This window comes from Schistosoma haematobium, chromosome 1, assembly GCF_000699445.3.
Source record: "Schistosoma haematobium chromosome 1, whole genome shotgun sequence".
In the NCBI taxonomy this organism is placed as follows: Eukaryota; Metazoa; Platyhelminthes; class Trematoda; order Strigeidida; family Schistosomatidae; genus Schistosoma; species Schistosoma haematobium.
This window is the reverse complement of record NC_067196.1, coordinates 18532178-18820535: the sequence shown is the minus strand read 5'-3', so window position 1 is coordinate 18820535 and position 288358 is coordinate 18532178. Positions and strand designations below refer to the sequence as shown.

At 33.2% G+C, this 288358-nt stretch overlaps 6 protein-coding genes across 9 annotated transcripts in view; 4 read left to right on the top strand and 2 right to left on the bottom strand.

The window, feature by feature from the left end:
• The window catches only part of PAK1 (p21 protein (Cdc42 Rac)-activated kinase), a gene marked incomplete at both ends in the record, with an annotated part of 31132 nt that extends 19540 nt beyond the window's left edge, over positions 1 to 11592 (top strand). Inside the window, 9 exons of the mRNA XM_012938945.3 lie at positions 1 to 7; positions 1360 to 2116; positions 2578 to 3229; positions 3714 to 3825; positions 4124 to 4505; positions 5994 to 6405; positions 9748 to 10044; positions 10987 to 11124; positions 11515 to 11592. The exon at positions 1 to 7 is cut by the window's left edge and continues 150 nt beyond it. Of these exons, the coding sequence (XP_012794399.3) occupies positions 1 to 7; positions 1360 to 2116; positions 2578 to 3229; positions 3714 to 3825; positions 4124 to 4505; positions 5994 to 6405; positions 9748 to 10044; positions 10987 to 11124; positions 11515 to 11592 (2835 nt within the window). The remainder of the gene's footprint in view (positions 8 to 1359; positions 2117 to 2577; positions 3230 to 3713; positions 3826 to 4123; positions 4506 to 5993; positions 6406 to 9747; positions 10045 to 10986; positions 11125 to 11514) is intronic.
• Positions 11593 to 19256: 7664 nt separating this feature from the next.
• On the bottom strand, positions 19257 to 89480 carry MS3_00004254 (uncharacterized protein). Its single transcript, XM_051212154.1, has 15 exons — positions 89414 to 89480; positions 88249 to 88315; positions 88140 to 88209; positions 87988 to 88094; positions 87204 to 87531; positions 82755 to 82946; positions 82155 to 82308; positions 78278 to 78396; positions 76022 to 76128; positions 75070 to 75363; positions 71917 to 71983; positions 69391 to 69508; positions 47608 to 59488; positions 25912 to 26173; positions 19257 to 20760 (listed from the first exon to the last, which is right to left on the bottom strand). Exons 1-13 carry the CDS (start codon positions 89454 to 89456, stop codon positions 59340 to 59342), a joined length of 1815 nt encoding a protein of 604 aa, XP_051073323.1. The 5' UTR covers positions 89457 to 89480; the 3' UTR covers positions 19257 to 20760; positions 25912 to 26173; positions 47608 to 59339.
• An 8076-nt stretch (positions 89481 to 97556) lies between these two features.
• MS3_00004243 (uncharacterized protein) lies at positions 97557 to 116394 on the top strand (the record flags this gene model as incomplete). Of its 2 annotated transcripts, none has more annotated exons than XM_051212135.1 (10): positions 97557 to 98639; positions 100301 to 100711; positions 102902 to 103173; positions 103894 to 104119; positions 107147 to 107279; positions 109108 to 109496; positions 111109 to 111338; positions 113192 to 113419; positions 114041 to 114407; positions 115628 to 116394. In XM_051212135.1, coding segments are annotated over 10 exons (3570 nt in total), but the record flags the coding sequence as incomplete, so codon positions are not given. The 2 variants fall into 2 exon arrangements, with proteins under 2 accessions (XP_051073321.1, XP_051073322.1); XM_051212136.1 differs by having other exon boundaries at positions 114124 to 114407; positions 115628 to 115954.
• Positions 116395 to 131033: 14639 nt separating this feature from the next.
• On the top strand, positions 131034 to 166990 carry MS3_00004232 (uncharacterized protein). The gene is made up of 9 exons (XM_051212122.1): positions 131034 to 132974; positions 142335 to 142616; positions 148125 to 148430; positions 150185 to 150637; positions 154925 to 155190; positions 159067 to 159340; positions 161257 to 161577; positions 162952 to 163290; positions 166966 to 166990. Exons 1-8 carry the CDS (start codon positions 131148 to 131150, stop codon positions 163249 to 163251), a joined length of 4029 nt encoding a protein of 1342 aa, XP_051073320.1. The 5' UTR covers positions 131034 to 131147; the 3' UTR covers positions 163252 to 163290; positions 166966 to 166990.
• Positions 166991 to 180585: 13595 nt separating this feature from the next.
• On the bottom strand, positions 180586 to 205471 carry SHMT1 (Serine hydroxymethyltransferase, cytosolic). 2 transcript variants are annotated; one of them, XM_051212112.1, is made up of 9 exons: positions 205150 to 205471; positions 200140 to 205021; positions 197560 to 197751; positions 195927 to 196164; positions 192262 to 192471; positions 189957 to 190112; positions 187018 to 187233; positions 186255 to 186400; positions 180586 to 185439 (listed from the first exon to the last, which is right to left on the bottom strand). In XM_051212112.1, the coding sequence occupies exon 2, from the start codon at positions 204640 to 204642 to the stop codon at positions 203062 to 203064; it is 1581 nt and encodes a 526-aa protein (XP_051073318.1). In that variant the 5' UTR covers positions 204643 to 205021; positions 205150 to 205471; the 3' UTR covers positions 180586 to 185439; positions 186255 to 186400; positions 187018 to 187233; positions 189957 to 190112; positions 192262 to 192471; positions 195927 to 196164; positions 197560 to 197751; positions 200140 to 203061. The 2 variants fall into 2 exon arrangements, with proteins under 2 accessions (XP_051073318.1, XP_051073319.1); XM_051212113.1 differs by lacking the exons at positions 192262 to 192471; positions 195927 to 196164; positions 197560 to 197751; positions 200140 to 205021; positions 205150 to 205471 and having other exon boundaries at positions 180586 to 182086; positions 185286 to 185439; positions 187018 to 192002.
• A 6136-nt stretch (positions 205472 to 211607) lies between these two features.
• On the top strand, positions 211608 to 256553 carry PRC1_1 (carboxypeptidase C prc1). 2 transcript variants are annotated; one of them, XM_051212093.1, is made up of 8 exons: positions 211608 to 211661; positions 230655 to 230751; positions 232536 to 232750; positions 238182 to 238452; positions 245842 to 246215; positions 251466 to 251645; positions 253254 to 256199; positions 256237 to 256553. In XM_051212093.1, exons 2-7 carry the CDS (start codon positions 230667 to 230669, stop codon positions 253890 to 253892), a joined length of 1764 nt encoding a protein of 587 aa, XP_051073316.1. In that variant the 5' UTR covers positions 211608 to 211661; positions 230655 to 230666; the 3' UTR covers positions 253893 to 256199; positions 256237 to 256553. The 2 variants fall into 2 exon arrangements, with proteins under 2 accessions (XP_051073316.1, XP_051073317.1); XM_051212094.1 differs by lacking the exons at positions 238182 to 238452; positions 245842 to 246215; positions 251466 to 251645; positions 253254 to 256199; positions 256237 to 256553 and having other exon boundaries at positions 211608 to 211665; positions 232536 to 235274.
• The last annotated feature ends 31805 nt before the right edge of the window (positions 256554 to 288358 follow it).

Below are 288358 nucleotides of genomic sequence, written 5' to 3'. Positions count from 1 at the left end.
ATTACAAGTATGTTATTTCGTTTTTTTGGTTTAAATCTGAGGCTTAGAAGGAAGTCGTTGCATAAATTTTGGTACATTCATTATTTCCTACACGTGACCAATTTAATGGTCGTGTAAACAATTGGTCATTTATAAAAAATTACGTTTTTGTTGTCTGGCCACAGTACATTGTCTGTCAATAAGTTGTTTATTGGTATATGGGTTTGTGGAGAGCTTTCAATCTCCATAGATCACATCACGGACTAATCTTAGACCGTCATTGAGAACCAGGAATCACCGGAGAGTTGTTTCGTCGTAGTGTGGGATTTTCACTCAGTCCTCATCCACGACCCCATTGGTGGTTGCTTTCACTGAGAGAGCTCAACCTTTAGACTATTGAGTCGGCATCCAATGGTTCACAGTTTTAACTTTCATCTATCTGCGATATTGCACTATCATCTTTCATTGCCTATGAACCGGAATTCGTGGGTTCGGTCCTTGGTGGTGCTGAGGAGCCCCATTCTGGGACGAAAAACTCATCCACTACTTCCTGGTCCCAGTGGTGGTCTAACCAAGATCAGTTCGTGATGTAATTTATCAAAGTGGTTTATTGTTGATGCTAAATTAGAAATCATTCCAAGTTTTCCTCACACAGTTTAATAAGCAAAGTCTTAATAAAAAAATGCATCACATTCAAATTATTAATGAAAGATTTTGTGTTCTTTATAAACACCGATTTAACCATATAAAAAACTCAATACTATTATGAAATCTAATCAATACTGAGCTGGACGGGTTTACTTATCAATGAATATTGATGTGATCTTATCCATAAGAAAGAAAATTTCATACAATAACATGAAATCTATTTTATTTCGACGCTTCTGTTCAGCTACCAAGAGACTAAAAGTGACTAGTCCAATGCTCAGCCAATGGATTTATTATCCCTATTTGGGATCCAGGAGGTCAATTCTGCCAACATAGGTACATTCACTTTAAGCACACTTTCTATTCACTCTTTAGTTAACCTCTATTTCTTCCAACTCTCCATTGTTATTTGCTATTTTCAACCACGTGGTTCTCTGTTCGTCTATTTTTTTCACATTGTTCTTATCTAAATTTGGGAGATTTGAGTCGATACACTTTTCTCATTCTGTATGATCAAACTCTGCTTATCACACGTATTCAATCATAATTGGTGAATTAATAAGTGTAATCACAGAAGTGTGCACACTAACTAATTACAAATTTATCATAAGTTCAACAAAGGATCATTTATACCGTACTGTTTATTGCTTCTTTAGGTACTCTTCACTTCGTACTACTGTTTGTTCATTCTGTTCTTCCATTTCACACGAAGTAATTGCTTTTTAAATTTAGATTCCTCTGGCTCCGTTGAATCGATGAATTCCAACTCCCGCTCCTGCTCAGTTTCCTCTCAAAGTATGCCAATCGCACCAGGTCATTGCGACATCAGCTATTTACATTCGGGCTCCTATCAATCTGCTTCATTTAATTCTACGACATTATCATCTGCACCTATTTCAGCGGAGGAAAATAATTTAATTATGTCAATGGCTGAAACTAGTTTAACAGGAATGACAATAATTTCCAGTGCTTTACCGGCAACTACACATTCTTGTGCGGGTAGCAATAGCAGCGGCCGTGGTAGCAGTTGTACCACTAACAGTGGCAGCGTTGGTGGTCGTGGTGTAAGTGGTGGTGTTCCAAATGGTTTGAGCGCTGCAAGTTTAGTAGAACTAACTTCTAATCACACTCACGTGTGTCCTTCAGGGTCTGGAAGGAGAACAAGCACAGGAGGTGCCGTATTTTTGGGTGGTATTAGTCCAACCCGTACATTTGGTGGACGTGCAAGTGGTTCGACAATTCCCGAAATGTCTCCAGCACTTGGGAATCATAGAAGCATTAACAATACAGGAGATATCGCTCGTTCTGGGCCAGACTCCATGATATCAGCGAACTCAGGAACCCTTACAAATGGACAACTTCTCAATCATAGCCGTCATGCTAGAGATGCCAATTTAGCTAGTGATAATCATAATGGTCATTCAACTGTATCTGTTCCTGCTCTTCCAATTACATATGATGTTAGTCTTGGTGAACTTAGCAGCAGTCGGTAAGCTATTCAAGTGGTATTTCATACACCAAGCGCCATTTTGTGAACTTCGAATCCCTTGTCCCTTTAAATTAGTGGTCATATACTCCATGTGTTGACCTGGTTTCTCAATAAAATAATTTGAGCAGCAAACGAAATGTTTAAAATATAGTTTGCTACAAAAGAAACGTTTCTTCAATTTAGAATGTTTTAAATACAAAACAGTTTAGCTAATAAGTTTGATAGCATTATATAAAACTTGTATAAATTATGAATTTTGACCAATTAGTTGGTTATTGAAGAATAGTAATAAGTTTTAATCCCAAAAATCACTAAAGTAGGACCTTTACTACTCATATGTTCATTAGTTCTGTTTTTTGGAACCAGTTGTTATTTATATTAATCTCTCTAAAAGTATTACATCATTGGCAAGGTTCTAATCAAGTTTTTCTTTTCAAATATTTTGTTTTATCATTTTACAGTAGCAGTGGTTGTTCACTATCTTGCTCTGGTGCTAGCGGAAGTGTCAGTATTTCTGGTTTAGCAAGTTCAGCTAGTATGGTTGGACATTTATTTGGAGGTATAAATAGTAATGAGAACAGTCCTACAAGTATTCTTCCGCCTAGTATGTTACCATCTCAATCACCGTTACCACATAACAACTGTTGTTCATTTGTCTCCTATCCACCATCATCATCACCACCGCCTGTTCCACCTCATGCAACTACTGTCGTATTAAGAAATTTAGATTTTTCTGAAAGTTGTACAAATAATTTTGAAATTAGTAGTGTTAAAGAAGAAGGTACTCTACGGCATACATCTTCATTTCATAATACAATCCCTGAATCATCTACATGTTTACCATTTCATGAAGATAGATTAGTTCCAGAATCCTGTATAATGGTCGGAGAATCTTCTTCCGATGAAGAAGAAGAGGATGAGGATATTGAAGATGAAGATCACGAACAAGAAGAGTATGAAGAAGATGAGGAGTTAGGTGAAGATGAAGAAGAGAGCGAGAACGAACAAAGTGAATTAAGCAATAATGAAATAACTACATCTCAGGCTACTGTTGAATGGATGACAAGCAGTGGAACTTGTAGTAATCTACCTACTCCAATGACTATGTCCAAGGTATACTTAGTGGCGAATAAATTGTACATTTTCTAAAGTATATATATATATATCTTTTGTCTTGTATATTGTATCGTGCTAGTAGTAAGGTTTATTATGTTTCTTTCCAAGAATGTGGCTTGTTTTGTAAGACAGAACCATTCTGTAAACTGTATGGGCAAAATGAAACTAAATGTCTTGTTCTCATAACATTGCTTATTAAACATATTTTTCATTATTTTTACATTAATTTCAACTTCTGAAATGGAGAGATTCACAAATTTCAAATCTTAATATATATGACTTCCCCAACATTCATATCCAGATTCTATGTCCTGCATATAGCATCTTACAGTTATATAGTATTATTTGACCATATGTAGAAATGATTTTATAGTATTTATTAAATAACCGGGTAAGTAAATAAACTCTTATCATATGACATTTTATTGATAATCAGAGTTTTCTTTATACTTTCTAACCATTTTTACAAAATGTATTACAGGGATCTGAAAATGGTGTTACCAGTGAAGCTTTTGATAATCGGAATGGTGTACTCGCTTCAAACAAAACAACATCAACAAATAGTGAGAATATACCAAATTTGGTCAGTACTAGTAAGTGAATTGAGTAAATTTCAGTATGGTATGTCATCAAATTTACCCGTCCAAATCGATGACAGTAATAAAATATGTGTGTTTTCATGCGTAGGTTTTAGTTACTATCTTGATTCACAATTACTGACCCCTCCCAATACATACTTATATACCTTAGTTGTGGAGGTTTCGACAAATGTCTTTGGATTTAGGGAAAACTAATTATTCACATTTTAGTCTCTTAAATCATAATATGCTAACTATAATTGCATTTTCCTATGTGCCTATATCAGTCTATGAATCTGCTTATTCCTCATAGGTAAAGATAGTGGGACATCGAAGATCATCCAGTCATCAACTTCCGATAGAAATGTTCCACCAGCTGTTCCAGTCAAACCACAGGGTTTAACACATGTGTTTCGCACACAACAGCAAACTAAAATACACCAATCTCCTCATTTCTTCCCACATCAACCGCCTACAAATAAAATGGATTCAAGTAATACTGCTACGATTACAACAACTACCACTTCTACTGCTGCTGCCGAAGATGTAGCCAAATCGACTACACCTAGTGCACCTAGGCGTCGTACTGGGAATCATCGATTAACAGATCAGCAGGTACATGATAAATTAAGAGCTATTGTAAGCAAAGGTGATCCATATCAAAAATATCGTATGGTAGATAAAATTGGTCAAGGGTAAGTTTTTCTAACAAAAACCTATTTCCTTTTAATTTCTTGTCACTTCAAGTTTTCGTTTTCTTAGAGTAGAACAGCTATTAGTTTTTTGCTTAGTTCCGAAAATGTAGGTTCCCCTAGGTCTAATTATCGTAACTTGAAGGCTGTTTTCATAATAATGAGAATAGGACACTAGATTCAAATTACTAAACAACAACAACTATTGGATGAGCCATGAGCTGCCTTTATTATGTCTGAGTTATTGATACTTCCACATCACTCGAATCCTTTTGAGTCGAGTGCTTGATCCATTTGATAATCAGATAGTTATATCGTTGTAATATCAATCTACTTAAATTATACTATACTCTCACTTATGGATAAATAATTGTAATTATAGATTCTGATGAATAAATATGGGCAGTTTTCTCGATCTTACCACATTTGCTGCTATCAATGAGAACTTTAAAAAATAAGTTTTGTGGTTATTTAAAATAAGTGGATTATGGCTAGGAGTGGAATGCAAAGACAATTATGTCCTACTTGGGACTCGTTTACTACCAACCACAATCCATCTATTCTAAATAACTTGTGTCATGATATCCCGAAGGAATCCACATAAATGTATATGTACCAACAAAACTGATCAAAGTTCCGTCGCGAATATTAACAACGAGATAACTCAATCCTTTACTAATAATGATATCAGTTGTGAGATTATTTGTACTTTTAGAGTAGTATATCCCCAAAATAAAAAGTTCATTGGTTTCTCTAAAAATGAATTGCATCGTTTTGCACTACCGTAGAGAGTAGTTGAAATCCGAATTTCATACCATACTCTATTTCAGGATAGTGAATAGATCAGTAACGCAGTGTATTCAGTTAGCTACGCGATGTACCATTTTGATTTATTTATTCCGAAATTCATTTGGGGCTTTTTGTACTATAGTTAATACGCATCTTAACCTGAGGTTGGGGGAAAATAACTGTAATTGGAAGTACCTTTACCATATAATCATTTTAATCCTGCCTTTATTTACTACAGTTCACATCATCTCTTATGCTTGTGAGCTTGTGAGTTTATTTGTACATAACTATCTAGTTAAATGATCACTTCAGCTAATAACAAATCATATCAAATAAATGGGTGTACTATCGTTAGTCATTAAGTAAAAATCTTGAGTTCCCTTGTTATTGAATTTCGTAGTTCTAAGGAATACAGACTGTCTTTCTTGTATATCTATATCTAGGGATTTGTCCTGAAATAATTTTAACTCGCTGTGCTAATATGTTATAACAACTTAAATCAATGTACATGTGTATCAGGCTCTACGTTCCGTATGATGGACTGACATAAAATAATTATTATATTCTTACTTGACGTAGTTTGTTTGTCAATGAATTTACAATTTCACTTTACATGGTGGATATATCATAAAGCATAGATTACTATCTCATTTCTATTGTTTTTTTCTTGAAAAAATCATCGTCTCATTGTTGTTTTTTCAGGGCATCTGGTGTGGTATATAGTGGATATGAGATTGCCACTGGCAGTTTAGTGGCTATTAAACAAATGAATCTAGCTCAACAGCCTAAAAAAGAATTAATCATTAATGAAATTTTGGTTATGAAGGCTAATCGTCAAGCAAATATTGTAAATTATCTAGACAGTTATTTAGTGTCCACTTCAGTATCTACCAATATGGATCATCATCAGCATTACATGAACGGTTCAAATCACAAGTACCAACAATCAACTCACAAGGATGATAGCCTCAATTCATCAACAATTAGTTCAGGCAATTCATCTAAAGGTGAAGAACTATGGGTTGTCATGGAGTATTTAGATGGTGGCTCATTGACCGATGTTGTCACTGAGACGTGTATGGAAGAAGGACATATTGCTTCAATTTGTCGAGAGGTAAGCTTGTGAAAGAAAATATCTGCTTGTTAAAACTGATATCGTTGTTACCACTATTATTACTACAACACCGTTGGTGAACTACTTAATAATTCAAACGGTTGTAGATGTAAATCTTTTACGGTTAAATCACTTAACTATTTCAAGAATAGCTTAGTGTTTTTGACTTGTCCAATTACACGTCTGACTAGCACTATTAACCTTGAGTCAACAGCTATGTCCCTGTTAGTCTGCTAGCTCCTTTCTGTGCCCATCCTTTGAATTCAAAATTCACAACCAGCTTCTACTACCATTATATTTCAGACGGACATGGGTTATATTCAGACAAACCGGACCACATCACATTATAAAATAAAAAATAACAGTTTTACATAGACAAGTCAAAAAGTCTGTGATTAGCGTAGACTGTAAATAATAAACCGGCAACAATATAGGGATAGTAAGTCGTATTACAGTAGTTTACGGGTTAACCGAAAGCTTTTAATAAACGGAACACACATACATAGTAATCTAGTTACTCCGTAAATTATACAACGAAGCTATAATACATAACAATTCCAAAAGCCAGTCTCAACATTTACAATATCTGTTCCGTTATAGCATTATACATATAAACAACTCTGATCGGTAGGTGTGAATTTTTCTGAGGGCTAAAATAAACTAGTTGTTCAATTCAGATGTGTGCAGAATTCTAGAGTGATATTTTAATAGGAAGCTATTTTGTACTGTTGAAATAGTTTCATAAAGTTATTTCAAGATTTTCAAAACTGAGTTCGGGAACCTTGTGGTTGATAAATTATTCACATTATCAGCTGATTATGATAGAACATAGTGCAGAACCCAAAAAACGGATGCATTGTGGAATTCGTCACACTTTTCATTGACAGATGTGTACAGAATTTCGGAATGAACAAGAAGAAAAATAAACAGATAGGCAACAATTTATATACATAAAATGTGCGTAGATTTTTTCCCAGGGTTAGATGTATATATTTTCCAATTTAATCGATATATTTATCACCGCATTTATTTATGTCCTCATATGAGTGTTTTTATATACCCTTTCCGATAGGCTGTCTTGTTGTTTTTGTCTGTCTATTCCTTATTTTGTTCCAAATATTAGCAAATGTCTCTTCCCTCTCTCTCTCCCCTCACTTTTTTAACTTCAGTTTTAAGCTTATCTATCCAATCCATGTTTTAGTCTTACTACTCTCTTCTGGCTAAGTGTGTGTGTGTATGTACATATTGCCTTAAGGCCATTATGCATTCGTTACTCCAGCTTGTCAGTGAATATACCCGATAAAATATGTCCTTAATTTTTGCTGACCTTTTAGTTTTTCTTCTACAAAACCCATTCATTATGAGCAGAGTAACAAACTCGGGTCCCTGCTATTACTATCTGTAGCTTACTAAAACAGTTCCAATAAACTTTTCGATGATGGACTTCAATATTTATGAGAATTACTGAGTATAATAAAAAAAGACAGTAGGTGTATATGGATAACTCAGTCTATCACCAACAGTTATTGATTTAGTTTTCTGTCAGATAATGAGCTCCAACTATAATTGACAGCGTTTTATTCTCAAATTTAACAGATTGATCCATTACCTATCTATTGATATGTTCAAGAATTGTTTTGTTTCCTTGCCTGTTAAATATATTTAAAAATCTTTATCTTATATTTGACAAAGTAGCAATCATATTCTTTGGTATTTTAACCAATGTTTAAATAAATCAATGAGTTCATTTCATTCATCGTTCTTTCCTTCAAATATATTCAACGTTGTATCATCTATAATTGTCTTAAAAAACAAATGGAAATTCTATACCGATATAAGGTAACATATTTACTTGCAGTTGCCTAGAGGGAGTTATCTGAATATATACTTTCCCTACGATTTTGACAACGGAAAGAACAATTAGAGAAAAATCAGTTGGTATCACATCCGAGTTTTTGAATTTTTTCTTTATCCTTATCAATAAATATATGTATCTACATTGTTTCTATAGTTATGTTGATGCAAGTAATTTGTTTTAGTACTGACTTGTGTACTAGTCAGTGTTATACTTATTTTATTCAGTATGGGGCTTTGGAGATTGCTGAATTTCATTAAAATCATGAACTGATCTAAGTTAGTTCACCACTGAAAACCCGGAAGCACTGGACAGCCGTTTCGTCATAGTATGGGAAATGGAAGATGGCCATGAGTCGGTTGTGATTAGTCATTAGTACCGTGATCTGGAGGTTAAGCGCGAGAATCCAAAGGTCCTGGGTTTGACTCTCGCGTGCAGGCTCATGGACGCGTATACCGGGACGAAACGTTCATCCAGTGCTTTTAGGTTTTTAATGGTTGTCTTACCCAGGCCGGCTCATGTTTTACAAAAGTTAGGTAAAAATTTCTACATTTCCAAACGATCTCGTGGAATGATGAAATTCAGCTACTTAAACCACAAGAGCACTACTGTGTTTAAACTGGTGTTAGGTCATGATCAGAAGTCGCATTGCGTATATTTTGGTCTGAGCGACCGACAGAATTACATATGTCAAACCCTTACATGTTGACCATATATTGATTAAGTAAACCGCAACATTTTATGTTTACATACATCCTGGTTTTGTTGACTCCTACATTGTAAGGCAGTAGTAACATTATTGACAGACGGCATATATTCCCATCACATATAGTCTTGATGATTATAATGACATTTATTAAAGTACCATGTACGTATGCATGTATCTATCGTATTGTTAATGAATATTTTCAATTTACTTTTTTATAATAGGATTAAGAAATGAAATGTAATTACTGTTAAGGATAGCTACGAATATGAAAACACTGAATAATAGTTGGCCGTAGTTTGATGTCTTAAAATGATTTCAATGTATTTACCAATGCGTATCCTATCCCATATGTGTGTGTTCGCATATGCTTAAACTTCGTATTTTGTACCAATCACTCTTTCTAATATAAGTTGTTGAAATTCAGTGCACTGGATTTTCGTTATTATTTTATCCTAGATAAAAAATGTTTTCTTTATTGTTATTTTTTGTTCGAGTAATTTGATAAATACAAATGGTAATTATTATCAATGCGAGTTTACGAATGTTCACTAAATATGCGAAGTGGGGAGGTTATTAAATCATGATCACCTAAACGACGTCGGATATTTAAAATTATTTATTGTTTTCTTTATAGATCAAATTAGTCAACACAAATTATTTTTTTTACACTACATCACTTGTCATGAGAGTAACTAAATAATTCCAATCGTCAACCCAATGTGAAGTGTTACCGTATAATGTACATTTTGACTTTTGTTTATTATATTATCCTTAATAGATACTTCATGCCCTTGAATTTCTTCATGCAAATCGCGTCATTCATCGTGATATCAAATCAGACAATATTCTTCTTGGAATGGATGGATCTGTAAAACTGACTGACTTTGGCTTTTGTGCACAATTAAGCAATGATGGAACTAAACGTTCAACTATGGTTGGCACACCGTATTGGATGGCACCAGAAGTTGTTTTACGTAAACAATACGGTCCAAAGGTGGATATATGGTCATTAGGTATTATGGCCATTGAAATGGTAGATGGTGAACCACCCTATCTAAATGAAAATCCTGTTCGAGTAAGAATATATTGTATCCTGTCTATATAAATATAGTCACTTGTTTGTAAGATGTGCACATGTATATTAGTTCAGAATTACTCATTCAATTGTCTCATAGTTATGTAGTATCATTTACAATAATTCTCTTGTAAATTCCCTACAAATATTCATATAATACAATCAATGATAATAATTATCAAGTCTGTTCCAATGAACACTGAACTTGAAAGCATTTCGTTAGTGAGTGAACACGTAAAAAGAAAGGTCAATCAAGATTCCTACTGTGCCATGGTTTCGTTTCATGTAATATATTTTAAGGACATTGGATTATTTATTCGTTAAAAACGTAACCAGAGAATCATATTAAGCCAGTAAGTCGGTGCAAATATTCATTCTACAGTACCACCTTTTCTTATGGTAGTTCCCAGTGTATATGCATCTCAAAGACTTTAAAAGTACCATATATCGGCTTTAATTTTAAATACAACTGAATAGTTCACATTTGTTAAGTTTCCTACTGATACAGCTGACAAGTACTAGGCTTAACATTCAGATCTTAATTAATTGGAGAATGAGTAACATGTAAACTTGTTTCTTCCAATCAACTCTGACATTCTGTCATGTTTATTTTGTGTTCGCTGTCTATGTGTAAGAAAGTAATCGTATAACGTAAAAAACCTATTGTTCTGGGTTAATGGTTATTTTAAATCATACATGGGTTTCGTCAGTGATATAGCCTCACAATCAGTCGTCACTCAATCACATTTCTGTCTATCAATCGACATTCTTTCATTTTAACAACTAGAAACTCGTCCATAAAATCACCCAAAAAATCTTAATATTTATCATTCAATGTTAAACATATCATACTGTTTATGTATTGTATTGCAACAATTTTTTCAACAGTTATCATTGATTTTCACATTCTCGTGTTTTTCTTTTACATCAATTATATTTTAGGCATTGTATCTTATCGCTACCAATGGTAAACCGGAAATTAAAGAACGTGATCGCTTATCAAGCACATTTCTTAATTTCCTCGATCGTTGCCTAGAAGTGGATGTAGAACAAAGAGCTACGGCGAATGAATTATTACAAGTTAGTCATTTTTAATTTATTTCGAATATCGGTTCTTTGTACTCCAGTTTAAACATGTAAATTTCAATCATAAATTTGGTAAGACTTATATATATATATATATATATATATATATATATATATATATATATATATATATATATATATATATATACTGCACAGCAGGACGATAATCCTTTACTTAATGGAATTAATTATTTACTCATTATTTCTCATGCTGATAATCCCTCTGTACATTCTAGTATTACGTACTACAATACTCGCGAAAAACACATTAGTTTTGTCTATTTTTAATATAAATCTCTCATAGTTTAATACATTGATAACTTCTTTTGTTTTGAAGATATATTCCTTTAATTGTGTTTTCTTGTTTTTTATCTGTCTTCATAGCATCCATTCATATGCAGATGTTCTAAACCATTGAGTTCATTGATTCCACTGATCAATTTAGCCAGAGAACAGAAATAATTTAACCCCTGAATCTCAATACAGAATCAAGAAAACCAATTAATTTTTGTATATTGTTTCCTAAAAAAAATTTCTTTTCCTCAAATCTGTTTATTCTGTAATCACAATTCATTTTTACTCTCTATACATGCATATAATAATATTAATGATTCATATTACATAAAACATATACTCTTAGAAAGTAGTAATAATAATATTCACAAACTATGGTTATCAATAATGATGAATAAATCCAATCTACTCATTTTGGTTCTATTCACATTTAAATATTCACCTATTATTGTATTACATTTTGAAGTCATAGTAATTTTTCCTGTGCTGTTTCCTTTTCTCTCTCTCTCTCTCTCTAACACACAGAAAGTACAGCCATTCACTAGATTGTACATTACAGTATTTAATCATAGTGCCGATTATGTTTTTTATCAAGGTTAATACCGCTTACTCGTGTTTGTTAAGCTTTCCCATTCACTTTTCTATTCTAATATAATTTTGTTTATAAGTCAAATTATTAACAAGTGTAATATAATAAAAAAAAGTAATAATAATACACTTAGGAATCACAATTAATTACTTAATAATCTCTTTTTAATTAATACATCACTCAAATGAATTAATGTGAACATTCATAAACATCCATTGGGTTTTTTTCTTGAATTTTACACATATATGTATTCTATGTGGTTTTGAAACACAACTATTCGCTGTCTTTATACTCACACATTCATCCACTCACTGTTTATCTTCTCGTTAATTGTCAAGTTTTATTTTTATTGCTCACATTGTTAAACACATAATGGTTCTTTTTTCTCTTTTCTTTTCGTCAAATATGTTTACATACATGATTTTGTAGGGTATTAAATTTCGAGTATGTTTTTATTGCTTATTCTCAATTTCATTGTCATTTGTACACAATAGATCTGATTTATCTGGATTGACTGGCCAAAAACAGAATAGAACACATTGAAAAACAGACATTAGGTTTTAACTATTTAAGCGCCTTTTTTCTCTTCGAGTAACAATAGTATGTTACATTTAAAATCTTTCACTGATTAAACTGGAATGAAGAATACACTTCTACATGTAACAGTTAGTCAGTAATGATTATCTCGTTGCATTGATTATATATGTGTTAGTGTATTTTTATGTGTACACGTTATGCTGTGTTCCAACCTTCATACATGCATACTTTATTCTTTTAATTTACCATTCCCAATATCTCGCTAATTTTCAAGGGATATTTCTCATACATACAGTAAATAATTAACAAGACGAACAACTGATTTACTGCTAATGATTTATTTTCAAAATTATCTGCATTTTGTGTACATCTATGTGCATGTGTTCGTGTACTGCCATTGTCTACTGTATACTCTTAGAAATTTACGTTACTCCATATACATATTATTCTCATCAATTTTCCCCTTTTTTATGCTGATCTATTCCAGGATAGTTATTAAGCCTATTTGAATATGGTAAATCTACTCCATGTATGTATATGGAGTGCTTCATTATTTATTAGGCAATCATTTAATTATAAATAATATTCTCGTCTCCCGGTTTAGCTATTTATGTTAAATTAACTACTCAAGTGGATTGGAGGTGTGGGTATATATCGTTAACACCTGTATCATCAGCAAAACTAGTCTTAACGAATTAATGCAAATAAATGAGTTATATATTCACTGTTCTCAAATTTTGTTACTCTTATGTTCTGTCATAATTAATGAGACAATAAACAGTTGAAAAAGAATTTATCTTCGTAGAAATCGTTGGCGTCATAGTTCTGATCAGTTACTATTGTCATTCACATCATTATTCGCAAAATCAGTCAGTTAACATTGCTGCTTTGAAAGTTTACCTCTAATTGTGTTTCTACCCATCTTTTTTTCATTCATCTTCACTTGCGCATTTTCATTATAATCATCTATGTGTATTGTTGACATACAGAGAGTCTTTGTATTGTTTTGTCATAATTCTTCAAAATAAAGCTTATGCTGCCTTTTCATTTCGTTTTTCTTTTCATGCTTGCTTTACTATGTTGCTGTATACACCGCAGTTTCTTCTCTATATAAATAATACATTTGATTATTACAATCCTTTATGCTGAATTTTGTTTTATGTATTTTTCTTTTTGCTTATTCTGCTTTCGTTAATATGATGGTTATTGTTGCTTGAATACATGTATTTGTTGCCGATAAGCGCACGAAATGTTTTTCCTCCATTTTTTACTATTCATTCTCGGACTCATCATTCTACATCTGTATATGTGTGTGTTGGCATGCGTCACATTCTATTTCATATTGTTGATGATGGAGATAATAGTAGTAATGGGTGTTTTTGTTTTTTAACTTAGATTTTTTCGGCTTCTTTATCTTTCGGAAAGGAGAGAAGTTGTCAGTAACTACTCGCTTTTCATTATGCATCATTGTACACTTCTTTCTACCACGTTGTACTTATTTGCTTGTTTCAACTGAAGATCATTGTTTTATGCTGCGAGTGGTGTTGCTACATCGCTTACTTACTACCAATTAAGTGTAAGTACTATGACAATGACAGCTTCTACTTTGTAATGGTCTTTTTTATTTTTTTCATTTGTGTTTTTCTTCAACTTTTTACTTGTTGTTTACTCTTCGAAATGACACACATTATATCTACAAAATACCTTTTAAAAAAACTTACTGGTATTGTTTTATTTTTAGCCTTAATTATCCATGAATATACCTGTTTTTTGTTCACAGGCAGAAAATGAATTTATGCCACCTGTTTTTGGATTAAACGAGATTAATTCAGTGTTATATTGAGGCCTTAATAATAAACTAACTTGATGATGATTGTATTCATGGCCAAAATAATAGTGAAAGTATTTGCATGAAAAGTGTACTAACGAAGTTCATCAACTTTGTATAACCTCTATTCGAACACTATTGGTCGAGTTAGAGCTTATGAGGAAACTGGAGTAGTGACCGTCAACATAACTACTTTCCCCACTTTTATTTAACCTTGTTATAGACATTCCTTCAAAGATGACGCTTTCATCATATAATGTCTTGGCGGTTGATCTGCTCCCAGGAGATCCACTTGTTGATCTAGATTACCTTAAATAACAATCTAACCGCTCCTGGAATACGATTCTCACCCTCTATATTCAGAATGTTATTTTAGAACTAGTCTGTATCAACGCCTTAACCGATGTTAACAATGTCATCAACCCTAGTGAATTAGTGTTTGACAAAATCTCAGCACGGATTCAGGAAGTTCGATTGGTTTATAGTATAGGTGAAATTTCCAATCTGCCAACCAAGTGAGTTTATTAAACAGTTCACTCCCTCCTAATTTATTGCTGTGAAACATGGATATTTAGACTATGGAATCTGCGTAGGTTACTAGTATTTGATTATAAACGTCTTCAGATAATCGCTCGTTTACTTTGTGACCACAGAGTGAGTAATTTTGAGGTTAGGAACATAGTAGTAGATAAAGATGGCAAGTCTATTAGTGAGATAGTAAGCTTTCATCGAGATCAGTATACTTAGCCACCTCTTACCTCGTTGGGTGCTGTTGGTCGGAAAATAGCCAGGTGTCGATCAAACTATAAATTATAAGGCACAAAGTTATTAACAATTAGGCTGAGCAAATAAAAATTACATTAACATAAGGAACAACCTAAGTGAGTCGATACCATTCCCCTGTAATTCTAACTGGTCAGTACATTATGCCAGAATATTCATGTGGTTGAAACCAATGTATCATCTGTATTAAAAGGGGCAATCGCTATGCAGTAAATAGTCAAAGTTATTTTAGTCTGTCATTTGTACTCGATTCTGCTATATACATTTACATATAGAATCTTTTAATCAAATCTGATCACAGTATTATGTAAGTGTGCGAAATCAGAATGTTTCAACTTTTCATGTACTTTGATTGGTGAAAAAGACATACTGTCTTTATTATAATAATATAACCTAGAGATATCTGATTCTGATTTCTCGAACAAGATAAAAATAATAGTAGTAGTTTCGATAAGCAATGGAACTTTGATAATCAGGAATTCAAGGAAAGGAAAGTTCATGCTCTATATATTCACTACTGAAACATTTTATTCGTTGGTGTTATGAATAATAGATATTCTTCAAACAATGTATGCTTTATATTTTGATATCAAGGATAAAACGAAGAGATTGGTTGTTTTATTCACATGTTTGCCTATGTTGGATTATTTATTCCCTTTTATGTGAATAAAAATCATTAAAAAGATAAATAATTCAATATTGTGTTAATTAATTGACTCTTAAAAAAACTTCAAATTTAGTTCGTAAATACTTTATTTTACAAAATTCTGAGCACAATAATCTCACTTCCTTTAATACATTTCCCATTTGTAATAATACACTTATCCTATTTACGTTCCTAAATTTTAAGATATCCTTCAAGGTTACATTCGCCAATAGTAAACAATCAAGGCATCACATGAAATTTTACCAAAAATCATGAGGTCACCTAATGAATACATTGTTTAAACACTAAACTAGTATTTCACATTCTCACCAGTCAAATTATGATTGCATTATAATCTTTAATTATATAAGTAGAATGTATGATCTAATTCCTTGTTTAGTTATATTATTAAATCTTTCCATAATTGAACCCTAGAAAAATTCACTTCAAAGTTAATCATTAGTGAGGATATGCTTCTGAATTACCAAGATCTTTAGTTAATATATATTTTCACAGTTGAAATCATGGATCGATCTCAGTTAAACAATCACTGAAAATGTAGCAGCACTGGACAACTGTTCCATCCTAGAATGGGATTAATCAACAGTGCCCGGCCACAGGACCCAGGACTTTCAGTTTAACGCGTAAGGTTATGAATTGGTTGAAGCTAGTTATTAACACTATCGGATGCCGTCTCAGTTGTCTATGGGTTAAGTGTTCACACGGGGGACCGAAAGTCCCAGGTTCGATTCCTTCATTCGGAGCCGTGGATACGTACTGTTGAGGAGTTCCATACTAGGACAAAACGGCCGTCCAGTGGTTCTAGGTTTACAATTGTTGTCTAGCTAAGATCAGTTCACGATTTCAGCCATAAAAATCCCACATATAAATATTTATTTGGAAATCTAAAGATAAATTTACAGTCGGAACAATTGTTCAATACTCATTGATTTTGTGATAATTCCTCAGCTAATGACAATTTATAACAAGAAGTATATTTGAACAATATCATCTATTATTGTTTATCAAAATATAATGACGTTTTTTATTGTGCATAATCCACTCACATCATTCTGTACAAGAAGAAATTTGTCATTAGTATTGCTGTGAATATAGTGGAAAACTATTTGCCACCAGAGAAATATAGTCACTATTTTAATTATTTCTTTTCTTTTACGCAATTCTTTATATATACATCATACCTAAATATTAATAATTAATCGCCGTTAATATTTTTTTATAATTCTATCATCATTGTTACTAAGATGCTTCACAAATGACAATTAACATCATTAAGTTACATTTCTAACTCAATCATTTTTTGTTTTAGCAAAACATTGAGGGAAAGATGTTAAAATTTCTTCCATAAGATGTCCACCAGTAGATGATCACGTGTTACAACAATTAATGTAATATATTTTGTTTTAATTCAGTAAAATTAATTAGGTTTCATAGAACAAAAAGAATGCGGCTAACAATAGAATCTAGAACCAGTGTTTTATTCGCTTTGCGACTCATCAGTTGAATTTATCTACATCACAGTGTGTATATTCACACCGGTACTAAAATCCAGTATCTTTTGTTTCAACTCCTCAATTCATTATCCATTGAGCTGCTGAATCATTGATAGGCATTAACTCAAATCCTATCCTAGTTTGTTTCATTTTTGAAGCTTTGTGGGTATGAGCTTGTATATGGGTGAGCATTTTCTGATTTTCTACATAAGTTCATCTTCATTAAACAGCTATTTATGACCGGAGAAAAATAGTTTAACTCATAGAAGTATTCATTTTCTTGCTTGTTAGTGATTTTTTGAAAGATAAGTGTTTCAAAATTACTGTGGAATACTATAACCTGTAAAGAAAGTTCAAATGAGGGTGGCTTAGATGTCCACCAGTAGATGGTCACGTGTTGTATTAGATTGACTAATTTTAAAATATTGTGAATCTCTAGATTTTCAATGAATAAAATCGTATTTATTGTAAGACATAAATATTCTGACTTCAGTATCATTCGTTATGGATATGAATTTTTGAGGGACTGGTATCCGTAACAAGGCAACTGCTATTTAATTCCTGGTATTTACCCAATGTTGATAATATAATAAAAAGTGACTAAACTCTGAAGCCGCTTGTCTTATCCAACAAAATATCCTGTAGTATTATATAACGAAATGATTTAAGTTAGGTAACCATTGTAAACTAGGAAGCAACGGACATCTATTTCTTCTTAGTATGGGACTCCACAGGATTTCGCGTTTATGACCCCTCCAAGAACTGAGTTCGGAACATCCAAGCATCCGAGATGGCGCTTAACTCGCATACCTTCACAATCCTCTATAATTAAAAAATCATCATGTTTTTACGAGTAAATTACTTCAAGCGGTAATTTCAAGAGTTCTAGTAAGATGCCGTGAATGTTTGGCTCAGTAATATCAGAAGGTGGAGGCTATCATCAATGACAATGAATAGTGTTCTAACAATAACACGAATCGATTGACGCTTGAAAACCCTGAGTCCAAGCCCTGGTCAAGTAACGGGTGCTCACTTCTATGGAGCCCTGTACTAAAAAAGCATCTGTCCATTAACTCCTAGTTCGTTATGATTGTCTAAGATCAATGAGTGATTTAAAAATTCACTCCATAACCCCTTATACTCTAAAATGAAACCTACTAAATAGTTAAGTCTTAATAGAAAAATAATCAGTTTCTTAAAATACATAAACATAATTCTTGATTTCACAAAATGCAATGGTTAGTGTCTACGGCTGGTTTTTCTTCTAAAGAAACAGGTTATCTTTATGTCTATTTATAAAGTAATTGATGAAACTGATACCATTTACTATTAATGGTGTAATTTTTTAAGTTTGTTCTTTTCAACGTCAAAAACATGTCTATGCATAATAAACCAGCACTGTGTTCTTGTTTGTTGATTTCATGTTTATGCTTGACCAAACTAAATGCACTGATTTCTTACTATCAAGCAGTGTTTTTTTTCTTTTAATTAATGTACACAGATTGATAACCTAGACTTTTGGTAAAGTGTATAATTAAGTAGAATGATTTTTAAATAATTGCTCTAAAACTATAACAAATGACGTGTTGAGGAGTTGTTTCTTCTTGAATTTTGTAGATCCTTCAGTAGACGGTTTCAAATACCCTTAGGGTCAGTTGAAATGTACCTATTTAATATTTTCATGTGTAATCGTAACTAAGTTTATGTCTTAACACCATTGGAGCACAAGACGGAAGGTCCTGAGTTTGAGTCCCGATGATGCGGAATTTTTGATGCGCACTTCCGAGAAGTCCCACACTAGAACGAAACGGGCGTTCAGTGCTTTCAGGTTTTCAATGGTGGTCTAATATCAATCGATTTATGGTCTAAATCAAAAACTTAACAATCTACACAACGCCATAATGATAAGTATGTCTTTATGTTATAATTGCGGTTGTTCAATTCACTAATTAAGTAAAATACTTAAAATGGTTGTTGGCCTAATTAAATATATGTAGAAAAATATTTTCACCAGATTACTTAGTCAATAAAAAATAAGTAGCTACTTGTTATACAATGAAACATTTTAAACTAAGTGATTATACTCTATAAATATTGTTTCTTTTTACCAATGTATATATATATCGATGACTTTTCGACTGTCGTCAATCATTAAGGTGAAGTCATAAAATTGTTTTAAAATGCTATCTTAATATATAATATTATTAAGTGGTGAGTATCAGTAATTAAACGCAATAAGGATGTCTCTCATTTGAGAGGACCTGAAACATTCCTTGGTCGAAATGTAGATAAGTGGTCAAAACTTGAAAGGAAAAGTCTATACTGAATGGATGATATTCAGGTTTAATAGTTTCGAGAGAAATCAACAAAGCTAGATGATTTACGACTGTAAGTAATCAAAAATGAGGTTTCCGACTGACTGACAACTGAATAGTGACCAATTTCATGTTTATTTAGTCCTTCAGCATTAATCGAGTTCCGTTAGTTAAATGACTCGACGCTATATTGAATATGTTGAGATGTTAGGTGGTTGGATATAATCAACAGAATTGTAAATATCTGACTTTTACAGAAGATATGTGCTTCCTTGGATAACTAAGTGGTAACGTCTCAGATCATGAAGCTGAATGACACAGAATCAAATATACATGGAAGTGCCAGTCATCTCAAGATCATAGATACACCTTGCTGACAAATGCCAATTAGTACAAAATCTCGCTTCAGGATATCCTGTCAACTAAATCAAACCACCGCTCCACATCTCGACATAGTGCACGTAATGTTGAATCACTTAGACTAGTGGCCACATTGTAGCTTGACTGATCATCACTAAAAAGAACTTAAGATACCTGAAATTAATCACTACTCAATGGTCAATCAACTGTAAAAAAATATATTTAGAAAGTACAATTCTCCTTAAAATAAAATTCCATATATATATATATATATGAGAGAGAGAGGGGGGTTCGACAAATATGTACTTCACCCTTAAGTAAATAATCACATTTATGCAATAGTCTGAAATGTCCGAAGACAATTTATTATCAGTGTTAAAAAGAAATAGATCACAATTTAAGATAAGCAATGAAACTGATAAGAATAAGTTTCTTTTTTGAAACAAAAATCTTTTTCGTAAACATCCGTTCTTATAGAAATCAATAAATAAATCTTATTCTCACTGTCACATATTTATCTTGTTTCTTGTTGTTGTATTTCTTTTATCAAACAAAAGTTACTTTTTTTTTATCGTGAATACATTTTGAAAACCAATTTAAATGAAAGTTTTTTATACCGAATTAAATTGTATTTCAAAGTGAATTCGACCCGACCAAAGTAGCTCGTGCCAGTTCAGCTGCTGAAGGTTTATGCAAGTGGATATTAGCTATGGAATAGTATGATCGTGTAGCTAAAATTGTAGCACCAAAGCGTATTAAATTAGCTGAAGTTGAATAAACAGAGAATATGGCATGTTTAAAAAAGACACAAGATGCATTAGCTGAAGTTGAAACTAAATTAGAAAATTTACAAAATCAACTTAAATTTACACAAAACGAGAAAAAACGCCTGGAAGATGAAGTATCAAATTGTGCAACTAAATTAGAAAGAGCTACAAAGTTGAGAAGTGGCTTAGGTGGTGAGAAAGACCGTTGGCATCAAGCAGCTAAATATGTTGAAAAATTATATGATAATCCTATTGGTGATGTACTGATATCAGCTGGAATAATTGCTTATTTGGGACCATTTACATCGACTTACAGAGTCTTGCGCCTGGCGCGAGACCGATAGGTCCTGGGTTCGAATCTCGCGGGGAGTGGGATCGTGGATGCGCACTGCCGAGGAGTCCCATACTAGGACGAAACGACCGTCCAGTGCTTCCAGGTTTCCAACGGTGGTCTAACATCAACTGATATAGATTTAAACATATTTTACACTCCAATAATCAAAAGCTCTGATTTGTTTCAAATATCAATTTATCAAGAGAAAGTTGTCCATCAACTTCATTAACTTCCGTAAAATGATTTAGCCTACAAAGATTAGTGTCCAATTCACATTTCGAATTTCAATGTTAAGGAATAATAAATTTTGTAAACACTAAACGCATTTTATAAATGAAAAACAATTTATAGAATCAAACGTATTAGTATAAATGTTCTACATTCGCTGATCAACTGAAGCTCGTTTGAAATTCTGTATATATTACTGTATGAGTGATTTATAAATTCTGCATACTGAGTTGTTCTCCATTCTGACTATTAGGTGAGTGAGTATGAGAAACAACATTCTGGACTAATAGCCACTTAGTGTTTTTCGGCTATTATCTCACATTTAGCGTAACATTAGTACTAGATAGATAGCTTAAGGGAGTTAATTAATACTTGGACTAGATCAATACATCTGCTCTCCTATCTAACAGTCCGGTCTCAAGAGCCCCAATAAACACATTCCTCATTGTTTTTTCTAGGAATCTCGACGAAATACTTATTGATAGAACAATTAACTTCAAAATGTAACAAGACGAAATTGAGTCACGTCTAATAGGTTTCAAACGTATTTTTAATCGTTGTTGTTATGTAATCACTTCAAATAACTAGTCAAATTCTAGACTTAGTTTTAGGCTTTTCAGTATATGCTTATGTAAACACTATGGGCAATTAACTGAACACTAGAATGAGACTTTAACCAGCCATATATTTATTAAACTTCTTATTTTAACAAGCTTTCATCTGATTACTTGGTAAACAATAAAACTCAAAATTACATAATTGTATCTTGTTAACCAAACTTATTCAGAATTAAAATTCTATTCAGAACAATTGAGGCATTTGTTTTAGTCGATTGTACAGTTGTGAAATGACATCACTGAGAAAACATGTATTTGAGAGTATATAACAAATAATCTGAAATATGCTAGTCCTAAATAGTCGAAACTTAATCGACTGAAAATAGTGTCAATATTCTTAAATCTCTCAAAGTAATTAACAGACACAGAAACGCTTAGCTAAAGCAGAAGCCAATGATCTACTCGAAATGAACCTATACCTTTATAAAGAAACAGTTGTCTACTTAACACTGATATAGTGAACTGATATTTTCCATCATACAGTCTTTAATAATTTTTGTTCTTATGTGATGTTATAAAATATTTACTAAGTTGATCATCATTTGATCCACTTGAAAATTAACTTCTCATTCAATCGGTGGTTTTCATAAATACAATTCTTAAAATTTTATCCAAACTCGTCAAATTTTCGAGAATTGCTGTGCAGTGCATCTTATCAACTTTCCAATCATAGATAAGTGCTGTTGTATTCCGTTTGTATTGACTTAATCTATGTTCAAACGATCTTAAAAATGCATATAAATTATATTATACTGATAACCCGTATTACTTCGACCATTCAGACACTGTTGTTTGCTATTCAATGATAATATGTTACTTTTCAGCGCGAATGAGATTAAAAGAAAATCGTGATAACCTACATATTATTATGCTTAAGTTGTTGTTCTTTGCTTTATTCCAATTTTATTCTGAGGATGCTTTGTGAAAATGTTTATTTTTAAAGATTATATACATCATGAATCGACATTAAAATGTAGTTTGTAAATCAAGGATCATTGTAGATCTGTGTTTAATTGGATTTCAAACTCGTTAGTAACGTTCCACATGTGATCAGTTCAAGATCTTCTAATTTCGCCATGGAAAGCACAATATATTTAAATCCCTGAATTAGAGTTGAATGGTTAGTATTCAGACGATCATTTAATAACTCTTACAATTGTGACAAGGTTGAACTCCATTAGTCAAAATTTTCACTAAAATTAAAGGAATCCATCTCGGTGTTAGTCACCAGTGAGTACAACACTATTGTTTATGAAGTAATTAATACGGTCGGAATAAATATTTTTTTACCACGGATGGACTTATTTCAACTCAAAGTTCTAAAAATATTATGCTCATTGTAAAAAATCAAAGTCTTAATTTCGACTTCTTATTCTTGTGAGTGATCACTGCTGAGTAGTTTAAAACTTGAACGAAGAAGCTACTATCATCTCATGATGAACACCATTTTGTTTATTTTTTAAAATGGGCCCAATTCTTTCTCTACTTAAATAACGACCGCTATGATCTAAATAACTAGTTACTTCCATACGCATTCAGTGACTTGTCGACTGTTGACATCAATAAACTAGTTTTATACACCAGAAAACGTGCGACAATATTTCACATATTAACAATGCCATCGGCATACATATCCATCGGTGGAAATAAACGAAAACAGAACAAGATGCAACTATCAACCTCAAAATAGAATATTTTTTCGAGAAAAAAAAACACAAAATAAACTATTTAGTTAGATCATATCATTCATTTCATTAACAATAAGAAAGTGTTCGCCCTCGGCCTTACAAAAAAAGATGTGATGTAAACAGGAAAGAAAAGAAAAACAAACAAAAAATGAATAGTGATCTTCCAATTGCTTTGATAATATTCTTCACTTCTCTCAACACAGAAGTGAAAATGTGTATAATTTTTTTTTCAAAATAAAACAGAAATCAACAACCCATAGACAACAGGAAGACACAAGAAAGTTAAAGAGTAAGCAAAAAGCGAAGACATTATACACACACACAGAGGGAGAGATAGAGAATGAAGTATCAATCATGTAATTCAACTCAAACAGAAATTATTATCATTAATGCCGTTATTCGCTTATTTGTCAAAGTTATGAAGGAAAATTTTAGATTTTTTCCATCAAATTGATATGATTTTTCCTTGTGTCTCTCCTTCCTTAACTGATGTTTGGATCAATTTCAACAATCGAGAAAAGGGAGGAATAAGTTCTGAATGAAGGGAAGTAAATAATACAAAATGATATATTAATTCATATGAATTAAAAGTACTGAGATCAAGTTACATTATGACATAAGTTTGATTTATAGTTAACATGTATATCAAGTACCATACTGTTTATCAACACATATTATGTACATTGGTTTAAGAGCCAATGCACATCATAGGAAGCTGTTAAAACGGGCGAATATCGGGAAAGTTGTAACTTGAGGAATTATCTTGTGAAAAATTATCATTTATATTTTTAGTATGGAAAATTTGCAGTATTTCTACAGTTGGGATCATGAACTGATCTTAGCTACATTACTGTTAAAAACCTGAAAGAAATGAGCAGGGCTTTTGTCCTAGTACGGGAACCCTCAGAAATACTCATTCACGACCGCACACGCGGGAATCGAACATAGGACCTTCGGTTTTTATTGTACAATTGTTAGACATTTGAATTATTGTATCCTTATGTGATCTTTATTGTAATCTTTTTTCCGCATATAGACTATCAATATATGTTTGATATTTTTAAAGTTACTATTCACTGATTACGGACCTACCGCTTATGAGCGTACTGTAATTCCCTATTTATGTTGGTCGGTGGTCAGGTCAGGATGTAACTCTATATTACTGCACGAACTGAGTCATATAACTGGACGGCTACACAACACGGATCTTATCTAATTGCTAATCTTGTCTTTCGAATAAAAACGGGGTTAGACGTAGCTCGAGGGCCAATAGGTGTTAAGGTTTCACCCGTTGTTTATTGGTCATTGGTAAAATCAAAGGTCGCCGGCTATACAGGCGTAGAGCAAACTAATCAATAATCAGACTAGAGAATACTACTGCTCCTTTAGTAAAGGCCCGATCATACTTGCTACAATATAATTCAACAATCTGTTCTTTTTGAAGGTACAACGGAAACACAGATTTTTTCTGGCTGAAAAACAAATAATAAATGACAAGACAGATGCTGTACGTGAGAATATATGGATAGGATAGCCAGTTAATCAGTCATTGAACAACTTAGGGCTCAAGTCAAATGATCACTTCATGGGCGGATGAAATTGCTAAATTATGTTAAAATAGCTGATACACTGAAAAACCTCAGTTTTTTTTATATCGTAATATGTACTAATAGATATTGATTTTAAAAAGTTAATTCTTTATTAAAGTGGTCAAATATCCACTATAAACATCCCAACAAAACTTGGAATTTCGATGTAGTTGCCTAACACAAACTATGTCACCTATGCGTCCAGAGTGAATCAAAAGATCTCCAGGTAGATTATTTCATAAGGATTTATAAGAATAAATAGTTGCGTTACAAAATATATCTCTGATAAAACTAAATGGATAATGACACAAATTTCAATATAACTTAATTGTTATACTCTGGTGTTGCGAAAAGAAGATATCACCTCACCTAGCTGTACACAGTCATAATATACATGAAGAAAATCCACTTAACCATCAACAATACAGTAGTATATAAATATACACTAGTTTTCTATTAACTCACTCACCAGATACTTGAATGTAGGCCATATTTCAAGTGTAAAGGCTAATTATTGTATGCGGTTGCTTAAGCCCAAGTAGATGGGACAGGATTCAGAGTTGGGAATTAGTGAAAGTTGAACACTTTAACAATTAAGCCATCACTCAACATAAATATTATCGTTTAGATATTTCTAAACAGTTTATAGAATAATAATTGACAAAAATACTAACAGAATCAATGTCACCTACAATTCTGATCTTCTTGAGGAACTTCTATTGTCACTACTGGTGGTGGATTCACTGATTCATCTACCACAATAATAACTTCTGGTCGAGGTGCTTTAGGTGGAAATTGACCATCCCAAACCGCATCAATTGTAGTATACATAGATGATCTACTAGTCTGAGATGTACTGTCATCATTGTTTGTTCCAGTTGTTGTTGATGCTAAATTTTGTGAATTGTTTGGCAAGCCTAGAATAGAAATTATTTTACGGAATATCTCTTCTGCCTAAAATAAATACAAAAACATAATATGGAAAAATGTTTAGGTTGTTTATACCGATAAGTTTAAAATAAACAAAAATATTATCAGGTCATAATATAAAAAAAAAAAATGAAAATCGGTCAAACTCAAAATCGGAAAAAATTCAATAATAATAACAATAATAAACCATCCTGAAGAAATTAAATCCTCTTTTTCAAGATCAAATAAATATACATAGTTGTTTAACTGATATGGTTACTCGATTTCGTATCAATATTTATTATATGCATTATATTATCTTTTGTTATGTAAACAACAGTACAACTATATGAAAACATAGTTGAAATTGATGTTGTCAAATTACGATTATGTGTAGAATCAAACAAAAACAAATAAACAAAAGATTGAAAGAGTTCATCAAAGGGATAATTTAAACCAACGTGAATTGAACTGAAATGTATACCCTTCGCACAAGCTAATACCTATCCTAACTTAGTAACTAAACGGATAATAGGGTTGGGTCTTTGAAGTGAGTGGTACTGGGTTCCAATGTCGGTGTGAACATGAACTCTGGGATGCATGTAAATTCAGTTGATGTGTCGTAAATAGGACGAAACGTGGGTCCTGGATTCCAGCTGTTAGTCACATTTCATCTATTCTATAAAATAACCCTTGAAAAAAGTATCTAATCGAGAGTTTGTAAAGTTAACCGTTATTTGTTACACACTGACACCAATCAACTAAAGAACCGATAAAAAAGCAGGAAACACTAGAAAGCTGTTTCATTTCAAGGAGAATACAATACCTTCAAGTCCAAACCCACTGTTTTACATTCCTGATATTAGTCGTTTCGAAATGTATTGCAACAATTATCCGATCTCACCCATCATCCATGAAACCTATTTCTCTGCCAACATGACTGAATTCCACCACTCCTGTTGTACAAGGTACCAGAAAGAATGGAACGTTAATTTTGGCGAAATTACAGTGTTTATCTAACATTTGTATCTTGAGGTGTGTTCTGCAATCAAGTTATTTCTAAACTGTTTTCTCTACTCTTCTCTAAGTGTTCTGACAACGCTGTGATTTTCGACGTACTGAAACTTTTCTTTCCATCTGGCGACTGTGATAGTTCCAACGCCACTTTCCACTACACGTTAATTACGAGCGATGTGTTAGTAGTATTCACCAAGCTTGAGTACACCTGCATATAAATCATTCACCTAAATAGTACTTTATTATTCTTTGATTGTCTAGAGTGAATTTTCATTCGTCCCAGTTACCAACACTTGCATTCATTATAACAAACTTTTACTGTTCATAAAAATGTAAATTTTAATAAAAATTACAATTATAATGAAAACCATATCGTCTGATTTCTCAATCAATAAGTAGTCAGTTGGTGACATACATACTAGAAAACTAATAAATGAATGAATACCGTGTAATTACTATTGTAGTATTACGAAAGTTTTATATATATATATGGAGAGAGAGAGAGAGAGAGAGAGAGAGAGAGAGAGAGACTATCAATAGACTGCAATAATGGTTATGCAATATGCTGCCACATGTAATAAAACATCATTTATAAAACATGAAAATATTTCATGCATGTATTTACTATCACACACACACACACACACATCCAGCCTACATATTTACATACTAAAAATATGAAGTATTATCTATTGAAATGATCACAAAATTTTGGCCGAATGCTTTAAAACACAAATCGATTGAATATCAGTAAACGCTTAATAATAAACAACAAAAAATAGCGAATGTGTAGTATTCACATAAACCGTACACTATGTGTATGTGTGTATTGTACACATAATTACTGATGTAAAAGATATACAGAGAAACTAATACACAATTAATCATTAAATACAAACTGAAGTAAACATGATAGTCATTAAAATGAAGGGTTAAAGGCCAAAATTAAAGACACTGATTTCTTCCGGATGATTAGTTATTAAGGAGGTGAAGAAGAAAAAAAGAATAATATCAATGAATGATAATCTATTCACTATAAGTATCGATGCAAAATAATGAGAGAACAGATACACATAAGCATTAACAATCTAAAACTACCCACCTAAGCTTTTACTTTTGGGTTGTAAGTTTTCTTTTTAAGTTAATAAATATGTATATTTATGAATATGTGTACGTACATCCTCGATTAGATTTAGCTTACACATCTTCATTGTAACTGAAGAAGCCGGCTGGGCTTGAGTATAGGAAATTTGTTTATCAGTATTAGAATCGGACACCGCACAATGCAACACCGATTTAGCTTAATGTAGCCGGCCGATAGAGTTAACACTTAAAATAACTAAAAACAGTCTGCTAAGATTCAACCAATAAGATTGGTATGAATAGCAATGAAACCAAGAAGAAAGTTGGTTTCATTTTCCTGGACTGTAATCGTACTAAGATTGATGGTCAATATATGAAGGAAAATAAAGGTTAATGAATACATATGCACTATGACAACAGATTTTCAGTCATTTCTTTTTACGAGAGATAACAATTATATTGCGAACTTCAAACTAGGAGTATGAACCTTTAAACACGGCTCAAAACAACCGTCTATGACTTCAATGAGTGTTATCTTGCCTCTGTTTGGTCACCTCTTGCATTTCGTTCATCTGGTTTATTAATGCTTGAGGTGTTTGATTGCGGGAAATGGGTACATAACACAAACACATCATCTGCTAACGGCCTGAAACATTATAAGCTGATTTAATATTTTTATCAAGCACAGTTCATCATTACTCACTTCAACGTACTCAGGTATATTCAATATTTCGAAACACATCTGTAAATAATCATCAGCAACACAGAACGGGTCTTTCACTTTATCAGGTCATGTTTCACATACTTATTCGAACAACTATCAAAGATTATATTCTTACCATTTAGTATCATTATCGTCAATGCACTTTCATTTAAACACATTAAGTACAAACAATCATAATTGTTATACTCTACTACATTTATCCCTATTTGTTGGTTATATAATTTACAAAATGTGAATAATTTCATTCAGTTATGAAAAATATCTACCTATTTCACATGATAACAGTCAAATGTGAACCTTAGGACTGACCCAAAAAAGTCATCCAGATTGTGTCAGTAAATAGATAACATGAATGAATTATTACTTACAATGAACATTGAAATTTAACATTGAATATCATATTACTATTATAAAAATAATAATAATATAATACCATACAAATATATGCAATTATTAAAAAATAATGAAATACATAAATCAGTTTCCTACACTTATTAAGCGATATATGTGTGAAATCACATGGTTTTAAACTAGGTTAATATAGAATAAAATAACCAACTTATATAATAAATTAACATTTTTCTCTGTTACCATGATAAATTTAATACGGAATCAGTTATTTGGGAAAATAAAAATGATTGGTAAGGATTCGGATTATTCCGTTATTGATTATAGCGACTGAATTTTGATTAATCTTCATTGATATATGTCAATTCTATGTGGATTACTACGATTTAATCATTTTGTCGTTAGGATAATTTAAACTCTCAATGATATAGGTATCATATGCGTTGAACAAGTTAGTGAATATCCGGTTTCAGTAGCTCAGTGGATAACGCACTGCTATTTGAGACGAAGAGAAATTGGTTAGGGTCTCTAAATAAACAACAATATTGAGTCCCAGATATATCTGCCTGACGAGTCCGAAATACGCTAAAATGAGTCCCACTACTAGCTACAATCTATTTACTTTAAAACATGAGACCCGTGCTCTAAATCCATTACATATAAAACAATATAGGTGTTCAACTTTGAATAGTTAATCGGTTTGTTTTGCAACAAACGAACATATGACTACAACACGATTCGTTGGTTAAACCTTGGATATTTTATTGATATACATCAACAGATACTAAATAAGAACTGGATATTTTCAATGTAGATATTTAGTATCATTTAAGTAGTTAAACTAGGCAATACAACATTAATTACAAATTGATTAATCTCCTACATTACAGATGAAAAAATAAAATTTTATTAACAAATAACCTATGAGTTACATTATTAGCAATTGAAATCTTTGGGATTGTTAACGATTAAAAATGGTTGATGAATGGACGATCACTCAATGAACTACAAGTTAATACCAATAAAACAATCTTTTAAAAGTTAAGAATCGTTAACACATTTGTTGACATATAATTACCACTTAAACTTTTAAAACGTGAAGTTCAACCAAGGGATCTTTTTTTTCAAAGAATTTATTATCAAGTTGTACAATCGCATATATTTATGAAAATTTTGTTAAAGTTTAGTTTCATAAGGACATATGAACAGGGAATAAAAATAAAGATGTAATAGAAAGATTAAAATACTAGATTATGTAATGTAAGTAATAACAATAAAATATTATATGTGCAATTAGAAAGCCTTGTAAAATCAATAAGTTAGCAATGGATTATAGTGTGAATGAAGTAAGATCATTAAAATGTTTTAGTTATAATAATCAAAGGTAATAGAGAGGTTAAATAAAATGATATCAGAAAGCAATTATAAATAAAATCATGAGGATATGAGATATAATTAAAGAGAGAGGGGGATATTTCAAATACAAAATATAATAATAATAATAATAATAATAATAATAATAAAGACAGTTTAATGCCATAGTATTGATATAGATGACACGTACGTCTTTGATACATATATACGATTGTACAGCTTGATATTAAATATTTGATGCCGTGTACCATAAAACTTTTCACTGGACAACTTTTTCTTTCAAGTTTGTAAGTTTTGCAGCAATACGGTGGAAAACAAACTACACCAGGAATTAGGTAGATATCACGGATAACATTAAATGGTTAAGTCATGTTGCGAATCGATTTAAGTTAGTTCAGTTTTTGGGGCCTACGTTCATTTTCGTGTGGAGTCATGAGTATCAGTAGCTGAGGAAAATTTAACTGAAACCAAATAGTTGTCAATATACCTTTTTGTTTTAATTGATTTCCTAGTTATTATTAGATGGTAGTGAAAACGAACATCAAAGACATTGTTAAAAAAGTGGTCTAAAGGATAATCACATGTCGTGTAGCCTGAATATCTTGGGTTTGATTGCTGATAGTGTCATGGATAGGTGTTCCTCAGAGATTCCATACTAATGAGAAGCAACTGTCCATCCAGTAATATCTTGAATTTCAATCGTTGTCTTACTAGAAACAATGTCACAGGAAACTACAATCAAGACAGTGTTCTGAACAAAAATTGACAATAATCAACCGCTTTCCAAAAGAAATATTGAGCTAAAGTGTGTGAAAGTTTGAATCTCTTCGTTGATATTAAAGACTGTAACTCCGTTTAAAAATTTATGAATAAATAGAAATATCGAAGCGACCCACCCAGGACGTACATATATATCAACTAAGGCTGACTAATCACAGTCCCTAGTATCAACAACTGAAAGATTTAAACCAACTAAAAGCTAAATCCATCTTTAGTGCAGAAGCTAGTGGCTACTGGAACTCAGTAGATCAGCTGATAACGAGTTAGGCATTCTAAGTAAAAGGTACTAGGTTCGAGAACAGGTGTGAACATCAACAACGAGATGCAATGAAATCCAGCTAACGAGTCCAGAATAGGATGAAATGTGTGTCTTCGATTCTATTGTTAGCCACTATCCACCTTTGTATAAAAAAGTAGCACATTTGACATTAGGCAGTGAAAATAAATAAACTTTGACATCTTGTAAGTTCAAAATAACACCAGAAATTTCTTAATCTAATATAGAAATGAGTAGTCAAAAATGTACTCTTTGAAAACAATCGTAAATTTGCACAAAACCAATGTTCAAAACACCAGTCGCTTGTAATAACGATGTTCCGATTGATCTTATCACAAATCTATCCTCAAAATTCATCAATTAGCTGAAGGAGGTAATCATCATGTTCATAAAACAAACCCATCCTTCATAAATATATAGTCAATTGGATAGTCTGATTACCGTTATCAGACAATATCGAAATAAGTCAACACAAAAGTCATAGCAATGAGTAATGGACTTTTCTTCATATCAGGGGATGGAATAAACCAGGAGAATAGATCTATGGAAGAATTTGTTTTTAAAAAAATAACAGTCGCTTTCTCTCACTCTCTATTTCCTTTTCATAAAATAATAAGCAGAAGAACAACAAGTTGTCTAGTATATGTATAGATTGTGACTAAGCGACTGACTGACTACCTACCTACATTACTAGTGGGAATCCGAGAACAATATAAATTGACAAAAATCTGATAAATCATGTAAAGATTTAATTTAATCAAATTGATTTTCAAATTAAGCATCCAAACTAACTAACTGACTAATAGTAAGCCTACAACAAAACAATGTTTATGCATACAATTACTTTATGAATGTCGATTTTGTGATTTACCACGCGTCAAAATGATATATACAAAATTAGGAGAAAAAAGAGGCACATAGATTCACATAAAGTGAATATAAATGTGACATTACCCCAGGGAATAAAAGTAAGTTAGTAATAAACAATGAAGGACCTAAAATGAAATTTACGTATCGGTTTTATAAATATTAACACAATGAAAGAGAAGCGAAGAGAATCGATCGAGTTGAGCAGTCGAAAGAATAACAAGGAGAATAATATAAACTGTTGAGAGAAATCCAAACTTAACAAATTTACTTCCAAAAATACAATGCTGGGATAAAAATTATAAAACAATAGTAAAACTGAATATTTTGAAGAACGTATAGAACAACTGTATCTGTGCTACTGCTGTTATTCATCTGAGGATATATCACTGATGATCTCAAACTATTAATTACAATTATCACACAGACCCTCCAACCAGACAGTCCTTGTTATATAGATAAAAGAAATAATCAATGATTTCACGACCTGAAGCAAGTTATTACCATAAGTGATGTGAGTGTTTTTTTTTTTTTCATTTACTCCTCTGTTAAATTTCAATGTATGCTGAGTGACAACACAACAAAAATTGGTTGTATTTGTCATCACAATGCATAATCCTTATACATTCAGTTTAATTAAATACTAGGTGAGAAAATTATTGAGGCGAGTGGACAGTATGGCTTTGATTTAGCTTTATTGACTGAGTGTCAATACCCACCAACCTATATACCTACCAATCATTGTGTAAGAACAAGCCACTGGCAAAGGATTGTTTACTTAATGAAATTATATAATCTTTATGCATTACATACATCTTAGTCTTCAGATATGCATTAACAACTTATTATGTTTTGCGATTCAAGTTGGTTTTAGACTGTCTTCTATCATTTCTCTTCTTGCCTCCAAAGCGTTTCGAATATGCCGTGCTTTTTGACCTTCTGGAACTCCTTTTCTCGTCGGCTGTAGAAATCTACGTACAGCGTTCTGAAACATAATACTTATAAGCAATCTTTTGATTGACATTCAACACAATGGGAATGACTAATATAATGAAAATTCACAGTAGTTCATTATATCGACTACTCAACTAAAAAGATCTCACCATTCAAATTTAAATTGAACTGAATCAACTACTTATTTCGACTGAATCTCTGGTAACAAATAAACAAATAACAATATTTTTTAACATAGACATAATCGATCAATTCATGTCATGTAACTCATAAACAATCCAAATTTATTACATTTGACAACTTGGACAGATGCACATTTATACCATGTCTGTGATCAATTTGACTAGATAACATGTGACTTTATTTAATACTTACTTCATAATTTTAAATTCCCAACGGTAACAAACCAGGAATAGAAAGAACCACACAGTGTTGCATACATTCATTTAAAAAAGCCTATCATTTTAATAGCAACCAAATCTATTGATAAGCGAGAAAAGTTTTATATTTTAGTAAGAGGTTATCGTTTAGCCATTAGACTAGGTGGCTCGAAATTGCAACACATTATTTGATGTTTGATGTTTAAAGGCAATCGACAGGAAATTGAATTGAAAAGAAAACAAGGTCATAAATACATAAAGTCACACACATGCAACAAAAAAGCTATAAATAAACAATCGCAACAATTCATTGCTACATCCATTTGTTTTCCAGTTCATGGATTTCGGAATGACTAACAGTAAATTAACTAAATAGCCGACTATTAGACAAAATGATGACAATTAGAATTCATAATAAAACAGGCAGAAAAGCAGAAATTGAGTTATCCGGTGTATTGATATTGACATGCCACAGAAATCATGAACCAATCAATATCAAACTACCACTGAAAACCTGAAAGCACTGGACAGCCATTTCGTTGTAGCATGGGACTCTTAAGCAGTGTTTATGTGTGACTCACGCGTGAAGATCGAACTCTGAACCTTCGTCCATGCACGTGAACGCTTTGCCGGTCCAGGTTTCGGTTCCCGCGTTCGAAGTAGTGAATGCATACTGATGAGGACTCCCATACTAGGACAGATTCGAACAGGCATATGCCCACACAAAATTACTTAGACTATACATCAGATTATTAATTGAAAATGTCCTCCGGTAATATTCAAAATAAACACAGTTAAAAAGTGTAGGGGTATAAGTAAGGTACCCATCGAGGAAAATAGTCGCGCAATATTGTGATTTGATTGGGGTTAGACTTGCAAATCACTGGATCCCGGTTCAGTGGTCTAGAGGTTAAGTGTTCACGTGCGAGAGTGAAGGTCCTTGATCCAATTCCCGAGTTCGGGGTCGTGAATGTGTACCGCTAAAGATTTCCATACTAGGTCGAAATGACCATCAGTGCTTCCAGGCTTTCAATGGTTGTCTAACTTGGATTAATTTGTGATTGCAAATTCATGGTAAGGTTTATATATATATATATATATATATATATATATATATATATATATATATATATATATATCCATATAGTAAAAAATAAGCTAGTCGTTAGTAGTGTTCGGATAGTTAACTGACACTAAAACGTTGTGAAATTGACCAAACTGTTGTAAATAGGTGATGAATTTGTTTAGAAAAAATCGAAATACATGGTATATATTTCATACCTTTATAACTTAGTGAATCAGCCAGCTGATGCATTTGACCTTTCGAACTTAATATGTTTGATACAACATAAAAGATACAATCAATTTATGTAAATCTACATTGGTGGTTGTTTTCGTGATGGTAGACACTATGTTCAATTACGATTCCTACTGGTTTGTAATAAAAATAATAATCATAATCATAATAATAATAGTAATAATTAATAATAATAATAATGACATCAGTTTTAGTTATTACTCAGAAGAGTGAAAATTACACTTAAGGCCTACATTACTAATATTAGTGTAGCGAATGAATTTTATTTTGTAGAGCAATTGGAGCGAAAATCTCTACCTTCAGTTATATCTGTTTGATAGTTGGGGGTTAGTTCACATGAATCAACACTTTATACTGTACTCAATCTCACGTAAGGAGGAGTTTAATATCCAACTTCAAATTAGATTGTGTCTGTTTATAAGATGGCTTTATAAATCTTATAAACATTCATTTTATAAGTCACCTCAAGTAGTATAGCTGTGATCACACTGTAACTGTTCCTTTAACTTGCAGTAATCAAACTTCACATATAATGGGCTCTATTCGAAGTGTTCGAATAAATTACTGAGTGGTGTAGATCACCAATTAATCCGACAAGATTATTGCTGTTTAACTTCAGTGGGAATTACAACAAATTACCCATCACAATACCTAGTTGGATTTGTTGTAAAGAACAATCTTTAAATTAACTTTACTTTAAAAGTGTAATTCGATGTTCAGTGTTCATGAACATTCACATACTTTGTATAATGAACTAAAACAGAACTGATAAAATTCTAGTCTGCGGAATCAGTGCCCTTTGAATTTCTGTTTCTTACGTCTCAAGTTGAGAATTAAGTTCGTCTACATTGTTGTGTTTTGTTCCTCTGAACAAATTGTAAAAAACTTTATTCTTGCTAATGTAATAAATAATAATAATATATTTCGATTGATCTTCTCTATTTTTGATATAAAAATATTAAGTTCTATGTATTTGTTTATGAACAGAAAAATACTTTGTAACTTAGTGAGAGATTATGTGTTGTATTTTAAATGAATATTAAAAATATGTTTGTTTGTTTGTTTTTTCTTACAGCGACCCCTCCCACTATCTTTCTGTCAAAAACCTAGTTGTATATTTTCGTATGACTCATCAAATGATTCAACTAACTGACACGAATTTGGTGGTATAAATTTTATGTGGGTTGGACAATGCAGTTAATGTATTATAGTGGTCCACCTATATCCAGTCACATAAAAATATGGAAAATTAATGTAAACTTGAGAAGTACACCCTAGAGATACTTATGAAAAATGCCTTAATAAAGAAAGCACTAAAGTAATACACAATCATAGACAACTTAAATACAATCTGTCGTGAAGTTTTGGAATTTACTGTTGTTGATATTGTGGGCTGCTATATATGTATAGCCTGAAAAGATAGCTTCGATATGACTATTTCGTTACAGATTTTAAGGAAAGATGGATTACGGCTAGCAGCGGAATCTATGATGGGCGTTTCAACTCATTCGTGACTCATTGGTTTGGTGTGCCTGGATCACAGTGTTGATATTTACTTACATAGGTACTCGAACCTAGTATATTTCGCTTCAAACACCAACGGAATTATCCACTGAGCTGACGAATCTAGACTTCATTAGCTTGTTCAAACAGTATGAAGGTATTAATATAAGTTTGTAGACAGCAAAGCTGAGATGCAAATAAATCCAAACTAACAGATCTCAAATACGACGAAGCGCGCGTCTTAGCTTCGATTGTTAGTCACATACTAATTATATTCTTAGGTTTGATTTTGTTGAATTAAAATGTTTCCTCTCTGACTGGTCGACATTTTATTTGTGTGTATTCAATCTTCAACAGATTTGTCCAATTTTGAATGGTGTTATTTATGTGAATCACTTAGATTAGTTATACTTTGTTTATCATGATTGGGATATCCTTTACCAGATCGTCAACCAAGATTTCTTGATATTTAGGCGCCTTCATTTTCATATTATAAGTTTTACCATAAGCAAGAAATATTATCTTTTAGAGCAAAACATGTAATAATAAGTCACATGTGAGAAACTTTACTGAAATACCAATTCGGCCGTACAACTGATAACAAAGTGAGATTAGGCTGTAATTAGTGATATTTTAATATTTTATCATGGATATCTAAGGCTTTATATTAAAATAAAGAAATATTACATCACAGACTGATACTATGTGAAAAACTAATAGGAAGTAAAAAAAATATTGAGGAATTGTTTCATTCTAGGTATGGAACGACTCAGTAACCAGCATCCGTCATTCAACCAGGGATCGAAATAAAGAAATTCATGTCTTGCGGTGATTATAACACAATCAAATTATTAAGTGTTAATCCCATTCCAATAGATTTGCAATACTCTGGGCCTACAATTGGTTCTATCAATGGTATGTGTCCTAATTGTGATATGATTGAACTCCACGAGTCACAATATTTCAACAAAATTTCAAGAATTCTTAACAACTTACAACAGTCCTATACATTAATTCAACGGTTCGTTTGCCAACTTTGAATTGTTCACACTTATATCTAGAACTAATAAAACTAATCTTTATGACAAAGAATTGTTTATTTACGATAAATGATACTGTGATAATGCTGCATTTCATAAGATACATGTTAATCCATTGCCATGAGGACTACCTTATAATAGGTCTGTTTGTTTATCTGCAGGTTTTCATACCTCTCTCTTTCTCCCACTCTTACACACATACAAAAAAAGTCCTGAATAATTACAATCCATAAAATGGGATGCAACTATAAGAGTTCATGTAGAATACAAACGTAATGGATCGACTCATTGCAAAAAAGAGTGCAAGTCAAACTGTTGTAAGAATTCGTAGTAATTTAACTGAAATTCGCATCACAATTCGAAAAAAATGTGTTTATTCAAAGTATGATCCAGTTGTTTAGTAGTTTGAATAGTTGATTTTTTTGAACAAAATTTTTCAGTTTCTAAACTTTGCTTCGTTGAATATTGACAGATTTAAATTAAAATGATACATAAGTTTACTACCACACCTATTTGTTAGTAGATTTTCAACTAAAAACACAGTATGCTCACATGTAGAAAAATAATTCAGTATCTTATAGACCTTCAGATAACGTTACATAATTTCTAAACGAAAATATACACTCCAATAAAACTTCTGAGCCTATTGAACTGGATAAAAGCTTTTGATTCTGACTGTCAACAAGTTTAAGTCCAAAATAATTAGAGCACATGATAGTATGAACAAAAAACTTATGATGTAACACTTTGATGAATAAAAACTTACATGTGAAACGATTGGAAGGAATATTTCTCTGAAACTAAATAAAATTATTTTTGACAGCTTTCTAATCCAGAACAACTAACCTGTATTTATGAGTCTTGACAACTGATATCGTAAAGTAGTATACATGATATACAGTAGCCACGTCCAACTGGCTGATCGATTTTAATAGTTAAATGAAACGGTTGTTTGAAGTTTACATTTGAGAGGTGAATACAGTGGTCTTGAGTCCTGTTAGAAGTATGAGGGTGGTTATCACTCCTGGGTTGCCCACACCGTGGAAGGGTTCTTCTAGAGGTGTTCGACAAGAAACTGGGTTAGAGGTGGTCTTAGTAAGCGTGACCGCAGTGCCCGAGGGATAACTGCTTGAGGTCGGTCACACACGACCTTTTGTGGGTAATTTTCGTGTTAGCTCCGTACTTGTTGAGACCTTACCACCGGAGACGGATATCCGTGGGATAAGGTGAGGTGTGCATTTTTAGGGTCGACCTTTTCTAACCCCACTCCCCCTTTTGTGGGAAGGCAGCACCGCTGTTATGCTGGTTGTCTGAAGGAAACACGTTATTGCCGTCACACCTCCGTACAGTCAGCAGTACGACTTTGCCTTCGGACCTTGGGTTTGATGCATTTAGTTTCACCGTTCTTCAACCAACTTGTCTGGTATGGTAGGACCTTAAGGAACGATTGTCCCAGTCAGTATAGCTAGATTGCTTCATCACGATAGGCAAGCCCGACCACCACGTCAAGGTAGCAACAACGGTCGAGGAAGTTTACGTTTGGTTTTCTTTGATGCACCCATACATATATAAAACTATTTAGTACATTTAAAACACTACTCCTTGAATTTCTAGTTTCAATTGTCAGATTATCCTAATTTCAAAATTGTATGAATTCCAATGGTTAAAGCTAGTTTACATTATTAAGCATAAACTCGTATTCTTAGGTACTTGCTAAGCCCCACCTTATACCTTATTCTTCCTCTCTTTCTTAAATTATTAAAGATACGCTAATCTGTACACTTATCCACTATATAATGTAGATTCTAACTAGAAGCAGACCTACATTGAAATTGGATGAATTTGAATATTGTTGTAATATTACTAAATATTAGCTTGTAAAATACAAGGAATTCATATTTTAGCACTAAATCGATAATAAACCATAGGTTGTTAAGATATACTTTTAAAATGCAATTTTACAGTTATAATTAAAATAGTATTTATATACATTCAAATGCATTAATTTCATAAACTTAACTAATATCACAAAGATGATAAACAAAATTTTCATTCTATTCTCCTAATATATTTTGAACATAACGTATAATAAAATATTATCTGATGTATATTAGCCTGATTACGCTCTTTATTCATGTCTTTATTTTGGTTCATTTGATTAACTTTCCTCATTTTTGTTAATTAGCCCTATTGTATTAAAACACACTTGTATGGAAATGTATATAAACACATGTACTACTGAATATATATATATATATATATATATATATATATATATATATATATATATATAGGCTATTATGAATCAATATGTTATTACTATTGTTATCAATGGGTTGTTTAATATCGATGGTTTATGCCTATCTCTCTAGTTTGACCAGCATTTATTTTTAACTGTCCATATAGTTTAAAAGAATAATTTAGCTTAAAAACTCTATCATAATGTATAGTAACATTAAAATGGATAATTTTATTTTCAACGTGTAAATCATGATAATAAAACCAATTGAGTGGAATAGGAATAAAATGAATGAACCAAAAATAAATGTTTTATGTAAAAAAAAAAATAAACAATATTGGTCATTAATGCTGAATTATAGAATGAAATATATGTTATATCCTAGTGACGATTAAATTACAAGAAACTTCCGAGAACAATTAATCGACTAATATTATATATATATTGTTATTGCATAACTATTCAATAATTAGATTGTGTATATCTATATTCCTCTAATTATAAGCTTTATTTTGATCTATAGATTGTTATTGTACGATGTACTGTTTGTAAATTATACTCAGTTTATTGATTATCATCTCCCATGTTCACAGCCACTTTTTAGCTTGATCTTGTATAAATGTTATTTTCTATTTTAATAGTATGAGGCGGTTTGTTTGGCTGGTATATAAACCCAGTATGTTTGAAATAAATGATTCGCATAGTGGAAGCTAGTTTTGATTTTCTGGACTCAGCTGGATGGGTTAGGCGAATAAAAGACCACAAAGGACGCTAGGTTGCTCATACGAGTAGAACGTCATTGGTTTAGCACAGTACTAAGATTGAATAAGTCGTATTTTGATTGACGAATAAATCACGTGATAACTAGCCGGGTTTAAAGTCACAACAATATATATTTAGTATTTTTCATATTATTGAATAGTTGTAGAACGTAGTTAAATATAATTAAAATGTGGTAGAATTTAGAGAAGCGATTATTGAGTGTTTTATAATACATATCCTTCATCAAATAGTGTAGTTGTAATTACAACTAAATCATTTATAAGATTGAGAAAATGGGAATTCCTTAGAGCAAACAGTTAAGATTTAAGAGAAAACTTATACTATTCGTTTAAATATATCTGAGATTATGAATAATTGTTATTTGGGTAATCATTATCCCAAACTACTGAATAGTGGAAATTAGTTACGAGTGGGTTTGAGATTAAACGATAATATGTACTTACTCGTGATTCAAAACATGTGGTAGAATCTAGGACATTTAAGTGCTCCAGTGGGCATAACATTAGTTAATAATTTATGTGTTGGAGAGAGTAAGATGTGATTGTCTGATGATCGAAGGTGCATACATCCAGTTATAGTGAATGTAAGAAATCATTTTACGTATAACTTTGAGTTCATTCTACATTGACTAATTGTATCTTTCGACAACAAACCTTTATTCTGATTCACAATTTTTGATCGGATTGTAGGTATCTGAGTTCACGTAACTTAGTGTCAAGTCCATTTAGTAAAACATTCACACCTACACATTTCTCTTATGCTACGCTAACCTAGTCCTTTCGACAATTAATATTCATAAGTGTGTACGCTTTAGATTCATCCTCCAATCATTATATCATCCACATTCTCATTCACCATAGCCATCAACCAATTCACTAAATCAACGACTTTTCGCATAATAACCATTCACCGAGTGTTTTTTCAGAACGTAGTCATTGTATATAAAGCACTACTACTGTGGTGTGTGCTACTAATGTCGACAGAGAAAAGTAGTATCTATCACCAATCGAAAGTGGAATTCCTAGGGGCAGAATGTTAAGAAGATGGAATAGAAAGGAACGAGAACAAAGAGTAATTATTATAAAAATGAAAGAACAATAAAGTCTGAGACAATTGATGAACATTTTGCAAATAAAGTACTTACTGTATGGCTCCCAGATTTTACTAAGACATTCTGTATTCCGTATTCACCTACATTTGGTTGTCCTCACCCGTGTCCCCATTCACAATACTACGACAATCTAGTCCAATGAACTATCAACAACTTTACCAATCTCCTCTATTCCCAACACATAATTGAATAATAAACTTTCGTCTATACACATATGTAAGCTCACTTACACAATAACGTATATTCCTATAACAACACTAAAAAATCAAACGAGTAGTTACAAATACCTTTTACTGAATCAGATGATTATAGGAGTATAGTGCAAGATCAAGACATATCATTTAAAACTTAGACGGCTGTTTCGTTCTAGTATGGAGTTATAGTGAGAAAGCGTGATCAGTGTACTCCAATCCGTGTCGGATGTGAAAGTTATCTACTTCAGACAATGGATGAAGGTTTGCACAAGATCATGGATCGATTGAGGTAGAATCATGTGGTGAGGGAGAGAATCCAATGATTTGAAATAAAACGATAACGTCGTGAAAGGGTTTGCTCTCATACAAACTACGTAATGAGTAATAGGTAATCGTCAAAATTTCTTCAATTTGAACTCCCTTCAAATGAAAATTATACTAAAAATTAATCGTTTATTGAAGAAGAAGAAGAAGAAGAAGAAGAAGAATACGGTTGTGGATGCTACTCACAAGAATGTTTGCCTCGATATTGCCTTAATTCACAAGCTTTTTTGTAAGCAATGATAAATAGTGGCCAGCAGTGGAATCCAGGACGTGCCTTTGACCTATTTGAGACTCGTATGCACATATGCCAATAACAGACTGATCAATTGCAGTCTTAAACCTCAATGGGAAGATACAAGCCAAACAATACCAAGTGAATTAAACTTCACCCCATTGCACAAGCAACTGGCTGTCAGGACTGAGTAGCTGAGTGGATAACGCGATGGCGTTTGAAGCGAATGGTACTGGGTTCGAGTCCTAGAGTGAACATCAACTCTGGGATCCCAGTACATCCTGCTGACGAGTCCTAAATAGGACGAAACGCGCGTCCTGGATTCCATTGCTAGCCACCACCCTTCATTGTTTATATAAATACAGAGTTGTTGGATAGAGTTCAAGCGCATACATCAATAACCGTTATATCATAGGCTTATAAACACTACAAAATTTATATTATTTCATATGACGATGCATATACCTTAATTTATGCATGATACATACATATACTAATACTAATTGTGTTGAAGTATATAAATAAAATATTTCACTAATTAACAGATATTGATTTGTTTATTTATTTTTTTAACCTAATAACATGAGAAACATACCAAACTAGATTAGACGGCTCAGTAACAAAGAAAGTTTCTACTTTAATCTGCATGAAAAAGCATAAATAGTTCAAGGTTAATCATTATTACTATTATGCAATTGCTTTTAGTGTTTAATGTAAAGGCTAGACAGTCTGTAAAATACTGAAAACATTTGTCTTAGATTAATAAATAAACTATTAATTGAACTTCTATACAAAAGCAGAATGCATAGACTGCTTAAGTATGTGAAATACAAAAAAATTGTTAATGGAACTATGTACAAAATTTATGGCTCAATATTACCGAAAACATATATCTACCTTATGAAATGATGTGTATATTTTGTACTGTTATATACAGTTATATAAAAAACTCCATACAGTTTGAATGTAATTGCTATCCCATACTGATGTCATCTAAACAACCATAGGAAATCATCGAAGATCGAAAACTGTTTCATTTTACACCCGAATGTATGTCCGTGAGATACGCATACGGTATAGAGACCGAAAACCCTCAGTCTTGATGATAGATATTATGCCTTTAATTCAAGGGCTTATACAGCACATTTTTACTCAATACCGTTGAAAACTGAAAATTTAACTCTGGAATTGGTTGACTTTACAGTTCCCTTTCAGGGAATATTTTTTCAATCTCAATGAATATAAATTCACAGATAAAAAGATACATATTGCCCCCTAGATTATCCTTTGAGAAAATTGGATGTTAAGATTTTCAGCTTACTAATTCGATGGCAGGAGAAGTGGTGAGTCTTAAACTTAAAGTGTAGCAATTCTTTTAGGAGTTATTGATTTCGGTCATCACGTGAAAATACATTATCAGGATGAAACTTTGTACATGAGATTTGTCCATAGATAATTTAATGAAGAAAATCATGACTTGAACCTAAACACATGCACTAGAACCACTGAATCGTAACAAACAACCATCAAATTCTCAATATAAATTGAATATATGACCCACTATTGTCTGGAAATCGAAAGTGTTTACAATAATGTTCTACAATCCAGTTTCTTTTATTAGAGTTCACTCGACAATAGTAGAATGAGTATACGCGCTTATTTATTTACAAGACAATTTTTTTATTATTTGAATGTTGTAATTTGTTTAGTTGAAATTCTAATACGATCATAACTTTATTTAAATAAAATTTCATTATCAGTTAATTTAAACAAATGAAATCAATTGGAAATTTTCAAGCAAGAATCGAGTCAGGATATTGTGTTTTATGTATATTTCTGTCGTTTATACTTACCTACTTATCTACCTAAATTGAAACAACAACGATCTGCTTGATTATCGTCAAAATGTCAAACTGATTTAGTAGGATTTTGACAACAGCAACAATACCACTACTATACAAAATATTGGAAGAAGAAATTCAATAAGAGAAAAAGGTAAGCAGATTAATACTCTTCAATGACGCATAAATGATTCATTGATTTTTTTATTCATTTACTAGAATGTCATCGAATACAGACACACCGCCTGTCAAGGTCACATACATCAGTCGTTTAATGATTTCCTCTTGTCATTATTCAAGGAAGTAGGACAATTTTTCATTCCAACCAAACTAGGTACAGTTGCGTCTATTTATGGTATGGTCGAATGAGAGAAGGCGGGAGGTGACAGTGGCACCACGACAAATCTATACCGTCACAAAGATCTAAACAATTTAAGGCAAATACTATTTTTGGCATGTTAGAATACGTACTGAGTGTGAATTTCTGTACTTAGCTTTGAGTTATACCGTTTGAATGTAAACTAGTAATAACTAATTGATTGATCAAATTCAAATAATTGAAACAGGATTCAAACTTGTGACTTATTATTGTTGCAAGACAACTGTTCTATTCAATAAACCATGATGTTAAAGGCAATCGATTCAAATTTAACGTCACCAGAAGTTACTAAAAACAATTTTACCATTTGCGAAGTACTTATCTCAATAAGTTAGCGTCAATTTAGCATAAAATTATTGAGAACCAAGGTTTAATTTCATGAATGTAAAGATTGCTAACAAATGATTTGTAATTACGACAAAACAGTCGTATTCTTTCAACTGTTTTCTTCTCTTTCTCTCTCACTTGCTTTACCTACCAGTTAACGTTAGTTTATGATGTACGTCGACTGAAAAACACCTCATATAAAAAGTGTTCACAAAATCTACATAGAATTACTGATTTAATTAAATATTATTCTCCTAACCCAGGTAATATTCAATTTTTAAAATGAAATTTACCCAAACATAATTATTTCCACCCACCCCCCCTAAAATTAGGTTCCTACATTTTATTACTTTCTGAAAAAAAAGGGAAAAGAATAAGCAAGAACATTTTCTTTCTTTTATTTCTCTGAACAAAAAGCCGATGTGGAAGTAACAAAAATATAACAAGCATAAACATAACTTGTTTTCACTAACAAGTAAGTAGTTCATAATGACAATTTACAATTGAGACATATTTATTCTACACTCTTTATACGGTATACTAGCTGACTAAGAAACAATATTATAAATCATTACATGCCAACTTAAATCAATCTTAACACAGAATAGTTATTACGTAACATTCTAGACTGATTTGCTAAATACATAAAAATCAACACTGAAATAAAAATCAATCATGAATAGTAAATACATTGAAAAACATACTACTGTAATTCAGTCAAATATGATCATAGGAAAAGAAATGATAATCTGAATAAATAATGAGTAGTATGAACTGATGTTGAGTTAAATAAAATTGTCCAGAAGAAAAAAATACTATCATAGAGAATAACTAAGTAAACTATGTATAATTGTAGGGCAAGCTGTGATGAGTAGAGTGCTATCATATAATTTTTTTTACCAGGATGACAATTATTACAGAAAATGAAATGTGGTTTATTGGATCTTAGGTCAGTTGTTAAAATGTAATACACTCACCAGGAGGAATCAAGGATTTAATTTCAATTCATGGCGTTAGTGTAGGTGTTAACTGGTGGGGAATTCCAGAATATGGCTTAAAAGAAAACAACTAATCAGTGTTCACTAGATTTCCATAGTTCTCCAACATTAAAACCCCATATCAATTCTAACAATTATATATATATATATATATATATATATATATATATATATATATATATATATATATATATGAAAGTAAATTCAAAAAGTTTGGTATGAGAACAATATCATATTGACCACCCCGAATTAGATAAACAAACATATTGGTTGATTGACATAATATATTTTAAAACATACACAGATTGTAACGACATTGCAATGAGAATGACAACAAAACAGCTGACTGAATCGGAAAGTTGTAGCAACATTGTATTTTTCCACAGTTTACAGGCTAATAATACCTTTATGATTTAACAAGCAAATTGACTTCAACTGGAGAACTGTTGGAAATCAAGGATCATTGAATAAATGTTTCATTTTAATTTCAGACATCTTAAAATACTTCATCCACAACCTTTAGGTCTTGTGATAAGTGTATCATCCCCAAATGCCCTGGTACGGCCGAGAGTGGGGAGAGTCCGCTCTCCCTCTCGAAATGCTCTCACATGGCCACGCGTATACAGCCTCTGACAAGGAAGTCCTACTCACTGCCTTCTTGTGGAGGGGGTGTTGTTTACGAAAATGAGAGGACGAAAAGCGAATGTCCGGCGCTTTAACCGGATTCCAAATCACTGGTGCACATGGACTCCAGTATCCTGCGGGAACAAATGGCGTATGAACCAATTGTTGGTCACCGGCTTCCATGGGACTGCATCTCCTGACGATGCTCCACTGCCTTGTGGATCAGACCTTCAGGTCGAAGGCTCGGGGAGTGGCCCCCAAGAAAACCACCTGCTTCGGTGTGGGCACCCAGGTAGTATCACAGCCCTCACACATATCGAATGAGATTTATGTGGCGCATATGTATTTGGCGCCTCCCTGCACCAATATCTATGTGTTAAAATAAATAATAATAATAATCACCCCTAGACGACTGATTTGGAATTTAATGGTCGAATAACCTCTGGTTTTCAGTGGTAGTTGGTATTTGAAGAGTATGATGGTGCATCAGTGGTAGGAAAGACAACAATGCAAAGCAATTACTTATTATGTAATTAGGATTGTCATCACTGATTAATCTGAAAAGTTATCTATAGTTCAAAAATATCATGAATTTCTTAATTATATAATCTTATTAAGTTAGTCAGTTGATTAATCTATTGAAATCTATCCTGTTTGAATTTTTAAGGACTGGATATGTAAGTGAAAGGAACTTAATGATACACAAAAAAGTGAGTAGACGGACAAAATTAATAATAATAAACAATATTAAAAACAGTTTACATTGGGTATAATTGAATCCAAGTCTGGAGTAGCATCTGGTCCAGCAGTGATAAAAATATTAGAATTCATTATTGTTTCAGATTTTCCAAGTGTAGAGAAATTATTTGGAATAGATGATAAGTCCGGTACACAAAAATAACCAGCCCATAGCATTCTAGGTCGTTTACAATGACCTTGACTGGCTGATGAAGGATGTACGGTATCTATCAAAACACAAATAAATAATTTATTACAGCATTAAAATATGTCACTGAAGCGCAAAGTAAACTTTAAAAACATGACAAGAATACTCTTAATCAATAGATGCATTGGAGCTAGAAATGGAATCTAAGAGGCATACTTCATCTTGTTTGGGACTCATCAGCTGGATGTATGTGTATCCCAGTGTTGAAGTTCACCCAGTATCACAGATATCATATCCACCAGACAACTGAGTGGCTGTTTGGATTCAGTAGCTTAGTGAATAACCTGTTGAAAGTACAAAAGGGGAGTCAGTGAGTTCGAGTCCGGTTGTGAGCATCAGTTCTGCGATGCAGGTATGTTTAACTTATGACTTCCAAGTAGAACGAAACTTACATTATGGATCCCATTACCAGCTACCATCCACATAATAATAATTGAAATGTTCTTTTTACAGTAAAAATAAATTTTTCATGAAGGTCAGGAATATTTTCTTTATAAAATTCACTTAGAAGAATATTTCTAAATAGAAATAAGAAATAAATAGTAGTGAAAATGATGGAATATTTTTCAAATTGATCCATCAACTACCAATGGAACTATAATTTTCAAATTGTGAAGTAGACAAGGCAAACAAGCAAGTTGTAAAGGTCAAAAAAGATGAAGTTATCTCAAATAACTATTTTAATACTAAGTTATAATTTTGAAAAAAAAGTCACTCTGTGAGAAGATTCCACATCAAATTCATGCAATTAGTTTAATCTTATGATTATGCTTAAAAGCAATTCGTTTAATATGACATTATTAGAGACTATTTATTATGCGCCAGGGTTTTATGTTTGTGGTGATTAACAAGAATATGTGTATTTGCCATCTTATGGGGGCCAAGGGTTAGTTTCGTTTACTAACGATCCTAACTGTAATCAGACAGTGTGCCACAGTCAGCAGTATAGTTACTAAGTTATTAAGGCTACAACAAATAACCTGTTGTTGAACCGACATATTTACACCAATCAATCGTTGATTAGTGTAGTGCTTAACAGTGACCAAAGAACTTCATTACAAAAGAAAAACTTAGATGTAAAGTTTGTAGTGATAACTTTAAGCTCCAGTTGATTTTCAACACAGATTGTCATTAACTGGAGGAGGTGACCAATGAAATGATCATTTATAGACAGTAATCTGATTTTATGACTGAATGGTTGTCGCTGAGATACACCTTATTGTGTATAGGTTAGCGATACTTTATGAATGACTAAAACAGAGTATATGTATTGATCAGTTAGATTAGCTTAATTTAAAATACTAGTAGATTTCTCTAAGCACAAAACCAGGTTATTATTGATAAAAATAAGAACGGCGACAAGTGATCACGATATAATAATCATATATCCGTACAAACATAGCTTAGATGATAATAACCAGACTAAACAATAAACATCTATATACTATGTCTTCTACTTACTTTCACCATCACACACGCACACCCTGTCTTCAAACAAAAAATAGTTCACTGACTAAAATGCCACCAAAATAAAACTTTAAAGAAAACAACGACATTAGCGGACCACCCATACAAGTGAACTTCGATTGAAATTTTAAAAAAGGTACAGTCTTTTTTTTAAACGTAAGTAACTTTAGTGTACTGTCAATAATGCTATGTACAGCTAGCTTTTTCTTAGATTAACAAGTTGAAATAACTATACAATAGTAGTATACAGAGGATGAACTGAATGATGGACGTGACAATCTATAAAAGTCATATTAAAAAATGATACATCTGTTAATGGAACGATTATTGGTGGCTTCCTAGCCACTACTTATAACCACTGGTTACATCTACATTCCAGATAAAAGTACAGAAAAGGCAAGAAATGTGAAGTTAATTATACGTGGAAAATCGAGTGCATTCAGAGTTTAAAATGGTTTTATTCTTACGGAAACATATGAAACATAATAACGATGTAGGTAATTATCTACCCAAAATATGACATGCAATCTTTCATTTTTTTAGATGTCTCTCTGATAGCTGATTGAATGAAACGCTCCTAGGAGTTTTTGGGTTATTAGAGACTCTTACAAGATATATATACTAATGAACAGAAACATGTACGGTCATATATATATATATATATATATATATATATATATATATATATATATATATATATATATAAACAGTGTGGAAAGAAATGATTACTGCCCTGTACAAAATAATGATACTATAGTGTGTGCTACTGATGTCGACAGATATAAGTAGTATGTATCACCAATTGAAAGTGAAATGCCTGGCGGCAGAATATTAAGATGATGAAAGAGAAGAGAACGAGAATTATTATTATTATTACGGGAACGAAGAAACGATCAAGTCTGAGACAATTGATTGACTTTTTGCAAATGAAGTATTTGCTGTATGGTTCACAGATTTTACTAAGACGTTCTGTAATTTTGCATTCAAATACATTCGGTTGTCCCCACTTGTGTGTTCTCCTTTACTACAATGCTGCTGTTATAGCAGTGTGTTTTAATTTTTTCATTTAGTCATCACAAACATTGATTCAGTTAGGTTTTATCCCTCTTCTTCTCTTTCTCTCAATCTATCAACAATTTTGAATTCTATTTTATCACGCAATAATGAGTCACATATCTGAGCTGAGAAAAAAAGAAAACATAAAGGAAGAAGACAACTACAGCAACTTTCAGCTATCCATACGAGAATAACTTTTAAGGCAAACACTACAAACAAAACAAAAGTAAAATATACTTAGAAGTAGTTATAAACAAAACAGAGAAAGTATGGAATGTATGGAATGAGAATTTACTGCGATAGAAAAAGGAAGGGAAATAGGAATAATACAACTTTTTGTGAGAAACATTATCACGGAAAATATTTTAACTTATGTAGAGAGGCAATTCGCACAGAATGCACAGATGCCAATAAGGCACTGATCAATTGCAGTCCTAAATATCAATGAGAAGATTCAAACATACAATACAATATGTAGAGTAGGATTAATCAAGTGAGAAAAATGTGAATGGGTAATCGTTGTTCCATTGAAAAAAAGGGATTATTTTTAAAGCAATCAATTTCTAAATATTATGTTAAACGAATTAACGCGTAGATTGAATATTAGTTAGTTGATGTCAAGAAATAAAATTATTGGCTGTTTAAAAAGATGAAAATCTACTGAATTTCAAATAGAATAGCATCAATTACGAAGTGATGGCTGGAACTTTCAATGCTTTTGACTTGATCACTAACATGATTAAATTTGTTTCGGCCAACATAAGAACACTAGAAAAATAGATCTCTTGAACTGCAGCTCTACTTTAATCTCTCAAAATGCTAACATATTACAGCAATTCTTTCTTTACTGACAAAAGCAAACTGAAAAAGGAACCAAATAGTCAATTTATAGAAAAGTACAACTATCTACTTCCATCTTGGATGTACTCATCTGTTGATTTATCTTATGTTATGATCCAACAAGAGATCTAGAGAAATCATAAAGCATTAGCGTGAATGGTAACATCGATATCCCTCAACGAGAAATACTAATTTTCTTCTGAATATTGTTTGTAATGGCTGAGTCATTAAGCTTTAGATAAATGTACAGAAACCTATCTCCATAAACTATTGTAATATGTGAAAATAACTAAATCAAATTACTTAAAATAATAGTGAACATAGGCAGTAAATGAAGGTCGAAAAAAGACAACAATTCGAATGTTCAGTTCACTTTATCCTAAAATTATCCGCACTCATTATCTTAATTATCAACCGAATGATATGTTATCGACCGAATTATGTACCATCGTACCGAAACATGAATTGGAATGAAAAGTGACCTTCAACTAACTCACTAGCTAACTAGTTAATTAATTAACTATTTGTATGAAGGTTAGTGATACTAACTGGCTGCCCAAAATAAAACAGACAGCGCGGAATTCGCAAATAAAACCTACTGCTTGAAAACCAAATACCATATCCAGCAAACTAATGATCTACAGTATACGGAAATAAATTATGAAAACTGTCATTATATGAAAGTCACGTCGTTAAAAATTGCTTTTCATAGGATAAATATGCATTTCTTAGCGAATGAAAATCAACAAGAGCTGGTAAACAACTAAAACACTATGGGTATAACGTAGAAACAACTTTACCATTTATCCACTTAAGGCTAACAGTGGAATCAAAGTACAAAAAACGTCTTTCGTGTTATGTCCCACTGTGTCATCACATGTATTTGTGTACGCACATATTTAAATGTTTTCAATCAGACCACAGCTTTAAGCTTTGTAATGTTATTTACAATAATAGCTATAAGATCTATAAAGCATTATTGTTTTATTATAAGATTGAATAATGAGTGTACTTAGTATTTTGCACATTTTTTGAGATGAAAAACTATAATGTCATTATGATCAGTTAGATGGTGATTATAATTTATCGTTGAAACAGTTATTTGAGAACAAAAATAGATTTTCGCATGAACAGATTAATCTTGACTCGATCAGTGATCTATGAGCAACATATTCACCCACAAGATATGCAAGGTTTGAGTTTGATCAAGTGTAAGGTTACAGGTGTGTGTTTGATGAAATAATTATCTAAACGATTTCTTGGTTATTAATGGTTTTTTAGTTAATGTCTACTAGGTAGAAAAGTAACTTCACGCAGTGATTGCAACTATCAAATTATTTGTGTTTTACTTTAAAATGATCAATAAATAGTATGATATGAATACAACTTGAATTACAGATTCTAGTGTTTAAGTATTGACTATCTTTACTACTCTATAATTAAACAATCTTACGTAACAGTGAAACGTTCAAGGTAAACCTATGATTTCATGCACAGATAAAAGTATCGTCATAATCATTATTTTAATATTATTAGTGATATAAATGAAATATATCATTCAAACAACACCTAATTACATGTATATATCACAGATGCTCAAATTTATTTTAACTACTTTATGTGTGCAGGCACGGACATATATGATGGAGAGAGAAAAGATCATGTAAGCTGGACAAATTTGTAAAACGATATATATAGTAGCATTTTGGCAGTACGTATGTGGATTTTTACGGCGAATTAATATCAGCTTTAGAATTACTGGAATCCAGAGTGTACTTAACAACAAGTGCGTTCTAAGTGAGAAACTTCACAAAATTATTGACTAACAGCCATTCAGGATACAACCAAAGAACCTTCAAGTTTTATTGAAAAATTTATGACTAAGCACTTTATTAAATAAAAACCAAAATAAGTAGTGAAATCAGCGTAAAGTGTTTTATTACATACATCGAACTTGTAACACGTTCGGAACTTAGCTTTTTATGAGATTTTAGTGTCAATTGTCAGATCGTCTTGATTTCACGCTTATGTCATTATCGATAGTTACCAATTGCTTATATTATTAAACACAAACTAAACACTGTATGTGCCTATCAATCGTCGTCTTACTTTTGCTCTTGCTCTTCACTCTTTCAGAGTCAGATGCTACTCTGCACATTCCCTCAAAATAAAACACATTTCTTAAAACTAGACACAGTCCAATCAAAGGTTGAATACGACATGCATACTAATATTTAGAAAAAATGTTTGTACACCCCTTTAAGTGAAACACACTAGTGAATTTGTTTAAATTAGTTGTCAGACTACATAAAATAAACAGCATCTAGTCAGAAACAATTTAATGACTCAACAATATGGAAGCTCAATTAAAAAGTATACAAACAAAGAGTGAATGCATACGAACATGTGTGTTCTTATTACTTCAAAACGCGCATAAACATGTGTATTTAATGATAAAGTGTTTTTTACCACTAAATGTATGAGGTTGAGGCTTCCATTTTAAACTATACTTCAGTATAATCATGTGACTGACCGCTTGAAAGTGAAAAACGATGATACAATTCAACTACACTAATGTGGTTAGAAATAAATAATTTTACGTATTCCTACCTCGATCAATAGCTATACAACTAGTGAAAACCTGGAGGCACAGACAAGAAAGTTGTTACGTCCCAGCATAGGAATCATCAAAGGCGGTGAGCACCCACGACAGTACAAAGAGCCAAACCCACGACCTTCGGTCTCACGAGAGAACACTTAAACTCTAGACCATTGAGTCGGAATTTAATGGTGTTAATGTCTGATTATAAATGGTTGGAATTCATTAGTTAGAAGATAGGATATACTGTTGCACCTTACAGTGGAACTTGTTGATATCATTAGTAACGAACTCTTAGAATCGATAATATTGTGTGTCTGGTATAAATATAGCTAATTTAAAAGCAATCTTCATTAAGGTGCTGGAATGAATTTTTATCAAAATTGCTGAATTGGAAGAAATGACGTGTGAGGGTATAAACTAAGCTAACTTACTGAAGGAAGCCTATAAATGAAACTGGTAATGTCTCATACTATAAGTGTGAATCATAAATATACTTTGAAAATATAACACATTGAATCCTAACTAATTGACTACAAGAAAATTAGCTAGATGCTGTCAAAGTGTTGAGAGCTTGAGTTTGCTTCCATTAATAATTATAAATGAATGAATCCATATCAAAATATTTTGGAATAAAACAAGAATAAATGTCGAAGCTTCTTGATTCTTCTGGATGTAACAACTAGCAAGAAAATGTCTGGCACTCGCCTAATTCTACATTGGATTGTTCAACATTATGATGCATAATATTGCTACTGATAATTCATTTAGTTTAAGTCGGTAAGAAGCAGATCTGTCGATCATATCAAACTGTTTAGCTTTTGATGTAGTTTATAAATTTCATTGAATTTTAAAAAATTAAAACACATCGGTTTAAATATTATGCATAATTTTGTAATCTACCGCTCATGATGATGCAGTTGTATATACAACGATTCACTTACTGTGCGTAACATGCAGACTATTAGAAACTTACCTGTCAGTCAAACACAATCTACCTTTATTAACTGATTTAACGAATAAAGAAAAGCTGAATTGATACCCACCAATATGAATTACAGTATGACAGAATAACATCTTCGATGTATGTATACAAACTATTTAGCTTTATATGTAAAAGAACATTTCATTAACACATAGATGATAAAGATTAGATAAGTTATTATATACAAAATCGTCGTGATATTAAACTACAAATAATGTTTTTTTATAGGGTCGGTTCGTGGTGTCAAACTTTAACTATCCCTACAAACCTGATATGGTAATTATTGATCACGTGCTCACTAATGATTGATTTTGAGCGGTAATTTCCGGAGTTCTAATGAGAAGCCATGACTAGTGAAACTCAACCGTGTCGAGTGTGTAGCAGTTAGTTACTCATTAAAGCCAGCGAGAAATAGTTCAGTAATATCGTGAACTGATTGAATTCAAACATCTAAACACTTGAATGTCAGCTTAGTGGTTCAGAAGTTAAGCTCTTGGCAGGAGATCGAAGGTCCTGGATCCGATCCAGGATGATTGTGAATGCACACTGTTGAAGCACTCCATAATAGAACAAAACATTTGTCCAGTACTTCATAGTTTTCAATAAATATCTTACTGAACTTAAACTGATACAGCCTCAATTAACCTACTATAACTATTAAAATAAGTGAAACGAGAAATAAGTATACTACTATTATTCTCGTTGTCAATCATTTGCTCAACAAAATGATAATAGCGAAATAAATACATATATGTTCAATGATCTGAAAGCTATTCATTATGATAAACATTAACATTTAATATTAGTAAAAATTATACGACTGTTTAAAGTTCATATAGACTTAACTCTCAATAAAAAATGGTATTGTATCAGTTAATATATATTCATGAATATAAGAGCTGAAAAACCAGAACCAACAGTTTAAATAGTACCTTATACACAGAGTGAATTCTGAATCCATTACATATCGAACTCATAATGATAATTATTATTACTATTAGCATTACTGTTATTACCAGTATTATTAATAATGATTTATTCAATATTAAAATTTAAAAACAAATTAATAGCATGAATATGAATGAATTGTGAATGAGACGTAATCCTAATACATTCCCATTCCACTGATTTGTTTGATGTTCAAAATATTAAGGAAAACCAATTGATTTGTGCCAGATTGTCTAGTTGTAGAACAGATAAAAAAAGAATACTCATATTCCGTGATCCACACGATTAGTTCACCTCGATGACATAATTTAGCATTAAAACATTCTTTATGGTTCACTAATAAGTCATTAAATTGGAACAAATTGACGAGACGATCAGCTTTAAGATAAGAACTGTGGGATTTGAGCGCGAAATTCATCTATCTATATAATTACACAGAGCTGTAACGTTATGCAGTCAGTTTGAACTTTGCATTACAATAATACGCTATCTAATAGAAAGTACTTAGATGTTATTGAATCCTATCATGTAACGCATATAATGCATTAGGATTAACACTTATATTAAAATGGGTCTACTACAAGAAAACGAGCCTGAAAAAGTCCTACACCTTCAGATAATGACAACTATGTTATTACCTTTAGCACAAGCCTAGTAACGTTTTCTGAAACAGATAATGTTAGGAGTAAACTTACACAACACTTGCTGCTGGATGTCAGTCAGTCAGCTACAACGTAGGACCAGGCACATATGTGAATCGATCTAAGTTGCCATACCTCATTAGTACAACAAAATGAACACTGAATTCATAGAAGTGGTTAATTCAGTGGTGGTACTATATAAAAGTAAGATAGTACAGGAAGAAAAAATTAGTTCGTAGAAAGAAAGATATGAAGCGATTTTAATCTCACGGTTTGAGGAAAAACAAAGTATATACATCGACGCCATTGTGATCGATTCTGAGCTGTCACCCACAGTATCCAATCATTGGTTACGATAGTCACGCGGACCCCAACCAAGTAGTCTGCATCTACCAACATGGCTCAGACCACAAGTTCGGGACTTCAAGCACAAATTCCACGTTTTGGTTTGGACGCCCCTAACTTCTTCCCAACCATCCCTTACACTAGTCAGCATTGTAAGGCGTGGTAATCGATGTTCAGGCATACGTAATATGTGGCCCAACTATCTCAGTCAATGAAGATTCACAACCTCGTCAACTGATTTACCATCATTCCCTTATACCCTACGTTTAACCTCACTATTACTTGCCTGGTGATCCCAGTAGATGCGAGCAATATTTCTAAGACATCTGTGGTCAAATATTAGTAGCTAATGAATATCTTCTACTCATAATGGCCACATTTCGCAGCCGTAAAGCAAAACAGAACGAACTGGCACTGGATGACTCAGTTTCTAGTTTAATAACGAGCCGTACATCAAGATCAATTAAGCATCGATAATATTGAGAGTGAATTAGACAATATATATAAGCAATTAAGCGATATGAGTTGTAAAGTAGAATCATCTGTGGGCTCTTTATCAAAACATGATCTTCAGCAAAAACTAAAAGCACCATCACCTCTCAAACTGGTGTCGTCGAAAAACGTGATTTCTGAGGAACTTGAAGACACTAAGGTTTACGGACTAAGGTTATCTGCATAATTTCCATCTCGTCGTCGAGTGAGTCTTTTGAATATAGTCTGTTATTTATAAAGAACAACATTTTAACAAGACTTCTATATAAAATTGATCAAAAGCTGTTGAAATGAAAACACGAGCATTTAGGAAGATTTATGGTTAATAGGATGTGAACCGTAACATATTTGTTTCTTAGTATCCCTAAGTATTAGAAATTCATTCTGTTCTACATTTTGGGCTCGTATGTAAATTCGAGATTCAGTGGAGTCGAATAGAAAAAACATTTAAGTAAGTGATCGCCATCGTTTCTGTTGTTAAATAATGTATTATCATCAGCATAACTAGAATACATCGATGTTTGTTCTATCACATCTTTAGGTTTGGTATTTTCTAGTTATGCTAGAAAAATATCAGTAAATATAGGGTCTCTTTGGATGACCCATGGAGATAAACCTGTCTATCAATACTACTTCTCATTAAAGTGAAACAGAATAACCGCAGTAATTCTTCTAGTCTCTTCGGAAAGTCAATCATGTCAGGTGACAGTTTATAATATTAATAGTCTAGTCTAGGAGAATATTAGTGACGGAAGAATCCACAAGAAAAAAGAACCATGTACTTTTTGCATAATATGATCTCATCTATTCTCTATTGGTAACGTTAAAACTACTTGAAACTATGAACAGCTGATTTTCTATATATAGGCATAATCAACTGAGTAAACTTTCAAGTGAGCTTATAATGTACTGATGCGATTATCGTTAAAATGGGTCTTATAAAATTTTTCCGTTACGGGATCGTGATAATTTTATTGCTGACTAATACCTATTATACAATTTGTACCTCAATAAACTATTCTAAGTATAAACAAATGAACAAACTGTGCAAAGAAAAACTAATTAATTTCAAGTTTGGAGTTGTAGAGATTGTTGAATTTCATCGCATTCATGAACCGATCAATGTTGGACCACCATTGAAAACCTGGGAGCAATGGACAGCGGTCTCGTTTTAGTACAGGAATCCTCAGCGATGCACATCAACGATCCCAGACGCGGGATCCAAACCCAGGACCTATGACCTCGCGCGAACACTTGAATTCTAGACAATCAGGCCGACAGCCATTGGTGTTGATGTCTAACATCAATCGATCCACGATGTTGCGCGACCATCCTCGATTGTTTTATAATTAATAATAATAAATGTATGAAGAATGTAGAAAACCAAAGTAATATATATAAGGAGGACCAACATAAAAAGAACGAGATAAATTCTCACCTTTTTAAGTTACACATATACAGAGAAAAAAGATGAATATCAAAATCAAGATAGATTATACAATGTAGAACATCTCAAAGATCTATGAAACAGAAAAGAATATTTATGAACGATTTCTTAGTTACGCTGCTCACTTTGAGTTGTGCAAAATAACAAGGTGTGCTATTGCAGTGAAACTATTGATTCACCAAACACATGTGAATATTTATTCGGTTGAACATTTTCTACTAGATTATACTAACTGATGACTACATGGAGGTTAACTGAAATGTTAAATGATCATCTAGTTTAGAGGTATAAGTACTTTGGAAATAAGAGCGATGGGTTAAATCGTCCAATAACTCGACGGTAGTTGGTAACTGGTGGTTAACAAAAAATTATCTGGGTTTCATGATTGTTAGAATTAACCAACCAAGAGTATTTTATATGTCACAAGATCAATGTAAACGTATTAGTTCATAAATTTTAATTAAATCTATTCGAATCCAAGCTTTTTATTCAGTTTTCTCAACTGAAGTCAATTAATTTTAATCTATTTATACGTCGTTATCTTTCATACAAATACCTGTGACAATTTACTGTAAATGGTTAGATTGGAAATCTTTTTTTTACACATAAGTTAAATAATTTGAATTTGATTACTTCAGTGTCATCGAAGAGATTCATTTCAACTGATAACTAAGAAATGAAAATTCTCTTTGAAAAAAAAAACCTTTTTAGTTCTTAATGGTTTTTTGTTACAAATTATCAAACAAGGAATACAACGTTAAAAAAACAACACAAAACTCACTATCATCATATTGTGTAAATAAACAATTTAAAAGAGGTTGGAAAATTTTCTTTGGATCATACGGTTGTTTAATGATTGCACATAGATGTACGACAACTGAATTTAATTTTTGTTTTGAAGAGGAAAAAAGAGAAAAGAACGGTGAACAAATGATTGTAACGAGAAAAAAATGGAGTAAAAACAACAACAGTAATCACAATATGATAAATATATATAAAGCCAAATATAATTGAATCCATCATCCACATGAAACAATTAGCAATTTACGCTGTTTTATGTATGAAATCTAAAATTACTTACTTATTTTCTAATTTAAATTTTACCAAATAATTCATTTGCTTGAGTAGTTCAGTTTATTTACAAATAATAATTAACATGAAGTGAGAAAAAGCAAAACGAGAAGGCAAATTAGCATACTTCTACTATTAGCTAGTTAAAGGTAGTTCGACAGGAAACACAGAATCCAAATTGCGTAGAAGTTGACACACACAAGGGAGGGAGAGCATAAATTCCTTGTCTTCTTCTAAAATTCGATTGCCGAAGTCACTCTATACTTCATTTCTTTTTCGACACCTAATCTTTTCAAATTAAAGCTGATACTATTACTACTACTAATATGCTAGGATTTGTCTTGAAATAATTTTATCCCCCTATATTAATGTTGTAGGGAAACGTGAACCGATGTACATATGTTTCAGGTCCTATTTTGCGTATAATGCTGAAGATGATGAAAATTCTTCATGTTTACACATGTTCTTGACTTAATATAGTTCTCGTAGAAGAGAAGTCTTTCAATAAGTCAATTGTGAACAATGTCGGACATAATCAGAATGTGTCGGTTCAAGTTCATAAACATTATATCCTGAAAAATTAATAAAACGAGAAAAATGTTGAAATGTGATGAAAACAACTGAACTGGAAAAGGAAAATAGAATATAGCAATAATGAATAAAATCTCAAAAGTTGGAAATAATGATAAGACTTGAAGTTTTGAGGGAAATAAAGAATACAAGCTGAAGGCCCCAATGTGTAGTTTGGAGCAATGTTTCAGTAGACCTGGGAGTGTTTCGCGCACTAGAATTGTTGGCCATGGTGACGCTTGAAGAGGAAGGCAAAAGAGGATGTTTATAGTTGAAGGTCGGAGTAGGAGGAATAATAGGGAATGAAGAGACATATTAATTATGAATACAGTGATCTTGAGTGTTGTTAGAGGTATGAGGGTAGCATCACCTCCCGGTTACGCACACCGTGGGACGGTTGTTCTAGAAGTACCCGAAAACAAATTTGGTTAGAGTTGTTTCGAATAACCTGAGAACGTGACCGCAGTGCCCAAGGGACAACTGTCGGAGGCCGGTCACACACGACCTTTTTGTGAACAATTCTCGTGTTAGTCCTGTACTTGTTGAGACCCTACCGCCAGAGATTTAACTTTGTGAGGAAAGGCAAATGAATTTTTAGGATCTACCTTTTCTAACTCCATCCTTCCTTTAAGGGAAGGCAGCATCTCTGTCCATGTACTGATCAGAATAGTGCATTGGAACAGACAGGCGAAGTGTCTGTAAAGTATGTTTTAGACACGTTGATCTGGTGAAGTGCCAACGAATGATTTGGGAATTTCCCTAGAAATCAACGTTCGCCCCCAGAATTGATCTCTCAGCAATTCTACTAATCACCAACCATGCTTTAAGACGTCTATGATCTAGCTTTAAAAACTTACGTCTTTAATTTTCAAACGCCGTGTTTCATAGCTGTAAACCATTATACAGTCTAGTACTACAACATCATACTTGTTTTTCAATAGGGAAATGGTACAAAGTCCAAAAACATAAGTGGTATCGCCGGGCATTAACTAGTTAGAGCTGATTAGACTTCTGAAATAATGCGAAGTATTTGGACGAACTTGAAAATTCAGCGTGTTAGTCATATATTCAATAGAAAGACAATTTCAAAGTTAGCTATTCGGTGAAATGTAACTCAAACTTCTTTCTACATTTCTTAGTTAATCTAAATAGACATAATTGGAAAATAATCACATGAATAAAAACTGATGAAATTCAAGTGTTTATTGTCCTGGTCACATACAATGAGTGCAATACAAAACAGGATTGTATATGAATGGAATGTATTGACTTTATTGTATTTTATTGAAAACATAAACCGGTCTAAATTTAAGTTTGGCAAACATTTCTTCAGAACATTGGCACGTTTAATAAGGTCATAAAAAACAACTTTATATTTATTGTTTACAGTTATTCCAAACTATTTTTCAAAATATATATATATATATATATATATATATATATATATATATATATATATATATATATATTACTGAAATGCACTCAAGGTTAAATTATTACAAATTATATCAAGTAACAAAGATATGGTTAGTTTCATAGTAAACTCGTTATTTTTTTTTAACAGGATCTTCATTAAGAAATTCGCTAGAGAGCTATTGAGATGTTGTTGTCAGACAACGACATAGAGAATTCACGTGTGGAAATCATTATCTATGTTCAGATTGTTATCATCACCAGTAAATGACTACGAATAAAGTGATTTGTTTGACAGTTTACCATAAACAATCAGTCAACATAAAAATAGAGCCTGACACATATACGTTCACCCAAAATGATATAGAATACCAATATGGTGGGATGAAATCAAAAAGTATGGTAAAATATATTGGAATAATGTATTAGCAATGACAATGACACAGACTAAATATATAGAATGTGATTCGCAAAAAAACTAAGTGGAAAATTTGTGTACAAAACAATATGATAATTCAAGGTAGAGGGGAAGATAAGGTGTGAATACATTCGTGTCATTATGAACGATTCTAAACCATGTCACACAAAGACACTAGACATTAATCATCGTTATCACGTGGACTCCAACCAAGTAGACTGAATCTACCTACATGACTCTGACCAGTAATCATGGAATTCGTAGGCTGATAGCATGTCATGGTTTGTTCTCCCCTAGAATCCTTACATCAATATACAATGCACGTCTCCGCTAATCACTGATTTGTTCAAAAACTATGTACAATCATGGCAAAATTAAAAAACCTTTATGGATTGTAAAATGCATTTTTTTAAATTAATTTTGATAGTAATACTAATTAGATAATAAATTTTAACAAATCAACATCTAATTAATTAACATTTTATTCGGTAGTAAAAGAGGGATAGATTGTCTTATTTCAAACATTCATTAACTATATGCAATCAAAAAGCATTCATTCATAATTTATAATGGGATAAAATTTTATTGGTTCACTATTTCCTTATATTAAATCAAATAATTAATTACATAGTACAAAGTAGATAGATACATCAATAATTCATTTGAAAAAGCAAAACAGGTTAAATATGATGTGGTATACAAATAAACTACTCATTAGTAACCCTACAATGTATGATATAAATTACAATCGGTTGTAGCGGTCACACTTCAAACTAACAACACATTATAAACATATTCATAACACATAAAAAAAGGCTATATTTGCTATTTATTATTGATATTCCTGAAAGAGAGAAGATTAACAGTGATAAAAGTTATTCAACATAACGAAATCAACGTGATTGTGTCGGTTTTTTGCAAATAAAAGGATAAACGTTAATTAAATTAACAGAGGTATAAAATGTATCTAGCATGATTACTACAAAACAGGTTATGTTAACCGACTGAAACACAGCTATTGGGCTTCAAGTTCGAACCTTATCCATTTACTTTCATCCAGATAGTTTTACATAACCCGCTACCTAGTAGTCTTACACTGGAAATGATTATTTCTGTAATACTAGTTGGAGTGTACAAACATTTCCAATTCATGGTGTCATTTGGCTTGCCTTTCATCATTCTAGATTTAACCATAATCACAATTTCTTTCACATTGGGCTCACAGAAATAGTTATTGCTAAGTTGGGTGTATATGGTATATTTAACAGATCGACATCTAAAACAAATGAATTGTATGATTTTTGTTATAAGTCGAGAGAGAATTAGTATACTAATCAGGTTGGGCTGAAAATACATTAATTTCATTACAAATGAGAGCATAAATCATTGTAGGTAATACCTTCCTGTTGTTTTGACATTGCAATATATATATATATATATATATATATTTTGGGTAGAGAAAAATATACATAATAAAATATCCAGACTAAAAAACCAGGCTACTCATCAATTGATTACAGTAAATGAAATTGATTCTCCAATTAAATACAGTTGAGTCATTCCCCGTATATTTGGTAGAAGGTAAGAATACTGAATTAAAATGAAAACGAAAAATACTCAATTCAACAGTCAAATCAGTATGCTGACGAGCGCTAATGCGCACATGAGTTAATACAGACATACACATCTGTTCAAATGAAAAGAAAGATGGTACAACCAATCCTATTCACATATAAACTAAGACATACATATCCCTTATATAAAACTTCGAAGCTTTCTTATATATTCAACTAGAATTTTTTTCGAATAGTTTAGAAATTATTCGTGAGTAGCCAACATTCAAGTGATTAGGTCAACTCCCATGGCTTTTGAAACAGAAAATATACCAACGCACTTGATTTTTAGGATGACTGAGAATAACCAATCGAATATCAGTTGATTAGGGTGTAGCGTTGATATATGAAGTGGATGGAATGCAGTTTTGAAGCGCTGGTATTTAAACTTTATTATCGTAAAATTAACACTCCTAAGGTTGAACATTTAAACCTAAACATACTAACTCGAACACTTAAAAAAACATCACCTCTGAACTCCGTGGCATCTTTAGATGTCATTTTCTGGCTACAGCAATATAAAGCTTTTTTTCAATAATCTAATATCCTGTAGGTGATCTACGGCTCAGTCACCATCAGAATTAGTCAAAATGGGAAATCTAGTCAAAAGCATAACACTTGGTAGCAAGCAATCCTTAAATCTGTCTCAAATTCAACAATCGCTATGTTTATTCTGATTGGTCGGTTACATTTGTTTTAAGACAGCATAACTTAATTCTACCGTATTTGCTGCAGACGTCTAAAAAGAGACAATTTATCATAACATAAAAAGATACACATTATCGTCTTATATTTCGTAATTTATAAAAAAAAGTCAGTCATCAACCATCCTCTCTTCATTCATCAACTATTTTACTCCTTATTGTGAATTGCTATCGTTCAAATGATTCCTTGGATATTTTACTAGAAGCAAATTTATGCATGATAATATCAAAATCTTCATCGAAAAAAATTAGGCCTGATAAACTTAACGAGATATTGTTTCGCTTAATTTTATTTTTTCAAATAACAGACTACGTTCTTTATTCATTGGTATATTTCGTTTGTAATCAAATTTCGGTTTTTATGTAGTTTCCTTGTGTGATATAATACTAAACTCAATTTTCAAGCTTTTTCAGTTATATTAATAGAAGAAAGACATCTAAATGTTGGTTATAGAGTAACAAAAAACCTGGTGTTTACGAACTGCATTTTTTTAAAAACTAAACTATCTATTGCTAACTTGTAGAAGCATTAACTTGAAATGGTTCATATGCATTCACTCAATGTCTTCACTTTAGACCCTAAGTTTTAAAATTGTTTCCAAGTTTATTTTCCGTTAGTAATTTTAATTATTTGTAACTATATTTTATTGATCGTAAGGTTCTATGGCAGTGTCCGCAATTGAAAGCCATATCACAGAAGCACATTGATTTTGTAGACTCTCTACTCAAACACTACTGGTCGAGCCAGAGCTCATGGCGAACTGTCATCAGAATTAGTTACTTCAAATGGTGTTTATCAGGGTTATTTGCTTTCTTTCTTTATATTTAACTTTATCATAGACATGCCTTTAGAAATAAGACTTTCATTGTCTGACATTTCAGATGTTGATCTTCTACCAGGATATTCACTTGTTGAATTAGAATACGCAGATAATATACATTTGTTTGAAGAAAACGCTGACAGATCCAGTCTTTTGACCAACTTAAACAGCAATCAAAGCAAGATTTAGATGTGATCCAGTTGTGGCATGCAATGTCCTAATCTAATACACTGTATACAATCCACTAACCCCCAACTGGCACTTTGAGCGAGAAATGATATTGTGGTACCGAATAAAATGCACAAATACTCATTTATATATATACACTACGTTATATCCGTATCCTGACTAAAGGACGAGTTTTATGAACAGCAGTTCTAATTTATGAATGTGAAACATGGCCATTAAGAATAGAGGGTATCACGGGTTACTATTATCCAATCTTTGTATTTTTGTACTATTGAGTATACAATGCTTGAGTTAGGAAAGTAAAGCTAACTAAAAATATATAAAAACTGTAATGTATCGCGAAATTCGTTTTCAGACAAAAAGGAAGAACGAGTGATCAGCTTGTTTATTTATAAGACAATACAAATAACTGAGTGATATAATCATCTTAGTTATTTAATAAATCTTCGGTTATCTATATCATCCACAATAAGTTACTCTTGAACTACCGAATCAGCATTATTGTATGAATAAGAAATATTATTATTGGTAATGTTACGTTTCTGAGTGGAATTAATAATAATAATTTATATTCTGAAAATAATAATTACAGAATTCACGCCAGTTTACAGACATGATCAATTTAATATAAACAGTAACATTAGATGTGTAGAACAAACATGTGATAGAAGGAAGTTTTAAGTATACTAGTTCAGTAATTGTTTAGGTAGTACATGTATTACAGCGATTCAATGCATCAGCCGGGAGTTTTTAATATTTCTTAAATGGACAGCCTGTTGATTTATGAACGGAGTAATGAAGGTCATTTCGTGTGCCAGAGAAATTAAAACGAAAACAGAGAGCACGGAACAGCAAAGCAGTAATTACCAAAATATATGAATCAGGTCTACCTAAATGCGTGTGTCATGTGACACAGTGATATACTGTTGATGTTATTCAAATTAGTTAAACTTGCTAGGGACGGTGTTAACATAAAGTGACAGCAAGTAGGTGGTTTTACTTAGGGAATGCACTAAAAAAAGGCTAAACATTTGAAGATCCTATAATACTTCTGATTGAGATCTATAATAAATTTTAATTTAAAACAGTATATAAGAATCTTCGAATACAAACGAGAACTAATTGGACTCGAACAGACTGGAAATCTGTTTGGAATGCTAGGTCCCCAGAACTCACTTCATAAACAACTCATTTTCGTAATTTTATTATCGAAATTTGAATTCCTCATTTTGAGCTAATGCGCCCACCTTTACCATCAGTTTGTATTTACCACTTGAGAGGATCTGAAATATCATCGGTTCATTTCCTCTTTTAGTACGCTATTCTGTGACGTTTTTCAATGACATTTTTGTACTATATATATGCATGAGTTCAGTGCTTGTTCGTTCGTGCTTCCGACTGTTTGTGAAATATACAATTCTCTCGGTTGAATCCGGTCTTCTACCTCTAGTTAGCAGGGCTGAGGAGCAGTGGAATAGATTAGCCTGTCCTGTTGTGTTGCTGACTTTCATTCCGTTCGCCGTTTTTAGATGGTATCGTAACTTTCTCAAACATAGCAAAATCTGACACAAAATTAAGCTTCAAAGTGAATAGTCTCTCAGGATGGATTTACAATCTGAACGGAAGTCAAAAGGTGGAACGAAGCAACGGTATTTATTTTACTTGACTTAGTATTAGTAGACACTAACAATCAATTTAGAGAAAAAGAATCATAGATTCACACTATTTAACGTACATAATGCCTGTGTTGAAAGATTAATAATTTCTTATCACTTAATTATTAGAACAAAATGAACAAGAAATATAATTGATCAAATACCACCTATATACAAAATACTATAGATTTACTCATAACTTATAAATATTTAATGACTCAGCCGATGAAAAATTCATTTATGTAAATGAAGGAAAAACTGTGTTATTTACAGAGATTAATCAGATTTAACCCAACTAACAGTTATCGACATTTAGTTCATAGGGAGGATAGATGATAACAACTGTATAAACGAACATTGTCCTCATCATAAAACAAAGAATTGTTTTCTTTAACCCTAATAACAACGAAAACATATTTACGTCTATAGTATACAGATTTTGTCAGAATTTTAATAGTATAATAAAATATTTTAAAAAGCCTTCAAAATGTTCTTGAATATTTCCAACTACTTATAAGTAGATAGAAAAATATAGTCGAAAACACATGGGTAAACGAACTCATCAGATTATGCGAGATTCCGTTGACTTACTTTTTGTCTGTGAACAGTGTAGTAAGAGATAAACTTAGGTGTGCACCATGAAATGCTTTAATTAATAATCTAGGGATAAAGTATAGAATAAGTTGTCAACGTTTAATGCAGACGGTAATCGGTTCACAAAAAATATTTACTCTTCTTTAGGCAACAGCATTATCTCATTTTCCATATCTTAGTGAAATAGGATTTAAAAGCCAAGTAAACCAGTTGAAAGCTGATTACTGATCGAGGTTAACACGTTTTTTTCACAAAAAGACTTGGTCAAACGACAGAAATAATGATATAGTTGTAAAGTTCCAGTGTGTAGGAAATTATATTTTTGACATTTCGTGACTTAGTTTAAACCACTTCTTTACAGTAAATATATAAATAACCGAATTAAATTAACAAAAGTGTAAATAGTATACAAGAGACGAAACAGAATATTTTTGAGACAATCAAAATTAATTTGGTCAAGTTGATTTGTTTATGTGAGACCTGCTTGTTTGCATTTATATGATAGTGAGTGTGACTCAGTAGCATCCATTAAATCATAAAACGTCAAAAATCTAGTTTTATCATTTATTTACTCATTTAAGCACACAAACATTGACACAAAGAGGTGCTGAATAGATATGTGTCACACTTCGACATTCCATTTGTGTGAGGACTGGAATACTGCCCGGGCGCCAAGACCGAAGCAGACGCTTTTCTAAGGAGGCCACTCCCTGAGCCTTTGACATACAGGTCTAGTCTACAAGACAGTGGTGCAGCGTTAGGTTCATACGCTATTCTTTTACCACAAGATTCTGGAGCCCGTGTACACCATTGGTTTGGAGTCAGGGTTTCCCAACTTCCCTGAGTGGACCCTCCGTGCCCACCAACCCGGTTAAAGCACCAGACATTCGCTTTTTGTTCTCTCGATTTCGTAAGCAACACCCCCACCACGGGAAGGAATTCCCTGACAGTGGCTGTATACGCGTGGACATGTGAGGACTTGACACACATGACATTGGCCACCACCCAGTGACCAATCAATTTTGATTACATCTCAGTCCTACAGGAAGTTCATCGCGGACTGGATAGCTCAATGGTAACGTCTCTGACTGTGAAGCTGGGTGACACGGGATCATATCCGTCAGGGAGCACCAGTTCCCTCAAGATTACAGGTACAACTTTCTGACGAGTGCCAAGTAGCACGAAACCCAGGTCCAGGGTTTCCTGTCGACTACCTCCAACCACCATCTGACATGTGAGAGCATTTCTAAAAGAGCGAACTCTCCCCACTCTCGGTCGTACCAGAGCATTTGGGAGACATTACAAATATATCATTATTCCTATTATTAAAAATCCACCCCATCCTCAATCTATCAGAAATCAACAAGTCAAACCGTGATGATGACACATTAGTCGAATGGTTAGATGATTACGATACGGTCGGAAGGTGAGTGAACTAACTATATACTATAAATTGATTGAAAACTGAACAAAAAATACGAACTATAAGAATTCTGGTACACTGAGTTTAAAGTATTGTGTTAAAAGAAAGTAAAAAAACTGAGTTCGATTATTTACCCAGGTGTACAGATGGATATATTACTAAGATGTCGTTAAACTAGGACAAAATATATACAGCTCTCTATATCTTAGTTTTCAAGGCTTAATGACACACATCATATCTGCATTGTAACGTGTAAATCTTCACAAAAAAAATTAAAAAATAAAGCAATGTTTTATGAAAAAACTTACATAAGTTATCTTTACAGAATTTATTTTTTTCAACTTGACATTCAATTATGATAACAGGATCAAGGCATAAATCATTTTGTTGATTGTTTGCATTAAATGAATATGCAAGTATTGAAATCTGTGCAAAAGATAAGTTTTAAAATGAACATTTACTCTGCAAGAGTGAAATATTGGGTTGTAAAAGAAGAACAACAACAAAGAAAATAGTTGAAGAACACGCACAAATCGCCATCTTGATATTTTGAACTAATGTAATTATCCTATGAACAACTTTTATATATTTCATTGCAGAACTATTAAACGCTTCAAATACTGTTTTTATACTCGTCTATATGTAAGCCTTATGTTTGACTTATAAATTATCATCAGAATGGGGGTTTGTCGATATTGTAGTAATTTAAATAAATGAAATTAATGAGCCAATTAAAGCTAGATCACAGCTAAAAATCTGGAAGCACTGAACGGCCGTTTCGTCATAGTATGGTTTAGAAGTTAAGAGCTCTCGCACGAGAACGAAGGTTCTGGGTTCGAGTCCCATGTGTGGGCTCGTAGATGCGCACTGCTGAGGAGTCCCATTCTAGAACGAAACAGTCGTCCAGTGCTTCCCGATTTTCAGTGGTGGTCTAACTTAGATCGACTCATGAATTCAACTATTAAAATTATGAATTTTTGCAACCATTATTATTGCTTTTTAGTTCCGGAATTATGATTAGTCAATTATTTCCACACTGCATTGTTTTAGTATTACTTATGAATGAGTTACGCATACACTGTGATTGTCAGTGGTGTTGGTATGTTGAGGTTAGGTATTTAAAGTACATAAGTGTACAAGTTCCGAGTCATGAATGAATACAGTACTATAGTGATGATAACTGCTTACGTACTTCGTTTTCTGACTAAACACTGGATTGAAAAGAGATTTAAGGTCTGAGTCGTTACTGGTTGATCATCGCGTCATTAGTAAAATAGAAAGTCGTCAGTCCTACAGTCATAAAGCAAGTCTCAACACAATTTAAATGTCTATTTTTTTGATGATACAGCGCACATAATACATACCTAAATATAACTGTAATTTACAGTATTTAAACAAGTGTAATTTTAAGCATGAAATTGTTTTATTTAGTTACCTAATTGTGTTACGAGAGACGATTTAACTATGATGTAAAAAACTCTCGATTTTATTTAAACATATCGATTGAATGTTTGTTAGGTATTTTGGTTTATTTATTTTCGTATTACCCCAGTTCCAAGCTTTTATCTGAACTGTACATTACTGATATAACATTTTTCACTCATAAACTAGGACCAGTGATTCGTGTACCCGGTACTCCATTTTTCCAATAATTTGTATCGTTCTTCTGTGTTAATACTGTTATTTATCTAGTCTACCGAGTGGTCTGATCTTATATGTATGTAAATGAATGTCTGAAATATAATGACCATCTTAAATTGGAGATAATTGGTCTTGTGTTACTCTTCTCCGTTCGGGGCTAGTTAGTATTGGGCCAACCATCAAGAGTAGAGTATCAGCTCTCTTGTCTCTGTTGCTTATTGGTTGCTTAAAGTTATCTGTGCGCAATGGTCAGTGATGGGATATAACAAATTCATTAAGTCACAAGAAATAATTATGTGGACAAGAAACAATCACTTATGTTCGAGTGATTGACTATTCACAAATTATATAGGTTGGAAATGATCAACAAGAAACCATGAACCTATATCTGTTCCATGCCGGCAGTAACATCAAAACAGGCTTTATCTCCTATCTCAAGTACTAGACGGTACAACACTGATTATTTTTTAGTGACCGATTAGGTTGTACAAAAGTACGATTGATGCATACAAACTGTTTTGGATTTCATCTAAGAGAAAAGAATTTTTTTTAAATTCCCTAAAACATATGTTGATACCGTAAATGTAGGAAATCACTTGTAATTTGCGTAGATATTTCACTCGGATTCTTTTAGAAGACAGGACTTTGATTGCATTTAAATTATTTTGAGTTTAATTATCTGTTGTTGGACAGAATAAGATGTTACTCTTAATATTCACCAGACAATCTAATACAGAAAAATACAAACTAGCAGATTTTAGGCTTTTGTTGAAACTAATTTGTTATTAGAATGCTGCTTAAGTTGATATTCACCTTCAATCCTAAAATAATGTTTCGAGGGTTTTATAAATGATAATATAGATCATCTGTGTAAGAACTTAAGTGTGAATTTGAACAAATAGTTTCTCAATAGTTAGACTCCGAGTTTCTAAAAGACATTGAAAAAGAAAATTATTTTTGTGAAGGTCTCACAGTCCAATATCGAAAAATAACTATTAAGTTGCCCTCGAAAATCTGATCTGAGCTTCTCTCCTGATGAGTTACTTTTAATTTTAGTCCCTGAGATTTCTACAAATATGATATCCATGTTAATAAATCTTGTGTGTTTACAGATTGTTCACACAATGATCGGCAATAATGTGTACAGAAAAAAAGATAATCATTTTGAAAATATTTAAAAGCATACTACTTACATCACTCGATTTACAGTCATCGGGTAAAAGAGAAGAGCCTGTAATGAGTACAGCTCGGGCACACCAACTATGAAAGAAAACAGAGTTAATTATGAGTATTGAATAACCAATTAAATTTGCATAGAATAGTAGGATGAAAGTGGATGCTGTTAGGACGCACGCAAGAGTCAAACCAACTACTGCATGAGAAGGCTAAGAGAGGAAAGGAAACCAATTGAACTAAACTGATTCATAAGCACAAATATCCATTTGCATATGTATCTACTTCTTAAAAATAAAATTATTATTTCGTCAATCACATGCACCTGTCATTTGACGATTTTTGATTGGCTGACTGTATCAGACACTTTCAATTAACATTTCACAAACAAGGAACGGTGTTAAGTCAGTAACGAGGATTTTTATTTTTAGATCTTCTGTTGTGACAAGGCAGTATCACTTTAGGATGCTTGTTATATGTGAAAAACATCTTAATATCAGGAAAACCTATTACAGTTAATAAAGCAACTTCGCCATTGAACTTTACATTTTCTGTTATACAACAAATCCGACTGGCATGGTAAGATCCTAAAGAATAGGTGTACTTAATTATACCTGTTAACCGTCGTTGAGGAGCAAAGACCGTCAACTAGCATTCTCCATCCAACTCGGACCTGGGCAATCCTTACCAGTTGCTATTCATCCATTTCATTTCTGCTTCCAATTCTCGACACAGTGTTTTTTTTGGCATTCCTCTTCCCCGTTTCTCTTCAGGATCCCAGGTTAGCGCATGCTTCATGATGCAGCTTGATGACTTCCCCAATGTATGTTCTATCTCACCTTCAACGTCTTCTCTTAATTTCCTCTTCAGTTGGAAACTGGTTTGTTCTCTTCCACGTTAGGCTGTCGTTGATGGTAGCCGACAAAAGGACATTGTGTATCTTTCCTAAACAATTGTTTGTAAATATTGGCACTTTTTGATGGTTGTACTAGTACTCCAAGTTTCAGCTCCGTACAGTAGGACGGTCTTGACGTTCGGATTGAAGATTCTGACTGTGATATTGGTTGACAGTTGTTTTAAGTTCCACATGTTCTTGCTTTGCCGATCCTCGCCTTTACGTCTGCATCTAATCCTCCTTGTTCATTGATGATGCTCTCTAGGTACGTGAAAGATTCCACCTCTTCCAAAGCTTCTCTATCAAGTGTGATTAGGTTGGTAAAAAATAAGTGCACTTAACAGTAAAGATTGAATTGATCGTCAATATAAGCACTTACGACCAATCCTCTTAAATTAGCAGCTATGGTTAGGGCATGAGCATCCGGGTAATCGATTCACTCAAATATTATTTATAAAATTATGTGCATTATTTAGAAATTTTAAAATACGACCAACAGGTAGTATTAAAGATAGTGATATGGTAAACCAATTAGAAGTAGCCTAACGAGAAAGTCAATCGATGGCAATCAGCAGTGACCTACAGGACAAGTGCATTTTAATGGCTAAGAAATGGGTTAATTTCATAAGGGTTAAGGTGATATATATATATATATATATATATATATATATATATATATATATATATATATATATTATTTGATACCCCAACATCCCTTCTCGTTTATTCTTGTGTTCAGTTGGGGGTTTTGGCGTGTAGCAAATCAGATATCAGTATCATATTTTGGACGCAGTCCGTCACAATAGATAGTATTTATTTAATAGAAAATAACTGAATTTAAGCTACTCTGATAAAAGTAAGCAATCAAATGAACTAATTGATGATTAAAATTGACAAAAACACATGAGAATCTCATAAAATAGGTATATAAAGACAACGATAAAAGACTATGATAAAATACACGCAGAGGTCAATATATTTGAAATTATCAAATCAAATCTTGGATTATGGTGATGGAGATATATGAGTAAATTGAGGATAGTTTTTGTCAAGGAGAACTATTGCGAACAATATATCATTGGACGACTATTTTAACCTATCTTGCCGATTTTCATTAACGAATACATATGAGATTGAGTCTAAGATTTGCAAATCTAAAGTTATGGTGTTCGCTGCAAAACATGAAGGCTCTAGTGTATACAAAAGTGGGTGAAATAACTATTCAGTGGACATCTATGGTTCGTAGTGGTTCTTCAATTGATGTTAAATTATGAGAAAGAAAATTCTTCAAAACTACAAATTTCTTCAACAAGATATACTATATTACACGTATTTCTGTCTCTTTTTTTCATACCACTGGTAATATTAAAGATAGATTTAAATGTCGTTTATTGCAACCATTAAAAGCGTAAACAGTCAGGATTGTGGAAAAAACTCACAAACCTTAGTCTTTTCGTTTGATAAGTTCAGACACAGATAGTTTAATTCACCGCACAAATAATTCAAATAACAACTCAACATTCAATCCTACAGGATTTCATTCAACAATGAAAGATGTTGTGAATCCCATGAGTAGATTATTTACTTATTTAATTCACATAAAATTTAGGACAACTGGTATTCAAAAATAGTATGTGCCACAGAAAGTAAAATTCGTATGCGAACTGAGATAATTCTTGAGCGTTCATACCGAAGCAGTCGGTTTTATTAGTCCACTCCCTAACCGTCGACTAGGAAGTCTAATATACAAAGGAGCAGAAAAACGTCAGACGTCGTCCTATGGTGGCCGGTGACCAAAAATAGATCTGTACACCAATATTCCCTTGGGATCCTGCAGCTCATGCACACAAATGTTGTTAATAAGGGTATTCCAACTCTCCTACGTTGACTTTCCGTATCCACCACCCCTGTTTGGGCGCTAAAAGGCCTGTTTACGTCCTTTCAATTTTGTAAAGAACACTCCAATCAAGTGAGTCCATTGGCTAGGAATTCCCTGGCAGACACCGTAAAAGCACGACTGTACGAGAGCATTTGTGAACAGAGAGAGAACTCCTACTACTCTCAGCCACACTACATATTTCGGGGGTAGTTTTTCATAAAAAACAGAACGAACAATAAATTTCTTAAATGTTATGTGGTATTATAAACTTTAGTTTCTAAAACTCATTTTTATTTCATAAGGTAGATTTAAGTGGACACTAAGTAGTAAAGAGAATCGTGTATATGACCATAAAAAAATAACAGTAACAGATCCTAGCGTTATTAGCAAACAACTTACTGATTAATAAAATCACTAATCCAAGAATAAGGTAAACATTCTGGACATAAAATAACACATTTTGTTTTTATTTTTTTACCATTAGATAAATAAACAATGAATTCATCATCAGTATTATTCTTTGGCATTGACGACGATGATGAAGAGTCAGCTCTTGTCATTATCTGTCCATCTTTCATATTGGTGGTCATATTCTCAACGGATTGAGTTACTGCATCTACCTCTGAATTTATATATTCAATTTTTTCTACTTTACAACCAAGGCAAAATGTCGTACCGAAAACAGCTGACATTCTGAAAATATTATTATTTGTAAACAGAGAGAGATAATACTATTTTTATAAAAATGAATAATTCATTATTCAAATATTCTTAATATACCCTCTAAGTCGTAGAAAAATGAGTCAAACAAAAGAATTCTTTTGAAAAAGTTCATTTCCAAAGCTGTAAAAGTCTAGGCATATCCAATTGGAAAATGTACCATTCAGTACACCTATGTACCATCTTACCCCACTGACGTTACTACTGAATGAAAGACACTTTAGCACAGTTGACCGATGTGTGTTTACCAAATCACCTACTCCTAAGGAGTTATGTATGCAGGGCGTTTAACAAGACAAATACTACCCGGGGGCCGAGACCAGAACAAATGAGGTACTACACAAAAACTAGAACGTAATTGATCTAAACTATTATCCAGATACTCAAACTGTAAAAACTGGGGCATGATTTAAACTGAAAGCAGCTAGCAGAAAGGTGAATGATTATATCACAGGGCAGCATTTATGCTGAAGACATTTTATCAGCACTATATGGTAATCCTAGGAAAAGGCATAATAAACAGTATTTTTATGCCATGAAGCGGATGTAGTTTAAGATCACTTTCAGTGTCATCTACAGATGAGGAACATAAACTCATTTCAGTTAATAAAACATGGCAAATAGCACTGACCGACAGTATCCTTGAGTTAAATCTCCACTACCATACATTGGCCACAAAATTGGATATGGTCCAAATCGACCCATAGAGAATAACAATCGTCGAATTCTAAAAATGGCCTATTGAAAGTAAACAAAGATTTTAAGAAATATGTTCGCACTTGTTAAACACAATGTTTTAAATGTGAGTTGGATTTATGCAACAGAAAAGAGACCTAGTCACTAAGTTTCGTGTTAGTCAGACTTGTAAACAAGGTAGTATTTGTGATTTTCAGGGAACTAAGACTTTAGATTTCATTTGGACTCATATTATAGTAAGACTTTATCACTGGGTTATTCAGATAGTGAATGATCTCATACAGGACTGAAAATGTGATCAGTACTAGCAGTCAGACAATATGACATTGATTTCAGATATGAATATATACCTTCGGAAATACAAAGACAAAAACGTAGTTCCTCAGCGGCAGGAAAACCACAGTTACATTGCTGGGAAATTATTCCTAACCCCATAGGGATAAATCTTATTACAATATAATCAAAAATAAAGCATTTCATGAAACCTCAAAACTTAGTGGAGTTTCTTACAAAGTATAAGATGATTTGGATTTAGAGTTTCCGGTGAACTTTTTTATACAGCAAAATTAGGAATTGTAGTTTAACAATTAAGATTTGTTTTTCAACAGTCAGGTATCGGGGTTTGGTTGAAATAAATGAATAGATAAGTGATTATTCCAGTTTTTCCACTGATTAGGAATCAGAGTTAGATATACCAGCCTGTAATAAACTACTGTGTTGATTGAATTTAATGAAGTAGAGCCTCAAATGATAACTGATTCAACTGGCAAACGACGACAAAGTTATTGTCATAGGTAAATCAGATGCCATGTTCAATTGCCGTCCACGATGGTGTACTAAAAATGGTTCACTAAAAATAGTTCATTGTCTCCAGTCGAGAAGCAGTAATACCATGGAAATTAAACTCTAATTGCTGGCGTCTGCACGTTTTATTTAGACCAACAGTTATATACCTCAAGTTGGTCAGTTCGGATTCACACACTGAATTGTCAATTTTTGTCATAGTCGGAGTCTGAATTCGTAGATTAACCAATATGGGTACACGTTATATAACTACTGCATACAATGAGAATAAACCACAGAAAAAAACCCATACCTAACATCTATCTTTCATTCACTAGCTTAATCAATGGTTAGCAATAGCCAAGCTCACTTCGTATTTTAGCTCGAACAACCTTTTATCTGTAGGCAGCAACGGTCACATATACCAGAAACATGTTACACACCATATAGAGAATGAAGCTTAGAGATTTTTTGTATGATCTTCTGAGAGATAACGCTACTGCTTAAACAGATGAGGTAATGAGTAAATTAAAATCACGTGACATTTTTTTGCCGAAACTGAAATAATCACAAAAAGTAGCCTGTTAATAATACTTTACACCTTTAAAATGAAAAGTATTTTGAGGTTATCACTACAACAAAGTAGTCACATCATTTTTCCATCTAGTAAAATTATATTAACTGCTTGAAGGAAATTGAATGAAAAATGATTGGTGAGGCAGACAATCGGAATTTTTATTCATATGAATGATTTACTAGTAAAAACACTGAGAAGGGAACAATCTAGAATCATATAGCAGGATACTTGTGGTTTATAAATGACCAAAACAAGGAAGGAAGATTATTGCCTTCAACAGACTTCAGAGCCAACAGCCCTTAATAGAATCACAGTAGTCAAAACCATATATCCACTGAATAATGATAAAGTTGAGTATAATGAGGCGTTGAAACAAGTATAGTTCATATACTTCAGTAATTATTTCAGTTCCTCCCTATCATACACATTGAAGTAATAAATGATTGAATGAACAAGTTACTGAAGAAAATTTTCTATTTGAACAGCACTACATAAATCAAAATTCCACAAAATACATCAGCCGCCACCAAAATTTGTTACGTTACCCTAAGAAATCCATCACAATTAAATGTAGAGATTATAGAAACATCGTGTGAAAATGGGATTTTCATATTTTAAAATATCAGTAGTCGATGTTTTCATACAGGTAGACCAACAACAGTTGATCACTTTCACTGGCGTGAGATTTGATCAAATTTTTTGAGAAAACTCGTATGCCTATAAATATACCGTTGGCAAACACAGGTAAACGTTATCATGAATCCATTTCCAATTAAACTGAACAAAAACCACTTAATAAAAAGTCCACTCTCAATAAACAATATACCTCACCTCTTTAGTTTTAATCTGTTGATTACTGAATGATAGATTAGTTATTAATAATTGTTGGGTAAATTCATCAAGTTTACGTTTTTCAGTTAATAAGTCTTGAAAAGGTCGATCTTCGTATGCTTAAGAGAATTCATTGTCAAAGGAAAAAGGTAAGCAAAAAAGAGAAAAACTCGATGAGAAGCAAACAAATTAATCAAATGTACAAATACAAATGAATCGATATTAATTATACTGCAATTAATTATTGCATAACTATTATGATCAAAATAGAATAAACGAATTATGCAAACCAATGACAATAGACAGTTACATTTGTTAAAACTTTTAAATTAATTTTAAAATCGAATACGAATATTTAATAGATAAACTGAAAAAATACGATGTGTATAGTTCAATAGTTACGTTCACTTCAGATAGAATCGACAGAAATCCGTTTCTTAGTTAGGAGAAAAGTGTAACAAGGAGGATTCAAACCAAGAAGCCATAGTGGCCCGACACTTAAGAATGGAAGTGGCATAACATGTATAGAATAAATCTTTCACCACAGTCAACACAAGTAAACTGTCAACATACTTATCCAAATCAAGTGTATTTTACTTCCTCGTTTTTTGGTGCAAAATAAATATTAATACGGAGTAGTTCTAAGGTAAGGAATGACAACTGATATATACAACTAATGAGTAAGAGAATAGTTCCTGAAAAGTTAGTAGCAAGAAAGGCTGTATTTAAGATGAAGTCACCAATAAAAATGATGACATATAGACACTTCTAACGAACAACGGTTGATGTATAAATCCTAGATAAGGATTTTCAGTGGGCTTTCATATAAGGAGCTTAGTAATACTGTGGTGTGCTCTACTTATATACACATAAGTAGTATATAACGACAGGAAGGAATAGAATGTACTTCAGTAGAAGATCGAGAAGGAAAGAACAGGAACGGAAAGCAATTGGTATGAAAATGCAAGTACAATGAAATTTGAGACGATGGACTGATATTTGCAAAAGAAACAGTCAAGTTTGAGAAAATGGATTGATATTTTGCAAAGTATTTACTGTAGGGTTCTCAGATTTTAGTGAGATGTTCTGTAATTGCGGGTTCAAGTACATACGATTGTCCCCACTCCTTTTCTTGTTCACTACAATACGAAACACTTCCTACAGTGGTTTATACTGTCATAAACCGATAGACAGATCCGTCTACATAAAATGTATCACAATGGGGCATCGTGATAAAGTACCAAACACTAAACTATAGTAAGGGAAAATTTAAGTTATAAAGGCCACAATAAAAAAGTCTACGTAGTTTTAACCTGGATGATTAAGGTAAACAATCGGTGATTTCATAAGTCAATGTCTGGTTACCGAAATAAAGTTTCCCAACTTTTGATTGTTCAACATTACAAACTTTGATATGGATCCGAATGACCAAGAAATAAACCAGTCTGCGAGAAATCAGAACTTTGCCGTATGACCTATTGATATTAATTATTATTACTCTACTCCTTAACACAACTTAGCTTAATCTCAAACCAAAGCACAAATGATCAAAGCTCTGATGGTTTTCATGAACCCATAAAGATGTTTTAGCATCTGTTGTAAAGTATACCTGTTGTTTTGTAGGTATTTCAATATTCCATTGATGCTATAAATAGTCAGTTGTATGCCTTTTTAGGTATAAATATATGTGATATAACAGGAGTAACCACCACTATCATAGTTTGACACATATTTTATAGACTATACGCTCGTTTAATGGTGGAAAGTTTTAAGCTACATGTTATAAGTAGTTGAAAATACTAACTATTGAATAATATACTACAATAAATCATTTAAATTGTGAATTTGAAGGACATTTAAGATTTCTACTTGCCATATATGGTGACTTAGCCTTTATTTTCATATTATTTAGGCAAAACATGAAGATGATTTTACCGTTTACAATGGTAGACATTGTGTCCAATAGATTTTAGTTACTGAAAATACGACCAGGTTGTATTTTCTCATTATTGTGGCTATTTGAACGACCCTATTGATCTTCCACGTGTCTATATTAACTGTTGCTGTGGTTGTCAGGATTCCTTCCGATAACGATTGTATATCAGTTTCGTGACTTCCTAAGAATCTCAGATTTTTCTATGAGGCGTCACAACTACTCAATATAAAGATTTTGAACTTTCAGCACACAGTTTAAATGACATCTATGTTTAGTGTTCTTTTAATGAGATTTTCATTTGGTATGGAGTTGCTAATCCTACACCTAACTCTCCTATATCTCGGCTTGGGACCAGCAGTAACTTTAGAAAAGGCTGGTTTCAGACAAAGTCCTTAGTCTTAATACTTCTTTAAATATTTTTTTATTTCCAAGTAGTTTGCTTATTTACATTAGAAATGATGATGATGTGATTAACTGTAATCTCAACATTTAATTTAATCTCAGTAATATGTTATACTTTTTTCACATTATAATCAGTAACCCGTGTAAAGAATAGAAATCTACATGAATTATGTTTACATGCGTGTTTATTGATATTTATATTGATAGAAATAAGAAAGAATATACATTTGAATTTTCATTCACAGTTTCTAGTCTTGTGCAATAAGAAAACATGTTGTTTTAAATGTTGATTCATACAAATATGAATTTTTTAATCACCCATAAAATTCTAACAAGTACTTTGTGCAAGAAGAATAACACTAACTAGCTGGTATTAACGTCAATTTATACATTTATTATCTATTTATTTTAACACATAGATATTGGTACAAGGAGGCACCAAATAGATATGCACCACATAAATCATTCGATGTGTTTGAGGGCTGTGATACTGTCCGGGTGCCCAGACCGAAGCAGGTGGTTTTCTTAGGGGGCCACACCCCGAGCCTTTGACCTAAAGGTCTAACCCACAAGGCAGTGGAGAATCGTGAGGAGATGCAGTCCCATGGTAGCCGGTGACCAACAATTGGTTCATACGCCATTTGTTCCCGCAGGATACTGGAGCCCATGTGCACCATTGTTTTTGGAATCCGGTTAAAGCGCCGGACATTCGCTTTTCGTCCTCTCAATTTCGTAAACAACACCCCCCGCCACGAGAAGGCAGTGAGTAGAACTTCCCTGGCAGAGGCTGTATACGCGTGGCCGTGTGAGAGCATTTCGAGAGGGAGGGAGGGCCCACCCCACTCTCGGTCATACCAGGGCATTTGGGGGCCAATTTATATATGGTACAACTTTGTTCTTATATGATTGATCAGTAAATGCCTTACACTATCTGTTTGATTAACATTATAGGGCTCACTTTACTGGTTGAACTTTGAAATGTTTGTCTTGAAGTTAGTCAGTCGTCAGTCAACAGATATTATTTAATAAGGTTGTCTGAAAAGCCATTAAAAATAAAGAGCCATCAGCCATTTTAACAAAGCTCACTCACAACTTTACATAAGTTTGTACCGATAACGTTCCAACCTTATGTTACATCTGGTCACCACTAATTGATATATCGGAATCGCTTATTACTTATACTTGTAAAACTAGGAACCACTGAAATTCCCACGACGCGAAGTAAGAACATCAAGACTGGTACAAATGCTATATGTCATGCTGAGAATAGTTGAGGTAAATAAATACAAGAATTTAGTATCTTGAACAAACACCACACTCAAATAAATTAGTGTTATACCCAAAAAAATATCAGACAGGGAAACTATACTGAGTAATTATATCACATTGAATTGAAAATGAAAGTATTCTTGACTTAAAATCACAATGAGTAAAAGAATGTAATTTCGCTTTTTAATCCCGTCATATCAATATGAATTTAACATACATCAAAACACAATATCTATGTTAAGAGCAAATAAATACATAGCATAAACTTACCACAATAATCTTCATCTTTTTTAGAATGTGTTGTACTGCGTTGAGTATCATTAATGATTAAATGAAAACACCATTCGAAAAATGCACCTAACGATCTTTTTTGATGTAAACTTAATAAACGTGTTTTAAACACGTCAGAACGACAAACAGGAATCTAATAAAAAAATAAGATGTGATATATCCATATACTCATTAATAATAAAACTGTAAATCAATGACAATAAAATAATTTACTAATGAAGAATTTGAAGATAATTTTTAGAGTAAATATCAAAATTCAAGTAACACTAGAGAGTTAATTCGGTATAAAGGACCAAACAAAAGATTTTCAAGATCTAACAATGACAATGTTACTATGGGGATTATTCAGTCAAAATGAAACAGTTTTCACTCTCTAGTATTTTATATTGTAGTTTTTTGTGAGAAGACCATGTAATTAAAACTGTACAACCTCAACAACTTAAATAAAATGCAAACAGTAGAGATGATAACATGCAAATAAGTCTTTAATAATTTGAATAAATTTTAATCATAAAAATGTTCGAAAACCAGCTACACTATAAACTAACAAAAATAAACAGAAAATTTGTAGTCACTTACTTTGACTACATGACCCGTAAAATTTGTTGAGGAAGATTGATTATCAGCATTGTTTGAGACTGTTCCAGACTGTTGTGTGCACTGATTATTACCAATATAAGCTAACAGGCGTGATACAAAACGAAATTCTAAATATCTTGTTACATCAGCACGTTGAAGTGCAGTTACTACAGGACTGTGCGAATAAATTATCTGAAAACAAAGAGAGTTATCACAATAATGCATAAACTGACAATACAACTAAACAAATTTATGATAATGATAAATAGAAGTGAAAGATCACTTATTGCTTTGTGATATCTATTTTCATGATTGATTGTTTATTTATTATCATACAGTTCTTAACATTTTGAGTGAATATTTGGTGTATACGAAATAGCAGCTTTAATCCCTAATATTTTCATATCATTTTCGAGTTATCACATTGTTTATATTAGGGACTGACATACCCTCAATCTTTGCAGTCAGTCAGCTACATCGTAGGACCAGGCACATATATGCATCGGTCCAAGTTACCATACCTCATTAGTACAACAAAATGAGCACCGAATTTATACTAGTTAATTCAATGGTAGTAATATATAAAAGAAAGATTGTATATAAGGATATGCTACAGGAAGAAAGAATTGCTTCGTAGAAAGAAAAATATGAAGCAATTTTGATCTCACAGTTTAAGGGAAGACAGGGAGTGTATACACCTACGCCATTGTGATCGATTCTGAGCCATGTCACCCACAGTCTCCAACCATTGGTTACAATAGTCACGCGGACCCCAACCAAGTAGTCTGCATCTACCAACATGACTCAGACTAGAAGTTAACGACTTCAAGCACTGATACGTTTTAATTTGGCCGACCCTAACTTTCTTCCAAATATCCCTTACACTAGTCAGCATTGCGCATCGTGGTAATTGGTGTTCAGGCGTACGTAACACGTGGCCCAACCATCTCAGTCAATGAAGATTCACAACCTCATCAACTGCTTTACCTGCGTCTAACTTCACTATTATTTACCCGGCGACCCCAGCAGGTGCGAGCAATATTCCTAAGGCATCTGAGATCAAATACTGGTACCTTACGAGTATCTTCTACTCTTAATGTCCACATTTCGCAGCCGCAAAGTAGAATCAAACGAACAACAGCACAGCACACTCGTCCCTTAATTGAGAAGAGGATACCTCGCCTTCACCACACGTGACGTAAGTTGGCAAAAGCCAAACGAGCTTTCTGAATCCGTGTAGAGATTTCGTTAGACACCAACTCATTAGGGCTGAGCAAATTTCTAAGATAAGTGAAGTTGTCGACGCGTTAGACTACTTAGTTCAGGTATGGAAGCAGGTCAGTCCTAAACAACAATTTGTATTTATAGGGGGAGAAACACATCCTAAACATCCTGGCACTGTTGCCAAATGCTACAAAAAGACTGCATTTTATCAGCGTCTTCACCAAACACGACTATGTCATCTGTGTATTCCAAGTCAACAAGTGGACTTTCTGGCAGGATACCAATTCCCAAAAACTCAGTAAGCGAAAACATTGTTTCCAGCATTAGGTCTTTGATGAAATTTTAAAAAACTGGAGATAAAGTACAGTCTTGTAGGACACCACTTGTGGTTGTAAAATCAGATAGTTCGCCATACACTGACTCGACTGGTAGTATTCAATCTTTGCTGGTATATTTGTATCCTATGAGGATGGCCTTGGTACGGTCACTATGATGGTTATGTGCCAAGAAAGACTGATGAAACTGCAGTTCCCAACATCAACAATGGAATAACTCATATTCCTAATAATCCTCGTTAAATAAGTTAGCGAATATCAGAACTCACAAGCTCAGTGGATAGTGGATTGGGCGTTTAAAGAGAAAGGTACTGGGTTAAAGCCCCGCTATAAACATCAACATTGGGAGACAGGTACATCCACCTGACAAGCCCCATATGTGGTGAAACGCGCATCCCGGATTTTCATGTTAGACACGGCAGCTTTGAATGCTGATATTTCTTCAGTCAGAGATAAGTTTTCTAAGTAATTAGTTTAAGTAATTTCAGTAGTTTTGTTATATATTGCCCAGATATGAAAAGTCAAATTACCAATAATCCGACACCTTAATGGATATAGTATAATACAGTTGCAAACTATGGTCAATTTGAAACACCTTATCGAATATAATTATTTTAATAATGAAAAATGAAATCTTGATCAATAAATTAAAACATTCTTTTTTTCTTAGAAGGAATTCGTCAAAAATACTTACACCATTATATCAGCCGAATCCATAAGATACATAATCCTGTAAGTGGTCTTCACAACTAACTTTTAAATGCTTTCACTTAACTGAGACAAATCATTGTATGCATTCTGACAAGACTTTAGCAGGAAGAATATAATATTAAAATATCTAGAAAGCTAACCTATGGGACTGTAATCACCATTACGTTACATAGAAGTTGAGTTGAAATTTCACGTTAATTAGACCCTAAATAGATATCGACTATATAAATATTCGAATGATTGCTTTTAGACAATTTATAATTAATGAAATTCTTCAAAATTTAATAAACAGTAGAACTGGTTAAATTCCAACTGTACTGTTGTAGTTAACTCACACACCTATTAATTATAATTTAATTTCTACCAAGTAATTTTTCTTTTGATAGAAGACAGTGGTACTTTCACAGGTGTAATCTATGATACAATTGAATGGCTAGGAATAAATTTGTTAGAAAAGCAAACTATGATAAGACCATAATATTGCTGAGGTTCAATAATGGGACAATAGTAGTGTAGTGAATGAAGAATTGGTTAAACCGATTCACTGTTTTGTACACAATCACACTACCTCTGTAAAATAAGAAAATCATACATTAAATACATAATTTGCACGTCTTTCTTGAGTCGTCTTTTATACACTCGATTCTGTTGCTGTTGTTCTGTTTTCCTTCCTGTTCTCTTCATTTCAATTTTCTGCCAGTACGCATTTCACTCCCAATTACCACCACATACTACTTATGTCTGTCCGCATAAGTAGTGCACATAATAGTAGTGAGCGCAGAAGTGGAATTTCGATAGATTATGGTTTGCGAACTAGACTGATGACAAGACACAGGTTTAGGCTGTTATCTGATTTAGTAAGAAACACTTTTTTCACTGCAACTGCACAGCTTTAACTGGTTTAGATTTATATTTCAACTACGGAATCATTCTAATAGTTGAGCCAATTAGTTTGGACCAATTATTTATATTTCATGTACTCAGTTTTGAGCCAAACACTTTTCCCCTAATAGCTAGTGATAGTACTAGTCAGTACAAACAAAAGTTGTTGTGACGGTATTCGAACACGCAACACGATTGTTGAAAGATGAGTGTCATCACTCATATTTAGAGACACACAAATAAGTTTTATCTGATTATTATGTTTCAAATACATCACATTAAAGGAAACCATGCCTTTCTGTGAGGTAAATAAATGGTCACCTGTTGGGCGTTAACCAAGTGTTTTTTAGTAAAGACATAGAATCGATTGAAAAAGTGTACATCGATCTTATATGCACTCGTGAATTTAGCTGAACGTTAAGAATAAATCAGATAGCATAGTGATTGGACAGTAAGATTTATCTGAGTTCATTCACATTGTACGTATGTATAGGATTTGAACCGGTGATCTGGAAGTTGAAAGTCGAGTTCCTACACCAATAATCTAAGTCTAATTTATACTTAGGGATTTAATTACAACGACAATAACTGCTACCCTGACGTAGTGGTCGTGCTTGACAATTGTGATGACTTGATCGCACTATATTGGATGAAACACTTGTTCTTTTAGGTTTTATCATGACAGGGAGGTCAGTTGAAGAGAAGTAAGGGTAAAAGCAGTAAAATCGAGGTTTGAGAGTGAAGTCATACTGTTGACTGTCATGAAGTGTGGTGGCAGCAGGGTGTTCCCCTTAAGCAACTAACGTCTGCAGGGATGCTGACTTCTTACAGGTTAGAAAATGTTGGGCCTAAGAATAACATATTACATTGACCCAAGGTATGGAGCTAGCATATCTGAGACCACTGAAAAGAACCTGAGTAACGAGACTCAAGCCATACCACAGGTTCAAACTCCACTCAAATTACCTTACTTTCACGCCTAGGTGAGTACTACTGGTCCTCATATGGTGTGACTTAGTGCTTGGTACATAAACTTATATTTAGAAAATGAGTATTAACATTTTCCTCACATTACAGTAGTTGCTCAAAAGTTCGAGATACTATTTGGTTGCCAAATACAAAGTAGGGAAAGTAACCCCCATTCGAGTGCTTAAAGTACTGAGTCGGCTTTACGCATGCTTTAAATGAACGATTCCCTTAGCCATGGTAAACAAAAGTGATACTGAAATTGATGAAAATAATAGGCTTAATAATTAATAGTTAATACACGTGTACTTAACAATAACATTAACATTACCTTTGGTACTATGTCTATATCATGCAGGCGCACAGCGTTCCGTAGTTTAGACCGAGACCATAATTTTTGGCTCTGAACAATCTTATCAGCGTCATCAGATTTTTGCTCGGTTACTGTAACATTTTCATGTCCATCCCCATTGGATTTCTCTTGTTCTTCTCCAAGCTCGCGAACCACACTAGAAATCTCAGTGCTAATATGATCGTGTTGAACAGTGATATCACTAGGCAATGCCATTGTGTTTGGTGAATCATTAATAACTTTGCTGCTCACATTACTGTAATTTTCAGCATCATTATCATCATAGGAATCCAAACTGTCGTCACAGCTATCACCAATAGTAGTAATAAAAAAACAGATAACAGTACCGAATCTTCGTATCACTACAAAATGTGTTAATATTGGCATTAAACAATTAATTTACAACTTATGAGAAATCAACACGAGTTATCTCAGTGACGATGACTTTTTACATGACTACATCTTGGTTCTTATGAACTCAAAAAATTATCTCCAGTTAGTTACCATCCGCTAATACCGTTTTAGATCCTATTTTAATCTATTTTCAGTAGGTATATCAGAATTTACTGATATCTCGACAAAAGTAGGTATACGAAAACTGTATTTTATTAGACAAAAAATATTTCAACAGTAGAAAGCCGATGTTATGTAATGGAAAAAAGTTTTCACACCTCCTAATTCAAGGGTTTTGCGTTGGACTATCTGAAATGATATTGAACCAAATAATAGATTTAAAATTTAAAAAACACCAAATAGCACTCACCCTAGAAACCATTCTGATGACCTGTGAGTGACCAAAGGAGACTCAATCTCACTGAGATCTAAACAATTATCTTTAATGATTGGAAGACTTTTGGGGCAGTCAGGTTCCTAACAAATCATAATAGAGATATTTAAAGTAAGAAATGAACTTACAATTTGACTGAGAAGTTTTTCGAATTCAGGGAATCGTAAAGATGCAAGGACTCCACCATAATAAACATTTCTATGATATGTTAACATACAAATCATGAGTCCAAATTACCTATCGATATGAAGAATTTGTTTCCCCAATATTGATAAACTTGCAGAAATCAGAGATTCACTTAAGCCTGGAATACGAAGAAAATGAGCTCCGTGAATCAGTACAAATTTTCAGTGAAGTCTTAGGTAAATCACTGAGCTATAATCTGTGGAAGAATTATCCAGATTTAGGATAACAGGTATTTGATTTTGGCGAGGAGTTCGTTAAAGAGCATTGGTTAAAGAGCATTTCAGCGTTTTAGCTGATATCAGCTAATAATGAAAACCCTAAAACAAATTCCTAAACCCAACAGTCAACTGTAAATCACAATCTTTATTCTTTATACAGGTTGATAACTCATTTAGCTTTGCTAAGTAGGTGGACATTAGCATCACTCAAAGGTCGTCCGAAAATTATAGACTCACCACTCAAAGACTACGCGGGACTGAGTCTGATATGCGTTGTGATTTACATCATCTGTTAAAAATCCACTTTTCATAATAAGAGCCGAAAAGAACCTCAGTGAATCTAGTCGGACCCATGAGCAGACTTTAAAACTTGTATTCGTTTTTCCTCAACAAGCCATGAACTCAACAGTAACTAAAGTAACTAGACTGATATAACAGGCTAGTCTTTGACAGTAAAGACTATTGTTCATACTTTGCAAACATACATATCTGTTTTTAAAAAAGGTATTATCGTGCTGGTTTTTGGAAATAAAACATGATGACCAAGTTGTAGGCAAAAGAGATTCCATAAGTTAGACATCCCACCCGAATCTTTTTGCTCACCGACTGCATCGCAACTTTTTCACACGACAAATAGGCACTATAAAGAACCTTTTACTTCTACTTCACAGTGTAACTAATCGTGTGATGATCTACAAATCGTTTTGGATGCAAGTAGAAGTCGGGAACAGGAAACCTTACATATACAAATGGAGTAGAATGCTTGAAAATAAGTATGAGGAGCAAACAAAATGGTGATATAACGCTGAAATAATAAACAAAGGTGTTAAATCTCTATACACTAAACATGATAATAGCCACATGAAGGAGAAAGCTCAGTTAGCTAAATACTAAACTAGTTTGGCAGAATACAGGAAATATGTGCAAATACCATTTAAAATTTAGACTATTTTCAATATTAATAGTCAATGGTGTAACGTCAGCACTTCCCAGCATACCTGTACCGTCAATGACACAATCAACCCGCTCCGGGAAATCCATTCGAAAACGTTAACACCAATAACCCTGACAAAGGACACGTTAAAGTTGAATGATTCAAAGTCCAGTTTGACATTTATTTGGTAGTAACCTAAGTAGCCATTTTCGTTTAACCCCCGCTATAATTTCAGGGAACGCCCATCGCTTAAACACTAAGTTAGTAACAAATAATGACTTCGATAAGGTCTCTCACTCTGGTCTTTAATTCAAACTGGAACGTTTTGGAATCCATGATACAGTAGAAGATTGGATAGGTAACTTTCTCCGTGACAGGAGACAAAGGGTAAGGGTAAACGGGGCTCTCTCCTCGTGAGTACCTGTAAAAAGATGTATTGATATAAATGAGTGCAGAAAAAATAGCGAGACCACCACCGCATGATTTATTCGAGCAATAATTTCTTGGTACATATGTAAGGTTATAGAATGACAGGAGAAATTACACCATAAAGTGATTAGAGATTTCAAATGTCAAAAGAGGTTGCGTAGTAATCGGGAACTTAGATAAACGGAAAACGTAAATAACGATTGAACCATAATCATGAAAAATTAGTAAAGGATAATAACAGGCAATTACGGTTTAAAATTTCAAAACAGTAATCACAACAAGAAAAGACCAAGAAATATTGCTGAAGGGAGTTAGTAAAACGAAAGGATGAGAGGTTCGGCTCATCAATTTTGCACGCAGAGTTCGGGCCCGAATTAATGGGCCCCTAAACCCTCAGCGCATAAAATTTACAATTCCGTCTCTGGAGATAGACCTGACAAGCTTATTTTGTTAAATAGTTTTTAATATCATTTGTATTTATTTTTTCAATCTTTCACTGTATGTATATTTATCATTAAATGACTGTACCTGTCGTTTTAGTGAACGACTTTGAGCACACTTTCCGTTGTGTAACTATATAGCGTGACATACTGTTGCTTGGTAACAAATACATTGCTACACACATATCCCTCGTTCTATTTTCGCTTGTGATTGAGTTGACTGAAATCTAAATCAAATATTACCTACATTTATAGACTGTGAGTGGGAATATACCATACCATACTAGAGAGTTCGTCAACCTGATTTTAATTACCAAGCATTTATAATTGTGTATTTTCAGTACCAGACTAAAGCTGAAAACGCATCGATTTGGTGAACTTAAGTAAAGTCTCAGTCTTTATTGTATTTGTAACAATTAACTGGTATATATATATATATTACTATTGATCTTTAATAACTTTGTTGATACTTTTCATGTTTATACATCGTCTGGTTCACCACACGTTTCTCTTCATTCCAGTACTTTCGAATTCGTAGTTTATTTTGAAGGTAGTCTTCTATAGACCGATGTGTTCAAAATTGATTTGGCGTTTCTACATAGAACTGGTAATGGTTTTGCATTCTCCGTTCAAAAGATGCACAAGATGATGTCCCGGGAAGTGTTTAGAAAGTGGTTGCTTTGTGGGATTGATGTAATCTGCCCAGCGGAAGAAAATAAATTTAAATATCCACATCAATGTGTTCCGAAGCAGAATTGTATCTTTAACAGATCCTTAAATGGTATGCCGGCTTGAGAAGACAATACGAATCCTAACTGAGTATAATGTTCTATTCAGGGGACTCGATGTTCTTAAAAACACTTTTCTTTTAAACTGTTGGTCCTTATTTATGTTGTTATCTTGGTGTTCCGTTTATATCATACAGTCCAGATGAATAGCCAATTTTGACTAGTATCCGTCGGATCTGAGGTTATTCGTCATCTATTCTGTCATTATAACATATTCGCCTAGTCGTTGGGGATAAAGTGTGAATTAGCATATTTTTCTACTCAATGGGTCCCAGCTATGGAAATTCGTATACTGACCAGAAGTGTTCAGTGTAAATGTAGATGTAGATTTTTCTAGGGAACCGCCTGACATTCTTTTCAAGGAAACGAGACTCGTCGCACGCATTTACTGCTAATGTGAATCGAATTCAGTAATGATAATTACTGAATCTACTCAAAATTTCATACAGGTTCATATCTTTCACAAATACTGAAACCATCATCCTTATATCTCCGATCTAAATAAAACTTCGAAATTACTGGTTGAAGTGCCTTATTTTCTTGATTAGCCAAAAAAGATGAGCCAAGCGGGGTCTCAGTGGTGAATCCGCAGATTTATGATCTGATTCAGTACTAGCATTTTTATCTTTGCTGCAGTAATAATGGAACTAATCACAAAATCGTAGATTTGTTATAAAGTGAACTCCAAATCTATAAGGTCCTGCAGAATTATGGTCTACTATGATATTAGCACCGCGCTAATAATAGACCTAATTCTAAGATTGTAGACTTGTCATGATACAACTGCCTAATCTATAAGATCTTACGCAGAAGTCATACCATCATCTATACCAACTCATCGTATCTTAACAATCACCAATACATGATGTGGAACAAGCTTAGGCTAGAGATAGAACAATATATTGAATATGAATAAAAGACAAAATAAAATTCATCAGGGACCACGCCTGCATGGCCGAGCCATGCCATTCGATCAACTTCAATTAATCCAATTCATTGTTCCCGCCCTATAGGTATTTCTCCGCGTTAAATATTTAATATCTATTTTCCGAGTAGTCTCATGATCAGTTTTGAGGACTGTGTGGTTGTGATCCAATGCCACTACACTCTCACGTTGAAGTCACAACATAGTCCACATCGATTCGTCTTATTGTGACGTCTGGCATTTCTGAGAAATATATTTGAGTTGGGTAGAAAGAAATACATTTACGTATAGTGACCACTCCTGAACGCCGAGCCATGCCATCTCGATTATTGTTCTCGCGTTCATCGTTTTTAACCATCTTCAAGTGTTACTTGTCGAATGTATATCTCATTAATTATGTTTATCTTCAAAGATCGTGTTTTTATGAACCAATACCACCACAAACCTACTGCAACTTCATTTTGTCCGTAGAAATCATTATTAAATCCGAATCGCACATTGAGAGTATTTCGTAGATGTGGCCCATTTAGATAATGTTTTGGGGTGAGAATATTAAAGTTGTCATTTTCAACATGGTCACACCAAAACATAAAGTTTCTGTTGGTGGAATAATTGTAAGAAGTTTAATCCAGTGAGATCATATTTTTGTTATTGTAGCGGTAAATAAACCCCCAAAATAACTAGCTCTGTAAGTATTCGACATTGGATGCTGACCATATGTTTTAATGGACTCACCTAGCTGAAGGCGCTCGGTCATGCATCCGCACCAGATCACGAGTGGGAACGCCGTGCTCAACATCTACTGCAATCGCTAGCCAGATTAGATCAGACGATTCTCGATATAATGATAGCATATCAAATATATCTCCGAACCTCCTCGCTTCTGCCTTTTGATTTCACTTGGTAGGTACGCTTCATATAGAAGGTGTTACTGGTCAAAGAGTTGTCAAACTCTGAATACCTGTGGCATTTTCACCATTTACGTCAACATTTCTTATTGAATAGACAAAATCAAGTGAATCAAGAGGGTTGTATCTGTTGGTATGATTTCTAATGGGTTTTAAAATTCCAGATAACCATTTAGCAACCAAATGATACAGAGAGTTATCTATATTAGGTATATGAAGTAAGGGGATATCCTTCTTATGGACTTTTGGTACCCTGTATAGTCTCAATGTAACGGAACACGATAATGTAAAATGTTCTAAGAAGCTACGAATAATAATATACCCATCTATCTTCCTTAAGATTTTGGCTGATATCTATTAACATCTGGCCCCCACTAGTTAGAGAATACTAGGATGTACAAAAGATGAAATTAGCATGATTAGTTTTACCCATACATATATTAAACGTTTTTCTTTCCACTTCTGGATTATGCGACGACTGCCTGTTCCTAGAATTCTACCATCTTGTGAAAAGCGATTAAAAAGATTAAACTTCTAATTACCTGTGGACATGTCTGCTGCAGCCAAGTGAATAAAAATTTCGTGTTGAACTTAAGTACTCGAGACCGCTCATTTGATTTATGCTAACCCGCCGCGGATACTTCAAATTCGATAATGAAAATGAATAGAGTAGTGATTTTTGGCGCACTCATTTGCTATCGAACAGATTAGACGGTTAGTTCATTTACCATGATAATCACGAAAGATTTAACATTGTGTTCCTAGATGTTACTGTTAAATTTTGGAGGGAAAAAAGAAATTTTACTTAGGTTGTAGTGCTAAATGCACACCTAAAATGTACTTTATGGGTCTTCGCGCACCCACAATTCAAGTATGTCATCCAAATCATCCTTGAATTCTAAATTGACTAAATGTGTGAGTCCTGTTTACGAAGACGTTTCGAAAGTAAAAAGGTTAATAGCTGTTTGTGGATGATTTTTTCCATGGTTCTTGAGAGCACGGATGTTAAATTAATTGGCCTATGGTTAAAAATATCACTACGTGATCCTGTTTGAATCTAGGGATGATAAGAGATGTTTTCCATACAGATGGATGGGTCCCATATTCCACAGATAGACTGAAAAGTTCCAAACAAAGTAGTGGACATTCTCTACTACCATATTTCACAAATGATGAAGGGATCTCGTCAGGTCCAACGTCATAAGACGTTTTCAAAGCAGCTATGACCTGCTTGATGTTGGAGGGTATAAAATCAATTTTTGATAGGTGTCTAGATGTCAGCAATGGAAATGTATTGGTAGGGTTTTCAGTTCCACTTTTGTAGCATTGCGAGAAATGCTGGCTGCATTGTTTGCAAATAATATCAGAGTCGTCAAGAGAATTCGACTTCACACGGGATTTTAAAAGCCGAAGTATTGGTAATTCTGGGCTTGTACCATAGGAATATATGTAGTGACAGTTCATAAATAATTCTTAGCAGTTACCACTCACTCATTCTTCGTTGGGAGATAACAACATCTTTATAATCAAATTATGCCGACCCAGTTAAATCAGAAGTCAAAAATGAAGAGGTTCGAAGATACATTTGAAGGGCTATCGACGTATCAGAAATGCCTCAATATTACTCATAGATTGTTGCTAAATAGGACCAAGGACACCAGTGCTCCCACGGTCCAATGGACGTGTGCTTTTGTGCCAACAATGTGCACGTAGATATACTTTGTAGAGTCAACATGCATTATACGAGTTTTAGAAGAACTAACCAAGACTTATAAATTGGTCTGAAGTGTATATGGATCTGCACCGCCCGTTTTTTATCTCTGGATTTCGACATTATCGGAGTAAAGTAACACCGTTTTGTAGTTCGTTGCAGTTTTTTGATCCTGTCTTGTGAAATGGATCGACAGATGCAGCCCTCCAGTTCGTAGGTAAAACACTGGCTGGATAACAACATGCTCCCATAATTAAACTGGGAACCCATGGTTCGGTTCTTGTTCTGTTGTTGATGTGTGAGGACAGTCTCTTCGGTTGCTAAACTACAGATTGTGTTAACTGGTTGGGAAATGCGTTGCCGTTAGCATAAAGGGACACAAATCTAAATGGAGCTTAAAGGCAGGAATTGACTAAACATTTCCCGAACTACGTTTCTGCTAACTTCACACACCTGGCCAACAGTAGATAAAACTTGAAATATTCCTGGGGACTAAGGAGAGTTTCTCGCTCTAATTTACAAGTGTTTTCTCTTCTATCGTTAAATATAATAAAGTTCTTGCCTGGAGACATCAGTGATCCATTGCTACCTGGTACGAAAGCCTGTTAAGCGAAAGCTTCTTCTATTCCGTCGAGAAAAATTTGAAACTCCGTTAATATTGGCAAAAGATTATGCCGGAATAGCTGGAGCTTTATCGGAATATTTCAGCAGTGTTTTCTATGAGAAATGAGGAACGACCAACGATTAATTGTGATTGTGGTGACATGTTGATGGATCCTGCAGCTATTGAGAAAGGTACTGTCTTAAGACTAATTCAGCATCTCAAACCTGATAGATCCAGTTGTCGTGACGATATTCACCCTAGGATTATGAAACTTCTATCGGATGTAATTGCTGAACCTATGGTCATACGGTTTGATATTTTTTGGGGCCATTTCATTCGCCGTCATTCAGATCGGAAGATGTTCGTTGAAGAGCTCACTATTTTTGAGACCCGATGATCTGACTCCAAGATCGTACGAATGATTGTTATCACCTTTTCTCGTATATCATCGTCGACTTAAATCACGTTAGTCAATAACGGAATTTAGATAAGTCAATTCACGAGAATGGCCTTTGAATACATATATTTTGTATGTAAGGTGAATGTAATAGAACAGAGCAAAATGACGCGCAGGGAGGATGGCTGGGAAGCCAACTCCATTTTAGTCAAGCGTTACTCAATATTTATGGTCAGACAAAATAAAGATACAGACATGTGATTAATGGAATAAGAAGGGCACACACATATACGCTCATATAAAAGCAATCAAGACTGACAAGCGAATAATTGACAAGGTCAACATATGACTCAAGTAGAATGAATAGAATGTGATGTCTGAAAACTAGAATAAGATATATTATGGGCTAAAACTAATGACTAACACTACAATTTCTCTGCGGCATTCCAGACTGCCAGGATACTGAAAAGAGACAATAATTAGTCCGGTGTATAAGGCGTAGAGTAGAGACTTATTTAGTAACTATCAGCTCGTCAGTCCAACCAGTTTGGTCGTAAAACTAATGGAAAAGTTTAATCGGATGGCCTTATGAGCTATGTAAAAGGGCATAATCTTTTATCCAGGGAACGACATGGTTTTCGGACAGGCCTATCATGTTTGACAAATCTTCTCACTGCAAGAGAAGATTGGGCTGAGGCTAAATATTGAAATATTCCTAGAAGTCATAAGAAGCATCGATCTCAAAACCATGAGTAACTGTGAGGCTGCTGCTGCAAAAAGCTATGAGATATTATGGGTTATTCGTAGGTCTTCTGAGTATTTGAACGAAGAAATGTTCACATTGTTATACCCGACTTTCGTGAGACCGCATTCGGAATATGGGATTGAAGTAGCGATTCCTTGTTTCAAGTATGAGGCGGATATGCTGGAAGGAGTCCAACGACGAGGGACTAAATTGATAGAAGGTCACTCTGGCCTATCTTATGAAGATAGAGTGAGACACCTTAACTTTTTTCGTTCAAATAGTTCAAATGGATCAAACAGTTGTGGACAGAATAGAAGAAGCTTTCGCATAACGAGCTTCCGTGTCTAGTAGCTGTGGATCACCAATACCTCAAGGCAGGATCCTAGGTAATAATAGAGGAAAAAAAGAAAATGGTAAATCATGATACGAAGTTATCCCTAGTCCTCAAGAATAAGTCAAGTTCACTCCTAAAGGACTCCTATGAAGTCGCTAAGACTAGCTCAGCCAGCAGCGAATTCCAGCATTTGAAAACTCTTAAGGAGTAGAAGCTGTGTCTAGTCTGCTATGTTGTGTCTCCAATTTGCTGGGTGTTACTCCTTAGGTTGGTGTTGAGACTTAGCTTAAGCAGGTGTTTAAGAGGATGTCCAGAAGTGTTAAGGATACTGTAAGCCATTAGAAGGTCATTTTTAAGACGCCTATACTTTAATAGGTAAAGGTTAATAAATTGGAGGTGCTCTTCATAAGGTTTTAATTTGAGTCCCCGAACTGATTCCGTGGCTCGCCGTTCAACACGCTCCAGAGTGTCCTTATCCTTTTGGAGCGACGGAGAAAATACTAAGTTTTCGTACTCTAAATGGAGACGAATAAAACTGTTGGGGGATTATGTGGAAAGTGCTTCCGTCAAACTGGCCAAAAATGCTCGTTATCTTACTGTAGATTATAGAGTGATTGAATATCGGCTTATCGTATACTAAACGACTGCCGTAGGATTATTATGTCTTATCTTTTCTTTCCATCTAGGACTGGTCATTTGAGGGGACATCCTGAGAAATTTCAAAAACCGAGGTCTAAACGTCTACGTCTGGAGTTTCGTTTCTCGCACCGAGAAGTGAATTATTAAAATTCTCTAATGGGACACGTAATATCGGCCCTTTCTGTTGACATTTTTACAGAGATATTGGACCTTCACATTGTTAAAAACTGCAAGTAATAATCTAGGGCGATAGATCTCATATCTTTATTACTGAAGATTGAAACCAGCGGATTTTGAAGGTTGCGTCACTGTGTTTGTGTGCACCACTCCTCTGTTTTGTCACTGTGTTGATGAGTCTCGATATCATTAGCCTACTTAATTCTGCAGCATGTGATGATCCGAGTGTAATGGTACCTGCAAGTCAGCATCTTACTTCGGGGACCCAATCAGGAGAGAATTGTGATAATATATGTTCGGCCATAGCATCGTGTGTTTTTTCTAACAATGGTAGTTTATCTGCTGATGGACGTTTTTTGGGACTTATCTACCTCAAGAATATGGTGTTTGATTGCAAAAACAGGCATAGTGTTGATCTTAATGTCAAAAAGAAAGTTGAGATGTTATTTTTTGAATATATATCACGGGGTACGGAAAATAGCTTTACCAATCTAGTTGAGAATATTCCACGGATCAGTGGACTTGTCGCTGAGTTAACTGCAAGGTACGTAAAAAACGAGTGGCTCAAGAATGATTGGTCCGACTCTCTGTGGGATAATCTTTTGTGTTGGCACGCATGGTCTTCCTTGCGGTCTGGACTGAAGGCAGCAGCTAGTTTCAGGTTGCCTACACGGCGCCGCGCTTTTAATGCCACGGTCACGAAGTTATTACCAAGTGTTATAAATTGCTTTAAAAGTGCGACTACAAATCTAGAGGTGAATATTGATCCGTGTATAAAACTTTCGAAGTTACTTTATTCGTGTTTTAACTTGGTTGGTAAAATTGACGTAGCTCTGGTCAATAAAACAGAGATCTATGAAGATGCTTTTGCGGTTGCCCTTTTGGCTTTGGAATTGGCATTTCAAAGTATGCTGGACGCTGAAAAGTTCCCCCTGATGTTTGTGTTTCGCCGGCGTATATCAAAGTTATTGTTTGCTTTGTTTTTATCCTGTCCTTCGGAAACCAGAGATTGCGTTATTGAACATATATTAGATCGTATTTTGATCATTGTTTCCTATTCTGGTGATGTACAATCGAATTACAAGGATGCATGTGCAGTGAAGTGGCTTTTGGGAATTGCTTACGGCGTACTTTGTTGCAAGTCGCCGAAATACGGAGGTCAGGTCGATCTCACTGAACATGGGAAGCGTAAGGTACGTTATGTGGGTTTTCGAAAGGTAACTTTTCTGTCACACGGACTGCTCTTTGAAGTGATTAATCGAGTTACCTAATATTGTATTTCAGAAATCAACCAGGTTTTGCACTTAAATTATATCACGGAAGCACGCTAGGATTTAATCTTAGTAGCACAGAGTTATATAGATTATTTATGTAAGTCATATTCGATATTACAAAATTTAAACCAGTTGCAAGAGCAATTAAGATTACTACGCTGACGTACATCTAGAAAGATCAGGTCTTCAGTGATATTCGACTTGCTTTAGTGTTAATATTGAGGGGAATTTTCTATCTGAACGGATAGGATATAATACTTGAGGCTTATTGAAATGTCTAATTTAAAAGACGTGGCTTAATATGTTTAGTATGTGGTTTTGTGATTCGTGTGTTCCTAGTTTCCTTATTGTTTATTTAAACACATACACATTGGTACAAGGAGGCACCAAATGTATATGCTCCACATTTCACCCGATTTATGTGAGGGTTGGAATACTACACGGGCGCCTAAACTAGAGCAGGTGCTTTTCTTAGAAAGCTACTCCCCGAGCCTTTGACTTAGAGGTCTCATACACAAGGCAGTAGAGCAACGTTAGGAGGTGGATCCCCAGGGCATTAGGTGACCAGCAGTAGGTTCACACGCCATTTCTTATCACAGGATCCTGGAGCACCACTGGTTTGAAGTCGGAGTTTTCCAACTCCCCTAGGTGAACTCTCCGTGTCCACCGATCCGGTTTAAGCACCGGACACTCGCTTTTCGTCCTCTCAATTTCGTAAACAACACCCTCGCCACGAGAAAGCATTGAGTAGGACTTCTCTGGCAGTGTCTGTATCCGCGTGGCTATGTGAGGGCGTTTCCCGAAGAAGAGCGGACTCTCCCAACCCTCGGCAGTACCAAGGAATTTATACAGTTGACTTAATTTCTGGCTTGTCGTCCAGATAATCTTTTGGGGTTTTTTACGTGTATTTTGACTGGTAAACAGGTGTTTTACAGAACGTTTGCTCATATGTAGTCTACACATGTTCTAAATAATTAAATAACCACCACCTACCTCGACGAGTGATGTATGCTTGGAAGAAAGTTAGGGACGACGAAACTAAACGTAAGCTTAGTCCATGAAGTCGTTGATTGTTGGTTTGAGTCATGCTAGTAAATTCAAACTACCTTATGACCTCGACCAGTGGTTGTTGAACTTGTATGACATGGTCCAAAGTCGTTCACAATAGCACTGGTGTATTAACTATTTATCTCCTCTTAGATTTTTATTACTAGCGTCCTTTCATGCATGCCTTCTCACTGTCTTTTTGTAGCAATACTCAGTCTCTCACTCACATTGTTGTATTGTTTGTGTTCCGTAACTCATCTTGCTATTTTCCATTTCGTCGTGCTAATATGCTATGGCAACTTAGGTCAGTCGATATCTATGCGAGGCTCTACGTTGATGGTGATTGACTGACATTTCATATATACTTGGTTGTTCTTATCGAAATACTACTTGCTTTTACCACTCATTTTTTATTGATTGATCAATTAGCAGACTTTTATCAAAACTGTCTTGCATACTCCAAAGTTCACTCTGGAGATAAATGTTTTTATCATTTTCAAGTAACTCCATTATTCAATGAACGTGTATTTCAGCTAGCACTGTGGATGTCTCAGCCTTATCAGTTACCCAGTGGACAAATCAGCAACAAATGGACGTACTTCATGATGTCACTTTTTGAACATTGGTTTATACTTACTCCAAACGAGTTACAGTTTTTCACAAGTGATCCAGAGGGTTGTTTATCGTCGGGTGGGATTTCCAGTATCAGTGTAGGACATGACTCTAAAGCTAATTCAGTCTATGCTGATTTAAATTCTATTTGGAATGTAGATAATCAAGCAAGTGAATTGTGTGTATGTAACATTGAAACAATAATGGGTATCTCTGATAGTTCCCAGCACATGCTAACACCTCATCCTTGTCGTCAATTAACAGAACTCATCTTTACAATATTCTGCCGATTATATGAGGAGGCGGACCCAGTGTTATATGAGATAGTTCAGGTGAGAAGTGTAAATTTATATGATCATTATGGCTTTTCCTGAACATTCTGAACGTCTTATTACTCTAAATGTCTATATACCTCCCTTATTCATTCTGTTTGATATTTCTCTGTTTTAATTGATTTTCTTTACACGTACTATCGTAGAGTGGGGGAACCTGAACCAGTTTTGGAGTGAACGCTGTCAGAAGAAATTAAGAACCGATTTTTAAGTCTTATAATTTATCGAAGTTGGCTTGTATGTACTGAGTCTGAACTGTTCTTCTATAATGAGACTGTTGGTGCACTCGAAGTGCAATGGTTTTATATCTTGTTAGTATAATCCAGCTATCAAACACTAAACCAATTAATAACCGACTGTAGATGCCTAACTGGTGATCCCAATACAATAGGTAATGATATGAACCACGCTTTTCGTAAACGTATAGTAAGCGGTTTTTATTAATACAGCAGATCATTAGTATAGGTTTATAATTTTCCGTCTTACAATCTTAATTCTTTATCAAACACTACAGTTAGATAAACCTACGCTTGTCTGATTTTAGCTTAGCAATGAACAACTTTCTCAAGAACTCCCTACCGTAGCTGCTACCTTGACGTGGTGGTTGGGCTTATCTGTCGTGATGACTCAACCGAGCTACATTGGCTGAAACAAATGTTCCTTTATGTCCTACTATATCAGGCAGGTCTATTGAAGAACGGTAAGACTAAAAACATCAACTTAAGGTCCAAGGGTGAAGTAGTACTGCTGACTGTAGTGTAGTGTGGCAGCAGTAAGTCGTTTCCCTCAAGCAACCAGGAGCTGCAAAGATGGATGGGGTCAAAAAAGGTCGACCCTAAAAATGTCACATCTCACCTTACCCTACGGATCTCCGTCTCCCTCGGTAAGGATTTTAAAAGTGCGGAGCCAATACATCAAAAATCTTTCCCAGAAAAGACGTAAGCAACCGGCCTCAAGCAGTTGTCCCTCGGGTTCTTCAATCACGCTCGCATGTTGCTAAAACCACCACTAATTCAAGTCCCTCAGGAAAAATATTTTTCTACGGTGTGGGAAACCGGGAAATGACAGTCATCCTGACACTTCTATGAGCACCGAACGGTGGTCCTATCATGATTTTCTCTTAATTTCTTCATATAAGTGATAGGAACGTCGTCAACTGAAAAGATCCCTTCTGGTTGTATTTTTCTTGGCTGATGCAAGCGAGATAAACATCTGCCAACCAAAGAACGAGTTTACTGCACAGCAGTTCTACTTTATGGATGTGAAACATGGCCATTAAGAATAGAGGATATTCGTAGGTCACTAGCATTCAGTTATAGGTGTATTCGAAGCATTGCTCGTGTATTTCGTGACCACCGAGTATAAAATACCTGAGTTAGGAATACGGAGCTAGGTAAAGATGACAACTTGATTGATGGGGTAGTCAATCTTCATTAACTGAGGTGTTTGGAACATGTGTTGTGTATGCCCAATCACCGTCTACCTCGACGGACAATGTTTTCTGGTGTAAGAATAGGCTGTAGGAAAGCTAGGGACGGCTTAACTAAAACATGGCATCAGTTCATGAAGTCACTGACAATTAAACTCAGCCATGCCAATAGGTGTAGACTACCTGGTTAGGGTCCATGTGATTGTCGTAACCAATGGTTAGAGACTTTGAATGACGTGGCTCAAAATCACTTGTAACGGTGCAAGTGCATCCGTTCTTTGTCCTTCCTTGAATTTTGAGATTCCGAATTCCTCATAACTATTTTCGTGTTTTGTTTTCACTAATCTACATTCTCTTCTCGAATTGTATGTTCGATGCGTAGTGTTTCTTATTACCATTGATACTGTTACTACCTCTACAATTCTGGTATTCTGTCTGACAATTTCATCTATGTTAGCTAATGGGGTATGGTAACCTGAATCGATGTACATACGTACCATGCTCTACTTTATGACTGACTGTCTTCAAAACTAAATATATTGATCACTCGCTCAGTCGAATTGATGAAATACTTTTCTGATGCGCTACTGTTGGTAAAACGTAAGGTAATGATCAAAACTCTTTAGATTTTTCTTGTCTACTTAAATATAATTTTCCTTGTACATTTTATTCCACGATTTGTGAGCGGTTTACTAAATTGAATGTCTGATACTCATATTATAACTGGGTTTTTATAATCAGATTATTTTATTTTCTTTTAGTCAGTTAATCCTGGAACAAATAAACCATATATCTTCGAAGCTATTATGAGATTTGTACAACTGTGTTTACCATATTTTGGAACAAAAGCAAATTGGATTACCTTAGCGGAACAGCTTATAGCTGATGGCTTGGCAGTAGGAAATTCCATACAAGATCGCATAGGGTCACAACCTATGGAAAATGAAATTACTTCTGTTACGATTCTAACTCGAACTCTATCTCTTTTATCGCGTTACAGTGTACAGTGTATCGCACCAGGAGATGTGGAGTTGTAAGTATGTTAATAATGTTTATTATCAAAGTTTTAGAAGAACAAAGCAATATTTTCATTATATATGTATATTGGCCTAAAGATGTAGACAATGACATTAATCCATCTAATCGTGTTATGAATCTGCACTGATCAATGTTTCACGGATTCCGAACCACTGTATAATATGACTTTATTAACAGTGGGAAAATCGTAGGCTAATAAGAACCTTCAATATTCACTCCATGACATGTGACTAATCTGTGAAGTTTTTGACTGTTAGCTTGAGTTGTGTTAAAAAGCACTGTCCTCTTGGCTGGAGTTAGTAAATCTGTGAGAACATATGAAGTTAGTCGGTTAAATAAATCATTGAACACCACGTGAAACATCGTTGATACGTCAGATGTTTGTATAACGAGTAAAAGTTGAGTTTCTCTCGATATTTTTAACTGTATGACATATTTTACCTCATGGAACTGTAGAATGTTGTTTCTTCAGTTCTCAGTCATCATATTACCTTATTATTATGAACAGACTGTGTTCGTATGAGGGTTAATATGTAGTCTGCATCAATTTGCCATTACATAATCTGTTTTATCAAGGAAAACAATATAGCCTATTAATATGAGTACACTAAAAGAACTACGAAAGAATATAAGACTGATAACATATTCGTTGTGAAACTTACTGGTTTATTTTCTCTAAATATATTTTTACATATTTTATTGAAATTATGAGTAGTTCATCACTGAAACCTAACTGTAATGATGCTCTTTCACACATCAATCGATTTTTGAATCGTCCATCTAATTGGGATCAGAATGTTTTCCAAAAACAATTAATGATGTGCATCAGACTAGCAGCTGCATACAGTCTTACATGGCTTCTGGAAGTATCAGTATTTCCTGAGGATGTTTTGGTGTTACATGCCGAAAATGTACTAAATGGTACTCTTTTTCTAATCCAGGTAAGAAAGATTTTTTTATAAATTTCTTTTATATATTCTCAGATCTTCGGATTGTGAGTAGACAAATGAATACACCAATTATCCGTAGACGTATTATAATTTTTATGTGTGAAATCGAACGCGCTGCAAAGGTTTTTTTCAGTCATGATTATTTTAGAGTTTCAGTTAAATTTGACAGTTATAATAGTTCCAACGACGATCTAAATATCTATCAATAACGATAAAAATAATGCTGAAAAATCTTCAGTGTTAGTTGTTTAGTGGTAATCGGTAAGAAGCCTTAAACTCAAGTTTCGTGCTAATTAGCTCTCCTCAGCAATCGGAATCGGTGATCTCTGTGGAATCTAAACTCCTACCGTCAAGTGTGTATTCAAAGCCATCATAGAAGGAAGCTGGCATTAGCTCCGTCATAAATGGCCATCATACAGAGGCACGTATTCTAGTTGTTAGCGTTCATCTGAAACTTTTGAATCAATATCTTCCTTGAGCTTTCATCTTGGATTGTTTTACGTTGTGACTGAATTCATCGTTTCCAGTTATTTAAGATCCGAAACTTATTTTATCAAATTGACCGGTTGATGAGAATATGTTTATGCAGTATGTAGCGAAGCTCGTGTTGGCTTGTGCTAGGTTAAGCTTGTGATATGTTGGGTTCTTCAACAGACAACAATTTTGTAGGTATCACTACCAAGGTTTGATTTGATAATCTCGAATAAATTGAGCATTGGGTTGATTGTTATAAATAAAAATAATATATTTGTAATATCCCAATGAGTAGAAAATTAGATTTTCTGACGTTTCGTGACTTAGTGTAAGTCACTTCTTCAGAGAATAAATAACCAAATTAAAACTAATCCAAGTTTAAATAGTACAACGGAACAATGCAAGAATAATATTGGATCAATCAAAAACAGATCTGAACAAGTTGATGTCTTGTCATTTCTGTCATGGTGATTCATAAGTGATATGTATGTAAATTTGTGTGTGTATGTATGTGTGGATTGTTTAAGAATGAAAACTTGTGTGAACTTTATGGTAAGAAAGGTTGTACTATTTAAGCTTGGGTTAATTTTAATTTGGTTATTTATTCTCTGAAGAAGTGACTTACACTAAGTCACGAAACGTCAGAAAATCTAATTTTCTACTCATTGGGATATTACAAACATATTATCAGAATGGGTTTGTGGAGATTTTAGAAATTTTCACAGATTGAAATCATGAGTCAGTTGAAGCTAGACCACCATTTAAAACAACAATTTTGTCTAGTTTGGTACTCTTACAGTCTTAATGATTTAACTGACATAATTGAAAGTGAAGGAGTGCCAGACAACTTCATTCTGACCTTTTGAATCTTCAGTGTTCCTCTTTTTTTTAAACTTCTTTCGGAGATAACCCTAGAATCTTCAATCATTCTACCATAGGGTTACTAAATTGATATCGATTAGTTGCTCTGTTGTAAGTTTACTTAATTCATTTTTTTCGTGTCAAACTGTGAATTTGGTTCAATTTTTCAGTTTCGACACATTCGGTAGTTCATCAACAAGAGGTTATGAAATCGAATGATATTCCTATCTCTCAATAAGTTGATGTAACTCTGAGCGAACATTTATTTGGTTATTGTGTGACATAAATAATTAACAGGAGTGCTCTAAAAGCTCGTCTTAATTTCTCTTAACAATCTACTTCTAACAATATAATCTCTTAAAAAACCCGTTATATGGTGCTTAGCAGTGACCATTAGTGCTATGTTGTTTTCAAAAACCCTAGATAGTGGATTTATCGACATTCTGTTTAAACAATTGCTAACAACAAACCTCCAAGTTTTGAAAATACCAACATACCTAGTCATTCATGGAGCAGCCTTACGTTCATGAAGTTGCCCGAGTTCCTGCTAATGACGTAGTGGATTTATCGACATTATGTTTGTTATGTCCCGATAAGAATAATGAGTGGTAAATTTTGGGACCCATTTGTGGACCAATACTATGCGTATATTTTTATCGTATAATTGTTAATTAATTAAACTATTCATATTCATGTCTCTCTTATCATAAGCTTTATTTTAACCTACGAACTGTTATACGATTTTCCATTCTTGAATTATTCCCTGTCTATTAATCACTACCTCCCACATTCACATCCATATTTGGCCAAATCTTGTACAAATGTTGTTTCTTATTTTATGGTATTATGTGGTCTGTTTGGTTGGCATATAAACCCCGCATGTTTGAAATAAATGATTTATATGGCAGATGTTGAGATTCGTGTTCTTGACTTAACTGGCTGGGCTAGACAGAAAGCGGGACCAATCAGCACTCTAGACTACTCGCACGTGTTTTATACGTCATTGGTTCGATCGATAATTCACTGCTCCCTAATTGGCGGTATCGTTACGTTATCCATTAACAGGGCACACAGGTCACAGGTTATAACAATGTTCAACCGTTTATTAATAAAAGTTTATCTACCACGAGAACTTAAGCAACCACATGTTCATAAAATCGCTTCCTAAATAATGCAGTATATTTGCGTTTTCAATGTTATTCTGTCAAGTTTTAAATCCAAATACTTTAATGACTAACTTTTTTTGGCTCTAACACTCTTTAGCCGTCAAGTTTGCTTATCACAGTCGATGAGAAAGACAACCAACGTTTTTACTTCAGTGTTAGTTCCCTGTACAATACCTGACTCCTTATTAGATGATTATTAAAAAGCTTTAAATTTTGGATTGTCATTATAGACAGTAATTTATACACTGGTCTACTTTGATCGAAAAGGTATATAATCATTGCATCAGGAGATTCTTTAGATTTTCTCATAAGCATCAACTAACCAGCAAAGGCTTAACCTTTTTTGGCTTCTGTTAAGATTAAGAGGTTTTATTTGCGTTAATTAGATATTGCATATGAATTGATTTACATAAACACTAATATAAACTTTCGAAAGTTATAAACAACATTGAGAACTTTCTAAATAGCCATAAAACTTCATACTGTTTTTCTTATCTCTTTAAATATATACATTTAGGATGTTAAAGAATGTGAAACACAAATCTATATGCTAACTTTATTAGGAAAATTAATTCATAAAATTGATTTAATTACTTATCCTCAATTCATTACTCCAATTCTAAACACTTTGAATCATTTATGGAGTTTTGGTAAGTCAATATATAATCATTTGTATATTATATTAACTTCGTAATATGTAGGACCAATTTTGAATAGTTTGTAGTCAACTATAATGTAACACATTGGAACACAATATGTTGTTCCGTCGTGCTATTTAAACTTGGATTAATTTTGATTTGGTTATTTGTTTTCTGAAGAAGTGGCCTACACTAAGTTACGAAACGTCAGAAAATCTGGTTTTTCTACTCATTGGGATATTACCAATATATTACTTATTTATAATATGTGAAAGTTCTCAACATCATAATGGCAATATACTACACCGTGAATTATCTTGTTGGTATTGCTTTTTGTTACGTCGGACAATATTTGTCACTGGCCCAACTACATTATTATCTTTATTATTTTATACAGATTATTCTTTGATTTTTACAGATATTCATTTATCTATCTGGCGAAAATTTATCTAAAAACTAACATAAAGAAACATTGTTGACCTGTCCAAGTATTTAGGTATTATGTACTGTAGTCAGCAATGACTTTTGGAACTTCGATTATATATATATGAGATAAACTCATGTTTTCTATGCGCACAACGCAGATGGACAGTCAATGGCCTGATAGGTCGATGCCATTCCTCGGTCAAATCTCTCTTAATCTCTTAACATCTTGACTTTGGCTCAGGATCAGATGGCAAGTGATAATAGGTGACGCTTACCCTGATCATGTCACCAGACAATCGTTTTCAACTTCACAAACCTATAAATCACATTTTGCCAGCTTTGTACATTTAAGGTCATCATCGGTCACCCAGTAGTTCTGTGACTTGCGAGCAGTCATTCTGTTATAACTTGTGACCGCCTGTTAGAGGGAAGTGAATTGTCGATCGGACCAATAACGCGTAAAACACGTGCGAGCAGTCTAGAGTCTTGATTGGTCCTGCTTCCTGCCTAGCCCAGCCAGTTATGTCCAGAACACCAATCCGAGCCTCTGCCATTTGAATCATTATATTTCAAACATACTGAGTTTATATACCAATCAAACAGACGACAACGTACCAGTAAAATATGAAACAACATTTGTACAAGAATTAGCCAGATGTGGCTGTGAATGAGGGAGGTAGTAATTAATATACTGGGTATAACTCAAGACTGGTAAAACGTATAATAATAGTTTATGGGTCAACATAAAGCTTATAATAACAGGAATACGAATATGCGTAGTTTAGTTACTTAATAATTATATAATAGGAATATAAGTTTGGTATTGTTCGGTAAATGGATCCCAAAAGTGACCATTCATTATTCTTGTCGGGACATAACATATTCACAGATACATATTGGTTGCTTATAACCGATCCATGTCTACTGGTTTCATAGACCACGTTTCATATTCATACAGTAGTACACAGTAGTCTGTTGCACAGTTTACCTTCTCTTCGTTAAATTGGCACACTTCACACTTCTCTACAAAGTTATAGGTGTTGACAGAAACGTAGCGGGTTCACCCTGTTATAGTCAGAAATACTTGGAATGTACTGCTTTTTATCATACCTTTCTGCAGACATTCAGACTGTCATTATAGGATCTTGTGTAATAAGTTTTCTAGTCAGTTTTGTTCAATTAGGTTATCACGGTGAACTAACCGGATCATCGTGTTTATTTAGTTACAGTTGTGATCAAGAAGTTAGTTAAAAGTAAACACTCGATCTTAAATATTTTGATTAACTAAAATATTTATTCTGGATTTTAGCTATACCAAGATGAACGTTCCTGTTGAGTGACTGATAATAATTTGCATGTTATTTTTCGTATTTATTTCTTTGTCTAATGTTAATTTATTTCGACACCTTAATAGGTGGTCTAAGTGCTGCACTACGAGCTAGTATTCTAAACACTGTCTGTCTTCTAATTACTGAATTTAATGGATTCAATGAATGTTCTTCACTTCTCCCTGAGTTCAATACATTAATACACAGTTCTGTAATTAATTTAATTCAAATATCATTATATCAAGCAGAAGAAAATCAAATAAATGGTTCAGAAGCTTTATTTGAACCAGCTGTTTGTTTATGGGCAAGTTTAGTTGAAGGTCTTAATTCAGCATGGTCACCAGATTTAATTAATTTAATGCCTATATTAGTTGGAGATAGCGTACATTTAACGAAAGCTGGTGGAGACCTGTCAGTTAGTACTTCGTTGAAACGACCATTACTAGGTCGCGTGGATTCGGGTGAACAGGCTGATGTAAGTTAGATAGTATGAATTAAGCTATCATTTTTGAAATTATATATGTATATGGCTCATCGTATTAAATTCGGAGTTGTGAATAACAAGATTAGTGCACAAATGTGTTACTGAATTAATCCGAGTTTATAATAGAATTTTTTGCTTTTCTTCGAGTGGATTTTTCAGAAAAATAAATGAAAATTATGAAAACAAATCAAAATGTTTTAATTTAAATTTAATTCCTAACCTCTGGTGTTTCAATCTTCATCATTAGAATTAAGTCGAAACAACAGCCTACTTTCTATTAGAATTTTCATGTATAACATAATCACTTAGTGCTCTGGGATGTTGCATCATTTTTTAAAAGTAGTGGACTTATCAGTAGTCTAGTGTTGTAGTATGTGCTACTGATGTCAACTGATATAAGTAGTATATATCACCGGTCGAAAGTGGAATGCCTGGCGGCAGAAGGTTGAGAAGATCGAAGAAAAAAGGACGGGAACAAAGAGTGATTGGTATGGAAATGAAGAAGCAATAAAGACAATTGATGGACATTTTGAAAATTATGTATTTACTGTATGGTTCTCAGATTTTACTAAGATATTCTGTTCAAATACATTTGGTTGTCCCCGCCTGTGTTCTCGTTCACTACGGTGTAACTAACTACTCTTTTTTTTCAAATAGATAGATAGATTGCTGGACTAATAAATACGATTACACAGAATCGTGTTCATCAGTCAAGTTTGTTATGCGTCGAAACTTCATAGAGAAAGCAATTCAACAGGACTGAAAAGTTATCAACAAAACATCAATGAATAGTTGAAGGAACTGACTAAGGAGTAAATATTTCTACGTCACGCTATCTCAATCAATGAATTCCACTAGTTCAAAGACTGTGAAATGTCTTTAATTTTGTGTATGGTTGATGTCAATAAGTCATCAACTTTATGAACTGGTGTCATAGTACACATGGTTTTAGCTAATGTCCTCGTAAATACTTAAGTTTAATCTCTTCAGTGATTGTTCACTGGAACAAATTATTGCCCAACACACACACTCAAATGTTTTGGGTAAAATCATATCTTATAAAAATACAATAATAAATATTTATATCGAAAAAATCATCAAATATACATTAAGCTATGAATATAACCTTTTTTCTGCAGTTAATTCAATCTGTTTATTGTTACATTTAAAGCTTTGTTCATTCGCTGTTCTATGAAATAGATTGAAATGTATTTTGACTAAATTGAAATTCTTAATGAATAACATAATTAGCTAAATTAAAGCTTATTGTTAAGCGATATAAACTAGTAGCCGACGATTAACTCTGAACAGTGATGTGGTTGAATAATAGCTTCTAGTTAACTGAAGTATGGCGATGTGATGTGTAATTTTGAATAATGTCACACTTGTTGTATATGTCAGTCATCATTGATAAGTTTCTTCATTTTGTTTGGCATCGTTAGAAAATAACTTTGACGTCTAGGTACTGGGTGGATCTAGACTAAATGTGTAACAGTCAATATTTTAATCATTCTTTGCAACTTTCTTTATCGTTTGATTAGATGTATTTTTCTTTTGGGATCCAGTGTTTTATGACTGTTTTCACTTTTTTATTACATTATAGCTAGTTTTCCGTATTGCTTATGGTACTTTGAGACTAGCTCACAAGGCTGGTAATGATATTTTGCACAACTTTATATGCCAGTGGTCCGAACCCTTTTGGATATCTATGTTGGTTGTCAGTTTGAATTGGAATAATTCACTTGGGGAACAAGTAAATTTAGAAGATCTTTATTCTCAAGCTTCTTCATGCATTAATGATGAAAATAAAACAGATGAAGAGTCGAAATATAGGTATATAAATTCTACTGATAATTGCGTATACCATGTTTCATTTAGTAAGTCACTTAGGGAATTCATCATCGAAAAAGTCTCATATACGATGTACATACATATAATGTAATAGAGTTCCGTTATTGCAACTGCATATGGATAAATTTGATGTATATAGGTGGTTTTGTAGATAAAACTCTCTGCAATGTCGAAAACTTCATCTGATGCTGAACATATGAACAACCTCTGGATCCCAACACCAATGGAACACTCACCACCACAGTGTGTATGGAAATTGACCATTTTTCACAAGGAAATTTTTGCCCTCATATAGAACACGTTACACTGGAATAGGTACTGTATTCGTTTTTCTTATCGAATATCGATATCAATTCCATATAAAAATGAAAATATCAATCTTAAGGATCACTGGTTTAAAAGATTTTTAAGCTGTTAACTGGTGGGATTATTGATTATTTTTTAAAATAATGAAAACCTTTACACACAGTCTTGGAGAGGGTATTAGTTTCGATCGACCGAAGATTTCATTGATTTGTATCTATCATTCTTTAGTCTTAGACGAAACTGATTTTCCCAGTATATTGGTGAAAATCGAATTGGATCTTTAGTGGTGGTTTGCCTCATTATCAGGAAGTACTAATCAAATTGAAATTAGTTACATCACTCTAATCATTGGTAACAGAAAATTATTATTTATATAGTGTGTGAATGGGAAAGTCAATTTTCAACTCTAAACATTTTGTTGTATTTTAACTATCCTGCCCATAAGAAGATACCTTTCAATCTAGTGGCTTACTCACACTAACATCATAAAGCGTAGATAATTTTTTTACGAAATCAAATATCAATAATTTACTATTTCCTCTTATTTAACACATTTATCATGTTTATTGAACAAGGAGCTGAAGATTCACTCACATAATGAATTATGAATAAGACAGTTATTATGTAAATGTTACTTATCTTTCGTTAATATTACATGTAATGAATGTAAGTTATATTAGTATCATTATCTTGTGGTTTTTGCAGCGTTTATATTTTAATCATAAACAATAGAAGATACTTATAAACTAAACATTTTCACAAACTGACATATTTACTTTCTTGTTATTTTGGATGATATACTAACTCGACTTATTAGTTCTTCAATGACAAACTTTCATATAATTTAACTCACTTAGTATTGTTTTACATGAATCTTCCCATTGATGTTTAGGACTGCAATTGATCAGCCTCTTATTGACATATGTGCATACTGTGCGTCGATAATGCCTTAATTTACAACCATTATAAGCAAAGATGGATAGAGGCTAGCAGTGGAATCCATGATACTCGTTTCGTCTTATTTGGGACTCGTCAGCAGGATCTACCTGCATCTGAGTTGATGTTCACTCTGGGACTCGAACTCAGTACGTTATTCACTTAGCTACTGAGTTCTGATAGCCACTTGCTTGTGCAATATTGTGAAGTTTAATTCAATATTGAGGCAGTACGCACAGTATGCACATATGCCAATAAGAGGCTGATCAATTGCAGTCCTAAACATCAATGGGAAGATTCATGTAAAACAATACCAAGTGAATTAAACTTCACCCCATTGCACACGTAAGTGGCTACCAGGACTCAGTAGCTAACTGGATAACGCGATGGCGTTTGAAGCGAACGCTACTGGATCCGAGTCCCAGAGTGAACATCAACTCAGATGCAGGTAGATCCTGCTGACGAGTCCCAAATAGGACGAAACGCACGTCCTGGATTCCACTGCTAGCCACTATCCATCTTCGCTTTCATATAATTTACTTTGGTTTCTCATTGTTTACATTTCTTTATTATTTTATGTTCAATTTTCAAAGGTTAAATCAACTTAAACTATTCATTGTATGGTTTACGATTTATTTGGACATCCAATATTCTCAACAAAATTTTACATCTTTACCATCGAGTGCAATTGGTTTAATTTTTCTAGCTGCTAAATATTGCTTGATTCGTGCTCCTGAAGATGCACATTCTGATGTTACACCAAAAGCTACGGAACTTCGACTAGAACTTCTCTCTCGATTAGTATTGTATCCTAATATGTGGTAAGTTTTTTGTTAACAGAGTTTTTAAAACAGTGCCTGGTGTTTTAGATTTTAAAACTTGATGTATGACAGCATGATATATGTATATGGTCTAAGTATTTTGCCATAAGTATCTCCAAAGAATTGATATTTTATGGATTAACCTCTTAGTGAATAGTCATGAGGCTAGACGCTAAAGTATATATATATATATATATATATATATATATATATATAATGCAATGGGGCAATCGAAAATTGCGAAATGAGGTCACTATGTGCTAGTCAAAGATCTCTGATTATGAGTCTATGTTATTATTATGTTATTATTATTATTTTAAAATAATAAATAAGTGCTCATGTATTTGATCCAGTTAATCCTGATAAGTTTCTTCCTTTATCATTGGTCTCCTCACTCAGTATCCACTTTGTGGTTTTCATATAAGAAGTTTGTGTACCAGTATTATTCTCGGATACTGCCCATCATAACAGAAATGATCACTTGGTTATCAATAATTTATTGTAATTATTCTGCTTATTACATTTAATTTCGGAAATAAACTACATGTAACAATAGTTATTGTTTTACCTCACATTTTACGCTAGTACTGTTGAAACTAACTTCTATCATCCATCTTTCAGGTCTTGCTTTACTTATACATTACAATTAGTTCGTAAATTTTCTGATAATAACAACCCTCCTAATTTATATTCATTGCTACAAGGATATCATAATTCAATCGGTCAGCAATGTTGTTCTACTTTGGATGAATTAAGAAACTTGTTAATTTCACCAATTCGTCGGTGGTTAGGACGTGTGGATTCTTTGCCTAGTTATATTGATCGACGGTGTATAGCCGTTGCTGCTATCACTTGTTTTAGACAAGGTATTCAGTCATACAATATTAATGATCACCAACTACTTGATGTGAAATATTTGGAAGATTTGGCTGTAAATGATAGTTGGCATGCTCAATGGCTTGAACCAGTCATCAATCTTATTATACAGGTTTGTAATTATCTGCATATATATTCTACACTACATTCAATTTTAACGTTATTGTGTGTTTCTGGGCGGTTTTTGTACAGTATTTTTCTATGTTTTATGCTGAAAATATCTTCATCATTAAACACATGCACTTTGTAAAGGAAATATTCTCATAGAATCCGTTCAAAGATTTTAATCCGGAAAAGATAAGTCAAGAATTTTATGGACGTATGATAAATTTCAGTGAGACAGAATAAATTTTAAGTATTCACGAAATTCCAATCGTGAGATATGGTGATAATCGTATTTTAAAAAGCATACAAAAGAAAAGCGTTGGAATATTAGCAAAATGAGTTTACTGCTATGTTTCGAGTTCCGACTCGTAGCTCAACATAAACTAGTATTTAATTGTTATTACACACAAGAAAAATTATAAAACAATGATGATATGCTTTGACAAGTAGGTGAGTGGATTCAAACATCAGAATCAGAGTGTAGTATAGTGAAGTTGCTACGATAGGTTCTACAGATTACGAAATGCTATCCATAAAAATAGTTGGGTATAACTCAAACTACTGTTTAATAATAAGTAGTATGGAGTATCCTAAAAGTAGGTACTAGTCTGAAATGAGAATCATTACTATCGTTGGTTTTATTTTAAACAATTTTTGTTAGCTTTGTGTCTTGTCTTTACGTATCTTCTCACTATATCCAAGTTTTGATAGTGCTCCTAATATTTCATCGTAATTTCCGTCCTAACAATTATTTATACCTGAATTATTATTCAACAATATATATAAACCTTTTAAACCATTGATTAAAATCACGTTAATAACAAGTCACTATAAAATACAATTCTGTTGGTAATCCTAATCACAGAGTGACATTAGCCAAGGACCTATAGATAACCTTTGAAATTTAGCAGCTATATGCAGACCCACTTTAGCACTCTTTAACATTACACATTCACGACCACACATTAAATGAAACCGAGGAGCTTCACCTCTTAGAGGGCGAACGATATAATCCACTAGTTCATATGGTTAATTTTGTAATATTCAACCGTTCTTTAAGTAGTAAAAATCATCTTAAAACTCTTCATTAATGTGAAAAGTCTTATCAATAAGCTTGTCGATTTTTAGTATTCAGTTAATTCTGAGTTGCTGATATGCTTTTGTATCTCCCCATTTTCTACATTCTCTATTCTTACTGAGTTATCCTTTAATTTATTTTCTATGAAGGTTCTTTACGATGAAGATGAAGTGTTTACAGAAGATGAAAATATTCAGTTTTATCATTTTTATCCAATAGGAATTTCTACATTGAACAATTTAAAGCATCGACTTAGAAATGAACTCAATTTATGGCAAGATCAAGTAGGCTGTCCTACAATAGCCGATGCTTTGATTAAATGTCATGTTGATCCAGCTCTTCGTGTTCAGTTAGAATGTCAATTAAATCAAAGTGAATAGTATAAATAAACAATAATTCTTGAAAAAAATATTCTGAATACTACTATGTATAAATATTTTATTTTTAATTAAAAACTAATTTATTCGTTTTGCTGAGCAATCGATTTCTGGTTCTCTTTTGGGGTTGTAGATGTGCACTACTAACTAGTCCATATTTATGAGTATAAAATTATTCAATACTCCGTTTTTATCAGTTGGTCAACGTATCACGTTCATCATATGATCGAAATTGTATTAGATTATGTGATTTTAATGAAGTTTCCCACTTTTTTTTTGAATATAATGTTTAACGATTGATATGGAAGATGTATTTGTTACTTCATCACACTTCTACTAATCACTACTTGTCTAAATTTATAAGTATCGAATTCTCTGATCTTACCACTTCGAATTTGTTCCTCTTCATATAATTGTTGAAAGCATACAACCAATATAACTTGATGTGGGAAAAATATTGAATTTTAAAAGAAGATTTTAGGATGTAGATCTCGACTCATGTATCACAAAAAGGGATAGATATTAACCCTTCATACCAGCCATATGTTTTTCTTATTATCTGAAACTAGAATCTTTCTTTGTTAATGGAGTTCTTTTTTGATACCCGTATTAGATAGGCCAATTGGTACTCAGTGAGTGTATCATACAATTGAATCAGTGTAGTTTCTTGGGAATGGTTAATAGTTTTACTTCCAGAGGAATAAGTATTATATTTCGTGATTCTTTAGTACATTTTTGTTAGAGCGAAATTATAAACCTGTTAGTTTGTCTCTTGAGTAAGATTACATCACACTGTAACGTGCTCTATTCTTTTATAATACTGAAGAATATTGAAAAGTAAGGCGTAAAATCATATTTGTATACGTTAGAAATGTTTTAAATATAAATATGTGATAGTTACTTTTCACAGAAAGTATGTTTACATTCATATATAAATGAAACAAGTAAATAAAATTATATAAAGGTAAATGAAATATTTGTAGGAAGATAAGAGTCTACACAACAGTGAATTAACAACAGATTCACTTATGTTTTTGATTCGGTCGACTCTTACAGCCTGTTCATCGTATAGGTGAATGTGTTAGTTGTGATGTTATAGAGCTTTCTTACTCTAGTTTTTATGCGTTGATTTTAGTGTATTTACGTCTCGTTTTATCAGAGGATGTTTAGGAAGAAAAATGTAAATGGGATGGATGGTTCGTATCTGATGAGATAGCACTTGTCAGATGTTTGCAAGACTTCAGATGTCTATTAACGGCAACCTTCGTAATAAGAACCGGAGATTTATAACATAGTTTACTAATTGCCTTCAGTACTGCCTGAAATGAAGTAAAATCTTTTCTCGTAAAATTAGGGAAGTTTGATGGGGAACAATAAACGATAATAGTTATCATACAAGTACTTAAGAATTGTAAAAGTCAAATGTTGAGTAATAGTAAAATCATGTAGCCTCTTCATGTGATGAGTCAAACGAAAACCCTTCCTCGACATAACATGAGAAGGCCAAAAGTGGTCAGTATACACCAAAATAAATGACATCCGGCATGGTTTTAGTAACGGAATCTTCAGTGGTTTGCACTTTATTTGGCTTTAACAAAGTGTCCTTTTCATGTTTCAAGCCAAATTTAACAGTTTGACGTTTAAGATTAAGTGTGAGACTATTAAAAATGGACCGTCGTTCAGTAATCTTGAAGAACACATTCGATTCAAGGGGGTTTGAGGAGGAAGAAACAGTGTGATTGCTCCCATGCTTAACAATTGTTTTTTGTAGGAAGTAATAGATTATAAAGAAAGGAAACTGGAAATAAAAGCGTGTTATGCTGCGCCAGCGTAAGTTAATAAATAAGTAGAATACTTTCCCCTTTGTATGTCATTTTCTTCTAGAGAATTAAGAATACAGCCAGTCGGTTATCCAGTTCTCGGTGTTAATGCTAAGAAATGCGCTCGATGATAGAAGTCCTGAAACAGAGTCAGAAGCAGAAGTAAAGCATGTAAATGCGCACCGAACGTACTCCTCACTTTTTTCCCTGCTGAACCTTATATTCTCGTACAGGACAATACCAGAATTCAGAGCATTTCTAAGCAAACTGATGTGGGTCAGCACTGCTTTTATGCAGGCTGAAGTAGTGACAGCAATAGCTTATCGTTTTTAGAGAAAGTAAATTCATTTTTTAGGGCTTGAACTCTACATTCTTATCACTGGATTTTCTCTCTTGCACTGACATTATCTTTATTTTTCGGTACACTTTCTAAAATTAGTTGGAAAGACTCATAAAAAATGCTCGTAGATGGATGACAGAACATCAATGCATTTCTGAAAAAGGTTTGGAATGTTGTCAGGTACTAAACATTGTTATAAATTACGTGACTTCAGACATTTTGTAACACCAGTTTCCGTAAAACTTTGGAAATAGAATAGATGAAATCAGATGCTTGAGCTATAGAAGATTTATTCTAGTTACAAACATTCAACTGGGTATCTTCACTAATCCGTTTCTTATATGTAAGCTCTTTAAACGATTTCCGTACATTGGATGAGTTCTTTGAAGATAAGAGTTTGTGGGCATATATCAAACTCGGACGGATTATCAGGCTTATTGAACAGTTTAGCCTTTTTAAATCAATAGAGATCTATACAAAATATTCCTTTTCCCTCTCAGATAACAGTTGTGGGGATCTTACAACAGTGATCTCAATGGGACCACAAACATCAAGATAGAGTTTGAGGTAACAATTGATGATAATAAATACGTCTTCCAATGAATCATTTATGAGTAAGTCTCAGTTCACAGTTCAAAACATGATTTTCAGATCTAGGATGTTTTCTTAGTAGTTTTTATACGTTTGGACTTTTTATCTGATGTGAGAGAATATTTTTTCAAAGTTTGCCACATGCTTAAGGAGGAGCTAGAATAATACAATAATCAGAACTAAGCAGTGGAGTACTTTTACAAGTCACGTATATTTCCACATCATTAACGAAAACTAAAAAGGTTGGAGAAATCGATGGGGTTCTGATGACCTCAAGATGAAACAAAGCTACAATCATATGAATCAGAATCACCACACCCATTTTAAAGAGAACAAATAAGTAGAGTAAAAAGAAATTCAGTGAGATTATCAACGAAAACCGTTAGTAAAGATGAGGTGCATAAATGCTGGTAGCATAAATATAAACGTATTTGTCCAAGTGTCTTGAGCGACATATCAACGTTAAGCAATTGATAAAGTCATTTGTAAACTCAAAACATACATAAATTGACTACAGTTTACATTTAGAAGCGTGACTACACCATTAGAGTTCATTTTTCTACTGCTTGAATAATTCGGACAAATCCCAAAACGGTGTTACTTACGCCTGTTACTCTCAATGGAGCATAGGCTGTCCTGAACCTTCCTTTCTAGTTCTATCCAATTGTTGTTCATTTTTCGCATGTCCGTCTCCATTTTTCAGCATAATGTGTTCTTTGGTCTCCCTCTCCTCTTTTGGCCTTGAGGTTTCAGGTAAGGGCTTGCCTTGTGACTCAGGTTCATTCCTCAATGCGTGTCCTATGCACTTCCAGTGCTTCTTCCTGATTTCTTCCTCCTCTTGAATTTGGTTTGTTCTCTCCCATAATAGGTTGTTGCTGATAGTGTCTGGTCAATGGATCTGAAGTATTTTGCGTAGACAACTGTTAACAAACACTTGTATCTTTTGGATGATGGCTTTCGTAGTTCTCCAAGACAGTATAATTGTACCAAACTATCGTCATTTCAATCATTTAGTTAAGATATTTGAATTGTGATTATATCAGAATTACAGTAAATGTTTGGGCCCAGTTAGCTTTGCCCATTAGTGATCTGTAATTAAAAGTTAATAGTTCAGAGATAGATAACACCTGAACTAAGGATAGGGAGTAAAGTAGTCGAACGCGTTGACAACTTCACTTATCTTGGAAGTCTGATCAGCCCTAATGGGTTGGTGTCTGACGAAATCTCAGCACGGATTTGAAAAGCCCGTTTGGCTTTTGCCAATTTACGTTACCTATGGCAAAGGCGAGATATCCGTCTATCAATAAAAGAACGAGTATACTGCACGGCAGTTCGTTCTGTTTTAATTTACGTCAGCGAAACATGGCCATTAAGAGTAGAAGACACTAGTAAGCTGCTAGTATTTGACCACAGATGCCTTAGAAATATTGCTCGCACCTGCTGGGATCACCGGGTAAGTAATAGTGAGGTTAGACACAGGGTATTATGGAATGATGGTAAATCAGTTAATGAGGTTGTGAATCTTCATCGACTGAGATGGTTGGGCCACGTGTTACGTATGCCTGAACACTGATTACCACGACGTGCAATGCTGACTAGTGTTGGGGATGGTTGGGAGAAAGTTAGAAGCGGCCAAACCAAAACGTGGTATCAGTGCTTGAAGTCGTTAACTTCTAGTCTGAGTCATGTTGGTAGATGCAGACTACTTGGTTGGGGTCCGCGTGACTATCGTAACCAATGGTTGGAGACTGTGGGTGACGTGGCTCAGAATCGATCACAATGGCGTCGGTGTATATACACTCTGTCTTCCCTTAAACTGTGAGATCAAAATTGCTTCATATTTTTCTTTCTACGAACTCATTCTTTCTTCCTGTACTATATCTTTATTGCAATCTTTCTTTTATATATTACCATCTCTGAATTAACTACTTTTATGAATCCAGTGTCCATCTTGTTGTTTTAATGAGGTATGGCAACTTGGACCGATGCATATATGTGCCTGGTCCTACGATGTAGCTGACTGATTGAGATATCTTATTAATGTTTACTCTTGTTTTAATAACTATTACCAACCACTGAATTATTTCCCAATCACACTTTACTGTACTATGTAAATACAATAATTTTTTTTATATACTCTCATAAATAAGTTATGAGTTTAGTTAACATAAATGATAAGTGAAAACAAACAAAATATATGAAAAATATTTAAATATTTTTAAATGATAAGAAAAGTAGGTAGACTAGATATTCAAACAGGCCACCGTAAGATTAGTAATGGTAATAGTACTGATACTAGTAGTAGTAGTAGTAGTAGTAGTAGTAGTAGTAGTAGTAGTAGTAGTAGTAGTAGTAGAGTAGTAGTAGTAGTAGTAGTAGAGTAGTAGTAGTAGTAGCAGTAGCAGTAGTAGTAGTAGTAGTAGTAGTAGTAGTAGGTAGTAGTAGTAGTAGTAGTAGTAGAGAGTAGTAGTAGTAGTAGTAGTGGAGTAGAGTAGTAGAGAGTAGTAGTAGTGGTAGTAGTAGTAGTAGTAGTGATAGTATTCATTTCAATTTCTCAATAATTTATTAGAATTTATTACTTCTATGATGCTGACTCAGTAAATTACTTTTGAATATCCTTTAATATATATATATATATATATATATATCGAAGAAATGTATCTTTATATTTGATAAGACTGATATTTTTTTCAGGTATTTTAACTCAAATAATCATACGATATCACTTGGAAAATAACAAAACAAACTCAACTACTGTGTATTTCCTTTATAGTTTTGTAAATTAAAACATTGTTTTACTTGATTTTGTATAAAATAAAACAGCTTGCCAGATTTTTTTATGATGATTGATGTATTTTTAAATAAAAAGTACAAAGAGAATACAAATGACATGTATAGAATGCTAAATATTTTGTGTATAATATGTTAGTGAATAATTTATTCCCTTTCTTAGACTAGGTATTTATTTGTTAATGTGAATTTTGTTAGTGTGTTATTGCTGACAGTTTATGATTATTACTATTTAAATACATAAATATTGATACAAGGAGACACTAAATAGATATAAGTCACATAAATCATTCGATTTGTTTGAAGGTTGGAATACTACCCGGGCACCCAGACTGAAACAGGTGGTTTTTTTAGACGGTCACACCTCGAGCCTTTAACTTAAAGTTCTGATTCATAAGGCAGTGGAGAAATGTTAGGAGATGCAGTCCCATGGTAGTCGGTGACGAATGATTGATTCTTACGCCATTTGTTCCTTCAAGATACTGGAGCCCATATACACCAATGGTTTGGAATGAGAGTTTTCCATCTCCCTAGGTGGATTCTCCGTGTCCATCAACCCGGTTAAATCGCCGAGTATTCGCTTTTCTTCCTCGCAATTTCGTTAACAACAGTAATGCCTCGAGAGGGCACTGATTAGGATTTCCCTTGCAGTGGTTGCATGCACGTAGTCATGTGAGAGCATTTCGAGACGGAGAGCGTACTCTCCCCACCTTTGGCCGTACCAGAGCATTTGGTGGCTATGTTATTGTACACACATGTTATTTGTGTACACCGCTCCTCGCTACTACTACGATTCAGGGTTTAGTGAGGTCGTTGGATTGGTGTCGTTGTAGTGGCTTTGCCGTTCTACTGATGCTGAGAAAATGACCTATTTTGACTATTTTGACGAAATAAAAGTTTTAACAAGGTTTCCGTAGGTGAACCTGCGGAAGGATCATTATCGTGACCCAAAAATATATCATGAAGCATGCATCTGACTTTGTGCTGGATTGCATATACCCTGACTTAGTGATATTCACCCTAGGCTTCAGTTGTTATTATTGCTAACGGTTTATTCAATAAGATAAGGCTGGAAATCAACAAATATCTATTTATCTCTTATACTACTAATTTGAGATTTCTGTATCAAGAGTACTAATTAGTCAATATCAAACTACTGTGATCAACATTTCTGTATATATATATATATATATATATATATATATATATATATATATATATATATATATATATATATATATATATATGGTAGAAAAGTGGAATCTCTTAAACCAGACAACACATCGATGTCAACGTTTTTTGTTATATGTTTTCAGTCTCAAAAGCTAATAACTTACTGTAGGTAAACTAATATTGTTTGTGAATTACAGATAATATTAAATTAAGAATATTACTTTCAGTCGATCAAACTTTAGTTTTAATACGCTTATAATTAAATTTAACTCATGTAAATGGAAATTTATGTACGTTTATCAAAAAGTAAATAGAAATTTGGTGAAAGTGAAGACCTCTTTTACATAAAAGAGAGCACATTCACACACATACACAAAGAAGCAAAGTTTTAACAATATTTTCTGTTATGTAGACATGTTTTTAAAATGTTTGTTGTTTTGTGATTGCTTATATCAGTTTGTTTATTGTATATAGTTTATTTGAGATTGTAGTCTGTACGTCAATAACAGTAAGGATGTACTTGAATTAATAAGTAGTTTATACAATAGTAGTGTATCCATCGTTTAAAATACTAAAATAAGAATTACACTAAGTATTTCAGACATTTTCCAATTACGTCACTTAATTTGTAGTAATAAAATCAAATCTATTAATAAAGAAGTTTGAAGAATTTTGAGCGGAGGGTGTGTAAACACATTTTTTATTTTGATTAATCAATTGGTTTTTAAAAAGTTTCACAGTTGACTTCAGAAATATGACTCCAGGGAACTTGATCATACAAATAATGGGAATTTTTCAGCGAATACTGAGTATGATGTATTTTTAATTTAATGATTCTAAACGATTTTAAGAAGTTTATAAATATAGATAATTGGGAAAAGCAAATATAATGGTTGTTAAAGACTATATAAAATTCTGGTGACAACTTAGAATCACATATATTTTGTTCCTATGCATAATATGTGCAAAGGTATATTGTGATAGTACTTGGTTGAAGGTAGCTGGGGTAGGGGAGACCGTGAACCTCGGTTCCATACTGGTTGAGACTCATGAACACTGCAGCACGAAACATCAGTTCCCTCAAAACTTATCAGTATGTCTTACTAAAAGGTGTCAACTATCAGGGCCGACTGACTAACATTACAATGGACGCAGTCCAGCGGATGTGCAGTCATTTCTAATGTGTCACACTACAACTTGGTCAACAAATTTGACTAACACTAAGGATTAGACTTGATACTGATTACTACTCCATGAAAAAACAATTAGCATTTTGTAAATTTTGAAAATTAGCACTCATTTGTATAAAGAATGAAGCGTGGCCATCTCCTATGTAGGTCAAACATGGTTTAATATCAATTACATCTAATTATTTAATATGTCAACATAGTCAACACAACTTGGGGTCACTTAAACTAGTGACCAAACTTTAACTTGATCGATAGAATTTGTTTAAGATTGAAACAGACTAGGAAACTAGACACTGTTCACTGCGATTTCTTAACCTGTGCTTGCACAACTATAATATCTGAAATAATTGTTACGTAAGGTTAAAGTGAGTTTGACAGCTATGTTTGAATGAAATTATGTGGGTGAATATTGTTATAAAGTACTATTCCAGTGTTTTCAGATAGAAAATGTTGTATAGTGACTTTTTCTTGATGATTTTGTAAATGTGGGCTCATACTAAAATATGAATATGATCAAAACAAATCTACCTTCTATATAGTTTTTGAGTGATAACTCTAATGTGATAAATCTAAAGTGTTATAGAGTGTTTAAGCTATCAATTATTTGTGTTCAGTTTAAAAGAAATAGCTCGGGTGAACCAATAAAAAAAACAAATTAAAAGTAATTGAAACGTGTCATTCGGTCATACTGCTGTAAAGTTAATACTGAAATAAAGTGAATTCTATCTAGATTTAGATCTAGAATTATGTAATGAATAAATTTCAAAGTATTCTTCTATTTAATAATATACGTGTTTAGAGCTATTGTTTTGAAGTAGTTTACTGTAACGTTATTTAAGATAATAATCAAGAAATATGAATGAACTTTTTTCAATGAATTTTGTTTTCAGAAAATTGTTATTATTAGTATTAATAAGTTTACTCAATATTGTAGTTTTGATATAATATAGAATTCTCAGCGCAAAGTATTTCAAGCGATTTCCATTTCTTACTTCTTGGTAGATTCTGATGACAAATATTGAGTGGTTGCTAATTAGAATTTAGCATTTCATCCAATCTATATCTGATTAATGTATATTCTTTTCGATTTATATTGCCACTAATTACGATATCTCTGGTTGAGCTCTTTTGTAACTTGTACAACTAAAGATTGTACACTTTTCAGAAACACACCTAAATAGGTTATGCGATTATAAATAGATAACTTGTTGAAATATCTAGGTATCAGGAACAGGTAACCCATATAATCAAGCAGGTAGCCATATGATTTACATGTATTGAGTAAGTATATATATAAATAATTCGTATTTCTTATGAATGATTTAAAATCAAGTCAAAATGTAATATTAAAACGAAAGAAACAACCCAATATGCATTAACTATAATCAAATTTATAAATCATTGATCATAGAAAACAGGAAATATCCAAATAAAACTGTACTAAGCAGAATGAACAACAACAACGACAACAAGAGAGAAAAAAACGAGAAATGAATAAGAAATTGAGCAAAGTAATATGATAATAATAATTCATTTAGAACAAATAAGAAAGTATTGATTTTCTTTCTTTTTTTTGTAATTTTTTAACTTCTTATTAAATTGTAACTAAAGAAATAATTGGCTCATTATTATTGCCAAATAAAAATTCATTAATTTGATTTGTAATTTTCTTTATTTAAAAAAAATATTTCCGAAAGCGATCAATTTTATTAATTTTCATCAATATTTATTACTATTTATTTCATTAAAATTTGATCATCATTATTATTATTATCAATTAAGTAATAAGCGGTGAATATGAAATTGATTAAAACAAAAAAAAACGAATGATTAAATCAATGCAATAATTGAATATTTCGCTTATATTTACTTAATTACATTTTAATTATCAGTTGGTGATAAAATAGTATTATTATTATTTTTTTAAAATTCAGATCATGAACCGATTGATGTTAGACCATTACTGAAAACCTGGAAGCACTGGACGGCCGTTTCGTTCTATTGTGGGACTCCTCAGCAGTGCGCATCCACGATCCCGCTCGCGGGATTCGAACCCAGGGCCTTCACTCTCGCACTCGAACGCTTAACCTACTGGACCATTGAGCTGGCATACAATGATGTTAATGTCTAATCTCAATCAATCCACGAGGTTGCGTGACCATCTTCGATTTTACTGAGTTAGACACCTGTTTCTACCCACAACCCCTAAACTGAGTATTATATCAAATACGTTGTTAGGAGTTGAAAGTCAATAAACTGTTCAATTTTTTTGATAGTTACTAGTTGAATTTCCATCATTTTAACGTAAGATATCCAATTAGATAAATTAAAGTTGAACTTAATAGTAATAGATATTTAGAAAATTAAATTTATTTAATTAAATGACTTGTTTTAAACAATTTTGGTTGATTAGATAGAATAATAGACTATTTCAACTTGTAGTTGATAAATAAGGTAGTAAATGAAAGGTGTTACGTTGAAATGGAGCTCAAATAAATAGTTTCACTACATTTCTACACCATAAAGCATTTCATTAAACTTCCTGAGTTGAAAGTTATGGGTTTTTTAAATCCATTTAGCTTAACGACATTATACAAAGACAGAATTGTTGCATTCCATGAATAGGATATCAATTCAAGTTGCTACATTCTATAGATGCTATTAATTGTATACAGAGGATAATAAATGAAAATCTGTTGTGCTCTAAATGAAATAACAACAGATGGATTCATAACTATTATTTCCAGTTCTCTAAATCTGTTTGAATAAATCCGACAGGGAAGACTGAATTTATCCACATAACTTTAACATGTCTTGATAATTATAACATGGCATATCTATGTAAATAATGGACTAATATACTTCAATTAACTCAGATTCCTAATCCTTATCCATTGATTTGTACTGTACAAAACTTCTCGATTAGTACATTTGTCATATGTAAACAATACTTTAACAACATTATTCATTATTATTTTTACCATACTTTAAACAGTCATTTGATGTTGTTAGTGAATTCTCTAATATAAACGATTTATTTATTCAATGAAAGGTATCTTTCTAAACTTTTCGTAAGAAAACATCCATCTACACACATTAGAATCTAACTGGTGTTTATAATAGAAGATATATGTATATACAACAGTTAAGATTTAGACAAGATGAAGTCAAATTGTTCATAAATATCAAGTTAGTTGCATAAAATTAACTAATATAAGATCACAAAAACGTATTTGTACAATGAATGTAGTAAACATAAAGGTCAATATGTATTTAAACATTAGAAAGCTGTCTTACATAACTTTTTTCACTGTTAAAATTTACTATGATGTAATTTAATCTGAATAATTATCATTAATTGTAATAGTTTACTCTTATGATATTAATGTAAATTTTGTTTACTATGCTTTTAATTGAAATCAGACAACGTTCGTGAATAAAAATGATGTCAATTTAAGCACTAAACAAGTTTCATTTGTTACTTTTCAAATAAATTAGAATTTATGACCCTTACATAATCGACTAAAAATCTTGTAAAACACACGTTTCTATTTATGAGTAGTGTGATTAACTCTTAAATTAATATATTCACAGATAAAGTGTCAAGATAAAATCATTCACTTATTGTTCTTCGACAACCACTTCCGAATTTTTATGTTAAATGTGTGGATTGGTTGATGTTAGACATTAATACCGTTTCAATGGTCTAGAGGTTAAGCGTTGACGCGCAAAACCGAAGGTCCTAGGTTTGAGTCCCGCGTGCGGGATCGTGAATGCACACTGCTGAGGAGTCCCGTACTAGGACGAAACGGCCGATCAGTGTTTCTAGATTTTCAATGGTAGTCTAACATTGATCTATTCATGATATCAATCTAAAATATGTAAAAGTCACCAGACGAAATCTTGAACAGAATACACAACAAAATTGAATAATTTAGCTGAGTAAACATTCTGAAAATTGATCGATAAAATCTAATCCTGAAGCAAATGTAACGTGATATTGATCAATACGAAGTGATTATTTTAGACAAACCAAATTTCTATTCTTTCTACTATCATTAGTAAGTGTTTTATATTCAATAGGATGATGGGACTCGATAAATAAATTTCTTGGCCAAATTCATCAAAATCACACGAAGTCACAAGTTTTTTATATTTTCTGGGTTGTCAGTCAGTTATAAGAAACGTAGAACATTCAAATCGTATGCGTTGGTTCAATTCGGTAAACTAATATCAACACAATAATAGTATCAATAATAGCAAAAGGTAATCAGCATAAAGAATATGATTCGAGTAGAATAGATAAGTTTGTGAAATCAAGCAGTATGAATTGATTTTATTACTCAGGACTTAAAAAATATCAAAGAGAATATAGGTCCTCATCATTTCGATTGACTATATCTTGTCACCCAACATGTCCAGCAAATGTTTGTAACTACTGCGCCTACACCGAGCAGGCAATCTATACCTAATAACATTGCTTGAATTAATTTAACTCGTTCATGAACTGGTGCTAGGTTTTGTTATGAGCAGAATTCTGTGCAAAATATTAACCCTTTCGTTAATATATGAACATCATGACTACGCAACATGTGGCTCAAATTTATGCAATGACTTAGACTAGACATGAAGCAACATTTTGCATTTAGAGTAGGAGAAAAGTATCTTAAATGTACCTACACGGGATGGCCCTGGGTATGTCTCAGTTAGTTCTATACACAATTGTCGATAACTTACTGTATGTTAATAAAATTAATTTATGGATTTTGTCCGAGTTGTCTTTCAATACTTTCTGTATTTTAATTTTAAGTCATTAATATTGTATCATTAATTTGTTGTTTTACTTGATGGACGTTCTTAAAACTACTAGGTTGATTTTCCATGATTCTGTTTAATATCAATTCCATATTTCTGTTTTTGTTTTTTCGTTTTTAGGATTTTAAAGTAAAAACGGATATATGCGGCACTACTACATACATTTTGTATGTTCTTTTTATTTTAAATAAAAATCGACTGTTGAAATCATTAGAGTGTATAATTTGAGAAAGAAATAAGAAAAGACAATACGAAATATTATCAAAAGGGGTTTTGTGGAAATTTTAATAACTTTGCAGTTGAATTTATGAGTCAACTGAAGCTAGATCATCATGGAAAACCTGGAAGCACTGAACGGTTTTTTCGTCCTAGTATGGGACTTCTCATCAGTGCGCATCCACCGTTGGATCCCGGCTCAGTGGTCTAGAGGTTAAGCGTTCGCGCGCAAGACTGATTGGTCCTGGGTTCGAATACTAAATATATTTGAATTAAGTAAAATCCTCTACATATACATATTGTTTCCATAAATTTCCATTTTAAGTATTAAATATCATTACCAGACGACTGAGTATAATTATTAAGACGCAATAGACAAAACTTTATGTTTGTTATTGCTGTCTACATATTAAAGTTTAAGTAAATTTAAACATTATCGAAATTTTCACATTTACTATGACTGGAATGATCACATTCAATTGTATTGTTATTCTTCCGTTACAGTTGAAATACAAAACAACCATGTACTATTATTATCATTGATCCAGATGAATACAGTATGTAGTTTGTTTAAATAAGCTAATTTATTTAAGCATTCTCCAATAGTATCATCATAGAATCAAATAATGTAAATTAGTTTTCAAATGTTAACAACTAATTATTCATATTTCAAAATTTACTGACTGATCTGTTATGCTTCAACTTGAAATTCCAAATTTTTGAAAGTTTCATAATGTAATTTAACTAATCAAGGTGTAAAACTATCATCTATCAATTACATAAAACATAAATGTGAAAAAAATTGTAACACAGCATATTTGTTAGATATTGACAATTGATTGATCACTGGGCAATGAAGTCTGTTTCAATCTTAAATAAATTTTATCGATCAAGTTACAGTTTGATAACTAATTTATGTGACCCTAAGTAGTATTGATTATATTGAGACATTAGATGATTAGAGGTAATCGATAAGAAACCATGTTTGACTTATATTTTATGTTATTCGCCACACGTTATGAAAGTCTACTTGTAATGTTAATGGAACTAGTTCTACTTGAGTGATTTAACCGCACTTCAAGCTTCCTTACCATCTGAGGTATTACCATGGAGTTAATTGATTGATATTTTAATTATCACCACTGTTCGTTCATTTTTTTTCCATTATTTACCCGACATAATGGGCTTTTTTTTAATAGACAGATAATATTACAAATGAAGTTAGCTAACGACGTAATAAACACTACGAGACATTATCAAAACTAAAACATCGTATTGTTGATATTGTCACTCTGAACTATGAATTTTGGTTAAATTTTCAATTATGACATTAATATAATCTATGTTATATATTTTGGTCGCAAATTATTAGTTGCTATGGTCACTTCTTTTTGTAATATGGTACGATTGCTACACAGATTCCACTGGATTCTAACCCTAGCAGTCTAGAGTTTGAGTGTTCAAGAGAGAAGCACATGGATTTAATTACATGTGATATTGTCATGGATGTGCACTTGCTAAGTTCAAATGGCTGTCAAATGCCTCTTGGTTACCAATGGATATTTAACTTAGGTCGGTTCATAATATTAACAATATTCAATAATCACTGTGAACCTCTTTATTAATATATTTTTTTCATAGTTTAAATCAGTAATTGATCCAAGTTAAATCATCACTGAAGATCGGAAAGCACTCAACAGCCTCTTCCTTTTTGTATAGGATTCTTCAGCAGTGCGTATGTAAGATACTACATCCCGTAATCGAACTGAGGACCTTCAGTCTCGTGCACTTAAACTGAACTTTCAGACCACTAAGCATTCATCCAACGGTACTACTTTCTAACTTCAAAGAATTTACGATATTACACAACCCTCAACCATCGCTTCCGTTTGATAGCTATCTCAAACTCTATATAGTTGACTGTACACTGCTGAGGAGTCCTATACTAGAACGAATCAGTTATTCAATATTCCTAAATTTTCAATGGTGAATTAACTAAGAACAGTTCATGATTTAAACCAAGAAAATTTTACATTCTTCACAAATCATCCTATACTAATGAGTCATCTTTTATTGATATACTTGTCAATGATTAATATTATTCATATTGTTTTTGTCCTTATCATTCTCATATCATTTTAATTGGGTGCAATCCAATAACAATGACCTTGTTTTTTATTGGTTACTTCATTCAAATTTGTAAAATGTATTGCATGAGTTCATTTTTTTTTACTTTTAAAATTATTCATCAATTGAAATAGATTGATACACAAAAAAAACATAAAAAAGATTAATTTACGCCTATTATTATTATTATTATTATTAGATAAATAACTGAATTTGCTCTTTTGTTCTTTATGGATCAATCGAATAAGAAAACTATTAATTCATCAAATATAACTACTACATTTCAATCCACTTCATCATCATCTTCATTACCAAGAACAATCTATGCACATCGTATAGAAAATTATTCACCAATAACATTTACATATATTAAAGAATATTGTAATAATGAAATTATAACATCTATTTATACAATATGGAATTTTTTACCAAAAATTCTCTATGAACAATTACATTATATTTCAAATATATTTTTTATATTAGTTGCTATTATACATTTATTTGCTGATGGTGCTACATCAATATTTGCTATTATTGGTCCATTTTCATTTGTATTATTAGTTACTATAATTAAAGATGCAATCTATGATATATTAAGACATCAACAAGATAAACAAATTAATGAAAAATTATTTCCATTAATGAAAATTAATATAAAAACAAATGAAATTAAATGGATATTAAAAAAATCAAAAAATTTACATGTTGGTGATGTAATATTATGTAAAAATAATGAAGAATTTCCATGTGATTTAATTATTTTAGCAACAAGTAATCATAATTGTAAATGTTATATAACTACATCAAATTTAGATGGTGAAAATACAATTAAAACAAATTATTGTTTATTAGATACACAAAATGTCTATAAAGATTATATAAATGATTCAATTAATTATACATTAAATAATGATATATTGAAATCATTATATATCAAAATTAATTGTCAACAACCAAATGAAGATTTTAATAATTTTGAAGGTTGTATTACAACAAATTTAAATGAACAAATAAAACAACCATTAACATTACGTAATATATTATATAAAGGTGCAAAGTTAAAAAATACAAAATCTATTATTGGTTTAGTGATATATACTGGTAATGATACAAAATTATTATTAAATTCTAAAAAAGTCAAACGTAAATATAGTTCACGTGAAAGTAAAGCTAATCAAATTTTATTTATATTTATTATTATTATGATTGTATTTTGTATATTATTTTCCATGGTAACAAGAAACTGGTCAATCAATAATTTAATTAATCCATTTATACCATTTGAACATTTTAAAAATTGGATACAAATTAAAGGGGTATTTCGATTTTTATTTATATTAAATTATATAATACCAATATCATTAATTATAACAACAGAAATACAACAAATTACATCAGCATATTTTATATCAGCTGATATGAATTTATATGATATAGAACAAGATCAATCAACTAAATCAAATACACCACAATTAGTTGATGAATTAGGACAAGTAAATTATTTATTTAGTGATAAAACTGGTACATTAACTAAAAATGAAATGAATTTACATACATTAGCTGTATTAAATACAGATAAAGTATATGTCTTTAATGATAGTACACTTCAAAATATCAATGATAATACTAAGAATAGGAAAAAGGAGAATACACAGAAATCAATTCGATTAAAAAAAATTTCACAAAAAATAAATAAATTTGGTTATATTGGTGTTGTTTATGAAGAATCAAATGAATTTCAATCTGAATATTATAATGATAATTATGGATTTATATCATCATCTGATTCTGAACTAGATGAAGAAGAACACAATGAAATAGTACCACATTATATATTGAATAAAGTAAATAAATCTAAAGAAAATATTACATTAGCAAATGAATATCTTAATTATACATCTAATAACAATAATAATAATAATAATAATAAATTACCCAATGAATTATTACATTGTCTTACAACATTAGCATTATGTCACACAGTAGAAGTTAATGAAGAGGATTCAGTAAAACAAAATAGAACAGACGAAAATATATGTCTGGAAAACTTTTATCAGGTAAACGGTTGTTATTATTATTGTTGTTTAAATTCGAAATTTATTTTTAATGATTTTGTTTATTTAAAAGGTAAAGATTATTGTAAATGAATGTGATAGATAGTAAGTCAAACATTTGTTTTAACGCAGTGTAAGAACTTTTTATCAGAAATAACCACTACTATATAAGTTATCTTTAAGATCCTTCATAAGTAGAATACCATTCATACATTTTATTGAAATTATAAGAATGTTTGTTAAAATAATACTAAAGAATTCAACTACGTGAACAATGTTACAGTAATTTACTAATTACACCAAATAACTGTACGTCTCCTTTATTGAATACCAAGATTATCAATATAAATCTTAGTGGTTTTGACGTTTAGCCAATGTGCACTTCTGAATGAGTAATGGTGAAAATTTCTGAACAAAAAATGAGATATCTGTTGATAAATATCAGTGGTTGTCCATCTAATGTCAATTTATGAGGTGATTCACCTTGCCAGAGTGAACATCATTTCTGAGATACAGGTACATCCAGCTGATGATTTCCAAATAGGACGAAATGTGTACTTTGTATTCCACTGCTAGCCACTATCCATCTTTGCATATAATGCTTGTGAACTAAGGCTATATCGAGGCAATCCGCACAGTATGCACATATGTCAATAAGAGGCTGATCAACTGTAGTCCTAAACAAAAATCGGAAGATATAAGTAAAACAATGCCAGGTGAACTTAGAGCTATTGTTTAAAACCTCAACAGAAAACATCACGTCTTATCAAAGTATACAAATACTATGAGATAACGTTAATTAACCGAAGTTTTTGAAAACACTTTGAAATATACATCGTGTTTTGATTGAGAAAACTAATATTTCTTCAATAAGAACACGTTCATTTAAATTACAGGTGAATATGTTTTTTTATAAAACTAAGCTTGTAATTTAATAAAAAGTCCATTAGTAGAACACATTACTATTAGCTATTTCTCTAAGATTAAAAAAATATTATATAACTGAGTTATATTTTTATGATGAACCGATATTTGTTATTCTGGATCATCTCTATTAATTCATAGTCTTATTTAACACGAATGTAGCAACAAATTCTAACATTTTTATATTGAAATTAATATGGTTTTTATACGTTCAATGATACAACCGCTGGATGGTTATCTTATATGCCTTTTCCAGTAAATTAAACCACTTTTCAAAAACAATGATTTTTAAAAATATCAAAAAATGATATACTGAACTTTAATTTTTATACTTCTGATATTACACTGGATTGAAGCAATAGTTAGGTAATTAAATGTTAGGGTGAGATAGAAACTAAGAAGGGAAATTGTTTAACAATCAGATTAATGTTAAGCTTGCTTAGTTTACATCTGTTATATCATCTTGTTTATGTTATTGTAATATTTCATAAGTAATTAATTGTTTCACGTCTTATTGTTTAGTTTGGTTTATTACAACTAACTAATTAAATACTAGATTATGCAAGTGAGCTTTAAATAGTACTATTTATCTGATGACCAATTATACTAGATATAGTTCTTTAAAAGGAAGTACGTGGACTCTAGTTCAAGTATGCCGCCCAGTGGTTGAGAGTCAAGTGCTTTAACTAGGCTTTACATTTTGGCTCCAATGGCAAAGTAAGTTTAGAAATTAGTATTTTCTTTTGGTGATCAGTTACAGGTTCTGTATCAATAGGATGAAACTATATTGCATTTTGCGTAAAATGATTATTTAGATAGATTGTAAATTTCACTGTCCAGGATTTCTGCATTTTACTCACTAGAATTTACATTTGTTGCCCGTGATCATTCAAAATTCCGGTTTATTTATAGTCTTGTCAAACTAGATGTATATGAAGAATTATTAAATTCAGAGAGGTTAACCTTTTTCTTTATACTAAATAGTTAATAGAATAACAATGTTTTTCAACAAACTGAAATAAATATTTCTTATTCTTACTTACTTACTTACTTACTTACTTACGCCTGTTACTCCCAGTGAGGCATAGGCCGCCAGCCGGCATTCTCCAACCCACTCTCTCCTGGGCCTAAATGGTTTATCTGGTTGTCAGAAGGAGAATCAGCCTCATGACTTCCGAAGGAAATCGGTTTTCACTTTGAGGCATCATGACTCTTTTAAATGAAGACCTAACTCCCAGTTCAGAGTTTAAATGGTTTGAATTATTTTTTCTGGCTAGCATTTTTTAGCGAGTTAGTTCTCTACGGGATGTGGTCAATAATCCCATACTCAACCTTCTTCCTCTATCCGGGCTTGGGACCTGCAGTAGCACCAGAGGGGTTCCAGGCTGATTTACTGTACCTCATAAATTATTAACAAACTCTGTTCACTTAACATTTACCTCTCAATTAATAAGTTCCATAAAATAAATCAAAGATAATTAGCATGTAATGTCTAAATAATGTATTTAAAGCTCAAAATTATTTCCTAGAAGTATATTAAGTCGTTTTTATTTACATCTGTTGAAATGGTATTTCACCTTTATTGAATTTCACTGATGGATATTTTTACTTAAAATTAAGAGTTCTAAATGAGAATCATATACATGTTTACTATTTCATCTTGTATATAAGAGAGTTAAAGTTAATTTTTTATCCATTTGAAGATTTATAAAGATGGTAGTATTTTCATAAGTCAACTCATGATTTCAATTATGAAAATATTGATTTGGTAAATAGACAATACTATTTATAGATTATCCGTTTTTATATAAAAGAAAATTATCTATTTAATTGGATCAACATTTAAAGTAGTATAACAACTAAGAGTAGAGTTGTAAATGTTAACTGATAGATTGATTGGTTTAAAAAATTCACTATCTTCATGAGATAATATAATAGTTTGTTGTTATGTAGGATGATGATAGTATACTTGTTAGGATTTCCTTTAGTTATCAAGTTTTCAATGGTTCAATTCATGATGAATAAAGTAACTTGAAATAATAGTGTTACGTAATTAACAAAAATTAGTGATGTGATAGGTTCTTTTTACAATGGAATGAAGCCAAGGTAGATTAAAGCACTGAATACAAGTTAAATGAGATGAATTGGAAATTTTAATTCATTTATCTATTTGGTCAATTTTATAATAAACTTAATTCATTGATAATACTTGGATGGTTAAAAGTTCTCAAAATTTAAATATAGTAAATAAACAATGAAAACTAAGAATTCTTCTCTAGTCATGAGGATGTGATTGTTTTCTTTCCTTATTTGCTATTATTATTAATAATAAGTTATATTTCTTGATTTCATTCATTCTTTTTAACTTATTTTCCTCATTGTTAATTATGATCGCTATCACTAATTTCACATTTGTTTCTGTTTCTTTGACTCTACATAACACGTTATTATTATTTTATTTTATTTGAACACATAAATATTGATACAAAGAGGCACCGAATACATATCAACCACACAAGTCACTTGATTTGTGTGTGGGTCGTGATACTACCCGGGTGCCCAGATCGAAACACGTGGTTTTCTTAGGAGGTCACACCCGGAGCCTTCGACCTAAAGGTCTGATCCACAAGGCAGTGGATCAACGGCCCATGATAGCCTGTGACCAATAATTGGTTCATGCGCCATTTTTTCCCTCAGGATCCTGGAGCCCATATGCATAATTGATGGAGTAGATTCGTAGCTCAGGTGGATGATTTTGATGGATGGTTTGGTCGTCGAGCTTTCACCGTTCTCCTAAACGAACATCATCAGCACAAACGTCTACGCTAGATCCGGTTTCCTAAGCTCTTCTATTAACGCCCAGATTAAGCCTATACAGCAACCTGAACACGAAAGAAAAGACGCGAAATAAGGAACGATTTATTTCAAGGTTTGTTTATGTACCGAAAATCTAGGGTACTTATAACATTTTAGATGGCTTAGAGATTCCAGGAATTACTGCAACGCTACTAAACTTATTAGCAACATAGGTAATTATCCAATCAGAAACACGATATGTGACTGTTCCCTTCTTTGATGATTGTTCCAAAACCTCTATTAAATGCTTTCTCAGCGTTTTCAGAGCCTCTTTTGACGTTTTTCGAGGAATTTTCTGGTTCTTCTCAATAGGAAATAACATGTATTACTATTGTTTCTATCATTATTGTTTCATCCTGTTGGAGTCTTGTATTGATGTAAACTATAATAACTTGAGTCAATACCTTGTCTCAAACCCTACTCTCTCTATGGCTGATTATTCTACTGAGTCTTAAAGTTTTTTTGCTTTCTTTTTCAAGAAATTATGAGTAATAGTGCTTTCTTCATTGATCAAATTGCAAATGTCCCAGATCAATAACATCTAAATATTATTCTTTCTTGGTTAAAAAGTATGTTTACATGTTGAAAAGTAATTCATGCAACATTTTTGTAGTTTAGAAATGTATAATTTTACATGATGCTGAATTTAGATTAATAAACGGTGAAAACAAAACACATGACTTTATAGAAACGAAAATATTTCTGTTTTTTTACATTGTGTTCTAAGTAGAAAGGTGGATTGGGTAGAGTCAATCAGTGAAGTTTTAACAACCTCATTATAAAAAAATCATTTAAAGCATTTTATCTTAAAAAAATAACATAAATAGGCGAGACCTTTGAGCGACACTAAAGAGACCTTGAGAATGTCTACCTACATACTACGGCTAAATGAGGGTAATAAACCAGTGTGAGGAATTAGAATTAATATTTTCAGTTGATAGTTAGGGTTATGAATCAGATATATGGTTTTTCATCACGAACTAACATCAGCTATAATGCTAAAACTCTATTTAACCAAATGAATGGATCAATTTCGCGCCAAAATTCAAGATCAGAGTTCATTTTCACTCTGTAACCTTATTGTTAATAGCCGGCTCTTATATGTACAGCTACATCAGTGGGTAGTATCAATTGCTTTCTATTTTAAATATTAGTTAACAGTTTTTTTTTACGAAGAAGCCAGTTCATTTTATAAAGGGCAAGTCATAAGTGACATTTAAATAAAATGGCGATCTTTTAACTTAAACCTTAACATTTTTATTGCTCAAAATATCTTTGAAACCTGTTGAATAATTTATTCACATAGCTTGAAGCAAGTAATTAGGGATTCAAAAGCCTCTTATATCCTAGAATCTTTTGTGACTCATGTTAGTACCTTACGCATGGTTAATCCATTCCAGTATCATTTATGGCTTACTTTGTTATCTCTGAGAATAATTTTGCTCTAAATAAAGACTGGATGAAAAATAGATTTCGCACATTAGTGAAGTCCTACCATGGTAAAAGTTATCGTTGATTAAAGTCGTAATCATGGAAAATTCGATTTCGACTTAGTAAACTAAATTTTGTCATATCCATCAACAGACCGACAAACTTTGTATATATCAAGGATAAAGTTGTTGGCATGTATGTGTATGCGTGTACACTGTTTTAACAAAACAAATGATCAGTGCTTCCTTTTTATCTTCATCCATTCTGCATCTGTCTAATATCGATTCATGATAGAACATCATTTTTAAAATATACTTTCTTTGAATAAAACGAAACAAAATGCAATCGTTAATGTTAGTTACTAAACATGTAATGTATTAAACATTTCATTATTGAAATATCTGTCTATTAATCTTCATCAATTATAACAGTATCACACAGCTTTGATATGTTATTTGTATTTTTTCATCAATCAATGTTGATGTATGCCAAGGTTATTAAACTGATTTTATTTTTTCTTGACCAACTTAAATGGTATTTATAAATAGAGATACATAGACTAAACTACTAGTCTTCTTCTCTTTTTTTTTCTCTTCTCAACAGAAAACCCTAATAAATTTATACAAGTTTGAGTTCTTGAGGTCACTTTACCAAAGTAATGATGTGATCAATTGTACTTTCTATTGTGTTTTATTCTACAAGAAAATGATCAATATGTTTGTATGTTTTAATGTATGTAAATTTGATACTTAATAAAGAATATTACGTAATAAATTCATAATAACATTCATTGCTATTGTAAATGTTTCGAAGGAGAACTAATTGATTAGAGAGTTTAATTTTGGCGGCATTTTAAAATCATTATTTTTAAATAAACAAAAAGACTAAATTTCATTTATTTACTTTCTTTTTGATACGTTTTAAATAGAATAAGATTAATAATGTATTATGGAAGAAGTTGAAATCATTTGTTTATTTCAATGGAACTAATCAGAATTAAAAAGGCGAAATTTATAACGGAAAATAATGATTATAATTGTTATATTAATAAATTATGACTGATGACATTTTAATGTAGAGTTTATTGGATTTCATTGAAATTATTGACCAATCTGCGTTAGAACACTGTCAAAAATGTAGAAGCACTGGATTGTCGTTTCGTTCTAGTTTGAGACTTTTCAACAATTCGCATGTGCGTTATTGCTCTCGGGACTCGAGCCCAGCACCTTCGGTTTCTTGAACGAACGCTTAACCTTTAGAATATTGAGCTGGCACTTTAGCTTGATAATAAGTAGCCTGATCAAAATAAGGCTAATTCAATGGATATAAGCTAGAAGTACTGTATAAATATGAAGTTATATGGTAATGGAGATTATTTCACAGAACTTATTGTTACCGGGAAGGAGGTAAGTCATCAACGTTTTCTCCTGTCTACATACGTAAGGTTTGAAACGCAAAGTGGTATTGGTTCCTGTAGCACAAAGTAGAATTGTTATTCATACTTTGCTTATTGTTACTAGAGTTTTAGAAATATTTTCTTCATCTACGCAATCTGTGATGTTCCTAATCATTTTACTTTTAAACAATTTGCTTTCCTATAAAAGCAGGTTTTGTGTAACTTAATCAAAAAGCCTTGTATATGCTTTTTAAGTCTTGACTATAAACCTAACCTCAGAAGTAACTTACTGTTACCTCTAATGTTGAGTTACGGTATAAATGTTCAGATGAAATATTATGTTATTATCATACTACGCATTCACTTTTGCCATCTAGGTATCATGAAAAAATTTTAATTCTTTGAAAAAATCTTATGATTTAAGACTTTGATTATTAAGCTTTTTAACACCACGTAAATTTACTATTCTGAATTTGCTTGTTATCCCCATATATCGCAGTCATCAAGCAACTGAAGTATTTAAAAGTAGTAGCTTATATATTTAGTTTGTTATAAATTGATAAGAGATATTATATTATTCTGGTATTTTGTTTCACTAAAACTCTCATAGTTGAGCTACACATATTGCTCATTGTCTTTCATTTGACTGTAAAATCTTTGCATTAAGTTTAACTGGAAAGAATACAGTTGATTGATTATTAGTAGTGAAATTAAAAGCATTCTAATCCAACAATGAATTACCGATGAACAAAAATTTGCATTTGCTTGAGTTCGGTCATATGCTCTTTTAATGAGTAAATTCAGATGTGTCACCTCTGAATCTCTAAAGCTCTACTACCGACGACCAAAAATTCGTAGGTCATGGTATATCGTTCTGTTCTTGAGGTCTGCATTTTCTAATCTCTTATTCATTCGTGGAATGACAGTAAAACTGCAGATGGCGGTTGTTCAAAGTATTTAGGTTACTGCTATTGTGTTCAAATAAAACACTATATTTGATGAAAAATCTTAGAGCCTGCTGGTGTATGAAGTTCAGAACAGAGTAGTGAGATGAAGTTTGAAATAGTTTCCTAGGATATTGGTGAACATTTTACACCATTAGGACTTCTAGTTTGTTTTAGGACATATAGTTATAGAATTATTCAACTACTGTTACGACGAATGGTTGTACAAATCAATTCGCAGTATAATTGAATTATCATTTGTCTTAGATTAATTTACATCCAGAAATTATCCATGTCAATTGTTTACTGTTTTGTTAGTTGATTTTGGATGTTAATTCAATTCTAAAATCATACAAGGTTAACAGTAATAATTGTCTTATACCCGAGAGAGTTGAACTTCATCTATTCCGACTTATAATGTATAACTAGGAAAGCTTATTTCAGTGCTATTCATTAGTGAGTACATAAGTATTATTAAAATGAATGCTACGATTCGATATTACCTAAGGTTCTAAGCAACAGTTTTGTAATGATTCAAATGATTCCAAAGAAACACTAAAATCTAATCTATTCATGATTTATTGAGCTTAATGTTTCTTCAAATTTCAACTCAGTAAAGTTGAATTTTGATTTTGGCAACCGTAATTTTAAACCAGTTTGCTAATTGTTTCATATATAGGTGTTACATTAATCCATTAACAACTGTTTCAGTGAAACTTTCATTCGGAACTAAGTAAATGAAAGCCATGAAATAACTTAGTCATGATTTGTGTTAAACGATTAAGGATAACTCTGGGAATTTATGAATCAAAGTTTTCTGGCCTTTGTCTGCGATTAGTAGATTACATCCTAAACCTTTGATAAGTTATTATTTCATTGTAGATTTCCACCTATTTCGTTTATTATTGAAATATACAATGTCGCCTTTGATTTTTTTCTGAACATTGGAAACATTATTTATTTTCCTCCTCAAAAAGAAACCAGTTTTAAAAAACCGTTGGGATCCTGATATAGTTGGCAAATGAATTCTTAATACATTTGTATTAGTTGTTTGAATCTTCCAAATGATGTTTAGGACTGTAATTGACCAGCCTTTTTTTCGGCATATGTGCATCTTGTGAGGACTGCCTCGACATTGTTCTTGTAAGATTTGTCTGTTGAAGTATTCGAGACAAAGGCGGGAATATAAACTGTAATATCCAGATATTGAGAGATGCGTTAAGAGTACTAGCGTTTAATTCAATACACATCCGAATAATTTCACACTGAAATTTTGTTTAATACACCATGTTAAAGTCTTTATTATACGAAGCAGTTTTAACATTGCAAAACGTTGATATTGAATTATTTCTTTATTCTTATGTTCAGCTCAACCCCCGAACTATAACATTCACTCCTTGGAATATTACTGATTAGAAGATTTTACTCGGTGTTTATCTGCTAACATTCATCTGATTACGACAAAGAAAACAACACGAAACAAAGAAGAGGGAGAGTTTTGATCACTTTATAGTGTTTTTCTACATTACTTAAGGAGAATGACTTTGAGAAAAGACAAACTACCTAAAACTGACCAAACGTTTATGGATTAGTTTGACTAGATAACTCACCTCTTGTAATATATATATATATATATATATATATACTATTATTCTTGTCTGTTGGATTAATTTGAACCAATTTCTATCATTCTGATTAAACGACTTAACAGTTGACAAATAGATTATGGAAATTTATTTTAGGTGTTTCATTCATTTCATTGTTTCAAGTGTTTACATATTGTTACTTATTTTTCATGCAAAACATTTATAGGCAACATCACCAGATGAAAAAGCACTCGTTATAGGTGCAGCAAAACTTGGCATTCTATTTATGGGTACATCACTCAATGAGAATAATTCACATTCCAGAATATATCGTCTAGAATATGATCAATGTTTACAAAATGGTTCTGGTCAATCAGAAATTATGGAATATTCCATTGATGCTATTCTAGAATTTGACTCATTTCGAAAACGTATGAGTATTATGGCTAAACATCCTGATGGAACGTATCATATTCATAGTAAAGGTGCTGAATCAAGTATTTTTGAGGTGAGATAGTTCAACTGATTTATTTTTACTTCAAGTATTATCAATTTTCATCTCAATTCTTTTAAAGAAACGTGGTATTTTATTTTTTACAAATCGAACTGTTGCCTATCTATAGTGTACGACTAGAGTCTAATTCAATGTTACATTGATTTTTAACAGTAATTGAGGGCTAACATTTTAAACATTGATTGGTAATGACATATGTTTATTCTTCTTTGTAACTAATCAGCTGGTGTACTCTCTGTATGAATGTTCTCACTAGAACTCTACATCAAAGAAGTGATCAACTTTTAAATTCATTCATTAAGAAATCCAATCAATAATTTAATATGCCAACAGCAACTCATCATATAAGCCCTAAATAAGAATAGCCAGAAGGAACCAAAATAGTGACAGCTCTGTAGTTGATAGGAATCTGATGTTTAAAAGTCTAGACTATAGTTATTATTTGAATGTGACAAATAAAATATTATTGCTGATTAAACAAGATATTGATGACTGAAAGTAAGTTTTCATCTGCGTAAATTTGCAGAAAATGATGTTTATTGCTTGATTTGTCACAAAAATAATTCAGCTAGTTACTATTTATGAAGATTAACTTAACTACTTATTCCTTAGTTCTAACATTCATTATAATAATAACACAATATTAGCCATTTGTGATTGAAATCATGAGTCAGTTGAAGCTAGACCACCATGGAAAACCTGGAAGCACTGGACGGCCGTTTCGTCCTAGTGGGGGACTCATGATTTCAATCAAAAACTTAACAATCTCCACAACCCCTAAACTGATAATTAGTCATTTTTGTTTATTCTAATTCATATTAGATCAGTTTATTACTATTCCGGACTAATTCATTTAAATAAAGTAACATCATTTTAAAACTAGTTTTATTGCAATCAAAATATAATCACTCATTGGTCTAATTCTAGTTTCATTTCAAAATCATTCCAGTTCCAATTTAGGTCTCATCTATTATTATTATTATTATTACAATTATATTTTATGCAACATTCGTATCCATTTCAATATTCAAATAGATATTTAATAATCTTACAGTTCATATTCTCCTTTGTAGCACCCGCCTCTGCATCAGTAGGCATCAGTATACACAAAGGAAAAAGTAAGATCCTCAAATATAATACGGAGAACACCAACCCAATCATACTTGATGGAGAAACTCTGGAGAATGTGGTATCTTTCACGTACCTGGGAAGCATCATCGATGAACAAGGAGGATCGGACGCAGAAGTAAAAGTGAGGATTGACAAAGCAAGGGCTGCATTCCTACATTTGAAAAAAACATATGGAACTTGAAACAAGTGTCAACCAATATCAAAGTGAGAATCTTCAATACGAACGTCAAAACAGTCCTACTGTAAGGAGCTGAAACTTGGAGAACTACAACAACTGTAATCAAAAAGGTACAAGTATTTATAAATAGTTGTCTATACAAGATACTCAATATCCGTTGGTCGGATACCATCAGTCACAGTCTTCTGTGGGAGAAGACAAACCAGCTTCCAGCTGAAGAGGAAATTAGGTTAAGACGCTGGAAGTGGATAGGACATACATTGAGGAAATTACCAAAATGCATCATGAGTCAAGCCCTAACGTGGAATCCTAAAGGAGAGCGGAAAAGAGAAAGGCCGAAGAACACACTACGTCGGGAAATGGATATAGATATGAAAAGGATGAATAGCAACAGAAAATAATTGGAAAGGATTGCCCAGGACAGGGTTGGATGGAGAGTGCTTATGGGCAGCTTATGCTCCTCCCCGAGGGGCAACAGGAGTTACTAAACTTCTTCTTCTTCTTCTTCTTCTTCTACTACTACTACTACTACTACTACTACTACTACTACTACTACTACCTATATCCTCCTTGAACTCATTCGTCATCTCCAACTTATGTTAAGAATATAAATATTACAATACTATAATTATTTTAATTTCGATAAATATTAAATAAACAAAATATATTGTAACATTTTATTAAGTTTGCTTATTTCTTTTTTTTTTTGTTGGAAAAATTAACCAGTATCTATAACACAACAATATAAAGAAATAGATCATGAGGTTAACTCTACCTCGAGACTTCAATAAACTAACACATTCCATACCTTGAAATGAATTAAAAACAATTCAATGTACTATTCATACATATATATAATGAATAATAATAAAGAATTAAAATACCTTGTCAACTATACTTTATTTTGTAAAGAATATTAGGTTGTAACATATTATTGAAGAAAATATTTAGTTGGATACGATATTAATATTAGTTAAAAGCTTTTTCTAATCAACTCTTGATATTCTAGCTTTATGTTTAAAGTTTTATGATTATATGTAAGCTAAAAAGAAACCAATGAAACTATCAGTTAAGTGTTTTCGATTGTATTCAGATGTTTATTATGTTTATCAGAATAATTCATATTTAAAATAGAAGAATTTTTAAACTTAATAAAAATCATATTTGTACTACGTTAATACTAAGTGACTTGTAAAATATTCAATTTATTTCTATAATAGTTATGAGGTTGAACAAGAATAATGTGAGGTGAGTGACTTTTTTAATTTACATTATTCACTTATCGGAATGATTAAGTCTATCTATATAAAAAAAAGCTAAATGACTGTCCGTTATTTAAGCAATGTAGTTAATTTTTAAAAAAACGTACCAATTTGTCAGGAAAAGATTAAATGTAGTTCGCTGTGGAACACAGGATGAATGTTTCTTTGTCAGACATAAGTACCTAGATCCCAATATGAGTAAATATTTCACAAACTCTGTTCCACTCCTTTGGTGATATTTTATGACGCTATTCAAATAAGTTAAAAGCATTTAAAGCACTAGTACTGTTGTGTTCATTAAAATAAAAAGATCAAAAGAATAGCTTCATACAAAAGAAAGCTTTTGATATATCTAGTCACGTTAATAAATTTGAAAGAAGTAACTGAAAATAAGATTTGTAAATCATAATGAATTCATTCGACTTCAAGGTATATATTTTCAGTTTTTTAATGGTTAAAAACAAAAGTTCAGTTTATAATAATTGATATTAAGTTGTAATGAAAGTACGTTTAAATAAATATGAACCATCTAAGGTGAACTTTTAATAGTTGAATTTATGAGTCAATCTAAGTCAGATCACCGTTGAAAACGTAGAAGCACTGGATGGCCATTTCTTTCTAGTATATAACTCCTTGGTTGATGTTAGACATTAATACCATTGTATGTCGGCTCAGTGGTTTCACCTGATATCGGAGGTCCTGGATTCGAGTCCCTTTAGTGCGGTCTCGTGGATGCACACTGCTGAGGAGTTTCGTGCTGGGACGAAACGACCGTCCAGTGCTTCCAGGTTTTACATGGTGGTCTAGCTTTAATCGGCTCATGAATTCAACCATTAAAATGCCTTATTATTAAATTAACTACGTAGATCATTATATGAGACAGAAATTTCATGTTATCTCTGAAATAACTTCAATAGTAGGGAAAAATTGTAATACTTTATCTAATTAAGAAAGACGACAATTAACAATATGAAAAGAAGGATATTTTGTTTGAATATTTACATTGTTAAGTTCAAAACAATTGTATATATCGTTTTTTCATTACAAGTTTTCAAAAATTTAGGATCATTTTAATAGAAGAATAAATTTTAATAAACCTAATGTTAAATGATGAGTTTAGCATTCATTATGATTTAAACATATACTTATCAAGATATATATTCACATTGTTGATAATATAAGTATATTTGCAAGTGTGCGCTTGTGCCTGAAAGAGAAGTAAAGAAAGAGAATATATTTTAATTCCGATATCAATCTGCTGAAACGAACCAATCTTTTCCTTTGGGGATACAAGCTGGTTGTACAGAATCATTTTTATATCATTTATTACCTTGTTGTTTTAATACACTTGTTGAAAACTAGTAACTTATTGAAAATGATTATTCTTGGTGATCCCAGCCGATTCGTAACCTACTGATAATGGGCGGTTGTATTCGAATAGTCGTCTAATATGTTGGGACCTCTAGTTAAAAGGATTCGTCTGTGGTTATTACAAGAGGATTGTCATCTCTTCTTATAATTTGGGGTAATCCGTGATCGATGTCAGTCAAATTCCACTAAATTTATTTTTCAAACGCTAACCAATATATCCGTTAACCTAACCACGAATGCTGATCAATGTCCTTAATAATCTTCTCAATAAGTCCATCAGGTCCCATTTATCTCATTTTCCGCATATTAGCTATGAACCTTTCAACCTAATTAAGATTTAAGTGGACTGTGTTAGTCTTCCATGTACATTGTTTTAGAATAGTGGGTAACTGGAATGTAGATAGGTAACAGTTGAAGTTTTCCGTATAGTGTTCTTTCCATCGATCTTATATCTTAAAATAAGGGTAAATTATGGTTCCGTCTCTTCCTGGCATATTTTTACAAATGGCTAACGTTTTGCTACCTGTCTCCTCGATGAGTCGGAGCAGTTGTCTACTGTTGTTTACCTTCTCTGTCATTTTTATTTCTCTTGACTTCATTGCCCAAAACCGCTCACAATCATTGCATAAATATTTTATTGGTTTACATTTGAATTTCCGTCGCTCTTCATCGTCCTTTGAGCCTATCGAGATGAGTTTTCGCGCAACTATCAATTCGGTAGAATTTTTCGAAATCCATTTATCCTTCGTAACCTTACTCTCAGAGCTTAGATATCGTTGCTGCATTCTCAGCTGTATCGGCATCACTCAAGCTTCAATAAAGTTGCATAAATATGTATACATTCAATAGTTCGTAGTTTCAAAAAGGAATAAAAGTATTAAGCTCTCATCAGTAGTACAATATCAAGCAGTAAGGGAGTTCAACACGGAAATGCAAAGTAATCGACAATAAATCTCAAATACTGTTTGTATAATAACGTTTAATAAAGAGGGCAAAAATGGCTGAAATATCATGGACTGAAAAAAATGTTTTCAATACTTCACAATATTAGAAGCCCATGAAATAAAGATGTTTTATACCAAATCAGAATTATCTAAAACAAAGCAGTACAGCTAATGAAAAGATTATATGATGAATTTCATTTTCTCTGGTACTGTTCATGAACAACTTTAATTTATCCCATATTTATCATTCATTCAGTCACAACGTAGAAGCTGCACGTATGTACATCGGTTCAAGTTGCCATACTGCATTAGCACACTGGGATAAAATTGACAGTCCCAACCCCCGATAACCAACTGATGATCATTCGGTAATTTTGTATATGAAACGCAAAGATAATTGAAAATCTCAAAAGAATCACTTCAATCAATTTTATTGAGAGGCAATACACAAGGTTTGTATCATAAATGAATAGCTATAAATAGTGACGAAATATAACTAACAGAATTTCGATTATTATTGAGATTCTGATCTAATCAGTGTGAACAACCGTAACCTAACAAATATTACAACTTATTGGTAATCAAAAATATTTCATAATTTATTTCTCTTCTCTAGATAAGTAACTTATCAACTGCGGATTTTAAACAGTTAGCCAGTAAACATGTTACACAGTTTGCTATCAATGGACTACGTACATTAGTTTATGCAAGTCGTCAAGTGGATTCTAGAGAGTATTACCATTTGCTCAATGAATTTTATCATGCCAATTCACTATTTGGCTCTGAACGTAGTGATGCATTAAAAATAATTTATTCAAAGATTGAATGTAATTTAACATTGATTAGTGTTACTGGAGTTGAAGATAAACTTCAACCTGGTGTTCATGAATGTTTAAAAAACCTCCGTGATGCTGGAATTCAAGTAAGAAAATCTTCAATGTATTTTTTTTCTATATACACGCATTATAAGTAACCAATACTAGACATTTTAATAGAACCATTTATACAACAGATGGATTGTTATTAGCAGTGGAATTTAGGTTGCATTTGGGACTCGTACATAGACCCCAATGTCAATGAATATTCCACAGCTCGAACTCACTACCTTTAGCTTCAAATAGGCAATTCTTTGTCCACTGAACTATTAATTTCAGATAGTCGCCAGCTCGTGCAACGAGTATGAATGTTAATTTGATTAGCATTGGTTTGAATAATCTTATTGTTGGTTGTAAGAAGGAACGTTCCTAAAACCTGATAACCAGTAAAAGTTATTTTAACCTTTCAAAATCTGCTTTAGGAGTACAGTGTTCTTCATTTAAAATGGCTATGCCACCTCAGAAGGAAAGCTACGATTCTCTAAAAACCACTGTATCTGTTTGCCTTCTGAAAACCAGATCAAAAATCAATATAAGTACACTGTATGTTTAGGCAGTGTTGTAGACCTGGAGGATCATTCAAAACGTAGCGGAAACGAGAAGATATAACCTCATAGTGTGTGAATTAAGCGGCATTTTTATATTCTGATCACGAAGAAGATGATATCTCTACATACACGGGGAGTTGTGTTGATGCTGGTCAAAGAAGCCTGAAAAGAGCTTGTAGGATGGGAAGCTCATGGCTTGAAGCTCATCAATCATCCTCCGACAAAGAGAAGGAATGAATTACATTGAATGTCATTCAGTTCTACGCGCCCACCAATAATAGTAGCAAAGATAATAAATATCGCTTATATGGTAGGCTGAAGTCTATCGTAGAGAATTGCTCATGAAAAGACTCTAATATTCTGATGAGAGACATGAACGAAGACGTCGAATAAAGGATAACACAGAGTATGAAGATACTATGGCAGTATTTTCATGCACGAATGATTTAACAGAGCAATATGGGTTTCACTGGACCCCACCATTTTATTTTAACATTTATTTGAACACTTAAACATTGGTACAACAGGGCACCAAATACATATGTGCCACACAATAAAAATGAGGCTAGTAGCAGCTATCATTGATTTGTGTGGGGGCTGTGATGCTGCCTGGATGTCCAAATCAAAACAGGAGGACCATATCAAACTCATCCCCACTAATCAAAACTTCAGAAGGTTAATGGAAGATGAAACGAGAAAGAAATTAGCTAATGTACCCTCATATCGACGCCTAGTGATGGCTAAGCTGAAACTGAAGCGACTATTTACAAAAAGCTGTCTATTTGAAGTACTCTATATCCGTTGACCAGACACCGTCATCAATAACCTGCTATAGCAGAGTTTAAACCAGCTACCAAGTGAGGAGGAAATCACGAAAGAATGTCTTAGGTGGATAAGTCACATTTCACGAAAAATATCAAACTTCATTACAGTGTATAGTCTTAACTTGAAATGTTCAGCGTAAAGGGAAAGAGGCGGATCAAAAGACAAATTGCTCAAATATCAAAAGCAATTTTTCAATGTTACATCAAAAGTTTCTATGAAATTTAGTTATGAGATAATTGTTTAACTAATTAATTCCAAAGATAAATTCAATTTTAAGTTATAAAGTTTTCAGGTTTAAAATCAGCTAGTAACACAATTGTTTGTCTATCATATTCTTTTTGTTGCTGTTACTAAGTCAACTTTTATCCTCCCATTTCTTATTTTATTTTATTTTATTGATTATTTATTATTGTTATTTTGAATTTTAGATTTGGGTATTAACTGGTGATAAAGAAGAGACAGCAATTACTGTTAGTCGTTCTGCTGGACATTTTACACCAAATATGAATTTAGTACATTTAACAAATTGTAATGATTTTTTTACTTTTGCATATAAATTATTTAATTATTTAGAAAAATTAAAAATTTATCGTGAAAAAAGAAATTTAAAAAAGAAAATAAAATTATTATTTAAAAGACCAATTAATTTAATCAAAATGAAAACAAACTTAAAGTGTCGTATGAAAGTTGAGATTAATTATCAAAATAATTCTATTGATGAAATTGATTTATATAATAATAATAATAAACAATTGTTTACAAGTAGATCATTACAACATAAATTAGATCGACCACGTTATAGACATTCAAAAAGACCTGGTTCTTCTGGTGAACCAATGGCTCTTGTAATAGATGGTAAAAGTTTACGATATGCATTGCATGTAAGTTTTGTTCATTTTTTGTTTTGGTAACAAGATATTATGATTAACTTGTAATGACGAGAGAGGTTTTATAATCATCCAATGTATTATTGTGAATGCTTATCGTAAATTAAATAGTTTTAACTAACTAATTTTAAATATAAAGATGGATAGTGGCTAACAGTGGAATTCAGGATGTGCGTTTCGGCCTATTTCAGACTCTTCAAATTGTGAATTAAAACTATGTCGAGGCAATATGCACAGTATGTACATATACCAATAAGGGACTGATGAATTGCAGTCCTAAATAACAATGAGAAAATTCAAATAAACAATACCAAGTGAATTTTAACTTTACTCCATCGAACAAGTAAGTGGTTATCAGGACTCAGTAGCTAAGTGAATAACGCGATGGCGTTTGAAGTAAATGGTACTGAGTTCAAGTCCCAGAGTGTACATCAACTCTGAGATGCAGGTACATCCAGCTGACGAGTCCCAATTAGGACGAAACGCATATCTTGTATTCCACTGCCAGACACTATCAATCTTTGCATGTAATGCTTGTGAATTAAGGCTATATCGAGGCAATCCGCCAGTATGCACATATGCCAATAAGAGACTAATCAATTGCAGTCCTGAATAACAATCGGGATTTACAAGTAAAACAATACCAAATGAATTTAACTAACTTTGGGTATAAAATGATTATATTTATCTGAATTCAAGCAACAGAGTAGTATCTTCAACGCTAACACAGAAGTAGTAGTGTATGGGATAAGTGAATATACCTCTATGAAGAATGTGACTAAAAACAAAATGTACTCCAGATTACTTAATAATCAATAATTATTGACATACAAATGTCACAATGTATTTCTATATGTATTCATTTGGGCTAGTTGCTAAGCAATTACTAAAATACCACACATTAGTATAGTTTCATGACTATCGTAGTTCACTTTGCATCACAAACAGTAACTCACCTGTATAGTACTTGGAAGAATAAATCAAGAATAAAACCTCTAAGTATTTGAAAGAGATAACGTTTGGTAAGCATAAGTACGTGACAACTAAATAAGCACTGAACAGAAAGGGTAGATGTCAAAATTACTTTATAGATGGTGGGTTAATAAAATATAAAAGCATCTTTTGGAAAATCCTTGATATGTTTAGTAAAAAATTGTGAAATCACATCACGATTACATAAGGTAGCAAAATAAAAAAAAATCGGGTCACTCGAACCACTAGATTATAACTCAAAAGCTCAGTAGTATTGTGCTCTCCATGAAATCTAAACGTCCTGCGTTCAAACCTATGTATGGTCGTTGTTATAGATCGCCAAAAACTTCCAAACGAGAAAGAAGTCGTTATTCACTGCTTTGTGGTTTCAAGTTACATTTTATCTGATATTATTTATATGCTTTGTGATGAATACATAATCCAATATACCATCTCGTAACAACACTATCCAATATAAGAGTAAGTGTTAGTTAGTGAAATATGGAAAATAAAGTTAATAGTAGCTTGTTACCATATTGTCCTAATATAAATTTAGCGTTTGTATATAGTGATATCTCTTTAAACTTTCTGCATCAAGTTTAATGAAATGTTTTGACTTTTGAAAGAAAAATATGCCAAATTGTGGCACTGAAAACTGATCTATAGAAATCGATCAACGCTAGAAAAGACTTGACATATATGAAATCGATCACTATTCGGTTATTATTAAGTTATCAGAAGGGGTTTTGTGGGGCTTTTAGAAATTTCAATAGTTGAAATCATGAGTCAATTGAAGCTAGACCACCAACTCACTAGTGGCAGACTTCAAGAGATATCAACTCACTGAAGACAATGGTGTATGGTGGAGCAATTTCGTGGATTGATTGAAGTTAGATATTAACACCTTTGGATACCGGCCGGCTCAGTAGTCTAGTTGGTTAAGCGCCTGGCGCGAGACCGAAAGGTCCTGGGTTCGAATATCGTGGGGGGCGCGATCGTACTGCTGGGGAGTCCCATACTAGAACGAAACGGCCGTCCAATGGTTCCAGGTTATCCATGTTGGTCTAGCTTCAAATGACCCATGATTTCAACTATTGAGATTAATAAATTGTAAAGGACTACTATAATTTGTAAGCGATTACGTTTTCCCGCTGATGATGTAAAGGATTATAATTTATTAGTCCGTAAAGGTAAATGTGCATTGTGAGCCGGTTGCCTCGACATAACCATTAAGTCACAAGTTTTAATAAAGTATAATTATGGCTAACAATAAAATCCCCATTCATGTTTTAAAAAAGATAATAAGTCTATAGTTCTACCATTCAGATAGCTGTTTTGGCATCATCAATCTAAATGACTGTTGAGGACATTAGATCCTCAGAACTCACCTGGAAAAGGTCCTAATTTTGTAGTTTTATTCTGAAAATTTGAATTTTACGTTTCGCGCCAGGAGACGCTTAGTTGACCTACGGCTTATATTTTCCACTCGGAAATCCTTGACTATCATTGGTTGACGGATTTTTTTAGTATGATATTTTGTGGCTCTCCCAAGGGCATTTCTATCATTGTATAAAAAAGCTTGATTTGTGTGCTCAGTGACCTCGGATTTTCTGGGTGCTTGTAGAATACATTCTCTGCGCCTCATCAAGACATCTTGATCTAGTGAGCAGGGCCGGGGATAACGGATTAGAATAGCCTATCGTGTCACTGTATCTTCGACCTTCGTTCCGTCTACCGAGTAAGGCGAACTCGTAATAGCATTCAAGCACATCAATGACAGAAGCATTTACTGTCATAAAATGTCATTATTGATATTTGGCACGGTGAAACCACAAGTGATTATTTTCTTTAATATGTTTAAGCTAATTGTAAAGCAAACTTCCAATCTATTCGAATACCTCGTAATTGTTTATGAAAGTTCAAATAAGAAGCTTACATTTAAGCACTAAACATTCGATCAGTTTCGATATTAACTGGTTAGAACCAACCAATAGGAGGCCCAGAACCTATGACTTTTATCGCTCAGCATTTGGTAACAATGGGTTTCTGCATTATTCAGCCAACTATTTCTCCTCGTAAGACTCGAACCAATGTCACAAGCGTTAACACAGTGCTATTACGGTCTTTCCTGACCTCTTGTAAGATTCCAATTTTTTTAAATGATTTGTTGTTGAGTAGTGAGCGCTTCAGATTTATCTAGCACTTATAATATAATCAGCACTAAGGAGTAGATAGTTTTGATTTTGTTGATTACTCAGTGATTATTCATTACTTTATCAGTTTGTTTTTTAAATTCAAAACCCATTTGATTTTAATCTGATCATGAGATTAAACATTGTGTTCTGACTGTCGAAATTCACATATGTGTATTGGAACGGAGATTTTTTAAGGTTCATCAGTTGTGAAGTGCATGATAAAGTTCATAAACGTTCATATTAGGTCACAGCAAAAGTTTATAAATGAAGAAATCTTATATTTTTATAACCTAAGTATTTGAAGTATAGTTTATATTATTTTAATATATTTTCATCACGGAATAACGTCAACTTTGTAAACATTAAAAAACCCTCAAGCACTGGATAGTAACATAGTTTAAGTTTGTAAATTTTAACAACAAACCAAGAATTGAACAAATAATCATCAGTTCCTGTGATGAGACCAATATCTTTGTACTATCAGTATAATACACATTGGAATTAAAAGCATTAGAATAACTAATAGGATTGTTTGTAATTGATAATATAAAAAAATCCTCAGAACTGTTTAAAATGTACTCCTAGCAGTCACTGATGATCCATTAGGTGAAGACAGAAAAAGACTGTAAACATGAGTTATGTTCGATGTGAAAAAAGCCGTTTATTATGTCACCAGTGATTGAAAAACTATGTAAAAATTTCGCCAAAGTATTTCTGATCGTCTTATCCGGTTAACAGGCGAATTCGAATATATTTAACTAAGGATTAGTCAATATAAACTAAATAATAACTGAATACACGCAAACAATTTACGACATCGATTGATTTAAGTGCGCTGATTAACATTATAATAAATTATTGAGTTGCCTATTTTCTTCATCTCGATAATAATACACAGTACAAACTTTACTGTTCAGTGATTTGAGTTTCAACTTTAGAAACTAATAATCAATATTTTTCATCAGATAAGATACTACTGTTGGTCAGTATTTACTGGTTTTCGATTGCGAACTAATTGGTATAAAAAGATTTATTGTTTTGATCATTGTGAAATAATTTACATTACTTTAGTGATATATTCTATTTCCAATTTTTATAATTGTCATCTTTATAGCCTACTCTACGAAAAACATTTTTGGATTTATGCTTACATTTAACTACTGTATTATGTTGTCGTATGACACCATTACAGAAAGCATCAGTTGTACAACTTGTACGTTCAGGTTTATCAGAATTTGGTACACCTCCGATCACAGCTGCAATAGGTGATGGTGGTAATGATGTTGCAATGCTATTACAAGCTAATATTGGAATTGGTATACATGGTAAAGAAGGAAAAGAAGCTGTGCGGGCTTCGGATTATGCCATTCCACAGTTTAAGTAAGTCATCTAAGTATTTATTGTTAAACAACACATCTAGAATTGTCACAGTCATTATTAAATTTAGAAAGAATTGTGAAATTTAGATTTGTTTTGCTATTTAAGTTTAAGAGTGATATGCTTATTTATTAATACTATTAACCAACTGAAGTTAGACAACAATAGAAAAGCAAGAAGCACTCGACAGCTGTTTCATTCTCATATGGGACTTCTCAGTGTGCACCCTCTATCGCAGTACCGCAAGTTGATTTAAGCTAGATATGTTGATCACTTGTTGCTGGTCATATGTTTTGAAGTTTAAGTCCTCGCCACCAGACCTGAATACCCTGAATTCGATCACCTGTGATGAGGTTGTGTTTGCGCACTGCCACTGAGGAGTCCCATACTAGGACAAAACAGTTGTCAAGTGCTCCCTGATTTTCAGTGACTGTCTGAATTAGGTTGATTTGTGATTTCAATAACATTCCACAATCTCGACAAGCCCCCATACTGATATTAGTTCAACTGATGAAATTATAATTAAATAATTTTTGTGTAAAAGTGTTTGGATCAGTTAAGTGTGTGTTATAATTATCCAATTTCAGTTAAAAGAGCACTCTACTTCTTAATCAACGTATTATATGTTTCAACTAACAAATACTAGGCAGAAAGTGAAATAATTCCTGTTAAATCATTTACAAAATATATAATGTGTTGTTTGATTTGACTGATTTTCAATAGAAACACTGATTGTATGGATTCTGGTTATTTTAAAAACGACTTGCGGTTGTCACCATACTGTGGACGATTTTAGAAATAAGAGTTTCTGAAGCAAAATTTTCCTTGGACGCTAATTATGACTTCATAACTCAATGAATTAAACAATTAAATAGTGTTGAAGGTAGTCATACATGGTTAGTTATACATGAATATGTGCTATTTAGCTATCTATCTGATCCAGTTATGAAGTATTGATCATAGACAATTGAAAATATGGATCAAATGATATAACATAGGATACACGAAGTTTGATGAAAAATATAAAACATTAAATGACCTAAAGATACATCATTTTTGCAATAATCATATAAGGACTCATTATAAAACTAAATTTTGGAAATATTCCAATTCACAACAAATTCAGTAATTTATATCAAGTGTAGTGTTCTCAATAATAATTAAAATAATTCAGTACTTAGTTGTTTAAAACACTGTGGTTTCCGACTAAAGTAATTGGCTCTCGATCATCAGATTTTACTATATCCTGATGAGAATAATGAATGGTAACTTTTGGGATCCATTTATGAATAAATACTAAACGTATATTTTTATCATGTAATTGATGAATATCTAAACTATTCATATTCGTGTTCCTCTTATCATAAGCTTTATTTTCATCTATCAACTGTTATTATACGATTTAACATTCTTGAGTTATACTTAGTCTATCAATTACTACCTCCCACATTCACAACCACATTTGACTAAATCTTGTACAAATGTTGTCTCCTATTTTATGGTATGATGTGGTTTATGTGATTGGTATATAAACCCAGTATGTTTGAAATAAATGATTGATATCACAGATGTTGAGATTGGTGTTTTGAACTTAACAGGCTGGGTTAGGCGGTAAGCAAGGTCGATAAGGAATCTAGCCTGCTTGTACGTGTTTTATGCGTCATTGATCCGATCTATAATTCACTGTTCTTTAATTGGCGGTATCATCACGTTATATAATAATAGGGCACACAGGCCACAAGTCATAACAATTGGCGACGGGGTCAAAAACAAAGAATCAAGGGCACAAAACTACAAGTTATAACAGATTTCAGCTTCGAAGTTCACTTTATCTAATTCCATTTAAACAATTAGATAGTATTATAGGCAAAAATGGATGGTGGCTATCAGTGGAATCCACTGCGTAAGAATAGACTGTGAAAGGAAGCAGTATACTATATTGGTTAGATACTGATATGTATTAGTAACTACCGTCTAAATGGATACCTGGAAACTTTAAAAATTGGTTCTGTGTTCTGATGAAGTTAATTGATTTATAAGTGATTCTAAATTATCGTTTATAATAGAGGAATAATAACAGTTAGATAATGTTAAAAAGGAAAGAAATTGTTGAAAGAATTATTTACAGTTGAATGGTAAAAACCTAATAGGTTACCTATAGGGATTTGATTTTAATTCACTACTTGATCAGGGTTGATAATATAAATGAGAAGTTCTAAATTGTAATGAAACAGGTATTCAATACTCGTTGGTATTAAGTAATTTTTAATTGGTTTCAATTAAGAATAAAATAGTGAAACATTCAGTGAAAAACGTTATTATCAGTTGTTTATCCATGACGAATTATACTTTTTTATCCAAATGAAATTCATAAAGTGGAAATTGTTTCTAGAAATGATTTCAGTGTTTCTAATCATTCACAATTGCTATTTAGATTAACTTTGTAAAACACTCATTTGGTTGAATATGTGTAAAAACTAAAATCTTTAATAATTTAATTCAACTCTGGACTATTTTCATAAAACTCTGAATGTTGTAACAGAATGATTTGATATTGTAAGTAACGAACTGATTGTAATTTACAGCATGAGGAGATAACGAATATTGCTGAACCCATTCAACAGTATTAAATGCTCGGCGAAGTCAAAGGAAATACTATTCAAAAAAAATTTTTGGTTTCATAACATAACTTTTTGTAAATATTTTCCATTAACTCACAATCACATCAGTAAATTGGTTTAGTTCAATAAAAAAAAAAAAACAGATTTTCCACTGGAATAGTTCAGACAATTAAGCTATATTAATTTGAACATTGAGCAAAGAGATATCTATCTCGTCGAATAGTAATCGAAAATGTTGCTATCCAACTAAGTACGTTATTTTACCTACCACTAAACTGTTTAAAAACTGTTTAAAAAAGAAATCTGATATTTTATTACAGTATGTTAGACAACCATTTAAAATTAATAAATCAATTATAACAAACAGTATAACAATGAATAAAAACTGATACATAAAGGCTTTGTTCATCAAAATGGAGAGCCAACAACATACTGTTTTATCTATCTATCTCACTGGTTGAAATCATGAGTCAATTGAAGCTAGGCCAACATGGATAACCTGGAAGCATTGGACGGCCGTTTCGTTCTAGTATGGGACTCCCCAGCAGTACGATCGCGCCCCCCACGATATTCGAACCCAGGACCTGCCAGTCTTGCGCGCGAGCGCCTAACCATCAGACCACTGAGCCGGCCGGTATCCAAAGGTGTTAATATCTAACTTCAATCAATCCACGAAATTGCGCCACCATACACCATTGTCTTCAGTGAGTTGATATCTCACATCAGACCTGGTTGAACTCCACTATCTATCTATCTATCTATCTACCGACTAATCTATCCATAAATATATTTATGTACATTTCCATCCATTTTTTGCCACAAAAATAACTATCACTCTTTTTTTACTTTCGCTAAATACAACCTTTCACTGATCTATCAGACTGATAAATCGTATAAATTCAGCTTACTAATAAATAGAAGCTAATAAAACTTAACAACCAAGATGTCTTTAGTAGATATGGGATATTTCCATTTCTACTGCAAAATTAGGAACTTATGTTCAAAGAAACACTCGAACAAATTATTCCAAATATCCGAGAACCTTAACATTGAAATCTCAAATAAACAATTGCTTTCTTGTAATTAAATGCTATTTCTTTAGACAAATATTCAAGGTAGACGTTTATGATATCAAATACTTATGATTTTCTAAATAAATTATTTAAGCTTTTTACAAAAACTGTTAAATGATACCAAACTAATGGTTTTATATCTTTTAAATTTTGTTTATTTATTTATTTTATTACAAACATTACAGACATCTACAACGTCTTCTTTTAGTTCATGGACATCGAGCTAATTATCGAATATGTTTAACAATGGATTTATTCTATTATAAATGTGTTGCATTTGTAACAACACAATTACTTTATACATTTTATAGTGGTTTCTCAGCTGTAGCAACATTTGAAACTGTTTTATTTTCAATTTACAATTTAACTGTAACATCGTTAATGTGTTTACTTTTTGGCTTGTTTGAACGTCATTTACCTGATGATATATTAAATGCGAATCCATATCTTTATAGAAAGGTAGGTTTTAAATAAACATACTGTCAGATTCATTATTATTTTTTATTTATAATGATATAGATTATTAAATTTCATCAGCATACAGAGAACGAGAGAACTTTAGATGACTGTCTCATATGTTTTTGAAATTTTTCGAAACACTAGTTTATGACTACACCTAATATCTGACTTATATATTCAAGGTTCAAGATTGGGCTGAATACGTAATATGCAAGATCAGCAAACTTAGAAGTTAGAAATTAACACTTCCACGACATTGAAAAAGAATTATGAAATAACTAAAAATTGTGTGTTGGAAAATTTTAATTAATTGACTTTGTTGTATCATCCTAAAAGTTTTATATGTGACCTTTCATGGGGTTTGAGGTTTCTCAAATTAGGAAGAAATTATATTTCAGTGCCTCTTGAATTACAAAGGTTCTCCAATTAATTTTGGTTCATGATTAAAACTACTATTAGAATACAATTTGATGTTAGTTTATAAAAACCAATTTGTGAGTAATATATTAAATATTGGATACAATATCGAGGATAAATTAACATTTATTTGTTAGTTCACATAATGCGCGACTTGTTCTTAAAATGGATAAATTGTCACCTTTATTAAAACTGATAAATGATTTTAAACATATGTTTATTCTACAAGATAATTGAATCTGCATGATAAGCTGGTGTTATTGTACTTTTCTAGGTTTTTGATAGCTGACATTTGTCATTGATTACTTTTTCTTTTGGTTTACTATTTTGTTATATGTTCCCTAGGTCATTATTATCACCAAATAAATAGGAAATTTAGGATTCTTCTTAGAATAGGAGTCTCATTGTTGAGATCTAACTTCTAATTATATCACACTGTGACTTTGGAAAACCTATGATTGAAGCGTTTCCATTACTTAGTGGAAAGACTTGGTGAGAACGAATGAAAAGGGAGTAATTCGTTCCAGGCCTAATCGGCTGCGAGTAACATACACTATATTTAAGTAATGTTCAATCTAAATATAATTAAGTTATTCGATAGTTCATTAATAAACAAACCAGGACATGAAAAAATATGTTGTCACTATTTATAGAAGCAAACCGAAAAGAAATGATTAAGACTTGAACCACTGAAATTTAAATAATAATCTAAATAAGAACGAGAAAATGAATGACTCAGGGGAAGATAAAGAGATATATCTGTGTTACCGCATCCCATTTTAACTGTTATTTAACGTTTTCAGCTATACAGAAGGAAAATGTCAAAAATACAACAATTCGATCCATTATCGGTTACAACCGCACTATATTTTTTCATGGGAAGTCGCCTTTACTTTCCCATAGTTCTCCTTCATTTATAATTTGTTGTTTGCTTGGAATAAATTCCAATTATATTACTGACCCCAAACAGGAAGTTAACGTATCTTTCAACATAGCTGAAACTAAAATTAAAGAATTCATTTTTCTTTTTATCACCCCCAATCCTCCAACTTACATCGAAGCTAACTACCATTTCGCTCCATATTAGGTGATGAAAAAGTATCAGTAACCTGCATCCCTTTTATCCTGGTCTATAATCCATTTGCCATGTCTATTTGGCACTCTTTCCCTATCTTCAGAGTTATTAGCTTAATGAGAGCATCATTAGTGACCAAGGCTCTGAAGAAATCCATGGTCAAATAATTGCAAATTATGCACATCCTCAACTTTCGCTACAAATATTTCACAGTCATAATATAATACAGAGAGAGCCACTAAATAGTTTACTCGTTTTTTACTAAACAGTTGGAAAATTCAGTAGTTAATATTTAAGTGGCGACATGTATTTAGCTGAGCACCTTAGTATTTCAAGATATTTAATTAGATGATCCCATCAAAAAGATATTAATTACGAAAATTTTCTTTCTTTATTATTAATCGAAAACTAATACTACTAATAGCTTAAACATCAAGCAAACTTGAGATCATGGTATGTTTGTCTATGGATATTAGATGGAATATGGCATGGTACTATAATATTTTATGGTACTACTTATTTTCTTACTGGTGGAAATCACTTCTCCGAAGGTACATTTTATGATTCACATGGAAATATACAACAATTATTTGATATGAGTCTTTATGGATGTGCAACTTATTTGTTTGTATGGTTTTCAGTAAGTCTACGTATTTTCATTGCATCACGCGATTACACTATTATAATATTTGGAGGAATTCTATTTACTTTGATTGGGAATATAGCAATATTAATTGCATTACAAGTAAGCAGACTGTATTACTTTTTTTCATAATAAAGCTGTATATATATAAGACAATTGAAGCATGTTTTTTTTATATCATTCTTACCTCAGTTATGGCCAAGGTATAATACACATAAAAAAACATCATAAACATATCAAATCGAAAGATTTAAGGGGCTTTATTTAAAAGTCCTGATTAATCTTAGAATTTTAATAAATCATCGAGATATCTGGTAACTATAAGCTTTATTACTTCCACTTATCAGTATTATATATTTGATATCTGGTATAAAACACTTAGTTACTGAGATGGTGAAGATATATAGCTCAGGTGGATGATTTTGGTGGAGTTTTGTTCTCTGAACTCAGAGAACAAAACTCCACCAAAAACACTTAGTTACTGCTTATATTTTTTTTCTCATTTATGAATTCATTATCTTTGATAATGTAAGTTCAGTCACTAGAAATATTAGTTAATGTATGTTAATTATCATTATTACAATGTTAATTGTAATTTCTTTATGATTGATGCTAAACACAAAACAAGTTGGGAGTTCAAGTCTATACAGATATAGATTTATTGTAATAACTATTAGATAACCGAATATAAGTTAATGCAATGAAGTGAAATGTCTACCATATTTAAAAAATGGATATAGAATAAGACGAAAAAGGCAAAAAAACACAATCTCTACAAGAGAGATTTTTATTTCTCAAAAAGAGATAATATGAGTAAAAACTACTCATTACTCGGCCTTTAAAATTATCTAATAGAGACAGGTAAGGAAGAATAAAACCCAATTGTTTATTGCACATTTACAAAAACACAGTTCAATTTAAGGGACAAAATGTAAATGTTCAAATAATAATGATAATAACAATATGATTTTATGAATAAGATCACCATAATAGAAATGAGTGTTATAAGTAATCATCTACAATCTACCATGCTAAGGGACCTTCAAGAAATGATTAGTAATCTTTAACATACTATTGAATAATATGCATTATGGTTCAAATTAGCTTACGGTACATCGCTGTTACGAAGCTGACTAAGTTGGGAGACATGAATTAAGACGATTATTAGTCAAACCGTTTCCATTAACATTTTATATGTACCATTATCAATCGTATATAGAAATATCGTTTATTTGTTAGCATAATAACATAGCATCAAAGTATAGTTTAAATGAAATGGAACATTCAATGTACTTTATATAAATTATACGGAATCTGTCATAACATATTTTGTTTATCAGGCTAAATAGTAAACACTTCTTACCAGTGAAGTATCATTTATGCATCACAAATTCTCACGATCCATCTTTGTATTATCGATTGCAGAAATAATTTAAAATCTTTTATTTCAAAATAATTACTATGTTTTTAATTTAGAGTACAACAACACTTGACAACATCAATTTTCGCAGTTATACGAAATTATGCCGAAGTCCAACATTCTGGTTTGCTCTACCGCTTATCTTATGTATAGCTAATTTTCCATCTTTATTGTGGAGAATCATCTCGGACGCATGGTGGAATCTACAAATTTACTTAAGTAGTATACCTCATAAGCAGATTCGTCGAAAATATCGTCGATCACCAATGATCTGGTTTTTGGCATTAACAACTAATTACCTGACTGATTCATATGATATATTTCATCGAAATGAAATTAAACAAGATAGTTCATAACTTAGGCGAAGCGAATAGTTCCACAATACTATCAGCCGAGTAAGTCTAGTAGCATTTGTATAAATGAAAAATGTATAAGAAAGGAAGCGGCTATTAGAAAAAAACAATAACAACGAGAATAAATAAAAATTGTTAGATATGATTTAGCCGTCAAGTTTTTTAACCATAAACACTTTAATAACTAGTTAAATCACATCATAAGGAACGTGAAATTTAATACTGTTGAAACGTCGATTAGAGACTGTTTTGCAAATAGTGGTAAATAAAAGCCTAATGAATATCCCACATTGATTCTGGTCTTGATAGTTTTATTGGACACCATTATTTGATGGTGAATTAGCATTCTTGTCCTATCCCAGCACACGAGATGTTGGACACTTTTCCATCCTCCAGATAGACAGATTAATAGTTGTAAGTTTATTTACCTCTTTCTACGGTCAAATATATTGCTGCTTCCAATTATTATAAACTATTTCAGTGTTTTTTTTTTTGAGAAAAAATATTTAAAAGTCTTTAGTGTAACACTCATTCAATGTTGTCATACCGAGAGTTTTGCAAACGAAACTACAACATACTGCTATGACAATGGAGATCAAGTTGTTAACCGTTAGCTTTTTGTCAAAAACTCTGAAGGTTTGACCAGCAAGCATTTATCATATGAATGACTTTGTTGAGGATACCTATATCTGAATCTTAAATCGTTAAGGGTTGATATAAACAACATCATTATATGTTGAATATGACATAATATGGAAGCAAAATTACACATAATACTTACTCCATCTGATGAATATTCTATCTGAAACATAATTCATTAAGAATATGTTCCTTTTTTGTCTATTTAAAATAAATTACCAACTAACTAGTTTCACTATTGATGCATTTAATAGTAAACACTTTTGTTCTTAATATTGTGAGGAATTTCATTAACATTGTTCCCAACTCATTGTCTCAGCACATCGATTAGTCATCCTTCCAGGAATAATGAACATGTATATCATAAACACATGAGAGAATAATTACTTCAGTATTAATGGGTCAATAATAGACTAACATATAATGATATTTAATTATATTACTGCGCTATTATAACAAAAGTGGTTTACACTCGGACTTTAAAAACCGGATAAAATTCTTGAGAAATTAGTAAGCTATCTAAAACTACCAAATATATCGAAATTGTTTTACTGTTTAAGCATCAATTTTTATTTTGACAGTCTTTATACTAATCAAATAATAAGGAGCATGAACATTACATGATCATTTTCAGGATGATTTAAAATCTAGACCATAGTTTCATCGGACATAATAGTTTGCTTCAAACATTTTGAATGAATGTAACGTGTATGATCACAGTGTCGAAAAAAGGATTTAGTTTAGAATAAGTAAGGAGTTACGTAGATATACCTGATCATTTTTATAATGAAAAAAGTATATTCAAGTGACCACAGATAGAGTAGCTTAATTTTGCGTCATATAATATTTTTAGAAAATGCAATAATGAGGTATATGCTTCAGATAGTTTCATTATTTTTGAAACAAACAAACATGAATGAAATGAGCCCTCGTTTATATGTTTTCGTATAGTGAATACTGAATAAGTAATATTCATTTAAACTAACAAAATGTTTCGAAATAATAGATAAGGGTTTTCTTATCAAACTTTGCACAGAATTCATCATGACTGGGTATCATTTAAGAAATTGGAGAAAAATAGGTTTTGTTTTCACATTATTTGACTCCTCAGATATATGTGCATATGATTCAATCTAAGCTTAAATCAAATAATAAAATAAACAGTAAGTCGATTATTTAATAGTTTACTTAGTTAAATTCAATCATACCATGACATAATGTAAACGATCTCCTAGTGTTTGATTTATTATTATTATTTTTGTTATTATTGTGATGCACTTGGTTGTCCTAAAAAGCTACGACTTCTGACTGAAATTTCAATTAGTTGTTTTGTACCATATACTTAGTTACTATCAGACACTAACAATGAATGAAAGTGTTAGCTGTTGGAGAGCGAAACAGTTTTGTATAATTAAATTTTATTTAACATAAAATATATGGTTATCTCCATTCTGAAAAAGATTATTTATATGCATATTCTTCAGTTTTATTAGGATATAAGTTAACTATCACTACTTAATAGAATTTTCAATGGTGAAACACTGTTATCTAACACGTCTACTAACACATATTTATTTATTTTAACACATAGACATTGGTACAAGGAGGCACCAAGTAGATATGCACCACACAGATCTCATTCGATATGTGTGAGGGTTGTGATACTGCCCGGGTGCCCAAACCGAAGCACGTGGTTTTCTTAGGGGGACACTCCCCGAGCCTTCAACCTGAAGGTCTGATCCACAAGGCAGTGGAGCATCGTGAGGAGATGCAGTCCCATGGAAGCCGGTGACCAACAATTGGTTCATACTCCATTTGTTCCCTCGGGATACTGGAGCCAATGTGCACCATTGGTTTGGAATCCGGTTAAAGCGCCGGACATTCGCTTTTCGTCCTCTCATTTTCGTGAAGAACACCGCTGCCACGAGAAGGCAGTGAGTAGGACTTCCCTGGCAGAGGCTATATACGCGTGGCCATGTGAGAGCATTTCGAGAAGGAGAGCGAACTCTCCCCACTCTCGGCCGTACCAGGGCATTTGCGGGCTAACAGAGATCATACCAATATTTTAAAGAAAATATTTAGTTCATTTAGAATCTCAAATAGTATATTTTACAGGCATATTATGGTAACTGTGGTATATATATGGCGAATTCTACCACCGTTGATGTAACGAGGTAATTATTGAGGGAAAAATAAATCTGTAATTGTATTTAGCGGAAATCGTGTGTGAATAAATTATTACTATTACTATTAATACTATAATTATCGTGCTAATAATGAAAGATTAACTAAGTCATACTTTAATATGAAAAGATTGTATACCCTTTTTGTTATGTCTCAATGAGAATAATGAATGGTAACTTTTGGGATCCATTTATGAATAAATACTAAACGTATATTTTTATCATGTAATTGATGAATATCTAAACTATTCATATTCGTGTTCCTCTTATCATAAGCTTTATTTTCATCTATCAACTGTTATTATACGATTTAACATTCTTGAGTTATACTTAGTCTATCAATTACTACCTCCCACATTCACAACCACATTTGACTAAATCTTGTACAAATGTTGTCTCCTATTTTATGGTATGATGTGGTTTATGTGATTGGTATATAAACCCAGTATGTTTGAAATAAATGATTGATATCACAGATGTTGAGATTGGTGTTTTGAACTTAACAGGCTGGGTTAGGCGGTAAGCAAGATCGATAAGGAATCTAGCCTGCTTGTACGTGTTTTATGCGTCATTGATCCGATCTATAATTCACTGTTCTTTAATTGGCGGTATCATCACGTCATATAATAATAGAACACTTAGCCAATAAGTTATAACACTTTTCCTCTAATATCATTTCATTAATTCATATTCTAAGGAATCATTTACTCTACAATACATCTTAGTTATATACTGAGATTACAATTAGAAAAAAAATAAGATCTAAGACATTGTAGTCAATATAATTCACAATGATTTGTATAAGCTTTAAATACAGTAATTACATAATATTGATACTTGTGTAATTAAAATGATAATTCACAGTTAATATGCTTTTCTATTATTTAATTTTTAGTGTATACAATAATCAATCATCAAATTAACAATGAATGTAAATAATAGAAATTGTAATGATTAATGATGTAAATTATACATAAAGGTTTACCAGTGCTTTCTCTTTAGTGTTCCGATCATATTTTTTTTAAACGAAACAAACAATTTATTCACATTATTTTGTTTTTCTAAAAATAAGTTAATATCTAAGTTTATTCTAAAATAAAAAGTTTTTTTGCAATGAATTTACTTTTATGTACTTCTTCAAGGTACTTCTTGTACTTGAACATTGTTCCATATCATTCATTATACTGATATGTAAGTGCTTAACATGGTTTCTTTTCATTTAATCTCCGGTATTGTATACTATTCTAGAAGAATATTCTCTGTGAATTATTCTTCTATCGTTTCTTTTACTGTCTTCTTCTTACATAACAAGCAATGGGTTTTTAATCTATAAATTGATGTTTATTTGACTACCTTTTATTGAAGATGTTAAGTGAACCTCACTATTAATATTTCTATTATGTGAAGATTTACGTGTTTTTATATGATTATTTTTTATATGTATGCAATGTACTTGAATATTGGTGTTTTATTTCTAGACAATAAGAGTTTAATTAAAATAACCAACCAATAAAAGTAATTGGGACTTCCGTATGATACATTTAAATTGCGTAGAGATTTTTAAAAACAACTTTAAAATCTTATTTTTCTGAAGTCGAGATTTTCTCGCTGATAGTTGATTATGTAACGTTGCTAAAAAGAAAACAAAAACAAAAATGAATAGTACAAAAAAGACATAAAAATCGTAAGCGTATAAATGGGTGAGCCTTTAATTTATGGATAGACTAATCAGGTAACAAGTTTCGGGTTTTGGCGTGAAATTCCCTCATTCATTTGGTTAAATAGATTTTCGGCATTATAGATTATGTCAGTTCGTGATGAAAACTTTAAATCTAATTGCTAACCTTAGCTATCAACTGTAAATCACTATTCTCATCCCTCACACTGGTTTATAACTCTCATTTAATCCTGCTGGACACTCTCAAGGTCATTCTAGCACCGTTCAAAGGTCGTTCATAAATTATAGTCTGAAAACTAATTATTTAAAGAAATAAATCAACCTGTAATCAAAGTGTAAACTAAATTACTACATCCGCTCAATGACTACTTTTTCAAAAAAGTCTTTAGAATATTCAAGAACTGAAAAAAGTGGTGTAAAGCAAGCGGTGAAACTTGAAATAGACTAAAAATAATCAGCCGTATATGAGTATTTTTGGTGTTTGTGGTAACTGACAATTCCTTTGTGCATTATTCCGTACTTGATTAGGATTCCAAATTCGTTACCTCTAAATGCACTGACATATTTCCCTTTAACTTAAATATTGATTCATTTGTGACGACTGGGGTAAGAAATGAACACTCCTGGAAATTACTAGTTCACATGCTGAAATTAATTACTTCTAATTATTACAAAAAATTTACTTAATCATGAGTATTTTCTAAGCGCAATAGCAGAGAATCAAAAACAGTTGAATATACAATTTAACTAAACGGAATACATGAGATATTTAGAGATTATGTTCCAAACGAAGAAAGCGGCCAAAAAACGTACTGAAGAGTTCAACAATTAGGTAATTATATACAATATTCCCTACCACATCTAATGCATACAAACAAAACTGAAAATTTACAATTTGTAGAACTCAAAGACATGTTCATTGTCGTATGTAACTGAGCTAATAAAATCACACGTGTTTCACCACGATGAGTTTCGAGATAAATCAACAAACGACATACAAACCCAAATCTTTGGATAAAAGAGCCTGCTTATCATGTAAAAGCCAGCTAATTGACAGTGTAATCGCCACACCAACAGGCTAGAACCCTATCCGCCTTCAAAAACAGAGGATGTAAACTTCAAACCTTGTTCATCATCAACTTGAAATAATTAGTTCTATTCAACTACGTCTGGATCGGTTGTGATTTTCGAATATAGAAAAGTTTGTTTCATATTCTGACCTTTCAGGAATCTAGAAGAATACTTTATTGGTTAGTGGTTAACACAAGTCATCGGGAGTATATCTTCAGTATAATCTCCAAACCTATCATTGAATATGAAATAACATTTTATAGTGGAAGCGACCAAGAGGTGTCATTACTGTAGCGGTAAATAAATCCCCAAAATAAATAGCTCTGTAAGTTTTCAACATTGGATGCTAACCATATGTTTTAGTGGACTCATCTAGCTGAAGGCGCTTGGTCAGGCATCCGCACCAGATCACGTGTGGTAACGCCGTGCTCAACATCAACCACAATCGCTAGCCAGATTAGATCAGAGAATTCCGATATATTGGTCATCGCCAAATATACTCTTCCGATCTCCTCGACTCTGTCTTTCGATTTCTCTTGGTGGGAACGAAATATATTAGAAGGTGTTACTGGTAGAAGCGTTGTCAAACACTGAATACCTGTGACACCATCATTGGTGAGACCGTCGTGACCTGGTACACCTATTTGCAACTGTGAGTCTGTTCCTTTTTGGGATTTTTATATATCATCGCCTTATTTTTTATTTTTTTTAAACATTGTGATTTTTTTTCGTGTTTTTTCTTGGATATATATTTTTCCCCTCGTTCATTATCGTACTTCATACTTCATCATGACTGAACAGACACCTAAAGTACTCAAGCTTAAGACTTTGTCCCCGCCTTCGTTTCAACTGATGCCTTTCTGGCCCGACAACATCGAAGCCTGGTTCTGCCACGCAGAAGCCGACTTCCACGAGCACGGCGTGGTCGACACACGTGCACAATTCCTCGCAGTAGTCAAGGTACTACCGCGCGAATTCAACAGGTACGTAACACCTAGTATGTTTACTAGTGATGTTTCCGATCCTTACGAAATCTTAAAACGCTCGATTCTTAAACGAGGAGACCTAACCGATCGACAAAGGTTAGATCAACTCTTCAATAACATCGACCTGCAACACGGTTCTGCGACGGACATGTTGCAACGGATGAGAGAGGTAATAGGCCCAGGAACTTTCGACGAAGGTCTATTCAAACAACTCTTCTTGTCAAAACTCCCCCAACAGGCGCAAGCAGTTCTGGTCTCGTTTCAGAACAACGCCTTAGACGAGATAGCTGCATCTGCCGACCGCATTTTAGAAATTACGAAACCTACTACCGAGGTGTTTTCAGTCAAAGAAAAACCTCAAACGACTCAGAATGATATAACCGAGTTATGTCACACACTCACGCGTTATCTTAGTCTTCGTACCGACCGTAAGAGATCGCGCACACCACGTAGAAGCATTTCTCGTAAGCGATCTGTCTCTAGACCACGAGAGACAGATAACCCCGACTGGTGCTGGTATCATAACCAGTATGGAAAGTTTTCCAGAAATTGCAGAAAACCCTGCAATTTTCCCAACACGAAACCGAGTGACTCGAAAAACAACTCGGGAAACTTCCAAGCCGGCACGCGATAACGGCAACCGTAGCCGGCGAACATAGCCGTCTGTTATACGTCACAGATGTGACAACGAGAGTTCGCTACCTCGTCGACACTTGCGCAGAAGTTAGCGTTCTCCCAGCAAATCCTAACGACCGACTTCACGAATCGACCCTAAACTTACAGAGCTATTTATTTTGAGGATTTATTTACCGCTACATTACTATACTAGTCAAAACGATTTCAGTGTTTAGAAATTTTTATCACAACAAAGCTAGTACGTGTTTTTTGCATAATACCTCATGCCTTAACCCTAAATTATGCTTACTTAGATGTAGCTTTGTACCAAGATGTTTAAATCACCTGTTAAGATATGAACAAAGTGATAAATCACTATAATATTTAATTTCACCAATCAGCATTGCACATGTTGCACACCACGCTGTAGTTAGGCTTTATAAAGTTTGACAAGAACATGTATGCTGTCTGTCCTAATTAAGAACTATAGGACAAATAAAGAAGTAGTAGGTGATGGCTGGTAAAATATGTTGCTAGTTGTATATGGGATCACTATTATGTGAGACGTTTCAGCTAACTAGCTCCAATAAGAAAACTATTCCACATCAAAATGAAACTATCTAGAGCGGATGTTTTATCGAGCTTATCTACCCATTCGGTGTTTATTCGAACTGACAAGGTCACCACCAGTGCCAACTACCTATGAAACTATTCATTTTGAGGAGTTATTTATATCCACGGGTTTATCCATTATTCAAAGACTTTATGAAGGCTGATTGTTCATTCTTTTCTTTGAGCGTGATGTCCTATATTAAAATGAGAATTCTATAACTGAATAAAAACGGCTGTAGATCACCAACGTAGATGATCTATGTCGGAAATGATTGGAGGCCTACTTGAGTTAGACGTGAATGGTGTGACAAACTAGCTAACGTCGAAGTCACACCTCGTGGTCAGCACCTTACGTGGACTACACTATTGATGTATCAAGGTACCATAGATACTTTAAAGACTGTACAACAGAGAGGAAGTTATTGCAGAAATATATTGGTTAAAGTAGATACAAGCGAAAGTGAGACCTCTGCCGCATGGGCCAGTCCATGGCATTCGACTAAGTGATGCTCGTTGGTTGTCCCTGACCTTGACGAGGATCGATGATTTGCTCGATATTCAATGACCCGACTTCCGGATGATTTGGCTAGGACTTAGTGACATTTCGCTGGCCCTGCAGTATTGATGGACGGGCGAAAAGTATGTTAGAGAGCAAACAGAGGAAGAAGGATATAATGTTGCTAAAGTAGCTATAAAGAGGAATAGAACTGCTTCCCACCGAGCTGTACAGAGAACGTGTACTATATCTGACAGGGACGTTTAACCAGTAGTGACATTTAAAGCTAGCAAAATCAGCTAATTTCTTAACAAACAAATTCGCCAACACAGTGAAACACATGCACAAAAATTTTCGAATATCCAACATCCGAATTATAAAGCGAATGAAATATGGAATAAATATCTATGACAAGAGTTATCCTATTTTACTTTAGCTGATCTTTAGTTTATTGAATTTTGTACTGAAGGTTGTCCTGCGTTTTGGTTTTGGCGGCTTTAGTGGTACAGAAATTTAGTCAACTTCCCGCAAGGTTATTGGTGTTGATTAAACTTAAAGTCATTGTTGACTATATCGCTTTTCATTAACATCATATTCTGGTCACGAGGTTAGTAGTTCAAGGTGTTATAGGATGCATGTTGTGATATACGTAGGTTTCTACCCTATAGGGTAGCAGCTATTACAACTAGTTACAATTTTCTCTTCTAGACAGTGATTATAACGTTTATACAGTCATAACTACATATCTAGTGAGCTGTAGTAATGCCTCAGGGAGTTAGCACTTAAAGCTAACGTCCTTAGTGTTAAGAGAAGTCCATCAATCAAATATTTGACTTGAGGATTTGCACCGCGTTAATTATTGATTGCAAAATATATTTATTACAGTAGATTTTTTAAATGTTTGCCAAAATAGATCCAAAATGTGTCCTTACTAAATAACGAAATATCTTAATTATTGTGAAAAAATACAACAGGTCACCATTGACCCCTATTCTAGACAATGTCTTATAAATTCCCAACTTATCAGGGTTAAAAGAAAGGTCTTTTGATTAAGTTTGTGGACGGAATTATTTGGGGTATTTATCACATGCTTTGTAGTTACTCAGCTATTCTGCCCATTTGTTTACCGAGGGTAAGTCGAATTAATAAAACTAAGGATATTTATTCGTATACTTCGCCATTATATACGAAAGATATTCAAGTATGAATTGCACAGAAAACCTAGTACAAATGATCTTCATCAAAGCTAAACTGTTGATATTTTTCAAATTTATGCTTGCTGACACTATACTAGTTATGGCCAATACAGGAATGTGGACTGTGGTTTTTTTCGGTTGCGCCATCTTAACCTGGTTTGATTTCTGGGGATTAAAAAGCATCAGCAATTCAGAGAAAATCATACCAACTCTAAAGAAACCAACAAACCCACTTCCTACACTTCAGTTCATGTTTTGGTAAGTCTGATAATTTTCATCTTAATCTCCTTAGCGTTTCCTGAGGATATCGGCGGGTGTTCGAGGAGATGTCACGGATCGTCTTACAAAAATATCCGTCTTTTATTATAGAAGGCGATACGTATCCTCCACCCGCCTGGCGAGCTCACTTGGCAAAATCCTTACAATTCCTCAAATATTCCGTTATTCTTATGACTGTGTTTAATTTCGACCCCTTTGGATATCTTGGTTACCCTACTCCTAACTTTGTCTCATATGCCATGCAAAATAAAGTGAGTTAAAAGTAGCTTAAGTCCATATTTTTTGTATATAACATACCTGGCTGACTTAGCTCCCTCACAGACTTAGATTTTTATGAAGGTAAAAACTATTGTACTCTGTGCTGTGCAAATAAATTAAACTGTAAATGAATCGCTAAAACCCGTTGCACTTATTTTTTAGGACCCATTGGTATTTTTTAGTGACATGAGATCACGTTCTGTTTGTAGCTTCTATTATCACTCCGAATGGATTCTACACTACGAGCTGCGCATGCCGTACTTGTACCGTAGTCTGAAAGTAATTTGGAAAATAATCCTTATCCATGTGTTTGTAACGCATTCAACTTGTGTCACGAGTGATATACACTTCCCAATAATTAATAGCGTATTAAGAGCTCCAGTTTATTATGTTTTGATAGGAACCTCATCTATTAAATCCCGTTTTTTAACGTACTAGTACGATCAGTCAACTCAATAAATTTGGATATATAGTTCGGAAAGTGAGATCGATACACATGATTATGATTTTGAATAACTGTCTACACTCAGCATCTTTTTACGATTACATTTTGGTTCGACGTATTGTCAACCTGATTTTCAATCGTCTAATGTACAAGTGAATTGTTGGTCAAACGTTCATATGAAATAGAAACACTTGTTAATGTTTTATGCATTAAAATATATCTATTATTGTTCGGTTTCATAAAAAATACAGTTCAACATCAATTTATTTGTCTTCAGGTTTCTTTCTGTCTGATGACGTTTCTACTTGGAAATATTATTGAAGGACAGTTGCTATCTACAGGCGCTTTTGAAATATACTTAGATGGTGAGTATCAGATTACTTTTGCAAGTCAATTGCACATTTCTGACCGCACCTACTGTTTTTTAAAAAAAAATTTGTCTTGGGTCTTAGTATTTGCTATGTCGAAATGGAAGAACTAAATTCGGGAAAAATTATCAAGTTGTAAGTAATATGTATTTCGTTGGATTCAGTAGTAAAGGAGTAACCTGAATGTAGACAAGGTCTTCAAAAAGAGAAATATTGAGACGAAACCAATACCTTATTTAATGATACCATTTCTTGTCTTAGAAAGTGTTTCTAAACTCTGACACAGTATTTTTCATTGTTTCACTTGTGAAGCAGTAGGAATATCCTTATTCGACCTAACAACTACACACAAGTTCATACATTTGGATGCAATCTACAAATCAGTCGGTCAGTCAGCTACAACGTAGGACAAGGCATATATATGCATCGGTCCAAGTTGCCATACCTCATTAATACAACAAGATGGACAGCGAATTCATAGTAGTTAATTCAATGGTAGTATTATATAAATGAAAGATTGTATATAAGGATATAGTGCAGGAAGAAAGAATTAGTTCGTGGAAAGAAAGATATAAAACAAATTTAATTTCACGGCTTAAGGGAAGACAAAGTGTTTACACCGATGCCATTGTGATAGATTCTGAGCCATATCACCCAGAGTCTTCAACCATTGGTTACGATGGTCACGCGGACCCCAACCAATAGTCTGCATCTTCCAACATGGCTCAGACTAGAAGTTAGTGACTTAAAGCACCGATGCCACGTTTTGGTTTGACCGCCCCTAACTTTCTTCCAACCATCCCCAACACCGGTTTGCATTGCGCATCGTGGTAATCGGTGTTCAGGCATACGTAACACGTGACCCAACCATCTCAGTCGATGAAGATTCACAATCTCATCAACTGGTTTACCATCATTCCCTAATACCCTGTGTCTAACCTCACTATTACTTACCAGGTGATCCCAGTAGAGTGAGCAATAGTTCTAGGATGTTTGTGATCAAATACTAGTAACTTACGAATATCTTCTACTCTAAATGGCCTTGTTTCGCTGCCGTAAATTAAAACAGAACGGACAGCCACGCAGTATACTCGTCCTTTTTTTTATAGACGGATATCTCGCCTTCGCCATAGGTAACGTAAATTGGCAAAAGCCAAACGAGCGTTCTGAATCTGTGCAGAGATTTTGTTAGACACCAAACCACTAGGGCTGATCAGACTTCAAGATAAGTGAAGTTGTCAACGCGTTCGACTACTTCACTCCTTGTCCTTAGTTCATGTATGGACGCAGACCAGTCCTAAACAACAATTTGCATTTAGAGGGGTAGAAACACATCCTAAACATCCTGGCATTGTTGCTCAGTGCCATCAAAACACTATGCATTTTGTCAGCGTCTTCACCAAACAGGACTATATCATCTGAGTATTCTAAGTCGATAAGTGGACCACCTGGTGAGAGATCGATGCCCGGAAATTCTGTTGACGAGGACGTTATTTCCATCAGTAGGTCTATGATGCAGTTAAACAAAAATGGAGAAAGTGGACAGCCTTGACGGACACCATTTGAGGTTGCAAAACCAGATGACAGTTTGCCATAAGCTCTGACTCGACTAGTAGTGTTCGAGTAAAGAGTCTTCACAAGGTTTATGTACTTCTGAGGTACGCCTTTCAATGACAGACAATGCCACAGAACCTCGCGGTCTACGAAGTCAAATGCTGCTTTTAAGTCAAGAAAGACCACCATTGTCGGACGCCGATAAGTATGCCTATGTTCTAAAACCTGACGAATGGTGAATATGTGGTCGATGCAGCCACAACCAGGACTGAAGCCAGCTTGATTCTCTCGTGTTTACAGTTCACGAGTCTTAGGCGTCCGATAATTATCGAGGCTAGTATTTTAGATGCTATATTAGTCAAACTAATCCCTCTGTGGCTATTACAGGATGATTTTGACCTTTTCTTATATATTGGGACAATCAGTGATTGTGATCAATCAGATGGAATTACGTCTAACTCCCAGATTTTAGTTATAATATTAGTCAACCTAATCGCTAAAGTTGGGTCACCATCCTTAAATACATCTGGAGCCAGTCTATCTGGACCAGCTACTCTTCCTCGTTTCAGATCAACTATAGCCTTTTGAACTTCATCTAGAGTCGGGGGACCTACTTCAATCTTTCGTTAACGCTTTCTGGAAATGGTGGGTAGTTGTAGAGTAGCTGAAGGCCAGCTGAACTGCTTAAAATATTCCGCCCATCGTTCTAAACGTCGTCTTTTTCCGAGATAGCTTCACTTACACTTGACTTATTAATTCCAGTTTCTTTTATTAGTCTGTAGAGCTGTCTTGTATTACCTACAGCTGCCGTCTTTTCCATCTCTTTTGCTTTCGTTGCCCACCACTGCTCACGGTCGTTCCTTAGACTTTTGCTTAACCTAGATCTGATTTGTTTTCGCTCTTCATCGTGTTCAAAGCCTGATGGGATGAGTTTACGAGAATCTGTGAGTGCAATAGTAGAAATCCACTGATTTTTGGTCTAAATCACTGATAGGTCACTAATAGAGCCGGGATACTAAAATACCCACCTAAATGTCTTTCTGTTTGGTTTAAGTTACCTACTTGGGCATTAAAGTCACCTGCTACTAGTACTATGTCTGAGAGTCTAGCTTTTTGAAGAAGTTCAGAAAGCTTTCTGTAAAAGTCACCTTTCACTTCATCCGGGCTGAAGTCAGTGGGAGCGTAGGCAGAAACGACGTGTGTCCCTACCCTTCCGAGTTCTTACGGAGCCGTTTAGCCGAACAGCACATAAACGACTGTTAACGGGGATCCATTCTAATAGTGTTTGTTCCGCCCTCATGCTTAGTGCTATGCCTACACCTGCCAGCCCACGAGAACTAGATATCAGGTCACCAGATACACGGACGGTGTATCTCGTCGGCTCTCTGTTTTGGCGGGGTGAGGGTAAGTGAATGAGCACACTAGGATACTGTTTCGGAGACAGAGCATACATCAGTGGTACGAGATTCTAGGGTTCTAGCCAAGGAGACCTGCCGGCCGATTCGACACGGTGCGTACGTTGAACGCTCCAATGTGTAGCTTGGAGCGAGGTTTCAGTAGACCTGGGACAGTGTTTTGAGCACGAGGATCGTTGGCTATGGTGACACTTGAGGATAAAGCCAAAAGAGGGAGTTTAGTGTTGAAAGTCGATGTAGGAGGAATAATAGGAATTACGAGGGAGATTGATTATGAATACAGTGATCCTGAGTGCTGTTAGAAGTATGAAGGCAGTTATCACTTCCCGGTTGCCCACACCGTGGAAGGATTCCTCTGGTGGTACCTGAAAAGGACATTGGATTAAAGGTGGTCTTAGTGACCTGAGAGCGTGACCGCAGTGCCCAAGGGACAACTACTTGAGGTCGGTCACACACGACCTGTTTATGAGTAATTTTTTTGCTAGCTCCGTACTTGTTGGGACCTTACAGTCGGAGACGGATATCCGTGGGATAAGGTGAGATGTGCATTTTTAGGGTCGACCTTTTTTTAACCCCACCCCTCCTTGTAAGGAGGCAGCACCGCTGTTATGCTGGTTGTCTGAAGGAAACACGTTATTGCCGTCACACCTCCGTATAGTCAGCAGTACGACTTCGCCTTCGGACCTTGGGTTTGATGCATTTAGTTTCACTGTTCTTCAACCAACTTGTCTGGCATGGTAGGACCTTAAGGAACGATTGTCCCAGTCAGTATATCTCGATTGGTAGCTCAAAGCCAAGTACACAAATCTATTCTTGGTAAATGATTTACATAGACGTGACCAACCACGTTCCACGTAATGTTTGCACAAACTACCTTGAAAAAACATTCCTAACTGCCAGTGACAGACATGAACATGTTAGTTAAACACTTTATCGTACTTTAAGGAATTCATCGATTAATTATCCTTAACAGATTATATTATCAATACCTCTACTTTCGGTGTAAATATCAAATGAATGCAAGCGTCTAGTGTGTATGTGTTAGTGGGACATAGACTGGATTAAAGCATGCTCAATGCACGATCGCCTTGGCGCACGCTGATTGGCTAATTCTTAACCAATCAGCGCTAGTCAATACTTAGTGAACACAAAAAACCTCATGTGAAAAAACTTTAAATATATTAACGTTTTCCCTATTGCACTTACTTCCATCTAACCTCGTTATTTGGAATATAATCTCTTTTCCTGTTCAACCGTGTTCTGATTTGGGGGACTTGTCGAGTGAATCGGTGTCCGAGAATGCTAAGCAATAAGAATAGCTGGGTTATAACAGTAAGGAAGTCACGTCTACAACATATGATGCGATCATATTTTGCTTTGCTTAAATCGATTTTTATGGTGAAGTAATGTGGGTTATTTTTTACACAATAAGTAGGATTCAGAATAATTATATAAAAGTGACACACGGACATTTGTGCCGGATATGTTAATAACGCCGTTGCTCTACTTTCTTTTGTGAAGCAACAAATTACTAAGTCAGCAATAAGTGCGTCTTACCCCATTTGATTTTCACAATTTGCGTGTTTAAGCTTTGGTTTTTAACACAGCTTCTCCTTCAGTGTTGCGCAATTTCCCAATGAATAGAAACATAAGATTATCCGGTGTTTCGTAACTCATTGTAAGCTGCTTCTTCAGAGAAAAAACAACCAAATCAATTTTGATTCGGCTTACACTGTCACGAAACGTCAGAAAATCTCATATTTCTACTTATTGGAATATTACGGATATATTATTTATCTATAACAACCTACACAATGCTCAATTAGTTCGAAATTACGAAGTCAAACCTTGGTAGTGATACCTTCAATGATCATTGTTTTAATGTTTATTTTCCCACTTTTCGACGTACTTCTCACTTTCAAAGGATATCTTTAATTCATCCGACTATTTCTTATTATTATCACTAGTACTTCTGTCCTCAAATAATCATTCTTACTTCCTACGGTTAGTTTCATAATGAAAGCGGACCCACAATATATTCGCTTTTATTTACTTGAAGAGAATTCCTAATGATTTATATCAATAACATACCTTCTGGATATACAAGTAATTTCGTCTGAATTTGATCGAATAGTCTCACAGTATTTGGGCGCCGAGTTGATGTGAGACATTTAAAATGAACATTGGATTTGCTTCAAATTCATTCTCTGAGATTTTACAAATACATTCCTCCTCTTTAATGTCTTCTACATCCTAATGTTCACTGTAACGTCAGTGAATATAACTAATCAAAACGTTATCTTGCAATGCGACCTAATCTTATAAATCGCCAGCTAGAACGTGTTGTATTCTAAACCAGGATTATAAAGCACCGATAGCTTGATTAAAAGAACCTTGTTCTATCCAAATCCAATCATAGACTTCAGTGTCACCTGATAATTATCTTCATATATTTGTATATTCACTCAGTGTTACATATCCTTTATTAACTTCTCTCGTAACATTAGCCTTCCAAAAATTATACTGGGAATTTAAGTGGTGATATTTTCCTTCTTTGGTTGGTTGTTTTCTGGATCCCGGAAACAAGATGTCTAGGAAATTTCACTGGCGTTTTGGAAATAATAACTCGAAAAACCCCGTATCACTAGTCAAATACTTAAATTTTATTCAATTTCACATTTTTCATACGAGATGAATAGCTGTTATTCATTTAATAAATCTTTCAACTGGTTAAGGCATTGTAATGCTAATTTTCAGCATTCAGAGGTGACATTCATTGACGATGATTCCTTTTGCACGTATTTAAAGGGACTAAAAGCATTCTAGCTAAATATATAATCAAATTCATTTTTTCCTACTGAAAGTCCAGTTATGTTGATTTGATTTTCAGATATCCCAATCTGGTCGAAATTGTACACAAACCGTATCCCTCAACCAGAAGAACTTCTTCACATAATTGACAATCACGTAAAACTTCGAGATTCGACAAAGACAATACAATCCGTCGGACCACCTATGTAGTATTTAATGCATACTACTGGCTTTAATTTTCTCTACTGATAAAAGCGCAAGGTCGTACCATATTTGAGCTTTTTCTGGCTTTATGACAGTTTCCACATCAATCTCTGCTTAGAGAATGTGGTTAACTTGATGCTAACCCGTTCTAGTTCAAATATGTCGACTAGCCTTTTTACCTTTATTGTATGTGATGTATTTTCTTAAAAGTTGGCTGCCTTTAGTCAAACTTGTTCCTTTGTATATTGTTGAACAATTTCATTAGTGTAAAGTGATATTCATTTACTTGTGAAAATAAATGCCTTGTAATCGTCCCGACGTAAATTTCTGTATACATTGAGATCCCGACACAAAATATCTGATTATAAGACTGAAAATTGTCCCAATTGTATACTGTAAGTTTAGTGGTTTTCTTTCATAAACAAAACTTTCGATGTACTACTGAATATGGCATTCGCACAACTGTTAACTCGAAACTTATCAACAGTGAAAATACGGTCAGTAATCAAGTGGAGGTTATGCGAGCACGCTGCAGAAAAAAATATATTTGTTTACTAAAGAGAACATATCTTTGTATAAAATACACCGACTTGTCACTTTGATTCGGATTAAACCAGATCAGTAACTGACTTGAATATAAGCAATACCCAGGATAATAATTGACTGACGGAACTGAGTCCTATTCTTACAAAAATTGTAACTAGTGAAATGTGCTTAGGTAATTGAAGCACACTACGATTAGTGATAAAATACACTACTTCGGCGGAGTAGGGTCTACAACCTCGCTTACGTCGTTTTTATTTAAGCCAATCACATTTGAAATAATCTGGAATGTGTACTCTAGTTTCAATATTTTCCACCTGATTTCACCAGAATATGGTCGAACTTTTAATATGTGTCCCAGTAGTCTCTGGTCAACCCTATCGAACGATATAGGTAACAGGAATATTGTTTGTGAACGTCATTGTCGTAGGGTGGCAAGTCGGTCAAAGACCAGTTGTCTGAGCATTATCTATTCAGTAAACCGGATTACAGAGAGCTTCATTAAACCTACTACTCAAGAACCTCATCTGATGAATCAGAAACCTTACCATAGAACTCCTCTGGACTTCAGTCAGTGGGACTAGAATTTAAACCGAAGGTACTCATTTTGCCACAATCAGTGATACAACTAGTGTTTGAATATGCTGAGGATGAACTGCTGTTTTGATTAAAACTCGATACGTAGTTTATGGTCTGAGTTCTTACATATCTATCAAGAAATCTATTGATTCGGAGTGATAATGGTAGAGACAGTAATTCAATTTAAAGGTGTATCCTTAACTCCCTAGCGAAATGTGGCTGATTTTGGATCACAGTTTTATGTATTTACAATCAAAACCCTAAATGTAAAAATTACGTGAGTCGATTGCAATCTATACAGAGATGTTGGAACGCTTGATAAAGTTGGGATATTAAGAATAAGAATTATCACATGATAAATCCACTTCTCCTGGATTGTAAATGATCCCAACTTACTATTTTTATCCATGAAATCTACTAACTAAACAGTGTAGACCGCGCTTAACTATGAAAAGTATGGTTTCCAGTTTCACATACTAACTAGAAAATTCAAATTGTATGATGAATATTGGACTTATTTAGCGGTTACTCAGAATAAGTGTAGCCCAACAGTCTTATCATATCAACCTAATTATTATATTATAAGTGTATCTAAATACTGAAATGACAGATTTGTAGCTACAACACACACGCTGCATTAAAATCATACAAAACCCTGAAAATATCAGATACAACTAAGTGCGTGGAAGATTATAAAAAAATCTTGTGATTGTCTCACCAAAATTAGGACGACAAAACAACTTTATACATCATAAAATTTAGTTATCAAAAAATATCAAAACCTAGTACATTTTATAATTTTTAAAAATCTAGTCCAGGTAGAGGGTATTTTGAAGCAAATTCCTCAATTTCAAGCCTCAACTTTTCAATCATTGAACGTACTTCAACATTTGTTTCAACAACAACCTAATGAGAAAGAAATGAAACTAGCTATAGTATATACACATATCTGAGTAACGTTATAAACTTGAGAATTTGATGATCAGGTAATGGATTTTATTTTTATTTATCTACGCTGCAACAGGTTACAGCCAAGAAAAAGTAACTTATTCAACTAGATGCCGCTCTCTACTACGTGCGCATCACAGAACTTTGTGGCCTTAGATGGAGATTTCATGAAAACTAGGCATAATGGAGAATCAAAATAGTTTGCTTGACCATTGTTAATTCATAATTTATGCTAAACCACATGCAAACAGTTTATTTTACACTGGTGCATTAACCAAATATTGTTTAAACAGCATGGGTTAGCACTCACTTAAGTGTGGATAATTCTATGATCAATCATATGACATAGTTTGGTAGTTGACCCATTTAATAAAATACTCACTCTTACTCAGTGATTGTAAAAAAAACTACATAAAAATATTTACAGTGCATCTTCATAACGTCACAGTCATAAGTAAACTAAACTATTACTTTTTATAAACCAAATTCTAGGGAAATATTTAATCAAACCAAGTTTTTTGATTCATAAGCACGAAGCAAAAACAATAAATATCTAAGCGAACGGTTGTTTTCAGTAGCCTTGTTAACCTACTCCTTGTTAAAAATTCATAACCTATATTATAATGATCAAAATAAGGTATACATAAATATGTGAATTAGGCAATGCTGCATGTTAAAATAGTTCGCTTTGCATTAGCGTCAGAAATTCTATTTCTAGGGCGATTCTCATTTGCTAGGTAGTGATCACATGAAAACAGACGAGGTATAAATATACAACTGTACAGCCTGACGATGAAGTTATTGTGAACAACTGTTAGGTGAAATATCCCTTGGTTTTGAATAATCATTTAGTATCTTAAGAAACATTTTTAAAAAGAACTCTATTCATTGTATATACTCAGAAAAAAGAGATAAAATTAACGAATTAGTTTCACAGCACAACTGAGAACTGGTACACGCAGAGTCCACTTAGGGAAGTTGGAAAACCCTGATTCCAACCCAGTACCAATGATGCACATGAGCTCCGGTTTGCTGTGGGAACAAATGGCGGATGAACCCACTGTTGATCACCGGTTACCATACGACTGCATCACTTAACGTCGCTTCACTGTCTTGTGGATCGTACGAAAACCACCTGGGCAGTATCTTAGCATACATATAAATCACATGATGATCACAACTGGAAAATATCATTCTCACTTCAATCCACATTCTGACAAATTACATTCACAACTATTTGGTCACATTCGTTTTTATTTTACATGGCATCACTTGTCTACTCCCTTTTATTCTCATTTCGTATATTCTTTTATTTCTCAACTCATACAACAGCTCGCCTATGCTGGGAATTTTATTGTATCTAAACCATCTCAAGTTACTGACTGGTTGAAAGTTGAACGCTACCATCGTATATGAATTCTGAACAAGCCTTTCTTAAACCAAATGTGTTATTCAAACTGGTCTCCTTTAACTTCTACACACTAATGTAGATTGGACAACAGAGTCGGCTCTACGTCTTTGAAAAATCTTAATATCAACCTCTGTTATCCATCCGAAACCCATGATCAAGACTCTAATGAAGCACTACACATACACTTTCCATTTGTCTAGTCTAAAAGCTTGTTTCACGTACGTTTACTCGAGACCATGTGACATCTCCATCCAGTTTTTCTAATGATGGCGTCACACTAAGCACTAGTGCTGAGACAGCACTGATCGATTGGATCCCCATTAACAGTTGATTATGCGCTGTTATATTAGAAAGTTCCATTGAAGTGAGAAGAAATCGGTATGAGAAAAGATAAATTTTCGTTAACCTAACGAGATGAAGTCCGCAAAGAACTTCAACTCTTGAAGAGTTATAAATCAACCAAGGGACGATGACGCCTCAGATCTATTTAAGGATAGTGGATAACTTTTAGTTAAGGAACTAAGTTATTTGGAAACGTTTGACAATCGGTGTTCTAACATCCTGGAATGAGGCGATAGTCGTTCCCATCTTCAATAACGTTTTGTGTCAACTATACAACAACTATCGGGGGAAAACTCTACTTATAACTATGTCCAAACTGTTGACTTCCGGCACACTTCATAGATAGCTCAAAACCCATGAATGATTGATTCACGAGGAGCACGTCGGTTTTAATTATGGTCGATGTATTGATTAAAATCTTTGTCCTTTCCCAAATGTTAGAACAGCGCCATACTGATTGCAGAACTTTCGCTGTGTTTCTCGACATCAAATTCACGATTCATCCGTTGGACAAGATTGTTCTCTGGAACTGTCTGTTGAAGAAGAGTATGTTTAAGAAAATTGATGTCTTCGACACAAAGACCCCCTGTCTCTTTTGTCCCACACGCGCAATGGAGTCAGGGAGATTCGCTCAACCACGACATTCCTCGACAATTTTGGCAATGATGAAATTCTGGAAACAACTCTGGTTAAAGTAGGTGATGGTAATGTGGATACCTTTGGTTACTTGTAGAAAGACTCGATCTTGGATGTGAGGATGATATTGCCTTAACGTGCGATGAGACTTAAACCCACACAATATCCACTTAATCTGAATCCGTAGGAATAGAATGTTTTGCACCTTCTAAGTGCAAAACACTTTTATAAGACTGACAGGGGCTTCTATCTGATCTCACTCTTGCTAATGAGCAGTAAGAAGTTAAGAAGTTCGTGTACTTAAGTAGCTACATAAGAGCTGGTGGTGGCATGACTGATGAAGTCAGTTTATGTACAGTGAAAGATGGGGGCCTATTCCAATCTAGGCCGGCTTTGGTCCAATCTGCATTTTACTAAGATTCTGTAATTTTGTGGTCAAATACATTCGACTGTTCCCACATGTGTTCTCGTTGACTACTACCTCTACTATTTTGGGATTCTGCCTGACAATTTCATCTCTGTTAGATAGTAAGGTGTGGGAACCTGAACCGATGTACATACGTACCAGGTTCTACGTTGTGACTTTCTTAGATGAACTGTTTCTCCATTAATTTTAACTATTTACTCATTTTGATTCATACATTCCTTTCTCTATCACTTTACAATTCCATTTCTTATTGTGTGGTCCATATATATTTTGGTGCCCTTTAGTATCAATATTTTTGTGTTGAACGAATTAATAATAATAATAAACTGGAAAAACCGTACTTCGTAATCCTTTAATAGTTTGCTGTTAGCAAGTTCATTAGCTTTAACAGCTATTTGAATTCCAACATGTATGAATTCTGAAACTTTAGCGAAATCTTCTTCATGGAAATTTCGTGATGTTAACGCAGCACTTCCAAAGCGTAAGCCACCAGGTCTAAATTAAGTAGGAAGAAAAGTGGAATTACAAATCATTACTCTATCCAAAATCTAGTAAGCAAATATCATCCTATAACTTAAAAAATATTAAGAAACTGTTTTAATTCCTGAAAATTTAGTTTAATTTAGGTGTTCCCAATGCGAATCTGAAGAGACCTTCAGAAAAATGAAATGAATGAAACTCACACTACACTCATTTAACTGAAACGGATAATTAATTATTCACAAAGTAGTTGCCTTTAGTGTTTATAATATTAATGTTACAACAACTGTTGACTTTGTTCCATATATTAAGATTTAATATAATTATTATCATGCCACATCTAACAAATTACAACTGCAAGTGAATAAGTTCCATTTATGAATAAATGTAACCATCAACTGTCCAGATAAATCCACATCACATCTTTTGTATTAGTACGAAGATGCTATTCAGTTTAATAGGTTGAAGTAGATCTACTATGGTATGGTAAACTAATGATCTCGTATACTGTTTCTAGTAAATTTCAAGTTGAAAAGTACTATCTCATTTTGGTTTAAATAGGCACATGGGAACAGATATTAAGTAAAATTTGATATAACTTGTATGATAAGCGCAGGTTAATGCACTCAACTTTGAACGAGTGTGCCGATCAATGATACCAGCCGGTTACTAAGAATTAAATTAGTAGTTCAAGGTTCAAACCTGAGATCTATTAATTAGGAGTTGAATGTTTTTACCTACCAAACAATTGCTTTACTTCAAACAGATGTATAGGAATAAATACACTTAAAAAACAGTAGTTTTCATTTTATAAGACGGCGAATATTTACCTCAAAGCACTAACATCACCAGGACAAGTGTTCTTGTTTGCATAGATACGAACTAATTCTAAAACTTTCTCAGCTCGAGCACCATCTATTTTTAATGGGCGAAGATCCATCAAGCATAAGTGTGTATCACTACCTCCAGTCACAAGCTATAAAGAAATTTACGGTAAAGAAATAAAAATATAGACATGGTAAACAATCTTGTCTAATAGGTATCATTACTAAGGTTTGATTGAGCATCGAGTAGATTGTTATAAATAAATAATATATTTGTAATATCCCAATGAGTAGAAAAATTAAATTTTGACGTTTCGTCACTTAGTGTAAGCCAGCCCCCTTCAGAGAATAAATAAATAATCGAATCAAAATCAATTCAAGTTTAAACTTGGTTCATTCTCTGAAGAAGTGGTTTACACTAAGTCACGAAACGTTAGAAAATCTAATTTTTCTACTCATATTACGAATATATTATTCATTTATAATCTTGTCTAAGTTACTAAATTTCATCAGCAGTACTTTATACAAAATGGAGACGATCATTAAGAGCTTTATTATTATTATTATTATTATTATTATCATTATTGTTATTATTATTATTATTACTATTACTATTACTATTATTATTATTATTATTATTATTACTATTACTATTACTATTACTACTACTACTACTACTACTACTACTACTACTACTACTATTATTATTATTATTATTATTATTATTATTATTATTATTATTATTATTATTATTATTATTATTATTTACCTCATAACCATAAGCTTTTAATGATTTGCAAAGTTGTTTCATATTTTTGAGCACTTGCTCTTGGTAAACTTTGTATTCAGATGATGCAGCTTCTTTTAAACAAACAGCTATAGCTGCAATAGTGTTATTGTGAGGACCACCCTGTAAACCTGGAAAGACTGCTTCATTAATACGACGTTCAAAGTCTGTTGAAGTAGGATCAGTGTGACATCCATTCTAAATGGGTAAAGAAGTGACAAAACAAGTTTGGAGATTTTACCACAAAATAAAATTAGGGAAAATTTAAAAAAAAATAGGTGAATACAAACTGCATAGGGATCTTTAAAATGATCAGAATATTCATTTGATGATGGCAATAACTGCTTAATTTTAAAAATAGCCCCCCCCCCCATCATGAATTCAACATATCCCGGATTAAGTACTTTTCCGAAAGACTAGGTGTCTAAGTAAAACAGAAAATTCAATATATTAAAGTACCGAATCAATAAATAAATGAACAGAAATCATATTACAGGGACAGTTTAATCGAAAATGTATCCACTAAAAACTTCTTTTAGTCAGGGAAGATTGTCTCACCATTAAGTGATAGAAAATTACGGCAGGATAATAATTACTTTTATTTTAAGCCATACCTGATAGTGTTCCAAGCCAGTGAGTTGACCATTTCCAAAACCTTCACCGGTGTGGACAGGTAGATGCCAGTCAATATACAATATGGGTCACTGGAACGACATGCACGAGCCACCGAGACTGATGCTTTAAGATAGTGAGGACCAATTGAATCGCCGTCGTTGTGCCCGACAATAAGTTGTTAATACAAATATGGTGCTGCAATTCTTCAAAGACAATGATGATAGAACACACCGTTGGAAAACATTCTTAACTCGGAAGTCAGGTTTACTAAGCGTGGGGTGAAACTGCTGTTATCGACGCGCTACAAACCCGATTTTTTATGGCTAGGCCAGCACTATGATGGGCCAAGATTGGCATAGGACAGTTTTGGTTTTCACTATATGTAGATCAATCTCATTTGTCACTCAGACACTATTACTCATAAACTACCCAGATAAAAGAACTTCTCGATGGTTCACCACAGAACGTGGGTGGGTACATGCTAAAGTCAATCTTACAAAGGTATTTCGCATTCAGATGGTGGAAAATACATGATATGCCAACAGACCCTAACTGCTGACTTACTAATTGTGGTTTGAAACAACTATGTATTGTCGCACAGTAAGATAATTTTATACATGTAATTCCTGTCGAAAAGTCTTTCTTTGTGCAACAGATCTACACTACCACCTACTTTCTTTAGAGCTCTTTCCAGAATATTAACGATGGCAAAGTTAGAGAAGAATGGCGAAACCCGACAACCCCCTTAGCTCTACTGTTAGACTGTGGCAAAGAAGACGAACGGATGTACGCATAGTGTTTGATGTTTTTACATATATAGCTTTCAAGATGTCAATGAATTCGTCAACCACACCGTTCTTCAACAAACAATCCCAGAAGTCAGTCTGTCCTAAGAATCGAAGGTGGTCCTGACATTAAGAAATACAATGATTGTTGCACTTTAGCAGATGTAGCGGTGTTCCAGCATTCAGTAGATTCAGGATACAGTCTGAACGAAAACCAGCCAGCTACTCACGAGTCATTTCTTCAAGGGTTTTGCTAAATCTGATCCTTATAACTCAGAAGCCATTGAGATGGAAATTATATTCCAATAATTGTTGAGTAATTTACAAAAGCCCTTCTTAAAGATAAGAACGAAGATCGCTATATTCCACGATGATGGAATACACTCCAGTCCGCAAACCTTTCAAAACAAACTAGTCAGTTTCCGGACAAAAATTTATCTTACTTCTTAAAAGGAAACCTTACGGACCACTACTTAATCAGGCCAATCAGTATTCACGGGCAAAAGAAGACAGAACAATCTGATTGACGTTGCTGGAGTAAAAGATCAGTTGGGCAGTTTAACGAAGTGTTCTTTCCAGAGTTTAAGACGCTTTTAGAGGTTACCAATTGGTATGTCATCGACTTTATAGATCGTTTCACTGATACCAATGACTCGAATAAGTTAAAACAAATCCCAGGAATTACTACATGGCGGTGCTGTTTTAAAGTGGTTAACACGCTTTGACTATCACGTTGCTCAGTCTTTCTGTAAACTTTAAGAAATTTTCTAACGTGAGGATCTAAGCATATCGAATCCGCGATTTACCAGAGTGGATAGGATTGTATGTGCAGGAAGTTGGATATGGCCAGAAACGTGACCCTTGTAGTCCTTTTTTTCTAATCTAATGTCCTAGTTTAGACATAACTGTATTTTCCTCCTTCCTTGTGTGTCGAAGTCTTGTTAGTCATATATTTAATCATACACCTTTTTAAGTTAGTTCGAATGAAGAGTATATCAGAGAATAATTCCAGCCAAAACGTCTATTCCCTCTCCGCTTGTCAGCCTACCAGGTTACAGATCGTAGGTTAATGGCAGGATAGTCTTCTTCTTTCTGCCCTTAAGGCTGTTCTGTCATAATCGAACTCACGCGTTGTAAGTCTCAAGGTTGTACCAAGTCACCTGTCCTCTCAAGGCTATAAACTAGATCGAAATAATTTTCTCTCTGCATGCTAATCACAGACTGATGAGCAGACAAATTAAAGACGTAACACAAAGCATATACAAAAAAGGTAAAAAGGGATAGAAGGATAGAGAGCGGATGATTATCATATTTGTGTAATATTGAGTCATTCAGTTTGTAACAATTTGATCGACAGACTGGTCTGAGCTAATAGAAAAAGTTATACATTACTAATTCATAAACTTTACAAAAGTACTCAAAAGGTCTAAACCATGTACAATGTAAATGTTTTTTTCCGTACTCCTTAATTAGCATTATTAGGATAATAACTTACGTAGAATTGAACTTTAAAACACTTACTTCAACACCATTTTCTTTTGATCTGGCCATTTTTCTATAGAATATCATCGCAGCTCGCGGTCCACGAATTGTTTTATGAGTAGTGGTCATCACTACATCAGCATACTTGAAAGGAGAAGGGTGAAGACCTGCAGCAACCAGACCACCAATATGAGACTGAAAATGAATGAAGCGATGAGAGTTAGATAGATTATTCTGTAAACAAGAGTTATCAGTAAGGAATCTTGTATCTAATTTGTAACATTAACAGTTAATCATTACACCGAGAGTGAATAGTGTTGATGAATCGAGCGAAACGAATACCGAAATAAACATATTCACTTTATACGAATATTTGTCAATATTAGAACGAATGGTTTTATGAAAGTTGGGCGTCGAATACAGGGAAGCTATTATATGTGAAAAAATATATTTGAAATAATCTCAGCGATTGGAATTTAAATAACACAAACGTTTCGTTCAGACACGTTTGCCGAACGAAACATTGGAATAATTTAAATTTCAATAGCTGAGATTATTTCTAATATAGTTTTTTACATATAAACATACACACTACATAAAATGGAAAGCATAATGGAAATCAACTTTCACATGAAACTAATAAGGATGAAAAGCTGCGAGTACATACACACCTAACGACTACGCTATAATCTACGGCAGTAAGGTGTTTCCTTCAAACAACGAGCAAAACGGAGATGCTGCCTTTTCCAAGGAAGGGTGGGGTTAGAAATGGTCGACCCTAAAAATGCACACCTCACCTTATCCCACGAATTTCCGTCTCCAGCGGTAAGGTCCCAACAAGTATGGAACTAACACGAAAAGGTTGTGTGTGACTCACCTCAAGCAGTTGTCCCTTGGGCACTGAGGTCACGCTCTCAGGTCAATAAGACCATCTCTAACTTAATTTCTTTTTCAAGTACCTCGCTCTCTGTCGTCTTCAGATATCACTTATGAGTGAATTACGTAGACAGGCAATAGTGTGAGATCAAGACTAAAAACACAATATACACAATACTGCAATCAGTGAATATCTGGTTAATTTAAAAAGGAACTATTGGTGAAACGGTAAAGAAAATGAAGATGAGAGTCTGGAGCTCCAAATATATGAAAATTTTGAGGAAGTATTTAACTCAGTCATATCATTTAATCTATATCTCATGGACAATAACCAACACATGAAAATTTATCGTCAAGGGAATAATAATATGTTATTTTAAGAATCCTAAAACCAAATGCCAATAGTATTTAACCAAGGTTTACTAAATTTAATTTAACTCGTTAATAAGGCACTTGGTTTTGAACCACACTTCTTGTGCAATAGTTAGTGTTAGAAGTAATTATGAGAATCAACAATTTAATTAAATTTGTCAGTCAATTCAACTAAATCTATTTGTGTTGTAGAATATATACATGTATTTAGTCACAGATTAATTTATGCCAAGGAACTTCCTAGTTTAATGTAATCAAATTCGACTACCAAGTGGATATGTCAATGATAAATGGCTCAGTTATTCAGATATGGTTTTGGTCAACGGTTGAATCTGTTACGAATTTAGTGTTGATGCATAATAAAATCTTTATCTGTAATCTCGCCTTCTTTCTTGCATTGAGCTGTACCAGTGCTTGTTCCGTTATAACGAGTAGCAAGTAATCAGTTGTGTCTGCAGGATGCAACAAGTAGCTATATCAGTATTTTGTCAAGTTACAACAGCCAGTGATACTGTCCGACTAAACAAACTGAAGAGAAGTAAAGTTTGAGTTTGATTAAATTATCAAGTTATCGCTCAACATAAAAATCAATGGTTCTTATTTTTGTCATCCAAATTCCAAGATTTCTTTTTTTCTTGTATTTTGTTCTTACTAAACTACTAGGCGAACAATAGTGTAAAATAATTGTTTTATCTAGATGCATTATTTTGAAGAATTAGGTCAAACCATATTAAAATAAATTCACTAATAATCAATGTCTATGTGAAATATATAAGTTATATAGTTCATTGCATAGAACTTAATCAATAAATATGCGGAAATATTCTTTAACTCGCTGTATCAAAAATATACCACGATACTTCGATAGAAAACACGGGAAGACATAGTTAGATTTTGTGATTACTATAATTACCACTGAAAGACAAACAACCTTTAGGTAATATCATAATAAAGATGTCGTTAGTTATATCAACAAAAAAGGAGTTGAAGATTGTTATCGGTTACCTGTGCGACACAATAAATGCTTCTGTCCTAACAAACACTTGAATATTTATAAAAGTTTAACTGACATTTGAAAATCAATCTTATTATTTACCATATCAGCAAGTAACACAGCTGAAACTGAATCTGCAATTTGTCGAAATCTCGGATAATCCAAGTGACGAGCATATGCTGAAGTTCCTGCAACAATCAATTTAGGACGAAAAGATCTTGCTACAATCTCCAATCGTTCATAATCTATCCATCCAGTCTTAGGGTCAACTTTGTAAGGAACAGACTCGAAGAACAACGATGTGGCAGAAACCTGGCAATAACAAATATTCACAAAAAATAAAATGGTTCCGTAAAAGTAACTGAATATAACATCTGATTATAAGATACATGAGACAGTGCTGTTGATACTAAGGAATTTATACCATGAAACGAAATGCTAAACACTAGAAAACTGAAAGGATATTGTAAGTTTTAAAAAATGTACCTCCTTTGTGCACCAAAGAGTCCCTTATTATCAGTTGATATGTAAGTATTTCCAGTCAAAATTTTGTACATTGAAGGTTTACTGATTTTAATAACTAGTATTATAAGGTCACTAAACGTCCAGAGTTAATTGGGTACAATGAAAAGATTTTATGGAGAAAACACTGAAAAATTTTGATGTGATTTCTTCTCAAATGAGTAATCTAGTCGTATAGCATTTATGTTCATTCTAAATGAGATTATCACGAAAAACTTTAGAAAACAAGCTCCAAGATCAGATTTAAAATTGTGGTGCTTTATTATTGCATTGAGAATATAATGCAAATTAAAAAAATCGTTAAGCCTATGTTAACTAAAATAACACCAGATTTATCAAGTCAGAGGTTTTAATTTGATAATACTTAATTATATTAATCCGAAATACTTATAATCTAGATTGTGGATCCCTACATTGACCTGAAGTCTTGGAAGTGGATCTTTGTCTATGTGACCTTTACGAAACAAAAGAAAATTTTTGCTCAGGAATAATCAGTCAGTAAGACGCAGTCGGTCACAACGTAGAACCCGGTACGTATGTACATCGATTCAGGTTACCATACCCCATTAGCTAACAGATGAAATTGTCAGACAGAATACCAGAATTGTAGAGGTAGTAACAATATCAATGGTAATAAGAAACACTACGCATCGAACATACAATTCGAGAAGAAAATGTAGGTTAGTGAAAACAAAATATGAAAATAGTTATGAGGAATTCGAAATCTCAGAATTCAGGGAAGGACAAAAAACGGATGCACTTACACCGTTACAAGTGATTTTGAGCCACGTCATTCAAAGTCTCTAACCATTGGTTACGACAATCACACGGACCCTAACCAGGTAGTCTACACCTATTGGCATGGCTGAGTTTAGTTGTCAGTGACTTCATGAACTGATGCCATGTTTTAGTTAGGCCGACCCTAGCTTTCCTACAGCCCATTCTTACACCAGAAAACATTGTCCGTCGAGGTAGACGGCGATTGGGCATACACAACACATGTTCCAAACACCTCAGTTAATGAAGATTGACTACGCCATCAATCAACTTGCCATCTTTACCTAGCTCCGTATTCCTAACTCAGGCATTGTATACTCGGTGGTCCCGAAATACACCAGCAATGATTCGAATAAACCTATGACAGAATGCTAGTGACCTACGAATATCCTCTATTCTTAATGGCCATGTTTCACATCCATAAAGTAGAACTGCTGTGCAGTAAACTCGTCCTTTGGTTAGGATACGGATATCTGGCCTACGCCACAATGACGCGAATTGGCAAAAGTCAATCCAGCCTTCTGAATTCGTGCAGAGATTTCGTCAGATACCAGATCATCAGCACTGACGAGACTCCCAATATAAGTGAAGCAGCTGATGAGTTTAACTACTTTACCCCCTATCATTAATTCAGGCGTTGACGCAAGTCAACCCTGAAGTAACGCTTCACGTTTGGAGGGAGCCAACCGCATCCCGAGCATGCTTAAATTGTTGCAAGCAATGTAGAACCTAATATATATATATATATATTTATATATCGGTCTAAGTTTGAATATCGTATCAGCACATTAAGTTGAAGTTATCAAGATGAATAACAAGTTAGTAGAAGTATCAGCGGTAACAAAAAATTAAATACCGAAAGTATAATTTGAAAAGACTGATTTAATGCACGGAATAATAGGTACAAAATAACTCTGAAAATCAGGATTTAGAAAAAGAAATTAATCCATTTGTGCCGTTGTAACCGATTTCATGCTGTCACAACATCAACTATTGGTCGGAGTAAACGCATGGACCTGAACTAGGTAGCCTCCACCTAGCTACATGGTTCAGCCCAATAGCCCATAACTCTATGAAGAGATAGGACTTTGTTTTTCCCCCAACACCTTCCCTTTCAAATAATTTAAGACTTAAGATGTGATTCACATTCGCTCTTATTAGATTATTACTAAACACATTCTAAGTGCAGGAGCTTAGTCTTGATTAGTACGTGGTTTCTTAGGAAAAACGATACAGTTTTACTGTTCTGTTAGTGGCTTACTGTGTATTTTGCCACTCAAGACGACAGCCTGAATACAACCTATTTCTCAATTTTCTACTTCATTTTGTTTTAAGAGGTCACTGAGTATTTAAACGTGACAAACTATATATTTATTGACTTTCAAGGAAATTTAAGAATTAGGAATTATATCATTAATATATCATACAAGGTATATATATATATATCATACAAGGTAGGAAAATAAACGTGACAAAGCTGAGCTAAATGAGAACACTGAAACTTGAGTCGGAAAAAATCTAGATAAGAGTGGACGAACGTCAGGGAGACATGAGAATACGGTTTAGATATCAAGTATTACTCACTCATGGAAATGTATCTCACTTTTTAAAGTCAGCTGGTAGTAGTTTAAAAAGCTGCTACAAAACATCAGACAGTTTTTACCTTATCAGTAGATTAACCCCAGCAGAAGTTTAAGTGATACTCAGCATCAATGATCTTCAAACAATCTTGAGTATATCATATGACAATATGATGAACTTCATTTACTGCTAAACAAATTCGGTATGACGTATATGTAGATATCGTAATGCTGTCTGAAGGTTTGCTACCATGATAACAGTAAAACTCGTTGAGAAAATCTTGAAGTCGTATTATCAATCATTGAGGCGGGATATTTAGTTATTAAAGACTGATTTGTAATACTCTGAGTTTGATTTTAAAATTATTAGTCAGTTAATGTCAACGAGAAGTTACAGAATGAAACAAAAAGGAATTATAGTTTATTTTGAGTTCCGATAGTTATTTGATCGACTTGAGCCTTGAAAAAAACCAAGACATTTAAATGGTCAAGAATGTTTAATCATAGGGATTTGAATAACATACTACATATACATGAAACTAACGCACAGTTCAATTATTCTGCGAAATGTATATCTTCGCAATTTTACCTTGTGTTTAGAAGTACATTTTTGTTAGGTACAAATTTTATGAAAATTTGTTGCATCCTTTGAACTAGATCTCTATAATCTCACTGTATTATGAACCAAAAACACTGCAAATAAATTTAAAAGCATTAGATATCAGTACTTCCAGATACTCCACATTACCCGTTTCACTGGATTAAATTGTATGATAAGTAAGATTGTCGTAAAGACTTCTGTGACTCCCTTATTAAGAGTAATGCTAGTATGCGCCAATGGTAAAAGAACCAGTAGAAATAACGCTAGAGACAACGAAATGCACCAACCTTTCGACCAGATGCAGCTTGGTATCCATGAGTAAGATGTCCACCATCTGGCAAGTCCAATCCCATAATACGACCATGAAGACCGACCAACCCCGTATATATGGCGAAATTAGCCGGTGATCCACTATAGGGTTGAACATTAACACCCCATTCAGACTCATCAAGACCAAATAAGGCGAGAGCACGTTTCTTGCACAAAGCTTCCATTTTGTCTACGATTTTGGTACCACCGTAATATCTTAAATATCATAAGGGAACAAAGTCAAAGATTTGTAACATGTTAACTTGATCAAGCAAAGTACAAAAAAATCACATATGCACTAGTAATAACCCTAAATGCAGTTATTATTTTCACATACAACAAAGTGGATTTATTTAGCCAAGTCTGATGTAGATTTAATGCACATTAATTGTGTCAGTGTAAAATACCTCTTGATACAAGTAATAAACTCCAATCATCTAAGTCAGCAAGAACTTAAAACTACAATTGAATTGACTTATTTAGTGGTTTACACTTACTGGAAACACTTATTTTACCTATGACGTAACAAGTTCATAACACACTAGGGGAACAATAAACAGTAAAGTGAGAGTTTGGTGGATAATCTGTTAAGTTACATCGCCAAACCCAGCTCCACCAACTTCAGCTTGGACACCTGGTTGATTTCATTAGTTGTAAAACAAAATTGTGATTTACACTAAAACATTGACACATACCTGATAAATGAGTTGGACTATCAATTAAGACACTGAGAATTGAGCAATAACATCACATAAGCTGTAGTTTCACTGAATGTAAAGAGCGCTTCAGAGAGCCAAGTCTCATAAGCGTGGAATATCATGTAAATGTGTTGAGTGGTCTTTGCTACTCAGTAAATAGATAGATCTTTTGATCAAATAAAAGCTAGTATTTTAGAAAATACTAATTTAGCTCTTCATATGCTTGCAGAGATTTAACGGTTACAATCTGCAGGGTTGAGACCCACTACTTAGGTGAATAACGTGAAAAACTACTATACTTCATACTGGCAGACCATGTCGACAACCATTCCCATAATATGACTACTAATTCGTTTATAGGAAAGGACCAAATTTCTCTTCCCATAATCCCAGAGGCAATTTGACTAGTACGACATGTAAAATATTGACCTTGGTGATTAAAAGACGCTTAACCAAAACTACTACAGGGAAAATTGGGAAAAGTAATGCTGATTTCAGGCGTGGATGAGTCGACTGAACATTTACCCTTTGCCGGTTTCTAGAAGAGATGTATACTTACCAACAATAATCTCATTTGTTGCAATAGTCGACTCCGATGATCGGGAAGTTTTATGGTAGTGTTAATGTACCAGGTTTTATGTTCCTCATCAGTAACGTATAGCTTACCATTTGATAGGTGCAAAATATGCCGAAATACTCTAAACTTTACGTAAGTGTTTAGTTGACCGTTGAGATTATTACTATTATTATCTGAAAGTACAACGTGTAGGTAACTGACCTTTGAAGGTACAGATAAGCAATTAATGTCAACAAAAAAATAACAGCGTAAGGTAAAGTATATCCGAAATATTCTTGATAATAATGATTAGATTATAATATCTTATTATACAATTGTGTAAAGCGTCATAATTACCTAGCACCAACTTGACCTTCAGAATATTTGTTGTGAAACGAAGACGACAAGGCTTGCAGGACAGCTTTGCTTGTGAAATTCTCTGAAGCTATTAACTCCAACCCAAGTTTCTGACGTTCTTTTTCCTCCCTGCATAATGCCATAATTTCAGGATCACTTTCAGCAAGACTGATACTCATTTCTGATATTAAACTGAATGAGTAGAAAACAGAGACAAGTGATTAATTATTTCTGAAAGCATAAAGAACTGGAAGAAATTTGAATCAGCCAAAGTAAAGAAGTACTGTTATGAATACAAATTATTACACAAGCATTTATAATTTCGAATGAAATGAGTACTCGGTGGATTGTTTATAACCAAATATTAATAAAGCTGTAATATTCCGATGAATCTGAGATTTAATTTCAGACTTTTTGAGACAGTATAATCTGCTTCATTGAAGAATAGGTAGCAAAATCAAATTAGTTTCAGATAGTGCGAAGAGAAAAAAACGAAACTGAGAGTACTGAGAACAAGTTCGACTACACCATTATTCAGGTTGGCGATATTATGAGATATATTTGTATATACCTGATTGCGTGTGGAAAATGTGATATTGTGTGATGGAGTACAGCAGATTTGTGTGTGCTAATGGGATAAGATCCAAACAGGTTGTGCGGTAGGAAAAAATGGTTCAAGTTGAATATCAAGTCAAACCTTCCTATTGGTTGAGCTTAGTAGTATTATATGGAAAGCTCCACTCCTTCGACCTTCTATGGTTTGAAGAATCTTGAACTTTTTGCTTTTTATATTGACTTGATAATTGTTGGATATAGCATGTACTGCTACCGCTGGTTCACTACCGCGGTTCCCGAGATGGATACTTAAAATTACTGTGCTATTTTCAACAGAACCAAAAAAGACTGGAGGAATGATTTTGGTTATTTGTTTAATATGTTAAAAGTACCGAAAGTGGGTGGGTCTCCAAAAAGTGTCGAACCAACGTTCGTCAAATTAAGTAAGGGTAGACACACACTGCACACAAATAAAATGCTCCCAGCTGAGCGAAAAAATGTGATAATAACCTTTGTTCGAGGATTATTCTTTACTAGTCTGTCCGGTATCTGCAACCGGTATAAGATTACAAAGGAGTATAATGAGACAATAAGAACGTATACAAATACGAATTCTCATTTTGAAACCACAAATTGTACGACAGCAGTGTAAGTAATCAATGGAGAGAAAGGTTAAACCCAGAGTACTACCAAAGCCAAAGATGACACTTTGAAAGACAGCTCCTTGGCATCATTTTTATCAGGACAGAAAGGAATAACATAAAACTGGAGAATAATATAATACTCATACCAGATATATAATAGAACGGGATTGAATTGACCAGTCTTTCTGAACATATTAGCATGAGGAGGCCGAGAGCAGATCGAATCAATTGGCTCCTATCAAACTCAAGTTTTGAATGAATTTTAAAATATCCCAAATCCACATAACCTGGTCTCATAAAGCATATCTTAGGAATAGGTGGGAGAATGAAGAAACCCTAAAGTCGTTTGAAAATGTAACTGCTAATCTTGTCCTACATTTCATTCGAAACTGAAGTATTTGACAGACAGCTGTTATTTCCATAGTGTTCTATGGGTCTGACATCCGACTGTCTTGTCAAACCGATGTAAAATATGTGAGGGCTCTAGTGAGTTCAAATTTATTGTGGTTTTGTATTCAGGAAAACACTGAAAACCACATTATGTTAATTTCGATACACAACAACCCCTGAACATATCACAAATTATTCTTAATTATAAGTAAGGATTTCCAGACAGTTTTGCTAATTATAACAAACAAATAACGGGTGATAAAGAACTGTAGTGGTTACATTTGGTTAATTAAATGTGAACTATTATAGTTCTAATCCACTTAGTGTTATTTGCTTGCATCTCCTCATTATTGTTTAAGACTGCAATTGATCAGTCTCTTGTTAGCATGTATACTCGAGCTCCCAATTTTGGGGGAAGTTCGACCCATTTTGGGGAAATGGCACAAAAACCCCAAAATTTCCCCAGACCTGGGGAAATTCCACAATATTTCCCAAACATTGATGAAGGTCATTTGACTTCGGGAGTTTCCTTAAAATTTCCCCAAACTTGGGAGCTCGGGCATCCTGTGAGGATTGGCTCGATATTGCCTTAGGTCACGAGCTTCATGAGCAAACATGAATGATGGCTGGTAGTGGAACCCAGGACTCGTGTTTCGTCATAATTACAACTCTATGACAATATTGTCATAGGGCTTTGAGACCCCCCCCCGAGCTCCCAATTTTGAGGAAATTTTGGCACATTTTGGGGAAATTTAGGGGAAATGGCACAAAAACCCCAAAATTTCCCCAGACCTGGGGGAATTCTCCAAAATTCTCCTTATAAATTGGTGAAGGTCATTTGACTTCGGGATTTTCCCCAAAATTGGAAGCTCGGGCCCAAAATCGGGAGTTTGGGTTTTAATGTACTAGTGGAGCGTGCGGAGCAATGCGAAAACTGAAAAACATAACACGAGAGGAGGTAGGCAGACAATAGGAAAATTGCTGTACTTACACTTTTTAACCAAAGAGATCGACAACAACTAAATATGAAGCAGCCGTCTGACTTGACACTGTAACACGTATTCTTAGCGTTTACTTGCAGGCAGGAGCAATCTGAAACACAACACAACAGTCAGGACTGGCAGATGCCACTCAAGTGAGAACACGGCGTGCGAGCACAACAGAGATATATTAGAAATTGAAATTCACGGTTTTTGTACAAAAACAGAAGTCTATTACAAAATAGTTTTACTCATCATCCAGCAGGGTTAGTTTGCGCAAGCTTTGTTCTTCTTCTTCTTCTAATACGTTCACTTTCTGTTGTCCTGCAATAAGGAAAACAAACCTGCATTAGTAAAGTTACACGTAATGATTTTCGATACTGTTACACTATCCCCTCTCTTCATGAGGCACTGTCCTCAGTGACTGGTGCTGGACATGGGTATGCTACCCCTCCCTCTGGTGGCACTTCATAATGGCTGACGGCAGTCGGGGGGTTGACAAACGGGGTATCTAAGTGCACAGTTGTCTTGTCTGGCTTTAATTGATTGTAGTGTACTGTTATAACATCGTCTTGGGGTCGTTGGAGGTTACGTAAGACGAATGTAGTGGGAGACCGCATAAACACAACTTCGTAAGGTCCTTGCCAAGGGTGATGGAACTTGCTGCATGTCCCCGGTGGGGCCAAAGGGCGGTGCAGCCACACACGATCTCCGGGTTTATACACAGGTCCGTTCGTCTTGCGATCGTACACGTCCTTTTGGTGCTTGCTGGCATTTTGTAGGTTGATCTTTACTAAGCGATAGGCGTCGGCTAGGCGGCTGCGAAGATTACGGATGTATACTACATGATCTTGGACCTCGCATGGTAACAGCGATATTTGCAGCTCAACGGGTAGGCGCAATTCATGCCCAAAAAGTAGGGTCGCCGGTGAAAATCCTGCAGATCCGTGCACTGATGAGCGGTAAGCTAACAGACATTGTGGTATCACGTCATCCCAACATTCCGTCGACGACTTATTGATAAACGATTGAAGGAGAGCTTTGATAGTCCTGTTGGTTCTTTCCACTAAGCCGTTACCTTCTGGATGATATGCGGTAGTGTGTTTTCCGGATTCCCAATAATCGACATACCTGGGCGACGAGATGACTTTCAGAAGCTGAACCTTGGTCAGAATGGAGTGAGAGGGAGCGCCGTACCGGGATACCCAATGATCAATGAAAGCCCGAGTGACTGTGAGGGCATCTTGTTGTGGTATAGGCACAGCTTCACACCATTTGCTGAAATAGTCTACCATAACCAGTAAATAACGGTTTCCGTTCTTTGACGTTGTGAGTGGCCCCATAATATCGATGCCAACTCGCTGATGCGGACCTTCTGTCGTCATTGGAACTAAGGGTGCGCGGGGTATTTGTCGGGGTGACTTGATAGCATAGCACGTGCTACAATTTTTGCAGAATTCTGCAACGTCTTCGTGGATGGATGGCCACCAAAACCTTCGGCAGATAGCATGTTCAGTCTTCCGTCTTCCTCAGTGCCCCAGTTCTCGATGTACCTGCTCCATAATATTCTGAACTTGTATACGTGGTACTATCAACAGTGGTTGTTTTGATTCACTGACTATAAACAGCGTGTCTTCATACAATCTTAGACTGCCCCACTTGGCACAAAGACGGCGCGTCGCCAAGGAATGATCGTTTAACTCTGTCATAGATGGTTTATTATTGCCATGTAGTTGCCTCTGATAAATAAATCGCAGATCTGGGTCTGCTGCTTGAAGAGACGGCCAGTCGATCTCGGGGGCTGTGCTAAGGACGGCACTAATGGTATCAGGAGAATAAGGTATACGAGATAGAGAATCAGCGTTTGTGTGTCGGCTTCCGGGGCGGTATTCACAAGTAAAATCAAACTCTTGCAACCTCTCCTGCCAGCGCGCTATCTGACCTTCTGGTTCACGGAACGAACAAAGCCACTGTAGTGCACGGTGGTCTGTGCGTACACGAAAGGGTCGTCCTAAGAGATAGTGACGAAAATGTTGCGAAAATTTTACCAAAGCCAGCATCTCTCGGCGCGTCGTAGAATACCTTGTCTCCTCTTATCTAACCGCCGACTAGCGTACGCAATGACCCGCTCCTGTTCATCTAGTGCTATTTGAGACAGGACTGCTCCAATAGCTGATGAACTAGCATCTGTATCGAGTATAAACTCACCCGCTTTAGCAGAAGTGTCCGGAAAAGCTAGTATGGGTGGAGCAGCAAGACACGACTTCAAAGTGCTAAATGCTTGTTGACATTCTGTGGTCCACAAAAATGTTCGTCCTTTGTGCGTCAGGCGATGTAGAGGTGCTGCTAGGGATGCGAAATCGCGTACGAAACGTCTATAATATGAAGCGAGTCCCAGGAAGCTGCGAACATCCTCGGCAGATTTCGGTTGTGGCCAGTTAATAATGGCGCTCGTTTTTCCCTGATCTGTTGCTACTCCATCTTCTGTAATGCGATGCCCTAAAAAGAGCACTTCTTTTTGCAATAGTCGACATTTAGATGGTTTAACTTTTAGGTTATGCTGCTTAATTCGTTGTAGGACTGCCTTCAAATTTGCATTATGCTGTTCCGGCGTTCTGCCATACACAATAATATCGTCAAGGTAAATTAAACACTGGTGTGGTACGAGACCGTGTAGAACTGTCTGCATTAATCGTTGGAAAGTGGCTGGGGCATTAGTTAGCCCAAACGGCATCACTTGGAATTCATATAGACCATTGGGTACTGTGAATGCAGTCTTTTTCTATCTTGAGGTCGGACTTCCACTTGCCAATACCCTGATGCTAAGTCTAAAGTCGAGAACCAACGAGCGCCTTTCATGGCATCTAATGTAGCGTCTATACGTGGAAGTGGGAAAGAATCACGTTTAGTTATAGCGTTAAGGCGGCGGTAGTCTACGCATAGTCGTAGGGAAGAGTCTTTCTTTCCACTAAAACGATAGGCGATGCCCATGGTGATGAAGATGGTACAATGATCTTTTTCGCTAGCATATCTTTTATCATTGATTCTAGTTGAGGCTGGTGATGTACTGGTACTCGGCGAGGTGGTTGACGTAGTGGCATGTGATCACCTGTGAGGATGGAGTGCTGTACAGTGGTCGTCCGATTTCCAGAGATATTCTCAGAGAAAACGGAACTAAATTGTTGGAGTACATCAGTGGTTGCTCGACGGTCTTTTTCACTTATTATTTTGTTATCCTGTACCTGACGTACAATTTCTGAAATTCCCACCTGGGCTGCGGACTTAGTTGGTATTTCATGGTGTTGTATTTGCACGACAACACCAATACTCGCTTCTGACTTATTCATGTGTATAGAGACCTGGTATTTTAACATGAAGTCGACCCCGAGAATCATGTCCCAAGTCAGTGTGGGGCAAACCCAGAATTCATGTTGAAAAGGCTTCTTGTCAATCGTTAGCTCTAACCCTATCTTAGAACACGCTTCCAAGGGTTCTCCGCTCGCGGTAATTAAGGTAGAAGAGCATTGTTTACGCTGAGTGCTGTGGTTAAGTTTCTGCAAGAGGTCTTCCTTGATCAAGGATACTGAAGCTCCTGTATCTAATAGTATATTAATCTCAGTACTTTGCACTCTACCCCTAATAGTAACAGGGCACAAATGTTTAACATAGCAAGACGATATATGCAAACGACACTGCTTACCTCTGTTTTTCACGCGGTTATGCCCGCATTTCTTGGCATTTTTGCCGAAACGTCTGTAGTAGAAGCATTCTGTTTGCTGGTCTCGATAGTTGTCCCTTGACAACCGTCCGTTCCATGTGGAAGTCGGCTGCCCTCGTCTACTATTCCGGTCAGGGAACTCTCTAATAGCCGCGGCACTTTGAAAGCTATCTTGTCGATTAGGTTCGGTGGCTTCATCGATAGTCATCACGGTTGGTCGATAGGTCTCCAATGGAACTGACAGTCTTTCAGCAGTCAAAAATCGAAGTGCCGTTCGTTTCAAGTCGGCTGTGTCAGCCGGTGGCACTCGAAGTAGATGTTCTCGCAGTGCACCTGGCAGCAGTCCTTCAATAAAACGGGAGCGTGTAATTTCTTCTCGCCCCAAGATATCCAGGCTAGGGAATGCCTGAGTTGCTATCTGCTGTAATGAGTGAAGATAGTCGATGGGGCTTTCATGAGGTTTCTGGTGGCGAGACAAAAATTGGATGGCTGACTGCTGGGTATCCACCTTCAACGAAAAACATTCATCTAAAATCTTCCAATTTTGAGATGTTGAATTGCACGCAGTAAAGCCGTTAGCTGTCGCTCGTTTCGCTGCTTCGTCATCTAAGTAGGACAGAAGGTAGTCGAAGTGTTCCGAAGTTGGAACTCGACGTAGGCACGTCATTACTCTAATTTTCCAGATGTCATAGTCTGATGAGACGCCTAACAGTGGCGGTTGGCGAGGGGTTGTGTTGACTGTTAACTTGCCGGGGATGGCTGGGGGTTCATCATGTTTTGACATAAACACCTCCATCACCACTTTTAACACGTATTCTTAGCGTTTACTTGCAGGCAGGAGCAATCTGAAACACAACACAACAGTCAGGACTGGCAGATGCCACTCAAGTGAGAACACGGAGTGAGAGCACAACAGAGATATATTGTAGCACGTATTATTAGCGTTTACTTGCAGGCAGGAGTAATCTGAAACACAACACAACAGTCAGGACTGGCAGATGCCACTCAAGTGAGAACACGGCGTGCGAGCACAACAGAGATATATTAGAAATTGAAATTCACGGTTTTTGTACAAAAACAGAAGTCTATTACAAAATAGTTTTACTCATCATCCAGCAGGGTTAGTTTGCGCAAGCTTTGTTCTTCTTCTTCTAATACGTTCACTTTCTGTTGTCCTGCAATAAGGAAAACAAACCTGCATTAATAAAGTTACACGTAATGATTTTCGATACTGTTACAATATTAGAAATTGAAATTCGCGATTTTTGTACAAAAAGAGAAGTCTATTACAAAATAGTTTTACTCATCATCCAGCAGGTTTAGTTTGCGCAAGCTTTGTTCTTCTTCTTCTAATACGTTCACTTTCTGTTGTCCTGCAATAAGGAAAACAAACCTGCATTAGTAAAGTTACACGTAATGATTTTCGATACTGTTACAACACGGTTAACTAAATAGCGCGCATCTACACTTTACACTTGGTTAGCGGGGCAAGTGCCTAATGTTCAACACCCTCGTGGTTTTCAGAAGTCTTGAACACCTAGTACATTTTTATGATGAATGCTCATAGTTTGTCATATTTATTACCAAACATTTTATTTCAGTCTCATTGAGACATTCAAATTTATTATATTTGGACTTGTAATACGGTGCATATTAAAAGACAGATCAAAAATACCTGGATTGCAGTTCAAATGGTTGTGGACAGAATAGAAGAAGCTTTTGCTTAACAGGCTTCCGTGTCTAGTAGCAGAGGATCACGAATAACTCCAGGCAGGAACCTAGTTATGTTAATGAAAAAAGAGGAAAAAGATACTATCATTAGACCTTAAGAATAGATCGGATTGCCTCCTAAAGGACTCCTGGAAAGTCGCTTAGAACAGCTCAGTCGGCAGCGAATTCCAGCATTTGACAACTCTTAAGAAGTAGAAGTTGTGTCTACAGTCCGCTTTGCTATATTGTCTCCAATTTGCTGGATGTTAACACTTAGGTTTGTATTGGGACTAAGCTTAAATATGTGGTTAAGGGGATATCCAGAAGTGTTGAGGATACCTCAACCATTAGACGGTCATCTCTTAGAGGCCTATGCCCTAATGCGTAAAGGTTAAGTGATTGGATGCGCTCTTCATAAGGGGCTCCAAATAGTTTCAAACATTTCTGGACAAAATATAAGACATTTTCGTTCAGTTGACTTCTGTATCCAGTAACAGAGTAAAAGGTGTGCCTACAGTCCATCCTGCTATGTTGTGTCTCTAATTTCTGGGCGTTACCCTAGGTTTTATGCAGCGACTGAGCTTAAGTAGATGTATAAGATGGAGTGTTTGGGTTGCTTTAAGTCATAAAAAGGTCACCTCTCAGACACATTCAGTTTTACTAAAACTCAGTTTCTTAGAGCATTCTTCTTAAGATTTGAAATTGAGTTATCTAACTGATTTCGTGACTCGCCGTTGGATACGCTCCAATGTATTCTAAACCTTTTGGAGTAAGGAAGGAAACACTTTATTTTTATACCCTAAATGAGGTGGAATAAAACTGTTGAACATTTAGTGAAACGTTCCACCATCGAACTGGCCAAAAATGTGCTTCGACGTTAACAGTGCAAGATTTAGTCGAAAGGCATTTTTGTCTCAGTGCGACTAAGAATTCTGATGTGTGGGTGAAAGTGAGAGTGATTGGTTGTTTGCTTAGTCAGAGTGGTAAACAGTCTGAAGGGTATTAGATGCGTTATGTATTCTCCTACAAATATTACTGGAGTGTCGTCGGTTTTGTGTGTCGAAATATATTTACGTTGTAGTCAGGCTCGTCACGTTTTCTTGACCTGAGTTGCATTGAAGTCCTGTAAAACGGACACTGGGAGGATATCTAGTATAGATATGAGTTTAAGGCAAATAAGCGTCTCATCTGTGTAGGAGGAAACCGAACGTTATAACAGACGCAGAACATAGGGTACAAAGACTCCCAGATTTTTATCAACTTGGGATACCTTTAAAAAGCAGTTATCCAAGCTGTGTGCGTAATCTGCAACATGCCGCAGATTGACCATTTTACAACTTGGATGGTTGAAAGTAAATCCGTTATCCTCCCGACTTTGAAGTCATGTCAGATCTTTTTGAAGTGCCGGTTTATTATCTTGGTTAGAAATTTCTCTTCGGAGTTTTACGTAATCAGAAAAAGGTAGTAAATCAGAAGATACCTACTGAGGAAGGTCGTTTATATAAATTGATAAAAGAAGAGGACCTGATATTGAACTTTGACGGACCTTATTAGGATATTCTGTAACTTGAGAGAAAGCGAAGCTTACCCTGAATTTTAAAAGTTCATTATTTAGATATGAATTAAGTAAGTCAATTAACAATGACTTTAACCTAGTCGTTCAATCTTATTAATAAGACATATATGATTGACCTTATCAAAAGCTTTTGAGAAGTGGAGGTATTTGACACCAACCTTCTCCTTATGATCAAGGATGGTTGTTCATCTGTCTACCACGGTCAGTAGGTTGGTTCTACAAGGGTGACCGTTCCTGAAACCGTACTGTTGGGATGGAAAGAAGTTTATGTGTAGTAAACAGTCACGTAGATCACTTATGAGGGGCCCCATAGTTTTTTCAGGTTGTTGTGAGAAACTCCCAGCAATGCCTTTCGTGGCTTTGCAATCAAAGAGTAAGACTCTTTATGACTTTTGGTTACTTGTAATATTTAGTGACCGTTTGGAGACAGACTGCTTTGTAGCACATAATGTTGTGTGCAGTAGGAAATCCCAATGAACGTCTACATCAAGTTCAAGGTGAACTACTGTAGATTTTTTGAACGCCTGTCGTCAGTAAGATGTTTTAGTTCAGTTTTCGTGATGAAATTGAAGGCTATGACAACACGATAAATTTTTCTTTAGAGAACCGGGATTGAGAGGTCGTCGTGATTAAATTGCGCTCAGAATGTGGTATATCAAGCGGTATTCTTACATTCCCTTTTGATTCTCTCAAGTGAGTAGCCAGTCGAACATCTTGTTTGCATCAGGCTTTTTATGTTTGAGAACAAGTCAATCAATCTGTGATATTGAGGTTTTTCTGTTACGCTCATCATTCAGACTCCTGTTTCCAAATTTATGCTGGATTAGCTATTCTGCTAAGACAACTTATAACATGCTAACTCGGACTTTTACATTAAGACTGTAGATAGAATGATATCTTGTATCAAGCGTCACTGATATGTAAGTGAAATCTTACGAATTAACAAAATGACAAACTTGGAGGAGAAAAAATTAGTTCTAAAATCCCCTATTCAGAGTAGGACAAGTGTTTTACTGTGGGTTCTAATAAATCTGCTGCTCTTGAAAACAGATTCACTTGGATTCATGGTTAAACAACTTACAAATAACTGCTGAATTTAAAGGGACTAGTGAGTGGACTATCTCTTTTGAACACTAGAAATTTCTTTGGGCATCCCGTAAAACCGAGAATGGGAGACAACATTTTTGATTTACACCAGCAAGTCATAACTTTACCGGATATGGAACACAAGAAATGATGCATCTTCGAGAGTTACATCAAAATCATCGAGATATTTACTATAACTAACATTATAGCTAGCAACTGAGGTGTAATTGTGTTAGTTTCTAACCACAAGATCTCTGAAGCCGGGTATACAAAAGCTGAGAAGATTTGCATGAGTCTTCCAACTCTTGTATTAGACCAGTGAACGTCAATGAGGAAACACTTGATCGAGACAGCATGGTACGGTATTCCAGGTGCTGTCACTCCATGAGTTTATTCACAATATGTTAGATATATTATGATCTCGAATATTTTTTTAATGGTTCATAAAAACCATACGCGTCGCTATCACTGCTGGATGAGTCAGTATAGAAAGTGATGTGACTTCGAAATGAAGGTTTACAGATCAAGTAGTCATGTTGCAGGAAATCTTGGATATTGGATAAAATCTGTTGCTTTAACATTATAGATAGTTGGGCCAATACCGACCCAAACCTGAAGAGCACTGAAGTAAATGATCAGGCTTCAACGTGTGTTCGTCATACATGATCATACAAACATGGGAATAGTAGTGCAAAGTTATAGGTAAATTATTATCGACAGAAATTACACTGTCTGCTCAAAAAGTTATTTAAGGGGTTGGATAATTTTTTTACATAAGGAGGGGCAACCGCGATTTGCATGTAAGGGCGGCTGAGCACATATCTAAATCATTATGACAAACAAATAAGTTCGAGCGGTCGAATAAGATCACAAGATGTACAAATATCTTTCTCCATTGTAAAGCATTCAGTTGAGACTGATAACAAGGCTGATCTGAAGTTAAACTTTGTCGCTTTGCAAGGGCGCTTAATAAAGTTAATTGAAGCACTGGCTATGAGAGAAGTGAACCCCTCATTATATATCCGAAAACAATCAATGCATACCCCATAACCTCCCCTGATAATACCGATTATCCAGAGTGGCTTTACTGTTGTGTACTACATTACTATCTTTATTTTCGTTTAACCGTTGACATGTCTAGTTGGCCCATGAATTCATGCATGTTGTGTTTTGACAAGCATCTGTGTGACAAAATAGCCTAAAATGTATCGCAAAAATGTTAACCGTAGACGCTTCATTACATCATCAAAATTTATCAAAGGGACTAATTGTTCAAGATCGAGCACTTACTTCACGTCTTCGACGGTGATCAGCAACCTAGCCTCTAGTTTAAACATTTATCTGTGGGTAACCGAAACCTACTTCATTCGTTATTCCCTCAACAATCTCGGCGTTTTCACAATAAATAAATAACCGCATCAAATTAACAAACACCGAATAGTATGAAACAACAAGGTAAAATATTCGGCTTGATCAAAATTGGAATACCTGTGAACATGCAAATGCAACGTTATCTTTGATCTGGGTCATTCCCTATGAGATATCACCGAGTTTGCATGCTATATAGTGGTCATTAAAAATGTGAAATTCGAATGTGTATGTGTGTATGTTTACTGTGTGGGAAATAAACAAAATTAAATGTGGTTGCAAAGATAAACGGTTGAAATTGGATTAATAAACAGGCATTTCCATATTGACTTGTGAAGAATTCAGAGTCATGTGAAGTGCTCCAGCCACTTCTCATTCCTTATAGTTGACGAGATCTTTAAGTGCTTTGACACTTCAATATCTAATTAGTGTAAGTTGAATATTGCATGTACTACGACTAGTGATTTAATTTGTAGATTTTCGCCTTACAGAATTAGTAGTTCTATGTAGCTCAAGTGTTCCTTGGGATGAGTCGAGATTTCACGAGGAAAATCCAAAGAAGGACGCGTCACGATCTGTACAACCTAATTAGCAGACACAATTCTGTGTAAATGTTTAAGGGATATTTTCCGTAATTCGGACTAAAGCATTTCGAAGAAAGTCGATCGCTTAGTAGAAAGCTTTAACTGTTCTCGAGATACTCTGTAGTTCTTCTGTCGTACCGTCTCAGGTAAGGTAAAACTAAGGTACCAATCTAAGATATTTCATTTAAATTGTTATTTAAAGATAGATAGTTTCGCTCTAATATGTTTTTAGTAAAACTTATAGGAAAACTGTTGGATTGTGAAATATTTATCATGTTACATTTTCCCTATGGGTTATCTACTCCTGAGGAAGCTCTTCTAAATAGAATAAGATCCGGAGAAATTTTCGCACTAGATGTGCACAGTTGGAATCGATGTATCGGTTTTCAGTATACGGTTAAATTTTGATTTCCATCAGAATTCTTTTTAACCAAACGGTCTTAAAATTGTAGTTCACTATGTTTATAATCCTTTTCGAAAGTGAGTCTGATGTGGTTTGAGAGCGTTTGCTAGTTTAGAGAAATTTCCAAGTAATGTTTTTAGTAATGACAAAAACGTAATTTGCATATCTGAGCCAGATGCGTGGTACTGGCAGAATTGCGCCACTTGATATGGGTTATGAATAAATTAGCAACGATCTGGAACACTGTATGTCTAGCGGTCATCGAATAATTACTGAGGTTTAATCTGTCTTTGTTGGTATATATCCATTTTATGTGGATCGTTTCGATATTACCACTTTTAGAAGATTTAATACGAAGTGGATCTGACGAAGGTGCTTGTCAGGTTGTTCTTTATCTAGATTTCATTCTACTTTGCACGCGTCGACAAGGTTTATATGTGATTTTTAGAGGACCAGTGCTACCTGGTGAATGCGACCATGTGCCGTCTAGCTTTGGTCTGAGACAATATTACTGCGTTACTCGATCCTCGAATGACTTGTGGGACTGATTATATATAAAGAAATGAAAGCTTACATGGAGTCGAAGCGAGTTTAGGACATTCAGGAAACCTTTCAACGTAAAAGTAGAGAGACGACTATTTGTGTTACTCATTAAGCTTAAACGTTTGACAACTATTTCTATCATCAATGTGTACAGTATCTCCGTTTACATATATTTTGAGGAAGTATCTTGCTAACTAGTTCACTTTCAAACCGAGTTTACCCATTCTATATTAAGTTTTCAATCAGCTGTCAAGCGTTGTGTACGCAAGAGATCCGTAGCACGGTGAACCCACTCGTGACCTGGTATGTATGCGTAACCTTGCTCCTTAGCCAGGATGTGTCCAGTAAAACTAATTAAATCAAAATTAATATCAAAAACTGACAGAACCGTTTATTTTGAAGATTCACTTTCGGTTACAGGTAAATACCGAGATTTTTATTTTGTCAAGTCTCATCCTATGCTGGTGTTTGAATATATGAATGTCCAGGTTGCAAAAAGCCGCGCAGTGTATGGTCCGATTTCCTCTGACCTTTCGTCGTCGTATGTAAGTATGTGGCATTGTATCCACCTTAACGTAATTTGTTATTTTTGATCGCCATTATATTTTGTTTTTGATAAGCATTTTTCTCAATATTTGTTGATATATGGACCCTTCTATCCTATGACCAACTCCCCTATTTTGGGGAAAATTTTTGTCCTTTTGGGGAAACGGCATAAAAACCCAAAAATAGGGAGTTCGTAGAGCTACTAACGTTCGTGTCCAATGTAGTTTTTTCGAATTGTTTGTAGTACTTGGGGCTTTGCTCGCAACTTTAATTTCCCGGTTTCGAGAAACTGGATTTCTACTTTCAAAGCTTTTCTTTATAAAATTCATGTGGCGTTTGTATGTATTATATATTGATAGTTTGGTGGAATCAAATTAACAAGCATCGTGCTAGTCGGAGGTAAGAGTTTTGTTATGTGTCGAACCATTATCATGGGAAAAAATTGTTTAGGCATTTTCCTGTAAAGGGTGGTCGAGTGTATGTCCAATTTACAGTTGTCAACTTTTGTAATCAAATGAATGCAAGTTATTGTTTGTCTTAACTTCTCGTTGTTTTACATAACTTTAAAATAACCATGGCCTAGAAAAGATTCTTATACGTTAATACGTAGTCTGATTCTTTCATATGAGTAAAACTAACACGGATTTTGGCCAATCCTCGTGTTTATGTGACATCATCTTCATCTTTCTCCGTTATTTCCATTGAGTACCTCTCGAGGTTTTAATCCACAAAACGGCTGAACCCCTTGAAAAACGTTTTCCTTGTTTAGTCTCGTACTATACTTCATACTTTCGATAGTGAAATGGAAACAGCCCATGCTAATGTTATTTTCGATTATTTGAGATGTCTTTTGTTTAGAATAGATGGCATGTTAATCCCGGTTTAAAGAATACTCCAACGAAAATTAATGTATTCCTTAACTCTGTAGAGGAGTTTTAGTTTTGATATTTTTTACTTTTGCAGTAGCCAATATCTCTGTGGTTCACTAACGAAGGTTGCAGATGATATAAAAATTTGTTTACATTTCACACTGAGGAATTAGTGGTGATCATCGCTACATATTTCCGTAAATTTTTAATACCAAATCCCGAAATCCTTAAGTGTAAATTCAATCAAACAAACTTCTTAGTATATGAATAAAATTATTCTATTATCCCATTACCAAATGATAGCTAAATGTAATTTTCAAGTCGATTTAAACGGAATAAGAGAAAGAAGTGTTAAAGTTCCAAATGCATTTTTCTATAAAAGTATGAAGTAGTTCTAAGGGAAGTTCTGTTATTTTGATCGGAATATAAAGTGTGTTATCCATTTGTGGTTTCAGATCGTGTGACAGTTAACTAGCTGTTGCTAAACTACTAAAGTTAATACCAACAAGGCATACTTCAAGCTATAGTTATAATTTCGCCAATCTAGGCTTCTGTAGCTTGTCTATGTGGGCAAACTGATAGATTTTAGGAAAACTACGATATTGCGCTACTGACTGACCTGAAGGCGTATACTTGTTTTGTTGCCTAGAGACCCGTGGTTATTCTCGACCTACTTGACCAATAGATGAAGCCAACCCACACAAATGACCACAGTATGAGGGACAAAAAAAACTTGACAATGTGCACGAGATTTAAAAGATTGTAATCTGAGAATGTAATGTAACGTTCAGACTGGTAGGTTGATCTAGTCAAGAATTACCTACATTATTTATTTCTAGAATGTTCAGGGTGTCATATCCTTAAGAATTTGAAAGTGAAAAGTTAGGGAAAAAGCGGGCTGACAACTAATTTGGCATGTGAAATGAACTTTTAATAATGAAAGCAAGGTTTAGCGATAAAGACATCGAACTCCCAGTCCCCAGGTCGAAGGTTTGGATCTCGCCCTACCAAAATAGGTTTTGACAACTAGTTAGTATCACTAACCCTCACACTGTGAGTATTGCTCACATCTAATTATATAGTGAATAATTTAATTATAATAACAGAAATGGAACCAAGGTAAGAGTAAGAAAATTTGACAGTCGAAACTAGGAGTAAATATGGTGAAGTTTCAAATGTCTTGCAGTAAATAATACCCAAACACAGATAAGAAAATCACTTATTGAGGTTCAAGAAGTGAAATGCGAAATATTAACAGAATGGTTTCAACAACTTCCTGAAGTTTATTTTCCGCTTTCTGAGATACTTGACTGTTATCGTTTAATCTGCAGTAACAATGTTATAATTTAGCTCGTTTACCAAGCAAACAAAAAAGGTTGTGAATCTATTATGGCTCCCAGCATACACTTCTAACGTTCAAAGCACTGTATACTACATTTAACAAGTAAAACAAGGAAGTTAAGTCCGTGTTGTTTTGACAATAATGTCTTACATTTGATTTTACCCTCTTCTCAATACAAGACATGCAAAAACTAAGTCACCAGTACGTTAGAAAAGTTGTTTCTAAGCCAACCAACAACTTTCTGTGCTTCTAGTTTGCCTGTCTGTAAGGAGAAAATTTTCATTTCATCTTAAAATTCATTATTAAACTTCATATAAGCTGTGACAAAGGTTATATATATATCGGCCAGAGTCATGAAAGAGAAAACAATTTTGATTGAAACTTCCTTAATAGCCCCTCAGATTGTATCCGCTACAGTTATTACACCCAGCTACGCCACTCTTTTTGCTATTAATAAATGAATATTTTTCTAGCTATTTTTAATGTGTTACACCCATTTAGTTTCGTGTACAATACTTCTATTATTCCTTACCATATACTTCAGGAGTGCCGCAAATTGAAAAGATCAACTTTTGTACGAGATTTACGTATAAGCGGGCATTACTAAACTTCACATGGTGATAACACTATTATCATCTATCCAGTTCACAGGTTAAGAAATTTCTCAATCGAGTCATTTGTCTTCCCAAGTAAATAACTTTTCAAAACTGTTGTCTCATAACAAAAGTAGAATTAACAACATTGAATTTCACTGTAATATACGTCATTGTGAAGAATATCTTTACATTGAGGTTATAGCCTATGATTAATTGTTAAAATAGTGTATACACATTATTATACATGTGATAAAACTTACCCTGCTTCTTCATTGCTATCATCAAATTAAAAATTGATTGCAACATACTATTTTTATCTTGTGACTAGTTATGGAGCTGTGATGCTTAATAAGGATGTCTTTTCTAAATTATGGTTGTCAATCTTTTATGCAGTCACCTCCAAATAGTCTGCTGGATTCTGTGTACTCGTGTCATACCATCCACATGATTATTCTACTAAACTATTAAAACAATTAATATCAACCTATATATATTTTAAATAAAATAATCCTTCCCATACATTCTCACGTTCTGTGATTCGATAAGATGATTGAGCTTTAAGAGTCGTTTAGCAGTGTGGTTATCTTGCATCACAAGTTCCGAGATTTCATCAAATGCCACCTTCCCAGAGTTTCTAAGGCTTCCGAAATCAATGGAGTGATCATCACACAGAGATTTGACAAAGAAAGAAACGGATGGAATGTAATAAAAAACGGTTATAAGTGGTACAGATGCTATAAAGACAAGAGATGAGTGCTCTAATATTAACAGCGGTATTTGCTTCATTCATTCTTCACTTTCCTCTAAATATTGAGTTTTATCACTATTGTATACTTTTACTCCCCATGTTAAGTTTCTTGTTAACGCTTTTTATGTCCGGTTTTTAATACCGTTGATATGTAATATCCTAGCTTCGTTAATCAATCACCTTGATAACCGTTACTATATAAATCTCAACGATGTTTGAAATCAGAAGGTAATAAGAAGCGGCGACTACAGTTGATTAGCAAAGAGCACAGATTACAAGGATATAGGCACATCGAGCAAATTTGAAGCAGAGAGGCGAATATGTGTATGCGGACAAATACAGAGGCGGATTTATATGTAGCACGTATCATTGGCGTTTACTTGAAAGTGGAAGAGATGTGAAACAACAACGCAACAGTCAGGACAAGTAAATGCCTCTGGAGCAAGAACGCAACATACTAGCATAACAAATATACTTTGAAAATTAAAAGACGCGGTTCAGTTACAAAAAGGGAAGACTTATTACAAAATAGTCTAATCCATCGTTCTACAGGTTCAGCTTACGTAGAGTTTGTTGCTTTTCTTAAAGTACATTTACTCTTTGCTGCCCTGCAATAAGAAAAACAGACACGACAGTAACGTTACATTTAATGATTTTTAACACTGTTACATATAGTCAAATCGAATAAGGCGCAGCTAGGCTAGGCAAAGGCTAATAATAGGGTTCGAGTACATATAAACATGGGGAAGATGATGAATCATCGATCAATGTTTAAGCGATTAATATTTTAGCTAGAGAGATATGTGCGTAGGCTGTCATGTGATTAAGCATACACGTTTATACAGATATGATAGGGTTCATAATAGTACAAAGAAATATGCGAATTGCTACTGTTCGAATAAAATTGTCTGTTAAGTTAATAAAAGCGCTTAACAAAAATCAACCGCAATCAAAATTGATTGTAGGTGATTTGCTATAGCTATTATTGTGCAGATATTAGTGTTGTAACTTGGTTCAGTGCATATTCGTAGATTAGATGTTATTGTAACTATGCCTGTTAGGTTATTCGTATCCAAACTATTCCTATAGTTGTTAAAATTACTTAAATGATTGGATTGGCTTCAAAGATGAATTGCAAACTTCGAACCACTTTCACCTGGTTAACCAAATACAGGTAGTCATTTGAGAATTTTATGTTTTCGTATATACTCCAGTATAATCCTACTTTGGATACTGATCCTTACAACTTTATAAAACAAAAGCTCTGGATACATAAAAGCAGATCAATAGTCTGAAGAGATCCCACCGATTTCCTGTTGTTCAAGTTCATACAAAATAATTATCGACATTTAGCCGTACGAATTTATTTGGCTGTCCGATTTGATAAGATCGATACAAAATCCTTAACACTACAGTGGGACGTTTAGTTTAACTTGTCTGAATTAAAAAAAATAATATCTGGTGCTCATGAGTTAAGTTTCGTTTCCGCTATTATTTAATCGTAGATTTTGTGAGTTAAATTTCATTGCTCTGTGACAAATGAATGTCGAATATTTATGTTAACTTAATGCACTCAAAGCAAATATTGTTTTCAATACACGACATTTTCGGTTGTAAAAAATTACTAACGTGTCAACTCTGTGGGTAATTAACAAATTATGTAACTAACCAGTACATGTATTAGAAATTGAATTATAAATGATGTATTTTAATAACCTTCTATGCTTCATTCACAACAAAGTTTCCTTTAATTATTGACTGATATCTTATGGAAGAAAAATTCATAAAGGTACGTGATAACATCAGGGTGTATAACCAAACATGTCTTCATTTTTGCATATCGGCCGTTTTATTCTGTCAAGTTGATTACATAAAACGATAGGAACTTCCCTTTTCTCTTACTACTTGGATCTAATATACTAATTAATGTAATTAGTTTTTTCATTTCATGAAACGGTTTTACACTATAATGTAGTGCTTCCAGGTTTTCTATGGTGGTCCAGCTTCAATTGACTTATGATCTCAACTATTGAAATTACTACAATCTCCACAAAACCCCTCCTAGTAGTTTTTTTCTAATCTGATATTGATTTTACTTTTGAGAGTTTGACTTAGTTTCAAGGTTTATTTACACTAACTCTACCACCTTATAAAAAAAAATACTTATTTCACTCTTTTGACTTTTACAATAAATATGGATTTTATGTCATAAGATGTTTGTCATTCGATTATTCCTTATTCATCTTTAAGATATTATGTTTAAAAGAGATTAGGTTACATTATTGTTGATCATGACAGAAGATTCACTTTCTAAAATAAATCCAAAAAAGAAGTATGAAATTTTCAACCAATATGGAAACATAAAACCTTTGTTAATGATCAGGGATTTCCTCAAGTTTTCTAATATAATCAATTTTATGAGCTAGAGTACTGTTATTGTTGTTTTAAAAGTTTAATTGGTTCTTATCACCCAGGTATTTATATGTTCTCATAAAAGAGTAGTTATTATACTTGAACCATTTAATTATTACAGTTTGCTTAGTCAAAAAGCAGTACAAGTGATCGCAGTAAACGTTTACCCAAAAGTCAAACTTATGAACTTAGATTTTTTTGTTTAATCACAGTAAAACTAACTTAAAAGTTACTTCTTAAAGTAATAATATTTCTAGAGTTTTCTACATCCTACTTTCATTCTAGAGACTAGGACATAGTTTTTGAGATAGTAATCACTAACAAACAACTTGTACGATTTTATCTAGTCTTCAGTTAACCTTATGATGTAACCACTAAACTAGAGATTTTTGTACATTGATGAACATAGATCAATATAGAAGTTTAAGTTTACGAATTCCGAAAAATCTCATTGAGTTGATAAAAAACCGACAGAATTAGTTTTGTTATATATGTTCTCATCTAATTGTATCAGCACATCCGAGTTATAAATAATTGATTATTTGTAAATTAAACCATCTTCTATTGTTGTTTGACATCATACTAAACAACACTAACTAGCCAAATCGAGATTATTTTAATAGTGAATACATATTTCGCTTATCTGATTTCCATCAGATTAATAATTCATTTCAAATTATTAAACGTAACAGCATTAGACATTTTTTATATACATCAGTTGATTCTTTGGTTATGTTATTGATGTTGATATGAACATTTTACCATATCAATCATTCACTATGAATTTCATCACTTCTGATCGCGTAATATAAAGCTTTTAAACATTTGACATGACTTTCAAATGCATTAAATTCATTAACCATTGATATGATCTATAAAATAACAATCTATATTATGTCTAATAATAATAATAATAATAATTTACTAGTCAACTAATAAAATTTTCAGAAGGGGTTTGTGGAGATTTTAGAAATTTCACTGATTGAAATCATGAGTCAGTTGAAGCTAGACCACCGTGGAAAACCTGGAAGCACTGGACGACCGTTTCGCCCTAGTATGTGACTCCTCAGCAGCGCGCATCCACGATCCCGCACCCCGTGAGATTTGAACCCAGGACCCATCAGTCTCGCACCAGGCGCTTAACCAACTAGACCACTGAGCCGACATCCAATCGTGTTAATGTCTAACTTCAATCAATCCACGAAGTTGTGCCACCGTATACCATTGTCTTCAGTGAGTTGATATCTCACAACAGACCTGGTTGAACTCCACTGGTAACCGCTTCTCACTAGAACTCCAGGAGTATCTTTTGAAGTCAGTCACTAGTAAGCAGATGATTATTATTAGAAGGGGTTTGTGGAGATTTTAGAAATTTCACAGATTGAAATCATGAGTCTGATTGGTCCTGAGTTCGAATCTCACGGGGTGCGGGATCGTGGATGCGCACTGCTGAGGAGTCCCATACTTGGACGAAACGGTCGTCCAGTGCTTCCAGGTTTTCCGTGGTGGTCTAGCTTCAAATGACTCATGATTTCAATCTGTGTAATAAAATTTTATTGATATTTATTTCTATTCCAACTAGAATCATTATTTTAATTCATCAGTCTTATTCTAATTTCAATCACCTTGAAATTCAATCATTGGAATGGTTATTAAGAGAGTAGAAATAAATAATCGATTTGTTAAGGATATTCTATTTTTTATTTTCTGATTGGTCAACTCTATTTATTGTTTTTCTTTCATTCCTATAAAGAACTAATGACAATGAAAATATTATTTATTTCTTATTTTGAGTTATAGATTATGGGATATAATATAAAATTGGCATTATTGTTTAGATTTATTTAAATGTATATGACTTTTATCATTAATATTAAAGTGTTATTTAATTATAATCTGATGTATTTTGTTTCATGTAATGATGATGTCTCTATTTCACATTATATATATATATATATATATATATCACTTCTCAACAGTAAAGTATTTTTCTGATTTCAAAGCCATTGGAAGTTGTAATAGTGAAAACGATCAGTTTGATTATGAAAGCTGTATAATGGACAGAAGGGGTTTTGTAGATATTATAGTAATTTTCATAGTTGAGATCATGGTTCAGTTGAAGCTAGACCACTATGGAAAACATGGAAGCATTGGATGACTGTTTTGTCCTACCGTGGGACTCCTCAGCAATGCGCATCCATGATCTCGTCTGGTGTAATGGTTAGGTGCTCGCGCGCGAGACTGGTAGGTTTTGGGTTCTAATCTCAAGAGGCGAAAGCGTGAATGCGCACTGCTGAGGAGTCTCACAGTAGGACGAAACGGCTCTCCGGTGCTTCCAGGTGTTTCATGGTGGTCTAGCTTCAAATGACTTATGACCTCAACTATTAAGAACATAATCATTTGAAAATAATATTTAGTAGATAAATACATCTGATTATCTACATAATAATTACAATAGATTGTCACATTTGAAATGTAGAGTTGTTATTTATTATAAAAAGTTAAAGTAAGCCATGAAAGGATTTATCACTCACTTCTCAATCATAGCTCAATTGGTAAAATATCGAATACTCCGTGAGTGAAAACTAGCGGCTTAAGTTTGGACCCACTGATTGTTTGTTTCTCAATTTTATTGATCGTGAGTGTTTGTTAACAGATGCTCTGACAAGTTTAATTATTCAGTCTTTTGAGATGAAGAGTATGAAATTCTTTTACTAGCCCTTCCTCGTGTACAGACAGAAATGAAAGCACTAAGTTCTAAGTATACTCAATCACGTACTCTAGACACTGGCATACACTCGAAAGATTTCAGCACAAATTTTACTCATGTTTTGTGCGATACAGTATGTTCTCGGAGATTGCATTTCGTTCAATCTCACAGTGGGAGAGTAATTTGGAAGTGTTATATTCACTCGGTTTTCTAAAGAAACACCAGTAGACTACTGGAACAAATGAAAAGCTTGTTTTATCGACACACATCAATTATTGGAACTTTTAAACATCAGGATGAAATGGTGAAAAGTAACAAAAAATCACCTACAGATTTTCGAACATTTACTATAACACAGATTAATTATTCTTAACTTTTCTAAAAATGATTATTAATAGCCTCAAACTAAAAAAGTACAAATAACAAGACAAAATTAGTTCATACTTGAACTCCGTTCGATTATCATGCATGGAATAGTTGGTCATGTTGAATTCTCTACTTATTTAGTATTCTCATTTACCCTAGCGGAAATCGAAGAGTTGAGATACATTCGGTATCTGTGGTATCATCTATACACAATACAGTTCTGATATGAAACATGATCATTTTGATGTAAATATTATATAGAAATGTGGTCTGTTTTTAATATACATATATGATTCTCTTCAATGAATAAATTCAAGAATTCATTGTTTAATAACTATAAAACTTAGATTTATTTCTTCGAATGGTCAAGTACATGATGATTTCAGCTGAGACAAACAGGAGTTTTGTAGTAATCAAGAGAAAACAGCTGACAAGCCTCTTTGAGGTTTCTACTAGTTAATAGCATTATATTGTTTGCCTTAAAACAAGTAATGACTTTATTATAAAGGAATCTTAGTGACGATGATATCCATTATTAAAATTTGAAGTTCTAAAGTTTAACCAACTATAGTTAGTGATTGCTCATATATTTTTTTTCTCTCTCTCTCTTTATATATATATATATATATATATATATATATATATATATATATATATATATATATATATATATATATGGCACCTCATCATGAATAAAAAACATTTTGACTGACATTTATCAAACTTATACCTATTATAACTTAGGTGAGCATATTTTTCAACGGGTTATAATTGATTATTTTTGTTGTAATGCAAAATGAATTTCTCTGAGTCACTATATCTACCAAGGTAAGAACATGCAAAAAGGGCGATTAAATATTCATTGACATATTTTCCATTGACTACTTTATATTACTGACCAATAATAGAATTAAATAATTCCTAAATATTCTTTATGAATGCATTCAAAACTCATTGATTATATTAAAACGTTTTCTTTTATTAAAATAAAATTAACAGTAGTAAGAAAACAAAAACGAAAATTAATATGTAGGCAATCAGTAATTAAATGGTTATAACAACTCAATAAAGAAGTGCACATTTGTATACTCAGGTTCGAGTCATAATTCAAATATATAAACTAGGGATTCTAAGAGATTATCCAAATGAAAGAAGATAGAATGAAGTCCAATTCTGTAAGAGAGCGGTTAAAGATCAAGACTTTTAATCAACACAAATTCACTGTATTTGGAAATATAAACCACTAGATTTTTTGACTCAATGATCTGAAATTTAGTTAAGAGACCTAGCATTCCTGGGTTCTAACCCTTGTTGGTTCACACTGCTAAATGGCACGAAACTGCAATCACACAGCTATCCAATACTCTCTGGTTTCCAAAAACTTTTCAATTGATATCAAATTTTAGGGAAGATTATATTTGTAACATGGTCTTGTCTTTGTAAACACTGAACGTTGAAAAATGAATGACTCCTTATACTGTTCAGTTGTTTAAAACTAATTGATTCTATTTTATTAAACTGATAAACCAAAGTTTTGTAAACATTTAGTATAGGTCTATAAATAATGCAACTATAGTAACCTATGTGTGAAAGACTACCTGAGGTTTGATAAAATTTTATAGTTTGAAAATATATCGATTACAATTCAATAAAAATGAACTTAATTGTGCAGTATGCAATAAACTAACACCATTAATTGCCATTAACAAGCAAAGAAATAAGTTTCAGGTAAATATATATATATATATATATATATATATATATATATATATATATATATATATATATTGATACAGGTTATGTGCTACTGTTTATTCTCATTGTGTACAAACTAATCCTATTACGCTAAGTATATATGTATTTCTTTTCATAAGAAAATAATGGTACCAATTTTTCCCATATTTTAGTAAATGCTATTTCTTATTAAGTGGAAAGGATGCTTACTTATTAAAAAAAATTCTTCTGGACGTAATAAATGAGACTTTCTGGCAGTTGTTAGATTAGCGGTTTGAAAATGGGAGCAACTTATAGAGTTCTAAATGGTTTACCACATGAATTGAAATTTAATCCTTTCTACAGTGAAGTGATTTTGTGGTAACTTAGATTTCTGTCTGAGAGATTATGAATAACTCCTAGATCATTAGAAGTAGATTTAATTGTTGAGGTTTTATTTTCTTAATCTTCACGTATCTTTTGATTTCTCAGCGGTTCAACTAGTTAAAATAATAATGTTCCCTTTCGATGAAAGAGTTAAAAATATAAGTTTGTAATTCAACAGGAATAACAAGTTTCATTAAATTATTCAGGTTTTTTTTATGCGTCTATGGTATTTCTTTGGTGATTATTTGAATGTGTAAATATATTCTTGTAAAAATACTCGTTATGTTTGCTGAGAAGCCTGAAGAGACCTCTAGAAGTTGCTCCTATTCTTGAACCACTAATCGGACAACTGCCAGAAAGTCTCATTATTAAGTCAAAAATATCATTTCTAATATTACAAAGAAAATGAAGTTTGTTTTGAGGACTGGAATTCCAGATTGACTCATAGTAAACATTTAATGTTGGTTGTTGGCCGTAATCCCTGGATTTATATTTCCTAATTGGCATTCAGCGAGGTGTATCTGCAGTCTTGAGAGAACTAATATATTCAAACGAGATATAAATTATGTATATCCATCTTGATAGATCTTAATTCCAACCTAATGAATTGAAGATTTCCTGTAGTTTTTAGAAGGATTTTATTCCAAGTTAGATAAATGTTCAAAAAATGCAACATAATGATCTATTTATGCATATTGTGGCACATGTTACGAGTTAATGCAAAACAGGCTATTAAGTTCAAAAGATAACATGTTTATTTTAAAGTTGAAGATTAATAAGCCGGACGCTAAGACAGGTTATATAGTGCATACTGTATTCGATAACAGAATAAAAGAATAACTGTATTGCATTTAACTTCTACTAAGTTAGACACTGTTTGACGTTAAATCGGAAGATTCTAGTTCTGTCCTGTGTGTAGTGGTAGGTGAACATTGATTAGTAAACAAACAAAATAGCTGCTTGCAATTTACTTGTTTCAAATGCTTCTCCAGTTCTTAACGAAGACTACTTTTCAATCCATCAATTCTACGCAAGACAAACCTGTCCAGTAATATTTACACATAATTTTATCTAATCTTATATTTGAAATGTTTACTTGCATGAACACTATTTGTTTATCTAATCACTAACTCTATGCATGTGTCTATTTATGCTTCCTGTATATATATGAAACGTAAGCTAAGTAACATGAACTGTACATTTTTATTTACGTTATGGTTGGACACCACTTACTAAATCTGTAGTAACATTCCAAAATTAGTGTTTATTAGTATACTGGCTGAATAAATATACTTGTAACATGTGTAATACACAGAGATTTCGATTGTTACAGTAAATAATGATGTTTTATTTCCATATTAACTTAAAATTAATAACTTCAAATATTGTAGATATATCGGGGAAATCACTTCATACTACTTCACTGGGTTAAAGTTTCACAACTATGAAACATACATAACCTAAGTTGAAAATGTCCCCAGATTGCAAGTGTTTGTTTATATATGTATTCTAACCATGGTTTGCACATGGTAGAACAATCAAGTTAGCAGTATTGACAACAGGAATAGTGATATGCGTAAAAATATCAAATTGATTGATAAAGGTGTGAATCTTCATAGTAAAATGTGGTCGGGGCATATGTTATACATCATGTTCTGCCACTGCTTATCGCCCTATTCCGAGTGACATAAAGGTAGGTTAGAATAGGTCGAAGAGTGTCTAAAAAAATTATATTACATCAATCTATTAAGTGGTTGATTGGTAACTTGAGCTGTGTTGGAAAATGTAGACTCCCTAGTTGTGGAGTTTGAGATCGTAATCATGCATAGTTGAAAAAAGTTAGGCATTATATTTCAAAATAAATCTTATAAGCACAGCTGGATCCATTCTCTACTTTCCTCTAAACCTTTAGCTTAATTTCACCTCGTAGTCTTCATTCTTCAGCTTTACTCGTTCCTTTCGGTTTATAAATTCTACGTTTTACTTTCAACTCCAGTTAACATAATTATTTCCACTCTGTTTTTCATCTTGTTAACATCCTCTGTCTTCATACCAATAGGAAGTGTGAAGCTTGCATCATTCCACATTCACTCCATGTCCTAAGTTATCTATTACTGGCCGTCTCGCTATAAAGTTGATCAAAATGTCCTTAATCTAGGCTAAATATGTTTATCGAGCCTCGTAGAATCGTCTAAGTGATTTATTATTATTTTATTTATTTATTTGAACACATAAATATTGGTACAAGGGGGCACCATATACATATACGCCACACAAAACAATGAGAATGGGAAGAGAAAATAGAAGGTAACGTGCGTATATGAAAAAAAGAAGAAAAAACAATAACGACCACAGATTAGTGTAAGGTAGTGTAATAATAATAATAATAAGAGAAACGGAAAGGTACAACCAGAAGAACTCTTTTAGTTGAGGAAGTTACAAACACTTTTTATGAAGAAAGTAAAAGAATGTTACAGCAGGATCGCCACTGGCTTCTATTCTGGCCATATCTGATAACGTCTCTAGCCCCTGTGTTGCACCATCTCTCGGACCCCAACCAGGAAGTCGTGAAGGGCCAGGAGAAGCCTGCCCTTTGCAGCTTACTTTCATACCACGACACCATGTCATATACTGACCATCTCTCCGCTTCCTCCAACCAGTCCCAGAGTCGGCAAATAATGTACGATGTGGACTTCTCTGGGACGACATTCGTAGGACATGTCCAAGCCACCGAAGTCGATGTTTTAGGATGATGACACCAATCGGATTATCGTCTCTGCGCCCGAACACACGATGCTGAACCTCTGCATTACTAACATGGTGTTGCCACTGGATGTCTGCCAGTCTTGTAGGAGTAATTTACACTTCGAAGGTGCAAAGCACATACCATACCTACGGACACTGGTTGTCAACTGGTTAAGTGCGGATTGCATGCCTTGGGCATTATCGCACAGTAACACAATATCATCCGCATACTCAAGGTAGAGAAGTCTTTCTCCAGACAGCAGATCTACACCGCCATTACTTACATCCATCAGAGCTGTTTCCAGAATGTCATCGATGGCAAAGTTGAAGAGGAACGGTGAGATTGGGCAACCCTGCCTAACCCCACTGCTCGAATGGAACAATGGAGAGAGGTGGTTGTATGCCCTCACTCTACCTGAGATGTTTGTATATAGGGCTTTTAGGATGTTAATAAACTTCTCAAGCACACCCTTATTCAATAGACAATCGCAGAGAACAGTCCTGTCCAACGAATCGAAGGCAGCCTTGATGTCAAGAAACACTACGATTGTTGGCCTTTGATAAGTATGACAGTGTTCTAACATTTGACGGAGGGTGAAGATATGATCAATACATTCACGACCAGAACGAAACCCAGCCTGCTCCTCACGAGTCAATCTTTCTCGGGTTTTGGACAACCTACGAAGTATGATGGAAGACAATAGCTTGGACGCAATCGGAAGTAGACTTATCCCCCGATAGTTGTTACAGGAACGACGTGAACCCTTTTTAAAGATAAGGACAACTATCGACTCATTCCATGACGTTGGTACACTTTCTAGTTCACAAACCTTTGTAAACAACATCGTCAATTCCTTAGTCAAAAAGTCACCACCATCTTTAAAAAGAGCCGGAGGTAAGTCATCTGGGCCAGGTGATTTGTAACGCTTCAAGAGTTGGAGTTCCTTGCGGACTTCCTCCTCGTTTGGTGGATCAGTCGTCACCGGCCATGGAGGGCAGGACAGTCTGACCGATGTTGCCGGAGCAGCAGGCCAGTTGAACTGCCCTTCGGAGAATTCTGCCCATCGTCCAAGACGTCGATGGATGTTAGTGATCGGCATCCCGTCATTTTCACAGATTGTTTCGATCACAGCAAACTTACGGCCCCCAAATGCCTTAGTATGGCTGAAAGTGGAGAGTGCCCGCCCTCCTTCTCGAAATGCTCTTACACGGCCACGCATATACAGCCTATGACAGGCAAGTCCTACTCATTGCCGTGTGGGTCAGACCTCTAGGTCAAAGGCTCGGGGTGTGGCCCCCTAAGAAAACCACCTGCTTCGGTCTGGGCACCCGGGCAGTATTACAGCCCGCACACAAATAGAATGAAATGACGATATTTACGGAAAATACTATCTTCCAAGTGAGCCTAATTAGTGTTTTCTAATAGTGGTTTTTAATCCATTTTAAGTTTGTTTGTTTAGGTGTTCGTAGTTCGACACACATGTAATTCTGTAATGTCCAAAAGTGTGTTAAGTAGTGTAAAGCATGTAGTTGTCTGTCGACTAGTGGAAAGTCTTATTTAATATTGGATACAGATTACTTAGTACATTAAACGAAGCATTCCCAAACGTCTATTTGGTTTATACAGAATACTCAGTAGCATTAATTACCTTTCAAGTTATTGGAGTAACTTTAGAGAACAGTGAAATTTGTTTAATTTCGTTACACTATAACTAGTCCTGTGTTACTGCTGATGAACTAATCAGTAGTTTAAATTCATTAAACATCTTTACACTCTAACTACCAAGCTTCCTAAAACCAAATACCTTTGTCTCGTTTCAGAATTGAGTCTAAAATATTTTAATAGTGAATATCGCAGTGTGTATCTTATCTTTACAATACATATATTTCATTTCATGAATTAACATTTCTTTACCAAATATAGCACAAATAACCTGCTAGTATGATGTACATTACTGTCATCATAGAGCATTCATCTATCTATCTGATGTGATAAAAACTGCATTAAAAATCAATATAAGTCTTTAATATATTTTTCAATATCCATATTGTACAAAATTATTCTTAATTAGTATCATGAATTTGTGTTATTGTATAGTCCTGCAACAGGGCAGGGTAAAATAAAGTGTTTGCCTATTACTAATATTACTGCGTATATACATATGAAATAGTTGCGTCAAATAATTCATCCATACTTCAGTATTCACAAGATTTTTCGGACCTAACTCGTATTTCTGTTAGCAGCATCAGCTGAGATAAAAATGTACCATATAATTAGGATTTTTGTGAACTGATCAAAACTCTCATTTTACGATCGATGCTATAAGGAAGAAAAGTAGGATAGGCAGACATATATATATCACGAAAAACACAAAAAGGGTACTTCAATTTATGTGATTGGAGGCTAGATCAAACTATCTTGGGCATGCATATAACCATGCTAGAATGCGGACATAAATGTATATGTGTTTCTAATCTATAGATTAAACTCTTTTTTTATTACCGTACACCTTACTAATGTAAAATACATATGCTTAATTAACATACTAATGATAGTAACGACGTTATGTTTAACATTGAAATGTTTGCGGAAAATAGAGTTAATTGAATAGTGTACGTTCAAACATCGGAAAGTTACTCATTACAAATCCGAAAAAAAAGACTTTTCAGATCTTTCTGTTTCCATGTCACTTTCAGAATTGAATTATTCCATCGGTATAGTGGGCTTTTGAATAGATGTCTTTATGCTACTCACATTTACGACCTTACTGAACCCTACATTTGCCAAGATTCACATCACGGTTTGTTTAGGACACACCAGATGTATATCATGGTATTCTAGTGTATATGTTTCTACTGTGACTCGAGTTCAATACTCATTACTGAAAAAGATAAACATTTCAACTAATTATATTTATATATATATATGCTAAAAATTAACTATCACAAAATGCAATACTTCATCCTTTCTTTTTAGTTTGTTTAAAATATGTTCAAGGTGTCTGCATGAATTATTGAGAATACAATAATGTTCATATTACAATATATAATCTACTTGCTTATATTCGAGTTTCCTTCTGATATCACTTCAATTTCAAATAATCTTTTTATTAAACGACACCTCATAAGCCGTATACAGTCGTCATTAGTTTCTTACTTTATGATTAATTCCATAGAAACTTAAGAAGGAGTTTGTGAACTGTGATACCTGATGATTTTGTTCCATAAAATGTTTCATATTAAATGAATTTGATGAATAAATCATCTCAGAACTTAAAGTTCCTGGATTCCTGCGTTGGCAGTAAGCACTATTGCAGAGCTTGTAATTAGGAGTAAACTGTTGTCTAGTGCTCTATGCAACATTATGGCTTTTCAACTGCATAAAAATTGTTCGCGAAATAACATACTATCTACGTAGTTGTTTTTTTTTTGTATACAAATGTTAAGTAGCCAGTGTTTCTTTCCATTTTATCGACTTGGATCCATCAAATAGACTTTGAACGGCTGTATAAACATTTCTGTAAATAAACAATCCTAAAATAACAATCTCCAATTTGATGAAGTAAACATTTAAGTAAAATTTATCATTTGATAAGCCCATTGATCAATAGAGAAAACGCTTTGTTCAATCACAAACAGTGATGCATTATTTGTACTGAATTCACTGGGTTACAGTGACATACGTACAGGAATCATAGTAACTTCGTTATTTATATAATATAACTAACTAATTTAGTAAAAACTAATATATCAGACCTAATATATCCTAGTTGAAAAAAACTAGAGATTTCGACCATTTGCCATTTGGCTTAACAAAGTTCAAATCTATGATTCGATGATTGTAAGTTAAGAAATTGAACAATTGAGATATTGTTCTACCATTTTGTTTTTACTACAATAGATAAAAAAGCAATACATATTATAAATTAACAGTTGATTGTTTCAACTAATAATGAAATTTAACTGGATAATAGTGACTTACAAAAAGTAAACAAGTAATGTAAGAGGGACCAAGCATGAATAAATATAAGAACATAGATCAACAAGTGGCTTGGAAAATGTTTTATTCTTATGCAGCAAAGTAATATGCACTAGCTTTTATATTGAAACTGAACAGAACAGACATATATAGAAGGTATTTAAAATATAAGAGACCGTAAGACAAGGTTCGTTGTGTAAATTTTTCATCAACTTATAGACTAATTTATCTGACTACAAAGTTCATTTTCTCATTTTCAATATCAGTTCCATTTTGAAAAACAACATCTTTTCCAAATCATAAATTTGGTGTTATTATACTATAAAATTGAAAAACATAAAAATACCAAATGAAGGGTTGCTCAAGATCATGGGTTGATTGAATTTAGACATTGACACTGTTGGATGCCTCCTCAGTGGTCTAGAGGTTAAGCGTTCGCGTACGAGACCAAAGGTCCTGGTTTCGAGTCCCGCATGTGGGATAGTGGATGCTCACTGCTGAAGAGTTCCATACTAGAAGCAAACGGCCGTCCAGTGTTTCCAGGTTTTCGATGGTAGTCTAGCTTACATCGACTTATGAATTCAACTATTAAAATACCAAATAAACAATCCGTAGAAATTTGAATGAAGTTAACGAATGCAGAAACCTTTTTCTAGTAAGAATATTACCCCGGAATTCTTGATCCAGGGAGAAAAATAACTACATATTCGTGAATTGTCCTGATAACTTTTCCATTTATTATTTTGTTACAATAAATATCTATTCTGTAATAATCAGCGTTGAATATTTTACATATTCTCAAGTCATTAAAGTACAGCTAAAATTCTCTTTAACCCTAACATCTACACTCTCTTTCTTATCTCAATATAATTGGGTAGTTTAGTAACATGTTGTTTTACCGAATATTTAATAATCGTTTTCTAAAGTGCTGTATTTATCTGTCACATACCTTTAGCATCCACAGGTTATAGTTTATCCTCTATGTGTTATTCGAGAGTAATGATTGGTTGTTCAAGTTTATTTGTACGTTGACTTGAGTTATTATAATTACGATTTTTTTCTAATCAGACACCCTTTTCATTTATTCTAACTTTTTCATTTTTTTTCCTATAATTGAATTTCAAGCAGTAAATACTAATGGAAACAGAAGGATTGGAAAACGAATTAATTCAATCAATTCGACCTAGTTTAAATGAATTATTACGAATATGGGATTATGTGGGTGAGATATGTTGTTGTCTTTGTAATTTCCTGGAATTCATTTTTGCTTTATTTTTCTTATCGAATGTTATATAACAAGAACTCTTTACTTCCTCTGAAATGCGTGTGTTTTAAAGAAGTAACTCCATTCATATATAAAAACGTTATGTTAAATGAGTTTTTTCCCAATTTTTTGCTTTAAGATTTCTGCGCGTCGATAAGACTGTGTGTGTTGGTTGGAATTCTCATTTCTCCCTGAGAAAAGTAAAGATTAAACTCAATGTAAGGACAAATGCTTTTGAGTATGAAATCTGTAGAGAAATAGGATGTATGCAAAACAACTATATAATTGTGGGTTAAGTTATTGAGTCAATAACAGGGTAGTGACTATTTGTCGTGAGATGTACAACTGTAATGGAGCTCTCGCTTCAATAGTACGAAAGTGCCAATATCTGCAGTTTCTTTTCAATACTAAAATTCCCAAACGTATTGATTTAATCTTTATATCAAGTATATAGTCAAATTATGGCACGAGTGCACATGTTTAACATTTTATGTACTTATTTCTGATATCAAACTAGGTGATTAATTAATTACATCAACTGAATTCCACTTTATGAATGATCTCGGTTGTTTCATTCAAAATCACACAGTGCCTTTGTAAAATATGAAAATCATACATTAAATACATCATTTGCACATCTTCCTTGAGTTGTCTTTTAAATAATTGATCATTCTTCCAATTCTGTTGTTATTCCGATTACTCTCTGTTTTCCTTAATTCAGTCTTCTGCTAGTAAGTATTACACTTCCGATTCCTTCTACACACCATTAATATCTGTCCTCATAAGTAGCACCCACCACAGTAGTGTTCACTTGACATAATCTTACCATTTTCAGTACATTATTCTATATTGAAGTATATATGTATGGATTACTGTTATTTCTTGAAAATCAATCCCAAGTAAGTAGGTTTTTCAATCATTGGTATATTTTTGAAGTATTAGTAGATAAATTTTAATCAATCTCATTCTCACATCCTATCAACCAATAAATGTATTGTGGCCATTCAACCAAATGACATGACATTAAAAACTTCTTTATTGGGATTCAAGATGTTATTCAGTGACTTGTTATGAATGTTCAGACTTAAGTTTTATGCTATTTAGTGTACTTTAGGTAAGAGAACACCTGCAATATTATATGTATTGAAAGTTTTACACTCCTTCATACATCACACAAGATCTTGATCAAATACTCACTGATATTTTTCATAAGTAGTTTGTATGAACTTGAGGTATATATATATATATATATATATATATATATATATATATATATATATATATATATATATATATATATATATATATATATATATATATATATATATATATATATCACCAAAACACATTTGTGTAATCTATTTGATAATTCAATCGCTCGATATTTAACCGATTGTTAGAATTTGAAGCCCTGTTTCCAAACAATTCATGTTAGCCAGCTAGTCGGTATCACAACCTTTTATATACAAACAATTTGACTCAAATTTAAGCACATAAACTTATGCATGGTGAGGGGATGATCCTATTGATTTACAATATCCCAGAGCATAAAGGTATCTTATATTCAGTGGTTAACTTGCCTCAAGCTTGTATCAGGACTGTTTTGGATTATAGTTCTATTTTATCTTGTGAATATATATATATATATATATATATATATATATATATATATATATCTTGTAATAGTGTTTTTTAGTATTAGTTGTTGCTATTATTATTAATTTAAAAAATTCATCATCCAGGTTATAATAAGTTGGAACGTTCACAACGTCTAAAACATTTTGTTCAAAAACTTGAAACTGTCCTATGCGAAGTAATTAAAGAAGAGAATTCTGCACGTCTTATGATGGAACAAAAAATTGAATTAAGACGTAGAGAAATCGCTGATATGTGTCAACAATTAGGTTTGGCACCATTCCTACCTGAACGTGGACTTACTTCCAGTGAATTAATGAGAGTACGTATGTTGATCTTTTCTTTCATTCTGTATTATCTTGTTCCCAAATTTCTTTACTAATATGAGAGACTTTTCTTACAGTTTGATTGAATAATCGATTTGAACTTCAGCAAGAAGCTGGATTCCATCCTTCTATGGCTAAAATAGATTTGAAGTAAATTGAACAAACATTGTGCGATGATAATTTTTAGAATAGCTGAAAATAATTTTGTAAAAAAGATATCCCGAATTCTATACACTAGATTACATATAAATAATAATACCATAATGTACATGAAGAGGACAATAACTGCCTTGATGAAATACTTGTCGTTTGCATTTCCTTAACAAGAAAAACAAATAGTTTTCTTGAAAACCTAGTGAAAAACACTTTGTGTTTTAAAAACATGCTTACTAGGTTTGCATTTTAATAACACTTAACATTCTATGAAGCGTAGGTATATGTCTAGCTGACAAGTGGTTGTATTTTAGGTCGATATACATGTTAAAATAAGTGAGGTAGTAACTAATCGATAATAGTGAATTAGAATCGTTCTATATCACCATAAATTAATTCATCGAATATCGACTTAATGATCCCGTGTTTGCCCAGTGAACTTGAGAAAAATTTTGATTTACTATCTCCTATGGACTGAAGAGCGTTTTTTTTTGGGAAGGTTCCTTTTTGTGGGATTGACTTGCTCAACTCCCCTTTATCCGGGCTTGGAATCAGCAGTAACATCAGAACTCCAGGCGGAGGTACAGGTATTTTTAATCAAATTTCTGTGAGAGATCCGTTGGCTGGATTCTATCAGCAATAACCTACTACGGGAGAGAACGAACCAGCTTCCAACTGAAGAGGAAATCAGGAAAAGATGCTGGAGGCGGATAGGACATAGATTGCGAAAATTAGCAGATTGCTCCACGAAGCTAGCCCTAACCTCGTATTTTCAAAATAAAAGTAAAATACAGAGCAAAGGACACAGTGCGCTAGGAAACGGAAGCAGACATCAAAACAATGAACAGCTCTTGGGAAAAACTGAAAAGGAGAGCCCAGGACAGAGTTGGTTAGGGAATCCTGGTGGGCATCTGATATTCCACGAGGGGTAACAGATGTATGTGAAGTAATTGATGAACGGATCAATGCGTACATTGCGTAGGACTTTAAAACGTATGCGACTATATAGGTAGGTCTTGAGTGCTCGACTGTTTTCAGTGTTCCTCCAAGCGATATCCATTCATGATAGGAATTACCTCTGAAATTACACAAATTCTCTACAAAATCACTGAATTAGTTAACTTATTCTCTTGTAAGAATCGGTGACAAGATATCAACACATAATCTAATCATAACCTTAATATTCAATAATTGAATTCATGAGACAATACTCATTATCAATCATTATAAATTAATGTTGTTTAAATTGGGTTTGATTAAACCCCTACTTTTTGTATGTGTTTAGATGTAATTTTATTTTTTATTGTATGTTTGCATTTTGCAGTATTTCAGCCTGTTTGTTTTCTTATTAAGCTACTTATATTATATACACATATATGGTTGAATATCAACAGTAGTCCTCATCAATTATCTTCATCGATTGATTCTCACTGGTGATTCTGTTTTAACAACTTTTCATCGTTAGAAATCGACTATATTTATTCATTTGTTTATTCGGACAACATAATGGTTTTGTATGTGACATTGTCCAAATCGATAGTATTTATCATAAGTTAAAGGTCAATTATATATTTATAGTGTTTATTTACAGTTGTTTTTGTTGCATAAATCTGATTAAGAAAGAAGTGTTGATATTCCTAGTGCAATATTTGTACACCGTTCTCTTGTGTACAAATCTCCTGTATTTCATCCTTGATTTGTGGATGATTTCTCTTCTATCGAAAAAAAATGCTGAAATGAGAATTTAAAAAAAATTCAAATCCATTGTTGTTATATCTTAGTGAAGATTAAATTACAGGTAACTTTCGAGGACTATCAATGGACTAATATTCTATAAATATTCTTATTGTATAATTATTAAACAATTAGATTATGTATATTTATATTCCTCTTATTATAAGCTTCATTTTGACTTATAATTTATTGTTGTACTATTTACTGTTCTTAAGTTATGTTCAGTTTAGTGACTACTGCCTCCCATGTTCGCAGCCACTTTTTGACTTTATTGTGTACAAATGTTATTTCCTATTTTATAGTGCGTTGCAGTCTGTTTGGTTGATATGTCTGAAATATGTCTGAAATAAATGATTCGATTCGATTCACATAGTGGAAGCTGGTATTGGTGTTCTGGACTCAAGTGGACGGGCTAGGTGGACATAGGACCAATTGGGACGCTAGGCTGCTCATACCGGTCGAACGTCATTGGTTTGGCACAGTGCTAAGATTGTATAAGTCGTATTTTGATTGGTGGGTAGGTCACGTGATAAAAGCCGGACATAAAGTCATAAGAATTGTCGTTCGGCAACAACTTATTGATATATTAGTAGAACACTTTATTCCGTGTCCTAGACAGAAGTTAATACGTCCAGATATGTTTTCTATTTATTGAAACATTTTATATAATGTATAAATTCAAATCACTCACATCAACTTGCAAAAGTATATTAAAAGTTATTTAACTTTAAAATATCAGTGAATAAATATAAACACTAATCAAGTGTTTACACAGGTGACTTAACAGCAATATATATATATATATATATATATATATATATATATATATATATATATATATATATATAATTTGAAAATGGCTGTTACCATGATCTTGTTGTCTGTATGATTGATATCAGTTCACTGATCAAACTATCTTTTAATTAATTTATATTTGAACAAGTAGTTTCACGAAGATTGAACGCTGAATACGTAGAAGTCAATTAGTAGTGCGATGGTTCAGTAGATAGGGCGTTCGACTTTGATTCAAAGCTGTAGGTTCACATTCCACCCCACTTACTTCAGTTTGGACGACTATTTAGTTTCACTAGCCCCTTAACATTTAGGCTGTGATTTGAAGTTAAGTACCTGCATACCTGGTAAATGAGTGAGTTAAGGTTAACATCTAGAAAACATCATGTATGAAAGTACATCCGTAAAACATCCACCGCTTAAAACTAAAAAGACTGCAACATTTTTAATTCTGAGATCACTTAAATTTATCCATTCGACAACTGTTCAAAGTATTATTAAATGTTAAGAAATTTTCCGCATAATAATCTCAAAAATCAAGAATCAATGAAAATATTTACCAACCTACATTGTTCATTTTATCTATTATAAAATGTCCTAATTGTGTGTGTATGTGTGTGTGTGTAGAATAATTTTATATCAGAATTTCAGTTGAAAGTTTTCTGATCTCTTATTAGAACTTTTAACAAATCAATTAAAGACTACATTGTACAGTTGTCATGTCTAATACTATTGGTTTATTATCTTCATAATTTTCTTTATATTTTTTTACAACATGATTTATCCCAAATATTTCAGTATTTTTAATTTATAAAAAGCTTAAATTACATTCAACATCTAATGGGAAACAATATTAGGATCATTCAATAAAAAATTCTAGATATAAAACTGGTAACATTGACACCTAAAGTAACTGTATACTTAAAGTGATTTCTACATTTCACATATGCCAATAACAAACTGATCAATTGCAGTCTTAAACCTTAATGGGAAGATACAAGCCAAACAATACCAAATGAATTTAAATTCACCCCATTGCACAAGCAAGTGGCTATCAGGATTCAGTAGCTAAGTGGATAACGCGATGGTGTTTGAAGCGAATGGTACTGGGTTCGAGTCCCAGAGTGAATATCAACTCTGAAATGCCAGCACATCTAGCTGACGAATCCAAAATAGGACAAAACGCGCGTCCTGGATTCCACTGCTAGTCACTATCCATCATTGCTTACAAAAACATTATTGATATTGCTTGAAATAAATATTGTTTTAATTCTAATTCACATAAATACTGATTGTTTGAATCTCTCCATTGATGTTTACGACAGGAATTAATACTGGACTGGAGTTCCAGAGTGAACATCCAGCTGAAACGCTCGTCTTTTACTGCTAGCCACAGTTCATCTCTGCTTAAATATTGTTTTAGTCATTAAACATTATTAAAATCCTTTGTTTTTCTTTTCAACCTAATAAGTTTGATCACTTGCAGTAACTAATGGTTTAAAAGTGTTATCATATGTAATATACATATCCATTGCTAAGTTCAAATCATTAAATGAGCTGGAAATAAGAAAGGGTTGAAGAAACTTCAGGTTAAGACATTTTGGCGGCTCATTTGATTTATATATTGAACAAAAAAAGTTATTGATCAAGATCTATATTTACTGGTTGATATTATTCAAAAATAACCTAGGTGAATGTTGTTATGTTTAATATTTATTGTACTTTAAGTTAAATGAATTCCTTATTGATTTAAATTTCTTTCCTTTTATCCTGTTTTCATTTTTTCGTCTCTTTTTATCTGTTCTTTTTGACGAGTATTTTTATTTCTTCTCACTGTATTTTTGCTATATGGAAAGAGGATTTATGGAAAATTGAGCTCACGAAAGTTATTGTACCGAGAATAATGGTGTATATTTTTATATGGTTGAATTATTGTATTTTTGTCTTCTCTTATTTGTCAGTTTTTTGATTGACATATCAGTCGTTGTTGTATGTCTTACTGTCGCAGATTTATCGCTAATTATTTCGTTTATGCATCGCTTATGACTGAGCTGTGTATACATTGCAATTTCCTAATTGTGTTACTACGCCGTCACTTACTAAGATATATTATTGTGTGGCTTTTCATTCATGCGTGAACAGAGTACAATCGAGAATTGATCTACTTGTTATCTTAATCTTGTGATTGGAAGAGGCCAATTAGTTTTTAGATTCTCTAGTTATTATTCATTGTTAGCGATTCGTTCCTTCAGAAGTTACTGGTTTTATTGACAATTTAGGTGAATAAGCCAGTAATCGGGCTGGATAGTATAACTGCTACCATAATAAATAGCCCGATGACAAGTTTGTACAAATCAAGAATCTGTTTGTTTATTTGAAGATACGACGATATTTTGAGTTGGGCCATTTGGATCGGCACGTTACCATGCCCAGTCCTACTTTTTTTTCATTTGTCACCTTTAAGGTTTGTCCTCTTTCTTTCTCTCTCTCTCTCTCTCAACCAAATGAATTTTGACTATCGAACCCCTTCTTTTTGAGATTCTTCGATTGTATTCTCAACAATAGATATTCCCTCTAGTCAATTATACGAATGTATACAAAATCGATGTCTTCTCATGTCGTATTCCTCCCTCCATTATAACGTGTCTATTCAATTTAATTTGAAAGTCTCAACAAGAATGTAATTCATTAGAAAATAGTCCTTTTCATAAAATTTATCCCCCACTCTATTTTGTCTGTCATTGTTAGTCATTGGATGAAAAAGCGGAAGAATTAATTCAGCAGAAAAGTGCCCGATGTGAACGTTATTGTTGGTTACGATCGAAGATATTACATTTAGATAATTTATTGGGTGGTGACCAAATATCGGATATTACAAAACATAAGCTTGATATAGATTTTCACACTACCTTCCCACCGATTATAAAATTTTTTGGACAATCGAATTGTATTGATCAAAATAACACGGATAAAAATGGTCATTCAAATGAATATGAAAGTTTAGATCCTTCGCTAATTTGTAAGTGTATTTTTGATTTCTTTTTCTCCTTATACATATTAGTGATTTAATCGTGAACACTTTTAGAATAATAACTAAATTTAGGAAAATTGTTCTTTGAATATTGATTTCATCTGGAAATTTCAGAAAATAAAAAAACATTGAGCAGGCGTGTAGTTACAGTCTAGGGCTTGTCAGCACTGTATATCATCAATCTCATGAAAGATTGAATCTGGGTCTTTTGAAGTCACGCTGCTGTGTATACAACCTCTTAATTTATAAAGTTTCTGTCCAGTTGGATAGTAGGCATTATGAACTTTTTGTAGTTCGCGTAGCTTCGTTAAACGTGAACCATGATAACGGTTAGTACAGGGCCCCAACGGGATTGAATTCAGAAGGCGATAAATAGTTGCAACTACATTTTATTAGCTGGTCGTGTGGACCACAGGATTACAAACATATGAGACGGATTTGAAGCGAAAAGACAAACGAATCATTGCAGGCAAATATAAAGGGAAATTTATAGTCATATCAAATAAAGGCAAGGCGAATCGAAGTACTGTTTTTTTATAATACAAGGACATATATATGAGGGATAGAGAATAAGACATTGAGCTGTATTTAAGCAATCAATATTTGAGTTAAACAGAAATATGCGTACGTCGTAAAAAACATTAAAATATACAAGTTTACGTAGGTACGATAGCGATTCTACTAATAAAAAGAAACAAACGAATCGTTACTACATCGATAACATTGTATGTCAGATGAAAGGATCTGACAGGGATTAATTGTAAGCGTGTTACTAAAATATAAAACTCTGGGATCCTAAATCGTGAATGTCAAGTGCTTTTCTTAAGCGTGAACACTCTGAATAAATTATCCGTCAAGTTAAGTCACAGAATTATAATACACAATGCAATTCAATTAACTGAATTATGAACGTCCATTGAATGTAGTGTTAGAAACTGACTAATGGAACGTGTATCATCCATTCTATTTGTTTGTTTACCTATTCATCCCCGATAACCAACTTAACAACTTAATTTGAATGAACTTATGAATTATTCGTCTATATTAGTCTTCAATAGTTGAAATTATGAGTCAATTGGAGCTAGACCACCATGGAAAACCTGGAAGCACTGGACGGTCGTTTCGTCCTAGTATGGGACTCCTCAGCAGGTTAAGCGCTCGCGCGCGGGACTGATAGATCCTGGGTTCGAATCCCGTGTGGCGGAATCGTGGATGCGCACTGCTGAGGAGTCCCATACTCAGACGAAACTACCGTCCAGTGCTTCCAAGTTTTCCATGGTGGTCTAGCTTCAATTGACTCATGATTTTAGCTATTGAAATCACTAAAATCTCCACAAAACCCCTTCTGATATATTAGTCTTATCCGAAAAATAGACTAAGTTGTTTCTTTTACATCCTTTTTCAGAGTATTTGCCAGTTCATAGTTTTGATTCACATTATTATTACTAAAAGTTTATTCTTCTTTGAGGAGTAAAGGTAAACAAACATTGTACTACCTAATGGTACCATAACACTTGTCTATTAGCTTCTAAATTAATTTATCTGATGATTCGATATAAAGTATAATTGATCAGTAGATGATGGTATTATCCAACACTCCACAGACTAGAATATTGAAATATGAATATGAGCGAAACACACCGTCTTGTATAACAGTCTACCACTTAAAAAAAACGAAATATCAATACTTTACTATGCTGAAGAATGTCATATTGTATTTCTTCTTAGTTTTGTAATACAATTACATTATTTTTCATTATTTTATTTTTGCCAAAGGATCAAATGCTATTGAGTATTAAATTAATTGTGTTCATTTGTTTCATTCTGCTATAAAGTACTTACAATTTATGGTATTTGTGATTGACCAATTCAATCATTTGCTCATGTACTGGTTTTTATGTTTAGATTTAAACCACACTATCTGTGTAGGGCGTCAGTGATACTATCTGGTTATGTAAATCGAAGTGGGTAGTATAAAATTTGAATTCGCTACTCATTACTTGAAAGCTGAGTACTTTAACCACTAATGCACCATTACCACTCATTAATTATGGTTACTTAGATCTTAGGTAGAGTTTATGTTTCGAGTTAATAATAATAATTATTATTATTTAATACCAAACACTTGAGTAAATTAAGTAAATCCAAATAACAAATACGCCATCTTGAAAAAGCTATCTCTCTAACACATTCAAATTGTGAGATTATTCAATAAATATTTTTAAAAAATTTTTCACAGTCGATATGTTCTACCCGTATTCAATAGTCAAAGTTTACCACCAGCTCACCTGTTGTTATTATCATTATTTCCTATATGTTACATGACAGTTCTGTTTTTATCTCCTAATAAATATGATATTCTATTGTGTTGTTGTTTAAGCACAAATACATTATTAATGTTAGTAAGTAATGTGATATGATTTTGAATAGTGATAATAATAGTAATAAACTTGTGACTCATTTACTGAGTTGAGTAAGAGTTCATGTACTTAACATTAACAAAGTATACACCATGACTAAATTGGACCACAGAATAAAACAAATGTACAGTTATGTTGCGCAGTTCCCATGATAACTAAACGAATATGTAAAATGCGAAGTCTGGAATGAACAAGAATATATAATACCCAGACCCAAATCAGTATGTACACAACCAATTGGCTTATATCTGCATCTCACCTACCATTTAACATTGGACTAGCCTGTGCGCATATGCACCTGATATATTTGGATTTGCTTAATATATTACCTCCCTCCTCCTGAAAAGTAGGTATACCTTTTCGGACTCAGCTACAAGATTTAATGTAGGCTTACATTAGTCACTACCAAGCTATCTAAACCAAAGTTGATTTTAAAGGGTTCGAAATTGTGGCCTGATGATCGATAATTGAGCGCTTTATCCACTAATTTACCGCTTTATGCAATTTTTGACAATATAAAATTATCTCCAAAACCCAGAAGCATATAACGGTTATTTTGTCCTAGTGTGAGACTCGTCAGCAATGCACACTCATGACCCTGTACGTGGTAATCGAACCTCAAGACCTATCTAACTGGCGAACGCTTAACCTTTAGACTACTGAGTTAGCATCCAACAGTGTTAAGGTCTAATTCCAATCAATCCACTATAACACAACCTTCTTCCATTGTCTTCGGTGGGCAACTGCTTCACACCCGATATGGTTGAACAACACTGGTCACGGCTTCTCACCAGAACACCTCCTGCGGGATCGTAGGTATAAATTGAAAAGGATCCTCATACCAGCATGAGACGGCTGTCCAGTACTTTCAGGTTTCAAAAGGTAGTCTAACTTAGATCAGCGCAGGATTTCAATGAAATTCAATAATCTTCACGACCTTATACTTTCTATTAAATAGTTAATAAGCTTATTTTGGAACTGTTTTCTGCACAAGTTTAAACCACTCGTTTTACCAAACAGTTGAATCTTACAGTCTTTTTCACTATTCCATGACATATAAGCCGTATCTTTCTCTTAGTGTAGAAATAATGATTTATTTTGGACTTTGGTAGTCAAATGATGAATGTGATTCGATGATTAACATTCGAACATGGGCCGCTAACTGGAAAATCTTAATGTCATGTTGATTTTCATGTGAACAATTTTCGAAAGAAAAATACTCAGTAAAACAACAACTACGAATTTTCAGTCAGTTCTTAGCCAATCAAAGAAACATCTTTTGTAAATGAATAGTTTATGAAAAAAATATATTGAAGTGTTAACAGATTTTACATAATCAATTTAGTAAAGTCTTTCACAGGTGATTCTCCCTGCCAATCGGAGAAAAACAACGATATAAAAACATTCTTATAGATATAGGTTGTTTGTCTTCTCGAACATTTAAAAGGACCAAAATATTATTATTAAGTGTCTCTACATTTTTCATAGTTGGAGTTAGGAATGGAGGTTGAGGGTAATATTTTTTGTCATGAACTGACAGATATTATGCAGAAAGTCTGTGTAAGCATATGGATAAATGAATTTCACTCAAAAATCCAAGAGATAAAATATGATTGGTTCGTACATAAAATGACAAATCCAATAGGTTAAGATTTGTGTCAGTAAATAAATGTTTTGAGTTAGGTTTCAGAGATAGATTTGATTTGCCTATGAATAACAATTTACAGAAAAAGAACTGAACGTTTAACACATTTAACAATATTATTTTAAACCCTATGCTGGCAAGAAAAAGTATATTTTTGTCATCATTCTAAACATTTTGAGCAATATACAAAGATATTTCTACTGTTTATTGAACGTGATATTTGAATTTCGCGCAAAAGAGAATCGAAAATCACGCTCTCCATTCTGATTGTCTAGTCTGTATACTATACGTTTATGTAATATCATTGTACAATGGTGCACCTGTTTTATTACTTCATGTCTTTTAAAGATATCATTCTGAACTTCCAGTTATGTACTTTTCTTCTATTTTCAATTATTTGTCTTCCATGGTTTCATCACACTAGAATCAATTCTGAAGTACGATTGATTGGTATCTATGGCATTTTTAAAAAAACTATTTTTCTCTTATTATTATTTTTTCAATCATTAATGATGACAGATATTTATGCATGTATTTATTGTCGTTTTTATTTCCATAAGAAAACATGACACTTACCAATTGAATTTTCCAGACCACATGATGATAATCAGGTTCTTTATTTGTAAATTTTAGCATAAGATATATTGTTACTTCTTTTACCAAACATAGGTGATTAATTTAATCATGAATTGATTACTATTTAAATAAAGTTTGATAGCGTGGCTACAAATGGAATCTAGGACATACATTGCATCTTTTGTTTTTACGGATGACTTAATTGATCAATATATTGGAAATAATAATGAATGTATAGTAGTGTCCTGTTGAAATGAAAGAATGAATTAATAAACAGTCTGTCTCTTTATTATATAACACTCATTAGTTTGTTTTTATGTTTACAATTGTTAGTGATAGGCTTGATAAATAAAATCTTGTAGTTTCCTAAGTTCATCTATTTACTTTTCACTAAACTTTCATCATGAATTGAAATTGGTTAGACAAAAAAAGAATAAAAATTCATTTTAGACTAGCTTTTGCCAACTTACGTCATTTATAGCGTAGGCGAGATATCCGTCTATCAACCAAAGGACGGGTTTACTGCGCAGCAGTTCGTTCCGTCCTACTTTATGGCAGTGAAACATGGCCGGTAAGAGTAGAGGATATCCGTAGGTTACTAGTATTTGATCATAGATGTCTTCGAAATATTGCTCGTATATCCTGGGACCATCGAGTAAGTAACGCAGTTGTTAGGAAACGGGTACTAGGTAAGGATGGCAAATCAATTGATGACGTAGTGAAACTTCATCAGTTGAGATGGCTGGGACGTGTGTTACGTATGCCCAACCACCGACTGCCTCGATGTGCGATGTTCAATGGTATAGGAGTGTAGGTTGGAAGAAAGCTAGTGGCGGCCAGACCAAAACATGGCACAAATCCATGAAGTCACTGACAAGTTAACTGAGCCATGTTGTTAGGTGTAAATTACCTGGTTGGGATCCACGAGATGATAGCAACCGATAGTTAGAGACCTTGAATGACATGGCTCAAAAGCATTTACAATGGTGCAGGTGCATCTACCATTTGTGTTCTTCCAAATTTTAGTTTTCTGTATTTTTTATGTCCCTCTTCTTTTTCTCTTTCCAAACTTATTTCACTGGATTATACTCCTTGAATAACATCTTCAAACCCCAATCTTTCCGATTACTGCTCATACTTTTACTACCTCTATCACTAAGGAATTTGAATCGACAACTGCATCTGACTGACATTGATATTCGTAAAAATTTAAGAGAATAATTTAAAAGAATTTGGACGCCGATTATAAAGAAATTAATTACAATGTAATATATATTTGAAATAACCTCAGTTATTATATTACTGAAGAATCTTAGACTCAGTTTGCCGAGTGAAATACTGAAATTATCTAAACTTCAATCACTGTATCAAATATAATTTTTGCATTAAACACTGAATTACTGTTGGCATTCTTGAATGTATGTGATTGAATTCAAATGTCTATCAATGCTCTTTGTAGCCAGATATTCATCTAAAATGTACACCTATCCACATTTAATTTGATTTATTTCACTGGTGAAAGTTTGTTATTTAAAGTTCAGATGGCTAGTGCGAATGTTGTATTATGTAATTAATGCTACTACGAAGTCCCACTTCATAATGTCACATCAGTTGATTGAGCGTTCTGCAATCATTGTATATTAACCCTTAAGGATTGACCATCCATACGTACATAGCTTATCAGAATCCATAGTTTGGTGCAGCTCATCTAATTAAGGTCAACCGATTTTATCTCGAATCAGTAGTGGTATGATATCCAAAGTAATATTGTTATCCTTTATTTTAAATTCATTCAATTTGGTCGGCAAACTGTTGATTATTACTAGGAAATCTTAAAATGGTTGATTTTGTCATATATGTTTATCATATTATTCAAGGGGCTTTTGTTTAACCAGTAGCTTCTTAACTTCGACTTTTAATATGTTTACTTGGGATTTCGAATTAACTTACACTTGTTACCTCTCGTGGAGGAGAATAGACCGCCAACCGGCATTCTCCATCTCCCTCTGTCCTGGACAATCCTTTCCAGTTGTTCCCACTTACTATTCATCCTTTTGATGTCTGCTTCCCATTCTCGACACAATGTGTTCTTTGGTTTTCTTCTTCCTCGTTTCCCTCATGATTCCAAGTTAGTGTTTGCTTCGTGATGCAGTCGGATGGTTTCTGTAATGTATGTCCTATCAACTTCCAGCGTTTTTTACTAATTTCTTCTTCAGCTGGAAGATAGTTTGTTCTCACCCACAGAAGTAAAGAGTGTTCATAAACTAGAACGGTTTGGATATGTTGCGCATATCCCGCTGTTTCGTAACTCAGTGTATTATACCGCATAGGTTAGGGACTATGCGTAACAAAAACAAGACTGTCGACTTAATCTTCTCACATAATTGTAGGGACTTCGTTCAATGTCAGAAATACAACTTCAATCAATGGTAAAGTACTTTTTATATTATTGGGTCGAAATCAGTTGCAACAATGTGGATACATCTACTCTATATTTTTTTAAGTTCTACAATGATATTTGTTTCACATCCTACACTTCTTCTAGTTCTACAGTTTTTTACAACCACCCAACGTAAATAAGCTAATTTTACCAAGAATACTAGGCTGTACAACTTTTGACCACATTTCTATGTACATGAACTAATTGATATTCAATAACTATTATGAAAAGTTTTCTCTTCCTATTACGCGTACATATCTGTTTCATAATATCCTTTTTTATTTAACCTTATTCAGCGTCTATTCAAACATTACCAGATCAAATAAATATTGAAAAGCTTACTAAAATTTATGAAGAACTACAATCAATTTATACACCTTTAGCTAATCAACACGCTGCACTTCGTGAAGATATTGCTCGTGTTGCAGCTGATATTTTCTATCAACCACAATCAGATAAAGAGGCTGAAATTTTAACGATTGTTGGATTAAAACATTTATGCAAAAATGGTAATTCAATTTCAACTCCTGGTGTAGTTAGACGAGCTAATGATGGAACAAATTGTGTTATGCCTATATCTACACCTAGTGAAAACTCAGAAGTCACTACAAATGGTTTAGATAATAACCATGATACATATGAACCTGTTGTAAATAAAGAGGTACTTAGAGTAAGTAAATATTATGTATTTGGTTCGAGTTTTTTAAGAATTTATTTTCAAGTTATATATTCTCTCTATTGAATGAAAGATTCTGATGCTGGACATAAAGTACCTGTTGTGCCTTTATGTCCAGCTTTTTGTCACGTGATTTATCCACCAATCAAAATACGACTTATACAATCTTAGCACTGTGCCAAACCAATGACGTTCGACCGGTATGAGCAGCCTAGCGTCCCAATTGGTCCTATGTCCACCTAGCCCGTCCACTTGAGTCCAGAACACCAATACCAGCTTCCACTATGTGAATCGAATCGAATCATTTATTTCAGACATACTGGGTTTATATATCAACCAAACAGACTACAACGCACTATAAAATAGGAAATAACATTTGTACACAATAAAGTCAAAAAGTGGCTGTGAACGTTGGAGGCAGTAGTTAATAAACTGAGCATAATTTAGGGACAGTAAATCGTACAATAATAAATTATAGGTCAAGATGAAGCGTATAATAAGAGGAATATAAATACACATAATGTAATTATTGAATAATTACACCATAAGAATGTTTAGATAATATTAGTCAATTTATATGTCTCGGAAGTTACTCGTGATTTATTCTTCGCTCGGATATAACAGTACTGTTAAGTAAAAGTAGAGCAGTGGCCTTGATGTTAAACTGTTCACATTTTGACTATCAATTCTCAAGTTCATACTCTGCAGCCGAGTACTGTTATTAACTTTAAAATTTAGAATGTGGCTCATACCTAATTACCTGATGAATGATTTAATCAACAAATTGTAATCAATTCATGATATATTGGTTAGTAAGATTTTGTAACTTCAACTGATTAAACTAATTAAATCATATTATTCTTCATACATCTGGCTAATATCTACATCGCAATCTACTCTTTTGTCCAGTATAGAAGTAAGTTTGTCAATACTATTAGAATCCTACTGAGAGATTTTACCAGTTCATAAGGTCAATAACTTGAGATAATCATTATTTATAATTTATGAAAAACAAAAGAATTGGTCACTTCTCTCATGATTATAAATTTATTCTTTTAATGTAAAACTTTATTTAATTCAGCGTATTCATGTATATGGCATGTTATTTTCATTGTTTATAAATATCATCTATGATAATCATTTTATTTTCAAATCATTAACCTAAAAAGTTTACAAGATATTTTTCACATGGATTTTAATATTGTTCAAATAAAACGGTTTTTTTCTCTCCCTCTCTCTAAATAATTGTGTACTATTAGAGTTATTTATAATATTACACATGGTAATATGTAGTGTAAAAATCTGTCTTAATATCATCCATACATTTCTAGTAATAATGAATAATATATAACTATCAGTATGGGTTCGAATGGCGGTGAGCGGGATCGTGAATGCGCATTGCTGAGGAGTCAGTTCCACAATTGGGCGAAACGGACGTCCAGTGCTTCCAGGTTTTCAATGGTGGTCTAACATCAATCGGTTCATGATCTCAATAAAAAAAAAGATTAATATAATTGCCTGAATTAGTTGAACTATAAGTGTTTTTCTTGCTGTAATCCATCTGACTGAAAGCTGATAAACAGTTAGTCAGTGAATGAAAGAGTAATACACACAAATAAAAAATAAGAAAGAAACAGTTGTTGAATAGAAAGGATATATCAAGGATAGTATCAAAAATCATGGTTTAACACCAACTGGTCCAAATCTTCACAAATCGACTAGTCTAGCGTATTAGTTAGGACTATCAATATTGAAGTATTTCTTGAGTACTGTTAGAGGTATGATGATTGTAATTTTCTGGTTCATCACCATGCAAAGATGCTTCTTCTAGAGGGATATGAAAAGAAAACTGGGTTTGGAATAGTCTTGTTAACCTGCGAGATTGACTGCTGGGCCCAAGAGATAACGGATTGCGACTCATGGCAAATGGTATTTGTGATGTGCAAGCTCCATACTTTTCAGGTATTACTGTCAACAACGGAAGTATATGAGTCAAGGTGAGGTTTACTACTCTTACAATCGACATGTTCTAATGCTCTTCCTTACTCTCTGAGAATGCAGCATCTCTCTAGATGCAAGTTATCTGAGAGAAACATCTTACTATCGTCACACCTCTGTACAGTTAGGAGTAAAACCTTACTCATAGACTCTTAGTTTGCTGCTTTTAGCCCTAGTGCTCTTCAACCAACCTTTAAATAATGTTAGGATCTGAATGAGCGAATGTTTCATCCAGCATAGTTCAGTCAAGTCATCACTATATGTAAGAAGCAGTTGGGTGAAATCTGTTTATATTTTGACTGAAATTAATCAACAATTTGTCTCTGAAATATACCTTTCTACTTAAAAATAAACTATAAATGTTTTATTACCACGTAAAAATGTTAACATAATTGTATCAACTCAAATTATTTGACGTAATGTTTGTGTGTTAGTGTTGTTAATCGATTTTCACATGGTCTTATTTTCCAGTTAATTAGTGAAACAAGTATTTTCTTTTTTCTTGATATCTATTTTTTTCATTACTGTCATCATTATCTTAACTAGATTACAGGTCCAGTTGCTTTTGTCATTCAGTTGAATAATGACAGTAATAATAGTCGTAGTAGTGAAAAAGACAGAGTAAAGAAAAAAACGTATGAAATGATTTCAATACTCAAGACCTAAGACGATCCAAATAGTGAATACATTTATGCTATAACGATCGATTCTGAATTACATTATTTAATATTTCCAACCACTGGTTAAAATAATCACACCGACTCCCAACCAGACAACCTGCACCTACCTACTTACATGAATCATTTCAGCATTCAATGAGCTCATGAACTGATGTTAAATTTTAGTTTAACAAACCCTAATTTATATTTTGGTTTACTGCTATACCAGACAATAACATTATTTTTTAATGATGTAATGGCTTAGTTTCATATTCTAACTTATTCCCTTTATGATATGATGATTTCGATTCGTTTCAATCAATTCGTATTCTTTTAACATTTCATTCATAATATCTAGAGTTCGCTTTCTAAATATAACAGAACAACAATGGTACAATAAATTGTTTCGTCATGTATTTTAAGGATGAATGAAAAATTCTGTCAGCCTAAAATTAACAACAGTACATATCTTTTTTTGGGGGGGGGCGGTCCCCATGTATATGTTCAGATTAGTAATGGAGATTTTTTATTGTAGTAAACAAGAACACCAGTGGAGACAATCGAATGTATTTAACACAAAATTACAGGACTTGTTAATAAAATCTAACAATCATAAAGTAAATGCTTAATTTGCAAAATGTTTCAATCAATTGTCTCAAAATGACTCAGACTTTATTGTTCTTGCATTTTCATACAAATTGCATCCTGTTTCCATTCTTTATTGTTCGATCCTCTAGTCTCTCTGCTGCCAGACCTTCTGTTCACGACTAACATTGTATACTACTTATGTCAATATAAGTTGCACACACCACAACTGACACTACTTTAGTTTGTTCAATGCACATCAGCCTACGCATATTTGTCTCTACAATACATTTACTTGTTATATAAATGTAATAATCAGCAAGCTTTTACAATGTAGGCGTTACAAATAGTAAGTTTAAGCTGCGATATTATAGATCCTTCTCTCTATGGTGGTAATTCAATAGCATACATTGTCAATTTCTATGCAATTTTAAATGTTTCTGAATAGATTTGTAACTACTTATAAGTAAGGTAAATTAACCACAATAAAATACCTCATCCACTTTTATTACAGATGAAATTTATATGGTGCAAAAATTGAATTTGTTTTTACTACAGTTATTCTTAGATTGAAACAGGTGTTATATGGGCATATACTATTTTTCATCATAAAGCTTAGTATTATCTGGCTTTGGATTTTAGTTTAGAAAAAAATATAAGAAACCATCATTATTCATTCAGTTTTATTTCATATACAGACTAATTACAGCATTCAGACAAAATTAGAAGATCATATTCATCACAAATTGATCTCAGTTTTGTACCACCAGAGATTGTGAATTGTTGGATAGTTGTTTTGTTCTACTCCATGAAGGATAGAATCCAAAACCTTCAAGTGTATTGAACTATTAACTGTCAGGACCACTAGATCGGCGTCTAAAAATACAGTTCTATCGATCTGTAATATAACACGAGTATCATACAGACTTAATGACAAAACTAATCAAACTGTTAGACTGTACTTTAGTTTATTAATGTACTAACATTTTTGATTAAAAATCCATAGAACTTAATGAATAAAGTATGTTTAATGTAATAATAAGGGTTTGCCGTTACTGTAATTTTTACACCGGATAAATGACCTTAATGACTAACAACACAAATGACAAAATAAATCTGTCTACAAGACCAATTGAATAATATAACGGTCTTTAATTTTCAACGATCGATTGTTACCTTTGTTGCGATTGCACATTGTCCCAGTGATTACCATCTTTGGTTAATGTCCAAACTGACGTTGATTCACATGTATGTATGTGATTTTTCACAAGGCTTTTACGACGAGAATTTGGTTAAAAATTGTTGACTCAATAAGTAGTGTGATTATTGACATATCTTAACGGTGTTTATTTATTCTCGGTTAAACTGTTTATGCTCGTTTAACGCGAACATTCTTAAAAACAGATCTTACAGCATGCGTGCTGCCAAGATTTCATTGATACAGGGTGATGTAATTCGGTGAGTAATGTGAAAACATAACTTTTGTAACTAACATATGGAGGGTTACCATTTATACTTTTATTGCATAATTAGTGAACTCTTGTATTGTTAATTTTTGGAACCTCCTATTTGTAAGATTTCGTTTGATCCCTAAACCGTTTTCACATATCTCCAGATTTACCATTAATTAAGTATTTTCTTAATGCTACAGTTTTTTATCATTTATGACTGAGTTATGTACGCGTTTTAATTCTTTATTTGTATCTCTGCGTGGTCACACATTTCAGGTATATAAGTTTTAAGTCGTGATTAAATAAAGTTCAATGGAGAACTGAGCTTCTTGCTATCTTCGTCTTCCGATTGGGCGCTTGTATGGAATGTGCTAGAGGACCAATAGGCGTAAATGATATTTGTCGTAATTCTTTTTAGAACTCAATAATACCATCGATTCCATTCTGTTGTCGTTGTTTTTAATATTGACAATACATCTCACATTGTTTTTTAAAAGCTTTTCTCCCTGTATTCTTTTTATTTTCATCTCTCTTCTACATCTCTTTGTCAGTGGTTAACTGATTGGCGATTAAGATTAGTCAAAGAGAAAGCTCGTTTAGTTGGTACTTGTGAAGAATTAAGAGCTTACCTGTTACAAATGTGGAAACGATTAGATAAACCGGAATCAGAACAAAAAGAATTCCTGGAAATGCATTCTGGTTATAAACCTGAAACACTGGAAGCACTTCAGGTAGTCTCATTATGTTTTTATTTTATTTCATGAGGTTTTCTGTTTTCTCACGCAAATTATTTATTGTTAAGTATGCTTTTTACTTAAAAAAGAGGGGCAAAGTAATGATCGACATACTCTGGCACAGTTGCATTCTATAGTATATTCAGATGATCATCGAAGTTATTCATCAATAAAGAAGGATATATTTCAAATAAGATTTTGTAATTATTGCGCTATAAGAATAAAATTTATTTTAAAAAAGATAACCTATTTGAGATTGCTGTGTTTTAATTTATCCCCCATAGAAAGTGATCCTATGTAGTCTATTTAGATATGGAATAGTATTGTGTGAAGGTTACTGAATTTTCAATATGGACTGAACTCATATGGACAGTGATAGAAAACTGGAAATAGTAGTAAATATCTGTTTTATTTTAGCTTGGGATTTTTAAACAGTTTATGATTCACCACTACACATAAGAGATTAAACTAAGATCTTTCAGATTTCATACTGAACCCTATACTATTGTGGTGCATGCTACTTATGTCGACGGACATAAGTAGTATGTAACACAAATCAGAAGTGGAACGCCTGGCAGCAGAAGGTTGAGAAGATGAAATTGACGAGAATAGAAGTGTAAACGAAGAGTAATTGTAACAAAAGCAAGAATGAAGGAACGATGAAGTTACAATTGATGGGAGATGTTCAAGTGATGTATTCAATGTATGGTGTCCGTATTTTACGAAGACATTGTAAACTTGCATTTATAAACTAATTGGTTTTCCTCATCTGAATATTCATTCAATACACTATGAGATAATTGATGATCCAATAGTTCAACTTCCAATTAAGATTAACCTCCATATATTGTATGATGGTTATGAAAAGGTTATCTCAGTGACATGTTTCTCCAATGATGTTCTCCGATGATGAGAACAAACTTTCGAAGAAGTTCATTCTTCCGAGTGTCAACATGATAATTCAAAACACTTGTTGGCTTTATCTATTATTCTACCATTCATCGGAATCGTACAGTGTAAAATGTTAATTTTACTAAATTCATATAATTATTTAACACTTGTTTATATCAACCGTATTCTGTTCTGTCAATAGTCGAATACGTAATACATTCAATGTGCTATTCAGAGAACTTCAAAGTTCATATAATCAATGGGATAGGAGAAAATGTTTTTAGAAAACTAGTTAACACTTTCAGTTTGTCAATTTTCTTTCTTAACATGTTTATACTTTGTTACTATGTTTACAGAGTTATTGGACTCCAAATTTGACCTCTATTTGTAATACAGAGCTATCTTGTTAGTCTAGTCTTCTTTACCTCTTATTGGTGTGTAAATTATTAACATTAAAGTGTTGTTGTGTGTCGATAACTGGACTATCATCGAGTTTGCATTATTTCATGTTCGTATTAAGAAAATCTGGATCATTCGTATCAAGAAATTTCTATTGATCCATTCACAGTCAATCTTACAGTATCATAATGACACCCTTCCCTGAATTTTGGATGGTTTTTTTCTTTCCTTCAGTAAAATTTATGAATATAATGTCTTTTATTTAAAAAAAACACTATCCAACTCTTCTTTATTTCATGTTTTTTTTATTTCAAGGAAGAAGTTGATCGATGCCAACAAATGAAATGGGAAAATATGCAAACATATTTAACTCGTCTTGAAAGTGAAGCTCTACGATTGGCTAGTTTATGTTGTGTAGATGAGAAAATTATTCAACTACCAAATGACAGTGATAAACAAGATCCAGAAATATTAATTAATCACTTAGAGACTATATTAGAACAATTAAACCAGACCTATTATTTATATCGTCCTGTCTATGAATGTATTGCAGTATATGAATCGTCTTGGAAACAATTAATTGATGTTGAAGCTCGTTTAAAAGATCCATCAATATTTTCTAATCGTGGTGGTATTTTATTAAAAACAGAAAAAGAGAAAAAACGTCTATTGAAAGAAGTGGAACGTACTGAAAAAGAGGCAATATCAGCTATTGAACAATATGAATTGAAAAGTTCATCACATTTTCTCTTATCTAATGGTAAAACATTTACTGAACATATTAATGAAAGATGGAATAATTATAAAACACTTAAAGATACATCAAAATCACGTCGTTCAATTGTTCCAACCACTAGTAATAATAGTAATTCAGCTATCAGTAATAATAATACCGGTAATACAACACGTCCAACTTCAGCTAATCTAACAGGATCACCTGTAGCTCACACTTAGTACTTATTTCATTGAATGGAAAACACTAACTTTTCAGTTTTTCCCATTTCGTTGTACATACACACGCATATATATATATATATATATATATATATATATATATATATATATATATATATCAAGTAAACGCTTACAGACAAGCCTTTACTTCTCATATACATTTAATTTTGTAGGCTGTGAATCCAACTTTGAAAACACCAATAAACAGGGGTTTACAAGATTGACAGATAATGAAAGGAACATTGAATATGGTTTCATATGTAAATTCCTATTTTTCTTTCTTTTTCTTTATGTTTTATTATCTTTCTTCACATAGTTTTTAATTACTTTGCTTAATTTTGTTGTTTTTATGTGTAAAAAGTGGTCATTTGAATCAATAATGGCTACCTACTATATATATACATATATATAACACCAATCAGCTGATCTAATAACTACTTTTCAATAAAACATGATTGTATTTATCGACACTTATTACCTAGTTGAGTTTATTCTGAAATGAGAATTCATATTTATCTCATATAATCTTTTCTATTGTGAGAAAATAATTTCGGTTGGGGTTATTATCTTTGTTGCTGTCCTCAGTATACATTCAAAAAAAAACAGCCATAGAATGTGTGTTATTCACTTAATTTGACGCTTTCAATTTCTGTGAAAAAGTTTAATTCTATTGTGCAATAAATAAATTTGGATTTTTGTTTGTTTCAAATGTAACCTACTACTTTTTCTGTGTGTTGTTATCAATGAAGTATGTTTTTTGTTTGTTTCATTTTCTTTATATTTTTCTTTTATCTTATATGTGTGTATGTGCATGCGTGTGTGTGTGTGTAGATGTTTATCCTTGGTTCAATTTGATAATTAATTAATAGTTCAAAAACCATTTCAAACATTCACTCATTTGGTTTTCATCCTTCATTTCGAATGAATTGGCTTGTTGTATACTAACTGACTTGTCGTTCATGAACAGAATATATTAGAATAATAATAATAATAAACACTGTTTTGCTTGTAGTAACTGGGGTGCTTTTCTGTTTCTATGACCTTGAGTAGAAATTAATTTTAGTAGATAAATGCGTAAATTAATTCAATTTTAATCCATCAGTTATTTAAGTTAGTTACTGTTGAGTCGGCTTCCGGAGAACTTCAACGGAGCCTACAGCGGCCCAAAAGGAGCCGAAGAGTCCTAGCCAATCAGAGTATGATGGAACATTCTAGAATTCCAACGTGGCGTGCTACTATTGGTCGGTAGCATAATATGTCGTTAACGGATTGGCTGAAATATGATGTTGATTCAACAGAAGCCAACATCTATAAATACCCATGATTTTCTGTACAAAAATGAACCTTAGGATAAAGTACTTGTGTCTTCTCTCTGATGTTCAAGTCGCTGTGTAGTTCTAGACTGCGGGTTACCAGAATAGCTTAGGGAAACGAATATAGCGTTCGATCGACAAGACTTATCAGTTACTTTTCTATGAACAGTAGTATTAATGGAATGGTGAACTGATGAATACACTACAATTGTAGCATTTAGAACAGAATGAAATCCATTGTAGTAATGTATAATACATTCGACTGTTAAATTAGTTTTGAATTATTCAGATAATTGGTAGAGTTTTCGTTTATGATGAATGGATATTGGCTTGACTGTCATTCCAAAAATAGAAAACATTAAACAGTTGTTTTATACATGTTTAAAGTTTCTCAGCAACGCGCACTAAAAGCTATTTGTAGGATTGAACCCAGAATATTTATGTCTCTCGACAAATACAATAATTTTAATCTACTAAGTTCAACTTCTATGGTCCATATTTTATTGTTCACCTGATTTGTAATATAACTCCACCACAATGAGCTAATGGCTACCATAATGGAAAGTATAAATGTTCAGACTTTGTAAGTTGAGATTTAGTCAGGCCAACTAAACTGTGGTTTGCTGGTGAAGCTTCCATTTGTTTGACTAGTTCATTGTCATCCCGTCGAGAAAAGTATGAACACACTTATGGATTCATTATCATAACATTTTCATGGCTATCTCATATTTTATGGCAATGAAATTGGTCACCGGTATTTTGTACCTGACCAAGTGGTTGGGCATACCATGCTAGTGTATTTGTGACCTTGCAAATTACAGCAGATACTTCGTGTGACCAGAGCTCAAGTTTATGAAGTGAGATCTTTCAGATGCTGTATAACTTAACACATGGACAGCCTTCATTTTGCCTACAGGCATCCTTTTCGAATACATCCCATGATACTATCGAATCAGAGGTGTGAGCATTACTATTTATAGGTAAACCAAGTAAAGTCAGTCTACAATATTTTATGTTTTTAAAAATAATAGTATGATTAGTGGAAACTTTCACGTATCTGGGCAACATCGATGAACATGGAGGATCTGATGCAGACGTAAAGACGAGGATTGGCAAAGCAAGGGCAGTATTCCTGCGGTTGAATAACATATGGAACTCAGAACAACTGTCAACTAACATCAAAGTTAGAATTGTCATTACAAACATCAAATTTAGAATTGTCATTACAAACATCAAGACAGGCGTACTGTACGGAGCTGAAACTTGGAGAACTACCGCAATCATTATCAAAGAAGGACAAGTATCTATGAACAGTTATCTACACAAGATACTCAATGTCCGTTTGTCGGATACCATCAGTAACAGCCTACTATGGGTGAGAACAAACTAACTTCCAACTAAAGAGGAAATTAGAAAAAGACGCTTCGGGTGAAATAGATTTGAGTTTATGTTCGTGGAAGCTAAATTTTCTTAAGCTACATAAATTCTCAACATCCCTATATATTTGAAATCCTTTTTCATCTCTTAGGATTTCAGGAAACCAGTATTGTCAATAGTTACCGATTACTGGCAAATGTGATTCGTAGTTTAGTACATTAACCTTGTACCTATTAAATGAGTTATCGGAATTTCGAATTGGACTACTAACCAGCATAGTGTTGCGATTAGTGTTCGAAAAAATAACAGTAGTTTTGAATGAATATTAATGAGTAGATTCGAACAACCAATATAAATGAATTATGATCCACAACACTGTACAAATCAGTGGTTCACTCAACTGAGTAGCTAAGAGGATGGAGGATTGAAAATTTGGAGCGAAAGGTACGGAATTCGGCTCACGTAGTGAAAACTAACCCTCGGATATACGTACATCTAACTGACGAGCACTAAACAGGACGAAAAACTCGTCCTGAATTTCACTATTAGCTTCCACACAATTCTGCTATAAATTTAAATGAAATTTCGATTCAAAGTTATTTCGAAAAAAATGAGGAACAGTTGGTAGTTATAGGGATTTTTATTGTTTCGTTATTGTAAATAAATATTTCAAACTGACTGAATTGATCTCCTAGTAAATAAGTTGGTGTCAACTTTTGACGATCGTCATATATCTTGTGAAAAAGGTAAAATATGATTCTAATCGTTAGGTCTACATTATTAAATAAGTTGACATGATAGAGGGTGTTTGTAACTCAGGTAAAAGATGTTAGTTAGTTGTGTTTAAATTCGAATAGTTCACAGTTCATTCGAACGCATGCTGGCGGTTTTGTTCAGAAAACCAACGAAAGCCACATAAATAAACCATACAATTAAGAGAATATAATACCAACTACATAATAAGTACTTGTAACTCTGTTCATAGAATTGAACATCCTTCCTTCTCTTTTTCACATAATAATATTCAGCTACTTTAATTATTAGTTAGTAGGTACATAACTACAACGTTGTTTTTTTAAATGTCTGTCATTATTTGTTGTTAAACAATAATTCGAGTGATTTTAAGTAGTTTTCTCGTTATGAATCGTGATTAATTTAACCGCAACTATCCCTCACTTTACATTTAACTCTATGAGAGTAACCTTCTTTAATTTGCTGCGCAATTAAAATACATTACTACTCCAATAAGTTTCTTTATTACACGGAATCATGCAATAGCTTACCTATGAAATTTACTATCTATAAAACAAAAAGGTTAAGCTATCAGATTTACCCTACACTTCGGTCACTACAACTAGTGTGAACTTAAAATTCTGGATGAAAATTGATTAGTTCAGAGTTATTTAATTATTTATTTATCCCCATCGAATAGGTTAGAGACTATTAGGACTTAGTAGCTAAGCGGACGTTTAAAGCGAATGGTATTACGTCCGAATCTCAGCGTAAACATCAAAACTAAGATGTAGGTACACACAGTTGACTAATCCCTAAGAAGACGAAGCGCGTGTCCTGTTTTTGATTGCTAGCAACTATCCATCATCGATCTCTTGTTGTAGTTCTCAGAATCATTGAGGTTTACCCAACAACTTAACTATCTAATTAGAGCTCCTTGATATTGGACCAAAGTATAATAATCAGTATTTTATTTGAATTGTATAGACAGGAAAAATTTCAAGAGCTAATTACTTCGTTGTAAATTTTAGATATCACCAACGCATCTGTTATTTCCTCTTCTACCACAAAATCTGTTTGGCTGTTGGTAAGTGATGGTTCAAAACAAACAGTTTTTTTATTAAATCTAGGACTACTGTGTTCATTTGACACAACTAAAACACCTCATCTATAAGTGCTATCAAAAGTCTGCTCGAAGACGCTTCTTATTTTACATAATATCTGTGATCAATCAATTGTAAATGTCTCAATCTTTGAGGAGATCATGCACATACTGGATAGCTCAACGATAACGTATATATATATATATATATATATAATATTGCTTCAGACACTCAGATCTCTCTATTTACTAGTCAGCACACACAATAGCTTCACTTGTATGCATTAATAATCAAAATTAAAAAGAATATTAGTAGAATATGGTAAGCAACTGTTTTAATATACAATCTAAAAATTCTTAGATTATCCATTTGATTACTGTACTAAAATAAAAATAAACAGTAAACGAAAATCCACTGATAAATTGTCGTGTACTGGATGTATGACTAAACTAACGAAAAAAATAACTACCTACATAGTTAATGGATCATGAAAATCAATAACAACCGAGAGTTAAAAGTTTAAATTAATGGTCACCTATACTTTATTAGACACATCAAAGTGGATTGGTTGAAGTAAGACATTAACACCATTGAATGCTCGCTCAGTGGTCTAGTGGTTAGGTGCTCACACATAAGACCGGTAAATCCTAAGTTCGAATCTCACGGAGCGGAATCGTGGATGAGCACTGCTGAGGAGTCCCATACTAAGATGAAACGGCCGTCCAGCGCTTCCAAGCTTTCCATGGTGGTCTAGCTTCAATTGACTCTTGAATTCAACCATTAAATTACATCAACGTATGTTAAATTCATTCGTCTCAATTAAATATCAGCTAGAGAACTTCTAAATATTAAGCGTTGCTTTTCATTTAATTCTTTTTTTTGGCATTTTATCCATGTTGCACTTATTTTACTCATTTCAAGTTAAAATTATTAATTAATTAAACGAATATAATTTCACTGCTTTTTGTGATCTAACTAAAGATAAATAACGCAAATTTCCAAAATAACCATTTGGTAACCAACTAGAATTAGTGAAAGGATACATTTTTAATGATTAAACTGGATAATACTTATGTCTAAAGTCAAAGCATATGTAAAATGGAACTTATATCTAAATAATTAGTTTCTATATGTTCACAGAAAAACCCAGAAATTGAGATCAATTTTGTAGGAAACTAAGACTATTAACTCAAGTATAAATCAGATATTCATTTAATATTCTTCAATTTACATGGTGTCTATTGAGGTAAAATTCACCACTATTTAAAGTTTGTGCTGATGATGACGTTCAGAAGAACGATGAAAGCTCTACAACCAAACCATCCAGCTCAGAGAACAAAACTCCATCAAAATCACTTTAGGCAAAAATCAACTTCAACATAGTTCATTTTATAGATATCAGGCAACAACATTACTTATTTACTTCTGTACAAAAAATATGGTATGAAATTTTGTGAACATCTAATATTAGTGATGGAAAATTTCAGAATAGACTACATCATTTTCATAGGTTGAAATGGATGGAATTTGAGCATTATCAATATTATATTTTAATTCTTCTGTGGTAAGTTTCTAATAATGAGTGATTTATGAAATACATGTAACCACCCTGTTTGGATGAATGTACATCGACACTTGGTTACTAAGTGATGTTATTGGTATTCACAACGACTAAGATAGTCCTTCTTCTATAGATGGATGTCTGACTTAAACACAAGTTTATTTTAACTACGGATTGATACTAAGTAGGGAATCATTAAAACCAGAAAACATTGGACAACTGCTTCACCTAAGTACGAAACTTAACAATATAACGAACTATCAACATAAACAGGATCTTTGAAAATTGTAGCTAATATGTATACTCTAGATCATAATGGTGGAATTCAGAGGTTCATAGTTCACTCAACTTACGTAATAACCCGATGGTTATCCAATATTAATATGCAATCGTAATCTTTGTTTGATGATGAATAGTTTATTTCAATAAAACTAATGTAATCATAACAGTGGAATTAAATCGCATACTTACAACTACTTATTATAAAACTGATCTCAACCAAGATTGTATCGCAGATTAATTATGCTTTAATCATTTTCTTTACGTATTTATAATATCAAGTGAAATTTAAGAACAAAGTAATTTGTCATTTACTATTCCAATAGTCAGATCTACTGTATATTGATTCGTAATAGATCTGAGTGTTTTGTTTCAAAGAAGTGAAATATCTGCTGTTATAAATTAACAGAAAGTATCGGTTATTAGCGTCAATCAAAGTCAACTAGCTGATGGTTAATGAAACAACTATCCAACGGATTAAGTATGTAACTTTTCTATTAATAAAGCTACTATTTAATTTTAGCCAGTGAATTTTAAAAAAAGAATGACAAAGGTACACAACATTTATTTTTTACTTCATTAAGCTTATAAGCCAATTAGTTTGTCTTGTTTTTGTAAAGAAAGCCTAATGAATTCATTATTTTGCAAATTGTAGATCCTAAGCTTCCCATATTAATCAGTCCGTAACCAACAAGACTGGCTTACATATTCTAGCGATAATAGAAATACTATCACTTATACTCTAAACCTCATCAGGAGAAGTAAGTTTACTGAATTTGAACTAGATTCTATCTGTTAGAGACTACCCAACTTTAAGATAACAATTACTACTACTGTTACGACCACTATCAGTATTACTACTGATTAAGATAGTAATATAGTCTTCGAAATGTTAATCTTTTCTTTCAATCACCAATTCTAAATCAATCAACGTATATACATCATATTTTCTGTTATTTTGAAAACAATATGAATTAACCAACCTATATCCATTGTTGTTCAAATCAGCACTCTATTTGATCCATTGTATTCAACATAATAGAAGCATTAATGTACTACAATCATCGTAATTATAATAAATAATGCTGTGATCACTTCACAATAGGCAAGTAATAATAACAATAATAGAAAAACACGATAATGATCATTGTTTGACTATTTTCACTTTTGTGTAAAATGAAAATACCCATTATAATATGATAACATGTAATTGTAAACAATCACTTGTAAAAAACAAAACACAACTGTGAATTCATCCCATGAGTAATTCATGTACAAATAATATTCGATTTGACTAACAATGAAACATACTCCATTAAAGAAAACTTACTACATATATATTATATATACATTGATGATGGCTTTGATCCATTACCTTAACAGTAGATCTATACTGTGAAACAGTTTGACATTAGATGAATTGTGTTTTACTTTTATTTTCATTGTTAATGTTTACTACAGAGAGAGTGATAGTTTATGAAAAATGCTCATTATTCTATATCCATTATATGTATATTACTAACCAATTAGAGATCTCATACCTTTTACAATATAAGTATACACATGAAAATTTTATTCGGGATAAAAATGAATTACATATGGTAGTAATAGTAATTGTTGTACATTTGCATAATTTAATATTCACTTGATTAGAGGAAAGAAAAAAAACAACAAAGAAACCACACATAAAAAAAAAAACTCCAGTTCATTTATCAGTTGGTGAAAATTTACAAAAAAAATCTACTCATAATGCAATGGTTAACTATGATTTTTTATTTATTTTTAATGTTCTCAATAAATTGGTTAATTGGTAATACATTTGAGATAGATGATACATTCAAAGATGATGACGATGATGATGGTAAGTTAAATAACCAATAGTAATAGTAAGTAAGAAACATTATCTGTATTTATCATTTAGCTATTTGTTTGTTTTGTTTATTTGTAAATAAACTTGGTAATGATTACTGTAAGAACTAAATGTCATGATCTATGCATTTACTTTACTCAGTACGACGTGTAAAAGGTTCAATTTTATTATAAATGGTAACTGAACCATTGACTTCACTTAGTATTGTTTGGCTTGTATCTTCCCATTGTAGTTTAAGACTGTAATTGATCAGTTTGTTATTGGCATATGTGCATACTGTGCGTATGCTTCGATATTACCTTAATTCACAAGATACAAGCCAAACAATACCAAGTGAATTCAAATTCACCCCATTGTACAAGCAAGTGACTTTCAGGATTCAGTAGCTGAGTGGATAAGGCGATGGCGTTTGAAGAGAATGGTACTAGGTCCGAGTCCCAGAGTAAACATCAACTCTGAGATGCAGGTACATCCAGCTGACGAGTCCCAAGTAGGACGAAACGCGCGTCCTGGATTCCACTGATAGCCACTATCCATCATTGAACCATTGACTGTTTGCTTTTTGTTTTAAACAAAAAAGAATACAAGAAAATAATCATTAAGCATTCTAGGAATTTCAAATCAAAGCACTTGATTCATCAAAAAGAGAAAGAATGTAATTGTAAAATGTAAGTAAAATAAGTTATTCGATAAGTTTGATGCTTGAAATAGTTTGGATCAGGTTACTAGGTGAAACGTTGAATTTATTTCAAATTCATTTATTGAAATTTTAATCAATACATTCTTCTTCTTTAACGTCTCATATCAGCATGGTTCCCAAATACTGTGAAACGATTTGATCAAATTTGGACTAAGTTTCTTATATAAAAAGGCTTTTAATTATTTGCAATTATTAAGTATTGTATATGAATGATAATTAATGAGAAAAGAGTAATGTAATAATTTATCATAGAATAGATGAAAATTATTGTTTTATCAAATTGTTTATAAATTTCAGAATGTTTTTAGCAAAAACATGTAATGAAAGAGATAGTTAAACAGTTGCTCAAAATAACCGAATATAAATTTTAATAGTTGAGATCGTGAGTCAATTGAAGCTAGACCACTATGGAGAACTTGGAAGGACTGGACGGCTGTTTCGTCCAAGTTTTCCATGGTTGTCTAGCTTCAATTCAACCAATGATATCAACTATTCAAATGACTACAATCTCCACAAAACCCCTTCTGATAATACTAAATTTTGCTAAGAAACAAATGAATTTTTTGACACGAAATCATCACTTATGAAACAATATAACTTAGTTCGGTTGTTTTTTTTTAGTCATAATATGGCTATTTGTGCGTATGATGCACTATTGGGCTGTATTTTTTTTATCTTCATTGATATCAGTCGACAAAAATTATCTGGCTTATATTCGTTCATAACTAAAGTTCATTAGAATAACGTATCTGTAAATATGAAAACATCGGTGCTTTCTTTATTTCGATAGAACAATGAGAAGACGGAGTTGATCTGAAAAATGTGTGATGTATTTGCGCTATACATTTCAAACAATCTGGTCACACATATACTTGTCAGGGCATTTTATATGAAAATTAATAAAGGTCAATTAAATGAAAGTTCAAGTAAAAAGTAACAAAATGGAGAGTGTGATGGACCAGATGATATATAAATGCAAAAAATATCAACAAAGTTAATAAAGATCAATAGAAATGTTAATATATATAAGTTAATTATTACAAATACAATAGAAAGTTGGGACTTTACTTAAGTTCACCTAGTTGATGCGTGTTCGCCTTTGGTCTGGTACTAAGAAACCACAATTATAAATGCTTGGTAATTCCAATCTGGTCGACGAACTCTCCAGTGATATAATCCAACGTAGGATGTAATATATTCCAATTACAGTTTATAAACGTAGATAGTATTTGATTTAGACTTCAGTTAACTCAACCACAAAACGAAGATAGAAAGAGGAAGGTGTGAGTAGTAGTGTATTTGTTAGCCAGCAAGAGCATGTCACGCTATGTCAGTATCACAACGGAAAGTGTGTTCAAGGTCACTTACTAAAACAAAAGGTACAATCGTTTAATGATAAAATATACAGACAGTGAAAGATTGGCAAAATAAATACAAATAATATTAAAAACTATTTACAAAATAAGCTTCTCAGGCCTATCTTCACAAGAGAAAGAATAAGAAATTATCGCGTTATCCTAGGCCATAGAATGACTTAAGGATTACCAAGATAAATTCAAGGTTACAACAAGTTGTTTTTGTACACATAAGGGGAGTTTAAATTTACGAATAGCCAAGGCTTTAATAAACTTAAGAATTCGTCCTTGACAATTTTTATACAACGTCCTAAAAGCTGTATTAATGTCAATTTTGTGCCCCGTTTCAATTATGTGTTTCGCTATCGATAAACCTGGTTTTCCAGCTCCCACATTGATCGGATCATTTGACACACTGATTTTGAAGCCATCTAAGCACATGTTCATTGACCCTTGATTGTATTGTTCGAATACTCCTCCTTATGTATGTGTGTCCACACAAACATGTAAATTGGTAAATACAATGGAATGTGCATTGTCTGGGTCTATTAGGAATCATGGGCCTAGACTTTTCAATCACAACCACTTGAGCAGCATAATAGGTATCTTCGATGGCTGCTTTCAACCTCTGTCTTAAAACTATACTGTTGGATTCGCCTCTATATAGTAGATTGACATTAACTTTTTTCTTTGTAACTGAATAAACAAGAGGTCTTGACATTATTGGCTTTTGCACCTATTAATAAACTTTAGTGGATAACCATTTGTTAATAATGTGTCAGTCAGGAACTATTCATTTTTTTCCACCGTGTCAGAAGTACAAATTCTTTGAGTCCTCTTAGCCAGGCCTCGCTTGTATTGCAATGGACATAAACTATGGAAAATAAGTATTGTCCCGTCCAGGTTGGTTTCCTATACACTGACCGTCTAATAGTGACATCATCCCTTCGACTTAAAAGTATGTCTAAAAAGGCCAATTGGTCATTATTTTCTGCTTCATATGTCATCACAATATCGTCTTGAACACTATTGAGTTTATCCCATAATAGGTAAACATCAAAATCTTTATCACATATAATTAGAATATCATCCATGTATCTTCTGTATAGAGTTACCTCACTAATAAGCTCACTCGTCAAATTTTCCACATATGACATAAATACATCAGCTAAGAGAGGCCTCAAAGGGCTACCCATAGCTGCACCATCGAACTGTCGAAAATATTCACCATCAAACATGAATTGAATATTAGTAGTACATAATAAAAGTAATTCTTTCAACAATGGTGACGGAATAGGAAAAAGGGAAAACTGTTTCTAGAAATAGTCACAAAGCAAACCCAACGCCTTTGTTAACGGTACATTCGTGAAAAGAGAATTTATTGCTCAAAACAGACATCAACATTGTTAAAACTAAACCACAGATAAATTTTTATACAAACAAAATGATTTCATTAATAAATTCTTTAATTATCAGAAAGGGTTTTGTGGAGATTTTAGAAATTTCACAGATTGAAATCGTGAGTCAATTAAAGCTAGACCACCATGGGAAACTCGGAAGCTCTAGAAGGCCGTTTCTATCATCTGTCTTAAACGTCATTGTTCCTTCATTGCTATAACAAATACTCTTTATTCCCGTTCTTTTTGATTGTATTTTCTCCAGCCTACTGCTGTCAGGCATTCTACTTCTGATTGGTGTTGTATACTACTTATGTCGACATAAGTAGCGTACTTCACACCAGTACTTATTTTGACATTCTCCTTAAAAATACTCAGACATTATGCAGTGTTTGATATAGTCAAATATATTTTTAATATCAGATAGATTTTGTGAATATTATAGTAATTTCAATGGTTAAGATCATGATTCAGTTGAAGCGAGACCATCATGGTTAAGTGCTCGCGCGCGAAACCAGTAAGTACTGGGTTCGAATCTCGCAGGGGGCAAGGTTGTGGATGCGCTCTGCTGAGGAGTCCCACAATAGGACGAAACGGCCGTCCAGCGCTTCCAGGTTTTCCATGGTGGTCTAGCTTCAACTGACTCATGATCTTAACCATTGAAATATATTTTTGTTTGTTATCAAGTAGAGAGGTTACTAGGAAGCAAGAAATTATTAAAACAAAACCAGTAAAACCATAGTAAACAATAGTCCTATCATATTTCTAATTCACTTAGTAACATTCCGGATATCCAAAATTTCTATCATTATAGTGATATCATGAATTGGTATTGTTTAACTGATAAAAGTAACGTACCAATTCATAGTTTACTAAGAAATAGACAATTCACCCGTAGAAATAACTATTTTACATTATTGATTTAGTATTTAATTAAAAGAAAATCCAGAGAGAATAAATTTATAGAATTCCCTAAATTCTCATATTTTTTGTTGTTGATTAAAACATTGATGTATTTCAAATGTTTACTGAAAGAAAGAAAGAAAGAATCCGGATTAGTATTGTGGTGTAGATTACTTATATCCACATAAGTAGTATATGATTGTGGTAAGGCATAGAATGTATTTCAGTAGAAGGTCGATGAGGAAAGAACGGGGACGGAACGCGATTGGTGTGAAAACGCATGAACAATGAAATCTGAGACAATGAATTGATGGTCAAGTTTGAGATGATGGGTTGATATTTTGCAAATTAACGATTTATTATACGGTTCTCAGATTTTATTGAGATACTCTGTAACTTTGTGTTGAAATACATTCGATCGTCCCCACTCGTATTTTGTTCATTACAGTACCATCTAATGATAGATACATGCTAAATAAAGAGATAAGTATTGGATTAAGAACATGAACTGATTGATGTTAGACCACCATTGAAAACCTGGAATCACTGGACGACCGTTTCGTCCGATTGTAGGACTACCCAACAGTGCGTATCCACGATCCTCCTCGCAGGATTCAAATCCAGGGCTTAACCTCCAGACCACTGAGTCGGCATCCAACAGTGTTAATGTCTAACCTCAACAAATCCTATAATGATAATTATTTTTATTAGTTTGAAAGTTTACGAAGATGTTTTAGTTTAGAGATAATGTTCATAAACGACGAATGTTAGTTAGACAATTGTTGATGTTTTTTACAAAGATTCACATGCTATAAGAAGATAGCGATTGAACTTCTTTCAGTTTTCGATTTATCACAATGAGAACATTTTCAATTTTTTGAAAAAGAAGTGAAAATAAAAGATTTTAATTAAGAAAGATTAGTTCAGCGAAGAGTTCTATTTTCAGGGTGAATTCATTTCCAAAGCTGTACAATTGAAATATACATGTACTTGTTTTTACAGGATGATAATAATACTGATAATAAACTTTTGTTAGGCATGTTGACAGTGGGGTTAAATAAACTTTTAAAAACAAGAAAAGTTTAATAATTGTTTGATTGTTAATGGCTCAAATATTCATCAAACGATATATAAGGAAATTATCATTGGGAAAGGATAGCTCAGCATGATAAGATAAAATGTTGAAATTGAGATTAAATGTAATGAGGGTGATCGTGGAAACAGAATGAAATAATCTTTCTTAGTTAATGTCTTAATGGGTATATTCCGTTTAATAAAATGAAAGATATTGGATAATTAGACTAAGAATAGTTACTATGATAACCATTATTATTAAGAAAATAAAATCAAGTGATTAGTAATATTGTGGTGTGTAGTATATGATGTTAGTCGTGAACAGAAGGTCTGGCAGCAGAGAGACATGAGGATCGAACAGTAAAGAATGGAAACAGAATGCAATTTGTATGAAAATGCAAGAACAATGAAGTCTGAGTCACTGGTGTTCTAGTGTTCTTGTTCACTACAATATAATTAATGATTTTACATGAAAAAACAAACCATTCATAACAATAAAATAATAAGAAATAAGAATAATGTTAAGTAAATATCAGGTTAAAGTAAATTATAATAAAATTCTGATTAAAAGAATTACGTAACAAAGTTTTATTATGTTCAACTAACTCTAATTTGCAATTCTAATTGAATAATAAGACTACAGTATAAACTATGCTTAAATGGAAATTTTCTAAACATACCTGTAAGGCTATAATTTATGAACCAACCAATTTGATCTAAAATTTTGACTCGAAATACACTAATCCATTTGGCTAAATAGAGTTTTGGCATTATAGCTAATGTCAGTTTGTGATGAAAACTCGAAATCTAATTCTTAACCTTAAACATCAATTGTAATTCATAATTCCAATTCCTCATACTGGTTTATCATCATCATTTGGTTCTAGTTATTCAGTGTACACTCTCAAGATCAATTTAATGTCACTTCAAAATACCTTGTTTATTGAATTATGAAACAGTAATCCAGTGCTTCAGTCCCATAGTGATCTAACTTTAATTGACTCATAAATCCAATGATTAAAATAATTAAATTATTCTTTATTACAAGTTGATTGATATCAAATGAACTATCCATCTGTTGTTGTAATTTCTATATGATCTTTTAGAAATAAATTATTCAATGCAAGGAGGAATACGCAAATTACCTCCATTTTTTTGTCTTTTTTTATTAACTTAATCGCTCATTATTATTATTACTATTATTGTTAACGGCTTAGTGTCATTATAACATATTCGCCTAGTCCTTGGGGCTAAAAAGTGAAATAGCGTATTTTTCTACTCAATGGGACCCAGCTATGGAAATTCGTATACTGACCAGAAGTGGTCAGTGTAAATGTAGATGTAGATTTTTCTGGGGAATCACCCGACATTCTTTTCAAGGAAACGAGATTCGTCGCACGCTCATACTGCTAATGTGAATTGAATTCAGTAATGACAATTATTGGATCTATTCAAAATTTCATACAGGTTCATATCTTTCACAAATACTGAACGCATCATCCTTATATCTCCGGTCTAAATGAGATCTCGAAACTATCGGTTGAAGTACCATATTTTCTTAATTAGCCAAAAAAAGCTCAGCCAAGAGGGTTCCCAATAGTGAATCCACAGACTTGTAGAATTATGGTCTACTCTGTTATTAGCAATGCGCTAATAATAGACTTAATCCTAAAATTGTAGACTTATTTTTTTATTATTGTTGTTAATGGCTTTATTCAATATTATATGTTGGTACAATATAGAATTCTCAGCACAGGGTATTTCAACAAGTTTCTTGCGGAAAAAACAGAAACAAAGACAAAAAAAAGGAAAAAAGGTTTAAAAAAAACCGAAAAACTGTACATCTTTTTAAAATTAAAGACATTAAGAATGCAGATTATTGACTAGGTTAACTCTAACAATCTATTCGTCACGGAGTATATTTGCTAGGTAAGGTATTATAGAACTTTTATAATTTTGCTTACGTGCATGGATTTTAATGTAATTACGTCTCGTTCTACCAGAAGATATACAAGAAGAAAGATAAGAGTGAAGTAGATGGTTAGTATCTGATAAAATAACACCTGCCAGGAGTTTGCATGACTTTAGATATCTATCCACAACAATATCAATTATGACCTAGAAAGATTCACCACACACCTTGCTAACTGCCTTCAGCAGTCTCTGCAATACATCAAAGTCTTTTCTCAAAAGCCCGAGAAAGAATAATGGAGAACAGTAAAGATTAATAGGTAATATACAAGAATTGACAAATTGTATGATGTATGTAGAACCTTGAAAAGAAATGTTTGTTATAAAATATTACAATCAACTGATTCATTAATTCTAACTCAGTTTTAGCGCATATCAACTATTTAGCGAAAAGAAAAAAAAGTCTTTCTCATTTTATTGATTTACTCACTTTCTCTTACATTGATATCATGTATAACATTTAAATAATAGAAAAAACAAGATATTTTCAGACAATTATTTACCTATTACACAACAACGAATAGTAGGTTTGTACTTTATTTCTAGTTAAAATAGTTAAACAATTTTCTGAATATAAATTACGAAGAATAAAAAAAGAAAAAAAAAGAGGAAACATTCATAGATGAAATAAACGCACAAAGAAGATATTGACATTTTCAAATGTATATTATTAGTAAATGTTTCAATGGCTAATTCATTTTGCATGGATTTTGTCCGTGATATATATATATATATATATATATCGAAGCGTCCAATCATACGACTGAGATAGGTGTAAAACTAAAGTTCATCAAATAATAATCTGTCTAAAGAATAGGGGTTTTTTCTTTTATTAAAGAAGAACTATAAATTAGTTATAAATTTTAACTTGTAAAAGTATCTGTGACGTTTATCGTGTCTAAATGTCTGAATATACAAATACTTCTTGAAGGAATAACATAAATAATAATAGTAATAACGATATATGATAATGAAAATGACAGCTGACAGTTGTATCTAATGTTTATAATAGATTATCAACAGGTAAAAATAAAATCAAATATAAATAAATATGGAAATTGTTATGTTTAAACAAAGATTCAGTACTGTAATGAACTAAGAGTAACTATGACATGGACAGAGAGAAAATAATGATCATGAGAAGTACAATAAAGTTTATAAGTATATGTAAATACACTTGGTATTATTTGGCTTGTATCTTCCCATTGAGGTTAAAGACTGCATTTGATCAATCTGTTATTGGCATATGTACATACTGTGCGTATGCCTCGATATTGTCTTAATTCACAAGCTTTTTGTAAGCAATGATGGATAGTGGCTAGTAGTGGAATCCAGTTTGACGCGCGTTTCGTCCTATTTGGGACTCGTCAGCTGGATTTACCTGCATCTGAGAGAGTTGATGTTCACTGTGTGACTCGAACCCAGTACCATTCGCTTGAAACACCATCGCGCTATCCACTCAGAGTGAACATCAACTCTCTGAGATGCAGGTAAATCCAGCTGACGAGTCCCAAATAGGACGAAACGCGCGTCAAACTGGATTCCACTACTAGCCACTATCCATCATTGCTTACAAAAAGCTTGTGAATTAAGACAATATCGAAGCATACGCACAGTATGCACATATGCCAATAACAGACTGATCAATTGCAGTGTTAAACCTCAATGGGAAGATACAAGTAAAAGACAATATCAAGTGAATTCGAATTCACCCCATCGCACAAGCAAGTGGCTATGAGAACTCAGTAGCTGAGTGGATCACGCGATGGCGTTTCAAGCGAATGGTACTGGGTTCGAGTCACACAGTGAACATCAACTCTCTCAGATGCAGGTACATCCAACTGACGAGTCCCAAATAGGACGAAACGCGCGTCAAACTGGATTCCACTACTAGCCACTATCCATCATTGCTTACAAATAGCTTGTGAATTCAGGCAATATCGAGGCATACGCACAGTATGCACATATGCCAATAACAGACTGATCAAATGCAGTCTTTAACCTCAATGGGAAGATACAAGCCTAACAATACCAAGTGTATTTATTAACACTTTAGTAGCCATTACACAGGATTGAATCTATAACTTCACTATCAACAATCAAAAATTGACAGAACTATCAGGTTATCACAACAAATAGATTTACTCATTTTAGCATCCTATTTGTATTTCATCATGATTACAATGGGATAGTTATACAACTTTTAATCCTTTGACTGGCCGGAATCAACAGCATCAAGCCGGAATTTTGTTATAATGAAATAGATCTTAACAGAAGAGACATTTTTATTGGATAGAAATATTCACAATATTAGAGTAAATGATAAATTATTTCAAATAATTATAAAACTATAAGTTAATAAATTTATCAACATTTACAACGGTATTACTAAGACAAATCTGTTAGATAAACTCATTAAAAGCGACAGCAAATCAATCAATATCTATAAGATAAAGAAAACAAAGAATATACTTTGAATAACTAGGTTGTTAAGCATGGTTATTATTGTCTGAACAATTTGTAGCCACCTATCAATAATAAACAATAATGTTAATCATTTGATCGACCTTTATTCATTTATAATGGATTAATTATACGACACTTAATACTAACTAAATAATAGATTATCAACTTAGCTAGATAAAACAGATTAACTAATTTTGAAATTTTAAACTATTGAATTGTAACACACTAGCCTGAAAGTGTTGGTCTTAAGGTTAGACTTTCAAAGTGTTTTACTGAGTCTTTTATAAATCAGTGTGTACATACTTTGAACTAGTTCCAAATTTAAAAATATATATAATCAAAAGGTATTTGAAATTTTTCACAAGTTTTACCGTTGATATCAGTAAGAATCATTTAGAAATTAGCACGAAATGATCTAAATCAAAATATTTAGTAGTCTGCAAGAAATTATTATCTATTTTTTGATTAAGATCATGAACCGATTGATGTTAGACCACTATTGAAAACCTGGAATCACTGGACGGCCGTTTCGTCCTATTTTGAGACTCCTCAGCAGTGCGCATCCACGATCCCGTTCGCGGGATTCGAACCCAGAGCGCGAACGCGTAACCTACTGGACCACTCACTCAAAATCACAATTGATTGATCACTGCATGGTGATCAATGTCATGCTTGTCTAGTCCTTATTAGTGTAGATCGAATGCTATCGATCATGTTGCAATGTGGCCACCAGTCTAGGTGACTCGACACTGCGGGCACTATGTATTGAGATTTAGATGGTGGTTGGAGGTAGTCAACAGGAAACCCTGGACCCAGGTTTCGTGCTACTTGGCACTCGTCAGCAAGGTGTACCTGTAATCTTGAGGGAACTGGTGCTCCCTGGCGGATTCGATCTCGTGTCACCCAGCTTCACAGTCAGAGACGTTACCACTGAGCTATCCGAGCCGTGACTAACCTCCTGTACGACTGAGATGTAATCACAATTGATTGATCACTGGGTGGTAATCAATGTCATGCTTGTCTAGTCCTTATTAGTGCAGATCGAATGCTATCACTCAAAAACTTAACAATCTCAACAACCCCTAAAACTGGTAATTACCATGTGCTCACTAGTGATTAGCTCCGTGAGAAAATTCTCGGAGTTCTGATGAGAAGCCGTGACCAGTGGAGCTAATCCGTGTCGGGCAGAAACAGGTGTCTACCTCAGTACTATGGAAGATGGTCGCGCAACTTCGTGGATTGGTTGAGGTTAGACATTAACACTGTTGGATGCCAACTCAGTGATCTAGAGGTTAAGCGTTCGCATGCGAGACTGAAGGCCCTGGACTTGAATCCTGCGAGAGGGGTCGTGGATGCGCACTGCTGAGTAGGCCTACAAGTGGACGAAACGGCCGTCCTGTGATTCTAGGTTTTTAATGGTGGTCTAACATCACTTGGTTCATCATCTCAATCAAAAACTTAAAAATCTCCACAACCCCTAAAACTGAAAATTATTATCTGTCATTGAAATTAAGACATTTCAAGTGTATAGTTGTAATAACATTTCAGTTATGAAATGAACTGATTAATGTCTTATGATATCCGGATATTATGCAACTAACTGAGTTCCTAACTTGATAAAAATATTTCAAAATAACTTTTTTCAAGAAATTACGTAATAATTAGAAATTTTTCAGCAAGAAACTTACATTTGGTTTTAGCTGAAAACAATCCAACAGTGAATAACTAACATACAATCAGTTTTTATTTCAATTGAATTAATGTATTCTGTTTCTTATGAAACCTAAAGATTTAAAATTCAGTTATGTTTAATGTTTAAACTGAACTCTTTTAATTCACTTGACTATTAGAAACATTATGTAGAAAAAAATATTTAATAAAGGCATTTGCATACACTAATGGGATGAATAACTGATATTAAAACATGTTTAGTTTATGATTAATACATTTTTTGTTATATTCCAATGAGTAGAAAGTTGTATTTCTGACTTATTCAGAGTCCATCATGGAAAACCTGGAAGCACTAGACGGCCGTTTCGTGACAATGGTGAATGTGTCGCTCAATTTCATGGATTAGTTGAAGCTAGACATTAACACTGTTGGATGCCGGCTCAGAGGGCTATTGGTTAGGCACCTAGCGCGAGACTGATATGTACTGGGTTTGAACCCCAAGAGGCGATGTCGTGGATGCGCACTGATGAGGGGTCTCACGATTCGACGAAATGACCGTCCAGTACTCCCAGATTTTCCACCATGGTCTAGCTTCAATTGACTCATAATTTGAATAAATTAATTTTCTAAAATCCTTTTCATTCAACTGCATTTACGATACTATTTGTTTGTTAATATATAATTAACATTACAAATGTTTAATACAATTGAGAACAAACGGACTATTTTCTGATTGTTTCATTATATATTTTATTGTCATTAAGATTTTTCTTCACAAATTTTGCATATATCAATTCACGTGAAAAACGTATTTAGCTTTTAACTATATATTTCAATAAGAGTCTATAAAACTATTCAAGAATCCATAAAAAAATTACATATTATTAGAGGTTTGTAATAATTCTACTTCTCTATACTTTAAATATAACTTTAATCTCTGTTTATTCGTTACACTGATATACCATCTACAAATTGAATCATTTTAGGTCATTCTGATGAAAACACTCGATTCATGATAATAACCACCCCCCCCCACCCCCCACCCCCCTGATAGAAATTATACCCTATTTATGGTCATTAATTATTTATTCAATATTAACATCTTATTTACGGATTATATATAGTCGTTGCTGATATGAATATTACTAATCGGTCATTTAAGTAATATATAAACACATAGATTTAAAAAGGTTAACATTGTTTAACCAGTTTGATTTTTTCACAATGTTGATCTTTTAATCAATTAAATTGTTTATATTGAGCGAAATAAAAATACATAGTGCATTGAATGAATACAGCTTCTGTCCTTAATATTAAAAAGAAATCATTTATTCCATTTCTGTCCATAATTACTTCACATTTTATAATCTATGTCTCTCAGGTGGACAAACAGAATGTTAAGTTATGAAAGTAAACATTATTTTGTTTCATTAGAATTAGTATAAACAAAGTTAACTATTTGACCATAAACATATTTCTATCATGGTATTCAGTTTTTTCTGGAATTTTTGGTTATCACCAATTGAAATATGAGTAATTTAATATTATTCACTAAATCAATTCACTTTCAACTCAATTCAAATTGATCAATTATTCTGAATGTCAGCAGCATCAAACACCATATGAAAGTGTCAGTGCCGATAGGATTTACACTAATTACTAATGTATGAAATAGACTGTTTATATAGATGTATGGGAAAGAGAAGTTTAACTCGTAAGACCGACTGCGCTATAAATTATCTTTTCTAATAAATTTAAGAATTTTTCATAGTTTACATCATGTACTAATGCCGACTAGACAATCACTAGAGACCAGGAAGCATTGAACGGCTTTTTCATCTTAGTATAGAACTTACCTGTGACAATGCTCATCCACTACCCTATCACTGAAGATCGAACCCAGAACTTTCTGTCCTGCGGAGATCACTGTAATTTTAGACCACTAAGTTATCATCATATGGTGTGTGTTTACAATCTAATATAATCTAACATTATAAGTTTTACAATATAAACTTGCAGGTTATTTTAACAGAACAGTGTTTATTAGATATGTTATACTACAACAAAAAGCCTTAAAAGTAGCCTCAGCGATAAAATAATGTTGATTGGCAATATTTGTTTTAAACGAAGCACAAAGAAACAACCAAAAATGTTTAAAAGACTATGATATTGCTAATACAAATCCGATTACGGTAATAAAAGTATAAAATTGATCTGTGGTGCTCTCTACTTTGGGATTCGCCAAATTGGGAACTAAAAAGCCAAGATTTGATAAACGTTAATTAATATTCAAACCAAGAAACCAAATCAAAGCTAATGGTAGAATCAGAGCAAGAACTCTCTAAATCAAGCCCACTGCAGAATCAGTGATAAACGTTTGTAAACGCAAGAGTTAACATCAAAATCTAAAAGAAACGGAAAACATAGTTTAAAATTTAAAGATTCATGAAGATGAATAAAAATATGCTAAGGAAGTGCTCGACCTATTTACTGTATCCACCGATAATCGTCAGCAGGGTGTATCAAAACGCTTGAGAGAACTAACTATACTCTTATTCACACATAAATCACCGTAAACTTGTATCAAACAAAATGAACCATGATATCGTCACTGTAAGAAGTAGGCATATTTAAACAAGTAATAAACGTTAGTTACAAATGAACGTCAAATGAGATTAAAAGTAGTAATTTCAAGACATTACGAATCAAACTTAAATGTGAATCAGCAAAGTACAATCAACAACATCGTTGTGACTCATTGAATCCCCCCCAAAAAAAATATTCAATGGTTTTTTTATAACAAATACATTAAAACTGACCTAATGAAGGTTCTATGGGTGTCTATTATTTGAGCATCTTAAAAGACATTCAATTATAATGTGAAACCATACGGTTCAATTAATAATTCATCTTAACAGACTGAATTACTTCAGGCTATCAATATATATATATATATATATATATATATATATATATGCTATTACCTTGGTTACCGTCCTCTTTATTTACATGAAAACAATTTGTTTAGAATAGTTTATAAATCATTCTAAAAATCAATGTAATTCTTTCAAACAGGAAATTTATTCACATAACCTATAAGATCAAATTATTCATGCGAAATGAAACATTCAACTATTGAATATAATAACTTTAATAAGTAAAAAAATATTTTGCATTTTATATCATCATTCAAAAAATATTTGAATCAGAAGGGGTTTGTGGAGATTTTAGAAATTTCACTGATTGAAATCATGAGTCAATTGAAGCTAGACCACCATGGAAAAGGTGGAAGCACAAGACGGCCGTTTCGTCCTAGTATGGGACTTTTCAGCAGTGCGCATCCACGATCCCGCACCCTGCGAGATTCGAGCCGAGGACCCATCAGTCTCGCACCAGGCGCTTAACCAACTAGACCACTGAGTCGGCATCCAGTGGTCAACAGTTTTGTTTAAAATTAATTGACATGGTATCTTTCCAACTTATTCGAAAAACATTAGTATATAATTATATAAAGATTGTACAAATGACTTCTGATTAAATAGGGAATCACAGTATGGTTCATTTATGTTGTTGTTGTTGTAATTACAATAGTGTTATTCAAATACTCACTAAATCATACTAACTAATCTATGAGCACGATTATGACATTATTGAAATTATATTGTATGATTTGATTTACTTTGTATTGAGATTCTTATTTTAGAGTGTTATGAAGATTAACGATTTGAAGTTTTATATCATACACCAAATTGGTTAGATAACTATTAAAAAATAAGATACAGTGATGAATGATGGTTAGCAGTAGAATTCAGGACTCACGTTTCATCCCATTTGTGACTCTGGAATGCAGGCACATCCAGCTGACAAGTCCAAAATCGGACGAAACGCACATCCTGGATTTGACTGCTAGCCATCATTCATCTTCGCTTATAATGCTTGTGACTTAGAGTAATATTGAGGCAATCCAAACAGGATGCACATATGCCTATAAGTTATTCAGATAATAGTCACTTCGCGATGTGAAACTCCCAGTTAATATTCTTGTTATGATAAATACGAAAATAATAAAACACGATAAAATCAACAAGATAAAATAACATTCTAAAATAAATATTTATCATCTTAAAATTATGTTACTATTTTTAATAACATACTTTACTTGTTTCAAATAGTTGAAACATGGATATGATAAAAGTCGGATGTCACAACTTGATACATTGAACTAATTTCCGTCCAGATTTAAATTTTTCTTCATATCTGTTTATTTTCAGATGAATAAGATACATTTCTTTAAACGTGGAAAAAATATGTCAATTAATTTCACTGACTGAAAATCAATGTTCTATGTCTTCATTTTTGTTGTTCTCGATGCAACTGTGACCTTGTGATCACCTATAGTAACAAAATCCAAAGGATTTAACTAAGTAGTTCTCCCTAATACTAGTTGAATAATATGCGTTAAGCATTTTTTTCCCCACTGGTTTAAGCTTGTTTGTATGACTGACGTTTGTATCTTATATTGTTGTCTTAACTAAATAACTAAGAAGTGATCGATATGAAATTAAACCTGAAAACTTTCCTTAATTAGTTTAAAAGCGTATCTTTACATAAATACTGGCAATCAGTATAGGAGAGATCACCATGAAGAATATCTTTTTTAACATACTTTCTATTCATTTTAGAATGATAACTGGATAACTGTTAAGTACAATAATTTGATAGGATTATATTCAACTAATATATACAAACCTATGTTGTATGTGAGCCTAGATCAACTTTGTTTTCTTGAGAATTAAGTTATTTCATTTCAGTTTTCATTAAATATAGCAACAATTTTTACAATAATATTGAATAAGATAAACTTTGAGGGTTGATCAGGTGAGAAGAAAGTAAATATAATACTCTTTTAGGTTGTGTTTTCTGGTAAGCGTTTTTTAGCGAGTTAGATTTCTGTGGGATTCGGGACCCCATGCCTAACCCTTCTCCTTTATCCGGACTAGGGACCGGTAGTAGCCCCTAGAGGGGCTCCAGATGGAATAACTTAATAAAAATCACATTAACCAGAAAGTTTTCATACTTTATCAGAGTAGGTAAAGATCTAGAAATCTAATGGATATTGTTCAGTTTTAATTAGATCTACCACGAATTTACTAATACATATACACTTTTAATATATGAGCGTTTTATATCAGTCATAGTTTTACTAGTTAAAGTATATAAGTAAGAAGTGATGGGACTGTTCAAGTGTACCTGTGTAACTCTATTCTATCATCCTGAAGATGAACGATTTTGTTTTATCGACTTATTTAACTAATAATTTTATTTTTTCATTTTCATTATACACTGACTTTAGCTGGAAAATAAGTGAAAACTGGTGAGCGTTGAACAACAATTTATTCTCAGACGAAACAGTACATATCTATTACGAAATACGGCAAATAACTCTAGAAGCTTTATAACTTACTGTGAACATTATGCTTACTCATCACTGAACTGAAATCCCATTAACTGAGTTTCTAAATTTTAATCAATTCATTATGCAAATATTTTACTCCCAACTAAACTAACTCTATATGAGTTACGTTTCACCATTGAAAGTCAGTTTTCATGTTTAGAGGGTTGTAATCCCTAAGTGAAATGATAGTTTCATGTCAACTTTAGATAGTAATAAAAATTAAATATGAAATATACAGCAAACAATCATATTTCCCTGAAAAAAATCCTTGAATGCAAAAAAAATTCTTTCATTTTTCAAAGTAATAGGTATTAGGCATTTACGATCTACATTGTTATACTGTAGTGAAGGAGAACACAGGTGAGGACAACTAATTTATATTTCAATATAGTGAAAATTCCCATTTTGCCATTTGGTAAATAAAGAAGGAACGAATTGAGCGAAGAAATTTCTTTTCAATTAGTTTTTCATCATGGCTCTACACTAATATAAATATATATGATTTATAATAATGAAATAATACTCATCGAGTGGTGGATACGTTACGTAATAATTACATAATGACATTTAAATTAACATTCAGTAATTGGAAGAGAGAGGATTATTAATATTCAAAGTAATCAAGAAGTTGCTATGTTGCGTAATATAAGAAACAAAGAAGGAATAGAATTTTACCGGATGGTCAATAGGATAGTAGTTACGTAAGAATCAAGAGATGAATGTTGAGAAGTTATAAGGCTCAAAAGCGATAGAAACAAAATTACAAAATTTTTTTTTTAAAAATTAAAATAAAAATGGAAGAAGCATGAAAAATAGTTCTTCTGACGGAAATGTTATACTGAAGGCCAGGGTAGAGAAAGTGGTTGTACGAATTTCTTTTGGATGCAAGGTCAGGTTTGTGAACATGGATTGCGATGGCTTCCGCAATGTGCAAAAGGCGCACTCGTAAACCAAGTGGTAGATTTGATGGAATATTGTAGATAACCTTAAAAGCTTTATTCACTTCGACTTGATGACCTGTGTCAACCAAGTGAGAGAGAATAGAACTTTTAATCACTTTCACCTGTCCTTTGCTTAGCCATGTTGGATGATGTTCTGTAATGCGGTGACGGACCTGTCGAATTGTACGCCCTATGTAACATTTAATGCTGCCAAATTAAATGTCATCTACAACCACCCGAAAATAAGAACATCCATTAAAGACAGACTGCCAGAATTCGCCAAATCTATGTGTATCTATCGTTTCAACTGCTCCTGTGGAGCCAGTTACATAGGGCGTACAATTCGACAGGTCCGTCACCGCATTACAGAACATCATCCAACATGGCTAAGCAAAGGACAGGTGAAAGTGATTAAAAGTTCTATTCTCTCTCACTTGGTTGACACAGGTCATCAAGTCGAAGTGAATAAAGCTTTTAAGGTTATCTACAATATTCCATCAAATCTACCACTTGGTTTACGAGTGCGCCTTTTGCACATTGCGGAAGCCATCGCAATCCATGTTCACAAACCTGACCTTTGCATCCAAAAGAAATTCGTACAACCACTTTCTCTACCCTGGCCTTCAGTATAACATTTCCGTCAGAAGAACTATTTTTCATGCTTCTTCCATTTTTATTTTAATTTTTAAAAAAAAAATTTTGTAATTTTGTTTCTATCGCTTTTGAGCCTTATAACTTCTCAACATTCATCTCTTGATTCTTACGTAACTACTATCCTATTGACCATCCGGTAAAATTCTATTCCTTCTTTGTTTCTTATATTACGCAACATAGCAACTTCTTGATTACTTTGAATATTAATAATCCTCTCTTCCAATTACTGAATGTTAATTTAAATGTCATTATGTAATTATTACGTAACGTATCCACCACTCGATGATCATTATTATAAATCATATATATTTATATTAGTGTAGAGCCATGATGAAAAACTAATTGAAAAGAAATTTCTTCGCTCAATTCGTTCCTTCTTAATTTATATTTAGCAGAGAATTACAGAGTTATTTGGTAAAATAGAAAAACTATAATAATATAATATGATTTTCAAAATGTTCAATAATTGTCTCGAGCTTCGTTCTTCTTGCATTTCCATACTGATTTCTTTCTATTCCCGTTCTTCCTTTCTTGATCTTCACCATCTTCTGCTACCAGACATTACATTCCTGACTCGCGTCATATACTACTTATATCAATATAAGTAGCACGCACCACAATACTATTGATAAATATAACTTATGTTAAATAATAAATAAAAAGTAATAATTTTCAGTAATTAAATGAAGGTACATTTTCTTAAGTACTAACATATAAGACAAGCTTAATAAAATCCGTTCAGTAATAATAATAATAATGATAAATATGGGTCACTTTTTATCGATTAAATAATCAGATAAAGAGAAAACAGTAAAATAAATTAAGGAGTCAAAAGAAATTGATTAAATTATTCCCAGCTTGATCATTCAATGGATTTGATAAGTAAATTTGAACAAAAACGAATGAGTTCGTGTGTAGAAGATGGATAACAAACAAAAAAACACAACTATATATTCATATCATGATTGGAATTAATTAACTTCAAGGTAATTGATAATAACACTCTATGGAATAATCCAATGAACCACTTCTTAACTATTTTTTGAAGTATGAAATATATATATATATATATATATATATATATGTAGGATTATGAAAGAGTATTGTTAAGGGATTCCCAGTGTCTTAAAACAATTATAACTTAATAGCTTATCAAAACCTACAGTCATCAATTTGGAGGGAAAAGAATATAAACGAAGAACAAAACACAACTGATTATATGTAGTACTAACGATAATAATAACAGGTCATGGAGTCTATCGGTTATTTATGCTACTTTACAGTAATACTATATATAACATTGGTTCATATTTTTATATAAAGTAGGTTTTCTTCTGATAAAAATCATCCACTACAGCTACAAATCTTCTCCACCATCTCAGATCTTCTTCATTTCGTTTTCAATACTCTAAATTTTTCACTTGCTAAATTTGACCCTTTAACACAAGAACATGTTTGACTTGCGTAATTCAATTAGATTTATTCATTTCGAGCATATTTTTCTTCATGAACTGGAATAAAGTAGAAAAAATATGATTCCTACAAAGTACTTGTTATCTGTTTCATCTTAGTTCATATTATTGACAAGTTTCAAATCTAGATACAGTCATTATAAAGCAGTCAATTTAATCTTATTCCACCTTATTTATCTTGAATGATAACTTTATTCATATTCAATAATAGATATTAGTCGAATTTTGATGTCGTAATTTTGGATTTATTAAAATGTACCAACGAAAAATCAGTGCTTTAAACACTACATATTTATTCATTAAATATACAATGTTTTATACTGGTTACTTTATGCTTAAATAAACTTCTATGTTGTGATTTTGTTAACAGTCCAGTATAAAAATCTAATGTACACTGTAGTTGATTGTTTAGAGATAACGATATGCGGATGTGTTTACTTTACCCATAAATGTAATAGAATGTGTCTTTGACCATCTTCATTTAATCCTTTCCCTTGTGGTTATATGTTTTTTCGAAAGTTCCTCTCTCGATTTTACGTGAATATTTGAATTTCAAACAGTTATATTGTAGTGAACAAGAACACCAGTGGGGACAATCGAATGTATTTGACACAAAATTACAGGACTTGCTAATAAAATCTAACAATCATAAAGTAAATGCTTAATTTGCAAAATATCCACCAATTGTCTCAAAATCACTCAGACATCATTGTTATTGCATTTTCACACAAATTGCATTCTGTTTCGATTCTTTACTTTTCGCTCTTCTTGTCTCTCTGCTGCCAGACCTTCTGTTCACGACTAACATCATATACTACTCATGTCAATATAAGTAGCACACACCACAACATTAATATAATTTCTAATTTTATTTAAAGGGGAATAGAATAAATTTCAAGTTATTTCACTATGATTCAAATGTACTAATCGTTTGACCCATTCATATTCTGAAGTGATTTGTGCATTTTATTAAGATGAGAGTGAGGAAAATGTTATCGATTAAACAGTACACCTTTTTTACTTTTCTCTAGCTAACACTTACCACAACATGTGCCTAAATTCATGCCCATTCAATTTTATCCATACACACGCTTGTACGCACTCAAATACATAAACACTCACAAGTATATATATAGTACGTAATCAAGTAGTCGAAGTATATTTATGAATATGTGCACAAATACTATCATGAGAATGCTATCAAATCTTCACTAACTAAACTAATATCTATATTTATTATATATATATTGAATTTATAACTTAAATGTGGAAAATTTTATTCCTTTTGTATATCATACTTAGATATACAAACAAGTTCTGTTTTTATGTATAAACTGCTTGGGAAGAATTAGATTTCAATGGTAGATTATTAACTGATCTATTGAATTTCGATGTGTCTATGGTCGTCAAAAATGAATCTGTTTTACGTAAAACACTATACATAGATACATATATCGATTAGTAAAAAGAAATGTTTATGTTCTTTTTTTGGTTTTTAAAAAAAATGACAAAGAATTTTGATTGTTTTCCATTATAACACTAACGGTAATATTCATATTATTCTATTCAATAGAAAACGTTTAAATACCAGAAAATAGGTTAATCATCTTAAAGGTTATTTAGATTAATTATAAGTATTTATATGATTATAAATAATAAAACTAATTTACCAATCGACTAACTAGTTATTTAAAATAGACTATTGTTATAGCTTTCTCTCTTATTACAATCCAGCTATTCCTATTGCTTAGTAATCTTGGACACTAATTCACTCGACAAGTCCTCAAATCAGAACACGGTTGAACAGGAAAAAGATTATATTCCAGATAACAAGGTTAGATGGAAGTAAGAAGGACAATAGGAGAAATATTAGTATATTTATAGTTTTTTTACGTGAGAAGATTCAAGTTTTCCAAACATCGGCTAGCTCTGATTGGTTAAGAATTAGCCAATCAGCGTATGGCGAAGCAGTCGTGTATTGAGTATGCTTTAATCCAATCTACGTCGCGCTAACAACTATATTCAAATGTATTATCTTTAAAGTAGCAGAATATATAGTTGAAATTAACTCCATTAGTAGAAAAGTAGTTCTAAAAATTAAGACTGCTTCATTTTTCAGCAACGAAATAATATTCATTATAAAGAGTCTGAATAAAGATTTATAGTTCAAATGAATAAACTCGTTAGTGTTTAATTTTCTAATTCGTATATTTTAACTATCAAAGATTGACTATGAAATCATTCAAATTATAGTGAACTAAACACTGTTGAACTGTACAGGATAAACGAAAATAAATAATAGGAAGTGTAAATAATAAATGTAAGTAGATGGTTTTACTTGTATTGATAGTAATCTCTTTAATGATTCAATCAATATCATACAATGATATTATACTTGGTGTCTATCAATCAAACATAATCTGTTTACAATTTATTACAATAAAACATGAAGCAACTAGAAATATTTAGCCGTTACAAAATGTGTCATTCTCATGATGAATACCCTGCATTTGACGTTTATAAAATAGTGAATTATAATTACAACATTTTTAAAACAAAGATGGATAGTGGCTAGCAGTGGAAAAAGCTTGTGACTTAAGGTTATATTGAGGCAATCCGCATAGGATGCACATATACCAACATGAGACTGATCAATTGGAGTCACAAAATAACAATGAAAAGATTCAAGTAAAACAACACCAAATGAATAATGATTACAACAGTTTCTCAGTAAAATGAACTTCAATGTTAAAATTTTATGTGTAATATCTATGTAATGTACTAAAATACATTAAATTCCATATCTATATATAACCGTTGAATACAGAGAGGTGTACAATAATTTACAATCCAACATAAAGATCTGAGATAAATACTTATATTGTACATGAAACATGGTTGATATGAAATTTCAATTATGAGTAACACTATTAACAGTTAAGTGAAAATATGATTGAACATTATTGGAATAATAAGAATGGTGTAAACTATTTTACTGGTTGAAATCATGAGTCAATTGAAGCTAGACCACCATGCAAAACCTGCAAGCACTGGTTAAGCGCCTAGCGCGAGATTGATAGGTCCTAGGTTCGAATCTCGCGGAGGGCCGGATCGTCAATGCGCACTGCTCAGGAGACCCATACTAGGACGAACCGGCCGTCTAGTGCTTCCAGGTTTGCCATGGTTGTCTAGCTTCGATTGACTCATGATTTCAACCAGTGAAATTTCTAAAAAATCTTTACAAAACCCATTCTGATAAATTATTTTAATCTGTACAAAAATCTATGTATATCATGAAATAGTAAGTAGTTTATTCACTTAATACATTATTATACATTTTCATTTAAATTTCAGATGTTTTTAGTAATAATAACAATGATTATGAATATATCAAAAAACAATATCCATTAACAATTAAACGATATTTAGCAATGACAGCTGAAAAATATCTATGGAATAAATTAATGAATGAAATGAAAACTGGTGGTTTACAAAAATTGATACATCCAAGAGTACCTACTGCTTTAAGATTTGGTTAAGGAAGATATGAAATAAAAATGAAATGAAGTTGACAACATATAGTTTGTTTTTAATAATTTATGAATTAATAAATTTGAAAAGTTCTATTATTTAAATAATTGATATTTATTATCTTTGAATGTAGATAAATGAAAGAGAGCGCTAAAAAATAAGTAGACGAATGATTTCAATCTGTGAAATTTCTAAAATCTCCACAAACCCCTTCTGATAATAATCATTTGCTCACTAGTGATTGATTTCAAGAGGTATTTCCTAGTTCTAGTGAGAAGCCGTTACCAGTGGAGTTCAACCAGGTCTGTTGTTAGATATCAGCTCACTGAAGACAATGGTATACGGTGGCGCAACTTCGTGGATTGATTGAAGTTAGACATTAACACGATTGGATGTCGGCTAAGTGGTCTAGTTGGTTAAGCGCCTGGTGCGAGACTGATAGGTCCTCGGTTCGAATCTCGCGGGATGCGGGATCGTGGATGCGCGCTGCTGAGGAGTCACATACTAGGGCGAAACGGTCGTCCAGTGCTTCCAGGTTTTCCATGATGGTCTAGCTTCAATTGACTCATGATTTCAATCAGTGAAATTTCTAAAATCTCCACAAACCCCTTCTGAAAATTTTATTAGTTGACTAGTAAATTATTATTATTATTATTATTATTATTATTAGACATAATATAGATTGTTATTTTATAGATCATATCAATGGTTAATGAATTTAATGCATTTGAAAGTCATGTCAAATGTTTAAAAGCTTTATATTACGCGATCAGAAGTGATCAAATTCATAGTGAATGATTGATATGGTAAAATATTCATATCAATATCAATAACACAGCCAAAGAATCAACTGATGTATATAAAAAGTGCCTAATGCTGTTACGTTTAATAATTTGAAATGAATTATTAATCTGATGAAAATCAGGACGAAACGGCCGTCTGGTGCTTCCAGGTTTTCCATGGTGGTCTAGCTTTAATTGACTCATGATCTCAATCTATGAAATTTCTAAAATCTCCACAAACCCCTTCTGATAAGACAAATGATTGTTTATTATGGACAGAAATATCTATTAAAACATATTGGAGATTGAACGATTTTTCGTACATTCATCTGCTAATCAAAGGTGTTACATTTTTATAGATCTAAATAAGTGGAAAAATAAACAGGAGTGATTAAAAGGCATTAGGATATTTTGATGATATTGATTTCTATGAAAGAGATGGTGGAACTTTTATTGTCGCTTTGAACAATATCATCGGAGTCTCATGCGTATCGAAGTGATTTATTTTATTTATTCTGCAAACATTTGTGATCGGTTGTCTTTGTAAATTTTTTTTACTCACATTACTAATAGCTGTGTTGTTCAGTTGACCTTATACTCCGTGGTCAAAACTCATCTTTATCATATAAGTTGATAGATAACGTAAATCGACTTGCTTATTGATGACCGATTGATTTGGATTACATACTTATAATAATTCTCTGGAATTACATCAATTCAACATTTCATCGCTTTTCCAGTCGAATACATGTCCATGGTTTTCAACGCGTCTTGATATCAGTGATACAGCGTTACTTCACTGCTAGTTTATCTTTACGTATGAAAAAGTGAAGAGAGCGTTTATTTCCTTGATGAAATGTTATCTATAATTGGTACAATTTAATTTTTCAGCTGATGTTATATTTATCTCCTATCATCGTTGTATGCTAAAGGCTACCTAAAATGAAATGAGATTGTAGCAGATTGTGAGAGACAGATCTCAAAATCTTCATGATTTTAAAGATTTTTTCAACGATCGGTCAATCCGTTACCTCATTTCTGGGATTCATTTAACGATGTCAGGTTGATTCACAACACACCTTTTGATGCAGCACACAGGCCAGAAACAATCAGATGCTCAAATCAAATAATAATGTTAATGGATGCCGGCTCAGTGGTCTAGAGGTTAAGCGTTCGCGCGCGAGACCGACAGGTCCTGGGTTCGAATCTCGCGAGGCGGGATAGTGGATGCGCACTGCCGAGTCTCACAGTAGGACGAAACGGCCTTCCAGTGCCTCCAGGTTTTCCATGGTAGTCTAGCTCTAAATGACTCATGATCTAAACTACTGAAATATGTATTTGTATGATGCTCAGAAAGTTCAATACTTAGAATGGAAGTTTATCTATTTAACTATCATAGAGTAAGAATTAAGTATTAAACGTATCAAATGAACAATTCATTCTACAAAGGTCGTATATGACGGATAAATTAATGGGTTTTTTTATCTTAGTTTAATTTGAATAAATCACTTTATTAGCTATGCGCAAGTTGACAAAGTAAGAATGCTCAAAAAAGTCAATTATTTTGATAAATTACTACTATAAAATCGATAATAAGTTAATAGTTGAATTCATGAGTCGATTTATGCTAGATCACCAGTGAGAGCCTGGAAGCACTGAACGGCTGTCTCGTCCTAGTACGGAACTTCTAAGCAGAGCGCATCCATGATCCCGCACCCCGTGAGATTCGAACCGAGGACCTATCAGTCTCGCACCAGGCGCTTAACCAACTAGACCACTTAGCCGACATCCAATCGTGTTAATGTCTAACTTCAATCAATCCACGAAGTTGCGCCACCGTATACCATTGTCTTCAGTGA

Excerpts from the sequence above, each read along its gene's own strand:
- MS3_00004232 (XM_051212122.1), top strand. The coding sequence starts at position 131,148 with ATGGATCAATCGAATAAGAAAACTATTAATTCATCAAATATAACTACT. Across the intron at positions 142,617-148,124 it reads CTGAATCAAGTATTTTTGAG|ATAAGTAACTTATCAACTGC; the intron begins GTGAGATAGTTC and ends TCTCTTCTCTAG. Across the intron at positions 148,431-150,184 it reads TCCGTGATGCTGGAATTCAA|ATTTGGGTATTAACTGGTGA; the intron begins GTAAGAAAATCT and ends TTTGAATTTTAG.
- SHMT1 (XM_051212112.1), bottom strand. The coding sequence starts at position 204,642 with ATGGAGGTGTTTATGTCAAAACATGATGAACCCCCAGCCATCCCCGGC.
- MS3_00004254 (XM_051212154.1), bottom strand. The coding sequence starts at position 89,456 with ATGGATTTCCCGGAGCGGGTTGATTGTGTCATTGACGGTACAG. Across the intron at positions 71,984-75,069 it reads ATTAGTGATTTTATTAATCA|TTGGTGTGCCCGAGCTGTAC; the intron begins GTAAGTTGTTTG and ends TTTCTTTCATAG. Across the intron at positions 59,489-69,390 it reads ATTCTGTAAAGATAACTTAT|TTGTCGTACATCTATGTGCA; the intron begins GTAAGTTTTTTC and ends AATTAAATTCAG.
- PRC1_1 (XM_051212093.1), top strand. The coding sequence starts at position 230,667 with ATGGAAACAGAAGGATTGGAAAACGAATTAATTCAATCAATTCGACCT. Across the intron at positions 238,453-245,841 it reads TTTAGATCCTTCGCTAATTT|CGTCTATTCAAACATTACCA; the intron begins GTAAGTGTATTT and ends AACCTTATTCAG. Across the intron at positions 251,646-253,253 it reads AAACACTGGAAGCACTTCAG|GAAGAAGTTGATCGATGCCA; the intron begins GTAGTCTCATTA and ends TTTTATTTCAAG.